Raw genomic sequence first — 288358 nt, forward strand, 5'->3', positions numbered from 1 at the left:
ACTCCCACCTCCCTCCTCCAGGAACACACTCTCTCCTCCCTCCTACTCCAGGAACACACTCCCACCTCCCTCCTCCAGGAACACACTCTCTCCTCCCTCCTACTCCAGGAACACACTCCCACCTCCCTCCTCCAAGAACACACTCTCACCTCCCTCCTCCTCCTGGAACACACTCCCACCTCCCTCCTCCAGGAACCCACTCACCTTACTCCTCCTCCAGGAACACACTCTCACCTACCTCCTCCACCAGGAACACACTTACACCTCCCTCCTCCAAGAACACACTCTCTCCTTCCTCCACCAGGTACACACTGTCACCTCCCTACTCCTACAGGAACACACTCTCACCTCCCTCCTCCAGGAACACACCCTTATATCCCTCCTCCAGGAACACACTCTCACCTCACTCCTCCAGGAACATACTCTCACCTCCCTCCTCCTCCTGCAACATATTCTCATCTCTCTCCTCCTCCAAGAACACACCCTCACCTCCCTCCTCCAGGAACTCACTCTCACCTCCCTCCTCCTCCAGAAACACACTCACCTCGGTTCGCCTCCAGGAACCCATTCTCACCTTCCTCCTCCTCCAGGAACACACTTTCACATCCCTCTTCCTCCAGGAATACATTCTCACCTCCCTCATCCTCCAAGTACACACTCTCACCCCCCTCCTCCTCCAGGAACCCACTAACCTCCCTCCTCCTCCAAGAACACAATCACCTCCCTCCTCCGCCAGCAACACACTCTCACCTCCCTCCTCCTCCAGGAACACACTCACCTCACTCCTCCTCCCGGAACACACTCACCTCACTCCTCCTCCAAGAACACACCCTCACCTCACTCCTCCATCAGGAACTCACTCACACCCCCCTCCTCCTCCAGAAACACACTCACCCCGGTTCGCCTCCAGGAACCCATTCTCACCTTCCTCCTCCTCCAAGAACACACTCTCACCTCCCTCCTCCTCCACAAATGCACTCTCACTCCATCATCCTCCAGGAACACACTCACACCACCCTCCTCCTTCAGGAACACACTCCCACCTCCCTCGTCCACCACGAATACACTCTCACCTTCCTCCACCATGGACACACTCTCACATCCCTCCTTCAGGAACACACTCTCTCCTCCCTCCTACTCCAGGAACTCACTCCCACCTCCCTCCTCCAGGAACACACTCTCTCCTCCCTTCTCCAGGAAGACACTCTCACCTCCCTCCTCCACCAGGAAGACACTCTCACCTACCTCCTCCTCCAAGAACACACTCTCTCCTCCCTCCTCCTCCAGAATCACACTCTCCCCTCCCTCTTCCACAAGGAACACGCCCTCACCTCCCTCCTCATCCAGGAACACACGCTCACCTCCCTCCCCCTCCTGAAACACCCTCTCCCCTCCCTCTTCCACCAGGAACACACTCTCACCTCTCTCCTCCACAACGAACACACTCACTCGTCCCTCCTCCACAACGAACACATTCTCACCTCACTCATCCTCCAGGAACACACTCTCACCTCCCTGCTCCACAAGGAACACACTCTCCCCTCCCTCCTTGAGGAACATACTCTCTCCTCCCACCTCCTCCAGGAACACACCCTCTCCTCCCTCCACCAGGAACACATTCTCATTCCTTTCCACCTCCAGGAACACACTCTCATCTCCCTCCTCCTCCAGGAACACAATTACAAACCCCTCCTCCTCCAGGAACACACCCTCACCTCCTTCCTCCTCGTAGAACACAATCTCAACTCCCTCCCCCTCCAGAAACACTCTCTCCCCTCCCTCTTCCACAAGGACACACTCTACCCTCCATCCTCCTCCAGGAGCACACTCTCACCTCCCTCCTCCACCAGGAGCCCACTTACAAATCCCTCATTCACCAGGAGCACAATCTCACCTCCTCCACAAGGAACACACTCACACCTCCCTCCTCCTCCAGGAACACACTCCCACCTCTCTCCTCCACAAGGAACACATTCTCACCTCACTCATCCTCCAGGAACACAATCTCATCTCCTTTCTCCTCCAGGAACACACTCGCAACTCCCTCGGCCGGGAACACACTCTCACCTCCGTCCTCCAGGAACACAATCTCAAATCCCTCCTCCACCAGGAACACACTCTCACCTCCCTCCTCCTCCAGGAACACACTCTCTCCTCCCTCCCCCTCCAGGACCACATTCTCACCTCCATCCTCCACCAGGAAGTCACTCTCTCCTCCCTCCTCCTCCAAGAACACTCTCTCACTCCCTCCTCCAACAGGAACACACTTACAAATCCCACCTCCTCCAAGAACATGCTCTCACCTCACTCCTCCTCCAGGAACACAATCTCAAATCCCTCCTCCTCCAGGAACACACTCTATCCTCCCTCCTACTCCAGGAACACACTCCCACGTACCTCCTCCTACAGGAAAACACTCTCACCTCTCTCCTCCTCCAGGAACACAATCTCAAATCCCTCCTCCACCACGAACACACGCTCTCCTCCCTCCTCCAGGAACACACTCTCACTTCTCTCCTCCACCAGGAACACACTCTCACCACCCTCCTACTCCAGGATCCCACTCTCACCTCTCTCCACCATGTACATACTCTCACCTCCCTCCTCCACCAGGAACACATTTACAAATCCCTCCTCCACAAGGAACACACTCTCTCCTCTCTCTTCCTCCTGGAACACAATCTCAACTCCCTCCTCCTCCAGAAACACACTCCATCCTTCCTCCTCCTCCAGGAACACACTCTCTCCTCCCTCTTCCACCAGGAACACACTTTTACCTCCCTCCTCCTCCAGGAACACGCTTTCACCTCCCTCCTCCACCAGGAACACGCTTTCACCTCCCTCCTCCACCAGGAACACGCTTTCACCTCCCTCCACCAAGAACACATTCTCACCTCCCTCATCCTCAAGGAACACACTCACCTCCCTCCTCCAGGAACACACTTTCACATCCCTTCACCAGGAACACACTCACCTCCTTCCTCCGAAAACACACCCTCACCTCACTCCTCCACCAGGAACACACTTTCACATCCCTCTTCCTCCAGGAATACATTCTCACCCCCCTCCTCCTCCAGGAACCCACTAACCTCCCTCCTCCTCCAAGAACACAATCACCTCCCTCCTCCTCCAGCAACACATTCTCACCTCCCTCCTCCACCAGGAACATACTCTCACTTACCTCCTCCTCCGAGAACACACTCTCTCTTTCCTCCACCAGGTACACAATCTCACCTCCCTCCTCCTACAGGAACACACTCTCACCTCCCTCCTCCTCCAGAAACACACTCGCACCTCCCTCCTCCAAGAACACACCATCACCTCACTCCTCCATCAGGAACTCACTCTCACCTTCCTCCTCCTCCAGTAACACGCTCACCTCCCTCCTCCAGTAACACACTCTCACCTCCCTCCACCAGGAACACACTCTCACCTCCCTCCTCCAAGAACACACTCTCTCCTTCCTCCACCAGGTACACAATCTCACCTCCCTACTCCTACAGGAACACACTCTCACCTCACTCCGCCTCCAGGAACACACTCTCACCTCCCTCCTCCTCCAGTAATGCACTGTCACCTCACTCCTCCTCCAGGAACACACTCACACCACCCTCCTCCTTAAGGAACACACACCCACCTCCCTTGTCCACCACGAATACACTCTCACCTTCCTCCACCATGGACACACTCTCACATCCCTCCTTCAGGAACACACTCTCTCCTCCCTCCTACTCCAGGAACACACTCCCACCTCCCTCCTCCAGGAACACACTCTCTCCTCCCTCCTCCAGGAACACACTCACCTCACTCCTCCTCCAGGAACCCACTCACCTCACTCCTCCTCCAGGAACCCACTCACCTACCTCCTCCACCAGGAACACACTTACACCTCCCTCCTCGAGGAACACACTCTCACCTCCCTCCTCCTGCAACACACTTACAAATCCCACCTCCTACAGGAGAACACTCTCTCCTCCCTCCTCCGGAAACACACCCTCACCTCCGTAATCCTCCAGGACCACGTTCTCACCTCCATCCTCCACCAGGAAGTCACTCTTTCCTCCCTCCTCCTCCAAGAACACTCTCTCACTCCTCCTCCAACAGGAACACACTTACAAATCCCTCCACCTCCAGGAACACACTCTCACCTCCCTCCCCCTCCTGAAACACCCTCTCCCCTCCATCTTCCACCAGGAACACACTCTCACCTCTTTCCTCCACCAGTAACATACTCTCTCCTCCCTCCTCCAAGAGGAACACACTCTCACCTGCCACCTCCTCAAGGAAAACACGTTCACCTCCCTCCTCCTCCAGTAACATACTCACACCTCCCTCCTCCTTGTGGAACACACTCTCACCTCCATCCCCCTCCAGGAACACACTCTCACCTCTCTCCTCCACAACGAACACACTCACTCCTCCCTCCTCCACAACGAACACATTCTCACCTCACTCATCCTCCAGGAACACACTCTCACCTCCCTCCACCAGGAACACACTCTCACCTCCCTCCTGCTCCAGGAACACACTCCCACCTCTCTCCTCCACAACGAACACATTCACTCCTCCCTCCTCCACAACGAACACATTCTCACCTCACTCATCCTCCAGGAACACACTCCCACCTCCCTCCTCCTCCTGGAACACAATCTCAAATCCCTCCCCCTCCAGGACCACATTCTCACCTCCATCCTCCACCAGGAAGTCACTCTCACCTCCCTCCTCCTCCAAGAACACTCTCTCACTCCCTCCTCCAACAGGAACACACTTACAAATCCCACCTCCTCCAAGAACATGCTCTCACCTCACTCCTCCTCCAGGAACACAATCTCAAATCCCTCCTCCTTCAGGAACACACTCTATCCTCCCTCCTACTCCAGGAACACACTCCCACGTACCTCCTCCTACAGGAAAACACTCTCACCTCTCTCCTCCTCCAGGAACACAATCTCAAATCCCTCCTCCTACAGGAACACACTCTCACCTCCCTCCTCCTCCAGGAACCCACTCTCACCTCCCTCCTCCACCAGGAACACACCCTCACCTCCCTCCACCAGGAACACACTCTCACCACCCTCCTACTCCAGGAACACACTCTCACCTCCCTCCTCCACCAGGAACACATTTACAAATCCCTCCTCCTCCAGAAACAGACTCTATCCTTCCTCCTCCTCCAGGAACACACTCTCTCCTCCCTCTTCCACCAGGAACACACTTTTACCTCCCTCTTCCTCCAGGAACACAGTCTCACCTTCCTACTCGAAGAACACACTCTCACCCCCCTCCTCCCCCAGGAATACACTCCTCTCCCTCCTCCTCCAGAAACACACACACCTCCGTTCTCCTCCAGGAACCCATTCACACCTCCCTCCTCCACCAGGAACACACTCTCACCTACCTCCTCCACCAGGAACACACTTTCACCTCCCTCCTCCAAGAACACATTCTCACCTCCCTCATCCTTCAAGGACACACTCTCACCCCCCTCCTCCTCCAGGAACCCACTCATCTCCCTCCTCCTGCTGCAACACATTCTCACCTACCTCCTCCACCAGGAACACACTTTCACCTCCCTCCACCACCAGGAACACACACTCACCTCACTCCTCCAGGAACCCACTCTCACCTCCCTACTTGAGGAACACACCCTCACCTCCCTCCTCCAGGAACACACCCTTACCTCCCTCCTCCAGGAACACACTCTCACCTCCCTCATCCTCCAGGAACACACTCCCACCTCCCTCCTCCTCCAGGAACACACTTTCACCTCCCTCCTCCAAGAACAAACCCACACCTCACTCCTCCATCAGGAACTCACTCACACCTCCCTCCTCCTCCAGTAACACACTCTCACCTCCCTCCTCCGCCACAAATGCACTCTCACTACATCATCCTCCAGGAACACACTCACACCACCCTCCTCCTTAAGGAACACACACCCACCTCCCTCGTCCACCACGAATACACTCTCACCTTCCTCCACCATGGACACACTCTCACATCCCTCCTTCAGGAACACACTCTCTCCTCCCTCCTACTCCAGGAACACACTCCCACCTCCCTCCTCCAGGAACACACTCTCGCCTCCCTCCTCCAGGAACACACTGTCACCTCCCTCCTCCTCCTGGAACACACTCTCACCTCCCTCCTCCACCAGGAACACACTTTCACCTCCCTCCTCGAGGAACACACCCTTACCTCCCTCCTCCAGGAACTCACTCTCACCTCCCTCCTCCTCCAGAAACACACTCACCTCAGTTCGCCTCCAGGAATACATTCTCACCTCCCTCATCCTCCAAGAACACAATCACCTCCCTCCTCCGCCAGCAACACATTCGCATCTCCTTCATCCAAGAACACACCCTCACCTCACTCCTCCACCAGGAACACACTCTCACCTCCCTCCTCCAAGAACACACCCTCACCTCACTCCTCCATCAGGAACTCACTCACACCTCCCTCCTCCTCCAGAAACACACTCACCCCGGTTCGCCTCCAGGAACCCATTCTCACCTTCCTCCTCCTCCAGGAACACACTGTCACCTCCCTCCTCTCCCAGGACCACACGCTTACCCTCCTCCACCAAGAACACACTCTCACCTCCCTCCTTCGCCACAAATGCACTCTCACTCCATCATCCTCCAGGAACACACTCACACCACCCTCCTCCAGGAACACACTCTCTCCTCCCTCCTCCAGGAACACACTCTCACCTCCATCCACCAGGAACACACTTTCACCTCCCTCCTCCAAGAACACACTCTCTCCTTCCTCCACCAGGTACACAATCTCACCTCCCTACTCCTACAGGAACACACTCTCACCTCCCTCCTCGAGGAACACACCCTTACCTCCCTCCTCCAGGAACACACTCTCACCTCCCTCCACCAGGAACATACTCTCATCTCCCTCCTCCACCTGGAACACACTCTCACCTCCCTCCTCCTCAAGGAACACACTCACCTCCCTCCTCCTCCAGGAACCCACTCACCTCACTCCTCCTCCAGGAACACACTCTCACCTCCCTCCTCCAAGAACACACCCTCACCTCACTCCTCCATCAGGAACTCACTCACACCTCCCTCCTCCTCCAGAAACACACTGTCACCTTCCTCCTCTCCCAGGACCACACGCTTACCCTCCACCACCAAGAACACACTCTCACCTCCCTCCTCCTCCACAAATGCACTCTCACTCCATCATCCTCCAGGTACACACTCCCACCTCCCTCGTCCACCACGAATACACTCTCACCTTCCTCCACCATGGACACACTCTCACATCCCTCCTTCAACAACACACTGTCTCCTCCCTCCTACTCCAGGAACACACTCCCACCTCCCTCCTCCAGGAACACACTCTCTCCTCCCTCCTCCAGGAACACACTCTCACCTCCATCCACCAGGAACACACTTTCACCTCCCTCCTCCAAGAACACACTCTCTCCTCCCTCCTCATCCAGGAACACACTCACAACTCCCTCCTCCTCCAGGAACACACTCTCACCTCCCTCCTTCACCAGGAACACACTCTCACCTCCCTCCGCCTCCAGGAACACTCTCTCACCTCCCTCCGCCTCCAGTAACACACTCTCACCTCCCTCCTCCACGAACACACCCTCACCTCACTCCTCCATCAGGAACTCACTCTCACCTCCCTCCTCCTCCAGAAACACACTCACCCCGGTTCGCCTCCAGGAACCCATTCTCACCTTCCTCCTCCTCCAGGAACACGCTCACCTCCCTCCTCCACCAGGACCACACTCTCACCTCCCTCCTCCCCCAAGAACACACTGTCACCTCCCGCCTCCTCCAGTAACACACTCTTACCTCCCTCCTCCAGGAACACACTCCCTCCTCCCTCCTCCTCCAGTAACACACTCTCACCTCCCTCCTCCTCCAAGAACACAATCACCTCCCTCCTCCTCCAGCAACACATTCTCACCTCCCTCCTCCTCCAGGAACTCACTCTCTCCTCCCTCCTCGGCCACAAATACACTCTCACTCCATCATCCACCAGGAACTCACTCTCACCTCCCACCATCTCCAGAAACACACTCTCCCCTCCCTCTTCCACCAGGAACACAATCTCATCTCCTTCCTCCTCCATGAACACACTCCCACCTCCCTCCTCCTCCAGGAACACACTCTCACCTCCTTCCTCCTCCAGGAACACACTCCCACCTCTCTCCTCCACGAGGAACACACTCACTCCTCCCTCCTCCACAACGAACACATTCTCACCTCACTCATCCTCCAGGAACACAATCTCATCTCCCTCCTCCCTCCAGGTACACATTCTCACCTCCATCCTCCACCAGGAAGTCACTCTCTCCTCCCTCCTCCTCCAAGAACACTCTCTCACTCTCTCCTCCAACAGGAACACACTTACAAATCCCACCTCCTCCTAGAACACACTCTCCCCTCCCTCCTCCACAACGAACACGCTCTCTCCTCCCTCCGCGTCCAGGAACACACTTTCACCTTCCTCCTTCTCCAGGAAGACACTCTCACCTCCAGGAACACACTCCCAGCTCCCTCCTCATCCAGTAACACACTCTCCCCTCCCTCATCCACAAGGTACACACTCTCAACTATCTCCTCCTCCATGAACACACTGTCATCTCCCTCCTCCTCCAGGAACACACTTACAAATCCCACCTCCTACAGGAAAACACTCTCTCCTCCAGAAACACACTCTCCCCTCCCTCTTCCACAAGGAACACATTCTTTCCTCCCTCCTCCTACAGGAAAACACTTTCACCTCCCTACTCCTCCAGGAACACACTCTCATCTCCCTCCTTCCTCCAGGTACACATTCACACCTCCATCCTCCACCAGGAAGTCACTCTCTCCTCCCTCCTCCTCCAAGAACACTCCCTCACTCCCTCCTCCAACAGGAACACACTTACAAATCCCACCTCCTCCAAGAACATGCTCTCACCTCACTCCTCCTCCAGGAACACAATCTCAAATCCCTCCTCCTACAGGAACACACTCTATTCTCCCTCCTCCACCACAAACACACGCTCTCCTCCCTCCTCCAGGAACACACTTTCACATCCCTTCACCAGGAACACACTCACCTCCTTCCTCCTCCAGGAACCCACTCACCTCCCTCCTCCACTAGGAACACGCTCACCTCCCTCCTCCAAGAACACACTCTCACCACCCTCCTACTCCAGGAACACACTCTCACCTCCCTCTTCCACCAGGAACACACTTTTACCCCCCTCCTCCTCCAGTAACACAGTCTCTCCTCCCTCCTCCAGGAACACACTCTCACCCCCCTCCTCCCCCAGGAACACACTCACCTCCCTCCTCCACAAGGAACACAATCTCACCTCCCTCCACCTCCAGAAACACACACTATCCTCCGTCATTCTCCAATAACACACTCTCATCTCCCTCCTCCACCAGTAACACACTCGCCCCTCCCTCATCCACAAGGTACGCACTCTCAACTCCCTCCTCCTCCAGGAACACACTCACCTCCCTCCTCCTCCTGGAAGACACTCTCACCTCCCTCCTACCCCAGTCACACACGCTCACCTCCCACCTCCTCAAGGAACACACTCTCCCCTCCCTCCTCCTCCAGGAACCCACTCATCTCCCTCCTCCTCTAGCAACACATTCGCACCTCCCTCCTCCACATGGAACACACTCTCACTTCACTCCTCCACCTGGAACACACCCTCACCTCCCTCCTCCAAGAACACACACTCACCCCCCTCCACCAGGAACCCACTCTCAACTCCCTCCTCCACCAGGTACACATTTACAAATCCCTCCTCCACAAGGAACACACTCTCTCCTCTCTCTTCCTCCTGGAACACAATCTCAACTCCCTCCTCCTCCAGAAACACACTCTTTCCTCCCTCCTCCACCAAGAACACACTCTCACCTCCATCCTCCACTAGGAACACACTCACGTTCCTCCTCCTCCCGTAAAACAATCTCTCCTCCCTCCACCTGGGACACACACTCACCTCCCTTCTCCTCCAGGACCACACGCTTACCCTCCTCCACCAAGAACACACTCTCACCTCTGTCCTCCTCCACAAATACACTCTCACTCCATCATCCTCCAGGAACACACTCACACCACCCTCCACCATGAACACACTGTCACCTCCCTCCACCATGAACACACTCTCACATCCCTCCTTCAGGAACACACTCTCTCCGCCCTCCTACTCCAGGAACCCACTCTCATCTCCCTCCTCGAGGAACACACTCCCACCTCCCTCCTCGAGGAACACACTCTCACCTCCCTCCTCCATAGAACATAGAACATAGAACAATACAGCACAGAACAGGCCCTTCGGCCCACGATGTTGTGCCGAACATCTATCCTAGATTAAGCACCCATCCATGTACCTATCCAATTGCCGCTTAAAGGTCGCCAATGATTCTGACTGTACCACTCCCACGGGCAGCACATTCCATGCCCCCACCACTCTCTGGGTAAAGAACCCACCCCTGACATCTCCCCTATACCTTCCACCCTTCACCTTAAATTTATGTCCCCTTGTAAAACTCTGTTGTACCCGGGGAAAAAGTTTCTGACTGTCTACTCTATCTATTCCTCTGATCATCTTATAAACCTCTATCAAGTCACCCCTCATCCTTTGCCGTTCCAACGAGAAAAGGCCGAGAACTCTCAACCTATCCTCGTATGACATATTCTCCATTCCAGGCAACATCCTGGTAAATCTTCTCTGCACCCTCTCCAAAGCTTCCACATCTTTCCTAAAGTGAGGCGACCAGAACTGCACACAGTACTCCAAATGTGGCCTAACCAAAGTCCTGTACAGCTGCAACATCACCTCACGACTCTTGAATTCAATCCCTCTGCTAATGAACGCTAATACACCATAGGCCTTCTTACAAGCTCTATCCACCTGAGTGGCAACTTTCAAAGATCTATGTACATAGACCCCAAGATCCCTCTGTTCCTCCACCTGACTAAGAACCCTACCGTTAACCCTGTATTCCGCATTCTTATTTGTTCTTCCAAAATGGACAACCTCACACTTGGCAGGGTTGAACTCCATCTGCCACTCCTCAGCCCAGCTCTGCATCATATCTAAGTCCCTTTGCAGCCGACAACAGCCCTCCTCACTGTCCACAACTCCACCAATCTTCGTATCATCTGCAAATTTACTGACCCACCCTTCGACTCCCTCATCCAAGTCATTAATAAAAATCACAAACAGCAGAGGACCCAGAACTGATCCCTGCGGAACTCCACTTGTAACTGGGCTCCAGACTGAATATTTACCATCTACCACCACTCTCTGACTTCGATCGGTTAGCCAGTTTTCTATCCAATTGGCCAAATTTCCCTCTATCCCATGCCTCCTGACTTTCCGCATAAGCCTACCATGGGGAACCTTATCAAATGCCTTACTAAAATCCATGTACACTACATCCACTGCTCTACCCTCATCCACATGCTTGGTCACCTCCTCAAAGAATTTAATAAGACTTGTAAGGCAAGACCTACCCTTCACAAATCTGTGTTGGCTGTCCCTAATCAAGCAGTGTCTTTCCAGATACTCATAAATCCTATCCCTCAGTACCCTTTCCATTACTTTGCCTACCACAGAAGTAAGACTAACTGGCCTGTAATTCCCGGGGTTATCCCTATTCCCTTTTTTGAACAGGGGCACAACATTCGCTACTCTCCAGTCCCCTGGTACCACCCCCGTTGACAGTGAAGACGAAAAGATCATTGCCAACGGTACTGCAATTTCCTCTCTTGCTTCCCACATAATCCTGGGATATATCCCGTCAGGCCCGGGGGACTTGTCAAGTTGTTCAAAATGTCCAACACATCTTCCTTCCTAACAAGTATCTCTTCTAGCTTACCAGTCCGTTTCACACTCTCCTCTTCAACAATACGGTCCCTCTCGTTCCTAAATACTGAAGAAAAGTACTCATTCAAGACCTCTCCTATCTCTTTCGACTCAATACACAATCTCCCACTACTGTCCTTGATCGGACCTACCCTCGTTCTCGTCATTCTCATGTTTCTCACATAAGCAAAAAATGCTTTGGGGTTATCCTTGATCCTATCCGCCAAGGATTTTTCATGCCCTGTCTTAGCTCTCCTAATCCCTTTCTTCAGGTCCCTCCTGGCTATCCTGTATCCCTCCACTGCCCTGTCCGAACCCTGTTTCCTCAACCTTATGTAAGCCTCCTTCTTCCTCTTTACAAGACATTCAACCTCCCTCGTCAACCAAGGCTTCCTCACACGACCATTTCTTTCCTGCCTGATAGGTACATACATATCAAGGACACGTCGTATCTGCTCCTTGAAAAAGTTCCACATTTCCACCACATCCTTCCCTGACAGCCTATGCTCCCAACTTATGCTCCTCAAATCCTGTCTTACAGCATCGTAATTTCCCTTCCCCCAATTGTAAAATCTACCCTGTTGTGCGCACCTATCTCTCTCTCCATAACCAAGGTGAAAGTCACAGAATTGTGGTCACCATCACCAAAATGTTCACCCACTAACAAGCCCATCACTTGTCCCGGTTCATTACCGAGTACCAAATCCAATATGGCCTCCCCTCTGGTTGGACAATCTACATACTGAGTTAGAAAAGCTTCCTGGACACACTGCACAAACACCTCCCCATCCAATCTACTTGATCTAAAGAGCTTCCAATCAATATTTGGGAAGTTGAAGTCGCCCATGACTACGACCCTGTGGCTTCTGCACCTTTCCAAAATCTGTTTCCCAATCTGTTTCTCCACATCTCTGCTGCTCTTGGGGGGCCTATAGTAAACACCCAACAAGGTGACTGCACCTTTCCTATTTCTGACTTCAGCCCATACTACCTCCAAAGGCAGATCCCCCTCAAACTTCCTTTCTGCAGCCGTTATACCATTTCTAATTAGCAATGCCACCCCCCTCCTTTTTTACCACCCTCCCTAATCTTACTGAAACATCTGTAACCAGGAACCTCCAACAACCCTTACCTCCCTCCACCAGGAACATACTCTCACCTCCCTCCTCCTCCAGGAACCCACTTACCTCCCTCTTCCTCCAGGAACACACTCTCACCTCCATCCACCAGGTACACATTCTCACCTCCCTCCTCCCCCAGTAACACACTCACATCCCTCCACCTCCAGTAACACACTCACCTCCCTCCTCCTCCCGTAACACACTCTCACCTCCCTCCTTCACCAGGAACACACTCTAACATCTCTCCTCCTCCAGAAACACACTCTCACCTGCTCCTCCTCCAGGAATACACGCTCACCTCCCTCCAGCAGGAACACACTCTCTCCTCGCTCCTACAGGAACACACTCTCTCCTCCCTCCTCCTTCAGAAACACACTTTCACCTCTGACCCCTCCAGGAACACACTCTCACCTCTCTCCTCCACCAGGAACTCTCTCTCACTTCTCTCCTCCTCCAGGGACACCCCCTCACCTCCCTCCTCCATGGCCTGGAACACCCTTATGTCCCCCTGCGTTGCTGCTGGGGGACAATCCTGGCATCGCCATGATGAACATCTCGAATCTGTCTGAGTGTCCCCACATGGCAAATCTGTGAAAAAGAAGGAAAAAGGTAGAAAGGAGGAATTAAAAGTGTCATTGGATGGAGCGGGTGTGTTCCAGGCAGGAGCTTTCAGACTACACTGCTCCCTCATACCCATCTCCCAGTTGCATCCCTTGGCCTCCTTGTAGTTGGGTCGTTTCCCTCCTGAGGCCTCACTGACCTGAGGCCAATCCCCATTGGGACCCACAGGTCCCCTCTGTGCCAGCTTGGGCTGTTTGTGCTGGGCTCGGGTGTCAATGGGATGGAAGAACATTTCGCAGATTTGCCTTTGAAGACCACAAAACCCGCCCTTTAACTCAAGATACCTCTGAATTCAACCAAAATACTACGGATGTGAGAAATCTGAAATAAACTAAACACAGGGAACACTGGATCCACTCCGCACGTCTGGCTGCATCTGTCCAGAGAGAAAGAAAACCCGTCAATGTTTTGATTGTAGTGTGATTATTCTGCAGCGATCAGATATTCTGAAGTGAGGGATCGAGGCAGTGCAGCAGCTGGGTTGTACACACAGATAAGCTTGTGAATCTGATCAGAGAATGTATACTACAGAGATGTTAGTGCTCGGCTAGCAGAGAGGAAACACCTTTCTTATTCTTCGGATAGCACTGTGAGATCCTCTTCAACTCAAGGGGCAGTCAGGGCTTTAGCTACAGATCTCATTCAGTAGACCCCATGCCCGGGAGAGGGGTTACACCCCCTCCATCCCAGCCTGACCCCAATGCTCTTGCACTGCAAGGTCAGCCAGGCCTCGGTGCTGGTCTCCCAGGAGGGGAGGCCAAACCTACAGCCTTCCGACAAGAGGGAATGGTAATTGTTTCAAAAAGTATACACGAGTTCTTACTTATTCTACAGGATGTAAACTTTCTACTTAGAAAGTTCACAAGCTCATCTAGCTTCTCCAATTAGCAAGTTTGACATACAGGGAGGGGCTGAACAGGCTGGGGCTGTTTTCCCTGGAGCGTCGGAGGCTGAGGGGTGACCTTATAGAGGTTTGCAAAATTGAGGGGCATGAATAGGATAAATAGACAAGGTCTTTTCCCTGGGGTCAGGGAGTCCAGAACTAGAGGGCATAGCTTTAGGGTGAAAGGGGAAAGATACAAAAGAGACCTAAGGGGCAACTTTTTCATGCAGAGGGTGGTACGGGTATGGAATGAGCTGCCAGAGGAAGTGGTGGAGGCTGGTACAATTGCAACACTTAAGAGACATGAATAGGAAGGGTTTGGAGGGATATGGGCTGGGTGCTGGCAGGTGGGACTAGATTGGGTTGGGATATATGGACGGGTTGGACCAAAGGGTCTGTTTCCGTGCTGTACATCTCTGTGACTCTGTGGTTGGTGTGTTGTATTGTATAAGAAATACACTTCCCCTTTGTTATTATTGGAAATGATCTCTTTGTGTTAGAAACAGGCTGGGTCCCTCCTGCATTTGAATAAAGCACCATTTCCTTTTACCATTGGAAGGTTACACACCCTGCTCATAGCTACCTTTGCTTTATTTCCACATGAGTGAGCTTTTTGTTGATGGGATTAATTGCATCTTTTCGCCATGATCCAGCATTAGTGAGGGCAGATACAGAATGTGACAAGACGCAAGCAATTATTATTGCAGCAAGCCCCCGTCATTGGAAAACAGCTCAAGGCATTTCAACTCAAACCCAACACAGAGCCACGTTCAGGGGGTAATAGGCCAGGCAGTGAAAACTTATCAAATGGCCTTCACGGAGGAGAGGGACAGTGTGGGAAATAAGTTTTCCAGAAGGAATTCCAGGCTTGGAGTCAAGGTGGTCTCATCGAAGGAGGAAGTCATCAAAGGAAACTGAGGGTACAGAACCATTTGGGGTGGGTGGGGGGACATCTCAGGCATTGTCTGTATTTCAGGTTCAGATGTCTCTGGGGTTTTGGCAGCTTTTCCCCCGAAGATCTCCACGTAGAGTCCAGATGATCACATCGTTCATCAGGAAGAGTGAAGAGTAAGTCATGGATGGAAACTGTTTCAACCGTTTCTACCCAAACAAATGCCAAAACTAACAATCCCAAGCATGTTTATAAATTGGGAACCCACTTTCTCTCCATCATAAGGAGAATAAAGTCCCTGAAAACTTTGATTCATTTGGTGCCTTCAAATTAAGGCTGACTTATTGTCTGCTTAAAAAGTTAGATTTATTAACAATACAATTAGATGCTGTTTTCTGGGGAGGGGAGGGAAATAGGACAATTTGGCGTCTGCTGTGGTTCTGGACTCTCAAGGGGATGGTTCTACATTGAAGTCCCATTCTGTAAACTCATGGGTCAGGTTTTCAGCATCATGGGCAGGAAATGACCCATCTCCTTTCTAAGCTCCATTACCCTTCATAATCTCATCACAGGGAGACAAAAGGGGCTGTAGGGATGGAGTTGAGATCACTGCCCTCCAGAGACAATTGGGTAGTGACCATGGGGACAGAGGTGACAGGGTGGCTCAGTGGTTAGTGCTGCTGCCTACAACACCAGGGGTGAAAATGCGTTGCTGGTCAGGCAGCAGGTCAGGCAGCATCCAAAGAGCAGGAAATTCGACGTTTCGGGCATAAGCCCTTCTTCAGGAATGCCAGGGGCTCAGGTTCGATCCCACCCTCGGGCGACTGCCTGTGTGTGGAGTTTGCACATTCTCCCCGTCTCTGCATCGATTTTCTCCCACCGTCCAAAGACACGCAGCTTAGGTGGGAAATACAGGGACAGGGTTGGTTCTGGGCGGGAGGGTTGGTTTGCCCTCAGTGGGCTGACTGGCCTGTTGCCACAACATGGGGATTCCGTAATTGGAGATAAACGATGGGGTTCATGGTGAGAAAACCAGCCTCAGTTCTTTGAGAATTTAGCCAGTTTGTTGAAAAAGCCAGGTCATCTCCCAGCCAACGAGGAGAAAGTGAAGACTGCAGATGCTGGAGAGCAGAGATGAAAATGTGTTCTGGAAAAGTGCAGCAGATCAGGCAGCATCCAAGGAACAGGAAATTCGACGTTTCGGGCATAAGCCTGATTCCTGAAGAAGGGTTTATGCCTGAAACGTCGAATTTCCTGTTCCTTGGATGCTGCCTGACCTGCTGCACTTTTCCAGCAACACATCTTCATCTCCTGGCCAACATCACCCTCTTACAACCTGTCTTATCAGTGCTGTAAACCAATGCACCTCTGTTGTTCAGTGATCACTTTCACACATAGAATTGCTTTCATTTCTTTCCTCGTGTTGAGCATCAGCTGGTTCGGAAGGAGTCCTCTGGATGAAGACTTGGCTATTGTTACTGAATAGATGGAGCCACAAGGAAACCATTTTTAATGGAAGACAACGGACTCACTGCTCCCATGTCTTGGCAAAAGTGTTGGTTTTGTTGAGTTTCATGGGGGGTTTCTCTCAGTGAGACTGAGAGAGATTCCTTGTCTTGATTCATTAACTACCTACTCTGCCCACAAGAGCCCCCTCTCATTGGGTGCGAGCATGTTCCATCCATTCCCCGTGGGTGGAGGGACTTGTCAATGCTGGGGCATTCTGGAATTCCTGGGACTGGCATCTGGATAAGCTTTGTCAATCTGGAACTGCCCCACACAATTGGAAACATTTGTGGACATGACAAGGAAGGGGGAGTTGGTGTTCACCCTTTGCAGTCAGGCATTTGGACATTCAGCTGGACAGGGTGGTGCTGAGAAGGCCCTTTCACCAGGCCTGGCAGAGAAGGCCAGACAACAGACTGTGCCAGTTGGTCCCAGGTTGTCACCAAAGTCAACTCTCTCTGCTCCTTTACAATAGCTCACACTCAACTTATTTCTGCTGTGGGTGTTGGGGAGTGGGTGCTGATGGTGCAGGGGAATGGGCGCTGAGGGTGCTGGGGAATGGGTGCAGTGGGTGTTGGGGAGTGGGAACTGAGGGGGTTGGGGAAAATGGTGCTCTGGGTGCTGGGGAGTGGGTGCTGGGGAGTGGGTGCAGAGGGTGTTGGGGAGTGGGTGCTGTAGGTGCTGGGGAATGGGTGCTGTAGGTGCTGGGGAATGGGTACTGGGGGTGTTGAGGAGTGGGTGTTGAGGCTGCTGAGGACTGGGTGCTGAGGGTGCTGGGAAGTGAGTGCTGAGGATGCTGGGGAGTGGTTGCTGACGGTGTTGGGGTTGGGTGCTGTGGGTGCTGGGGAGTGGGTACTGTGGGTGTTGGGGTGGGTACTGAGGGTGTTGGGGAGTGGGTACTTTGGGTGCTCGGGAGTGGGTACTGTGGGTGTTGGGGTGGGTACTGTGGGTGTTGGGGAGTGGGTACTGTGGGTGTTGGGGAGAGGGTATTGTGGGTGCTGCGGAGTGGGTACTGACGCTGTTGGAGAGTGGGTACTGTGGGTGTTGGGGAGTGGGCACTGTGGGTGTTGGGGAATGGGTACTGAGGGTGTTGGGGAGTCGGTACTGTGGGTGCTGGGGAGTGGGTACTGAGGGTATTGGGGAGTGGGTACTGAGTGTGTTGGGGAGCGGGTACTGAGGGTGCTGGGGAGTGGGTACTGAGGGTATTGGGGAGTCGGTACTGAGGGTGCTGGGGAGTGGGTACTGAGGGTGTGGGAGCGTGGGTACTGAGGGTGCTGGGGCGTGGGTACTGAGGGTGCTGGGGCGTGGGTACTGAGGGTGTTGGGGAGTGGGTTCTGAGGATGTTGGGGAGTGGGTTCTGTGGGTGCTGGAAACAGCTGCGACAGAAGAGTACAGCCTAACCTCATACAATCATAGGCCACTCAGCCCTTCTACCCTGCTCCCCCATTCAATATGATCATGAGTTTGATTTTAACCTCAGCTCTACATTCCTGTATATCCCTGATAAGCTTACATCTCCCTTGGTCATCAAACATCTACCTACCTCTCCCTTCAAACTATTTGAAGATTCTGTATTATATACATTTGGAGCAGGGGAGTTCTAGAGACTCACAACCCTCTGGGAGAAGTCATTCTGTTTTGTTTCTGTCTTAAATGGGTGACCCCTTATGTTTAAACTATGACTGAAAATGTGTTGCTGGAAAAGCGCAGCAGGTCAGGCAGCATCCAAGGAGCAGGAGAATCGACGTTTCGGGCATGAGCCCTTCCTCAGGAACACATTTTCAGCTCTGATCTCCAGCATCTACAGTCCTCACTTTCTCCTCTTTAAACTATGACCCCTAGTTCGAGATTCCACCACAACAGGAAACATCTTTTTGTCGCTCATTCGGTCAACAGCACCTTGGATCTGAACACTCCAGAAGATACAGGCCAGGGGCTGTCTAGTCTTTCCTGATAGGGCAAGCTGCTAATTCCAGGTACTAATTTAGTCAGGCTTCCCAGAGCTGCTTCGAACATATTACTAGCCTTCCTTAAATACAGTGACCAGTACTATCCACCGATACAGTTTCACCAGTGCAGTGTATAACCAAAGCATAACCTCCTTGCTCTACGTTCAATTCCCCTCGCAATGAACCAGAATAGCTCTCCTGATTGCTTGCTTTTCCTGGAGACCAGCCTTTTATGGTTCATGCACTTGGACACCCAGATCGCTCTGTGTCTCAGAGTTCTGCAACATCCCACCATTTAGTTAACATGCTTCTCCTTTCATCTTCCTGCCGAAATGGACAATTTCATGTTTCTCCACGTTGTATTCCATTTACCAGAACTTTGTGCACTCACAATCTATTTTTTTTTAAGTCACTTGTGGAATTTGGGCATCAGTCTCATGGCCAACAGTTGTTGCTTGTCCCTAATTGATCTTGAGAAGATGGCATGATCTGCCTTCTTGAACTGCTGTAGTCCATATCTAGGTCTCTTGTAGGCTCCTGTGTCCTCTTAACAACACGCTTTCCTATCTACCTTTTTGTCATTAGCAAATCTAGCTCCTATACTTTTGGCCCTTTCTTCTCGACCATTGAGATAAATTGTAAAGGGTGGAGGGACCAGCACTGACTCCGAAGGCACACAATTTGTGACAACCTGCCAGCCCGAGAGATGACCCATTTCCTCCCATTTGCCGTTAGCCAGCTCATCTTCTACCCCCGTTCGATATGTTACCACCTACATCATGAGCTTTTGTTTTCTGCAATGACCTCTGAGTGGCCAAATCCTTTTCCTACATTCTCCCGCACACTCACAATAGGAATCATCAGGTAGCAATCTGACTTGAGAATTGGGTCCAAATTTTTCAACAGGTGGTTTGAGATGTTGAGACCCAGTCGTGGTCAGTTGTCCACTGACTAAGAGATAAGGTATGTTTGCAGGTGAGGTGTGTGGTCATGTGTGCTCCACTCACTGCTCTCCCTCTTCGGAGGAAGGTCACCAGATCAAGGTTGGCAAGAGCTGATTGGCTAGCATCTGGACCAATTGCAGGCTTTGAAGGTGGAGTCCTGTCTTGCCAGACGTTTAGAAAATGGCAGCTTCTGGGTCATTAGGAACAGCACTGGCAGCTTACTCTTTGTGAAGGTTTAATGATAGGACGGTGAATTTTCTGTTTCTCACTTTGAGTAGTGCTGGGACGGGCGTTCTGATTGAGAGTATTGGGGGCCTGTAGGTAAGGGTAGGGGGTGCCTACCTATGGCCACACTCGTGCCCACTATCTCTGCTCCACAATGGGGGAAATGGAAGTGCCCTCCTAACCTGGCAGTCAACAAGTGTGGAGCAGGATAAAGCCCAGCAGGCCAGGCAGCATCGAGCAGCAGGAGAGATGACATGGCGATAGGTGGATGTAGGTGAGAGATGATTGTGACAGGTGGGTAGGCAGGGTGGAGCGGCTCAGTGGGAAGGAAGATGGACAGGTAGGATCAGTGCAATCAACAATGACATATCACCACTACTCACCAAAAACAAAGCTGATAATGTTAAGGCTCATTTCCTCTTTTTAATTGCACTTTGATCCAAAACCATTATGCCTTTTCTGCCTATGTTTGTTAGCCACTATATTCCTAAAAGATTGGTTATCTTCACACCATTTGTTGCACCTGTCTGTCTTACTTTCATTAGCTGGTGTACAAGGACACCCTTTGCAAATCCACATTTCCCAATGTGTCACCATTCAAATAATGCCCAGCCTTCCTATTTTTTCACAACAAAGTGAATAATTTCATATTTAGCCATGTGTTTGCCCACACACTCCACATATCTAAATCACCGCAATGATGTGGAAGGGCACAATGGCTATCCTGGGATCAGAAACAGTTGCCCTGTGTCCATTGACTAGGAGTAAGATGTGAATGGGTGATTGACAGCATGATCCACCAGCCCTTAGAAATAGGATATACTGACAAGTTCTCAGAGAAAGAGGGTAGCCCTCATCATAGAGTCAAACGATCCCTACAGTGTGGAAGCAGGCCATTCAGCCCACTGAGTCCATACCAACCCTCTGAAGAGCATCCCACCCAGACCACTCCCCCATCCTATACCTGTAACCCTGGGTTCCCCATGGCCATTCCACCTGAACCCGCACATCTTTGGACTGTGGGAGGAAACTGGAGCACCCGGAGGAAACCCACACAGATACGGGGAGGATGTGCAAACTCCACACAGTCAGTTGCCTGAGGTTGGAATTGAACCCGGGTCCCTGGTGCTGTGAGGCAGTAGTGCTAACCATTGAACCACCGTATTACCTCCCCCCCCCAACAGAATAGTTCCTTCTTCAGAATGAAGGAAAAACAAACAGTCCACCAGCTGCTTCCACCACTGAAATGTATGACAGCTCACATACTCTCCTCCCAAATCACCTCATGTATTATATATGAACTTCGAATTCTTAACAAATGTCATAAGCTGTCTGAAGATATGCTTTGAATGACCAATTGTAAATATTGGGTAACTGTGGTTATAAACTTCCAAAAGATGAGAAGCAGCAATAAAGTTCGGAGTGATCGGAGGCTGATAGATGGGTAAGGAGGAACAAAGAGGCAGGTAACAGAGAAAGATGTTTGGTTGATGCCGGAGATAATGGCTTTAATATTCCCAACATAAGTTGTGACTCATCGAGCACTTGATATGGACAAGTAGACTGATGACAAAGAGACAGTCAAGGGTTTCCATTGACATCAGCATGTCTGTGAAAGTGGATGACTGAACACTGGCCGATGTGATCAAAATAAACTGCCAAAAAGCTTAAAATGCAATAGGCATGAACTCAGCCCTGCTTCGCTTCGCAAATTTAAACAGACACAGTTTTCGTTTCCAATCTAAGGGAGAGGACACTCTGAAATAAAACCAGAAAATGCTAGAAGTCCGGAGGTGGGGGTGGTAATCAGCACCTGAAGAAGGGAAGCAGCACTGGCCATTCCAGCTGTGAGCATTCCGTCAGATCCGAAGATTGAAGAATGGAAAAATTAACAAGAGGAAACAGAGCAGGAACAAATAACAAGAAGAGGACAATTAAAAATTAGGCAAAATGATTAGCAATAATATACAGACAAAGAAAAGGCAACGTAGAACTAGTCTATTAGAGACTAACAAAAATAAAATCTTGGTCTGGAAGAAAATGTCTCATGATTAATCGTTGGAACATGAGGCAAGACATTGTGAAGAAAAACAATGGATCTTCATCCAGGACTAAGACCCTTTGAGTTACTGCAGTGACCAGTGTGAGTGAGGGCATGGGGTTCGGGATTAGGGAACATATATATCGGATTATCAGAATTGGAAAACTGAAGATTTGGGTATTCCTGGGTTGCGAAGGATTTACCACGTAAGTTATTTTCACATAAAAGTCAAAATGTCAAAATAACATGGTGGCTCAGTGGTTAGCACAGCGCCAGGGACCTGGGTTTGATTCCAGCCTTGGGTAGCTGTCTGTGTGGAGTTTGCACATACTCCCCATGTCTGCGTGGGTTTCCTCCCACATTGAAAAGATGTGCAGGTTAGGGTGCATTGGCCATGCTGAATTGCCCATAGTGTTAGATGCATTAGTCAGGGTAGGGGAATGTGTCTGGGTGGGATACTCTTTAGAGGGTCAGTGTGGACTTGTTGGGCAGAAGGGTCTGTTTCCACACTGTAGGGATTCTGTATTTAAAAAAAACTTTGGGTTGTCCACTGTTTATGAAAGCCATGAGGCTTTTAAAAGAAAAATAAGAGAATATTTAATGGCCATGACAAACAGTCTGAAGCTTTGGAAGGTGCCTAAAGTTGAGGGTTGCCTAGCAACAGCCTCTGATGGAACAGGCTCAAGGAGCTGACTGGCCTACTCCTACTCCTATGATCTGGACTTACGGTTTTCCACAGACTTGGGAGTTCTTCAGTTGTGGAGAGGTTTGCAAGGTAGCAATACTACCTCTCTCTCTCTCTCTCTTTCTCTCTCTCTCGCTTTCCTGTTCTCCCTCAGTGAGTAACAATGTAACACTTAAAGAAAACCAGCTAAAGAATTATCTCAATGTTATACCTGCTGAGAATCAGAAAAAGCTCCATGAATTGTTATCTCTGATCTCCTCATAAAACCACACTGTCAACTCAATAGTGAGGCCTCTATCTAACTGATCTCCTGCCGAACTGAGGTTTTTGTATTACTCTGCAGCTGACTGCATGGTCATCTCATTGACACGAAAGCAAAGGCCTGTTAAGGTCATCTCATTCTACCCTTTCAGTTTGGGTCCTTGATCAGCAGGGTTTCCCTATATTCCACTTATAATTGTTCTACAGTGTTATTTTATCTTACCATGTGTGTGTATGACGGTGGTGCATGAGTGTTTGGGGGAGGGGCTGTTGGAGGGTTTAGCAGATGCAAACGGAAACATAAGAAAACAGGAGCAGGAGTAGGCCTTCCCATTCTATGAGCCTGTTCCACCCTTCAATATGATCATGCCTGATAATGACCACCATAGAGTCATAGAGATGTACAGCACGGAAACAGCCCCTTCGATCCAGGCCGACCAGATCTAATCCCTGCTCCTCCAAGAACACACTCTCACCTCCCTCCTCCTCCTGGGACACAATCTCAAATCCCTCCTCCTTCAGGAACACACTCTCACCTCCGTCCTCCTCCCTAACCTAATCTAGTCCCATTTGCCAGCACTTGGCCCATATCAGGTCCACACCCCACCACCAGCCCACACCCCACTCCCGGCACCTTCCCCTGCCACCATAGGAAGTGCAAACCTTGTGCCCACACCTCCCCCCTCACCTCCGTCCAAGGGCCCCAAAGGATCCTTCCACATCCAAACAGAAACTTACCTGCACTTCCACCAATGTCATTAACTGTATCCGTTGCACCCGATGTGGTTTCGTCTACACCGAGGAGACAGGACGCCTACTCGTGGATCATTTCAGAGAACATCTCTGGGACACCCACACCAACCAGCCCCACCGCCCCAAGGCTGAACATTCAACTCCCCCTCCCACTCCACCAAGGAAATGCAGGTCTTGGGCCTCCTCCATCACCAAACCCTCACCACCCGATGACTGGAGGAAGAACGCCTCATATTCCATCTTGGGACCCTGCGGCCACAGGGGATCAATGTGGACGTCAACAGTTTCCTCAGTTCCCCTCCCCCCACCTTATCCCAATCCCAAGCCTCGAACTTGGCACCGCCCTCCTGACCTGTCCATCTTTCCTCCCACCTATTCGCTCCACCCTCCTCTCTGACCTATCACCTTCTCCCTCACCTTCATCTACCTATCGCACTCTCAGCTACTTACCCCCAGCCCCACCCTCCTTCCATTTTTCTCTCAGACTCCCGGCCCACAAGCCTGATTGCTGATGAAGGGCTTATGCTTGAAACATCGATTCTCCTGCTCCTCAGACGCTGCCTGACCAGCTGGGCTTTTCCAGCACCACACTCTTGACTTGGCCCATATCCCTCTAAACTTTTCCTATTCCTCAGTATTCTGTTCCCACTTGCTCCCCATACCCACTGATCCCTCTAGCCTTAAGAACTATATATAAGTAACGTGGATGGAAAGGGAATTAGAAACAAAGAAACTTGAACAAAAAGAGAACATCAAAGCCAGGAGAAAGAAAGAGAGAGAGGACATAGGAAACTGGAACTGGAGTTTGAGGAGAAAGCAAACGATAAAGAGAGGAAATTGTAACAAGAATATGCAAACTAGTCCAAAGATGTGCAGTCTAAGTGGATTAGCAATGGGAAATGCAGGGTAACAGAGATACAGTGGGGGACAGCTCTGGGTGGGATGCTCTTTGAAGGGTCAGTGTGGACTTGATGGGCTGAATGGCCTGCTTCCACAGTGTATGGATTCCATGATTTCTATACACATTGACTCAGAAGGCTGGAGATTAAAGAAAAGAAACCTCAGGCACAAAGGAAGTTTCTGATGAAACAAAATTTAGATTTAACCTGAAGTCCAGTAAGGAAATATTTACATTTCTACAGTAGAATGTTGGTCGTGTAAGGGCCCACGTATTTCTCCTTTATACACAGCAATGGAAGTCCATATTGTTACAACACCAGGGAGTTCTGCAGGATGGAAAGATCAAGCAGAACACATTTTGAGCTTTGCAAGACAAGACTGCTGTTTGAAAAGGGTTACTTTGAGAAAAAGTGGCACCAAAGTACTTTGACTTCAGGGAAGACCCCCCTCCGATGCCAGCCCTCTGATTGACTGAGCTGCAATTTGTTACAAAGCTGGAAGGAGAGACAAAAATATCCAATGCTTCAGGACTGAAGTGAACAACTCTCTCTCTGCCCATCTGGGGGAAAATGCATAGGTCCATGACATCAACTATCAAAGTTAAGAAAAGCTATCTTTTTTCAGGCAACAGCATTTCGTTATTACTGAAAACCAAAGGGAGGTGTGAGAGACAACTTAACCTAGCCCTGTCATCCACATTTTTGATTTCAGAATTTTGTTCACATCTACATATTTTTTCTTTTATCCCAAACTATTACTGTTTCATCTGACTGTTATAATCATGTAATAATGTCAGAATTTGGGGTTTGAAAGGGGTCGAGTTTACAGTTTATTTGTACAGTAGCAGATTGACAATCCTTCCTTTGGATTTCAGATGTAGAGAAGGTGGTTCCATGAACGTGAGAACATTGAACTGGGGGAATATAGTTACAGAATAAGAGGACAGTCATTTTAAAGAGAGATGTGAAAGAATTTATTTTCTCGGGATAAGAAATGTCTAGAATTTTCTGAACCTAAGAGTTAGAGTCACAGAGATGTACAGCACGGAAACAGACCCTTCGGTCCAACTCGTCCATGCCGACCAGATATCCCGACCCAATCTAGTTGCAGAGGCTAGACCACTGAGAGCGTAATAAAACAGGCAAAGAGACATTTTTTTGAAATATTGAGCAGTTGAGAGCTATGAGGTGTACACAGTAGAAGAGCTGAGGCATAGAACAGACCATCTATGATCCTATAGAATGACAAGGAGATGAGGGGCTAAATGGCCGACTCCTGATACTGATTCTTGTTTGTTAAAGATAAGCGTGCTACAAAAGTAGATTTATTTTATGCCTCTGATGAAACCCAATGTGAGTTGCTTTTGTCTTGGTAGCAGTCAATCAGGCAAATTGGTCAGTTTGAATTTTTGTAAAGACTTGTGGAACAGTGGGTCCTGATTATCAATGCACTTTCCCAGTTAAATCATGATAGTACATTGTGTAGGAGTATGACTAAAAATGAAAGCAGACCACCCCAGGATATGGATTAGTGGTGCTGGAAGAACACAGCAGTTCAGGCAGCATCCAAAGTGCAGCGAAATCGACGTTTCGGGCAAAAGCCCTTCATCAAGAATTTGCCCGAGACGTCGATTTCGCTGCACTTTGGATGCTGCCTGAACTGCTGTGCTCTTCCAGCACCACTGATCCAGAATCTGGTTTCCAGCATCTGCAGTCATTGTTTTCATCCCAGGATATGTCCTTACAACAATAGATATGGAACTTAATTTCCATAAGTTTTTTCTCTGAGCACAATTACAGCGAAAGTCATGGTGGAAGAAATTAACGTATTTATTTATTTGTTAGAAATAGAAATACAGTCAGACCAATGCTTCAACTACATGTCGGAATATTTTTCAAGACACAGTAAATAAATTGAGCATAAAACAGTTGTTCTAATCTGTTCCTCTTCCTTACCATCTAGAGGGGAGACAAACAGGAGCGTTCGAAATAGCACTGGATGATTTAAAACTTCAGAGGCAAAGTTGAAAAGATGGGGGTGGACAGGTATACTGAAACAAGAACAAGGGTTAGTATGAACACCTCTGCAAGGTTGCCATCTGAAAGCATGGTTCAGTGATCCACCCAAGGTCATTGACAGGATTAGTAAAGTGACTCATCTGATAGATACCCCAGATTGTAGAAAGGAGAAATAGTCATGCCACATTAAGGTATCACGATCATGGAGAGGAGGATGAAAAGGAGCAAGAATAGTGGAGGATGATGGAAATAGTATGAGTGAGGTAGAAAGAGGTTTAGGGAAATCAGAAAGTGAACCTCCTACTATCTGATTAGGATAATTAGACACCGTAATCTTGTATTTAGAGGGACAAAAGAAAGATCTAACAAGGTTACTAGCAGAGCTTGAGGAAATCTATAGAGATACAGCAGAATATACAGCCTTGACCAGACATGACGTGGATGTAGAGAAATCAGTACCAAACCCCCCCTAGAGAGTGAGATTGGGGAGGTAACGACATTTACACAACAGCATTGGTCTCCTCTTCAAGACATCTTTAAAATCAAGTTTTTGGGAGTTCCTTTTGCGCAGGGTTGGAATCCAGTTTCACTAATTGTGCATGTGTTAGTTGAGATGAAATGTATCACTGGAACTGTTTCCCAAGGCCTGTGTAGACCATGTTGCAGGAACTACAAGAGGCAACATTTAGAAACAAAATGATTTTGCTTCCGGGGACTGTGCAGGCAACTAAAACAGTCTGTTCAGGGCCATCTCTGTACACAGACTGTACATACTCTCTGTCCTGTCCTGTGGAGTCATACTTGAATATATCCAATTTTCTGAGCGAGTAGCCTATGTATGTTATATAAAGAGATGTCGCCTGATGGAACCTAGCCAAAGCAGTTGGAATATCAGGGGGACACAGTGACTCAGTGGTTAGCACTGCTGCCTCACAGCACCACAGTCCCAGGTTCGATCCCAGCCTTGGGCGACTGTGGGGAGTTTGCACATTCTCCCCGTGTCTGTGTGGGTTTCCTCCGGGTACTCCGGTTTCCTCCCACAATCCAAAGATGTGCAGGTTAGGTTGGTAGGCCATGCTAAATTGCCCATTGTGTTCAGGGATGTGTAGGTTAGATGCATTAGCAAATATAGGATAACAGGGGAGGGGAATGGGTCTGAGTGGGTTATCCTTCAATGGTCAGTGTGGACTTGTTGGGCCAAACGGCCTGTTTCCAGACTGTAGGGATTCTATGGTATTCACCTTGGTCTAAGTTCCTTAAACTGATGGGTCTTTTACATGATATATAATTACAGAAAACATAGTGATCAAAACTGATTTGTACCTAATTCTGTGGTTAGAAGATTATATTGATTGGGTTGGCAGTAGATAATTCTTTATTAAAGAATGATTCACTGAAGGGCTATGGGCAAATACCACTGACACCATGAGTGAAAGAGATATCGACTTCTGTCATATCAATGGGATTACTGTGTAACAATCTTAAATCGTGCTCCCACTACATTCCAAAGACTTATAAACCCAGTCATGACGGTGTGTACTATTGTGTGGCTTACTTAGATGATGTAATAATGTACAGTAACGACTGGGAAGAACAAGTAACTCAATTGGAAACCTCATTTAAAAGGTTACACATAACTAGCCTTGTAGTAAGTGAGCGTAATTTACCAAGGAAACATTGTCGGGTAAGGGCAAGTGTTGCCAAAAACAGTGAAATAAAGGCTTAGATAGAATTGTCCATTATTAAAACTAAACAGAAATTGTTAGATATTTAGGGATGTGCAGCTCTTAATAAAAATCTGTGCCTCACTACAGCACAATAGCCTCACATCTAAGATTCATTCCAAAATCTGGCAAAGGTATTGTAATTGAAACCGTGCTTTTGGGAAGCTGAAGATAAATGTGGAATCATAGAATCTCTAGAAGAAGCCATCTGGCCCATTGAGCCAGCACCAAACCTGCAAAGACCATCCCACCCAGACCCAACTCCCCACTCTATCCTCATCACTGGGGCTAATCCATGCAGTCTGCAGACTCCAGGACAGTTGGGCATGGTTTATCCACCCAGTCTGCACACCTCTGGACTAATCCTAAAGAGTGACCTGGTGTTGGCTGCTCCTGACTTCACCTTTGAAACTGAAACTGAATTTGAGGTGGCTGTGGTCAGATTGTAGGATAATGAATCCAGTGGGGAGGCAATGGCCTACTGGTATTATCACTGGCCTGTTAATCCAGAGACCCAGGTCATGTTATGGCGATATGGTCCGAATCCCAGCATGGCAGATGGTGGAATTTGAATTCAATAAATATCCAATGATAACTGCAAATCAGTTGTCAGGAAAGCCCATCTAGTTTACTAATACCCTTTAGTGAAGGAAACTGCTATCTTTATCTGGTCTAGCCCACGTGTGACCATTGAAGAGGGACAGTAGGGGACTTTTCTAAATGAAATACTACACAAGGGAATAGGGAGCTCCAAGGTTGATCCTCTCCCTTATGTCCTTCACGAACACTAAAAAACCACCAATTTATTCCAATCATTATGCCTTAGCCTTACATTGAAATTTAAAGATCAAAATGCTAGATTACTTAATTGGAGATTGCTACTTCCACTTTGTTTTTATTAGTTTTAACACTGGAAAAGATAATAATTACCGAGGCACTATCAAGAATACATAGAACATAATACAATGACGCTAAAATACTTTGGAGATTACCAGATGGCAAGAAATTGTATAAATCCGATCTAAAGAGTGAATGAGGATACGTGACTGTAATTGTTTGTATGTGATTGTATCTGTGCTATGTTTACAATGTAGTGAAATACATTTTGAACTGATGCTTCATCCCAAAGGTGGAGTCATTTTGAGAACATTTACAGGCACCCCTCCATATGCATGAGGGTTCCATTCCTGAGAACCCCCACAAATGATGAAATTTGCGAGTGCAGACCTCATTAAAATCAGGTTAAAAATCATGGATATGTGAGGTCACTTGCGTACATTGAGTTTTGTTGCTACCTGTACTTTGGCACAATTAGGCCAACTCAGGAGATGTGATTTTGCAGATACAGAGGGTTTACTGTAAATACACTTATGGATTATGAGAATATGGAAGATTTTGGCCATTCATGAATTGCGAAGGATTTATCATGTGACTTTTTGGGATTGAAGGAAACTGGGGGTGGTCTGCTATTTACAAAAAGCCAAGTGCCTTTGGATGAAAAATATTTTAAAGAGAAATAAGAGAAATCTCTACGAATCAGTGTCTCTGATCTCCTCATGTACTGTAAAAGCTGAACTGTTCAATCATGTGTGATATCTAGGTCAAACTGACCTTCCGCCTGAAGTGAATGCCTATCATCTTTGTATGGCCAACTGCAAAGTGATCTCATTAACAAGGAGCTGAAACAACTGTGAGACCTTTACTTTATTCCACACTTTTAATTCAGAATCTTCAACAACAGTGTCTTACCCTGTTAGTGTAGAAACACATGGGATTTAGGATATATAGTTTGGCTGTAAATCGCACATAACCAGTTTAGTCACATGCTTTAAGAATAAGGTAGTTACTAAGAAACAAGCTATTGATGAGATATACGAAAAGAATTGTAGACAGCACTTATTGTTCATGGTGGGAGAATCAAAGGGAAAAGCATTGACTATTTTGTCAATTAAACGAGACATTTAAACATCTGGGAGAGAGCAGGGAGCAGTGGGGCTGGGATTCCAGTGTACTCTTGCTCACAGAGTAGTAAGACCATAAGACTGAAAGGAATAGGGAGCAGAAATTAGGCCATTCAGCCCATCGAGTCTGCTCCGCCATCCACCCATTCTCCCACTTTCTCCCATAATCCTTGATCCCTTTGACAATCAAGAACCTATCTATCTCCGTCTTAAATATACTCAATGACCTGGCTTCCACAGCCTTCTGTGGCAGTGAATTCCACAGATTTGCCACACCCTGGCTGAAGAATTTTCTCCTGATCTCCTTATCTCACTCTAATGCTGTGCTCCCAGCTCCTAGTCTCTGCTACCAACAGAAACACCTCCCCAACATCCACTCCGTCCAGGCCACTCAGTATTCCGTAAGTTTTACTCAGACCCCCCTCGTCATTCTAAACTCTATCGCGTATAGTCCCAGAGTCCTCAGACATTCCTTATATGTTAAGCTTTTCAGTTGTGAGAGCATTCTTGGGAACCTCCTCTGAACCTGCTCCAGGGCTAATACATCCTTCCTGAGATATGGGGCCCACAACTGCACTCAATACTCCATTTATAGACTGACCAGAGCCACAGAACTACATCACTGCTTTTATATTTAAGTCCCCTCAAAACAAATGCCAATGTCGCATTTGCTTTCCTAATTACTGTCAAGTTTACCTTGACAGAATCCTGGGTTAGAACTCCCCCAGTCTCTTTGCACTTCAGATTCCTGAATTTTCTCTCCATTTAGAAAATAGTCCATGGTTCTACTCCCCTTACCACAGTGCGTGACCCCACACTGTCCTTCAACATGTCACTGAAGGACACGTGGTTTGGGGATGATGTGGTGAGGCTAGTCTGTGGGAGATGAAGGAGTGAAGATTCGGTGAATGGGGGATGAAGGAGAGACGGGACGGAGTATGGGGGACAGAAGAGTGATGGCATGATGTATGGGGGGATGAAGGAGTGGGGGAGGCGGGTGGAGTGGGGGATAGGGTTTGGGGGAGTGGGGGGTGGGGGTTTGGGGGAGTGGGGGATGGGGTTTGGGGGAGTGGGGGATGGGGTTGGGGGGAACTGGGGGATGTGTTTGGAGGACTGGGGAATGGGCTTTTGGGGATGAGGTTTGGGGGGTGGGGGATGGGGTTTGGGCGATAGGTTTTGGGGGAGTGGGGGATGGGGTTGGAGGGTGGGGAATGGGGTTTGGGGGAGTGGGGGTGGGGTTTGGGGGGTGGGGGATGGTGTTTGGAGGTGGGTGGAGTGGAGGATGGGATTTGTGGAAGATGGGGTTTGGGGAGTGGGGGATGAGGTTTGGTGGGGAGTGGGGGATTGGGTTTAGGAGTTGGTTGGAGTGTGGGAGGAGGTTGGGGTGGGTGTTTGGGGGTAGGGTTTGGGGGAGTGGGGGAATGGGGTTTGGAGTGGGTGAAGTAGGAGATGGGGTTTGGGGGGAGTGGGGGATGGTGTTTGGAGGTGGATGGAGTGGGGGATGGAGTTGGGAGGGTGGGGATTGGTTTTGGTGGAGTGGGAGATAGGATTTGGGGGAGTGTGGGAGTGGGTTTGGTAGGGATGGAGATAGGGTTTGGGGGGGTGGTGGAGTGGGTTTGGTGGGGTGGGGGATGGGGTTTGGAGGAGTGGGGGAAGGGGTTTGGGGGTGGGGGATGGTGTTTGGTGGGAATGGGGGATGGGGTTTGGGGAGTGGGGGATTGGGTTTGGGGAGTGGGAGATGGGGTTTGGTGGGAGTGGGGGATGGGGTGTGGGGAGTGGGGGTGGGGTTTGGTGGGGGAGTGTGGAATGGGGTTTGGTGGGGGAGTGGGGGATGGGGTTTGGGGAGTGTGGGATGGGGTTTGGTGGGAGTGGGGGATGGGGTTTGGGGAATGGGGGATGGGGTTTGGTGGGGGAGTGGGGGATGGGGGTTGGTGGGGGAGTGGGGGGTAGGGTTTGGTGGGGGAGTGGGTTTGTGGAGTGGGGGATGGGGTTTAGTGGGGGAGTGGGTTTGGGAGTGGGGGAATGGGGTTTGATGGGGGAATGGGGGAGTGGGTTTGGGGAGTGGGGGATGGGGTTTGGTGGGGGAGTGGGGGAGTGGGTTTGGGCAGTGGGGGATGGGGTTTGGTGGGGGAGTGGGGGATGGGGTTTGATGGGAGTGGGCGATGGGGTTTGGTGGGGGGAGTGTGGAATGGGGTTTGGTGGGAGTGGGGGATGGGGTTTGGGGAGTGGGGGGTTGGAGTTTGGTGGGGGAATGGGTGATGGGGTTTGGGGAGAGGGGGATGGGGTTTGGTGGGGGAATGGGTGATGGGGTTTGGGGAGTGGGGGATGGGGTTTGGTGGGGGGAGTGTGGAATGGGGTTTCATGGGAGTGGGGGGTGGAGTTTGGGGGATGGGGTTTGTGGAGTGGGGGTTGGAGTTTGGTGGGGGAGTGGGGGATGGGGTTTGATGGGAGTGGGGGATGGGTTTTGGTGGGAGTGGGGGATGGGGTTTGGTGGGGGAGTGGGGGATGGGGTTTGGGGAGTGGGGGTTGGAGTTTGGTGGGGGAGTGGGGGATGGGGTTTGGGGAGTGGGGGTTGGAGTTTGGTGGGGGAGTGGGGGATGGGGTTTGGGGAGTGGGGGATGGGGTTTGGTGGGAGTGGGCAATGGGGTTTGGGGAGTGGGGGATGGGGTTTGGTGGCGGAGTGGGGGATGGGGTTTGGGGAATGGGGGATGGGATTTGGTGGGAGAGTTGGGGGTGGGGTTTGGTGGTTGGGGAATGGTGTTTGAGGGTGGGGGGAGGGGAGACGTGGTTTGGGAGGGTGGGGGTTTGCTGAGTGGAGAGTGGGGTTTGGGGGAGTGGGGGATGGGGTTTTGGGGTGGGTGAAGTGCGGGATGGGGTTGGGGGATGGGGGAGTGTGTTTGGTGGGGTGGGGGATAGGGTTTGGGGGTGGGGGAGTGGGTTTGGTGAGGTGGGGGATGGGGTTTGGTGAGGTGGGGGAGTGGGTTTGTTGGAGTGGGGGATGGGGTTTGGGGTGGTGAGGGATGGAGTTTGGGGGTGGGTGTAGTGGAGGATGGGGATTGGAAGGTGGGAGGATGGGGATTGGGAGGTGGGGGTTTGGGGAGTGGGGGGTGGGGTTTAAGGGAGTGTGGCGTGGGGGTCTGGGGGTGCGGTTTATGGGAGTGGGGGCGGGGTTGGGGGGGGTGGGGGATTGGGTTTGGGGATGGGTGGTGTGGGGGAGGAGGTTGGCAGTGGGGTTTTGGGGAATGGGGATGCTGTTTGGGGGAGTGGGGAACAGCGTTTGGGGGTAGGTGGAGTGTGGGATGGGGTTGGGAGGGTGTGGGATTGGTTTTGGTGGAGTGGGAGGTGGGATTTGGGGGGTGGGGGAGTGGGTTTGGTGGGGTGAGGGATGGGGTTTGGGGGAGTGGGGGAAGGGGTTTGATGGGGGAGTGGGGGATGGGGTTTGGTGGGGGAGTGGGGGATGGGGTTTGATGGGGGTGTGGGGGATGGGGTTTGGGGAGTCGGGGGATGGGGTTTGGTGGGAGTGAGGGATGGGGTTTGGGGAGTGGGGGTTGGAATTTGATGGGGGAGTGGGGATGGGGTTTGGTGGGGGAGTGGGGGATGGGGTTTGATGGGAGTGGGGAATGGGGTTTGGTGGGGGAGTGGGGGATGGGGTTTGGTGGGGGAGTGGGGGATGGGGTTTGGTGGGGGAGTGGGTTTGGGGAGTTGGGGATGGGGTTTGGGGAGTGGGGGATGGGGTTTGGGGAGTGGGGGATGGGGTTTGGGGAGTGGGGGATGGGGTTTGGGGAGTGGGTGTTGGAGTTTGATGGGGGAGTGGGGGATGGGGTTTGGTGGGTGGGGGGATGGGGTTTGGTGGGGGAGTGGGGGATGGGGTTTGATGGGAGTGGGGGATGGGGTTTGGTGGGGGATGGGGTTTGGGGAGTGGGGGGTGGGGTTTGGGGGTGGGGGATGGGGTTTGGGGAGTGGGGGATGGGGTTTGATGGGGGGTGGGGTTTGGGAAGTGGGGGGTGGGGTTTGGGTGATGGGGTTTGGGGAGTGGGGGATGGGGTTTGATGGGGGGTGGGGTTTGGGAAGTGGGGGGTGGGGTTTGGGTGATGGGGTTTGGGGAGTGGGGGATGGGGTTTGATGGGGGGTGGGGTTTGGGGGTCAGAGGTTGTGGGTTATCTCCTGTGGGGGAGGGTACTGCACTGAGAGTCCCTGAGAATGGGGCCGGGGTTGCCCGCGGCAACAGGGGAGCCAATCAGTAACTCCCTGTGGAATATCATGAGGGCGGAGCTTGTCCTTGGGAATGGGGCGGGGTAATATTTGAGGAGGCGGGGTCAGTACGTGGGCGGGGCCTGAGTGTGATGGGTGGGGCTTCTGCCCCGGGTTACATATCCATGTTGAGTGGGCGGTACCAGTGCTCAGTGGGCGGTACCAGTGCCCGGTGGGCGGTACCTGTGCTCAGTGGGCGGTACCAGTGCTCAGTGGGCGGTACCAGTGCCCGGTGGGCGGTGTCTGTGCTCAGTGGGCGGTACCAGTGCCCGGTGGGCGGTGTCTGTGCTCAGTGGGCGGTACCAGAACTCAGTGGGCGGTACCAGTGCCCGGTGGGCGGTACCTGTGTCCAGTGGGCGGGGCCTGAGGTACCTCCTCCGTCGAGGCAAACACACCTGCGGCTGAGAGCGGAGCAGCCGCCGGAGGAAGAGCAGCTGCAGCCGGAGATCCCCGAGTCCCCCAGGAGCAGGCAGGCGGGTAGGCTGCCGGCAGCATGGAGAAGGCACACAGCAAAACGGTGGAGGAAGTTCTCGCTCACTTCGGGGTGAATGAGAACACAGGCCTCAGTCAGGAGCAAGTGAAGCTAAATCTCGAGCGGTGGGGGCACAACGGTGAGTGTGTGAGGGGCACCCCTGGGTGTCTGAGAGAGATTGGGCACCCTTGGGCGTCTGAGGAAGACTGGGCACCCCTGGGTGTCTGAGGGAGATTGGGCACTCCTGGGTATCTGAGGAAGACTGGGCACCCCTGGGTGTCTGAGGGAGATTGGGCACCCTTGGGCGTCTGAGGAAGACTGGGCACCCCTGGGTGTCTGAGGGAGACTGGGCACTCCTGGGTATCTGAGGGGTGGGAGCAGCTATGAGTGACTGAGGCGAGAGAGTGCACCCATAGGCGACACTGGGGTGGGGGTACATCGAGAGGTGGTTGAGGGATTGGGTGCACCCATGGGTGACCAGGAGGGCACTGCTGGGTCATTGAAGAAGGGGGCATCCATATCTGAATGAGGGACAGTGTGCCCATGGTTGGAGAGTGGAGGTCTGCCCCGGCCAGTGAGTATCTCCTAGTGAGGGTGCACTCTGTGGTGAGGAAGGCTCCTAGTGAGGGTGCACTCTGTGGTGAGGAAGGCTCCTAGTGAGGGTGCACTCTGTGATGAGGAAGGCTTCTAGTGAGGGTGCACTCTGTGATGAGGAAGGCTCCTAGTGAGGGTGCACTCTGTGATGAGGAAGGCTGTGTGGAGGGGGTTAGATTTTTCAGTGGGATCCCGAGGGGGACAGAAGGCAGACAAGATGTTGATAGGAGAAGCCAGTGTGCTGTGAGGGGAGGAGGTTTGAGGGAATGGGGTGAGACAGAGTGGGGACCCAGGCTGAGCCAGCAGTCCAGTGGGTCGTGTTGCTCTCACCCATTTGCCTGTCTCCAGGCACACACTCTCAGCTTGTTGGCTCACTCTATGGCAGCAACTTCATTCACAATCGGAATCCATCCTGATCGGGATCTTACAACACCGTGTGTGGAGGGCAGAGAGAGAGTTTCTGATTGTTTTGAGTGTCACTCTGCGCAGAAACATCTGCCTGGGCCAGTGGAATGTCTGTAGTTTAGACAGTGTTCATCCTCCAGTGTTAATGGATGATCTTTTTTCGATATATTTGCCTTCTTTCTGTTGACTCAAGGGCGAGTGAGAGGACTCTGGGCGTGTGAGATGCCTGTCATTTTTATCTGCAGATCCTGGCAGATCCACTCAGGGGGTGAAGGAGATTCAGTAGGTCAGGATTGGAGGTCTCGACACCCTGGACCAGGGAGAGTTAATACAGGGCGTGGTTTTAACTGGGTCTCTTAGGATCGTTTAACCAGTCAGTTACCAGCCTGAGACCAGCCCTAACCAAACCAAACATCTCAATGAATAATAACCTAGTTGAGTTGTAATGAATGCACCCAGAAACACCCTTTCCAGGATGTGACAGTTCCAGTCTTGGGCAGTGTTTAAGATCTTGATTTCTTGGACTGAAATTTACTACAGTGTCGGTTCATGTTAACCGGGAAAATAACTCGCCCACATGTTTATTGTGGGAGGGGGAAGGTGTGACGAGGGGGTGAAGTTCAGTTCCCTGGGAATTGGTGATCACTGTCCTGTCTTCCTCCCTTCCCTCTCCAGCCCCGAGGGGGGGGGGGGGGGGGGGTTTCCTTACAGCGTACGGACCGACCCTAGGGACTTAGCCTGGCCCACATGCGGACAACCGCCCTGTCGTTGCAACCTTTCGCTTCACCGTGACAATTAATGTCTACGAAATCGCAGTCACAGGCACCAGCGCCTTGTCTTTTTCTCAAACAATTTAAAACAAAATATCTTCACGGTTAAAATTTACCGTGCAGCTGACGATGCATTTGGTGCCAACTGTTTTGTCCCCCTCTCTCTCCCTCTCTCCCCCCCCCTCTCTCTCCCCCCCCCTCTCTCTCTCTCCCCTCTCTCTCTCTCCCCTCTCTAGCTGTGTGAACTGTAACGTTAAGTGCAGCCTTTTGCTGGGATCCTCTCTCTTAAAACGTGTGTAGCGTCCGGACATCCGTCCAGAGAGCAGTGACTGAGAGGCGAGGGAGGCTGTCACTTGCAGGCGAGATTGGATGTTGCTATAACACGTGAACCATGCACCTCTTCTCTCTCCCCCCCCCCCCCCCCCCAGCCCTTCCCTCCTGTCCACAGTTGACTGCACCTCTGTCAGTGTAACAGGATGTTGGGAGGGTTTCTGAAATGCTGTTGATGTCTTTCATTTGAATTCGTGTTTACTGTCCAGACTTTAACTGCGCTGAATGAGTTCCCACCGAAGTTTTTTTTTTTAAAAAAAGAGGGTTCCGTGGATCTGTTGCTCCAGATTGGCGGCCATTCGGCCCACCAGTTCAATCCTGTCCTGGCGCGTTCGCAGTGATCGAGCCAGAGAACTGTGCGGGGTGTTCACTGCTGCCTGAGCTGAACTGGCCAGGAACGACAGAGCACCAAGTCTGGAAATGCAGCCATTTGTTCCAAGAATACTGAAAAAGGGTGTGTGTGAGAGAGAGAGAGGGGGGCGGAGGGTGAGGCAGGAGAGGAACAGAGTTTAGAACAAACACACAGCCCTCCCACTGCAGCGGAGTTAACGCTAAGCGAAATTTACCCTTTAAGGAAGTGTTTACTAACACCAAGTTTACGCTGTCAAGTAGCCTGTAACCATTCTGTAAGGAAACAGGGAAGTGCCAATCCCAGAAACCTGAACCAAAATCGCTGGATCAACTCAGCATCCGTGGGGAGAGAGAACCAGTCTCTTGTCCAGTGACCCTTCTCCAGAAAACTGGAACTGCAACATCCCAGGAGATGTCCCCTTAAAGTAGCAGCAAGGAAATGTGTCACTGTGCATTTTTGAATGACAGTGGTTCATTAGAGATATTAAATCTGCCCCAGTCAATCATGTAGCCATTTTGGCTTCTATGTTCCAACATGATCAACGGTCTTTCACTGGCTGTGAAATGCAAGGTTAAATTTCAAGTCTGGTTTCTTCGATTTTGCCACTGGCTGGACCTCCATACCTTCCCCTCTCCTACCCTTGGCTGCTTCGCCAAAAGCTGCAGTTGCAGCAGCAACATTAACCCCCCCACCATCGAGACAGGGGAGCAGGGAGCTAGCAATGCTGCAGCCTAAAGCTACATGTTGATCTGTTTGTGACCAGTCAAAGAAGCGCGCAGCCAAATTCCTGCTCAGAATTTGCAGAGGTCTTCCAAATTGGAAATTTGTGGAACAATTCCTTGGCTGGGTAATAGGCTGTAGAAGTTATGAAGCAAGACTGTTGTGGAATTGGACACTGAGATCAAGGATGTGACAGCAATGTTAGAAACTGGAGTTACGATAGAGTTGAGCTATGATATATTTGAACAGTTCTGAGGGACTGAATGTCCTTCTCTTCATATCTTTGATTTGTTTTTATTTAAACTGCATAATTCTGTTTGCAGACATTAAACATAATTGTTTAATCTGATCATTCAAACACTAATTTCCTCATCTTTTTTCCTTTATTCAAATCATCAGGAAATTGTATTAAATATAAGTTACCTTGGAAATATCAGGCTCATTTGTAACATTAGATTTTTGCAATGTTTTAAGATTAGAAACCCCCGTATGTGTGCTGTGAGCATGGTTTAGAAGCTGGAGTTATCGTGTAATGACAGATTGCCTCATTTCCTGTAGATTGTGGTGAATTTATATAGAAAAAACAAACTTCTCTAAGGCGAAGATAGCATCTGGAGAGTGTCTCAGCGTTGGTATTAATCTGGGTTTTCAGACTGGGCTAATGGAGATGGACAGTGTCTGAATGAACTGGATTAATCACTTTAAAATAACCAATTTCTTGCCCTGGTTTCTACTGATTTAAATGCCAGAGCCTGAAATCAGTGAGAAAAGCTCATGGAGCTGTACACTGGGACCTGTTGAGGCATCACACGCAGCATGAGAGAAAAAAAATCTAAGAATAGAAGCAAATTGCTCATAATTCTGCTGCTTGGCAACAATTGAGAGCATAGAAAAGAGAGTTTTATCAACATTATATAATCCTACGAGGTGAGCGATCTTTCTGAAGGTATATCATTCTGACCAGTTTATCAGCTGTCACTCACATCTTCTATTGCCAGGACACTGCTGGTCCCTTCTTGTTGTATTACTCCCTTCAATCATTTGCAATTATTTAGCACCTTTTTAATGTGGTAAAATGTCTAAGGGCACTCCAGAGAAAAGCTGACAAATAAACACCAAACCAAAGAGGGGGATTTAGGACGGGGGATCAAAATCTTCTGAGGAATGTGACAAATTAGAGAGTTGGGCTCTTACCTCCAGTGTACAAGGGTCCAGATATGTAAATGCTGCCATTAATGAAAAGGCAAGGGAACTAGGGCATTTGCAACAGAGCTGAGCTAGACCTGTTCGAGATGAGGAGGGATGAGATGATAAAGAGAGAGATTTGTGAGGATTGCAAAGTAGAAACAAAAAGCTTAGCTGGTTTGGGAGTCTGTTGATCAGTAAGCTGATGAGTGAACATCATGATGCATGTTGAAATGTGTGTGGCAGAGTTTTGGATCACCTCACTGTTATGGAAGTTGTGAATGCACCCTAGAGAGTGAGATTGGGGAGGTGACGACACTTACACAACAGCATTGGTCTCCTCTTCAAGATATCTTTAAAAATCAAGTTTTTGGGAGTTCCTTTTGCGCAGGGTTGGAATCCAACTTCATTAATCATGCGTGTGGTTAGTTGAGATGAAATGTATCACTGGAACTGTTTCCCAAGGTCTGTGTAGACCATGTTGCAGGAACTACAAGAGGCAACATTTAGAAACAAAATGATTTTGCTGCTGGGGGCTGTGCAGGCAACTAAAACAGTCTGTTCAGGGCCATCTCTGTACACAGACTGTACCATACTCTCTGTCCTGTCCTGTGGAGTCACCCTTGAATATATCCAATTTTCTGAAAGCGTATGGATGGTAGGCTGCTTCAGCAATTTTCATGAAACAAATCTGAAGGTCTATCAAAATTAAGAGGGGCAGAGTTTGAAAAGAGTAAATAAACATCAGGAGGTGATTAATTGTCATTTTGAAATGCTCACACTTTTTCCAGCTGTAGATCTGCAGCAATAGTCAATATGACAGTGTGGCTCTATCTCTCTGGCTGATTCTAATGCAAAGAGTGGATCAGTGTTACTCTCTAACTCACAAGTAACAGGAATGATGTTCAGTGCGGTACATCACTCTGTCACTCACTATAAACTGGAGATTCTCACATAACCTTTGTCCCTCGAGTAACTTGCATGCTTCCTCCTCTTGCTCCCTTGGTAACTGGAAACTTACTTTTGTTTCCATGCACCAACAAAACCACTTGCTGCATTTTAAACCTTGTTCTTTTAGATTATAAATAGTGACATTCCCAGGAGTGGGAATATTTTGCTCATCTGAGGAACTGCTTCTGTTTAAAGATAGTGCTGTGGAGTGGCGCGTTGGGCTTGGTGAGGGAGAGAGAAGGATGTTGTTATGAGAGAATGTCCATCTGCACCAGATTGTGAGGGGACTTAGAGGGTGCTGGGACTGCAGGTCTTGAGAATATATCTATTGCTATTTCACAAATTGGGTAAGTGGGGAAGCCTGTGCCTGTGACTGTATAGAATTCCCACAGTGCGGAAGGCTGTTCAGTTGATTGAGTCTGCACCGACCCTCTGGAGAGCATCCCACCCAGTCGTAGATATACAGCATGGAAACAGACCCTTCAGTTCAACTCATCCCTGCTGACCAGATATCCTAAATTAATCGAGTCCCATTTGGCCCATATTTCGATTCTGATTAGATTACATTCCCTACAGTATGGAAACAGGTCCCTCGGCCCAACTAGTCCACGCTGACCCTCCGAAGAGTGACCCACCCAGACCCAATTCCCCTATCCTACCTTTCCCCCCAACTAATGCACCTAACACTACGGGCAATTTAGCACGGCCAATTCACCCTGACCTGCACATCTTTTGGATTGTGGGAAGAAACCGGAGCACCCGGAGGAAATCCACGCAGACAGTCACAAGAGGCTGGAATCGAACCCAGGCTCCTGCCACTGTGAGGCAGCAGTGCTAACCACTGAGCCACCATGCTGCCCTTGATATCCATCCAAACCCTTCTGTTGACATTGTACCAGCTTCTACCACTTCCTCTGGCATTTCATTCCATGTATGCACCACGCTCCGCATGAAAATATTGCCCCTTAGGTCCCTTTTAAATCTTTCCCCTCTCAACTTAAACTTTTGCCCTCTAGTTTTGGATTCCTCTATTCTGCAGAAAAGACCTTAGCTAATCAGCCTATCCATGCCCCTCATGATTCCATAAACCTCTATATGGTCCAGAGAAAATAGCCTCAGTCTATTCAGTGTCTCCCTATAGGTCAACCCTCCAACCCTGGCAATATTCTTGTAAATCTTTTCTGAGCCCTTTCAGTTTAACAACATCCCCCTTCTAGCAGGGAGAATGGAACTGCACACAGTATTCCAAAAGTAGCCTAACCAATATCCCGTGCAGCCATCACTTTACCTCCCAACTCCTAGACTCCATGCACTAACGGATAAAGGCAAAGGTACCAAATACTGCCTTCAGGACTGTGGGACTCTGCTTTCTAGGATCTGTGAACCTGTGCACCAAGGTCCCTTTGTTCAGTAACACTCCCCAGGACCTTATCATTTAAGTGTATAAGTCCTGCCCTGATTTGCTGTAGTACCTCACGTTTAGCTAGATTACCACACCTCAGCCCATTGGATCAAAGTTGTACTCTGAGCTAACCTCCTTCACTGTCCCCTACACTGGCAATTTTGGTGTCATCAGCATGTGTAGTTTGGCGGTAGGAAATGAACAGAGATAGCAATTAAAGATGGGAAGAGTGAAGAATTAGAGCTGATTGACACCAATGCTTCCATCTGTCCAGAGAGAGAGAGAGAGTGAGCACACATTTCTCCTTCCTTGTGTCTTCATCCTCCGTGTCTCTGTGTCCCCTTTGCCAAATATTTTCCAATCTATCCACGTGATTGAACTTTCTCATCCTGAGAGCCCCCCCTTGTTTCACCATCTCTGCCTTCACATCCGTCAATATTATACCTAGAACTTGAGGTAATGTCCCTCTTAAGAGGGATTGTTTTGAACAGAATGTAGAATGCGTGTCACTGCTGGCAAACTGAAACTTAGTAAGAGTTGAAGACAGAGGGAGCAACTAGCAGGCAAGCCTCCTGGATTGTATTCAATGCAGTGCTATAAAGGAACCATCAGAGTGCAAGGTCATGAAATTTGAGTGAACAGATGGCCCAAAGACCAACAAACATGAATTCTTTATTGCACAACATCATGCCATCACAAATGAGAAATTAAGGTTGTGTAAGGAAGGTGCCATGTTTAAATGGTATTAAACATGTGGTTTATCTCTGGTTGAGAAAATCCTTTGTCTGCCTGATCTTTCTGGCCTATGAGGTCTCCTTTCCCTATAAATACTCTTTTTGTCCAGAGCGGGTCAGTTTGACTGCTCCAGCGGCTCTACTCCGGGCTTGGTCTCACTTATTGCCATGTGTTGTTGGGTATGTTTACATAGCTGCAAATGTTAACTGGGAACAAAAGCCTTTGTCACAGGTATTGTTAAGAGACCTCAATATCAGCCTATTCAAAATGCTTGATGTGGAATATCGCAGCACTATTTTCCCACACAGGAGTTTTCAGCCAGCCATGCCTACAGCGTCTTTAACAGTTTTATATTTTTGCTGTAGCATTATGCAAAGAAGACCTTTATCCATCTGAGTTTCTTAAGAATTGGTAATCCTGCAGGGATGTTTTTATCTACTGTTCAATCTTGGCAAATTGCTGCGGCGAGTTTGCCAAATAGCGTGGCGATTATGGTGGGATCAGGATTTCTATGAACTGGGATCAAGAGAAAACATTCCTAAATCCTACTGGTAAAGCCAGTTCAAACAGCTCATTCACCACGCAAGTGTCAGCCAATCCGGGAAACTGAGTGAAAGCTGATGCACGAACTAATCACCAGCTTTGACGGACACAGCTTTGTGTGGCTGAGTGGTCACCCAATGGGTATGAAATGGAGAATGTACAGTTGTTGTTGTCTCAGCACGCTCGGGCAGGTGGGATGAGTGCAGGCAGTGAGTACAAGTCCTCAGGAAGAAATGGATGAGCCGGATCTCTCAAATCGCTCACCACTGCTAGAGATCTTTGTGGCCAGAAGTATTTTTTTAACTGAATTCTAAGTGTGACTTGCAGTTTCTTGAAATATAATCTTGGGGGGGGGGGGGTGGCTGACCAAGATTAGCGCTGCCTGTCACTGATATGAAAATGGTCAGTTGTGCAGTTACGCAGTGCCTATCTGGGATATTCTGAAGCCGTGCACAAGTCATGAAGTGTCATGGAGGTGTAGTCACTGGAGTAAGATTGGGAGACACTGCAACAGGAGATGTCCCTAACAATAAGGTGACCGTTCAGGTTATCTATTGGAGTGATATTGATTGAGGGGTAATCTTGGTCAGAACACTGGGAGAAACCTCCCTGCTCTTGTTCGTATAGCGCCCTTTGGATTGTTTCAGTGAGTGGGACAGAGCCTTGATTTAATGCTTGGTCGTGTGGTTCCTCTGTCTGTGTGATACTAAAATGGTGTAAATCAAGTAGCTCTGAATCCAAGGAGGAGCAGGAGTGGTCTACTATTGATGCACGTGTGTGGGCAGTGAGAATTTCTCTCTCTTCTGTTCGACAATCTTTGAAAGGAAGTGGAGCCTGGTCAGTCAGGACCTTACACTCCCAAGGTTCCTTCATAGAATTGTAGCAATAACAAAAGGGAGAGAGGCCATTTGGCCCATGCTTCTGCTAGCTCTGCATCTGGGTCCATATAATTTTTTTACACACCTGGTTCTTTAGGAGATCAGTGTGTTCTCCGTTATCGTTTAGCACCTGAGATGTTCATTCAATTGATATTTTCTTCCTTCTGTGTACAGAGGGGTGATGCTGCACTGACTGTGATGCCAACACGGCAGCCTGCTGATTTGTTTTTGAAGCAGGTCTTTTGAGGTGTTCCCAGGTTCACCGATGAAGTGCTGAGGTCTCTAATTGGACAAGAAGACCAAAGCAGTATACTGTCTTCTAGGTGTGGTTCCATGTTTAAACTCTATTCCCTTTGCAGTAATGACCAATATTCTACTTGCAGCTACAGCAATTAGGAAGGCAAGTTAGCTTCATGATTTATGTATGAGGGCGTTCAGATCCCTCTGTACGGTGATTAATTTAATTTTGGAGTTGGTTATTGTGCAAGTCATGACTTTACACTCTAATGGTTCCTCATAGAATTGTAGCAATAACAAAAGGCCATTTGATCCATGCTTCTGCTATTGTGAAGCTGGAGATGAAGGCTGGTGCATTGTGTCTCATTTTCCGCCCCCCCCGTGCAGAGCTAAAGGCTCATGTCTATCCAACCCCAGCAATCCTGTTCCTCGTTCTGAAGAAATCATACTGAACCTGAGATGTCAACTCTGAGAGGAAAAACAATCAGACCCGCTGAGTTTCTCCAGCAACTTCTGTTCTATCCCTCATCCGCTGTCCCTGTCTCATTGGGAGAGGAGTAAGGAAACTTATATTTCTAGATAATTTTAATTAACCTGTTCAAACATGTAGACAGACTGCCACTGTACTACAGGAGCTCTGAGAACTGAATGTGACAAGCCTGCATTTCTATGGTGAATGGTGATTTAAACCGATTTTGATAAGTCACTTCATTGTGAATGCTGCTTCCAATGCATGGTGTAATTATTTTAATGGGCCAGTTCAGATGTGTTGTGACAAGGTGGGAGCTGAATCCAGACCTTGAGTCCAGAGGTAGGGACACTACCACTGCGCCACACAGACTTGAACTGATGTACCCCAGCCTGAACACTTGAACAAAAGGCAGTCAGCAAAGAGGGACATCGTGTGTCTGCAGCAGCTTTCAGAGTTGTCCAAGGTAGTGCTGTTGGGAAGGTGGATGTCAACCAAGTGAAAGCAGCAGCTAAATACCACAAACAGGATGAACGGTTAGAATTACCCGGAACCCCACAATGCTGACTGAAGGACAGATGTTAGCTGGGGGCACTCGGCCTGTACCTCTCTATTTCTGCTGAGTGTTTTTGTCCCCATCTTCTCACCTGACCTTCACAGAGAGGGAAAAGACCAATTCCCAACATCCCATCCGCTCGATTTCAATTTACTTTTCAAAAGAATATCGATACTTTAGTAATGAAGTGTGTCCTCTGGAGTTGACCTTTAACTTTGCAAGTGTGAGGTATACGGGAGGACGAGAGAGAGAGAGAAAGAAAGAGAGAGTGAGTCACGGAGAGAGAGAGCCTGCAGTTGAACAGCTGGTTCTGTAGATTCTGGATCAGTGGTGCTGGAAGAGCACAGCAGGTCAGGCAGCATCCGAGGAGCAGGAAAATCGACGTTTCGGGCAAAAGCCCTTCATCAGGATGCTGCCTGAACTGCTGTGCTCCTCCAGCACCACTGATCCAGAATCTGGTTTCCAGCCTCTGCAGTCCTTGTCTTTACCTGGCTGGTTCTGTAGGTCAAGCCAGAGGGAGCAGATGTAATCTCTCACACTCCATAGCCTTGACCTGCTGCATCCAGGAGTGTCGTGAATTTAACAAAACCTCCCAGAAGCAGCAGATTGACAGGGACGCTGGAAGGTTTGAGGCAGAGGTTGAGAGTTGTTCAAAGAGCTGGGGAAGGGGTCTGGGATTACAAAACGTGGTGATTGATCCATTGCAATCGATAGCATCCCCTGTGTCCCAGCCCCCTGCCCATACTCTCAGCACTAGGGTATCCTTCTCTGCCGAGACAGGGTGGCGGGGGGAGGGGGGGTCTGCAGAAAGGATGTGACAGTCGAGTCTGACTGAGGGGCGGCACGGTGGCACAGTGGTTAGCACTGCTGCCTCACAGCGCCTGAGACCCAGGTTCAATTCCCGACTCAGGTGACTGTCTGTGTGGAGTTTGCACGTTCTCCCTGAGTCTGCGTGGGTTTCCTCCGGGTGCTCCAGTTTCCTCCCACAGTCCAAAGATGTGTGGGTCAGGTGAATTGGCCATGCTAAATTGCCCGTAGTGTTAGGTAAGAGGTAAATGTAGGGGAATGGGTGGGTTGCGCTTCAGCGGGTCGGTGTGGACTTGTTGGGCCGAAGGGCCTGTTTCCACACTGTAAGTAATCTAATCTAATCTAATCTAATATGAAACTGTTGCTCAATCACCAGTGAGAATCTGGCTGTCGCTACTCGGAAGGTCTACCCCAGATCCTGCAATGCAGGGTATTAAAATGACAGTGCCTCCCAATCACTGACCAAAGGGCAGGGACACAGATGTCTCCACACTCGCAAAGTTATAGGTCAACTCCAGAGGACACACTTCATTACTAAAGTATCAATGGACCCTTCTCGGTGGAAAGATCTCACTCGTTTTCACTCCAACTTATCTCAAGAGGGTTGGAATATAAAAGCAGCGATGTGCTACTGAGACTTTATAAAGCTCTGGTTAGGCCCCATTTGGAGTATTGTGTCCAGTTTTGGTCCCCCACGCCTCAGGAAGGACACACTGGCACTGGAACGTGTCCAGCAGAGATTCACATGGATGATCCCTGGAATGGTTGGTCTAACATACGAGGAACAGCTGAGGATCCTGGGATTGTATTCATTGGAGTTTAGAAGATTGAGGGGAGATCTAATAGAGACGTACAAGATAGTACATGGCTTGGAAAAGGTGGACACTAGGAAATTGTTTCCGTTAGGCGAGGAGACTAGGTCCCATGGACACAGCCTTAGAATTAGAGGGGGTCAATTCAGAACAGAAATGCGGAGACATTTCTTCAGCCAGAGAGTGGTGGGCCTGTGGAATTCATTGCCGCAGAGTGCAGTGGAGGCCGGGACGCTTCAAGGCAGAGATTGATAAATTCTTGATGTCACAAGGAATTAAGGGCTACGGAGAGAATGCGGGTAAGTGGAGTTGAAATGCCCATCAGCCATGATTGAATTGCGGAATGGACTTGATGGGCCGAATGGCCTTACTTCCACTCCTATGTCTTATGGTCACTGTCAGATTAGCATTGACTACAGAGAAGGACCAATTGTTATCTCATCTTTATGTAACACTCCCCACCCCGCCTTTGAAATGGGATCGTGGTGTTTTGATAAGTGTGCACTGTTCCAGTGTTACATGTGGGGATGGATCTGCAGTAATGGTTTGAGTGGGGACAAAAGATAGCTGGAGCGTTGGAATTAGTCACACACTTGGGGCGATTCATTCCTGTTCTATGTGTAGAGTTGCACAATTATGTGCAAATTGCTTTTAAAAATACACTCCTTCCCCAAGTGTGTAATTGTCAGTCCTGCATCAGTGCATTTGAGAAGAAACACCTGCAGGAGAAAGTGAGGACTGCAGATGCTGGTGATCAGAGCTGGAAATGTGTTGCTGGAAAAGCGCAGCAGGTCAGGCAGCATCCAAGGAACAGGAGAGTCGATGTTTCGGGCATGAGGAAGGGGTCATGCCGGAAACGTCGATTCTCCTGCTCTTTGGATGCTGCCCGACCTACCCAAGTCACACCTATACCCCATCACGCCAACATATTGTAATCAGGTCAATTCACCAAACCAGTCAAATATCCAGGTGATGAATGAATCAAAAAGTGCCAACAAAGGATGAATATGCTGCAAAGCCTTTTTAAAAAAAAAGATACTAAGCTGCCATCTTTTAAGCCAGAAGATTGCGATGTGGGGGTGGAAGTGTTTGATAACTGGAACAGAGAAGTCAATTTCCTATCCTAGCATGAGAGAGAAACTTGGGGAAGAAAAAGGTTTCTGTTGGTTAAAATGATTGAAGGTGGCAGTGTTTAGCTTTAAAAGAGACAGTTACTGAGTTATGAGCAGAGACTGCTTAAAGCGCACTCAGGGCAGGCAGGATCTGTGGAGATAGGGGAAACAGCAGTAATTTTAGATTAGACTTACAGTGTGGAAACAGGCCCTTCGGCCCAACAAGTCCACACCGACCCGCCGAAGCGCAACCCACCCATACATTTACCCCTTACCTAACACTACGGGCAATTTAGCTTGGCCAATTCACCTGACCCGCACATCTTTGTGACTGTGGGAGGAAACCGGAGCACCCGGAGGAAACCCACGCAGACACGGGGAGAACGTGCAAACTCCACACAGTCAGTCGCCTGAGTCGGGAATTGAACCCGGGTCTACAGGCGCTGTGAGGCAGCAGTGCTAACCACTGTGCCACCGTGCAGCGAGCTGAGCTTTTCATCTGCAAAGTTACTGCCCGGTCAGCTTTCATTTCAGATTTGCAGGATGGACAGTAGTTTGACTTTGTAATTGGTTAAATGACTTGCTGTAGGTAAGGAAGCCTGTCTAGCGTGCCCAGTGTGACCTATGTGACTCCAGCCCCTCATCATTGACCCCCCTCCCCCATTGTGTTAACCTGCTGTTCCTGGGAGGGGCACAGAGTTCTGACAATGAAACAAAGTCAAAGTGACCGGTGAAAATGTTTAAAAGCTGACTTTGTTTTTAATACACTGTTTTGGTTTTTCACCCAGGCCACTGTAAACAGAAGGAAAGGTTTCCTTATCCCTGGCAGTTGTGGGGCCCATGCATTAGAATTCTGTTCCTAAGCTTCTTTGTCTCATCCCATTTGTTACTGAGACTGCCAGCCTGACCGTGAGGCCAACATGCTTGGGAAGAACTTCACTATTTTGTCTCGCACAGCTTTCTTCCTTCGTGTATTCCCTTTCCCATTATTTCAGGCCCTTGTTTTGGTAAGTTGAATCAAAAATTTGACACACACTTCCAATGTCAGGTAAGACTTGAACCCAGATCTAGGGTGGCACGGTGGCACAGTGGTTAGCATTGCTGCCTCACAGCGCCACCGACCTGGGTTCAATTCCCGACTCAGTCAACTGACTGTGTGGAGTTTGCACATTCTCCCCGTGTCTGCGTGGGTTTCCTCCCACAGTCCAAAGATGTGTGGGTCAGGCGGGTTGGCCATGTTAAATTGTCCGTAGTCTTAGGTAAGGGGTAAATGTAGGGGAATGGGTGGGTTGCGCTTCGGCGGGTCGGTGTGGACTGGTTGGGCCGAAGGGCCTGTTTCCACACTGTAAGTAACCTAATCTAATCTACTGGCACAGCGTTAGAGACACTGCCATTATGAGTTGTCCTGTGTTCATCAAAACACTTTTGGCGACAGTGGGATTCAACCTTTTGCCTCCATAGAGAAGGGAGTTCAAAGTTTGGGAGAAGATTTGTAGCTCGTTGTTGTGGTTCTGTTCGCCGAGCTGGGAATTTGTGTTGCAGACGTTTCATCCCCTGTCTAGGTGACATCCTCAGTGCTTGGGAGCCTCCTGTGAAGTGCTTCTGTGATCTTTCCTCTGACATTTATAGTGGTTAGTCTCTGCCACTTCTGGTTGTCAGTTCCAGCTGTCCGCTACAGTGGTCAGTATATTGGGTCCAGGTCGATGTGCTTAAGGGAGTCTTAATCCAGTACCTTAGACTGCTCAGCCGCACTAACCAACCTGTGCAGAGATATGACATACCTCTGGAGGAATACTTAGAATCCGTACAGTGTGAAAACAGGCCATTTGGCCCAACAAGTCCACACCAACCCTCCGAAGAGTAACCCACACAGACCCATTCCCCTACTAGTCTACATTTACCCCTAAACCTACACATCCCTGAACCCTATGGGCAATTTAGCATGGCCTATTCACCTGACCTGCACACCTTTGGACTGTGGGAGGAAACCGGAGACCTGGAGGAAACCCACGCAGACACGGGGAGAATGTGCAAACAGTCACCCGAGGCTGGAGTTGAACCCAGGTCCCTGGTGCTGTGTGGCAGTGGTGCTAATCACTGAGCCACTGATTGGTGTAGGGTAATGGAGAGAGTGGGATGGTGAGAGCAGGTTGAATTGTTTCAGCACAGATTCACTGTGGCAATGATGTAAAACTCTAATGTTGAACATATTTTAATAAAACCGTGCCACATGGAACTGATTTGCAGATTGTGATTTGACCCAGTTACTCCTGACACAAAGTCCTGTAAAAATGGGATATGTGTGGCATCCATCTCGAATGAACACCTTGTAAATAAAGGTTGAACTACACAAATTTGTTTGCTGATGTTGGAATTAACATTTGACACTGCAAAGGGGCACTTCAGTGGACCCCAGCATTTGTAACCTTTAAGAATCCAGGTTGAAAAAACCCTAGACAAATACCTACATCTCAGTTGGAAAATTAAGTAAAACCCGAAAGAGCTACAGATGCTGTAAATCAGAAACAAAAACAGACCTTGTTGGAAAAGCTCAGCAGGTGTGAAGAGAAATCGGTTAACATTTTGGGTCCGGTGACCTGAAATAGTTCCCGGACCCGGAACATTATCTCCCTGATTTCTCTCCGCAGATGCTGCCAGACCTGCAGAGCTTTTCCAGCAATTTTTGGTTTTGTCAATGGGAATACTGCTTTGAGTTCCAATGTTTGGCTGTAATGTTGGTGGAGCATGATTCATTTAGTCACCCTGTGAATAATCAAGTCATATTCTGTGTTTGTGGAGCATTCGTTCTGAGCTGTCTATAGAAGCACACTAATTATGGAATTAAAAAGTACATATTATTTAAGAACTGTCTACATATACATTGGCTACCGGAATTACACTGAAATGAACAGAAATCCACTTCAGGAAATTTCTTCCTGATTTAAAATTGTAACATCACTGACATGCTGATCTTAAGTCGAGGTGCCATCTTTGTGTAGGAAACAGCAGCTCCGAGAGTTGAGATGCAAAGTAGTCAACAGACTTGGCTAAAGCAGCTTGGAACCTCTACCTTTCTCAGAGTGTTAACTCCTGCTGGGTTTCACAAGTGCCTTTTGGATCTTCCCTCCACCTCTAGGCACGTATTAACTCGGTCGGCAGGGTATTTGTCGCTCACAAAACATCCACATGAACACCTCGTCCAGCAGGAAATAACGATAGGATTTGTGTACAGGAGCAGGGATGTCTTTCTGCACTAGTGTAGAGTGTTGGCGAGATCACACCTGGTATACTGTGGGTAGTAGTGGCCCCTTGATCTGACCAAGAGTGATCTAGCTATGGAAGGCGCACTGCAAAGGTTCACCAGCCTCCTTCCTGGGATTGTGGAACAAATATATGAACAAAGACTGTCTGTTAGGGCTATATTCACTGGAGTTTAGAAGAATAAGGGATTTCTCTTAGAAACCAATAACACCCCAACAGGACTGGGCATGATGTTCTCGATAACAGCTCGGCCATTTAGGACTGAGATGAAGAGAAATATCCTCACTTAGGAAATGGTGAACCCGTGTGGAATTTTCTGCTGCAGAAAGCAGTTGAGGCCAACTAATGAATGTTTTCAAGAAGGACTTAGATATAGTTCTTGGGGTTAAAAAGAAATGGGATATGGGGGAGAAAGCAGGAACAGGGATTGGAGTTGGATGATCAGCCATGATCATATTGAATGGTGGGCCAGTCCCAATGGGCAGAATGGCCTACTGCTATCTCTGTTTCTGAAAGATGCATATCAGTCTGGGCAGTCTAGCTTCAGTGTAATGAGACAAATTGTAGTGTTCCACCTATATGATGAATGTGGCTATGGCACCCAGAAATGCTGGGAGTACGATTCAGTTTATGAATAAAGATTTTGGTCAGGGATGTCGATGAAGGATCGAGGCCCTGCAGGCTTGAGGTATAGTCTTTAGATGAGGGTCTTCACAATTGCACCTCATCTCCCCACCTCTCAGCCTCCGAAGTAAGATGACCGTGACTTGCGCGCATAACTGGGATACGTTGGAGTGCTGCATTGTTATTGTTTCAGATAAAAACCTCTGCTGAACATGTAAAGTTCCACCCTACAGTGTGCAGAATGTGGTGTGAAGAGTTGATTATATCGATGCACTGACTGCGACCGAACCTGTACATAAAGTTTCACGTGATTGATGTCAGACCATGTGGGATTGAGGCTGATGGAAAAGATCTACCAAGCTTCCCAATATAGTTCATAGGCGATAAATGTTAACAGTTTGCACCAGCATTGTGTTCTGTACTCCCAGGTCTTCTGGTACTAGAACCTCTGAAAGACATTGCTAAATATTGGCACAAGGAAGTTATTTCCACGTCTTGGCTAGTATTTATTGCTCAGCCAGCGGTTATTCAGACCCTGTTTCATTGTTAATTGTAGCAGTATTTTTTGTGTACAATGTCATTGTCTCATTTCCTGCAGTGACTGCATCTGTGTGGCTAGTTTTGTTGCTGGTTATTTTTGAGATGTTCTGAGATTCTGAAATCCACATGCAGTACTTTGTTCCTTGTCTGTACTTGACCGTTTTGTTTTTGAAAAAGAAATCTTTTGAGTACTTTCCTGTTCCAAGAAGCTCTTGATTTGTTCTTTGACGTTGGCCAGCAGACACCGGGCAGCAAGCAGTTAGAAAAGGCAAGCTGCAAACAAATTCAAACCGGGGGGGGGAAAGGACAGACGGGTGGGAACACATTCCTGAGCAAGGCTCGAGCATTCGTGTGTTCAAGTCCTGAACAGCAGCAGCAATCATAACCCTGGGGGCTGCCAGCAACAGGGAAAAAACAAGCAGCTGATGGAGCTGGAATGGGATTCCCTGGCCCAGGCTTGTACGGAATCCCTGAGCCAGTTAACCAATGCACGCCATAACTTGCTCTGGGTTTTACCTCTGACATGTTGAATTAGGTTACAAAGGGCAGTTTCTTTGTATAAGTGAGTGTCTAATTTGTTTTCTTTGTGCCTGCCTGTTTGCAGTACATAATGTAGTCCACGTGAAAGGTAGAAATTTGATCTCTTTTTTTTGGTTCTGAGCATCATGCTGACTTGTTATGGCATACACGTGACCAGCCTGTAATTGAACCATTCTGCACTTGCACTCCAATTGTGTTTATGATTAACGAATGCCTCTGGAATTCTGATTGGAGTTAGAATCCCTACAATGTGGAAACAGGCCAACAAGTCCACACTGACAGCCCTACCACCCCCCCAAAGAGTGACCCATTCCCCTACACAGACAACTCTAGACCTCCCCTGATTAATGCATCTAGCCTACATATCCTTGAGCTCTATGGGCAATTTAGCATGGCCAATTTACCCTAACCTGCACATCTTTGGATTGTAGGAGGAAACCGGAGCACCCGGAGGAAACCCACACAGACATGGGGAGAATGTAAAAACTCCACACAGACAGTTATCCAAGGTTTGGGAATTGAACCCGGGTCTCTGGTGCTGTGAGGCAGCAGTGCTAACCACTGAGCCACCGTGCTGCCCCTTTAAGGTTCCTATAATGTCTCTCTCTCTCTCTCTCTCTCTCTGTCTCTCTCTCTGTCTCTCTCTCTGTCTCTCTCTCTGTCTCTCTCTCTGTCTCTCTCTCTGTCTCTCTGTCTCTCTGTCTCTCTCTCTCTCTCTCTCTCTCTCTCTCTCTCTCTGTCTCTCCATCAGTTGTCACTTTAGAGGATTCAAGTGGCAATCCTGCTGTTGCTTTAAATCACAGATTGGAAGAGAAAACAGGTCTCAAAGTTACAATCATCAAATTGTATGCCTTTACATCGGCAAATGCACATCTAAATATGACTTAAATGTTCTGAGGGTTTCTGCCTGTATCACCCTTACAGGTTGAGTTCGAGATCCTCCCCATTCTCTGGGTGTGAGAGATTTTCCTGCCATTCCCTCTAAACCCTCTGTACCTTACCTTAAACCCATGCCCCATGTCATTGATCCTTCTATCCAGGGGAAACGTTTTTTTTCCTGTCTACCCCATGCATGTCCCTCATAATTTTATACATCTGTCCTGTCCCCTGTCAATCTCCCCCTGCTCCACAGAAAACTACCCAGTCTGTCTAATCTCTCTTCATTACTGAAACTCTCCACCCAAGCAACATTCTGGTAAATCTCCTTGGTCCCTTCTCCAGTAACATCACTCCTATAATATGGAATCTTTCGAAGGAGGGGATCGATAGATTCTTGATAATTCTACAAGTGAAAGGTTACTGGGGAAAGTATCAGATCAATCATGATTGTACTGAATGATTGAGTTGGCTTAATGGGCTGAATGGTCTCTTTCTGCTCCTAACTGTTTCTCGAAGATTTGTCCGATGTTCAGATTCGAAGTGGGTAGATATTGAGGGTGATGGGAGGGTTGGTTACACCATGAGGTATGAGATGATAATCAAATGGACTCCCAGTGTGTAATCTGAAAATGTGTTGCTGGAAAAGCGCAGCAGGTCAGGCAGCATCCAAGGAGCAGGAGAATCGACGTTTCGGGCATGAGCCCTTCTTCAGGAAAGTGTGTAAGCCAAGTACACAGGGGATCAGGTGTGTGTGTGTCTCTCTTCATATATTTAATGTCAAAAGGACTGTTAATTTTTCTAGAATCTTCTACAAGGATCTATGACACATTTAGTTTTTCAGTGCAGATGTTATTATGCATCACTGAGCACTAGTAAAGTCTCCTACCCCCTCCATGAACCCAGCGGGTAGTTAGGTTCTGGAGTGCACCGTCTGGACATGTGGTGAAGGCAGATTCAGCTTTGGCATTCACGAGGGCTTTGGTGAGTTGGATAGTATGGGGTCAGGGCAGGTTAGGTACTCGAACCTGTGCCGGCACAATGGGCTGAATGATGTCTGGCTCAATTCTTTAAACTGTTTCTGGGTGTGTGTGTGATGGAGCGGTGTTGTAAAGCACTCTCTCCAAACAGAGGAGAGCTGGTCCTGGGGAAAGTGAATTGTCCTTTGGACGTCCTGGATGACCCCTGGCTTTGGTGAGTTGACGAAGGGGCAAAGGGGTGGCAAATGATGGCAATTTATCTCCGACCCAACGGATCCCTTTAAATTGAGTACCAGAGAAATTCATTACTGAAAAGTTAACAGCAGCCCGTGAGCAGAACCTCAAACAAGAGGGAATGCAACTTAAGTATTCATTTAGCGGTGGTCAAAATATCATTTCAATGTTTGGGATCACCCACTGCCTTGTCCCTTGAACTGAATTTCTACACAAGTGAAGTGTGTGTTTGGGTTATAATCAGAGTGTTTATAGGTACACAATCGAAAGTTAGGGTTGGGCTGCATATTGAAATTTCAAAATAAGGTGATAAGATGGCGATGGTTATTCTTATAGAGTTAAAACAATTGTGATCTCTGCCTGATGGGCACTTCTCCTCTCAACCCCATCCGCACCACCACCTCGGCTCTCACTGAGGGGCGTGATAATATTCAAGTCTTGAAATAGGGTCATAGAGATGTACAGCATGGAAACAGATCCTTCGGTTCAACCTGTCCATGCCGACCAGATATCCCAACCCAATCTAGTCCCCTTTGCCAGCACCCGGCCCATATCCCTCTAAACCATCCTTTTAAATTTTGCGATTGTACCAGCCTCCACCACCTCCTCTGGCAGCTCATTCCACACACGTGCTGCTCTGAGTGTGAAAAATTTGCCCCTTAGGTCGCTTTTATACCTTTCCCCCCTCACCTTAAACCTATGCCCCTCTAGTTCTGGACTCACCCAGCCCAGAGAAAAAAAACTTTGTCTATTTACCCTATCCATGCCCCTTGTGATTTTATAAACCTCTATAAGGTCACCCCTCAGCCTCTGACACTCCAGGGAAAACAGCCTCTCCCTATAGCTCAGATCCTCCAACCCTGGCAACATCCTTGTAAATCTTTCCTGAACCCTTTCAAGTTTCTTAACCTCCTTCTGATAGGAGGGAGGCCAGAACCGCACATAATATTCCAAAAGTGGGTTACATAACAGGAAAATGCTTTGGAAGTACTGGACTATCCTCTCATAGTCTTTTATGAGCTGTCTGGTAATTGTTGTAAGAAATGTTTTGCCCCGATACTGTTCCTGACATTGGAGTTTCTCAATGGGGAGAGTCCCATGTGATATTCTAGAGAAGGGAAACATGAGCCAATGAATGGACTTCAGACAGACCAGGTCTGAGGGGTTCAGTGGTTTGCTTCTATTTGAGAGCATTAGTTAATGAGTTAATATACTTTAGGTTAACAGGTAATGAGATTCACTCCCAAAGCATGCAAAGGAAGCATGCTAACTCTGCGGGACTGACTCTACGAAGTGATGTCAAGTGACCGTTTGTCCAATTTGCAGTTCCCTTCTCCTGCCTCATGATTGGTTAATGATGGTAGCCACAGTATCCACAATCCATCGTACTTCTGAAACTCCACCTTGTCATCTGATTGGGACTTGTTCATCCTCAAATATTCATGGCACCAATATTTGTTGGCAACCTGGGATTTGAGGCCCAGACTTTGATCCTAAGAGGCAGTAGCCAAGCCCCTGACCTCTCTGCACATTGCTCGCCCTCCTTCCTCCAAGACGGGTTCCCATGTAATCCTGGTTCTGCTGCCAGGATACTTTGACAAAATTCCTGCTTTAATCTCTGCTTCTCTCCAGTTCAAATATAGCTCATCCCCCACCCAAGCTGCTAATGCCACCTCAATCATTGAGTGATACAGTAGCGAAGTGGATTTGATAATGGATTATCCACATACTGCAGCTGGGACTGAAGCTTGTATCCATTTTGTTTTTGATGACGGGATTTGGACATTGTTGAGTGGGCCAGCACTTGTTACAGATTTCTAATAGGCCTTGTTGAGATGGGTTAGAGTGAGCTCCAAGGTTAGGATTCGGCTTAAGCATTCTCCTTGAATCACTGCAGTCTTTTGGGGTGTCAGTACACCCTGAGTTCTGTTAGGGAGTTCCAGGACTTTGACCCAGTGACATTGAATAAATGGTGGTCCCATTCCTTGTCAGGGTGATGTGTAGCTCTGAGGAAAGCCTGCAGACACTGGTGCTCCCATACCCCTGTGCATCCTTCTCCTCTGGGGAGATTCTGTTTGAGACTTTGGTGGATTGCAGCAGCACGTGGTGTAGGTGGTGCACACGTGATGGTAGAGAATCTCTCCTGGTATTCTGAGGTACCCAGTCCCTCAGTGCAAAGCTCTGCCTGGACCCTGGTGCAGCCCTCTCCCTGGAACTTGTTCTGCATTCAACTCCCCCTTCTCCATTTCCAAGCTTTCTCAATCTCGACCTTGCGAGCACAGTTATTTGCTTCCTCTTCTAAAGCCTGCTTTTATACTCCCTTGACACATTAAAACTACTGTGTAACTTCAAACTAGTTAAACTTTTTCCAGGTGCTATTTGTGGAGTGCTCACTTAATGTATTTTCTGTCACATTTCTGCATTCTAAAGTGGTTTAGTGTATTTCGAATCCTGTAGCAGATCTACGATGCCACTCATGGTCAGTCCGAGCACGTGCTGTTTGGTTTGAATGGAATGCGAATCTTGACCGTGTGCTAGGGTAAAGGTGACAGGAAGCAAATGTGCAGAGCGTGCTGGGAAAAAGTCATGTTGTCGACATGTGCAGATGAGTGCAAGGCAAAGCAAGTCAGGAATGTCAGTTGGACGGTCACCATGGGAGAATAGGGGATTAATTTGTTGGCGCATTGACTCCCGCCAAGGCGTTACTGTCCACATCCCAACAGGGAGCTACATACTGTTCGTGCACTCGGGTAATTCAGAAGCTGGGTATGGCCCAGGCAGTTTCCTTTCTTTGCCGAGATTTGTTCCGAGTGTGAAGGTGCACTGCTGCTGGCAATCGCCAAACAAGCAGCACAGTGGTTAGCACTGCTGCCTCACAGCGCCAGGGACCCGGGTTCAATTCCCGCCTCAGGCGACTTTCTGTGTGGAGTTTGCACATTCTCCCCGTGTCTATGTGGGTTTCCTCCGGGTGCTCCGGTTTCCTCCCACAGTCCAAAGATGTGCAGGGTAGGTGAATTGGCCACGCTAAATTGCCCATAGTGTTAGGTGAAGGAGTAAATGTAAGGGAATAGGTCTGGATGGGTTGTGCTTCGGTTGGTGCGGACTTGTTGGGTCGAAGGGCCTGTTTCCACATTGTAAGTAATCTAATCTAATCTAATTTAAAAACTATGTTACCTGCTCAGCTGATCATGAATTGGTTGTGAGTGCACTCAGAATTGACCATATCTCAGAATCCTATCCAACAGACATCTCATTTTGGATTTCTGATTGCAATCCGGTTGAGTTAGTAATTGACTGATTATGGACAACTGATGAATGTGCTGTTTAACTCCATCAGTCAATCGCTGTGATGTACAGCATCGAATAAATATTTAAATATCTGCTTCAAACCTGCACCATAATGGAATCAAGATTGTATGCAAGGCAGGGCGGTTTTTCTTTGGTCTGGACGACAGTGTCCTGTTAGTGAGAAATATACTTGCATAATCACTGCATAGTAGCAACATGAAACAGTTGCTCAACTGTTACTCACAGTACCTCGGTCAATCTCATGGTACTCTGGAAAGAAAAGGTATCTCCAGTCTGAGCAATGGATGAGGTAAGTTATTTTATGTTTTGTCTTGGAATCATTGGCTGGGCCAGAATGTATTGCCATCCCTTGTTGCCCTTGGTGGTGAGCTTCCATCTTGAACCATTGCAGTCCATGGGCTGTAGGTTGACCTACAATGCCCTTAGGGACGGAATCCATCACACTGTGTTGTTGACCTGTGCTTTGTCATTGAAGGCCTTGGGGTGTTTGGGGATGAGTTGCTCGCCCCAGAAGTGAAGGTAAGAAGGTGGTGCTGCAGTGGTAATGTCACTGGACAAGTAATCCAGAGCCCTGAGATCAAATCCCACCACAGCAGCTAGTGGAATCTAAACTAAATGAATAAATCCACAATATAAAGCTTGTCCTGGTGATGGTGATCATGACAATCCCATCTGGTTTATTAATATCCTTTTCAGGGCAGGAAATCCTCACCTGATCAGGCCTACATTTGACTCCAGACCCAGAGCAATGTGGCTAAGTTTTAACTGTCCTCTAATATTGCTCAGGAAGCCACTCCATCCAAGAGACATTGGGATGGGTAGTTGATACTGACATCGCCTGTGCCCCCACATCCCACGCCAGAAGGAAGAAGCCCTGCTCTTGTAGCTGCAGTGTTTATATCCTGTTGGCCTGACACTTTCTTTCATTCCTTTTTTGAACGACTCCTACCGCTCTGATGTGACATTTCTTGCCAGAGGCTGCTCCCAGTCCACTTTGGCCAGGTCCTGTCTTGTCTGACCCCCTCCAATTCTGAACCTTTACTTCGGCATTTTAGTCCATTTCCATGGTTACCCTTAAGTCTGTCTCATGTTCTCAGTCCCTGCTCACCACCTCCTTTATCCTTCGGTCATTTCAAGTAAAGATTCAAGACCTCAGTCAGGTCCATCTATCAAATAGTGCCTGCCAGGAGCTTTTAAGGGGAGGGGAGGGGGAAGGGAAATGTAGGAATTCACATTCTCACTTTTTGAAATGATGGGTGCAGCTTTGAGAATTGGGACATTTTAATATGAGGAGGCAGAGGCGAGTTTCTTTCTGTATTCTTCTGAAAACCCCGACACATCTGATCGGCCAAAGTTTTGGCCTTGCTTTGGTCATTGATTTTTTCAGAAAGCAACTCGGAGTTTTCAGTGAGATTGAGGCCTTGGTGTTGAGCAGCAATCTCCAGACACAGCAATGAGTCTTCCTCAGGAACTGCTTTAACTATAACTTCCAGGAGTCGGCCTCTTAATTGTGTATCAGAAGTTACAATTATATCATACATCCTGCTAAATGAAATAACCCAAATGTTTGTATTAAATCGGCAAGAGCTATTGGAAGAGAGCAGAATCCGGAAATCATTTTGAATTTTAATGTTTCTGTTAACCTAATTTGGAGAGAGCTCATCAGGAATTTCTCTCTAGACGGCCAAACGTTTTGTGACCATGTGCTGCCTTGACTGTACCAACCAACTCCGTGACATCGCGGTGAAAACAATGACTGCAGATGCTGGAAACCAGATTCTGGATCAGTGGTGCTGGAAGAGCACAGCAGTTCAGGCAGCATCCAAAGTGCAGCAAAATCGACGTTTCGGGCAAAAGCCCTTTGTGTGGGTGGATCTATGACATTTGTCACCATTTTTTGTTTTGGAGTCATCAATAATCCAATCTGGCTACAAGCAGCCAGGCTCCTTCTACAAAGCCACAATGTTCCACTGGTAGATGGTTGATGCTGCATTACACCCTCTGGGTACTGACACCGTCAAACCCAGACACTGCTGGTTTAATGGAATTCCTCAGAATTGAGGTGTCAAGTAAAATTTAAGTCCAGTAGGGCCTTTGAAATGTCGGGGGAATGTAACCATGATGATGGGACTTTCTCAAGGGTGACAGAGATCCATAAGACCACAAGACATAGGAGTGGAAGTAAGGCCATTCGGCCCATCGAGTCCACTCCGCCATTCAATCATAGCTGATGGGCATTTCAACTCCACTTACCAGCATTCTCCCCGTAGCCCTTAATTCCTCGTGACATCAAGAATCTAACAATCTCTGCCTTGAAGACATTCAGCGTCCCGGCCTCCACTGCACTCTGCGGCAATGAATTCCAACCTGTGTCCAGCAAGAGAGACATGGAGGGATGAGGAGTCTGCTGAGGGAGAGGGTGAGGAGAGTGAGGGTGGGGTGGGGTCTGACAAGGGACGGTGGGCTGATTGCAGATAATTTAAACCGACAAGCAACTTCCTGGTTGGTACTATCTGGGAGGGCTGGAAGGGAAGAGAACCTGGTGAATTAGTTTTGTTTTAGTACCTGCAGGTTCTTGTCAGTCTGCTAGGTTTTGGGTTGTTGCACTTGGTAATGTCTGGTGTAAAACAATGAGCTTGGAGTTGCAGTTTGCACCTCCATGTTTCTGTCAGGGCCTGCCACCAAATGGCTCCCTGAGGGAATGCTCCTGTACATGTTGATGCCTCGCAATGGACCATTTGCCTGCAAATGGTTTCATATAGCAGTGGTCTCTGTCTGATCTGGTCATGTGTCCGTCTGTTTGAAATGCTTTGTTTGATTTGTCTATGAGTGAAGGAGCCATGAACAATGATGTTAACAAGACTGGCTTGTTTTTTTTAAAAAAAAGAGTATTATCGTGGTCGGAGTGACAAATCATTTGTGTTTTATCTTGAAAGTCATAACAAATGAGAGTGTTGCAAAAAGTGCAGAGTAGTCAAAGAAGAATTGGCCATTGGAAAGGGAGGGTGGAACATTCCTCCTGACTTCAGCCCTTTGCTGATGGATTTCACTACTCGTCCCTCCCCACCTTCTCCACACCACCCAGCTCCCACGTTACCATATTAGGTTGGAACTGCATCATATCTGCCTGTTTTCCACTGGCTGCCTGTGGATTCTGAGAAAAACATAATCATACTTTTTGTCCCAATTCTTTGCAAACTACGCAGCAGGGAGGGGGAGGGAAGACATGTTTGGTAGGCAGAGTGTACATCCGGGTGCAAATCTCGTCTGTTCCAGTGAAAAGTCAACTCTGCAGATTTCCAACAGGCTCTGGCCAGCATGGGGAGCAGGGGAGGTTTCCGCTGGAGTTACTACTCCAATCCCAGCTAGCCAGGAATGAGATCATGGTCAGATTTCTTCTCGGGAATTCACTGTTGTGCTGACGCCAAAAGATGCTGGGAAAATGCTCAATTGGCTGTCCCAAGCAATCCAGAGCTGTTTTAATGTAATTTTACCGACGATGTTCTTGGGTGACGGGTAATCTACTTAAAGTGTACAGAGGAATGGGATGAAGCAGATATCAATGGACTGGATTCAGTGATTGAGGATTATACATTGGAAACCTGGGAGTGAAGTAGAAGGAAGTCTGACTTAACACCGAGAGAGGTTCTCACATGCACTTAGTGAGTGAGTGAATCAGGCAGTCTGTTCTTGGTGGAATGACCAGGGGGAGAAATGGATTTTGGAAGGGTCTGGGTGCTTGGTCTAGGATAATGTTTGTATTGGAGTCTATGATAGTTTGAATCACCTGTTTCACTACTGCCATTTCTATGTTTGGAAAGGATTCCCCATCGCACCTTCAAGAAACTATGAATTAGCCACTTGTGACTTTAAAAGGTCTCCCAAGACTCGTTCCCCTGAAGAGGATGGAGTGCCCGTTGTTGAGAAAATAAATGAAAGTAGTATCTGTCATGATTTCTGGACATTAAGACAAGGAAAGAATCAATATTTCTTTAAAATACTGTTGCCCTTATGTTCCAGCTGGAGAGTGAGGGGACAAGAAGCCATGTCCGAACATTGGTTGACTATTTGCATTTGAATCTCTGAGCTGCACCACATTAAAACAAAATGTCTGACTGCACCTGTAACTGACAATTGTGGGATATCAATCTGGCAAGTTAGCAACAGTGCAAAAGAGAGCCACTGGTCCTAAAGCAGTGTCGCACGCCCTTTGTGTCTAATGGGAACAGGAGGCCGACACAGCCCACCATTCTGGCCATTTCTCCACATGTACGGTTTGGACTATGATTTGAGCACCTCCACTTCATGAGGGTGTCTCACTCTCCGTCAGCTGTTCCAGTGACTGGCCCTCCTGTGATCATATTGTCTGCTCTCCCTGATCGGGTGGGGAATGCAGAGCTGGCGGGAAAATGGGCACGATGCTTATGGTCAGGATCTCAATGATCCCATTGTTCGATTCCCGCCTGCCCTCGTTGGGAGCAAGGCTCAGTGGACATAATGGTTAAGGAATGGTGAACGTGATGCAGAGACATGGAACGGGGAAACCAAAGTGGCAATGTTACTGATGGTGTAACTGAACAGTAGGAGACGCTGGATATTACAAAGACTATGAGCCCTGACAACACTCTGACAATAGGACTGAATACTTGTGGTGTGGACCTTGCTGTCCAGCTCCCCCCTGCCCTGGCCAAGCTATTCCAGGACAGTTAGAGCACTGGCATCTACCGACAATATAGAAAAGTGCCCAGGTATGTCCTGTCCAGGAAAGCATGACAAATCCCTGTGCAATCTGACCAATTACCACCCCGTCAGCTGTCACTTGACCATTGGAAGTGTAGCTGATCAGTATTGAGTTTTTAGTGTTCGTCTGTGTGAAGACTTGTACAGAGGATTTCACGTTGTCTTGAGCACTGCACTCTGCTGCGGCTGCTGTGTACAAACCTGAAGGTTCCTGGTTCAATAGCCATTGTGCACCAGTTGGTCTGATTAGTTGCTGCATTTGGATACTTCCTGGGAGAAATGGGAAATGTTCCCACTCCTGATTTGCTTGGAAGTGATCTGTAGGTGAGAACCACCCTGTTTGAATTGTTAGTGAGGGTTGGGTCAAGATTCATTTGATTTCCTCCTCTTTCTTCCACCCCCCCCCCCCCAAAAAAAAAGTTGGATAGCCTATTCCAAGATATGGAGGGAGGCATCATCTGAAAAACAACAGTGAGACAATACTCAACACAACAGTGTTAGTGATTCAAAGCTTAGTGAGAAGGGGGGCTACTTAACAGAGAGATGGAGAGGGAATTCTAGTCATGATTGTCAATAGTGAGGTGCTGTTTGTGTCTCTACACCCCCTTTGTTGCTCGGAGTCAGCAATAAACGTTTCTTTCATAAATTGAGCAAAGGAAAATGAACACTCCAATGCTACAAACCCAGTTGATGGAAAATTAGCTGAGGTTTGCAGTTGCCAGAAGGGTTAAGTTTGTGAACACAACTGCACAAAACATGCCACCACACCAGCACCAAGGTGCGGGGTGCAGCCGGAGATGGTTCAGTGATAACAGTGTAGGGAGTTCCTGTTACCAGGCTGCTGCCCTCATGTCACACGTTTTTTTAATTTTGACCATTCCACTGCTGATTGAATGATTGTGTCTGTCTTTAATTTGAAAATAAATCTTGTTCCCCTTTGAATTAATTTGAACCATTAATATTGCTCACTAGATTTTAGTTGATAAAAGTGAAGCATGTATAGCTGAGTCTAATAACATTCGGTTGTATCAGCGTGTTCACCCAGAGGGAAGTGCTGGGAGTCAGCCATGCACTTGTCAGATGTTTGGTGTCTGGGTTCATGTTGACCATGTAAGGCCTGCTTTTGTGTTTGTGCAGCTATAACAAGCCTTGTTTATATTATTCTTACAAACCTAAAAGACATTCAGATGGGTATATGAACAGGAAGGGTTTGGAGGGATATGAACCAGGTGCTGGCAGGTGGGGCTAGATTGGGTTGGGATATCTGGATGGGTTGGACCGAAGGGTCTGTTTCCGTGCTGTACATCTCTGACTCTGATCACCACTTATGGAGCTATCGAGTGTTTTTAACATGAAAACAGGCTGTTCAACCTACCAGGGTTTGCCAGTGATTTTCCTTCAGACCGTCCCAGCTTGGGTCAGCTCACAGCTTCTTCACTTTTTTTTCTCCACTCTCCTTTTAGATGCATGTCTGCTGTCTGTCACCACCCTCTCTTGTTAAAGGTGCCTCTCCTTTAGCCTGGGATCCAGGGTTTTACCCCTTTTTTTTGTGTGTTTTAGATTGATGATCAGCTCACCTGCTGATATGGAAAGATTTTTAGTTTGTGCAGGCGAATTTGGTGGTGTTCAGGTGAACTGCGCCTGTTTCTTTTTTTTGTCAGTGGGATGTGTGTATCATGGTCTGAATCAACATAACTTGTCCATCCCAAATTACCCTGGAGAAGGGAGGGATGAGCTACCACCTTGAACCACTGCAGTTTCAGAATTTTGACCCAGCGACACTGAAGGAAAGGTGAGACCATTCCACGTCAGAATGGCAGAGACTTCCTTACACAAGGACCTCCATACCATTCTGACTCGGAAATGAATCACAAAGAATATATTGCACAAGGAAGTCTCTGTTAGTCCTGATTTACACATTGTAGATGATGGAAAGACTTTGGGAAATCAGAGGGTGAGTTATTTGCTGCAGAATTCCCAGTCTGTGTCTTGTAGCCACAATATTTATTTGGCTGATGCAGCCGAGTCTTTTCTTTTGTCATTAGCAAAGTTGGTGATGGGGGTTTTAGCTGAAGGCATTAATAGCAGTTATACACGAGCTGGACTGTATTGGTGTTGTGGGTGATGCCACACTTCCTGGAACGAGGCTGAACTGGGGACAAAGTTGTAATGTAGTCCCTGCTGAACTGTACATACTTGAAGTATTCATTTGTTTGCATTTGTCTGGTATAAGTCTTTGTCCAGTTGTGACATTTTGACAGGATTTAGTGGTTGTGATGCCATTGAATGTGATTGGGAGAAGGGTAGATTCTCCCTTGTTGATGATAGTCATTGCCTGACATTCTTGTTGTGGTACAGCTGTTAACGTAGCGCCTGTCAGTTACAGCCTGGATGCTGTGGTGGCCTTGCATGCAGCCACAGAGTGTGTGAGCAAGTCAGATGTGAATAGTGTGAAACATGGTGCATTCATCGGCGTTAATCCTATTTTAGATTAGATTAGATTACTTAGTGTGGAAACAGGCCCTTCGGCCCAACAAGTCCACACCGACCCTCCGAAGGTCAACCCACCCAGACCCATTCCCCTACATTTACCCCTTCACCTAACACTACGGGCAATTTAGCATGGCCAATTCACCTAACATGCACATTTCTTGGACTGTGGGAGGAAACCGGAGCACCCGGAGAAAACCCACACAGACACAGGGAAAATGTGCAAACTCCACACAGACAATTACCTGAGGTGGGAATTGAACCCGGGTCTCTGGTGCTGTGAGGCAGCAGTGCTAACCACTGTGCTGCCCATTCCTGACCTTATGTTGGAGGGCAGGTCATTGAAACAGCTGAAGATGGTGTGTGTAGACATCCTGTGAATGGGACAGCATGTGGGAATCACTTCAGAAACTGCATTCTTTTTTTTAATTGATTATTTTTATTGGAAATTTAACATTTTTACAAGTTTACAAAAATAAAAAAAACTCAAGTACAAACACTGATATACAATTAAATCTTAAATAAATAATAACCAAAATTTAACAAAACAAAAATACCGAGAGGAAAAAAAAACAAAACTCAACTAACTACTAATTTAACCTACAACTAACCAGAGTGTATAATAAAGTCTCTTACTTTATTCAAATAAGAGAAAGAAAAAAATACCCAACGGGTAACACAGAAATTAGATAGTGAGATACATGCTCGGAATGTGTTAACATCAAATCCCGTATTCGTGCGGGATTCCCCTCCCAAGGGGCCCCGGACCAGCCAGGTTCACCATCTCTTTAATTTCCGTTCCTAAAATTTCTGTCAGGGTACTTGCTACTTTAGTTCAGTATCTACGGATCTTATGACAGGTCCATAGGCAATGTACCAGAGTACCCACCTCTATTTTACATTTGGGACACATTGGAGATGCTCCTGCCTTAAATTTTGCCAATCGATCCGGTGCTATATGGGCCCAGTGAAGTATCTTCAGCTGGATAGCCTGGGTTCTGTTGCAGATGGTGTTTTCCCAAATGTCATTCCACGTTTCTATAGAGATTTCTAGTCCCAAATCCTGATCCCATGTTTTAGTAGATTGTCTATATCTCACGATACTTCATCATGTAGTAAATGATAAATAGTACTGACAAAAGATACTGAAGAAGGGCTCATCCCCGAAACGTCGATTCTCCTGCTCCTTGGATGCTGCCTGACCTGCTGCGCTTTTCCGGCAACCCATTTTCAGCTCTGATCTCCAGCATCTGCAGTCCTCACTTTCTCCTCCCTGATGGAAGATACCCCTATTGGCCATAACACTCGACATTCTCTATCTGATTTATAAAGTCCATCTAATAACGTAGTCTTCTGTATATAATCTCGTATTTGGAAGTATCGAAAGAGGTCTCCGTTAGGTAATCCAAATTTCTGACGCAGCTGTTCAAAAGACATCAGGACCCCATCTTTAAACAGATTCCCTAAACATGAGATACCCCTGGATCTCCAGAGTTTAAAAGTGGCATCTGTAAACCCCGGTTGAAATCCCCATGCTCCCACTATCGGAGCATAGGGGGATGTTTTATGTGAGTTGCCCTCATTTTGCCGCATTATATTCCAAGCTTTAATTGTGTTTAGTATTATAGGGTTTTTACAGTGATCTGTAATGATTTTCCTCTTGTCTGAAAATAAAAGGTAAATAAGTGGGCATTTTACTTGAGCAGCCGCGATGTCCAGCCAGATTGGGTCTTGTCTGATCCACAATCAATCAGCTGTGTAACTTAATAGGAAACTTAACTTATATTTCCTAAAGTCTGGGAAGTCCAGTCCTCCCCTTGCCTGTGGAAGCTGTAGCTGCTTCAGCTTAATGAGGGGCCGTCAATGATTCCTGATAAAGGAACCCAACCAGCCATATAATTTACGTAGGGCCAGCCTCAGCAGCATCACCGGGAGCATTCTCATAGGATATAGGAGACGGGGCAGGACATTCATTTTAATTAGTGCTAGTCTACCTATCCAGGAAATTGGAAGGTCTCCCCATCGCAGGAGGTCCTGCCTTATCCTTTCCAGTAATTGCACAAAGTTAGCCTTGTATAACTGACCAAATACTGGGGTAATAAAAATGCCTAAATATAGGGAACCCTCCAGGGACCACCGAAAGGGAAATTGGGATCCTTAAGTAGGGTATCATAGCAAGCCATTTTGAGAAATTAATTTTATAGCCTGAAAATGCACTAAATGTATTAATAACTTGGATTAAGCGAGGCACGAACATCAGGGGATTACTGAGGAATAGAAGAACATCATCTGAATAAAGGGTAATTTTATGTTTACCTGTACCAATCCTCGGGGCCGTTATATTAGAGTCTGCCCGTATAGCTTCTGCTAGTGGCTCAATTATTAGCGTAAATAACAATGGTGAGAGAGGACATCCCTGACTGCAGCCCCTACCCACACTGAAGCTATCCGAACCTAATCCATTGGCAACCACAACTACTTTGGGATCACTATACAATGTTGAGACCCATTTGGTAAACACCTTTCCAACACCAAACCTTTCCAATGTTTAAAACAAAAATATGACCATTCAACCCTGTCGAATGCCTTTTCTGCGTCTAATGAGAAAGCTTCATTGTTCTAACAATCAATTAATTTATAAAGAAGGCCAACATTAACACTCTGTAATAAAGTAGGCCCATGCGAGAAGGATTTGCTCCCAACATTGAGGTGACCATTTCCAGGATGACCATTCTTGTACCTGGTGGTAATTCCGACATGGAGGATCGGTCAAACCAAACAGCCCTTATTTACAATTCACCCACTGTGTACAAAACCTCTTTCGCAGTCCCCTGATGAGCAGCCCCTGTGGGATTGGAGGTCATTGATGGCAGATATTAGCTTTAGTTCGGATGTATTTTGAGGATGTTTTGCATTTCCTACAAAACAGATTAAGCATTCATTTGTTAAACTGTGACTTCCTGACAGATAAACAATCGTTAGCTAACCATCTTCATGCTAAAGCAGAGCCCATATAAGTCTTAATCCACCAGCTCTGAGAGACAGTCCTGTCTATCGTTTGGTCTGAACTTTTACTTGTTTATCCAGTTTCATAAATCAGTTTGAAGCATGTTTACATTGTCCTTGAATGTTTAGTGAATTAGGAAGCATTTAAATGAATGAACATTGAAACAAATCTCCATCTTCAATGACTGTTATTCTCATCTTGGTCGGATTCCTCAATCAGTCTTTTGAAGAGCTGTACTATGGAAGCAAACACACTGTTCACTGAAAAAGACCTGTCCCATTTCATACTTAAACACGTAGACTCTCTCGGGTCTGTGCAGCTTAACTTTCTCAAAATAGGTTTGCGTATGTGCAGAATCATCCAAGTAACTGAGTTGCACACGTACAAATGTATACATGAGGTTCCAGAAAGCAAGGAGGGAACATCCGTCAGTTTCCCTGAGACCTGTTTTCCCCCACATTCCTGATGCCTGGAGCATTGTGCTTGGATCTCCTCAGGAGGTAGACAAAGTGGATGGAAAACCCAAGGCTCATTCGGCAAAAATAAGTTTGTGAAACTCTTCGAGGAGAAAGTGAGGACTGCAGATGCTGGAGATCAGAGCTGAAAATGTGTTGCTGGAAAAACACAGCAGGTCAGGCAGCATCCAAGGAACAGGAAATTCGACGTTTTGGGCATAAGCCCTTCATCAGGAATGAGGAATTATAGGGTAAGGGAATGGATCTGGGTGAGTTACTCTTCGGAGGGTTGGGCCAAAGGCTCATTCCTGATGAAGGGCTTATGCCCGAAACGTCGAATTTCCTGTTCCTTGGATGCTGCCTGACCTGCTGCGCTTTTCCAGCAACACATTTTCAGTTGTGAAACTCTTCCCCCACTACCTTGGGGAACTAGTCCACTGGCTGTGTTGCCCCTGTTTGCAGTACCTTGTATTGCAGATCAATTTAATACAATCTGACCTTTTCAGTTAATCCGGGCAGTGCTCCCGCTGTTTCTCAAGCCCTTCAGACAAACTCCACAAAATAATATCCTACTCCAATGGTGCCCATCTTCTGGGCTAAGAGCTGTTTGAAACCTAACTCTGCCCAACATAGCCTGAACATATAACTCCCGAATCTGTTTCAGCTCTATGCATTAAGATAGCCCGAGTTTATACTTATGTTTGTGAATGCTTCAGTTCTTGCGTATTTATTTCTTTTTATATGTAATTTTAAAATCCTGTTGAGTCTCAGTAATGAAACCTACTTGCTGTGGGTTTTCATATCTTGTCTAACAATTCTATTACAGTACGAGGGGAAGTGCAGCACTGTTAGAGTGCCCCAAATGCGCTCTCTATAGATGTACAGATTAGATTAGGTTCTCTGCAGTATGGCAACAGGCCCTTTGGCCCAACCCTCCGAAGAGTAACCCACCCTGATCCATTCCCTTACCCTATAATTACCCCTGACTAATGCACCTTACAGTGTGCGCAATGTAGCCTGGCCAGTTCACCTAATCTGCACATCTTTGGATTCTGGGAGCAAATCCACACAGACACAGGGTGAATGTGTAAACTCCACACAGGCAGTTGCCCGAGGCTGGAATCGAACCCAGGTCCCTGGTGCTGTGAGGCCGCAGTGCTAACCACTGAGCCACCGTGCTGTACAGATCCTGTGCCACTCTATTAAAGAGCAATTGCTATTATGTTTATTAGAGTTATGAAGGGTGTCCTGGCTGATATTGATCCCCAGTCAACATGATGAAAACAGATTATTTGGTCTTTGTCATAGTACTGTTTGTAAGACCTTGCTGTGTGTAAATTTACTTCCAACATGACAGCAGTGGTTCCAATCCACAAGACTCTTCAAGGTGCTGTGAAGTTGTGAAAATTGAGATGAAAATGCCAGCTTGTTCATTTTAATTCCCTTCCTGATCAGTTGGTCTTGGGTCAGGTTACATTCTGTTTCGTGAATATAGAAACTCTGGCAATTCCATTTGCAGTTTTACAGTTCTCCAGTTAACATGGTTTCAACAGGGGGAGATGGTGGAGAACTGTGTTTAAATGACCAACTTTGTTCCACACAGTGTTAGTAGGACCAGCAGGTGCTGATTGGCTCTTAAGGTACCTTCACCACTTTTACATTTTAATATAACTAGATCATTAACTGATTTAAGTTGCAGTGAGTATGGCAGTTACCTGTCTGTTATCGGTTACAGTTGTCAAATCAATATTTGATAGATAAATGATTTGGAAGCTGCTAATAGGTCGAGAGCCTCCATTGTAAACTCTCTCTGTCCTCGGATACTAATTGTTTTTTGTTTGACTAACTTATTCTTATTCTTTTTCTCTTCCATGTTTCATCTGAACCAGAATTGCCAGCTGAAGAAGGTAAATATTAACTTTCCCATTTTGGAACGTTAAATGAACTGATTTTTTGAATTACTTTGGGTTTGCGATAGCCTGTTAATGTCCTTTTGGGGTTTTTGATTGTACTGTGAAGAAAAGATAAATATGAACAAATTATTTTAAACAAAAGGTGGACTTTCATGTGAATGTGATTGTTACCAAATAGAAGAGAGAATTGACAAGAAATATTACCAGTTTTAAGGCTGTCTATACCCAAAACAAAATCCTGAGCTAGATTCTGCACTGATCCAATGTCAGAATGTTCTCTTTTGACCAAACTTTCAATCGCCCTGTCATGTCTTTTCTATCCTCTATCTAATCCAAACCCTTCCATCACTACTTGAGTCAATGCTCCACTCCTCATACCCTCTTGGGGAGTCCAGAACTAGAGGGCATAGGTTTAGGGTGAGAGGGGAAAGAGATAAGAGACCTAAGGGGCAACTTTTTCACACAGAGGGTGGTACGTGTATGGAATGAGCTGCCAGAGGAAGTGGTGGAGGCTGGTACAATTGCAACATTTAAGAGGCATTTGGATGGGTATATGAATAGGAAGGGTTTGGAAGGATATGGGCCAGGTGCTGGCAGGTGAGACTAGATTGGGTTGGGATATCTGGTCGGCATGGACCGGTTGGACTAAAGGGTCTGTTTCTGTGCTGTACATCTCTATGACTTTATTTATTTTACTTGCTGTATCTATACTCACCACCCCATAATGCTCTTGGAGGTCCTCTGCACCTCCAGTAAATTGGCCTCTAAAGTTTTAGTCCTCCCCTTTGTCTTTCCATGATTTTTACATCACTTTGCCAAGATCCCAGGGAGGTTGAGGATCATTTAAGACAGTTTGATATCACGGCATGTGATGTTCCAGAGTAAAAACCCCAGTGCCTGTGCAATGGAGGCAGTAAACATTGAACATTACAGCACAGTACAGGCCCTTCAGCCCTCGATGTTGCACCAACCTGTGAAATCAATCTGAAGCCCATCTAACCTACACTGTTCCATTATCATGCATATGTTTATCCAATGACCATTTAAATGCCCTTTAAAGTTGGTGAGTCTACTACTGTTGCAGGCAGGGCGTTCCATGCCCTACTACTGAGTAAAGAAACTACATCTGACATCTGTCCTGTATCTATCACCCCTCAATTTAAAGCTATGTCCCCTCCTACTAGCCATCTCCATCCGCTGTCCATCCTATCTAACCCTCTGATTTATCTTATCTCCTAATTAAGTCACCTCTCAACCTTCTTCTTTCTTATGAAAGCAGCCTTACGTCCCTCAGCCTTTCCTCATAAAATCTTCCCTCCAGACCAGGCAACATCCTAGTAAATTTCCTCTGAACCCTTTCCAACGCTTCCACACCCTTCCTATAATGGGGTGACCAGAACTGTAAGTACTCCAATACTCCAAGTATGACCGCATCAGAGTTTTGTACAGCTGCAGCATGGCCTCGTGGCTCTGAAACCCAATCCCTCCACCAATAAAAGCTAACACACTGTAAACCTTCTTAACAATCCTATCAACCTGGGTGGCAACTTTCAAGGATCTATGTACCTGGACACAGATCTCTGTTCACCTACACAACCAAGAATCTTACCATTAACCCAGTACTCTGCATTCCTGTTACTCCTTCCAAAGTGAATCACCTCACCCTTTTCCATATTAAACTCCATTTGCCAACTCTCAGCCCAGTTCTGCAGCTTATCTATGTCCTCCTGTAACCTACAACATCCTTCATCACTGTTCACAACTCCACCAACCTTTAGTGTCACCTGCAAATTTACTAACTCATCCTTCTATGTCATCCAGGTCATTTATAAAAAATGACAAACAGCAGTGGACTTCAAACAGATCCTTGTGGCACGCCACTAGTAATTGAACTCCAGGATGAATACTTTCCATTAGCCACCATCCTGTCGTCTTTCAGCTAGCCAATTTCTGATCCATAACACTAAATCGCCCTCCATCCCATACCTCCATATTTTGTGCAATAGTTTACCATGGGGAACATTATCAAATGCCTTACTGAAATCCATATACACCACATCAACGGCTTTACCCTCATCCGCCTGTTTGGTCACCTTCAGAAAGAACTCAATAAGATTTACGAGGCATGACCTACCCTTCACAAAACCATGTTGACCATCCCTAATCAACTTATTCCTTTCTAGATGACAAATCCTATCTCTTATAACCTTTTCCAACACTTTACTCACAACTGAAGTAAGGCTCACTGGTCTATAATTTCCAGGGTTGTCTCTATTCCCCCTCTTGAACAAGGGAACAATATTTACTATCGTCCAGTCTTCTGGCACTATTCCTGTAGACAATGATGACATAAAGATCAAAGCCAAAGGTTTGCAATCTCCTCCCAGGCTTCCCAGAGAATACTAGGATAAATTCCATCTGGTCCAGTGAACTTAGCTATTTTTGCACTTTCCAGAGTTGCTAACACTACCTCCTTATGCACCTCAATCCCATCTAGTCTGGTAGCCTGTATCTCGGTATTCTCCTCAACCACATTGTCTTTTTCTAGTGTGAATACTGACTAAAAGTATTAACTTAGCACTCCCCCTATCTCCTCTGACTCCACACACAACTTCCCATTGCTATGCTTGATTGGCCCTAATTTTACACTCCTCATTCATTTATTCCTGACATACCTATAGAAAGCCTTAGGGTTTTCCTTGATCCTATCTGCCAACGACTCAACTTCTTTAGTAAACCATGGCTCCCATGCTCGACAACTTCTCCCTGTCCAACAGGTACATACTTATTTAGGACCCACAGTAGCTTTTCCTTGAATAAGCTCCACAATTTCATTTGGACCATCTCCTGCAGTTTCCTTTCCCATCCTGTGTGTCCTAAATCTTGCCTAATTGCATCATAATTGTCCTTCCCCCAACAATAATTCTTACCCTGCGGTATATACCTATCCCTTTTCATTGCTAAAGTGAATACAACCGAATATAACCAAATTGTGGTCACTATCACCAAAGTGCTCACCTGCCTCCAACCTAACTCCGACCTGGTTTGTTACCAAGTCCATTATGGCATCACCCCTTGTTGGCCGATCTACATGCTGTCAGGAAACCCTCCTGCACACATTGGGTGAAGTACTTCAGTGGTTAGCACTGCTGCCTCTCAGCGCCTGAGACCCTGGGTTCAATTCCCGACTCAGGCGACTGACTGTGTGGAGTTTGCACGTTCTCCCCGTGTCTGCGTGGGTTTCCTCCGGGTGCTCCGGTTTCCTCCCACAGTCTAAAGATGTGCGGGTCAGGTGAATTGGCCATGCTAAATTGCCCGTAGTGTTAGGGAAGGGGTAAATGTAGGGGTATGGGTGGATTGCGCTTCGGCGGGTCGGTGTGGACTTGTTGGGCCGAAGGGCCTGTTTCCACACTGTAAGTAATCTAATCTAATCTAAGTATTCTTCGTCAATATCTGGAAAGTAAAAGTCCTCTATAACAAATACCCTGTCACTCTCGCTCCCATCGAGAATCATTTTTGCTATCCTTTCCACTACATCTCTGGAAGTTTTCAGAGGCTTATAGAAAACTCCCAACAGGGTGACCTTTCCTTTCCTGTCTCTAACCTCAGCCCATTCCACTTCATTGACGAGTCCTCATCAAACGTCCTTTCTGCCACTGTAATACTGTCCATGACTAACAATGCCACACCGCCCCCTCTTTTACCATCTTCCTTGTTCTTACTGAAGCATCTAAATCCTGGAACCTGCAACAACCATTCCTGTCCCTGCTCTATCCATGTCTCCGAAATGGCCACAACATCGAAGTCCCAGGTACCAACCCATGCTGCAAGTTCACCCACCTTATTCCGGATGCTCCTGGTGTTGAGGTTAACACACTTCAAACCAACGTCTTGCCTGCTGCTGCCTTCTAGCAATCTTGAAATCTTATTCCTGACCTCACTACCAGCAACCTCCTGTATACTCCAACTACACCTTAGGTTCCCAAACCCCCCTGCTGCTGAATTAGTTGAAACCCACCTGAAGAGCATTAGCAAATTTTCACCCCCACAATATTGGTACCCCTCTGGTTCAGGTGAAGACGATCTAGTTTATAGAGGTCCCACAAACCATAGAACTCCAATTATCCAGGAATCCAAAACCCTCCCTCCATGCACCATCCCTGAATTTCTGCCTTAGATGCCCATCTCTCTTCCTACCCATGTCATTAGTGCCGATGTGGACCACGACTTGGGGGTGCACCCTCCCCCCCCCCCCCCCCCCAAGCATCCCAAAAACTCAATCAGAGATATCACAAATCCTGACACCTGACATCTCTATCTATATCTCTCTCTCTCTCTCTATCTCTCTCTCTCTCTATCTCTCTCTCTCTCTATCTCTCTCTCTCTATCTCTATTCTGATATTGTATTTTTGTCCACGTCTCCTTTTTGTTCTTGTGCTTGGTGACCATAATCTTACTGAGCACTCTGGGGTATACAACAGTACAGCACAGTACAGGCCGTTCAGCCCATGATGCTGTGCCGAGCACGTGCCTTAATCTAAGACCAACCTAACCTACACACCCCTCAACTTACTGCCGTTCATGTACTTGTCCAGCAGTCACTTAAATGTCTCTAATGTCTCTGACTCTGCTACAACTGCTGGCAGTGCATTCCACGCACCCACCACTCTGTGTAAAGAACCTACATCTGATATCTCCCCTATACCTTCATCCAATCATCTTAAAGTTATGACCCCTCGTGACAGCCATTTCTGCATTGGGGAAAAGTCTCTGGCTATCTACTCTATCTCTGCCTCTCATTACCCCGTACACCTCTATCAAGTCACCTCTCTTCCTCCTCCTCTCCAGTGTGACAAGCCCAAGATCACTCAACCTCTTCATAACACAAGTCCTCCAATTCAGGCAGCATCCTGGTAAATTTCTTCTGCACTCTCTCTACAACCTTCCTGTAATGAGGTGACCAGAACTGGACACAATACTCCAAGTGTGGTCTAACCAGGGTTTTATAGAGCTGCAGCAAAAGCTCCTGGCTCTTAAACTCAATCCCCCTGTTAATGAAAGCTAAAACACCATAAGCCCCCTTAACGCTATCAACTTGGGTGGCAACTTTGAAGGATCTATGTAAGTGAACCCCAAGATCCCACTGTTTCTCCACGCCGCCAAGAATCCCATCTTTAACCCTGTATTCAAATTCGACCTTCCAAAATGAATCCCTTTGCATTTATCCAGGTTGACCTCCGTCTGCCACTTCTCAGCCCAGCTCTGCATCCTGTCAATGTCTTGTTGTAGCCAGCAACAGCCCTTGACACTATCTACAGCACCACTGACCTTTGTGTCATCGGCAAACTCACTAACCCACCCTTTCCCTTCCTCATCCAAGTCATTTATAAAAACTACAAAGAGCAGAGGCCCAAGAACAGATCCCTGTGGAACACCATTGGTCACCGAACTCCAGGCAGAATACTTTCCATCCACAACCACTCACCATCATCTTTTGGCCAGCCAATTCCATATCCAGACAACCAAATTTCCCCGTGTCCCATACCTCCTAACTTTCTGAATAGGCCTACCGTGGGGAACCTTATCAAATGCCTTGCTGAAATCCATATACACCACATCCACGGCTCAACCTTCATCAACTCATCTCGTCACATTCTCAGAGAACGTAATAAGGTTTGTGAGGCATGACCTGCCCCTCACAAAGCCATTCTGACTATCTTTAATCAAACTAAGAATTTATGGTTATTTGGAAAAACTATCTCTGAATCCTTTCCAGTACCTTGCTTACCACTGACGTAAGACTGACTGGTCTGTAATTCCCATGGATTTCCCTATTCCCTTTCTTGAACAGAGGAACAACATCCACCTCCCTCCAACCAGCCGGTTCTACTCCCGTGGAGAGTGAGGATGCAAAGATCATTGCCAGAGGCGCTGCAAGCTCATTCCTTACTTTTTTTAGTAACTTTGGAAATATCTGGTCTGGCCGTGGGGACTTACCTATTTTGATGCTTCCCAGAATTTCCAGCACATCCACTTTCATAATATCGATCTATTCAGGCCTATTAACCTGGTCCACGGTGTTCTCACTATCAACCATGATATCTCGCTTGCTCTCTCTCTCTCTCGTGAATGCTGAAGCAAAACACTCCTTTTAAGTCCTCCACCACCTCTTCAGACTCCAGACACATGTTCCCTCCACTATCGCTGATTGGCCCTACTCTCCCTCTGATCATTCACTTATTCCTCATGTAAGTGCGGAACACCTTTGGGTTTTCCCTAATCCTTCCTGCCAAGCCTTTTTCGTGCCTCCTCCTAGCTCTCCTCAGTCCATTTTTTTGAGTTCTTTCCTAGCTACCCTGTAACCCTCTAAAGCTGTGCCAGAGCCTTGTTTCCTCAACCTTAAGTAAACTTCCTTCTTCCTCTTGACAAGAAGCTCCTCTTCTCTTGTCATCCAAGGCTCCTTCACCTTACCATTCCTTGCCAGTCTCAGTGGGACAAAGTTATCCAACACTCTCCAGTGCTCCTTACACAGCCTCCACATTTCTATTGTGCGTTTCCTGTAGATCAAATGTTCCCAATTTATACTCCTCAGCTCCTGCCTAACAGCAGTATAATGTCCCGCCACATTAAATACCTTCCCATACTGTCTGCTCCTATCCCTCTCCATGACCGTGGTAAAGGTGAGGCAGTTGGGGTCACTGTCACCGAAATACTGCCCCACAAAGAGATCTGACCCCTGGCCTGGCTCATTGCCGAGCACCAAACCTCTACCCAACTCCCCCAGTCGCCCGATCTACATACCGAATCTGAGATCCCTGAATCCTGGAGTCAGGAATATCTCACTGAGCAGAAAATAATTTGGAATCACTTTCCCCAAATGACTGAACTATTTGCCTGGTTCTCATTGGACTGAGTACTAGCCAGTCAAATTGTGTGGTGAAGATGAGACCCCAGTCTTCTGCAGACTGTACTGGTGACAGACAAGGAGATCATTGTGGTAGCTGAATCAAGGGAATGATATCAACAGAATAGAATTCTCTTGACAAAGTAATCTCATCTGCTTCAGCAAGTTAAAACCAGTACTGAGGTGGAACTAGGCCTGTTTGCAATTGTGGAGTTGTTACAGAATTCCATCTCTCCACATCTTTGGGAAAACATGGAATCCAAGTAAGTCTCTCTCTATAGTAGGAAGGCTGCCTCAGGAGAGTCAGATATGACTGATTGCTAGTATTCAGTCTTGGTTCTGTTTTGGGGTGGTACGCCTGAAGGTGCAATAAGCAAGCTTGGTGTTTGAAAGTAGCACAGGTGTACCTGAGTAGGCCCCACACTACACCTACATCCTGGTTAGTTTGATACGCTGTCTTTCACCATGCTGTAACTAAGCTGCGTGTCTGCTGTTCAGGAACTGGGAACCTGTAGGTGATTACGTTGTGGATGGAGCCAAATTGTGGCACGTACCAACAAGTTCTTTTGAATGTGATTGCATTGAGATCTACAGCGTAATCAGGTGCTGTGGTTCACTTTTGATTTGTATGTCTCCCTCAGGATGTGGGTGTTGTAGGCTAGGCCAGCGTTTATTGTCTGTTCCTAATTGCCTTTGCGAAGATGGTGATGAGTCGCCGTCTTATAACAAAGCGGTTTGTGTAATGACATTATTCCAGAAACACTGTTGGGAATTCCAAGAATTTAAAAAGGGAGAAATGACTCAACTCCTCCTAATTCTCTGTCAGGGCTGCCATTTGGAAAGCAGCCACTGTGAAGGGAGCTGTGTGCTTCCAGATCCTGCCACTTGTTTCCATGGCAACTTGGGATGGAGTGAGACATGCTGCAGGCCCCAGCTCAGCCTGTGTGGCTGTACCAGAGTCAGGGCCTTGTGGAGCTGCCAAGTGCTGTCAGATAGGTGGGGAGGTGGGGTGGTGGGGGCACCGCTTTACAGAGATGTCCTTTAGTGTCATAAAGACAACTCACTGAGAAAGATCCTGCACTGAATAATTTAAACGTAAAAGGGAGTAAAAACCAATTTGTCAACTTGTGCATTATACTTTCTTGCATATATTTAGCCACCAGCCTTAACCTAGAGATGAGCTTTTTAATAATGTAAGAGCCAGAACATGTCCACGAAACCCTACCGCAGTTAATTCATCTCTAACAAAGACACACAGGCGCACATGCTGACACAGGTGCGTGCACACACACCAACAGGCGCACACCGACAGACACACATAGTATGATGGAACTCCAGCACAGTCACTGCTGCTGCTGTCAGGTTGACAGGCTCGACATTTATTTTCCACAACACGCTTTTTTCTTTCAAACCAACCTATTGTTTGACAGACGCTCAGCCCTCCACACTGAAGCAGCCACCCACTCCTTTCCCAACAGATTGACTGCACAATATTTCATCCAAGTGGTACGATGCTTATGATGTGACTCGTGCCTGTAAATGATTGCTGACTATTGAACTATGGGAGGCATCATTTGTTTGTGTCATGACTTGATCTCCATCCTGCAGTCCTTCCACTGGAGGTTGGGGGGGGGGGTGGGAGGAACGGGGAGAGCACTCTCTGGCTCATTGAAGTGCTGCACTTTTATTTTTGTCAGACTAAGATAGGGTCTATAAGTTTGCTCACTGAGCTGGTAGGTTTGTTCTCCGATGTTTCATCACCATGCTAGCTAACATGATCAGTGAGCCTCTGGTGAAGCGCTGGTGTTCTGTCCCGCTTCCTATTTGTGTCTTGGTGATATCATTGCTGGTTCTTTTTTTTTAAGAGGTTGGTAAATGGGGTCCAACTCAATGTGTTAATTAGAGTTCTGGTGTGAATGCCTGGCCTTGAGGAATTCCCGTGTGTGTCTCTGTTTAGTCTGTCCTAGGATGGGTGTGGTATCTTCCTTCATCTATGTGTAAGGATACCAGTGATAGTGGGTCATGCCTTTTGGTGGCTAGTTGGTGTTTGTGTATCCTGGTGGCTACTTTCCTGCCTGCCTGTCCGATGTAGAGTCTCAAATGTTATTTACAAAATACCCTGTAAGGACTCCAACAAACAGTACAACAACAGATAGGCAGGAAACTAGCCAAAAGGATACACAAACACCAACTCGCCACCAAAAGACATGACGCACTATCACTGGTATCTTTACACATAGATGAAGGGCACCACTTCGACTGGGACAACACATCCACCCTAGGACTGGCTAAACAGAGACACATGAGAATTCCTAGGAAGCATGGTATTCCAACTGGAACTCTATCAGCAAACACATCGATTTGGACCCCGTTTACCAACCTCTGAGATAAAGAACCAGAAATTATATCACCCACCACAACAGCCCAAGACACACCAGTGGAAAGTGAGACAGAACACCAGCGCTTCACCAGAGGCTCACTGATGATGTTACCTAACATGATGGTGAAACATCTGAAAACAAACCTACCAGCTTCGCGAGCAAACTTACAACCTGAGCTACAGATCTTCTCAAAAATTGCAATTAGGTGTCTATACATTTTCCAGACATCTTCCAGATAATGTGTTCCTCCTGTGTCCCTGAGCAGGGCGTTGATGCCAACATCTACATTTGGACCCTTGAATGATGCACCCTGCTTTTTTTTTAAACCTGCCTGTTGGTTCTCCTCCTTTTGAGACAAACTGCAGTTTTACTTATTAAATGTGCCTAGTCTTTCAGTCTGTCCACCACTAATGAGTTTTGGTTTCTGTATATTTTCCAGGGAAGTCGCTGTGGCAGCTTGTGCTGGAGCAGTTTGAGGAGCTGCTGGTGCGAATTCTCCTGCTGGCTGCCTGCGTCTCGTTTGTAAGTAACCCCCGGCCCTGTCTTTAGTGGGCTCTGCGGCCGAACCTTGTGACCCGTGCTCCCCGCGGTCTCTGGGATCCCCAGGCATCTGCTCTTGCTTGCCTGCAGCTTGTTTTACAAGTGCCCACTTTACTGAGGCTGACTGGGAACACCGGCTCTGAGGGGTGGGGGGAGAGGCTGAACCGTTCTGTCCAACCCTATTCCTTCCTGTGGTCACCTCTGTTCCGCCTTTGCCAGCAGGATTCACCTGGATCAAGGGTGCATTGCTTGAAAGAGCAGATTCAATTGGAATCTTAAATCGAGTATTGGATAAACATTCGAACGGGTAAAAAAATTCACAAGGCTGTTAGGACACAGCGGGGAATTGAGATTAACTAAATGTCTCGTTCAAAGTGCCCAGCACAGCTACAATGGTCAGAAGACTCCCTGTCAGTGCTATACATTTCAATGAACCTTTCTAGCTGGCTTCTCACTGAGCAGCATTCAGCTTAGAATCTTAGATTCCCTGTAGTGTGGAAACAGGCCCTTCAGCCCAACAAGTCCACACCGACCCTGCAAAGAGTATCCCACACAAACCCACTCCTCCACATTTAACCGTGACTAGTACATCAAACCTACACATCCCTCTGCACTATGGGCAGTTTAGCAATGCCGGTTCACCTAACCTGCACATCTCCGGATAAACTTTCTAACCCCAATCTTGGTCAAGTTGTTAAAAGTGGCCCTCCCCAGATTATTACTGTTGCTAGTGAAAAATTGGATTTGATTTCATGTGAAGCTTGTTTGTTCTGCATCAGGATTGAATGTTTTCCGTGCAGGAATTCCTGACTTTGCCTGTCGCACTTACAGTTGCATCTCTCTCAACTATTGCCCAAGGATTTTCTGTTTATTCATGAGATGTCGGTGTGCCTGGCTGGTCAGCACTTACTCCCCATTCCTCATTACCACTTGTAGGGGGTGGTGAGCTGCCACCTTGAGCTACTGCAATCCATTTAGCGTGGGAACACCCACTGTGCTGTTTGAGAGGGAGCTCCAGGATTTTGACTCAGCATCACTGAAGGAGTGCTGATATATTTCCAAGTCAGGATTGGAGGGGAACTTGATGCCCTTGACCCTGTCCTTCAGGGTAGAAGAGAGTAGTGAGTTCAGAAGATCCAGTGAAGGGGCTTTGGCAAGATCCTGTAGTCAATCTTGTAGATGGCACATGTTGATGCCACTGTACATCAGTAGTGAAGGGGGTGAAAGTTGAAGGTGGATATGGTGCCAATCAAGTGAGCTACTTTGCCCTGGTTGATGTCAAACCTCTTGAGTGTTGTTGGAACTGCGACCATTTAGGGAAGTGGGGAGTATTCCGTCACACTCCTGACTTGTACCTTATGGATAGTGGACAGGCTCTGGGGTGTTGAGAGGTGACTGACTTGCTGCAATATTCCTAGCTTCTGGTATTCGAGCTATTCTTCTTCCTGTTCTCAACTGAGTGGAAGTCCTGATCTTTTACCTGCATTTCAGATATCCCCGAGAATTCCCTATTACCCTGACTGAGTGACCATTCTCTCCAGTCAAAGTTGGCTCAAACAGACCTAGTTGGTGTTTGCTCTTCACATGAACAACCAGTAACCATCACATTTACCCACCCAGCTCCAAAAGCCCGAATGGAGAAATCTGTAATGTTTGGTCTTAATGTTAGTGGAGGAAGTGAGGTCTGCAGATGCTGGAGATCAGAGCTGAAAATGTGTTGCTGGAAAAGCACAATAGGTCAGGCAGCATCCAAGGAGCAGGAGATTCGACATTTCGGGCATAAGCCCTTCTTCAGGAATGAAGAAGGGCTTATGCCCGAAACATTGAATCCCCTGTCCCTTGGATGCTGCCTGACCTGCTGCGTTTTTCCAGCAACACATTTTCAGCTCTTAATGTTAATGATCAGTAGTTCCTGGGGGATAGAGATGGATGTATTGAGGATCCATCAATGTAATAGCTGTCTCGCTGCAGTGGCCAACCAGGCAGGTAGGCTCGTGGTATTATCACTGGACTGTTAATCCAGAGACCCAGTTAATGTTCTGAGGACCCAGGTTCAAATCCTGCCAATTCAGACAATGAAATTTGGATTCAAGAAAAATTTGGAATTAAGACTTTAATGTATGACCATGAGTCCATTGTTGATTGTCAGAAGAATCCATTTAGTCCTTTTAGAGAAGGAACCAGCCATCCTCACCTGGTCTGAATGACGTGTGACTCCAGGCCCACAGCAATGTTACTGACACTCCATTGCCTCTGGGTAATGCTGGCCTCAGCTGCAACACCCACATCCCATGGATTGTTCAGTAAAAGACCATAAGAAATAGAGGACCATGTGGTTCAGCCCCTCGAGTCTGCTTCACTATTCAGTAAGATCATGGCTAACCTGACTTTCCTCACGCCCACTTCCCTGCCCTTCCCCCATAACCACTGATTCCCCGACTGATCAGGAATCTATCTCAGCCTTAAATATACACAAGGCTCCATGGCAAGGAATTCCAGCGACCTACAACACTCAGAAGAAATTCCTCCTTAGCTTGGTCATAAATTGGCATCCTTTTCATTCTGAGACAATCCCTCCTCCCCCTCGCTCCCCCCCCCCCCCCCCCCCCCCCCCCCCCCGGTCCAACACCGTCTCGCGAGAGGAAGCGTCCTCTCAACACTTACCCTGTCAAGCCACTTCAGAATCTGATATGTTTCAATGAGATCATCTCTCATTCTTTTGAACTCCAGTCAGTAGAGTCCCAAACTGTTTAAACTTTGATCATATCAGGGATCATCCCAGTGGACCTTCTGAACTGCCTCCAGTGGCATGATATCTTTCCTTAAACTGCTTGCAGTATGGTCTTACTGGGACATTGTACAATTGCAGCAGAATTCCCTACTCTTCTACTGTCCAACCCCCTGGAAAGAAGGCCCAACATTCCTGATTACCTGCTCCTCCTGTATGTTAGCTTTCCGGAAACGCTGACTCTCCCTCAGGGACAGGGCTGACCTGTGCTTTTCCAGCACCACACTCTCGATTCTGGTTTTTGTGTACAAGGACCCCCCCCCCCCCCCCCAAGCCCCTTTACGTTGCAGCTTTCTGTTCTTCCGAAACTACCAAGGTGTATGTTGTCAGAGGCGGTGTGTTTTTGAGATGGCACATAAGGAAGGGGATAATACAACCTAACAGGGGGAAGCCCCAACACTGCTCAGGCCTCAGTCAGATAAAAATCATCCTTCTGCATTACTGGAGATTTTCTTTCAGGTGTCATGCTCTTTTACACATGAGTGCAATGATTGTTTGGTATTTATGTGGGAGTAAGCTGTGGATAAATCAAATACCTTCGCAGTAATGCTGATGGCATTTCAAAGTCTTCGTCATACAGATGTAAAGTACAGACCCTTTGGTCCAACTCGTCCGTGCTGACCAGATATCCTAAATTAATCGAGTCCCATATCCCTCCAAACCCTTCCTATTCATATACCCATCCAGATGCCTTTTAAATGTTGCAATTGTACCAGCCTCCACCACTTCCTCTGGCAGCTCATTCCATACACGTACCACCCTCTGCATGAAAAAGTTGCCCCTTGGGTCTCTTTTATATCTTTTCCCCTCTCACCCCAAACCTATGCCCTCTAGTTCTGGACTCCCCATAACCCAGGGAAAAGATATTTACCCTATCCATGCCCCTCATGATTTTATGAATGTCTATAAGGTCACCCCCTTAAGGATTTGATCAGGTGATAATGGTTACATGCAGAGGGTGGTGCGTGTAATGGAATGAGGCGCAAGTGGTAGTGGTGGAGGGAGGTAAAGTTACAATATTTTAAAAGGCATCTGGACGGTCATTTGAACAGCAATGGTTGAGGGGGATATGGGCCAAGTGCTAGGTCAGATTGGGATTGCTGGTCGCCTTCGGCAAGTTGGTTTGGAGTGTCCGTTTCTGTGCAGAATGGCTCTATAAATCTCCTGCTTTTGGTTTCCAGCCCATGTAAGACCTGTGAGAAATGAAAGGATTTATCACTGCTCACTGATTTGACATAAGTTGGCTAAATTCTTGATTGGTCTCTTGCGATGGAAGGGTTAATAGAGCAGTTCAACTTCAAGCTAAACAAAAAGGACATGATCCTGGAAAGGGCTCCTCTGGGGTTATGAGAAATACTTAGAGATTCATGGGAAAGAATGAACCCTTGTATGACACACTGCCAATTGGAAGAGAATTGGATTGTTGGGGTTTTTGTGCTCGGTCCCTCCACCCTCATTTGCCTTTGATGTTTTGAATGACAGGACGATGGTCATAAGCTGCATTTCATGTCACTTGTGGAAGTGTATTTTATTATCTGGGTATAGGAGCTATGTCAAGGATGCTCCAAGGTTTTGAATGTGTGAATCTGACTTTGAAAGTCTGAACAATGGGCAGGGCAGAACAGAGCGTGTCAGACAGATGGTCTCCGCTCACTCCAAAAAAGCAAATAAACATTGAGTTTAACTATATCCAAACAAACCCAAATATCTCTCACATATACAAGACTATATTTACAGGCATCCAGTTCTTGAGCTCTGAGCTGAACTGCACAAATTACTGAGGGTTATTTGCTGGTTGGACAATGCTGACTCCTTTGCAGTCAGGATTTCTTGAATTTTATTTACTCTTTTGAAAGCCCATCCCGAATTGTCTTTCAGGAGATGAGCTACCTCTCGAACTGATGCAGCCTTTTGAGTGAGGATCACTCTCAGTACTGTTAGGAGGGCAGTCCCACGTTTTCACCCAGTGATATTGTTGCCAATCAGGATGTTGTGTGACTCCCAAGAGGAACTTGCAACTTGCGGTGTCCTTGTGTTCTTGCTGATCTTGACCTTCAAGATGATCGAGGTCATGGGCTTAGAAGGTGCTGTCACAGGAGCCTTCAAGGATTGTTGCAGTGCACCTGGAGATGGTACACACTGCTTTCACAGTCAGTCAGTGCTGATGGGTGTGGATGTTGAAGGTAGTAGATGGGGTATCTATCAGGTGGGCTGCTTTCTCCTGGATGGTGTCAGGCTGTCTGTGTGGAGTTGGAGCTGCAACCATCCAGGCAAGTAGGCTGTGTACCATGACCCTGCCTTGTAGATGGTGGACAGGCTTTGGGGAATTAGCAGAGAGTTATGTATCAGAGAATTTGCAACCTCTGACCTCAACTTGTAACTATTGTATTTTTATGGCTATTCCACTTCCGATTCTGGTCAATCAGACCCCCAGGACGATGATTGTGGGGGAATTCATTGGTAATAATACTGAATGTCATGAGGTCCTAGTTTGATTCCCCCTGTTTGATATGTTTTGAATTTGTTAGTTTTAGTGGGGTTGCAGGCAAGCCTTTCAGTTGTGCCATCCAACATCCCATTTCCCATCAAATTGAAATCAAACTCAAAACCTCTGCACCAATTCTTTCCTTGATGCCTCCAGTTCAGATGCTGGTTAATTTAAGAAATGAGTTGCTTGCCTGCGCTGCGGAATAAGAGCTCATGTTGTGCAAGGTGTTATCGCTTGTCAAGCAGCTCCGCTTGTTTGCAAATCCATTCCTTGACCTTGTTCCACTGTATAAACCTGTACCTTCCACACACCAGCCCCACATCTGAGATCTCTGCACTCTTTCTCCCCCCCCCCCCCCCCCCCCCCCCCCCCCCCCCATTCTCACCTCTCGCCTGGCTCTGATTTCTATTGTTTGGCATCTTTACCATTTCCTCCCTAAATCGCTTAAAGCCTATAATACGGCTATCTTTTTGTTTGGTCATCACTTGTAATGACCGACTTCCACCCCACTCCAAAGCCAACCGACCAAGTTTGAAGTTTGTATGTTCCGTACAGCATCTATTGAATAGCATTGATGATGCTGCGATACACAGTATCAGCATTCTGGAAATGTGGGAGTGACCAGCCTTTCTGACGTTATTACACATGCAGTTTATCCCCTGCAGAAATCAGCAGGACAGGGTGTAGGAGATGTGCAGGGAGGGGGTATCACTGTATCCAGGTGGGTTCCAGCAGTCTGCTTAAGCTGGGACTGTTGGTACTTTTCAGGTTCTTTCCCACAGAAATTACCAGAGGAGTTAGAACCAAGTTTGAGACATTGCTCAAGTGGGATTAAGTAGCATCCTATTGCTAACATATCATTCCATTTACATTCTGAATGTTATTCAACTGTCTGGATTCATGAATTGCCTGTTGTGACCATTTATACATGATTGAACAGGGTCTGGTGCTGAGATTGATTGAGGAGACACACTGGATACGTGTTTGATGCCACTGAGTTTTAATGAGAAAGGCAAACCTGGTGGTGTTCAGTGATGTGCTGATTATTACTGGTTAATCCCAGCCATTGCCTTCTGTCTTGATGACCAACTGTAAAAAAAACAAGCCTGAAATACAGTTTTCCCCCGTTCCAATGGACACCAATTTGCAGCCCCTTTATTGTAATGTCATTACCGATTTATTCTTGCTCCAAATCGGTTTCTCTGTGCTTGGATTCAAAAATCTCGTTGTTGAGAGTTAATTTTGCGATGAAGGCTCCAGAAAATGTTCAATTTTTCAATTGCATTGTAAGCAACAGAAGAAGAATGATCTTGAGCCCAGTTCCAGAGACTCATTGTTCAGCAGAATAGCTATTCCTTGTTCACTCCACTTCAGTGATGACTTCAGTGTCAGTCTGGCTCACTTTGAGAGCTGTTTTGTTCCATGTGTGTAACGTGCCCAGAGATGGACAAACGAGAAGGAGACAAAAGAACTGAGTTCATGGAGTTGAATTGCGTTACTCCCTCCTCAAACTCTCTTTTACTTTAGTTCCCTCCCCCATTCCCTGCCCTCTCCTTTATTGGTTAGGTACCTAACCCCCCTGCTGGGTAGTGCCTGATAATTGTTCCTTTAATTTGTAACGTGGGTGGGGAAGAAAATGTACCGTAGTTTACCGTAGTAGAGTTGGGCTGGCTGTGAGAAATCAAGGATCCTGGGCAACTAACCTAACCCTGAACCTCAGCAGTGGAAGTGGCAAGGATAGTACAGATAAACACAAATGTGAACCTGTGTAATGGTTAGTGCCATATCAAACAGTGCATTTATCAAGTTAGCTGTTGGGGAACTTACAACTATGGTGATGACACTGACCAACAGTCTATGAACGTAGAGCCTTCCTGTTCAAATATATTTGATTTTTGAATGCTAATTAGATTACTTAGTGTGGAAACAGGCCCTTCGGCCCAACAAGTCCACACTGACCCGCCGAAGCGCAACCCACCCAGACCCATTCCCCTACATTTTACCCCTTACCTAACACTAGGTGGAAATTTATCGTGGCCAATTCACCTGACCCGCACATCTTTGGACTGTGGGAGGAAACCGGAGGAAACCCACACAGACACGGGGAGAATGTGCAAACTCCACACAGTCAGTCGCCTGAAGCGGGAATTGAACTCGGGTCTCTGGCGCTGTGAGGCAGCAGTGCTAACCACTGTGCCACCGTGCTGCCCACAATGTTATCCGAATGAACTATTGAGAGGAATCTTTTTCTTTCTTCAATACCCGTTAACTTACTCACCTCACTCTGCGTTGTCTAAGTTAAAGTATGAAGATGACATTTGTTATTGTCAAACGAGCCTGCCAAAACCAAACTTGAAAGCACTCAAGGTTGGCTGATGATTCACTGTCACCTCAGCTAGCCTTCTGTATTCCGATCCAAAATTGTCTCATCTACTCCCACTTCATCTTGGCTCATCCAGTCTCACCTTGGCTTACTCACCTCTTTCACCTTAACTCATTCTCCTCCTCTTATCTGCACCACCGTATTTCATCTCAGTGCAACAATAAGCAACCAACGAGAGCTGCAGGTCAACATTACAAAGCTTTTACGCAGCGTTATGCAGAAATAGAAAAGCTACACTACAACAGGTCAGTCGCTTCAACTGGACAATGCTGGCGTTAAAACCCAACACAAGCCTTCCCCACTCTAATTATCTTTCCTCACCCATAAAGCCCCTCATTTTCTGTTGCATTCATGCCCATCCTTTTGGAAACATATACGCTCTCTGCATCCATTACTCTACTCTAGCTGACACCATGTTCCACATCCTGGCCTCTCCTTTTGGAATGAAGCTTCCTTTACTTGGTCAGCTATTATTATGATCTTTGTTCCGGACTCACTGCCAGTAAGGCAACAGCTTCTCCATGTTTCGCTCCCACCCTGAAACTCTTACCTTTTCATGTCAGATGGCTGTCAGTTGTATTGGAAGCAATTGGAGAGGATTTTTAGGGATAGATTTAGAAAAACATGACCTAATTAGGGACAGTTAGCTTTGTACAAGGCAAGTCATGTCTCACTAACTTGTTTAATATTTTTTGAGAAGGTGATCGATGAGTCCAGAGCAATGGATGTTGTACACACTGATTTTAGTAAGGCTTTCAACAAGGTCCTTCATGGTAGGCTCATCCAGGCGATTTAAGATGCAGGAGATCCATGGTGACTTGGTCACGTAGATTCTGAATTGGTTTGCCCATTGAAGATGGAGGGTAGCGGTGGAAGGGTGTTTTTCAGGCTGGAGGCCCATGACTAGTGATGTTCCCCAGGGATCCGTACTCTGATCTCTGCTGTTTGTGGTATATCTAAATGACTTGGACGAAAAAATAGATGGGTAGATTAGCAAATTTGCAAATGATGCAAAGATTGATGGAGTTGTGGGTAGCGTACAAAGTTGTTAAAGGATACAGTGGAATATAGATCAGTTTCAGATATCTGCAGAGAAATGGTAAGTGGACTTTAATCTGGGTAAGCTGAGTTGCTGCACTTTGGGAGATTGAATGTTAAGGCAAAGTGCACATTTAATGGCAGGACTCTGAACAGCATTGATATACAGAGAGATCTTGGGGTTCAGTCTGTAACTCCCTGAAAGTAGCCACATAAGTGGGTGGTAAAGAAGATGTATGGATGCTTGCCTTTATTGGTCAGGGAATTGAATACAAGAGTCAGGATGTCATATTGCAGCTTAGAGACTTTGGTTAGGCCACACTAAGGGTATTGCGTTCAGTTCTGGTCACCACATTACAGGAAGGATGTGGAGTCTTTGGAGACAGTGCAGAAGAGGTTTGCTGGGATGCTACCTGGATTAGAGGGTATAAGGAGAGGTTTATAACAAAAACTTGGGTTGTTTTCTCTGGAGCATTGCAGGCTGAAGGGAGACTTGATAGATGTCTATAAAATTGAGGTGCATCGGGTTGGTGGTCAGAGTTGAAATACCTAACACTAAGGGCATTCATTTAAGGTGAGAGGAGAAAAACTGAAAGGAGATGGAGTTCTAGTTTTTTACACTGAGAATGGTAGGAGTGTGGAACACATTGTCAGGGATGCTGGTGGAGGCAGATATGGTAGGGGCACTTAGATAAGCACATGTATATGGAGAAAGTGGAGGAATATGGACCAAGGGCAGGCAGAAGGGATTAGTTTAATTTGGCATCTTAATCTTCTGGAAGGCCTTACCATGAGGGTCTTTGATGAACGCCATACTAAAGTCCAGGAAGATAACCTCCGTTGCTGTACCCAGTATTGTGGGTGGAGAGCTCATTCCTGTGCTGTTCTCTGTTCTTTGTATGTTATTCCCCCCACCCCAGCCGTTGATCTCGTTCAGAGTGTTGCTAGTGGTTAATGCACTGCCTCTCCAATAAGTGTACAGCAGCCAGGCAGGAAGGGTGAAAGATTAACCCTCATGCTGCTGTTGTCCTTGAACAGGTTCTGCTCTGTTTGACCCGTTAAGTGTTTCCAGCACTTTATTTCCATTCTCAGTACCGCCTCTAATCTTTTTATTCAGCAGGGTTGGATGTGGTCGTGGTTTGCGAATTGGGTCCTGAGGAGAATGAGGGGTGGGATGTGAGTGAGTGAGTGAAAGGTGGATGTTATTGTGGGAGGTCAAATAATTGGATCCAAGAGAAGTCAAATCAGAATATTTTCCAAATGGCGTGACCAGGAAGATGGACCATCAAGCCAATTTTGTGTCCTGCAATAAGCGTCAATAAACCCAGTACAAGATGATGAATGGCATACTAACTATTACCCCAAATAGCTAGAGTACAAAACAAGACTGTTGCTTTGGTTGTATTGAGTCTCAGCCTGACCCCATCCAGAGAGCACTATTCAGGTTTGATTACCCCTGCTCGAAGGACCGTCAGTCATGGTGCTATGGGTTTTCCCTGGAGTGATACTGGATCTTAAAATGTTAAATTGTAAACGCAGATTGTGTAGATTTTGAGTTAAAATGGAAGGACGGTTTCTGCTTCCCCACAGCGCAGATTGAGTCATTTGTAATTTGATTTTTGAGGCTGTGTTTGAGGAGGAGTTAACATTGCATTTACTCTCCAGCTCTGATAGTCTGAACATGCTCAATTGAGCTTAAAGGAACTCATTTCCTGGAGTGTGTGTGTCGGGGGGGTGTGGGTCTGTGATGAGGTTGGCCAGTGCATGATGGGCAGAGTAAATCCATAAGTTATCACTGTCTAATTTAGTTGGTAACAGTCTCTCTCCCCTCTGAATCAGATAGTTGTGGGTCCAGTTCCCACTTGAGAAACACAAAAATGTAAAATCCAGGCAAACTCTCCCGTGCCGCGCTGAGTGATTGCTGGCTGAGCTACTGCCTTTCAAATGAGATTTTCACCCAACAGCCTGGCTGTTCCTTCAAGTGGACATAAAAGGCCCTATAACACTAGTTATACATTTTCTAATCAACTTGTTCTGAGCTGTTATTAAGGTGGCTCAGTGGTTAGCGTCGCTGCCTCTCAGCATGAGAGAACTGTGTTCAATTCCAGCCTCTGGTGACCGTCTGTGAGGAGTTTGCGCGCACACTCCCCGCATCTGCGTGGGTTTCCTCCAGGTGCTCTGATTTCCTCCCACAGTCCAAAGATGTGCAGGTTAGGTGACGGGCTTATGCCCGAAACGTCGAATTTCCTGTTCCTTGGATGCTGCCTGACCTGCACTTTTCCAGCAACACATTTTCAGGTGAATTGACCATGCTAAATTGCCCATCGTGTTAGGAGCATTAGTCAGGGATAAATGTAGGAGAATGGGTCAAGGTGGGTTACTCTTCAGAGGGTTGGTGTGGATTTGTTGGGCCATATGGCCTGTTTCCACACTGTAGGGCAATTAATCTAGAATTACACACCTCTGGAGCAGGTGGGACTTGAACCTGGGCCCCTCAGTCCAGAGGTAGGAACTGTACCACTGCACCACCATCTATGGCACTATTTGAGGACCAGCAGGAGAGTCCTTGCCTGGTTAATATTGATACTTGACCTTGTGCTTGGTCATGGGCCCCTTGAGCTGTGGGAGATTGGTCATGGGCCCCTTGAGCTGTGGGAGATTGCTGTGTTTCCTACAGTGACCACGTTTTAAAAATCCTTCCCTTGTTGTGAAAGGGAATGGAATAAGAGTGAGTCAGTTGTGAGACCACATCTGCAATATCTTTGGACTCTTGCTTTGAGCAAGAATATAATTGTTTTGGAATCAGTTCAGTAAAGGTTTACTTGATGCACCCAAAGATGAAACGCTTAATGCCTAGTTTGGGTCTATGCCTGTCGAAGGTCAGAGCAATGAGGGATGACCTTTTGATAGTTTAGATCCTGGGTGTGGGGGGGGGGGGGGGGGAGGTTGAAAAGGTTGGATACCAGGAAGGTGTTTCCCTTTGTGCAGGAGGTTCAAATTAGGGGACATTCATTAAAAATGAGGGGTGTCCCTTTTCAGACAGAGGGGTCCTTTTTTTTTCTGAGACCATCTTGAGTGAGGAAGTCTCTTCCTGGGGAAAGCTTGTGGAGGCTGTACTTTGAAATCCAATCATGGTTGAGTTAGAGTTTTGATGGCTAAGGCAGCGGAGGAAGACAAGGGAAGGGGAGTTGAGCTCCCAACCAGATCAGCCATGACCTCCTGAAGGCAGAGCAGGGTCAAAGGGCTCAGTGGCCGACTGCGGTTCCAATGGAGCATCCTGAGGTCGTGAAAGATGCTATCTAAATGAAAGCTATTTGAACCAAATGCCTCACCAGCATGATAGAGTCCAGGAAATCTCACTGGTCTAACAGCATTGCTGATCGAGATATCACTGAGAGGAATTGTGGCTAAGCACACATTTAACAGGCTGGCCAGTCCCCTTCCTGGCTTAGCAGATTGTTGCTCTATGCTAATGATGCCACACCAGTATCCCACACTGAGGAACACCAGCAGCAGATAGAGACACAGACTTGTTCATATCTTAGTTCAGTCAAGCTCCACGATCAGCTTCAGCAAGTCAAGTCTCATTGTCCAAGACCCTGCCATACCACCACTAATCGGTAATGATAATGTTGGTTTTCGCGTCACATATTTAAACTCCTCAAACACCAGCAAGCTGTCCCTCGCTGCTGGAATTAACATGTATCTCCCAACCTGTAGCTGGAATGTCTAGGCTGAGCAAGAAAGTGTGGAGGGACAGAAATCTGACTCAGTTCTCACTTGAGAGTCGACAAAGCCTGTGTCCTCAGCACATACCTGCACAATGGTGAGACAAATGTTAAGCCAGAGAAAAAGCTGCACCGTTTCTGGCTTCCCTGTCTGTCTCCATAACATCTATTATGGTTACCATAGTCCCAGCAGACCATAGGACTGCTCTTTCATTAGAGAGGTATGATTGGTGATGAGTTTAACCTGAAAGTCATCGCACCTCAGGTGAGATAGAGAGCAGGGCCCTCTGCTGTGGGAAATCTATTTCAGCATCAGTTGGCAGTACAAGGTCACTCCTTCCAATCCTGAAGGATGCTAATTCCTTCAGCGTACACTCACTGTAGAATTAGCAATGTCCAGATGGATTACATCCACTGGATGGATGATGGCTGAATACCTGAAATGATGAAAGGGTCACAATCTCCACATGGAGAGCACCCTCAAGCAAGATGTAAAGATGGTGGATGCTGACAAGTGGAAGATGAGCTCTGACAATCGTGGTTGCGGCAGGCTGACTGTTTGGAAGGCTGTTGGAAGAGCTGAGAGTTCCTGAAAAGCTCAGACAGAAGAGAGTACAGAGAAAACAGGGTACAGGTCAGCAAATTGTGTACCTTCCCTGCGCACTGCCGTCCTCTCCGCCCAGTACAGCAGACACTGAGGGTCCTGAGCCTCATTGGCCAAAGCTAAACCCAGGAGATAGTGAGGACTGCAGATGCTGGAGATCCGAGCTGAAAATGTGTTGCTGGAAAAGCGCAGCAGGTCAGGCAGCATCCAAGGAACAGGAGAATCAATGCTTCGGGCATGAGCCCTTCTTCAGGAAGCTGAAGAAGGGCTCATGCCCGAAATGTCGATTCTCCTGCACTTTGCTGCCTGACCTCCTGCGCTTTTCCAGCAAAGCTAAACCGAGTCTAGATTAGAGTGGTGCTGGAAAAGCACAGCAGTTCAGGCAGCATCTGAGGAGTACTGCTCCTCTGATGCTGCCTGACCTGCTGTGCATTTCCAGCACCACTCTAATCTGAGACTCTGGTTTCCAGCATCTGCAGCCATTGCTTTTACCGAAGCTAAACAGAGTTGGCCAGTAAACCAAACTGATAGGAGGTGGACACTTAAATGACCTGATGAAAGTAGAATGCAAAGTGCTACACTGCTGGTCTCAACAAACCAAAGTGACCAAGTTGAACTACTTTGCACTGAGGGCTTTTCCCTGAAACGTCGATTTTCCTGCTTCTCGGATGCTGCCTGAACTGCTGTGCTCTTCCAGCACCACTGATCCAGAATTTGGTTTCCAGCCTCTGCAGTCATTGTTTTTACCTATACTGAGCTCTGAGGGCCTACTGTGTGAGGCCTTATGCACAGTGTGCGCAATAGTTATCTTACACCATCACTGATTTGTAATTACTTGGACCAGCTACTCCTCTCTGGAGGGAAAGCAGCTGGTGATCTGTCGTTTATGTCTGCTCTGGCCACACCCAGGTCTTTCAGAGTCCAAGCTGTTTCTGAATGCATCAAGTTTACCAGTTCTTAAGTTATTGGCTGGAACCTTCAATCCTACTTTCCTTATTGAAGCAATAGCTAATAATCTCCTCAGGGTGTTCTGTGTGTATAAATGGACAATGGTTTCCTGTCCAAACCCCTCTCAAAACAATAGGTAGTGTGTAATGGCAGACTGATGACAAAATCTGGTGTGTGGGATAGGGGGCTAGGACATGGGAGAGTTCAGACCCTAAAATTATTGAACTTGATATGGAGTCCAGAGGGTCCCCAAGTAGCATATGAGGTGGTGTCCTTCCAGTTTATGCTGATCTTGCTGGGACGTTGCAGCAAGGCTGAGACCGAGACACTGGCCAGGAAACAGGGAGGTGTGTTAAAGTGGGGGGTAACTGGAAGTTTGGGACTTTTATGCAGACAGAACGTAGGTGTTCCGTAAAGTGGTCACTTGTAGTCTGGCAGCCCTCTGAACTCTATATAGAGTTTAATAATTTTAGGGCCGGAACTCTCCCAAGTCCCAGTCTCTTACTGCACATACAAGGCCTTATTATCACATAAGTGAAAGTGGGTACTGCAGGTGCTGGAGATTGGAGTCTAGACTAGAGTGTTGCTGGAAAAGCACAGCAGGTCAGGTAGCATCCGAGGAGCAGAAACATCGAAGGGCTTTAGCCCAAAACGTCGACTTTTCCTGCTCCTTGGATGCTGCCTGACCTGCTGTGCTTTTCCAGCAGCACTCTAATCTAGACTCTTATTATCACAGTATGCCATTACACACTATCAATTGTTAGTTATTAACACCTATTCACCCTCCTAACCAGATTATTGTCCACTCCTTTGTCTGTCCAAGTGCTCTTCTCTCTCTTTGGGCTCTATGCCCACCTATCATTTACCCTTTACCCTTTACCCCCTTCCCACCCCCAACCCGTCTTCTGCATATAAACTGACATTTTCCTCGCTAACATCAAATCTGAGGAAGGGTCACTGGGCCTGAAACATTAACTCTGATCTCTCCTCCCAGATTCTGCCAGACCTGCTGAACTTTTCCAGCAATTCTTTTTTGTTAGAACATTTGCTCTCTGGGAGATTAACAACCATGGGCATGGACACATAACAAAGACTTTACTCCTTAATAACGTTAAGATCATAGCCTGGTCTCCCTACAATCATCATTTAGCAGAGTTTAGTACTAATGTAAAATAAATGGTGTTACTGTGAAGACCAAGCTGGGAGACAGTGATTGACTCTGACTCTCTTGTCTGTCTTTAAAGAACTCAAATTTAGTTCAGCAGCAAATCACACCATGAAAGATGGGCTAGACCTTCTCACCTACAAAAGATATGATTGTATGATTAAGCATCACTTAGTTGCCCTGGAGCCACTGATGAGGAAAACTGTTCCTCTGCAGAAAAGACAATTAGCTAATGTTGTTCATGTCCTTTTTGTTGGATCTGGACTTTAGTCATTTTAAAAATCCATTCGTGAGATGTGGGTGTCATTGGCTAAACCATCATTTATTGCCACTCCCGAATTGTCCAGAGGAAAGTTAAAAGTCACCCACAATGCTGTGGGTTTGGAGTCACGCGTAGGCCAGACCAGGTCAGGATGGCAGTTGGGAGACAGTGAGGACTGCAGATGCTGGAGATCAGATTCGAAAAGTGTGGTGCTGGAAAAGCACAGCCGGTCAGGCAGCACCAGAGGAGCAGGAGCATCGATGTTTCGGGCAGAGGCCCTTAAGGTTGGCAGTTTTCTTTCCTCAAAGACGTTAGTGAGCCAGACAAGTATTAACAGCACTCAGTGGTCTTTGCTGAAACTATGGTCATCATTAGACTCTTAGTTCCAGGTTTTTTTCATTGAATTCTAATTCCACTATCTACTGTCTGGTCATGATTAGAACCTGGGTCCCCAGAACTTTCCCTGGATCTCTGGTTAAGTTGCCCAGTGGTAGTACCTCTAGGCCATTGCCTGTGACATGACCCAATGATAATCTATTTTAATTTAGTCTTTCAGAGATGGGAGATGGATGCCTCATCAGTGACTGGGTAAGGGCTAAGCAATAGCCTGATTTTAAGTTCAGTTTTAGCACCCAGCCTGTTCTGCTGGGGCAGGGGAAGCTGACATATTGCCATGCTCGTATTTTTCCCCCTGTCATGGGACTGATCCCTCTTCAGACTGCAGTCTGTCCTCTCGGCCTCTCCTAAACCCCTGCTCCCCCACAGCACAGGCTGCTGTAAATCCTGGGCATCTGCCGCTTCCTCCAGGCAGCTTGCGGAGCACCTGAACTCGTGTCTGGGATGGGTCAGGGAGGGATTTCAGGAGGCCTCGCTTCAGTCAGGCCCTGGTGTTGATGAACTCTGCCTGGTGATAAAAATTGGTCCCTGGGTTCCGTGTGAAGCTTGTGTGCGGCTTGTTGTAGAATCCTTTCCTAGCAGGTCTGATTACTATTTACCCGATTCCCTTCCGCCAGTTCTGCACTGGTTCCAGGAGCCTGTAGGAAGGAGGCGATGAGTTGTGGAGAGACACTGGAGGCTCCACATTGGATCTGTTACTTGTTTAGCACATGGCCTGACAGTGCCTGAAATAAAATGTTTGGATTGTGACAGGATCCCTTTGGGATAGGGATTTGTTAAACAAATTAGTGAGCAAATTGATGAAAAATGAGGTGGGTTCTGAAGTGTTTTCGATGGGAATTGGATAGATTCATTTGTTTAAGTTTTGTATTTGTTTCCTTGTTAACTTGGGGACTAGTGATGTGTGAAGTGAGGGAATTGGAAAATGTTTGACTAACTTTAGTAGTGTCACCACATGCAGCCTGTCACAATGAAACCCACAGGGGAGAGTCAGAGCTGGACAATTTATCTTTCAGTAAATACTGAAGAAGCCTGCGATCTTTGTGACAATGTGGATGGCTTGTCAGCTGACTGACTTCGCCTGTACGCAAATTTGAGCTTCTAAATGGAGCAACATGCAAATTCAAACCCCACGGTGATGTGGAGAGTGAGGCACGTTGCACAAGGTCTCTCTCTCTAGACCACACCATGTGAGCTCGAGTTAACCATCTGTTGGCCGTACTGGAATGGTTAACCGTATTACTGAAGAACGCTCTGCCATTCCAGAGATGGCCCAATTGCTGAGTATTCTTTATTCTCAAGAGCAGATAGAGATGGGCAACAAATGATGGCCTTAACAACAACAATGCATTCCAGGAAAGAGTAATGAAAGAAGCTAGGGTTACGTTTTGTTGGCCATTGGCCGCATGTTTCCCCACCCACTCCACTGGGTAGGAGTCTTGTCTCCAGGAGCATGCATGTGTCACTTATGATCTAACCCAACAGCCTGAACCTCCCAAGTCTTTGATGTTCAAACACGTCAGGAAGTTGGTCCTCTGAATGTGTAGACCCTGTAGTACGGTGTATCCTATCATTCCATCTGGATCTCTGTCTGTCTCCCTGCCCTGTGTAGGGGCTGTGGCAACACTCGTGCTTTGGTGGAACCTTGCAGCAAGGACACGTGTGTCAGATGTAGTTCCTTGGGGAATTGCTTGGGCATCCTCTTACTGCCCTCTGACTGGAAGTCTCATTGGTGTAACTGATGGAAGTGGACCTAGGTTCCTTAGTTTCTCTGAGGACGTCCTTCCTGCTGCACATTCTGTCTGCCAACCTATCACATTTCCAACACTGCATGGATCTCCAGGGAAAGAGGAGCATGCGTGTGCAAGTGAGGCCCCAGCTGAGATCTTCAGATCTGGCCTCCCTCTCTCTGCTGTAGGAAAGCCAGAAAGGGGTTGAATTGCAACCTGACAACATTGTCTGCAATTTCCTGCCACCTTCTTTCTCCTCCCCCCCCCGCCCCCTTCTCATCCCAGCCACCATCACCCACTGCCAATGTAGGGGATATTCAACCAATATATTAACGCCTGGCCCCCTCCTGTTGCCCATTCTGACTCCCAGAATCACCCCATCCCTCCACACAGTATTGGAATGTCTAGAAGGGAGCTTACTCCCACCCAAACCAAGGAAGGAAGAGGGAACTTGGCCAACTGTGTGACTGCCACCCGGGTGACAGATTGGGAATATTATCGAGACACGTTAATGTTAGTCGGAAATTGACAGTTCCTTCACAAGCTCTTTGTTTATTATTTATTAATTAATTTATTAAAATGTGTGTTTTATTATTTAGGCACATGGTGAAGCCAATCTGAGCACCATATGACTGACCATTTAGTCTCTCTCTGCTGAAGTTCCTTGAGGAAGGGGTGTTGGGGCTGTCACACCAGGAGATCTCTCGGCTCTTCCTGAGGTGGCACTGTAGGATCTTCTACATCTGCCTTAGGACGGCACAAGGATTAATGTCACATCTGACACGTATATGTATCTGTCCAAAGGCAGGGCTTTCGGTGACTGTACCGTGAGTGTTCGGGTCAGGGTTTGTCTCCTCTCCAAATTACTCTCCACTCGCTCCATAACAGGGAGGTTTGTTTTTCTTTTTGGCTTCTTTGTACCTCGCAGACTGAAACGTTCTGTCAGTGGTACTTTTTCAAAGCCATGTTTACAGCTGGTGACGCGTGAATGAAATGAAACTCATTATAAAGAGAGAGCCTGAAGTGAAACACTGTTTAACACTCAGTGTGCTCACTGAGAGCAGTGTACAACCAGCAGTGTAATTTATCATCAACCCTGTGTCATTTTAATTGAGTTGAGTGTCCTTTTGAGCTCTCAGCTATTGTCCTCTTGAAAATGATAGGGAGCCTCATCCCATTACTTTTCCTGCCCCCTCTCTCCTAAGCCAGCAATATGACCTTGGTACAAAACAATGTGTGCTGATGCAGTTATTGTGTGTTATCTCAGTGACAACATGGTTCAGTGTTGTACATAGATCGTGATGTAGTTTATTCTCTATTCTAATCAACAAGAAAATATCTGAGCTCTGTGCTGGTTAATCATCACAAAAGTACACTGGCTGCAAGAGCAAGTCAGAGGCTAGGAATCCTGATGTAAGTAACTCACCTCCTCGCTGGTGAAACCAGAGCTTAACGTTCACTGAGGGAGGGTTTGGTTTTGTGATGAAGACCAGCTTCACCTGGAATCTCCACCTGGTCAGAGAGGGTCCTCAGGTTTAATCTGCACGTGTACTGGTTACGTGGCTAAGTTTTCCAAACCACATCCATTATCTATAAGGCACAAGTCAGGAGAGTGTGATGGAATACTCCCCACTTGCCTGGATGAGTACAGCTCCGATAGCACTCCAGAAGTTTGACACCATCTGGGACAAAGCAGTTCACTTGATTGGCGCCATGTCCATCATCTTCAATGTTGATTCCCTTCCCCACTGATGTACAACAGCAGCGTGCACCTCCTGCAGGATACATTGCTGTGACGTACCAAGTCTTCTCTGACAGAGTATTCCAAATACATGACCTCCATCATCCAGAAGGACAAGAGCAGCAGATAAATGGGAACAAGTTCCTGTTCAAGTCACTCCCCATCCTGACGTGGAAGTATATCTCTGTTCCTTCAGTGTTGCTGGGTCAGAATCACCAACTGTGGTGTTGTGTGACCTGTAATCCGTGAATTGACAAAGGGTAGCCCCTCCCCACCACCTTGAGTGTGATTGGGGAAGGGACAGTCAGTGCTGGCTTAAGTGATGCCCGCATTCCATGATGGAATAGCAGGGGGTGGGGAGGGGGAATGGGAGCAAGGGATGCTGGACAAGGGGAAAGGGAGCATGGTGTGCAGGGGGAATCAGGGTGCTGTGGGGCGTGGGAGCAGGGGGTAGGGAGTGGGAGAGGGACAGGGAAAGGGAGCATGGTGTGCAGGGAGAATTGGAGTGCTGTTGGTGGGGGGGGGGGGAAGAGGGACAGGGAGGTGATGGGGGGGGGGTGGAACTGCTGTATGGAGCAGGAATAGAGGGGTGAACAGTGTTGCGGGATGATTGGAGAGCTCTGGAGTGGGGATTCAGTGGGGAGTTGTGGGGGTGGGGGGAACAGTAGGCTTTTGTGAGAAATGGGGCTGGGGCTGCTGGTGAAACCAGAGCTTAACGTACACGGAGGGAGGGTTTGGTTTTGTGATGAAGACTAGCTTCACCTGGAATCTCCACCTGGTCAGAGAGGGTCTAATCTGCACTTGTACTGGTTACATGGCGAAGTTGTTGAGGTTGAAATCCCAGTGCTCATCAGTCTTCTGGCTTGTATTTCAGGTCCTGGCATGGTTTGAAGAAGCCGAAACCATCACTGCCTTTGTGGAACCCTTTGTGATTCTTCTGATCCTGATAGTGAATGCTCTGGTCGGTGTGTGGCAGGTAAGAACTTAACAGCACTACGTTAATCTCCTCCTCGTCTCGGATGTTCCCACATCCAGTTTTAAACCTGACCCTCTCGGAGCAGTCGGCCTGGTGAACTTCCTGAGAGGAATCCAACACAGGCGAGCTATTGTCAGGACAATGATGGAGGGCAGGAGTCCTCCTGTATCCCAGCCTGACCCTGGCCGGGGGTAACTATCTCTGCAACCTCCACTCAGCATTGGTCTGGACTGAGACCAGAGACTACTCTTGGCTCCAGTGGCTCACTCATACCCCTCCCCCTCAATTCACCTCAACCAAAACCACCCAGTGGTTAGCGGTGCTGCCTCAAACTCGTGGGCAACTGTCTGTGTGGAGTTTGCACCATCTCCCCATGACCGTGTGGGTTTCCTCCCACAGTCCCAACCGCAGGCTAGGTGGATTGGCCATGGGAAATGGAGAATTACAGGAATAGCGTAGGGAGTGAGTCTGGGTGGGAAGCTCCGCGGAGGGTCAGTGTGGATTCGATGGGCCGAATAGCCTGCTTCCACACTGTAGCAATTCTACAATTCTGAAACAAAAATGTCACCAGGAACTCACCAGGTCTAGCAGCGTCTGTGGTGAGAGAAATAGAGTTCACGTTTTGAGTTCAGTAACCCTGTGTTAGATCACACTTGGCGTGGTTCTGGTCTCCATGTTCCAAAAGATTTGCATGCATCGCCAAAGATGTGAATTAAAAAAAAGATAATACCAGAGTTGAGGTGTTCTAACTAACAGCAAAAACTGACAGGCTAGAGGTCTCTCTAGGGGAATAAAAACACTAGGCAAACTGAGCCCTTACAAATTATTGAATAGATTCACTGGGCTGGATGTAGAGTAAATGTTTCTAATGAGACAGTTCAATACTCAATATAATTAGTCTCTCTGATAAATCCTTTAATGAATTCAAGTGAAACTTTTTTTTTAATCCCAGAGTAGTCTGAATGTGGAACTCCCTGCCATTGGAGTAATTGAATAAAATAGCTTTTAAGAGAAAGCAGGATAATACACGAATGAGAGAGGAAGTGAAGACAATGTGGGCAGAAGTGGAACATGAATGATCAGTGTAGATCAATCAGGCTAAATGGCCTGGTCTGATTGTGCTGTAAATTCCTTGTGAAAACAAGGAAATTAAAAGGACAGTTTTGGGGATATGGTGTGACTGGGAGGTAAGCGTTCTGGGTAATAGGATCTTTAGTAGGATATTGGAAAAGGAAGAGTAATGATGTAATCACATCAGAACATAAAACATAGCAACAAGGATAGTCCATTCAGCCCCTCAAACCTGCCCTGCCATTCTAGAAGATCAAGCCTCAAATTCTTAAGGTCAAATGGATAAAGACCTAATCTGTTTAACAGTTCTTTGATAAATCAACCCCTTTATCACAGAAATCAACCGAATGAATTATTTTGTACTGTCTCCAATGCCTGGATGACCTTCCTTAAATACAGCGACCAAAACTCTGCACAATATTCTCGGCATGGCCTCATCAATATCCTTTACAGTTTGAACAATGCCTCCTTATTTTTAAACTGGAACCACTCTAACAATAAAGGCCAGAGTTCCATTCGTCTTCTCGGTTCCTTGTTGCTAACTGTTGTGATGTCATGCACATGTGGGCGGCACGGTGGCACAGTGGTTAGCACTGCTGCCTCACAGCGCCAGAGACCTGGGTTCCATTCCCGACTCAGGTGATTGTCTGTGTGGGGTTTGCACATTCTCCCCATGTCTGTGTGGGTTTGCTCCGGGTGCTCCAGTTTCCTCCCACAGTCCAAAGATGTGCGGGTCAGGTGATTTGGCCTTGCTAAATTGCCCATAGTGTTAAGTAAAGATTAGATTAGATTAGATTAGAAAGGACAAATCTAGGGGTATGGGTGGATTGCACTTCGGTGGATCGGTGTGGACTTGTTGGGCCGAAGGGCCTGTTTCCACACTGTAAGTAATCTAATCTAATACACCGATTCCTTTGGGCTGCACTTTTTTTTTGGTGTCTCATTTCATTTTGATAATAGTGTGGAGACAGAATCAAAGGGTAAAGTGCATGATCTCTCACCTGCTTTCCTAGATTAAACCCCATCGGCCTTGTTTCGTCCATCCACCTATATTCCCTTGCAGATTTCTCGTGTCCTCATCACAACCTGCATTCCAATCTATTTTTATATCATCAGCAAAATTGGATTGGTTACACTCTACAAGAGTTCATCAAACAGGTTTAAATCCAAGTGAACTGGTTTGGAGAATTGATGTTTCGGGCGTAATCCCTTCATCCCTTGAGGGTTGGAATATAAAAGCAGAGATGTACTACTGAGACTTTATAAAGCTCTGGTTAGGACCCATTTGGAGTACTGTGTCCAGTTTTGGTCCCCACACCTCAGGAAGGACATACTGGCACTGGAACGTGTCCAGTGCAGACTCACATGGATGATCCCTGGAATGGTAGGTCTAACATATGAGGAACAGCTGAGGATCGTGGGATTGTATTCATTGGAGTTTAGAAGATTAAGGGGAGACTTAATAGAGACATACAAGATAATACATGGCTTGGAAAGGGTGGACGCCAGGAAATTGTTTCCGTTAGGCGAGGAGACTAGGACCCGTGGACACAGCCTTAGAATTAGAGGGGGTCAATTCAGAACAGAAATGTGGAGACATTTCTTCAGCCAGAGAATGGTGGGCCTGTGGAATTCATTGCCGCAGAGTGCAGTGGAGGCCGGGACGCTGAATGTCTTCAAGGCGGAGATTGATAGATTCTTGTTGTCTCGAGGAATTAAGGGCTACGGGGAGAACGCTGGTAAGTGGAGTTGAAATGCCCATCAGCCATGATTGAATGGTGGAGTGGACTCGATGGGCCGAATGGCCTTACTTCCACTCCTATGTCTTATGGTCTTATCAGGAATGGGGCTTGTGGGCTGAGAGATAAATGGGGTGGGGCTGGGAATGTGATAGGCAGATGAAGGTGGGGGCGAAGGTGATAGGTCAGAGGGGAGGGTGGAACAGACAGGGGGTGCACACTAACCAACCCCCACTGCCCTAAGGCTGAACTCTTCCACTCCCCCTCCCCCTCCCCCTCCCCCTCCCCCAAGGACATGCAGGTCCTGGGCTACCTCCACCACCTTCCACCTGAGGACCCTGCAACTACATGCGATCAATGTGGATTTCACTAGGTTCCTCATTTCCCTTCCACCCAACCGCATTCCCCCCCCCCCCCCCCCCCACCCGCCACCCCCCACACCTTATCCCAGTCCCAAGCCTCCAACTCGGCCATTGACTGTCCATTGACTTTCCCATCTATCTCCTCCACCCTCCCCTCTGACCTATTGCTCCCACCTTCATCTGTCACATTCCCAGCTGTCTTTCCCCAGCTCCCCCCCCCTTCCATTTATCTCTCAGCCCCCGGGCCCACAAGCCTCATCCCTGATGAAGGGCTATTGCCCGAAACGTTGATTCTCCTGTTTCTTGGATGCTGCCTGACCTGCTGTGCTTTTCCAGCACCACACTCTCGACTCTGGTCTCCAACATCTGCAGTCCTCACTTTCTCCTAGGAAGTGTGCAGACCACCTGATAGTAGTGATGTAGAGGGGATGGGGTTTGTGGAACTGGGATATTTAGATTGTGGTTTTAAAGACATGTCTCTTATTTTGCGAAAATTAAAATTACATCAGCCTGTAAGATGAATTAATTTCACGGTCAGCATTTAAAGTTGAGTTCCTAGATTATTATGGAATTTGAATTTCACCATCTGCTACAGTGTGATCAGTTCCCTAGAACATTACTTGGATATCTGGATTAATTATCTACAGATCATATCACCAGGCCATCACCAACCACCTCCTGAATTGTATGGTGTTCCAACTTGAGTGTGTTGATCAGTCAATCCTTATTTGAGAAATGAACCCGTGCCTGTACCCGACCACCTCGGAGACCACCCGCACAACAACAGAGCGAGTGCTCTTTAGGATGTCCGCCCCAAGCCGACATGCCCCACTCTTAACCTGGCTCCGAAGTGGTTTAGCTACTCGTTCAGGTTTGTGAGAGCTGCCTATATTCTGAGGGAGTAATGCAAGATGGGGTTTACTTAAATGACTCCATTTTAAAAGAAACTGAGTTTGGTAACAAATACCATGCTGTTAAGTTGGATATTGTGGGAACTGGATGCTGTCTTGGTCAGTGATGTCTTGTTTGCAAGGCATGTATTTTCACATGGGAATTGAACCATTGACCTTACATGGTCTGTGGTATACCACTGGCTGATAAATGCTTACAATAGATTATACCCCTGGGCACAACACTGCTAAGTATAGTTCACGTCATGTTTGACTCTCAGGTAGTTTCATTGTTTGTATCCAATTTACAGGAAAGGAACGCGGAGAATGCTATCGAAGCACTGAAGGAGTATGAACCAGAGATGGGTAAGGTTCACCGAATGGACAGGAAGGCTGTGCAGAGAATCAAAGCCCGGGATATTGTACCTGGAGACATTGTGGAAATTGCAGGTGAGTGACCCCCTCGGTGGTCAACCTGGTGACTGGTGTCTTTATGCTAATGATCTGTCTTGAACATCAGTTGCCTCTTGCAATCATCGCACCCTGTGACAGGATCGTCGCACCCTGTGACAGGATCGTCGCACCCTGTGACAGGATCGTCGCACCCTGTGACAGGATGAAACTAATGTGTGCATATTTAATGCAATTCCATTGTGGCTTGGAAGTTTTTAAAAGGATATTATTTCAGAATGCAATTTCTGTCGTATTTCACGCAAATATATCAAACTGCCCACGTGGACTTAGAATCAGAGAAGCAGTACAGTGCAGAAAGAGGCAAAGGCCCTGATCTCTCCCAGTGACTCTGCATTTACCATGACTAGTCCACCTGATCTTTGGACTCTGGAACAAAGCCAGAGAACATGGAGAACATGCAAACTCCCCATCGACAGTTGCCTGAAGTGGGATTTGAATCCAGATCCCCTGGTGCTGTGAGGCAGCAGTGCTAACCACTGAGCCACGGTGCTGCCCTTGGTCAAAATACCATGAAAGGTGCTCCTTTCAAGACTGCTTCCTCCTTGTCCTGTGATGTGCTGTCGGGCAACTCCTGCTGTTGGCCCAAGGCTGAGAGTGGAGGTGTGTGGAGGCTGGGATGTCAAGATGGGCTGGGGCATTGAGATTGGGTTTAGAGGGGCAAACGTGGCAGTTAATGTCATTCTATATCCTGCGGACCCCCACACTTGTCATCAACCAGGCTGCCCATTCACTGCCCAAAGCAGCTGGCAACTTTACGCACAGTCAGATAACCTGCTGGAAGGTTTGGTTTTGGGATAATGCATGTAATCACCAGGATACCGATCGTTTGCTCCTCTTCCCGATGTGTGGGAACTATTAAATCCATCTGGAGAGAGCACTGCCTAGTGCCTAAGTGAGGAGAAGGCGAGTGCAGCTCTCTCTGGATTGTCAGTCTAGATGTAGTCCTGAAAATGTGTTGCTGGAAAAGCGCAGCAGGTCAGGCAGCATCCAAGGAACAGGAAATTCGATGTTTCGAGCATAAGCCCTTCATCAGGATTGCTGCCTGACCTGCTGCACTTTTCCAGCAACACGTTTTCAGCTCTGATCTTCAGCATCTGCAGACCTCACTAGATGTAGTCCTGCCCTGTCTCTGCAGTGCCACTTGACTCACAGGTGAGAGTGCTATTACTGAGCTACAACTGGTTCAGTTAGGCAGGACTCTCCCCTCTGCCTCCTCCCTCATGGCACTTAGCTGTGTAACCCGCCCACCACCCCCGCCCCCAGCACAGGTTAGATGCTCTCCTTGGGGATCATCCACAGCAGAGGATGTATCACCTTGGAGCTTCTTTGAGATTGATATTATTTTGGATGCTAACCATTAGAAACACCAACAGGAGAAGGCATTCAACTCTGTCACCTGTTCCAGCTTTGATTCCTTTTAGTTTTAAGAACTATATCTAACTCAGTTAAAAATCACACAACATCAGGTTATAGTCCAACAGGTTTAATTGGAAGCACACTAGCTTTCGGAGTGCTATCACCCGATGAAGGAGCATCGCTCCGAAAGCTAGTGTGCTTCCAATTAAACCTGTTGGACTATAACCTGGTGTTGTGTGATTTTTAACTTTGTACACCCCAGTCCAACACCGGCATTTCCAAATTATATCTAACTCCTTGAAAACATTCAATGTATTGGCCTCAACCACTTTCTCTAGTCGAGAATTCCACAGGCTTGCTACTCTCTGGGTGAAGGGATTTCTTTTCATTTCAGTCCTAAATGACCTACCCAAATGATTGTGACCCCTGGTTCTGGACTCCCTGGTCATCAGGAACATCCTTCTTGCGTTCACCTTGTCTAGTCCTGTTAGAATTTTCTAGGTTTCTATGAGATTTGTCCCCATTTTCCTAAGCTTCAGTATAGTCCATTCTCCTACCTAAACCAAGGTTCCATTAAAACTACCAACTCGCGTCTGTACTGCTAACCTGACTTCAGAGTTCTTTATGTTTACTCTGGAAATTCAAAACTGGGATTCTGTGCCCAAATATTGGGAGCTATTCAAAGGGTTGGGATTTTACTCATGTAACTGTATTAGTGAGTTTTGAGAAGATTTGTAGCTCAGGTTGAGGTTTTGGATGTGGGTTTGCTCGCTGAGCTGGAAGATTCATTTCCAGACGTTTCGTTACCTTACTAGGTAACATCTTCAGTGGGCCTCAGGCGAAGCAATGCTGAAAATTCCTGCTTTCTATTTGGGTGTCTTTGGGTTGGTGATGTCACTTCCTGTGGTGAAGTCACTTCTGGTTCCTTTTCTCAGGGGGTGTAGATGTACCATCGGCTCAGTGAGCAAACCTACGTCCAGTGCAACTGTATGTTTGGGAGTGATACGAGTCGAACCGATGCAGCATTGCATTGATTTGCCACTGGTGCTGTGACTGATATTGTAATTGGCATAGTTCAGGGGTGTGTTTTTATTGGAATGAAGCCTCTACCAGCTGGTAGAGTTGGGGTTATTGAGGGGAACTTTGTCCCATTCTGACGTGCCTGGGGCAACTTGAACTTGAACCCAGACTTCTGACCCAGAGGTAGGGACGATACCACATGACCCCATGTAGTGGTATAGTCTATGTGTAACTAGTGTAAGTTAAGCCTGTGATTGATGTGTATAGTTAGGGCTTTCTCCTGTTTTGTTGTTTTCTTGTTCATGGTAATTGTATTATAATGTGGGAAAATTGACTGAATGTTAGATGTAATCAATCCCATAATTATATTGCCACAGATCACTAATTATAGAGGATGCTAAACTGTTGATTCACAGAATAGGTATTAAAGTTAATTGGAAATTTCACTAAAGGCTTATAAAATAACATCATGGTTTTGAAGTATGACATTGTCTTTGCAGTTTCAAAGTTGTGATTACAGGAATGTTTTCCCTCTTTGTATTTATCATCCCAACAAGTCAACACTGCTCTGAGCCGTGTGGCATTTGCGAAATGGTCCTGTCAGCTGGGGTGGGGTGGGGTGGGGGGGGGGGGGGGCGGGGGGGGGGTGGGGGGGGGGGGGGAGGGAAGGTTGGAGCAATGATGGCTCTGTAGATGGTCAAGGGCTTTAAAAATGCCAAGGTTTTGTTTTCATTTCTTCAGAGGATAAATCTTTGAATTAATTTGGGTGTGTGAAGGTGTTGGAGCATTGGCCATGCTGCTTTGTCCCACATGGTCTGATCTGTATGAAATCCTGTTTGTTCAGACTGACTGGAGGTGACCATTGTTTGATCTTTGCTCCACCATTGTGCATCCACCCTAATTTCAATCCTGTCCTCAATTTTTTGTGTTTTACAACCAAGGATTGACACTGGCCACCCTCATCTCCCCTCTTTCTCATTCCTCGGAGCAGCAGGAGCTTTCATTGTTAGGATCCCTTCAGTGTGGAAACAGGCCATTCAGCCCATCGAGTCCACATTAACCCTTGGGCTTGGAGGTTGGCAGCCTGCCCCACCATCACCCAATCTATCCCTGTGTTTCCCATGGCTAACCCACCTCACCTGCATATCCCTGGGCACCATGGGAAAGTTAGCGTGCCCAACTCCCCTAACCTGCACACCTTTGGTCTGGGGGAGGGAACTCTCTGTCTCTCTGTCTCTCTGTCTCTCTGTCTCTCTGTGTCTCTGTGTCTCTGTGTCTCTGTGTCTCTGTGTCTCTGTCTCGCGCTCTCTCTCGCTCTCTGGGGAAAATGTGCAATCTCTACACAGACTGTCTCCCGAGGCTGGAATAGAACCCAGGCCCATGGCACTGTGTTCAGATGCAGTGCTAACCTTTCAGCCATTGTGCTGCCTCTGTAGGGAATTTCCCTCCCTCCTGTTACCCAGAGACACTGACCGAAGGTATGTGTCACGTTCAGTCCTGACATTGGCATTGACTCGCTGCTGAGTATAAGATCTCTTCATTACTATGAGGTTCCACTGCACCAACCCATACCCACTGGAGTGCAGCAAACATGAAAAGCCAGCCTGATCATAAAGTCGCTGTTGAATGAGATGGCGTCTCAGTCCCTTGGGCAGCATGGAAAGACCTGTTCATCTTTTAATCCTTTTATATTTCCACTATACTGCTGGAGACAAAATATCTTCTGTGTGCAATCCACTATTTTTAGATCTGAGTTGCTAGATCTCTGAGGTCTGGAAAGAGGGGGAGTGATGTGCTGAAATGCCAGCCTTGAAGGGTTTCATTAGAAATACATTAAAAAGTTAGTGGATTCTTTTTTATAAAAAGAAAACCAAACTCCATGGAGTAAACAACTTAGTAACTTGGCAGGAGAGGAGACAGGAAGGAGAGCGGGGATATTTACTGAAACCACCCCTCTTTATAAAGGATTTTTGTTTCACTGTTATGGCACCCTCTGTGATCATTGTGCTTCTGAGACCATTCCAAGTGTTCATTCCCACACTCTGTCCTGTTTGTAGCTGTATAGATTTTGCTTTGTTTTGTAATGAGCCCAGAACAGTGACTGTGAAGCGAAAGGGGTTTTTTTTGGTGTGACGGTGATTCTGACAGGGAGTTGCCCTGGAAAGGAGAGGTGTCTCTCAAATGCATTCTTTTGACCAATGGCCTAAGTGGGTGAAAGGTCATCACCAAACCTTCCTGCGGCTTTCAGTGGGACAGGCTGCCAACCTCCAAGCCCATGTTTGACTCTATTTTGATGCTGCTGTAAGGAATAAGGGTAGAGTTGCCATAGTCCTCTCAGATGATAGGGCAGCTCTCTCTCATGACAGAGAGATGACTGGTGGTGGTTTAACCTGAGGGTCAGGCGAGGGGAGAAGGTGAGGAGGACAGTCCTCCATGGTAACCTCAGGCCGTACGGGAATTGGTGTCACGCTGCATCGCAAATCCAGCCAACAGCACTAACTGGCCCCCAGATAGTAAGGAATACTGCAGAATAGAGTAAACTGTGCCCATCAGCCATTGCTGTACCCACAGGTCCTGATCTAGGGCCCCTGCCTCACTGCATCAAAACTCCATCCTTGATTCTCCTTGTCCTGTCTGTCATAGAGCCAGATAGCAGCGTGGAAACAGTGCCTTTAATCCCACTCCTCTTCAATCTTCAGCGTCAAGGTCATTCTTGCTATTGTTGGTTGTCCTTGGCTATTGGAAGGGAGGGCTCTCAAACACAGGAAGGGGCTCTGGCCCATTCTGCCTCTGCAGTCCCACACCCACCTCTCCCCATAACAGTACAAATTCTCTCCCTCTGTCTCATTAATTACCCAATCTCCTTTTGCCTACACCACAGCACCCTGTCAAACAGCACCTCCCAGATCCTAACTACTCACTGCTGCGTTTTTAAAAAAAAGTGTTTTTTTTTCACAGGAATGTGACAATGTGCCAATGAACCTTGACGAGCCTTCTGTTTATTGACTATAGAGCAGCCATATGCTGAGAACATCAAACCCAAAAAACGGCTAGCATTTAGTTCGATTGAGCCTCCTTCAATCCCCAGACATCTCGTAGCACTTTGGAGCCAGTGTGGTACTTCTAAATGTAGTCAGTGTTGTCTTGTAGGAAACCCAGCAAGCTCCCACAAAATAGCCATGCGATGATAATCCAGATCATCTGTTTTCATGATATTTTGGGATAAATATTTTCCAGGACACCAGGGTGACTATCCTGCCCATCTTCAAAGCAGTGTGCCAGAATCATTTCCAGCCTTCGAGGGGGCAGGCAGGGCCTTGGGTTAACATCTCACCTGTTCAAGAGAGCACCTCCAACAATCTAGCACACCAAGGTTTGTAGCTGAGGTTGAGGTTTAGGGTGTGGGTTTGCTCGCTGAGCTGTAGGTTTGATATCCAGACGTTTCATTACCTGGCTAGGTACCATCATCAGTGGTGACCTCCAAGTGAAGCGAAGCTGTTGTCTCCTGCTTTCTATTTATATCTTTCTCCTGGATGGGGTTCCTGGAGTTTGTGGTGATGTCATTTCCTGTTTGTTTTCAGAGGGGTTTGTAGATGGTATCTAGATCTGTGTGCTTGTTTATGCCTGTTGTGGTTCTGTTCGCCGAGCTGGGAATTTGTGTTGCAGACGTTTCGTCCCCTGTCTAGGTGACATCCTCAGTGCTTGGGAGCCTCCTGTGAAGCGCTTCTGTGATCTTTCCTCCGGCATTTGTAGTGGTTTGTCTCTGTCGCTTCCGGTTGTCAGTTCCAGCTGTCCGCTGCAGTGGCTGGTATATTGGGTCCAGGTCGATGTGCTTATTGAATCTGTGGATGAGTGCCATGCCTCTAGGAATTCCCTGGCTGTTCTGTTTGTGTTGTCCCAGTCGAACTCATGTTGCTTGTCATCTGCGTGTGTGGCTACTAAGGATAGCTGGTCGTGTCGTTTCGTGGCTAGTTGGTGTTCATGGATGCAGGTCGTTAGCTGTCTTCCTGTTTGTCCTATGTAGTGTTTTGTGCAGTCCTTGCATGGGATTTTGTACACTACAATTCTCTGGCATGTCTTTGCTTAGCCTGTCCCAGGATAGATGTGTTGTCCCAGTAGAAATGGTGGTTTTTTTCATCCGTGTGTAGGGCTGAGAGGGAGAGAGGGTCGTGTCTTTTTGTGGCTAGCTGGTGTTCGTGTATCCTGGTGGCTAATTTTCTTCCTGTTTGTCCTACATAGTGTATAGTACACCCTTGGCACTGCATGGGAGTATTGTCTTGCGTTTTGTGCACTGAGTGTGACTTGAACCATTAACGTTCTGAGTTGGAGTGAGGTGCTGTCCATTGAAGCATGGCTTGTGGTGTGCTCCCACTGTTAACCCTCCAACAAAACAATCAAGTCTACGGCTTGAAGGTACCATCCCTGTAGCAATGCTGTTTTAAAGCTACAAAAAGTCAGCACAATGTATTTACATTAAATATCCCTCTCAAAGTCTTGTGGATGGAATGCATTTTGTTTTTGTGCTTTTCACAGAAGAGTTTGTGATGTCAGTGTAGCAAAATTCCCGAGGGAATGGAAGCTGCTCAGAAAACAGAAGTTTATGTTTGACAGTCGATGGGAAAAATTTCTCTTGCATTTTGAACACCACCTTCAGGATGCCTCCAGTGCTTATGTAATCGTGAGTGACTGCACAGCACAGATACAGCAGAATCGGGGAATAGCAGTCTGCTGGGATGACAGTCAGCTCTTGGGACGGAGGTAGCTGTTACTCAAATGAGGCTCTTCAAAGCAAAACCCGATAGGGAATCCTTCCGAACGCAGTTCAATGAAGTGACAGTGTGTTCCCCCTGGGGTGTCCCATCAGAATTAGAAGCTTCCAAGTCAGACAGCCCACCGGTTTTGTGCTGGGCCTACATGCCTCAACCACCCCCATTCTGCCCAGTTACATCGTGTCATGGGAACCGGGGCATTGCTGGTAGGTTTCTGTCAGAGTCCAGAGAGATGTACAGCACCGAAACAGACCCTTCGGTTCAACCCAGCCATGTCGCTGGCACCTCTTTCAGATTGTTGATCGAAGATACAAAAACTCTCCAAGAGCAACAGTGTGTGCTGTTAACAAACATTACATTTTTGAAAAAAGACCAAGTTTGCACTGATGTAGCATCTCCCAGGAGGTTACCAGGCATTTCAGGGCCAACAGTATACTTTCTTAAAGTGCAGTTGCGATTAAAGTGTTAGAAAATGATGGCAGCCCGTGTATGCACAGCAATGTCCCACAATCCAAGGTGAGAAAAATGTCCAGGCAACTTGTTTCCTTGATATAGACTGAAGGCTGGCAGAATATAGAACACAGGGAGAACTAGCTATTTGGATACAGAAACTGGCTCAAAGGTAGAAGACAGAGGGTGGTGGTGAAGGGTTGTTTCTCAGACTGGAGGCCTGTGACCAGTGGAGTGCCACAAGGATTGGTGCTGGGTCCTCTACTTTTTGTCATTTACATAAATGATTTGGATGTGAGCATAAGAGGTACAATTAGTAAGTTTGCAGATGACACCAAAATTGGAGGTGTAGTGGACAGCAAAGAGGGTTACCTCAGGATTACAACAGGCTTTGGACCAGATGGGCCAATGGGCTGAGGAGTGGCAGATGGTGTTTAATTCAGATAAATGTGAGGTGCTGCATTTTGGAAAGGCAAATCAGGGCAGGACTTATACACTTAATGGTAAGGTCCTGGGGAGTGTTGCTGAACAAAGAGACCTTAGAGTGCAGGCTCATAGCTCCTTGAAAGTGGAGTCACAAGTAGATAGGATAGTGAAGAAGGCGTTTGGTATGCTTTCCTTTATTGGTCAGAGTATTGAGTACAGGAGTTGGGAGGTCATGTTACGGCTGTACAGGACATTGGTTAGGCCACTTTTGGAATATTGTGTGCAATTCTGGTCTCCTTCCTATTGGAAGGATGTTGTGAAACTTGTAAATCTTTTCTGAACCCTTTCAAGGATGTCTGGGTTGGAGGATTTGAGCTGAAGGTAGAGGCTGAATAGGCTGGGTCCATTTTCCCTGGAGCGTCGGAGGCTGAGGGGTGACCTTTTAAAGACCTTAAAATCATGAGGGCCATGGATAGGGTAAGTAGACAAAGTCTTTTCCCTGGGGTGAGGGAGTCCAGAACTAGAGGGCATAGGTTTAGGGTGAAGGGCGGGGAAGTTTTAAAAGGGACCTAAGGGGCAACTTTTTCTCACAGAGGGTGGTACGTGTATGGAATGAGCTGCCGGAGGAAGTGGTGGAGGCTGGTACAATTGCAACATTTAATAGGCATTTGGATGGGTATATGAATAGGAAGGGTTTGGAGGAATATGGGCCGGGTGCTGGCAGGTGGGACTGGATTAATTTAGGATATCTGTTTGGCACGAATGAGTTGGCCTGCAGGATCTGTGTCCATGCTGTACAGCTCGATGACTCTGAGAATGCCCCTGTGGTTCTTTGGGGGAGTAGCACAAATGGATTGGTTAGAGTTTGGCTTATCTTCTCATCCAAAAGAGAGCTACCAATGGAGCACTCCCTCAGTCTGGCACTGGGAGCACGGTTTTGTGTCGATTGTGAAATTAAATATCAAGTGGCGCTTGGAGCCTGCATCTTTCTGACTGAAGCAAGATGGAGACCTGGTTGACAGCACCAGCCACTGTTGCCTGAACTACCCAGATATTTCCGGGTTCTAGATTCACTCCAGTTTTAGTGAACAGTGTGCTGATGCCACAGATCAGAAACCAACAGGACTTGGCAGTTTGGATAACACCATAGCTGGGGTATTTGTAAATAAAATTGGCATTTAAAAATGGAGCTAGCAATGAAAGTAGGCTGTGTTTTTTTATCTTCGAGATGTGGGGAGGTGCTGGTGTTGGACTGGGGTGGACAAAGTTTAAAAATTAACTAGGCAAAAGTGAGGACTGTAGATGCTGGAAACCAGAGTCTAGATTAGAGTGGTGCTGGAAAAGCACAGCAGGTCAGGCAGCATCCCAGGAGCAGGAGAATTGACGTTTCGGGCAAAAGCCCTTCCTCAGGAATAGAGGCAGGAAGCCTCCAGGGTGGAGAGATAAATGGAAGGGGTGTGGGGCTGGGGAGAAGGTAGCAATGAGTACAATAGGTGAATGGGGGTGGGGATGGAGATGATAGATAGGTGGGAAGGAAGATAGGCAGGTAGGACAGGTCATGCGGGTTCTGCTGAGCTGGAAGTTTGGAGTTGGGGTGAGGTCGGGGGTGATGGGGGGTGGGGGGTGGGGGGTGATGGAGAGGAAGTAAGGAAACTAGTGAAGTCCACGTTGATGCCCTGGGGTTGAAATGTTCCGAGGCATAAAAATCCCACAACACCAGGTTATAGTCCAACAGGTTTATTAGGAAGCACTAGCTTATAGAGCGCTGCTCCTTCAGCTAATGGAGTAGGATCGTGGGACACAACTGAAGCAACCGATCGTGGTGTCAAACACGAATGCAATACCTTTTGCTATAAATTCTGTGTGCTATGGTTCTCTCCACCAGCTACCTGACGAAGGAGCAGCACTCCGAAAGCTTGTATTTCAAAATAAACCTGTTAGACAATGACCTGGTGTTGTGTGATTGTTAGTTTTGACTCTAAGGAACAGCATCGGCAGGTTACTGCAATAAGCAATTGTGTTTCCGTAACAACAGGGAAAATGCTAAACAGTGTGGAGGCTTGGAGCAGGCTCTGTAAATGTCACACCCAAGCAATTATATTAATTCCCTGAACGAGTTTAGGAAGGAAAATTAGCCAGACTTTGCTGCTCCTGATTGTTATCCAGTGACCCCGTTGTGGTTTTAATCACTTTGTGCACCTGTGGGCTCATTTTTAATGATTTTAATGTTGGACCTTTTAAAACTCCATCCACTTTACTGGTTCCTCCAGGCTTCTCGATTTCCATTGTTAATCTGTCATTCTCATTCACTTTGCACCTTGACCTTTTTCTGGCCATTGGTGTATTTTTGTCCTCCGTGTTTGATTGTGGCTGAGTGTATCTGATTATCAGGCCGTTTATAACAATGTGAGATTCTCCTGCAAACAAATCTGATTCCACCCAGCGGCTTCTGTGCACACCTTAGTGTGGTTTACCTCAGGGCAGGACACCAGGGGACGCCCAGTGCTGAAACACAAGCTGCTTGGTAAATTCCACTCCGCTGAATCACCAAGAATGAGTGAAATTTCCGGGAGTGTTCTCTTCAGGTAGAATGACTGCTATTTAATCTATAATCCCATGCCGTGCATGACTGGCTCTCTTACAATTTTGTACATTTGTGAGGTGGCTCAGTGAGGATCACTCTCACCCCTGAATCACAGGTTTGTGGATTCAGTCTTCCCCTGGGCTATAAGAGGGGAGCTATGTCTAAACTGTCACTGCAGTGTGACACAAACAGAGCCTAACACTGTCAGAGGAGCCTGCCTTTCTCAGGGGGGCTACAATTGAGGCCCCACCCCAATCCTATCTGGTGCATGTCGAAAAAAGTCAGTGTCGAGAAAAAGGGAATCTTTCCTGCTACCCTAATTATTATCTCACACACACACACACACACACACACACACACACACACACACACACACACACACACACACACACACACACACACACACACACACACACACACCCCTCCACCAAATCAACATCACTGACACTGATTATCCAGTCATTGCTGTTTGTGGCAGCTTGCTGTGCACACGTTAGTTCTATGTTTCCTTCATTACCTCAGGAACTATATTTCAGAAGCACTTTGCTACCTTTCTGGGATGATGCTGTACACCTTTAGCTGTGTTGACCCAGGTTTGCCAGCCTTGGGCTGCCCCATGTTAATGTGTACCATGTGTTGCTGCTACCCAAGCGTGTTTACAGCAGTCAATAGCTCCGCTCTCTGGTTGCCCTCGGAGCTGCTACACTGTACGTTGAAGGCCAGAAACCAGTTGGTGGTGTTAGGGACCCAACATTCCTGTCTGTGCTGTTGACATGGAACTATTGCAGAGTTGGACATATTCCAGCAGTCTGGTTAGGTCTTGGCTTTCCCCCCCCCCCCAGTGACCGCAGGAATAGTTGTAGGCCAGCAGCTGATCCGGAATGTGACTGTGAAACCACAGTGACAGTGCGGTTGTTTGTCCCTCTGAAGAGTAAATAGGTCAGCATTGATGTAGTATTAAAGCCAAGGGCAGCGTGGGGGTGGGGTAGCATTCCTGCTCGAACCTGCTGATCGACTCCCTCTCGCTTGGTGTCCCCGCCCACCGCAGCCACCCAATGTTCAGATCTGGGCAAACCCCAGCTTGAGACTTGCTTGGAAACTGCACTGATTTGTATGCCGTTCCCAAGGCAGCGCTGCAGTCAGTTCCCCTGTGGCTGTATACATTGCACAGACGTTCCACACATGTTTCCTACTGCCCTGCCAGTATCCTGGGCTGGACCACCACCAGCTTGTCGTGGGCTGCACCATGAAAACTGACTTACGGCCAGGCAGCAGGAGGACTGGACTCCGAGCCTGCCCTGGGATTTACTCTGCACTGTTCCACAAAAAAAACAAATGGCATTCTCTCACAGCCACCATTTGTTTCCCATGTGGAAATTCCATCCCAGTGTGATTACAGAACAAGGGAATAGGATGTTGGCATCAGTCAGGTTGTGGTTATTAGTGAGTGACGGAGTGGTCTGCTGACCAGCTTTAACAGAACAATGTCTGATTTAGAATTTGACAAACAAGTTTGAAGCATTTAAGCTACTGTGATAGACAGCAGATGACTTGCATAAGGGATCCTTGTGGTGTTAGAACAAGTTTCCATTGAGGTAAACAAGGGAAAATAAATATTCATGCATTTGGCACAGGGATTGGGCATTATGGGTGGTATGGAGCTAAGCAAGTTGGCGAACAGTAACTCTGCCTCAGGAGGCAATGATTTGATTGAGCCAAGACAGTTGGAATGCAAGTCTTGGCTTTTGCTGCAGCTTTTTTTGCCCCCTCTCTCTCTTCCCCCCCCCCCCCCCCCCAAACACACACACACACACAGACACAGTTGCTGTGAGGTATGTAGAGGTAACATGCCAGAGGTGGGGAGCTTGTAGTTAAGACTCAACTACTTACATCAGGTTATGTTGTAGGTGATTTATAAGAGGAACTGTGTTAATGTGGAGGGTCTGGAAGCCACTTGATTAATCTGCTTCTATGAATTGGCTGTGTAGTCTTGGCATATTTCCGCTTTGCATTTACATAGCGCCTTTGAAGTACTAAGACAGCAGGGCTTGTTGTTGGAAACCAGTTAGTTTGGCTGAAGGACAATTCTCGAAGACTGGCCTCGAATCCTCTGTGGATATATCAGGCTTTCTGGTGAGTGTGCAGAATAGTTACTGGTCTGTTATAATTCAGGAAGGCAGATAAAGCACAGGCTGAAAGGAACAATCTGGGAATATAACATTGGTGGAGAAAGGATGTTTGATTTGATCCCTTTTTTAACCTCTGAGGATACCTCATTGCTGCTTGTCTATATGGACTAAGCATTTGTGGTCTTTGAGGGATAATAATCCCTCCCATTTATAGAAAATAAACTCTTGCCTCACATTCCTGGAAGCTAATTTCTTGAAATAAACAATGGACTTCTTTCAAACATTCCAGAGACTAAAATTCACACTTTTCTGATTGGGAGTTCCACACTGAAGAACAAAACAATCTTCTTCCACACTGTTTCAGGTCAGCAATAATCAGCTGTTGAGTTTCCATCCCATCCCAGGGCTGGATGGACTGAAAAGCTGCATTTTCACACCCTGACCAAACCGGTTAATCACCTGTGAACTGTTCCAAAAGAGCAGCTAGTAACAGTGGCACTATCTCTTAGTCAGGGAGAAAGGGAGGTCTGCAGATGCTGGAGATCAGAGCTGAAAATGTGTTGCTGGAAAAGCGCAGCAGGTCGGGCAGCATCCAAGGAGCAAGAGAATCGATGGTTCGGGCATAAACCCTTCTTCAGGAATCCCGAAACGTCAATTCTCCTGCTCTTTGGATGCTGCCTGACCTGCTGCGCTTTTCCAGCAACACATTTTCAGCTATCCCTGAGTCAGCCATGTCTATTGCGCAGGGCTGCACGTCAGCCTGTAGGCTCCAATGTGCCCTGGCTTCCTCAGGCACTACTTTGGATTGGCTGGGCACTAAGGGAAGATTAACACCGCCAGGTCAGGTGTGTTTTTTGTACAACGTCTCTGTTCCCATGTCCTCTGCAATGCTTGCTAATCCTTGGAATTTGAAATAGATTTGATAGCATTCTTTGGAAGTGGACTTGCGCTAAAATGTTTTGCTCCCCACGTGTGTATTGTGGCAAAGGGCAGAGATGTGGTTAATGGGTTGCTTATGCCAATGCCAGAGTTTGAACTATAAGTGAAATGGCCACCTTTTGTGTTTTGGTTTCTATGTTTCTGTATGTCTAACTCCCTTTTCCCCTGATTCCACAATAAGACCTATTTGAGGAAGCAGGGATGAATCCTTGAGTTTGTGGTTGCTATCAGATGCAGCTACTTTGACTCAATCTCTCCAGTGCCATTTACCCTGGGTGATCTTTGAAAAACTGGTTTTGTTTGAAGGGAGTGCTCCTAGATATTGACCTTTAATCTATTCTTCAGGTTAAAGCATTTTTCCCTTGTATTTTCCAGCTAGAAATCCGTGTGTGTTTTCCTTATTTTAATATAAAACTGACAAACCAGGAATAGATGCTTGAACTAATAGTTGTAAGGCCCTCTCCTGTGTGCTAAATTACTGGCCCACATTGCCATCTTATTGGTCAACTGGATCATTTGGCCGTGACTAAAATGTTGACTTGTGAAGTAATGAGATTGTAACATGAATTGGCCATGCTAAATTGCCCGTAGTGTTAGATAAGGGGTAAATGTAGGGGTAGAGGTATGGGGGGGTTGCGCTTCAGCGGGTTGGTGTGGACTTGTTGGGCCGAAGGGCCTGTTTCCACACTGTAAGTAATATAAATCTAAGTAAACCCTACAGAAGTCTAATGTTTGCTTCCTGGTCAGGAAGGCCCTTTAGTTCCAACAAATCGCTACCCTTATTTGAAACCAGTCTACATTGCCTAAGAACTGTTGCAATGCGAGACCCCATTTGAGACTGAAAGCAGACTACATTGGTCAAGAAACACTCCAATCCTTCTGTCCCTTGCACTAATCTATTGCCTTCCAAACCATTGGCTGAAGCTCCTTGTTGACCGAGTCCCAGTCTAAATTGAGGCTGATGGGGACCACAATGTATTCTGGTCAGGAACCACAGCCTGCCTGGTGCAGTGACAAGGCTAGGTGCCAGAACAGAATAACCGGAGAGTTTATCAGGGCCAGATTACAAGAAACTAGAGTTGTGAACGCAGCCTAATCCATCTCATAAGCCAACCTTCCATCCAATGGCTCTGCTTCAGGTATGTTCTAGCCCACTAGAAGATACAAAAGTTTGAAAACACATACCAGCAGATTGAAGAACAGCTTCTTCCCTGCTATTACCAGACTTATGAACAGACCTCTCCTGTATGAGCATTGGTCTCTGGAGCTGTAACACTATATTTCTGCATTCAGTTACCCTAATGTACCTGTGTATGGGATGATTTGCCTGGACAGTAGGCGAGATCATACTTCTCAGCCGCCTGAATAAAACATTAATAATGCTGTCTTGAGGTAATTCATTGATATCTCCAAGTTTATTTCCTGGCATCTGCTGTGACTGATTGAGGTGCTGAAAGTATAAAAATAGGACACAGGCCCATGACCGATGGTTTAATGTTCGCAAAAGGAGATTCCATTTGTGAATTTTTTGTTGTTAATGTGATGTCTCAGTTTTCTCCGTGTGGACTAGAAACTAAACATTGACTGTGGGAGCCCTTGGTGAACAGGGGAAATATGTGACATTAAGGGGAGATAAATCTTCAATAATGTGCATTTAATTGGTCTCCATTTTGTTTTCTCTCCCTTTTCTTGTTCTCAGTTGGAGATAAAGTTCCTGCTGACATCCGGATTATCAGCATCAAGTCTACGACCCTCCGAGTTGATCAGTCTATCCTCACAGGTGAGACTTTCACAGGATGTACAGCTCGGCCCAGAATCCATTCAGTTCATCAGATGTGAACAGTTCCACCCTTTATGAACAAACTGGCTAACTTGTCAAGCTCCAGCATTGGGATCGGGGCACTGGTTTGGATCAGTTTCTTTATATTGACCTCATGATGTTTTGGTGCATAATGTTATTGGTGTCCTTGGATATTTCAACATTCAGTACCTCTATTTTCTACGCTAGCGGTACCCTGCTTTGTATTTGGTGTCAAGTGAATTATATTATGTCAAAGATCAGCAAGTGAAAAGGAATGCTTCTCAATACAAGTAGTGTTCCTGCTTATTCCAACATGCTCTGAGCTTAATTTTACAACCTTTTGACACTGGCATGAAACTCCAACTGCCTTTGTTGTGTCCCCAAGTCCCCTACTGCACATTATTTCTTGTCTGTCATGACTGTTCAAGGTGGTGGAAGTATAAAATAAAAGTCACAAGCTCATGCCTAATTGTTAAAAGTTCACAGCATGTGGCTGATGAAGGGTGGTGTCTCCTCTCAGGGGCCCTTGTGTCTTTTGGAGTTCTGCTTTGAGTACAAGAATAGCCTGAGAGCTGTGAAATGTTTGTAGGGAGAGCCTGCTGGGGGAAGGGTTTGTCCCTCACTTCACAGTAGCAGCTACACCCAGTACCCAAGGCAATTACCATTTTCATCATCCACACAAGTTTGCAAGAAACAGATCATTCATGCCCAATCCAAATCCCAATCCAGATTTGGTGTAGATCCTGCAATGTGATTACTATTTCCCCCACATCATGCTACTGTTACTGATCATCTCAGATTCGATCATCTTTGCTTTGAGAAAGCCTGTCCTACTTTACTTGTATTGAAGTACCCCAAACTTCTCAATTTTTGCAGTTTTCACAAAGTCCTCCCACTGAGACAGTTGTAGATTCAGCTATGTGCACACAACAAAATGTGCACTTATCCAGCACCTGCCATGACCCCAAGATGTCCCAGAGTGCTTTGCAGCATAGACAGTTCTGTAATGTAGGAAGTGCCGCAGCCAATCAGAGTGCAGCAGATTCTCAAACCACAGACGTGTCTGTTTTAGGTCATGGGATGTACACAGCACGAGCAAAGTCAGCATTTATTATCCATTGCCTTTGAACGGAGTGCCTGACTGTGCTATTTCAGAGGACAATTAAGAGTCTCCCACATTGTGGACCTGGAGTCACATGTAGGTCAGACCAAATAAAGATGGAAGATTTCCTTCCCTAAAGGACTATAGTGAGCCAGATTGTTTTTTATAGCAATTGATAGATGGTAATCCCCACTCCCAAGATTAGCTTATATTCTGGGGATCTGTTAATTGAATTTAAATTCCATCAGCTGCTTTGGTGGAGTTTGAACCCACATTGACAGACCATTGACCCCTAGATACCAACCCAGTGAATGAAGCAAACTAACATATACATGAGCTCCTTGTTATCTGCCAATCTATTTACTTGCGGAGTCATCCCCAGCTCCATTTTTTTGAATTTTCCCAATGTCTCAATGGGGGAAGTATCTGGGAGTGGTATTGTGTGTTTTGTTCTCCATAGAGGTCTATGCGTCCTGTCCCTTGCAGGTAATAAATGAGGACTGAGCGGACCATCTTCCATTCCATTTTGACCTGTTGAGCTTGTTGTCCATGGAGTTCAATGAAACAGCTTCTTCCTGCCAGAATGCTGGCTGTTAACTGGAGCTGGCAATCATGAATTCCTGGCAAGACTTGGTGACTAAGCCTGTCGTGTTACATCCTCCTGCTCAAGGAATGTGTAGCAGAATGTGAGGGTGGAATTCCACTATTTAATATCAGCCTTGCAACTCTGGTAATTAGTGAGCAGCTCCAAATCTTAAACGTTCCAGGGCATTTAATTAAATTGACATTTCTCTGAGTCCATATTTCTGCCTGGGGTACTTTTGATTTACTACGCAGTGTTGTTGTGTCATAAAGAAGCCTTTATTTGTGGAGATCTGGAGGAAAATGTTAGGCCGGTGCTGATGTTGTTGCAGCACCTGTGTTACTGCCCATTTACTGAGACACCCTGCTCGATCACGTCATTTTGATGAATCGAGTTTAGTAACTGACATCTGATACATGAGCTGAAAATGTGTTGCTGGTTAAAGCACAGCAGGTTAGGCAGCATCCAAGGAACAGGAAATTCGACGTTTCGGGCCAGAGCCCTTCATCAGGATACATGAGTCAAGATTGGCAGAGCAAGGGAAATCACTTCCCAGGTATGAAAGGCCGGTCTGACCAGAGCAATCAACCTGTCCAGATTAGGTTCCACATTCAAAAGATAGGAGTTCCATTTCTGTGTCTGTTGTGCACTCCCCTCTCCTCCACTCTGGAAACCCTTGTGTTTTTTTTGGACAGTGGGAAACCAGAGATAGCAGCAAGATATTCCATTTGGAAAGGGGCTGCAAGAGATGTCACTTAGATAAATGAGCTCACCGTTTAGCATGGTAACAACATCAGTGTGAACCCTGGGAGCTGCTAGCTTTCGAAGTGACAGGCGGAAAATAAATGATGGCAGGTCTAATGGGTCAGAATAATTCACTGAGCGGGGAGTTGCATTATCCCTGCTTCAACTAAACAAAGTGCTTCTTTGCTCATTCTTTGCTGCATTTCTCAAACTGCCGTGGTGAAAGAAACATGTCAGAAGTCTGGCTGAGTGTTTTTGGAACCGGTTGCAAAAGGAAAGGAAGGTTGTGTAGTTTCGGAGCTCTTTTCTCAGCTCTCCTCAACTTGGAGGCCTCCAGAATCCAACGGCTGCTTCCTGAGCATTTTTTTTTGATATTTGTTCATGGGATGTGGGTGACACTGGCCAGCATTTATTACCCATCCCCCAGAGGGCAGATAAATATCAACCAAATGGCCACTATTTGACTCCTAATTCTAAACCAATTATTGAATTGCAATTCCACCATCTGCATGATTCAAACTCTGATCCCCAGAATGTTGCCAGGGTCTCTAATAGGAGGAGAAAGTGAGGTCTGCAGATGCTGGAGATCTGAGCCGAAAATGTGTTGCTGGAAAAGCGCAGCAGGTCAGGCAGCATCCAAGGAACAGGAGATTCGATGTCTCGGGCATAAGCAGTGGTTGTGAAGCCTTTCCTGAAGAAGGGCTTATGCCCGAACCGTCGAATCTCCTGTTCCTTGGATGCTGCCTGACCTGCTGCGCTTTTCCAGCAACACATTTTCGTCTCTAGATTAATAGTCCAGTGATAATACCACAAGACCATCGCCTCTCCCCTAATACGTGTCACCTTCAGGTTAAGGGAACTGATCTATTTGAGGAGGAAAATTGGTCAGCACTAATTCTTCAGTCAAAGCCAGGCTGTGAATGATTGATTGTCTAATTAAACTGGCAAGTCTCCTTCAACAGTCCGAACGCATGACTGCTATCATCTAGAAGGACATGGGCAGACGCTCCAGGGGAACACAGCCCCCTGACCATCCTTCTCTGAGGTACACACCATCCAGGTGTTAGCTATGTTGCCGTTCCTTCAGCATCACTGGATTAAAACCCTGAACGTCCCTCCCTCTCAGGACTGTGGCTGCACCTTAAACCAAAACAGACTGCAGCGAATCAAAAGGAAGGTTCACTACCACCTTCTCCAGGGATGGTCAACATACACTGGCCAAGGATAGAAGACCCATCAAGCAACTAGATCAAAGGCACTTCCCTACAGCCACATCTCACCATCTACTCAGGATGCAACTGAGCTATTACTTCTGTAGTGTAACAGCATTTGGGAGTGCACAGACAAAATCAGTCTGTGTACACAACATGAATAAATAACCATGTTGTTAGTTTTTGGTGCTGTTGGAAGTTTATTGGAATTAGTCATGTCCATTTAATCCCTATTTTAATGTCTTATCTGAAAGACAGTTGTAATGATTTAGCACACACTCAGTACCATATTTGTGTCAGACTTGGTCACACACTCAAGTGGCATGTGATATAATGAGCTCTGACATCATGGAGAGCTGGCTATAAAATTAAGCCAAACGGATGCAATGCAAGCAGGAAATTTCCTTCCCATAATCCTGAGACTGAACGTTGGCGATTCTTATTGTTCTTTTTCCCTCCCCCAAGTCAGCCTGTTCTGCAGTGTTATTGCTCCCTCTGGAGCAGGTCAGCCTGGAAACCCAGGCCGCCTGGCTCACATGACCACTGCACCACAAGAGCCCCCTACACTCTAGGTTTTGCCTTGTTCACTGGCCACAACATGTGTTGCCGTAAACCACTGATTCATAACTCCTTACCTTCACAGAATAATTGCACATTACTTTACTTTTCAAAATACTGTTCAGAACACAATAAATAAAAACTGGAGGTAGAGGTAGAACGGGGAAAAGTTTTCATCTTCAACAGAATTATTGTACAGGCTGAGAGGTTTCTAGGTGCCTCCAGTTTTGAACAGCCATGTGATAGAGGAGTGTGTACAGTGCATGGAATAAAAGGCAGTACTCCTACTGGAAGTGAGGTACATAATGGGACAAAGGAATTCTCCATGTTGGGGTAAAGCTCATTCAGTTTACACTATTACCTGTTCAGTCAGTAAAACCCTTGATGAAACATGAAAAACCAAATTGGAGAGATTGGTACTTAAGGTTTGGTTAAGTGGAATAAGGAAAGGGAAAAATTCATTGGCTGAACTCGATTGGATAAATGGTCTAGCTCCAAACCACCCTTTGGTTTGATCTCTGTCTATGTCTGCCTTGTGTGCTGGTCGTTGAGTTGTTCTGTAGGTTTGTGTAGCTTCACACCAACCTTTAGCAGGACTCTGGCCTTCAGTTCACATTCTTCCTCCAAAATAACACCTGGATATGAGGGGGTAGGGTGACTGGGCCGGTGTGCAGGGTGTCACACACTGAGTCTACCTGATCTCAATGCTGATATTCATGGGACCAGTATTTCATCTCCCAGAATGAATAACCTGTCTTGGAAGGCAAAGCAAAATCATAAAATGTAGTTAGGTGAGTCAATGAAAAGAAACGCAAATATGGGGTTGGTTACTCTAGGAAGCTCCCTACTGTCAATTGTTTGATTGGTGCCACGTTGTGAAATATTTTTGAGAAAGATTGCTTTGTGAAGTGGGAGGAGTGAGTTATTACTTCAAAGAATGCTAACAATATTTAGTGCAAAGGTTCTAAGAAGTGAGAAGCTCTTTTATTTGGCAACTGCGAAGCCAAAGGTTAGTTAGGCAAAACTGGTTCCCCAACATTTCCAATTGGAAATTGTTGATCCACGCCTGCTTTTGCATTTACTCTGAGTCATTGTTACCATATCCCGATGGGCTGTTCTGGAATTAACATAAAGAAATTGCTTATTAATTTCTCATTCTGGAATTTGTCTGTTAGAGTGTGAATTCACCTATGCATTCTTCTGTTTAACACAGTGTCCATTCAGAAATATTAAAGTAATAAAAGCCTTGGCCTCCCTGCGCTGCTGTGGCTAGCTGCTGTTGTTAGTCATACTCCCGTCTCCGTTGGTGATGGCATTAGTGCTTGTCCTGGGGTTTATTCACAGAGTCTGCACTTGTTCCCTGGACGCCCCTTCGAGATGGATGCCGTTCTCTTTGTCTCTCTACTGTCTATGTTCCATGCTTCCTCACGTTAATTCTCTGATCTCTATGTCTAGGGGAATCTGTCTCTGTTATCAAGCACAGTGACCCTGTACCAGACCCTCGAGCTGTGAACCAGGACAAGAAGAACATGCTGTTTTCGGTAGGTAGACTGTGATGAATCCAGTTTTTGAGATTAGATTACTTAAGTCCACACCGACCTGCCAAAGCGCAACCCACCCATACCCCTAAATTTACCCCTTACCTAACACTACAGGCAATTTAGCATGGCCAATTCACCTGACCCACACATCTTTGGACTGTGGGAGGAAACCGGAGCATCCGGAGGAAACCCACGCAGACACGGGGAGAACGTGCAAACTCCACACAGTCAGTCGCCTGAGTCGGGAATTGAACCCGGGTCTCTGGCGCTGTGAGGCAGCAGTGCTAACCACTGTGCCACCGTGCCGCCCACATTGTTCATGGATCAACGGGGAGAGCTCCCTTGTGCATTTTACGCTGCCCTTGTTGTCCAAGGTGGAGATTGTGCACTAGGCTCCGTTAATATTTGAGGTTTATCAATGAGGCTGCTAATTGTGTGCACAGCCTGATGTATGGTGCATTGACAGTACTGCCAGAACGTCTGTATTCAGTGTGAAGGAATATGAAGGAGTCTGGCATTATCTGAACGCAGGTGCGGTCTATTCTGTCCAGTGGCCAAATGCATTTCTGTATATTTATTCTGTACCTATTGTGGAGTATGGCCAGGCCAGAACTAGTTGCACATCCCTAATTGCCTTTGAACTGAGTGGCTCACTTTAGTGTGTAAGTCAAAATCACTGCATGTCATTCCAACTGGGTCAACATGGCAAGTTTCCGTCTCTGAATGACATTACTGACTCAGACGTTTGGAATAGACATTGTCATCACTGACACGACTTTATAATTACAGATTGATTAGTTAAGTTCAAGATCCCCCAGCTGCCACAGTGAGAATTTAACCCATGTCTCCACAGCATTAGGTTTATCATGCCATGACAGTGCTATCACATTGCCATCTCCTTCGAAGAAATAACCAGGAAGTGGTGTCTAATGTTGCAGCTTCCATTAATATCGAAGTGTGGGTAAGGCATGGTCTTTGCTGGCAAGGCCAACATTTGCTGCCCACCCATAATGTCCTTGACACTAAGTGGCCCATGTGAGGGTCACTGGCTAGGCAGCATTTATTATTCACTTCTGATTATTGTCCATGAAAGGTCAATCACATTACTGTGGAGCTGTAGGCCAGAGGGAGTGGTGGAGGCTGGGACAATTGCAACATTTCAAAGGCATTTGGATGGGTATATGAACAGGAAGGGTTTGGAGGGATATGGGCCGGGTGCTGGCAGGTGGGACTGGATTGGGTTGGGATATCTGGTCTGTTTCCATGCTGTATGGTTTTATGACTCTATTTCCTTTCCCATTAGTAATCCAAATGAGTTTTTCCAGCAGTGACTAGCCCATTCCAGCCATGAGACCAGACCATTGCAGATTTTTAATGCAGTCACATTTCTCCATCTACCACAAGGGGGTTTGAATCAATGTCCTCAGGCCTTTTGGAGGTGCAACAGATAGTTAAGAAGGAAATGAAATATTGTCCTTCAATGCTAGAGGGATGGAATTGAAAAACCGAGGTTATGCTGCAGCTGTACAGGGTCCTGGTGAGGCCACACCTGGAGTACAGTGTACAGGTTTGGTCTCCTTCCTTGAGAAAGGATGTACTGGCACTGGAGGGGGTGCAGAGGTTGATTCCAGAGTTGAAAGGGTTGGCTTATGAGGAGAGATTGAATAGGTTGGATCTATACTCATTGTAATTTAGAACAATGAGGGAGGAGATCTTGTAGAATCATATAAAGTGATGAAGGGGATCGATAAGATAGAAGCAGGGAGGTTCTGGGGGTGGGCGGAGAACTAGAACTAGGGCAAATAGCTCAAAATAAGAGGGAACAGGTTCAGGATGGAGTTGAGGAAGAACGTCTTTACCTGAAGGGTTGTGAATCTGTGGGATTCCCTACCCAGGGAAGCAGTTAAGGCTTCCTCATTGAATGGTTTTAAGGCAATGACAGAGTTTTGGACAGTAAAGGGACTAAAGATTACGGTGAGAGGGCGGGTAGGTGGAGCTGAGTCTACAAAAAGATCAGCCATGGTCCTATTGAACGGTGGAGCGGGCTCAATGGGCAGGACGGCCTACTCCTACGTTCTTATGTTAGCTGGGGTTCTGGATTTACTCATCCAGTTACGTGGATGGCCACTGCCTTCCCATATATAACAGAAACTCGGGCGGCCAATATCATGGCTGCACATTACTGTGTGTAGAGCAGTTTGCAGCCATCTGTCAATCTATCTGCTTCACAATACGTCACATCCCTCACTCGTGGGCTGTCTCTGCCCCTTGCACCCCTAATTGCCCAGATAGCAGTTAAGAGTTGACCACGTTGTGTAGGTCTGAAGTCCCATTTGGGCCAGACCAGTTCAGGATAGCCGTTTCCTTCCCTATAGGTGAAACAGGTAGGTTTTAATGTCAATCAACATTGCTTGCCGTTAGATGAGCTTTTAATTCCAGATGATATTTTTTTCAAATTTTGCCATCTGCCATGGTGAGATTCAACTCCTGTCTCGAGAACATTAGCCTGAGGTTCTGATCTACAAATTGAGTGACACTGCCACTGTATCAGTTCCCCCCCCACCAGAGCACGAATGAAAATTCATGGTTTAAAAAAAAGAACCAAAAATTATTTTCCAGTTTCAAAGGAAGTGTTATCAAAAGTACAGAAAAAAAACCCCTGAAATAGAGATGGCAGAGGTGGGAGCGTGCTGGTAATCATAGAGTCATTGCACCAAAAACCAGGAGAATTGGGTCATGGGTGTACTGAGGCATTTTGTTCAGCAAATAATAGATGTAGAATTTTTTTTTTGTCTGTTTAGGTTTTGATTGATTACTGTCTCATAACCAAGAAACAGCAAAAAGTATTATTTTGCATGCTAGCCAGACAATCCTACCTAATGTAAGTAGATTAGAGTAATAGAACAGAATGCGGAATATAGCTACAGAGAAGGTGCAGAGAAAGCTTAGAGTTATTGCCTTCTCATACTCCTGCAATGTAGAGCTGTCTCATGTTATAATCCTAGCTTGAAAGGTTTAATAGGTAGGTGCCTTATAATGGTAGAAGTTAGAATTTAGAATTTATAATGTCCAAGATGGCAAGCTGAAGAAGGGCTTATGCCCAAAACGTCGATTCTCCTGCTCCTTGGATGCTGCCTGACCTGCTGCGCTTTTCCAGCACCATCTTTTTCAGCTCTGATCTCCAGCATCTGCAGTCCTCTCCAAGCTTTTACTTTATAATATTCTTGACATCTGCAGAGAAATGGAAGGTTAAAGAATTACTAAAGCGCAGACTGTGGCATTGAAGCTCAGTTAATCTGAGAGAGAGATGTCAGATTGCCAGTTATCTGATAGATTGCAAGCTATCTTGGTTATTGTGATGCGCATGAAAGGTTTTTTCAATTTGTGGTTCAAATAGGATAAATGGAAGGGGAAAGCCTTTGGTGAGAGTGACCTCTGTCATTCAACACAAGCGAGTTATTTTTCTGGGCAAATTGAAATTGCTTTTCTGAAAGGAATGCATTGAGCCTTTTAGTAATTGGGATATACTGGAAATGACTATTGGTTTAAAAGAGAAGAACTGTCTTAAGGGATTAGTGTTGTACGAAACATGTTTCATGTTTTACTGGAGTTGGCTCCTGTTGGAGTGAAATGAAGCTGTTTGGAGGATGCAGCTGGTTTCCCTCGAGTCCAACATGTACTATGGTGATCTTGAGGGAGGAGATGGTGTCTACCATAATGGGGCTCATCGGGAAATTTGAAACTTTCCTTTAAACGTTTCATGTTGCGGCTGTACAACATATTGGTTCGGCCACTTTTGGAATACTGCGTTCAATTCTGCTCTCCCTTTGAGAAGAAATGTTGTTACCCTTGACAGGGTGCAGAAAAGATTTACAAGGCTTTTACAGGGGCTGGAGAGTTTAAGCTATAGAGAGGCTGAATAGGCTGGGGCTATTTCCCTTGGCGTGTCAGAGGCTGTGGGGTGATCTTATAGAGGTTCAGAAAATCATGAAGGGCATGGATAGGATAAATAGCTGAGGTCTTTTCCCCAGGGTAGGAGAGTCCAAAACTAGAGTTCTTAGGTTTTAAGGTGAGGGGAAGGATTTAAAAGGGATCTAAGAGGTAACTTTAACTGTGTGTGTGTGTGTGTGTGTGTGTGGAATGAGCTGCAAGAGGTGATGATGGAGGCTGGTACAATTGCAACAATTAAAATACATTTGGATGGGTACCTGAAATGGAAGGGTTTAGAGGGAGATGGGCCAAGTGCTGGCAAATGGGACTGGATTAATTGAGGATATCTGGTTGACATGGACAGAATGGTCTGTTTCCGTGCTGTACAAATCTGACTCAAAAGGGATCTAACACCAAATCTTTATGAAATATCCCATTGTTTATTGAAAGTTTACATAATACATTGAATGAGGAGTGCTATCCTGACTCAGTTTCCCCTGTGTGTTTTTTTAAAAACAGTAGCCAATTACCCAAATCTTCACGCTCACTTCATTTTGACTTTCCTTTTCAGGGCACCAACATTGCATCTGGGAAGGCGACTGGTATTGTTGTGGCTACAGGAGTCCACACGGAGATTGGCAAGATTCGGAACCAGATGGCATCCACCGTGAATGAGAAGACCCCTCTCCAGCAGAAACTGGATGAGTTTGGGCAGCAGCTGTCAAAGGTGATCTCCCTCATCTGTGTCGCCGTCTGGGTGATCAACATCGGGCACTTCAATGACCCGGTCCATGGCGGCTCCTGGGTCCGTGGTGCCATCTACTACTTCAAAATAGCGGTGGCACTGGCTGTGGCTGCCATTCCTGAGGGCCTACCTGCTGTGATCACCACCTGCCTAGCCCTGGGCACTCGGCGCATGGCGAAGAAGAATGCCATTGTGAGGAGCCTTCCCTCGGTGGAGACATTGGGCTGTACGTCAATAATCTGCTCCGACAAGACTGGAACACTCACCACCAATCAGATGTCTGTCTGTAAGGTAAGCCAATGACAGATTGTGTCCAGCAGGCTGAGAGCTTATTGGATATTCACTCATGATCAGGAGGCAGGAATTAGACCGTTACCTTGTCAGCACTGGTTCAACAATTATAGACAAATATCTGGGGGAGTTGAGGGAAACAAAATCAATCCCTCTATCTGTAGTGATCACATTCTACCATTCACTACAGCTTTCTGGAGTTTGATTTCAGCTGTCCACCACAGCTCAGTTGGCAACACACTCATCCCTCAGTCCGCACATTGTCTGTTCAAGCACCGCGCTAGAGACTTGAGCACATTATTCTAGATTACCACCTCTGTGTACTCTCACAGGCGGTATCTTGCAGGTAACATTTTAAACCAATGCCAACCCACGCTGTCAGTAGCTGTAAAAAGGTCCCCATGGTGATCTCTGGATCCCAAGCAGGGTAAGGGAGTCCTCTGTTTATCCAGAAACCACATATTTGACTCTGGTGAGATCTTTCTGTGCAGGAAGCTGCCTCCTGTGATATGACAGTGAGTACATTGTAAAAGTACTTCATCAACTGTGAATCGATTTGGGATATCCTGAGATTGTGAAGGACTCTGTCTAGTTGTGATCTTTCACTGGGTCACTCTCAATGCCTGCCACACTGCTGTGTCCTCGAGCAATTGACTGCAGTGGTTGATATTTGACCTGTTTGGGCTGTGTCATGAAGGCACCTTTCCCAGAGTAGGACATGAGCTCCGTTTCTGGGTCCGAGGCAGGAACAGCGCCCAATGCCCTGCAAGATCTCTACAAAGACATTCAAACAAATTTGTATCTGTTAGTGTAATGTAAGGTATATCACACAGGACATTAGCAAAGCTGAGAATAGGGACGTTAGTGAGGTAAATTAACTTGGCCAGGATCAACTTTAGTTTTAATACTTTGTGTGTTATTGGAAGATGTAAGTAAGGTGTTCCAAGTCTGGGTTATGAGATCATATGAGCCTTAAACTGAAATTATGGAAATGCCAAAAAAAAAGGGATATTTATGGCAGTTTGCTGGGTATAAATTGTTGGCCAAGATTTGTAGTTGGAACCGAAGAGAAACACCAGGGAGAATTTCAGTTTGTTGCAGATCAGTGCATGTTCTCATCGATTGGACCTTCTCATGTCTTGTGCTGGAGCACATTAAAAGTTTCAAAGCTGTAAAAAAAAAACCATTGGTGTCAGTCAGTAAACTATTTCAGCAAAGGTTAACTCAGAGGGAGCAGCATTCATCTCAGCAATTCAGTAGCTGTTACCAAAGAAATATGTTATTTCCCTGAAGCTCCTTGTTCAGTCACAATCATAGCAAAGAGCTCTGATAGAATAAATAATAATCATAGCTGGTCCGTTGCTGGGTTCGTAATCCAGGCGTTGAGATGAAGAATAGAGGAAATGGTGTTCCACAAAGATTGGCATTTTGGCAGCCTGGACCTACCTATCAGATATGGATCATACTGGGGCAAGCAGACATCAATAAACAGAGTATTAGTGTGCAAATGGATTTTGCCAGCAGGAATAAGAAAGCTGGAAATGTTTTTTCAAAAAAAAGTGATGCTGGTAATATTGAGTCCGTCTGGCAGTATCTGTGGAGAGTAACACAACCTATTTCAGGTTGATAATGACCCTCCTTGTTCAAAGAGAAGTAAAAACTCAATATGTGAATGCTGTTTCTCTCTCCCAAGATGCTGCTAGTGTTGTGTGGTTAGACCTCACTGGGGACATTGTGTAAGGTTTTGATCTCCATAATACAATCTGAACATAGAGATAAGAGAGGGAGATGTAGACGAATATCCAAGAACTCCAAGGTTATAAGAACTGAGAGATTATCTTTTCAAAACATTTTGAACAGTTTTTTAGATTAGATTAGATTATTTACAGTGTGGAAACAGGCCCTTCGGCCCAACAAGTCCACACCGACCCGCCGAAGCGCAACCCACCCATACCCCTACATTTACCCCTTACCTAACACTAGGTGCAATTTAGCATGGCCAATTCACCTGACCCACACATCTTTGGACTGTGGGAGGAAACCGGAGCACCCGGGGGAAACCCACGCAGACAAGGGGAGAATGTGCAAACTCCACACAGTCAGTTGCCTGAGGCGGGAATTGAACCCGGATCTCTGGTGCTGTGAGACAGCAGTGCTAACCACTGTGCCACCGTGCCGCCCACAGTGTTGAAGAGTCTAGAAAATCAAATGTTGAGGGATGGCCTAACAGAGGTCTTTAAAACATTGAGTTTAGCTTGAGAGAAGTGAGGCACATTGCCCCATTTGAGGCTGGGGTTGGATGTTTGGAGATTCCCTGGCATTGCTATCCAGGAGTGCCTGTCCATGCTGTTTTCATGGTGGGCTGCTGAGGATGGGCTAGGTTGCATACTCCTCCGATGATAAAGTAGGCAGGTTGGAAGGCTTTCCTCCTTCGTTTGGGTGTTAAACAAGTTCCGGACCTGAGTGTTTGGCATCCTAGCCCACTTCCTCTCAATGACCCCTCCACCCCCAACACGCACCCACCCAATCCACTCAAATTCTTCATTAATACCATCCACCAACAATCTCCCATATCTCTCACCCAACATCCGTTCTGGCTTTGAGCCCTGTAGTAAGGTTGGAAAGTCTTTAACATGTTTATGAAGCTATCAAAGTAAGCAAACCGCCAATCAAATTTCTCTTTTTAAAACATCCTCTTCAAAGCTTATGAAACTATCAATGGGAAACAGAACCATTCAAGCTCCCCTTGAAATATCTTTAATATTTATTATGCTGTTAAGTGATATAAAACTGTCAAAATAAACAAAGCACCATCTCGCTCTCTCACGTCTCCCCCAAAAGCATGATACTCTGAGGTTAAAAATAACACAACACCAGGTCATAGTCCAATCAGTTTGTGGAGGCACTAGCTTTCAGAGCGCTGCTCTTTCAACAGCTGGTTGATGAAGGAACAGCACTTCATAGGCCCCTGCTTCCAAATTAACCTGTTGGACTATGAACTGGTGTGTGATTTTTTAACATTGTCCACCCGAGTCCAACACTGGCTTCTCCACGTCATAATACAGCGTGTACTCTGGAGTTATCTCATTGGTGTGAGGGAATAAAATAAATCCCTCTGAACAAAACTGCTAAAATAAACCTACCCCACTTTATCAGGGATCCCTGCTGACCTGAATCACTCGGTAAGGATTCTAGCTTAGCCAATTGTCTACAAAGCCTGTAGAGCATGTTAAAGTCTTTGAAGTAATGGAATAAATGGGCTGGTTAGCCAGTCAATGAAAAGATCAAAACACAGTGTGCAACTGACCAAGTAAAATCTGAACTTCCATTCTGATTAATGCAGAAGAGTGCTTTAACAATTGAGTAATTTAACCTATCGCAGCTGAAGATTTCTGCACTTTCACAATGCTGCTCATTTTAATGGATACTTTTTCCTTTTGTGACTGAAGCCCTGACATTATGCAGCATTACCTAATGATCCATTTAGGGAAACTTTAAAAGTGCTGTTAACGAACAGACTGCAGAACAGGCTTCCTCCTCACAAGGACTCCAGGAGCTGGCCGAACTGCAAGAGGGCTGATTTCACCACCCTCCTGATGGTGTGGTGACACCAAGTGCTTCCCATCTTTTTATAATCCCCCATTCAATCTACGTATTCCCCACATTGGCATCGCAAAATCCCAAATGTTTCCATTTATGGGAGTGCTCAAAATTCAGGATCATCATAGTTACTTATAAATCCAATTACAATTGATGAGGAACCTCTTTACTCTGATAGAGATTAGAATGTGGAGTTTGCTACCAGATGAGAAAGTAAAGACTCAGGTACTGTATAACAGGCCTTTGGGAGTAACTTCCTGAGTGTACGAGGGAAGTAGGGACAGAAGAACATTGCCAGTGGGGTAGAGGACATTGAATATAGAGTATAAACTCGAGTTAGTCTCTCGTGCCTGTGCTGGACGTTCTACGATCCATCAAATTCTAATTTTAGCAGTTTGAAAATTTGAATTCAGTTGGCAAATCTGAATATTAAACAACACCGTTAGTAAAAATGATCTTCTGTCTGTTAGTCATTCAAGACCCACTGGTATCCTGCAGGGAAGGGAACTTGCTCTGCTGTCTGGATTTAAGCTCTGTATATTTGATATCCCAGGCAATAGCTGATTTGGTTCAGAAATCTGATGTTGTGTGCAGCAGGAGGGCCATTCAGCCTCTAGCTTGTTCCATTATTCAACGATGACATGCTTGATCTATGACCTCATTCTGCCTTTGAGATTTATTTACTAATTATCTTGATAGATTTTTTTAAAAAAATCAATTAATTCTTTATTCAGTCCCAGAACGTGGGCATCCCTGACTGGGCCAGCATTTGTTGCTTGCCCTTAGTTGCCTTTGAGAGGATGGTGGTGATCTGCTGCCTTGATCTAATGTTGATCGCTGTTTGCAGAGAAGAATTCTAAACTTCTGCTACTTTGTGTCAAAGTGTTTTGTAACTCCCCTCCTGAAAGGCCTGGCTTTAATCTGTCAGATGTCCCAGGTTTTTAGATGGCCAAATCAACACAATACCCCTCTATTTACCTATAAGTTTCTCTTCAGATCTTGAAGACTTTGATCACGTTTGCCCTTTGACCCTCTAAATTTCAGAGAAGACAATAAGTTTCAGTCATGTCTCCAAGTAGTTTGACACTTGAGTTCATTTCGGTAAGTCTACACTGCTCAAGTTCCTACAAGGTCAATATCTCCTTCCTAAGGTGAGCTCAGTCCTCTGGTTGTGGTATAGTTAATGTGTATCATCAAGTCCCATATATTCCACTTGCTGAAATAAAAGCCAAATGTTTGATTTTTTTTCAGGCCCTCCTTGTGACTTTTGTAATTATCTGTACATTTGGAATCCTGCATGGTCCCAGTCTCCCCTTTCGCCATTTTGATCATACTTTGTTTCATCCCTTCTCCGGCCAAAATGGATGACCCCACCAGCCCGTTTTCCTATTCATTTAATCTATCTTTATTCGTTTTGTAACTTTATGCTTCCTTTCACAATCCTTAAAATCCAACCAACCTTTGTACTATTGATAGACGTGGGGTTCTCAGTCTGTTACTCCTTCTTTCAAACCAGGTCAAAGGGCAAATGTGATCAAAGTCTTCAAGATCTGAACAGAAACTTATAGGTAAATAGAGGGGTATTGTGTTGATTTGGCCATCTAAAGACCTGGGACATCCGACAGATTAAAGCCAGGCCTTTCAGGAGGGGAGTTACAAAACACTTTGACACAAAGTCGAATTTGCCTTCAATTTGATAATCTTGAATGTTAGCAAATGGTCTGTCATTACGCACTTTACTAAATGCCTTAGAAATGTAAATAAATAAATTTCCCTATCCATTTCTATAGTCACCTTTTCCAAAATAAAAGCTTTATCAGGTGTGATCTATCCCTTAAACTTCCTTGTTGTCCCTCCCTGATGAGTACATTTTGAAATGTTCCATTCCCCTGCCTCAGTTATAGACTCTGGAGCTTCTCTGCCAGTAGATAGGTATTTGTCTCTAACTTCCTGTAGACCGTACTGCAGAGGGTGGGTAATCTGTGGTGCTCATTACCACCGAAGGCTGTGGAAGCCAGGTCACTGAGTGTATTTAAGACAGGGATAGGTTCTTAATTAGGATCAAAGCTTCTGGGAAAGACAGGTGAATGGGGTTGAGAAATTTATCAGCCCTAATCGGAATGGCGAGCAGATTCGATGGGCTGAATGGTCTGATTCTGCTCCAGTGTCTTAAGGATACAATTAGGCCTTGAATAAAGAACCAGCTGTGAAATGATCAGCTATGCAAGGTGCAGTATAAATACAAGTCTTTCATTGTTTTCTGTATCGTTAGATAGGGCAGGAGGCTCAGGTTCAAGCCCCACCTATTACAGAGTCATCATAATATATCTGTTCAGGTTAATTACAAGTATCTACAGTGTTAATGCAGTGCTGCGGAGATTGGAGTTTGTGTGTTCTGTTCCCATAGCTGTTTGTTTACCTGACCTTTTTTTATATCCCAAAGATAACTGAGGCATGAAGCTGTTTAATGCTTACCTCATGTTTCAGAGTAATTGCTGGCTGTGAGTGTTTGTAGTTTACCTCGAATGTGCTTTGGAATGTCTGCGGTTTGGCTAAGTCAGCTTGAAGCTCTGTTTAAGAATGAGGGGACCTTCTTTCTTAGCTATTTACATTGTAGTGGTCAGCTCAAAATCTCTCTCAATTTTTTTTCCCCCAAGAATTTGTACTTCAGAATCTGTACCTAGGTACCTTGTACCCCAGTGCCTCAGTTTTCACTACTTGTGCGAGTCTGTGTGAAAATAAAGCTAATTATTTAATATCTTATTGAAACTCCACTGCCATAATCATTTAAGAGCTTGGCCTGAAGGTTCTAATACCTTTAAACATCGCTCACCTTCCTGAAAGCCTCCCACCTTCCCCAGCTGGTGCTCGGCAACGATTGTCAAGTGAGAGGTGTGAGTAACCAGAACAAAACCCACAGGGTCTCTGAAAGATCAAGAAAAGGCAGCTGTCTGGCTCAGATCTGAAAGTGCAAGTGTGCAGCCCTTTCTGATGCATTGTTGTTGAAACACATGTGACCCACATCCAACCAGGCCATTGGCAGCGTTCACTACTCAAACAAAAAACCGCACCTGGTGACGAAGCTGACCGAGGAGGTTAAGATGAGGCGATGTGATCAGCATGATTTTAGATTAAACCGAATGTTGGGGGGTGATTGATAGACACAGGCAACAAAATTGCAAACACCAACTCGAACAACGGTGAAGAATAAATTGTGTAGCTAGTACAGCGTCACGGTTTGAAGAGTGTTATGTTAGTCTCTGGGGTTGCAGTCGCTCCTAGACCTGGACTTTAAAAGCTGCAGAACCTGGATTTTAAAAAAAAAAGCTGTGTGCAGCCATTGGGTGTTCCCTGACCCAGGTCACTAACTCAATAATGGGTGATCTTCCCATCACTCAATCATTGCAAATACAAATGACAAACCACAAACACTCTGCTGTTTAATATTTAAAATGCACCAAAAATAGTCAGAGTTCATTGAACTGTGTGTCAGCATTTAATAAATGATACAATGAATTCATCAATCATGAAGTGGGCACTTGAGTATAAGATACCATTCTGGATTAGAGTGGTGCTGGAAGAGCACAGCAGTTCAGGCAGCATCCGAGGAGCAGGAAAATCGACGTTTCATCAAAAGCCCTTCATCAGGAATACCTATAAGATACCATTACCGTCTGTGGCAACTGATGGAGTAAGTGTCATGAGCAACGCTGGCATTTGCTGCCCATATTTAATTACTCCAATCGGATAGGGCTGTTGGGCTGCCTTTAATTGGTCCAATGCAAGCCATGGTTTTCTCTGAGCTGAGCGGTATGAAGGTGGATCAAAGTGGCACTGTCAATAGACCAGATTGGGTAAGAATAGCAGCTCCCTTCCCTCAAGGGCACCCACCAACCTTTTATAGATTTTATGATACTTGGATTGAAATTCTCAAAATGCCATGATTTGTATATATCCCTGGAATTTAGCCAGTGAGATAAACCATAAACTGTTTCTATTGGTTCAAAATTGACCTGTGACAGTGCAAAGCCCAAATCCAGCTAATTAACAAACAAAGATTGCAGGAGAAACTCAGCAGATCAGGCAGCATCTGTGGAGAGCGAAAGAGTCAACATTCTGCGTTTGGTATGGACTGGAAGGTGTTGGAAAATAGATGCATTTTTAAATACTTGACACAAAGAGGCCCAGCACAGAAGAAAGTGGGGTTATTAATTAATACTGGAGAAAGGAAAAGATGTGAAAAGGGTCTCCGTTTAGGTGGGAAAGGGAAAGAACTCGTCCTTTCCACCATTGCTAAGTAAACAAATACGGCGTGATGGAGAACAGACACAATGCAATCAGTTTCTGAAGTTATTGAATTCAATACTGAGACCTAGAGGCTGTGAGATGCCTAAGCAGAAAATGTGGTGTTTTTGAGCTTCTGTTGAGCTTTGTTTGAACGCCATAGCAGAAATATTAGCACGAGAGCAAGGGGGTTTGTTGAAATGGCAAGCAACTGGGAGGTCAATGTCATTCCTAGGTAATACTGGAAATTAACTCAGTTTCTCTCTCCACAGATGCTGCCAGACCTGCTGAGTTTCTCCAGCATTCTGTGTGTGTTTCAGATTTCCAACATCTGCAGTATTTTGCTTTTAATTTACAACTAATTAACACACGATGGAAAGTGAAGACAGGAAAACCCCTGGTCAAATGTGAGCACAGGAAATCTGTCAGAGGGGGAGGGGTAGAGTCGCTGCAGCAGATTTCAAAATTAGGACGACAAAGTCCCGATGCAGACAGGAAGTGAGTGCAACCAGAAGATTTTCACTTTAGATGCATTGACTGGGAAATCGTGAGATGAATTGGGGGATTTACCTCATGATGTGTAGCTTGCAGTGCTATTTATTTCAGTACTTCTAGCCGATTGGTTCTTCTCATGATTTTTGATGCCAATTTGATGCAATGTTTATCTCCTCAAAGGGGCTTGCAGGGGAATGTACGGGGATTTATAAAGTCAATCTTGCTTTAGTGATAGTGCCTGCCAAGGGTAGGGTCATCTATAGTAAATACTTTGAAGACATTGATTCTTGGATCAATGCTGTTTTGGCTGTAGTGCAGAAATTGTTCATTCTATTGGTTTAGTACTGCTTATTGCTCCTGTTGCTTCCTTCTGATTGGTTCTTTTAGCTCTCAAAGCTGGAAGAAAGGAAATGTACTTCCTGCTCCCCTCCTGCTTACTAATTCAGCTTGATTATTTGTATTGCAAATTTTCACAATTAACCTACATTTAACAAATGAAAGTTTACTTTCATTCCTGTGGTAATAAGGCAAGGAATATATAGCTGGAGCTTGACTTTAGCGGAGAGATTTGACTCGTAGTTGTTTTGTGATTTCAGTTCCATCACACTGCATTCCATCATTTCCCCTGTTCTATTTCAGTGAGTTGGTTGTTGCAGGGCACAGATTTCAAACCACAGCCAGACCCCTTTACTAATAATGAGGACGGCAGAGTTTCCTTATCACATTTGTTGCTCATTTCAGAAATCCCAGTAATGGGGTTATCATGGGGAGGGAATGGCAAAGCAGACTAGTAATCTCGGAAACCAGGCTAATACTGTGGGGGTACACCACAGCACCTGATCAAGCTGGTTGTGTGCATGGTGTCTGTGACAGCTACCATAAAGTGTCATTTCAAAAACCCCATCTGGTTCACCAATGGCATTTGAGGAAGGAAGTTCTTGCCCAATTTGGGCGACTTGTGACTCTAGACCTCTGCTTGACCTGTAATCACCCTCTGTTATGGAGTTGAAAATCACTGGAAAGAAAGATGTTCATCTTTAGTACAAAGTTACAAAGGGGCTTTGTTTATTATCCCATTTGAACATACCTTTAGTACTGCACTGAGGGGTGTCTACCTGGATATGTACTTCCATGTCTGCAAAGTGTGTTCCAGGACTGTTTAAGTGGCTATTTAAGGGCTTCAAATGACCTCTAGTTGAGAAGATTGTCAATGGATGGAGAGCAAAGGCACTTGAGTTGAGTCAAGATCTAGATCAGCCATTATCAGTGGATCCCCATTTGTCCTTGGTCATGTCCATTCTGTGAGACCTCCTAAAGCTGCCAAGCATGTTGAAGACCTGATGATGACTCTCTGGGTCCAGTATTCAGGTCTCCCTCACTGTGCCACTGGACAAAAAATAAAGTTGGCCTTTTCTGCACTTTTCAGCCAGAGCAAACCTAAAACCCAGAACTTGGATGCTGGAAATCTGAGCCAAATTGCTGGAGAAACTGAGTAGGCCTGGCAGCATCTGTGGAGAGAAAGCACAGTTAACATTTTGGGTCCAGTGACTCTCCTTCTGAACCTGAAACGTCGACTCTGCTTTCATTCCACAGATGCTGCCAAACATTAAACATATTGTCTTCAAATGCACTCATTGCAGGGCACGGTTTTATATCCAGGAGTTTGCGTCTGTAGCAATTTCCACTCTGGGTGGGGCGGGGAAGGTGAGATGAGCTTTTCCAGTTGCCCTGAAGCGGTGACAGCAAGAACAACATGGGCAGGGACCAGCATAGGGCTTACTGCTTGTCCCATTGGTTTGAGCATCCGCAGGGAATCGGGATGTGTAGTTGAGATGACCTGGAGGTCCATTTGGCCTCTGCAACATATTGTCGTTGCCATGAGATTGTCCCGACTGCAGTTAACACAGTGCAACATTATAATTGTGCCCAAATATCCATTGATTGTCAGACCACATTCGGAATATTACGTTCAATTAGATTAGATTAGATTCCTTACAGTGTGGCCCAACCAGTCCAGACCGAGCCTCCGGAGAGTCACGCACCCAGACCCATTTCCCCCTGACTAATGCAGCTAACACTACGGGCAATTTAGCATGGCCAATCTACCTAACCACATCTTTGGAATGTGGGAGGAAACCGGAGCACCCGGAGAAAACCCATGCAGACACGGGGAGAATGTGCAAACTCCACACAGTCAGTCCCTCGAGGTGGGAATCAAACCCGGGTCCCTGGCGCTGTGAGGCAGCAGTGCTAGCCACTGTGCCACCGTGCCACCCCCTTTTTTTTTTAAAACAAAATGCAGGCCTGGGCACCGTATTTGAGGAAGGATGTTAATGCTTTGGAAAGAGCATAAAGGAGATTTATTAGAATGATATGGATTGAGAGATTTTAGATAGAAGGAAACATTGAGAGAGATTGGGCTCATTCCTCTTGGAGCAAAGCAGTTGAGAAGACTAAGAGGTGACTTAATCAAAGTGTTCAAAACCAAGTACGATTTTTTTTACAGTATAAAGGTGGATATTCTGTTTCCTCTAGGTAATATATTAGTAACTAATAGCCACAATTTCAACACTATCAGCAAGAGAGCTAGGAGTGAGATGAGAATCTTCTTTCCTCAGAGCTGTTAGGATTTGGAAGGCACTGTCTCGGAGAGAGCTGGAGGTGATACCATCGGAGGTATCAAAGGGGAACTGCAATTATATTTGAAATTAGAACTTGGACAGTTAAGGAGATTGGGTCTTCAAAAGGATTCTATCTTCTATACCTTTCTAGATGAGATTTTCTCTTTTAGTTCTGCTGGTTACACTGTTGGAACCAAGAAATTGAATTTGCCAAAACTACTTTCAGAGGCTGGTGTTGACCCTGACTAACTGTATCAGATCTTCTCAATGCACTTTTACAATGTCCCCAGCAATTAATTCCCAAAACAAATGCCAGGCTGCCTGTTCCCCTGTTCTAGCTTTCCCCCATCTTCCTTTTGAACAGTCAGGCTACATCAGTTTCCTGTGGGGAAAGTGAGGATTGCAGATGCTGGAGGTCAGAGTCAAAAAGTGTGCCACCGAGGAGCAGGAGAGTCAACATTTCGAGCATATGCCCTTCACTGGGAATGTCTTAATTCCTGATGAAGACCTTATGCTCAACATTGACTCTCCTCCTCAGATGCTGCCTGACCAGCTGTGCTTTTCCAGTGCCACACTCTACCTCCACGTCCTTCCAAACCACGGGGCTTATTGTAGAACCTGTGGACTTCCAGAAGAAAACCAAAGCATGGAACACCCACAGGTTTCTCTTTCAAAATGTGCGGGTGTAAGGCAGGCATTTGTAGGTTTTAGTGGCGGTTATTTAATGACCAATGTTAATTACTTGAAGATCCTCACCCTGTTATTTCCAGATCTGTGTAGATCTTTGGTCAACTACGTAATTCTTATGAGGATGGACTCGAGTACTTTTTCTGTATTCTTTCACAGGATGTAGACATTATTAGTGCTGTCAGCTTTTGAGAGTGTGGTGCTGGAAAAGCACAGCCGGTCAGGCAGCGTCCGAGGAGCAGGAGAATTGACGTTTTGAGCATATGCCCTTCCTGATGAAGAGCTTATGCCCAAAGTGTTGACTCTCCTGCTCCTCGGATGCTGCCTGACCTGCTGTGCTTTTCCAGCGCCTCATTCTAGACTCTGATCCCCAGTATCTGCAGGCCTCACTTTCTCCTACACCAAAGCACTTACATGGGCTTCTAGATTACCAGTCCAGTGAATTTACCCTTACGCCACCATCTCCCACAGAGAGATCATTCACTATCATGTTGTCATGTGGGCTATTTTTGGATAATACATGTTTAATTGAATCCTGTCGTGTGATGACCCTGCCCCTAAGAGTTCACTCTGAACAGTGTGACACTGATGAACACCCTAGTGTTAAGTGTAAGGAGAGAACCCTGCATTAAGTGTTTACAGCTGATTTTATTTTAAAGTGACTCATTTTAAAACGGAGATTTACTCCAGACACCAAAGTAACTGCAGAGTTTTCAATTTTCCTCCTGGGTGATTGCTGCTCAGGATGAAATATTTGCCCACTTTGGTGTTTGGAAGGGGGCAAGGCGTTCCCAGTTTTAGTTACAATCGGGATTTGACATCAAATTGTATGAAACTGACCATTCGGCCCACTTGGAGATGTTGGTGTTCCATGCTTCATCCATGAGGCTTCTGCCCACCCTCTCAACAAGGTTTCTCTACCTTTCTCTAGCACCTCTCCAGTTCCACCTTAACTAGGTCTATGCTATTCACCTCAGCCATCCCTTCGTGGTAGAGAGGTGAATTTCTAACTATCCTCCAGGTATAGGGGTTGGTCTTGAATTCTTTCCCGAGTTTCTTTCTGCCTACAGGGAGTAGTGTGCAGCAGAAACCCCACTGGCAAAATGGTATTGGAACTTTGGAAATCTTTCCCCCAAAAATGTTGAAGCTGGTGGGTCAATTGAAAACTTCCAAATTGTGATGGACTTTTATTGGGCAAGAGTAAATGATCTTGGAACTGACCCCACTGGATGGGCTCATTATCCTGATCTAGCTGAACAGGTTCATGGGGCTGATTGGCCTCTTCCTGTTCAGCGTGGAACAATAATTGCCATTGTTGTAGACTGGTTGAGATGGATGGTTGTGAATTCTGGACAGTTTTCTGCGATGTATTCACGACTGGTTGCAATGTCTCAGAGCAGAAGGGCGAATTCTAGCTGGGAGAGGTGAAATGTCCGAATAAGTAGCAATGTAGTGAGATTGTGCTAATTCTGGACTTCTGTCTGGCTGAGACTGAGACCACCTTCATATAATGGCGATCACAGACAGTGGTGTGTTCTGGCCAGAGTGATTGAACTAAACTAGTTGAAATAGTCTAAGTGATTTGAAGATGAGTTTACCAGCTGTTTTTCCAAATGAACAGTCAGAAACTTTTTCCCTGGGTACAACAGAGTGTTACAAGGGGACATAAATTTAAGGTGAAGGGTGGAAGATATAGGGGAGATGTCAGAGGTGGGTTCTTTACCCAGAGAGTGGTGGGGGCATAGAATGCGCTGCCCGTGGGAGTGGTAGAGTCAGAATCATTGGCGACCTTTAAGTGGCAATTGGATAGGTACATGGATGGGTGCCTAATCTAGGATAGATGTTTGGCACAACATCGTGGACCGAAGGGCCTGTTCTGTGCTGTATTGTTCTATGTTCTATGTAACCTGGTCCAGCATCCCTCCTGATTAACATGGTTTCAGCTCAGAAACAATTCCTAGGTATCACCACAGGAACCGGTTGAGTGAACCACGAGGTAAGTTCCGTCAATGTTTATGTGTATTCTCTTTAATTGGATACATTTCCAGTATTGCCATTGCTGATAATATCCCTGAAGAAACCAGCTGAAGGTTGGACATTTGGTCTGTTTATTGTATCACTTTGTTTTGAGAATCCCAGTTAGTCAGGATAGCATCTGTGGAGAGAGAAACTGAATTAACATTTTGACTCTGGTGTGCCTCCTCAGATTTTCAGCATCTGCAGTGTTTTGCTTTCATCTCACTATCTCTGTGTGTGTGGTTCAGTGTCCCCTCTTCCCTCACTTCAGTTCCCATTCAGAGTAAGTTTGCTTCGATGTTAATAATCTGACAGTCAAAAAGCATCTGACCCATTATAACACAATACATTAACACTTTCCCTGTGGTTCATTATCAAATCCAACAGGACTGTCATAATATCAGTTGTTTCTTGGTTTTTGTAGTTAGTGATGCAGTGGGAAAGAATTTGAAGTCCCTAAATTTCAGATATTTTCTATCCATTTTCCTTAATCCATCAGAGCCACTGACTGAACCAGAGCTAGCAGTTATTTTCTTTTATTGTTTCTGGGAGTAATGCAGTTTTGCACCCCAGTCCATCATACATACAGGAAGGCTGACCCTAGTTGTTTATTTTCTACATGCTGGCCGTGCACTGAATTGAAGTATTTCCCCTTTCCTGAGAATGGAACGTGGATGTAACTGTAGAAACAAATCCAATTCGAGGGAATTTGCTGCGTGTCCCTTTCTTTCGCTTTAATAGCTCCCCTGTGAAGTGTGTGTCCAGGGATGTGCAGACTGGGTGGGTTAGCCATGAGAGGTGTAGTGTTACAGGGATAGGGTGGAGAGGTGGGGGCTGGGTGAGATGGTGTGGACTCCATGGACTGAATTGCCTGCTTCCACACTGTAGGGATTCTGTGGTGAGAGGGCACCAAGTGTGTTGTTGCTGGACTGGAGGATTCCGGTTTGTAAATAGCACAGATCCCTGACTGGCCCCAGATGGGTTTAAAAAAGAAGAACTTCAATCCATTCTAACAGCCTCTCCCAGAACCTAAAAGGAAATGGAGGATCAGGTCCAGTATTAACCTTATGTCAGCGCCCACCTCACTGGGGCTGTGTGGTAAACGTACTGATCAGAGCCTCTGAGATAATATTCAGGTGTGGCCACCTTGCCTGGTTTCTGCCTTTACCGTTTAAAATTTCAGGCATCTTTGCTGTTTTCACTTGTTTTGATTTACTTTGCCTAGTTCTTGACCTGAACCTGCAAACCCTGTCCCCTGCCCTGCATACGTACTCTCTCGTTTGCATCACTCCTTTTGGTGGTTGCTGGTCAGTTTCCTTGTGGCTCAGCTATTCCATGGTCAGTCCTGTGCCAGTACCTGCCAGTTGGCATCTGGCTGAGTGTACGTCCCCTCCGGTGTAAGCAGGTGAGTACGCTGGTGGCTGGTGGCATTGACGTAGTGCTGAGTAACTCCCAGTGAGGATAACTAAGAGTCCTCCGATCCAGAGGACGTATGAAGCACTAAAAGCTTTATTCCTGCCCACGAGTGGTTTGCAAAGTGAAACATGGCTTGGTGCCAAGCATCCATTTTCCCATTAGAAATGTGAAGCAGTTTACTGAGTGGGCAGAGGTACCATGATGATACACATTGAGGAAAAGTATCCCTGCTCCCTTTCGCCTGGTACTGATGGCTGACTCACCACACGTCAGTGTCCAGCTGTCAAAATTTTACACCGTAAACCCCCTCAGTGCTGTGGCCCTGAGAGATGCTGGTGACATGGCAGCCAAATTGAATGGATTGAAGAATCTCGATGATGCACTTCAAACTCAGAATCTCTAAGTAACCGGATTATCTCCCTTTCTCTCTCAGCTCCCAGCCTGTCGTGGGGATCACAGAGATCAGGTGTAGTGCTGTACTGAGTCTGTGAATTAGACCTTAAACCTATGCAGCAGGGAACATCAGTTTTGGGGATTTTTATAATGATTATTGGGTTCCCTTATACCTGGGGTTTGACTAGCCCTGGCAGCACCATGCCCGTGTCTGTATAAGAGTAAGTGCCCATCGGGAAAGTGGTGCACTGACCAATGTTGGTTTTTTTTCACTCCCAGCTCTGGCCCCATTCCTTCTCAATAATAATAAAACCATTCTATTTCCACAGTCAGGCGGAAAGCCAAGACGATCAGTATGGAGAAACACCAAAGCTACAAAGGGTCAAAGGGAGGGTCTTCCCTTGTTGCCAGGCTACAATATAGCAGGACGGGCAGAAGCCTCATGCAGGTGTGGAGTTCCAGCGAGTGCCATGTATGGTCCCTATCAGTATCTGGTCACTCACTCCAGAACTTTCAGAGGGATCTTGCAGTGTGTCAATTTGAATGCTGCATTTCCCACAATATAATACATTTTGAAAGTACTCCATTGGCTGTTGAATGTTCTGCTGAGCAGTTATGAAAGGCAGCACTGCTTTTTGCAACTCGAGTCAATGACAAAAGGTGACTGTTAAGCAACTCTCCCACATCAATTTGTTTTGCACAATGGAATCGGGTGTTGTGCACTTGGGACTGGAATCCATTGTAAATGAGCTTTCCAGGCTGTGTTTGCACATCCTGTGTAAACATTGTTTTTAGTAAATAGTTGGAAGGGAAATGTGAGCTCATGTCTGTAGTACTCCAAGCCTATGCTGCGAATGACTCTCGGAGCACTCAGAGTGTGACCCAGCTTCGCTCTGCCTCTGGTTTCAGTGTGTGCATGTGAGGCCTTTGCACTCCAGTCAGGAGTTCCTCGTGGAGCATCTCACTGCCTTTTGGAGCAGTTCTCCTGGAGTCGGTAGGACCTGGTCATATGGTCACAGCTCAGCTCAATGCGGGGATGTGCAACAGTATCAGCCCTACCCCTCCCACCCCCTCTTAAAACCAGCTGCTGCTTCGAATGTGACATTAAACTGAGGCCCTCTCAGCATATGCAATCTCACGGTATTCTCTGAGGGAGAGTGACTTGGTTCCTGCTCCGTATTTATCCCTTGGTTAAGGTGAGTGAACCAAATGATCACCTCGCTCTTTGTGGGAGCTTGCTGTGAACAGTTTAGCAGCTGTGATTCCTACAAATGGTTGCTTTGTTGGCGGCCAACCCCTGAGAGATGTCATGAGGTAGTAAGACCTGCTGTAAAAATGAATATCTTTCATTTAGTATTTTTATCAGTAACTGTTCCTGGAGCAGATACCCAAAGGTGCTTTGTCACATACTCCTCTGGTGCATTGGAGACAGGCCACCCTTTGGGCAGTAGGGCCAGGGTCTGGATGGGATTTGTTTTGAGTTCTCCAGTAGCTGCACTAAAAAGCAGCCTTGGACCATCACTCCCTCTCGGTGAATTGTTAAAAACCTACCAACCATAATTAACGTTTAAAGTGCTAATCACTCCATGAGTGTTGCCAGCTCCTGGTTTATTCCTGCGTGGTCCATCTCCAATAATTCTGTAAGTCGTGTATGAAAAAGTGTTCAAAAGAAATAAACAGAAAACAATTGTTTAAATTGTCCTATGATTGTTCCCTTGTTTGCTTGGTTTTTTTTCTAAATTATTTAATCTATTTTTCTAACCAATCTGTTCAGAGATGTACTTCAGGAAGTGGGGGGGTGGGCTTGAGCCCAGACCCCTCTGGTCCATGGCAGGGACTCTACCCCTGTGCCACAAGAGGCCCCCACATCATCTGCAAACTTTGAAATTCGTTCCCCCACACCAAGATCCAAATTATTTAATATAAATCAGGAAAAGCAAGGGTTCTAAAACTGTTATGGACCAGACCAAACTCCCTTCAAATATATCAAGGAGACAGCAAAGAACTTAACCTTTTCATATTTAAAGGCAACTGTAAGGTTCCAGATGTTGGTTACACCACTTGGCTCTAAGCAAAATACACTTTATTCTCACCCTACCCTTAAAATACAAGCAATACAAAGAAGAATTAATAATTAATTCTATTGGAAAACTTAACAGGACAATAGTTTATTTAACTATGAAACTGTTCCAGTGTGGTAGCCTCCCAGAAAGATGGCAAAGGGAAATTCAGTAAAATAGATTGTCTCACATGCCATGTTTCTCTAGTCCAGCAGGAAAGAATACCAAGAGAAGTTTCTGACACACAGACACACCCCCACACAGATTGTTTTCCACAGCCAGTTTCAAATCCCCAACAACTACTGAAAGCTAATGTTAAACCCTGGTTCAGTGGGAACCTGACTCCACCCATTCATGCTGCTTCTATTGTTCCAACATTTAAAAAGAGCCCTCTGTTCCTCACAAACTGTTTATTTTATTGGCTTGGAGCAGATCCCCTGGCACCTCTGTGTCAACCTCCCTTCATTTTAAAAAAAAACAAGACAAAATATGCCTCTTAAAGCCATAGTGTCATCACATTACTGACTCCAGGGAACTCTTGTACAAACCTTCTGCCTGAAAAAGATCCATTGACCATTACACTGTTTCCTCTCATTCAGCCAGTTTTGTATCCACACTGTAACTGTCCCATTTATACTATAACCTATAACTTTCTGTCATACAGCAATGTATCAAACAGCACCTGGAAAGCCAGGTACACCCACATCAACAGTATTACTGACATTGATCCTTTCTGTTACCTCTTCAAAAGCTCCAGTAAGTTCATTAACCGCAATTTCCCATTTATAAATCTGATCTGACTGTTCCTAATCTCCCATCTTTTTCCATGTGTTTACTAATTCTATCCCAAATAATCATTTCTCAGCATTTCCCCACTGTTGAAGTTGAACTGACTGGACCGTAAATGCTGGATTAGCCTTACAACCTTGCTAGAACAAAGCTATAATGTTTGTAATTCTCCTGTCTTCTGGCACCTCCCCTGAGTCCAGGGTGACCTCTGCCCCCTCCCATTCAATCCTCATTTCCACAATATCTATTTGGTCCCAGTGCCTCATCAACTTTAAGTGTCAACAAGTCTATCCAAGAATTTGTCCTCATTAATTTTGAATCCTTTCATATCCAGCCTCAACAACATCCTCCTGATTTGTATAGACAGATGCAAAGTATTCATTTAACACTTCAGCCATACCCCCTGCTGCCATCGCCATTTTTTTCTCGCGCTCTCGCGCTCTCACGCTCTCTCGCCTGTCGAAGACTTTGGACACCCCTTTATATTGGCTCGCTAGTCTTTCCTCATTAGTTCTCTTTGCTTTTTTACCCTTTCAGTATTCCTTTTGGTTGTCGATTGTACCTCCTGCCTTACATCTATCAAACATGTTTTTTTCCTTTCTGATCTTAATTTTTCCCTCCTTCGTCATTCAGGGAACTCTGGATTTGTTTGCCCTACTTTTTCCAGCTGAGGGAATGTACCTCTGACTGTTGCATGTCATTGTCCACCACCACCATTCTGAACCTTACCATATAATGATCGCTGTCCCCTAAATGCTCCCCCAATGGCATTTGGTCTACTTGTCCACCTCATTTCAAAGGACCAGTCCAACAAAGCATTGTTTTTTTTTTGGACTGGATTGGCACTGCTGTAGGAAATATTCCCTAAGACAAACCAGGAACACTTGCCTCTCGCACTCCTAGCATCCCAGTCTATATTTGGGGCATCGAAGCCCACCATTCTAACCCTATTGGAGGAACAGTTGCATCAAAAAGCACATGTGTTTTCTTGAGGTCAAGAGCAGCAGATCCATGGGAATACCATCATCTGTACACTCTCCCCAAGCTACACACCATCCTGACTTGGAAATAGATCACTATTTCTTCAGTGGCTATAGGGATTACAGAAGGCAACTTCTCAAGGGTCGTTAGGGATGGGCAGTGAATGCTGGCCCAGCCTGCGTTACCCTGAACAAATATAAAGAAAATCTTTTCTGTTGGAGCTATATAATTACCCTCTGCCTTGATTTAATGTTCTGCTGATGGTTGACACCAGCTCGTTGGAGTGATCAATAGCATTTACAGTGACAGCTCACACTTATTGATTATGCATCTACCCTGTTACTCATTCTTGTAATTATGTTAATAATCACATCATTTCAGGTTAGTAATTTAAACTACTGTTTCCATGACTACAGAAGCTGCTCCACCTCCAGACTGATTTAAAAGTGATTTGCAAAGTCACCGTCACTGCACTTATTTACTCGAGCAGTTTGCAGAGAGTGGCGTGGGGGTGGCTGAGCCGTGAAGGTGGGCCGCACTTGGCTGAAAGTTTCGGGGCTGAATAAAGCAGTGGCCGTAAAGTTGGAAACACGTCTGGCCCCCCTTGGTGCTAGTGTCTCGGTTCAGGTTTACACCAGTAACCATGGTAACTGATAGATCTTGTTGCCAGGAAAGGGTTCAAAGCCTGTTGACTTTCACCCCAGTGCTGCTGAATTCACCGAGTGGAATGCATTCGGAAACCAAGGGATAAAATTGTCCCTCAACTAGGTTGTTACTTTGGTTTTTAAAAGTGTTGTTCCTGCCTAAAGAGTGACCATTCTGTAAACCCCACTATTTCCCTGTGGAGAGGTTTGCTCACTCTGTGACGTGCCCCCTTGTTTTGAGTGTAACTGAGCAGGTGAGGAAATGATCTCCTGGCTCTTTCTATTTTAAGGGTTGTGTCCCTGCGGTGGTCTGTACTGGGAGGTTTGGATTCAGTAGAAAGAATTAGTTTGCATTTATTGAGTGCCTTTCACAGCTTCCGAGCATTTCAAAAGTTATTACAGTCGACAAGTGATTAAAAATGCATGCCATTCTTAATGAAGGGGTAAATGCTGCAACTAGTCCAGAGATAGTCATCTGTGAAAGAGAAAGTGTCTGGAAGCTCAGGAAAATTCTCCCCTTCCTGGAATGGTGCCCTGGGTCTTTAATGTCCAACTTGCTAGCAGAGAGAGGGGAAGGAGTGTACTCCTTCAGTATAGTACTGGACTTTCTTCCTTCTTTTATAGAGTGCAATCTAGCCAAGGCTGTGACTACCTCGGGAGAACTGTAAAGGATCGCAAAAATATCCTGCAAATTTGCCATTTTAGTTGTTTTTTTGAAAATTAGGAATTCTTTGGAATAGTCAAATGAGGGGTGATATGAAAGTGTTAACAGGTTTGGTAGAGAAGGTTGATGAGAATGGCGCTGGTGAATAGGGAACTGCAGCTTTGTGGATGGGTCAGAGAAGGGGAGCTGTTTTTCTTGGCGATGGAAGGGTTGTGAGAGTCCTTTATCCGGTGGCCTGCTGCCACACCAAGTTTGGGTTTGATCCAGACTGTTTGAAGAGAAAGCAAAGGCCCGATCTGTCTTCAAAATTAGATTTCAAAGTAACATGATTTATTATACATTAAAATTAAATACTACTCTACATGGTAATTGTAGATATTACCAGATGCTGACCTCTATTGGGTACTGACTAATGTTCCCTACAGGCTGTGTGCACAGTCACTCCAATACACACAGATGGGTGTCACCCCACCAGTTGTGACATTAATTTCCGATTCTGGAAGTTGCTGCTACACAGGCCTTGGAGGGCTCCCCTGCTAGAAACAAAATGCGAGGCATCTATCTTCCTGTGTTTCATGAGCTCGCTGTTTCTCCCAGAGAGTAAGTTCTAACATGTCGTGTTGCAGTCTAACTCCGCCTGCTCTGTGGTATTTATACTCTGTGATGTGCACTACTGTGACATCATCGTAAAATCGCTTCAGGATGATGCCCACGTTCCATGAAAGAGTAAAATTCCTATCAGGTTCTTTGTTTCATTAAAGTCATTCTTTTAAACGTCAATATACATTTAAGCTGCTCAACCCTTTTTCATAAGACAACCTGTTCACTCTGGACATTGACCGTGTCTTTTTCTGAGCTGCTTACAGCCCTCCTCCAATAAGGAGGCAAGAACTAAACACAGTCCTTTCGCTGTGGTCACACCAATCACCTGCACCGTTCCAACTTGCTTAATTATTTGGTGTACTTCCAGGTTATCAGCTTGTGTTTCACCTACTAGGACACCCAGACCCCTCTTCACTCGTCTCTCCATTTCAGTAATCCTCTGCTTTTCTTTCTATTTTTCATGCTGAAGTGGACAAGTTACTTTTCCACACATCCTATCCACTCACTCAACAATATTGCTTTGAGACTGTGGGTGCCTCCCTGGCAGCACCTCCACTGCCGAGCCCAGTCTCCACCTTGCCCTCAGTCAATTGTAGTCTGGGTCCTTTGCCTGGTGCATTACCAGCAGCAGACACCTGCCCCTCTGGCATTGGTGGGGAATGCAGATTTGCTGGCCTTGGATTAGCCAATCATCATTGGGGTCCTAAATTCCAAGAAGGTCAGCACTGGCTAGCTATATGCCTGAAGGGTCAGATTTATCTTAAATATTATTTTGTATGCCAGTGAGATTCTGAATTAGAGCACGTTGTTTTGGATCAGGTATGTCAGTTTTGAGCAGTGTCCAGTATTATTGCTCTAATAGTACGTCAATATTTAGCAGGGCAACTAATTTAACGTACAAATGATGACACAATATACAAGGTCCACATTACTTTGGCTTCTGTGCTATCTTGAAATGATTTTTGTAGTGAGCTACTGTTCCTCAGTAATTTGCATTCTGAAACTTATTGCTCGAGTGCTTGTTGTATGATGTGAATCCAGTCGTGTTATTGTGCAATGACCTTTGACCTGTGCCTCTGATACCCAACAGTGCACTATCGGAGCGCACATCTTCAAATAGCTGTAATCTGCACTTGAGTCCATCACAGTTACTGATGTACAGGATTTGAAAGCGTTATTTATGTTGTCCCTTCCTCACTTAACAGTCGTTTTTTTTTGGAAGGAGAGCTTAACTCTCAGCTGAATGTCAGTAAAAGTTAATTGACTCTGAAAATGAAATATTGATCGGATGCCTCTTTTGTAGTGCACTGAGCAGAGAATAAGGCAGGCGGTCAGGAGTAATGATGAATGGAGTGGGATAAATGGCTCCTTCAATTTTCCTTTGTCCACTTCCTTCAGAGTCAGCAGTCTCCTAGACTAAATGAAGCCAACTTTTCCCAGTTAACAATGGAAGGACTCTTGGGGCCTGTGGGTAACTAATTTGGATAATCAATTTTGTGTAATCCCAGTTGACAGCAATCAACAAAGGAACTCAGTCGTTCTCTGTGCAAGGGCCAAGGTGAGGTAGTGAATTCTGAAGTCATCACCAAGATAAAGGTGCAGCGCTGCTGGAAAAGCACAGCAGGTCAGGCAGCATCTGAGGAGCAGGAAAATCAACGTTCCAGGCAAAAGGCCTTCATCAGGAATTCCTGACGAAGGGCTTTCGCCTGAGGCGTCGATTTTTCCTGCTCCTCCAATGCTGCCTGACCTGCTGTGCTTTTCCTGCACTATTCTAAACTTGACTCTGATCTCCAGCATCTGCAGTCCTCACTTTCACCTACCAAGATAAAGTGTGCCCACTTCCATTCAGATAATAGCTCACACCACCATCCCTTGATAGGGAAGGGGGTGTAGCCCAAAACAGTGATGCACAGGAGTGGGGTTACCATGCATAATGTTACAGTGGATGGCACCACTCATTACCACCTAGTCTTTACCACAATGACAGGCGCTTGGCAATACCATTTCCTGCAGGTTTCCCTCCAATTCACACACTGACTATGCTATCCTGCATAAAGGGCATCTCTGAACCAGAAGTTACACAGTTGTCATTAGGTTAGCTTTTTATTGAATTCAAATTCCACCATCCGCCATGATGTGATTGAAACCGTGTTCTGGATTGCGAGTTTAGTGACATGACCATTACAAAGACGCTGATCCCATTTATTCCTGTTGAACCTCATGTGCCAAATGCTTACTCATGCGGCCCACATTCTAGCCATAAATCAGGTGTAGATTTATCCCCCGCACTATCGTTATCAGTCCGAGATAAATGTTTGGGACGCCCAGTATCTGTGAAAATGGAGAGAATGGGAAACTGTTGAGGTTGGGATCTGAGAATGCCATCTGAATTCCGAATATTTCACTGGCATTTGCCTGTTATTGATTATATGGGGTTAAGCTGATTTGTTTTGTGGATTAAAATGATATGTCCTCATTTACGCTGCAGTAATTACTGAAGCTCAGTTGTTTTAGTTTTACAGTGGTGATATATTGGGTGCTAATAATTCATTACAGAAATCCATTTGCTGTGTTACTTTAAAATGAGTTTCAGTCGATAGCCAATTAATCAAGTGTGAATAAATAATACTCACTTGAAACAGCCTGATGGATCACTCAGCAAAGCATGATGCTGGTAATTCTGAATATTAAACTCTTCATAAACTCAGTGCTCCCCTTATCATGTAATCAAAATTTGAAACCGAGTTTTTGCTCTTCCTGTTCTTTGCGTAAGGGGAGGTTTTCTCGAATATTTGGGTAGAAATCTCTCCCCTCCTACTTTCTAGCTGCTCCCCTAAGCCTCTGGGCACTACCTTACCCATTCGTCCACTAGTGACCAATGGGGGGCAATGGCCGAGTGATATTATTGCTAGACTGTTGATCTAGAACTCCAGGTAATGCTCTGCAGACCTGGATTCAAATCCTGCAATGACAGATGGTGAAATTTGGCATTCAAGAAAGATCTGGAATTAGTCTAGTGTTGAAAAAATCCATTTGGTTCACTAAACAAGAAGATGGAGTACTGGGCTAATGGTCGGATACTTGGTAGGGTGGATGAGCAGAGGGATCTTGGTGTCCATCTACACAGATCCCTGAAAGTTGCCACCCAGGTAAATATTGCTGTGAAGAAGGCATATGGTGTACTGGCTTTTATTGGTAGAGGAATTGAGTTCCGGAGTCCTGAGGTCATGTTGCAGTTGTATAAGACTCTGGTGCGCAACATCGAGGGCCGAAGGGCCTGTACTGCGCTGTATTTTTCTATGTTCTATGTAAACTTCCCTTTAGGGGCAAAAACTGCCATTCTTACCTGGCCTGGCCTGTGTGTGACTCTAGTCTCTCAGCAATGTGTCAAGATTAGAATTCCTGATGCAGAGCTTTTGCCCGAAACGTTGATTTTCCTGCTTGTTGGATGCCGCCTGACCTGCTGTGCTTTTCCAGCACCACTCTGATCTTGACTCTGATCTTCAGCATCTGCAGTACCCACTTCCACCCAGCTGATCTCAGCAATGTGGTTGACTCTTAACTGTTCTCTGGGCAATTGGGGTGGACAATAATACTGACCCAGCCGACAATGCCCTCATGCTGCGAATGAATTAAAAAAAAAAGTTGATCTGCATTTTGATAGCAGGAGCGCAGCCCTTTGTGAACCCATCCTGTCCTTCCCCATCCCATCAGCCACCCAGTCGTACTAATGACTATTGTATGCAGTATGGTTATCTTGAGCTTTTGTGAAGTCTTCTGACTTTGCATCACCCCTTGATCCCTCATGTCACATCCTTGTTCACAGGTTTGGAATGGGACTCACTTCTGGAAGATACCTGGCCATATTGAATAACATAGAATGGGCTGGTGGGAATTGTCAGTAACAGGTACTTGGTGCCCCCAGCACTGAGAGAATGTGATGTAATCCTGACACAACTGATTTCTTTCCAAGACACAGTCTTCCTTCTCAAGGTCAATCCCATTGGAACATGCTGCAAAAGGAAGTAGTCACGGCCTTATCACGCCCAACCTTTGTGGTCTAGTGATGCTTACATTCACAACTATGTAGGAGTACAGTGCTGCCTCGTGATATGAACCAGACCCCACACACATTCTCTCATAATCCGTCCAGTCAGATGCCAAGCTCCAGCAGCCATTTTCCAGCTTGCTGGAAAACATTTGACTGAAACTGTCTGAGGGGTTGGAGCCTCTGGCATTGGATATGCAGCATGGAAACGGGCCATTCAGCCCATCTGGCCCATCCTTCTGTTCATGCTTTTGCTATTCATTCCCGGCATCTGAGGTCAGTGGGAAAGACCGCTTTTGTTACCTCTCTCTGACTAAAACTGTCCAACTGAGCAATTTCCAACTCTCCCTTAATTCACCCCATCAACCTCTAAACGTATCACTATTCTCTCCAGCTTCCCCTTAACCACATTCATATTATTCCTCCGGGTGATGGTATATTTAACATTCTAAACCACCTTTGAAGAATAGTTTTGTTCGGTTTGGCATATGATTATCACAGGCTGTGTCTGTTTCTGTCCCAATTAGGTATTTGCTCGATGTTTCTCCAGAATCCTTTTACTTGTTTGATTACTGCCTACCCTTAAGGAAGCAGTATTTCTATGTACACCCTGACAAATATCTTTGTAATTGTCAGGAATTCTATCTGGACTTTCCTGATGATTGTAACTTTTCTGTTTTGGTGTCATTTTTAAACCTGCTCCACTTGATTTGTGCTTTGACAGGATTTGCGCTTTGAGTGGTTTGAATTAAATTGAATTTATTGTCACATGTACCAAGGCAGAGTGAAAAGCTTCATCTTGCGAGCAATCCAGGCAGATCATAGTTAAGTAGCATAGATAGTAAATAATAGGTAAACAGCGGCAAAAACCAAAACACAGGGACAGGCGAACGCCAAGAGTCTGAGAGTCCATTCAGGATTCTAACAACATAGAACAGTACAGCACAGAACAGGCCCTTCAGCCCACCATGTTGTGCCGACCCCTGATCCTCATGTATGTACCCTCACATTTCTGTGACCATATGCATGTCCAGTAGTCTCTTAAATGTCCCCAATGACCTTGCTTCCACAACTGCTGCTGGCAACGCATTCCATGTTCTCTCAACTCTGTGTAAAGAACCTGCCTCTGACATCCCCTCTATACTTTCCTCCAACCAGCTTAAAACTATGACCCCTCATGTTGGTTATTTCTGCCCTGGGAAATAGTCTCTGGCTATTGACTCTATCTATGCCTCTCATTAGGGTGGAAACTGTTGTGAAACCGACTGGTGCATGTATTCAGGCTTCTGTACCTTCTCCCCGATGGTAGGGGTTGTAGAAAAACATTGCCAGGGTGGGATGAAGCTTTGAGAATGCTGGCGGCCTTTCCTTGACAGTGGGCCTGGTAGATGGATTCTGTAGCTAGGAGGTTGGGCCTTTGTGAGTAACATCCTGCTGGGTTTGTGCTATTCCATCACCTAAAGATTCCAGACATGGCAGAGTGCAGGTGTCATCACCACAGCTTTCAGTAACTGAGCAGTACGTGTTTCTTTGAGTACTTAAAGCCAAAATTCTACCAACTTAACATGCCTGTTAGCTAGCTTCACCCTCTGTTGTTGGTTAAACTGAGGCAAATGAATTGGCTGTACAATTAATTATTATCATGTAGCAATAATTAACATATTAATGGAAAGTGGGCGGCACGGTGGCACAGTGGTTAGCACTGCTGCCTCACAGCACCAGAGACCCGGGTTCAATTCCCGACTCAGGCGACCGACTGTGTGGAGTTTGCACGTTCTCCCCGTGTCTGCGTGGGTTTCCTCCGGGTGCTCCGGTTTCCTCCCACAGTCCAAAGATGTGCGGGTCAGGTGAATTGGCCATGCTAAATTGCCTGTAGTGTTAGGTAAAGGAGTAAATGTAGGGGTATGGATGAGTTGCGCTTTGGCGGGTCGGTGTGGACTTGTTGGGCCGAAGGGCCCGTTTCCACACTGTATGTAATCTAAAAAAAACTGTTGCACATGCAAGGCCTATGGATTAATTCAGTAAAGGAGCTGATCAACTTTGTTTTTTTGAAAGTTACTTTGCATGTGGGCAGTGTCTGCAAATATAGGGTGTTATGGATGAAATAAAGGCACTGAGTGGGAATGGTATATACAGGCACTCTTCAATAAAAGCAAAATACTCCAGATGCTGGAAATCTGAAACCAACACACAGGATGCTGGAGAAACTCGGCAAGAGCGTCGGAGACTGAGGAGTGAACCTTATAAAGGTTTACAAAATTATGAGGGGCATGGATAGGATAAATAGACAAAGTCTTTTCCCTGGGGTGGGGGAGTCCAGAACTAGAGGGCATAGGTTTAGGGTGAGAGAGGAAAGTTGTAAAAGAGACCTAAGGGGCAGCTTTTTCATGCAGAGGGTGGTGCATGTGTGGATTGAGCTGCCAGAAGATGTGGTGGAGGCTGGTACAATTACAACATTTAATTGTGTATATGAATAGGAAGGGTTTAGAGGGATATGGGCCGGGTGCTGCCAGGTGGGACTAGATTGGGTTGGGATATCTGGTCGGCATGGACGGGTTGGACCAAAGAGTCTTTTTCCATGCTGTACATCTCTACTGATTGAGGATGATCAGCCATGATCATAATGAATGGTGGTGCAGGCTCGAAGGGCAGAATGGCCTACTGCACCTATTGTCTATTTTCTATGACTCTACATCTGGCAGATCTATGGAGAGAGAGGATAACAGTTAACATTCCGAGTCTGCTATCACTCTTTACAGGATTGAAACAGGGTTCTGAAAAGGGATCACTAGACTTGAAACATTAACTCTGTTTCTCTCTTCACAGATGCTGCTAGATCTGCTGAGTTTCTCCAGCATTGTTTGTTTCAGATACTGACAGGCTGGTTCCACCTGAGTTTATACCATCCTTGCACTGAAGTCTCTCCTCTTGTTTCTGTCAAATTCTAATCTTTTTGCTCTCTCTTTCCTTCTCTCTTTCCTTCTCTCTTTCCTTCTCTCGCTCGCGCTCTCTCTATCGTGTCTCTCTCTATCTCTATCGTGTCTCTGATTCATTCCTTTTCTGTCTTGTTTTTTCTCCGCTTTCCCTGCTCCCCTCTTTAATTCTTTTTGTTTGTCTCTATATTGTGTCTTTGGAGAGGTGAATGTGAAAATTTCCATCTCTGTAGTTCTCTGCAGAAGAATATCCATTGTTTCCAGTTGACAGCTTTCCAATTTGATTTTCTTTATCCCAACACTGCTTTAAATTTAAACTCCAACCTGTTCCATTCCTTAGCACCGAAATTTCGTCTGGAACCTCAAACTTCATCCTTCAACCAGCAGCTCAGAGAGAGTCCTAACCCAGGACTGATAGTTAGACTGTGAAATACTTGTCTGTCTTCCTGTTGTTCTATAGCTGCTGTGGGTGAGACCAAACTTCATCACAGAATTGTTACAGCACAGAAGGCACATTTGGCCCATTGTGTCTCCAACTGAGTATCCCGCTTAGTACCATGGATGGCATGGTGGCTCAGTGCCTCACAGCGCCAGGGACCCAGGTTCAATTCCACTCTCTGGGAGAAAGTGAGGACTGCAGATGCTGGAGATCAGAGCTGAAAATGTGTTGCTGGAAAAGCGCAGCAGGTCAGGCAGCATCCAAGGAGCAGGAGAATCGACGTTTCGGGCATGAGCCCTTCTTCAGGAAAGATTCCTGAAGAAGGGCTCATGCCTGAAACGTCGATTCTCCTGCTCCTTGGATGCTGCCTGACCTGCTGCGCTTTTCCAGCAATACATTTTCAGCTCAGTTCCACCCCCTGGTGACTGTCTGTGTGGAGTTTGCACATTGTCTGGGTTGGTTACTCTTCGGAGGATCAGAATGGACTTGTTGGGCCAAATAACCTGCTTCCACATTGTAGGAATTCTAAAACATCGTTCCTTTTCAAACGACTGTCTAATTCTCTTTCAAATGCCTTTGAATGAACTAGTGTCTTGTCAGTGGGCCTCTTATGGTTATACCTCACTTGAGAACAGGAGTATCTCCCACTATAATGATGCCACAGGGACTTGGTCAGAGGAAAGCAGGCGCTTTTGGGAGACTATGAGGAGCACAGGCCTCCAGTCGGTCTGTGATACAATAACTCATATTCATGTAACTTGCCCATTGTTGCAGTAATGCAGTACCCTTCAGTGTTACTCAACAAAACCCTTCTCGTTAGACCAGAAAGGCTTGAAGGCCCATAGACTACAATCTCAGAATATTGCCCTCTAGATCTTTACCACGCTCTTATTTTTCTCTCATAATCTTTGCTCCTTTTGCCAGTTATTCTAAATCTCTGCCTTCTCGTTCTCTGCTCTTTCCCAAGTGGGAGTACCACCTCCCTATCGAATCTGTACAAATGCCCAAATATCACACTTGAAATTTGTTTCAGCTTCCAAAACTGAGTTGCACAACTTTAATTTCCAGTGAACAAAACCACGTACAAAACAGCGTGGTCACACCCAATGTCTACACGGCTCTCTGACCCCTTCAGCCTGTCCCTTCAGCCTGTCCCTTCAGCCTGTCCCTTCAGCCTGTCCCTTCAGCTGGAACCAAATAGAACATACACCATGACAGCACAGTCCACGCCCTTGGGCCCTCGATGGTTCCACAGGTTGGTGCAACAATGTGAAGACCATCTATCCTGCATTATTCCACTTTCATATGTTTATCCAGTGCCCATTTAAATGGCCTTAAAGTTGGAGAGTCCCTCACGGTTGCAGGCAGGGCGTTCCATGCCCCTACTACTGTTAGTAAAGAAACTACCTCTGACATCTGTCCTGTATCTGCCACCCCTCAATTTAAAGCTATGTCTCCTCATGCTACAAATATCAGCACAGAAAATCTACAATGTCGAAAATTCGATTTAATTCCATCAAAATTACATCAATGACACAAACACTGTCATTCTGTGTTTGGACAGAATGTTCTGGAGCAGAGTGGTGTTGGTGTAGTGATAGTTCCAGCCTTATCTGTCTGCATCTGAGCGAATTGTCATTGAATATAGCTGCATGAAGCACCACGGTCCCATGGCTTGGGTTCCCTTCACAGTTAGCTCTCCAGTTTGAGGTAAACTACGTGGTGTGGTTCCGCTAGCAGTAGGTCAAGCAAAATCAATTTGGGGGGCAGAAGTTAGTCTTTTGAATGTTTGTGCGTTTCCAGGCTGTATGTATCAGCTAATGCAGGAATCTGCATTAGAGATCATCGGCTTGAGATCAACGTCAGTCCTTGCTGGGAAAGCACAGCGGGTCGGGCAGCATCCGAGGAGTAGGAGAATCGATGTTTCGGGCATAAGCCCTTCATCGGGAATTAGACTTATTTCTTTCAGGAACTTTCTTTCGGGAACTTCTTTAAGTTCCATGTGCAAATCTAAAAGTATAGGAATTTCTGCCTGATGGTGATATTAATGAGGTACTACTACATTCATTTATCTACGTTATGAGCCAATCAGGAAGTGAGCTAGCTATATATACACTGGCTTGCAAGAACTGGTCAGGAGCTAGGAATTCTGTGGTGAGCAACTCTTCCTGATTTCCCAAAGCCTGTCCATGATCCAGAAGGCAGAAGTCAGGAATGTGATGGAATAATCCCTGCTTGCCTGGGTGGGGGCAGCTCCAGCAACATTCAAGAAGTTTGACACCATCCAGGACAAAGCAGCCCACTTAATAGGTACCACCTCCCCTACCTTCAACACTGACTCCATCAATGAGGCAGAGTAGCAGCGTGGACCATCTACAATATGCGCGACAAGAATTCACCAAGGTTCCTTAAACCTTCCAAACCCATCTGAAAGGATAGGAGCAGCTGATGCATGGGAAAACCAGTTCCCCGACAAGCCTGACCTGGAAATCCATCGCCATTCCCTCAGTGTCCCTGATTGCCGAAATCCTGGAACTTACTTCCGAAAAGCAGTCCAGGTGGCCATACACCATATGGACTGCAGTGGTTCGCGAAGGCAGCTCACCACTACCTTCCCAAGGTCCGTAACAGTGCTGCCGAAGGCTCCCACCTGGTCATCGACATGAGATTTATATATGTATATATATAAACAGCGCAGAGTGGGCCCTTCAGCCCTCTATTTCCTTCCCATATTTAGCCTGATCTGTACCTTTAAGGAGTTGGAGTCAATATTGCTCTCCCAGATTCTCCCTCCCGACTGTATACACAAAGATGCTGTCTCCTTTGAGTCTGTCCTGTCAGTGGGACAGGACATATCCAGGAATGGTGATGGCGGTGCCTGGGGCATAAGGTACAATTCCATGAGTATGACAATGTCCGGCTGTTGCTTGGCTGCTCTGTGAGACATCTCTGCTCGTTTTGGCATTAGTCCCCAAATGTTGGTAAGGCTTTGCAGGGTTGATGACAGGGTTATGTAGCTGTTGGTTTTTTTTCCACTGCTTAGGTCGATGCCAGGCAGTGTGTCTCGACACCTTGAAATTGCAAGAAGATCAGAGAAACTTTCCCTTCCTTGTTTTTGTCATTGTCATTTAGCAGTGGTTTTGAAGCTGGAATCACCTGAGCAAGTTTTGCCATTGATAAGCAGGCACCCAACTCCTTACAGAGGGGTGTCCTGCCTCTACTAGGCATACAGTGCTCTTCTTTGTCGGCGAATCAGATGGACTTTGTTAAAAGGATCTGAAGTGCGGTTGAAACAAGAGACTCTAGAGGGTTTTGAAAACCAGCGTGTAATATCGCTCCAAAGTTGACAAAGTCGTTTGAAAAGATTTGAAATAGGAACTCCATGAGTTGATTATGGACAGACACCATCATAAAGAACAGCTTTAAATGATTTGGAGATGCCGGTGTTGGGCTGGGGTGGACAAAGTTAAAAATCACACAACACCAGGTTATAGTCCAACAGGTTTAATTGGAAGCACTAGCTTTCGGAGTGACGCTCCTTCATCAGGTGATAGCACTCCGAAAGCTAGTGTGCTTCCAATTAAACCTGTTGGACTATAACCTGATGTTGTGTGTTTTTTAGCTTTAAATGATGCAGTGGTGATGAAGGTTACCATCAGAGGGTGGTGGTTCTCTGACAGCAATACAGCCATTAGTGGTGGTAATCCAGTAATATTGGAACAGGTCAGCTTGGGTGACATTGTAAATAGTTACTTCAATAGCATTCTTGTAGCTAGTCGTCCTTAACTGGGCCCTTGTGACTGACCTGACCTGGGTGGGTAGAGTTTAGATCTCACAGGGAATTCGGGTATCTGGGGACTAAGCTGTAAAAATCCTAACCAAAGCTCGGCCACGCTGTTGCTGAAGGGCGGGGCGGACTCGACTCTGAGTGATCTCCTTCTCATGCTTCTTCCTCTTGTTCTGTGCATCTCTGGATGTTCAGCTGCAGGTTTCCTACATTACAGCAGTTGAGTGGATGAAGGTCTTTTCTTGTTTTAACCTGAGAACATTTGCCTAGCCCCCAATGTTATCCATGTCAACAATTAATCTGTGAAATCTATTTTGCGAAAGGAACTGCGTTCCCACACCGAAATCTCTACAAAGTGCAGATCCCAGCAAGCAGGAAATCGGATTGAGCCGTTCCATATACTGTTCACAAACCATTTCTTTATCCCTGATCGTTTTAAGCTGAGGAATGAGATTCTTGCTCTCATATCAGAAAACATTGTCCTTATGCTTTGTATGCTGGTACATGGCGTTCGGTACAACAGTAGAGAGAGAATAGAAAGCCTACAATTGCCAGAACAAGTGAGCTAAATTCATGATTGCTCATCAGAGTGCAGACTGTTGCATTTAGCCATGAGATATAAATCGCCCACAAAAACAAACCCTACTGCCTTTACAACAACAAATTCTTGAGGGAAAGGCAGAATTTTCAACATTTCTGAAGTCCTGCCCAAAACACCCACACCCAGAACCTTTAAGTACTACTTATCAGCAGCAGTGTGCCAACACTTGGCTTTCAGTAGAACACTGAAGGGACTGGTGGCAATTCTGAGCAGTGGTATTGTTCCTGGGTTTGGCCATCTGGGCAGCATTTTGGGTGGCACCAGGGACCTGGGTTCGATTCTAGCCTCGGGTGATTGGCTGTGTGGAGTTTGCATATTCTCCCTGTGTCTGTGTGGATTTCCTCTGGGTGCTCTGGTTTCCTCCCATAGTCCAAAGGTGTGCAGGTTAGGTGGATTGAACGTGGTAAAATGCCCGTAGTGTCCGGGGATGTGTAGGCCAGGATGTGCAGGATAGGTGGATTAACCATGGACAATGCAAGGTTACAGCAATAGGTTGGATGAGATACTCTTTGGAGGACTGGTGTGGACTGGATGGGCTGAATGGCCTCTTCCTAAACTGTAGAGATCTGATAATTCTCTGAAATGTGAGTTTTGACATGCAGTTGAGGCACTGAGTGAGGACAATTGCGTGAGATGTTCTTTGGAGGGTTGGTATGGATTCGATGGGCCTAATGGGATGCTCCCACACTGTAGGGATTCTAGAATTACAAACATCCACAGTGGGGCAGGTTTGTGAGTCAGGCAGGGACAGCAGAGTTGAATATGGGATAATTAGCAAATGGTTTTGTATTAATTTTTCATTGTGAATCAGAAATAATGTACAAAGTTTCTGCAGGAGAGCCTTGCTGATGGGCTGGATGGCCTTTCTGTCTTCTATACCACCTTGTGCACTTCACATTCTGGAGTCTGGACGGTGACAGAACAAGGTGGGCATGGGGGTGGGGAGGGGGGTTTGCTGCAGGAAGAATATATGACGCAGGATATGTATCAAAATTTTAAATAATGTCAATGAGGATCGCTTAAGAATGGTGTTCTCTGGGAAACGGGAGGAACTTGCAATTTTTAACTTGAATTTAATCTCCCTCCCATGCAGATGTTCATCGTTGATTCAGTGGTGGGAGATAACTGCAAACTCCATGAGTTCAACATCACTGGGTCCACCTACGCCCCAGAGGGCCAAGTGTGAGTACTTTTTTTTTAAACAGAAATTTACATCTGCCGCGCTTTTAATGAGAACCACTAGGAACTCTGTCTGGAAGAGTGCACTGTAGCCACCTAGTGGCAAATGCATCAGCTCATCTGAACACTCCATGCTATTGTCATTGGATGGGCATTGGATTAGATTAGATTAGATTCCCTACAGTATGGAAACAGGCCCTTCAGCCCAACAAGTCCACACCGACCCGCCGAAGAGTAACCCATCCAGACTCATTTTCCTCTGATGAATGCACCTAACACTATGGTCAGTTCACCTGACCTGCACATCTTTGGACTGTGGGAGGAAACCGGAGCACCCGGAGGAAACCCACGCAGACACAGGGAGAACGTGCAAACTCCACACAGTCCGTCACCCCGAGGCTGGAATCAAACCTGGGTCCCTGATGCTGTGAAGCAGCAGTGCTAAACAGTGTTTCGGAGAAATAATCTTTCACAGAACGTTGAGTGCAGGGCATTGGGTGGGATGTGGGAGGAGGAATTGGGTGGGATGTGACCTATGGGTAAGTGGTGGGAGGTGGTGAAATTGATTGATTTGGTTCTGTCTGCAGACTGTGGCTGGAGAGCAGTTTAAGGAAGGATTTAATTGAAGACAAGGCCTTAATGCTGTCCCTAACCTGCTGCATGCACCAGTCTGGTAATCTTCTGTAATGTGGGGCAGGGTCACTTTCCCCCAGCTCCCAACACCAGGCAAACCCCCTGTTCCACCTGTTTTGATCATTTGCCCAACACTCAAAGGGTGGCCCTTGTTTGGAGTGTAACAGTCCCCAATACTGAGGGAGCCAGAGCCAGTGCATGGTAAAGGAGCAGGCACGAGTAATGGACAAGCTGCAGGAGTAGTTGGGATTCCAGTGGAAATGTTCAAACTTGGAAGAACAGAGTTCACTGTCATCTCATCGACTGTTCCTAAAGGTCTGGAACAAAGAAGAAATCCCTGCAGATCTCCAGAGTGTTGTCATTACCACTGTGTCTGCTTTCTTGAAGACAATGTGGTCTGTGGCAGCTACTGAGGGTAGGCAGCTGGGGCCTAGTGACTAGGAGTGGATGGGGAAGTGACTTGAAAAGGGTTCCCTCCAATGCGCCTGGAGATCTGTTAAGGAGGTTCCCCCTCAATGCCCTCTCAGTGAGAGCCATTGAGTTAACAACGTGCTGTGGGCCTCTCCCTGGACTGGTTCAATCCCAACTCGTCCAGGGGCTCGCAGACCCCTCCCTTGTAGCTGGTAGAACTCTGGCTGGGGAAGGTTTGTGCTTCGTTCCAGCCATTTCTGTTCATGAACCTGGCACTGGGGCATGGGGAAATTCAGACTGGGGTGATGTGGCTCTCAGGCAGGTAGCAGATGCAGCGTAGGATCCTGCTTACTAGTTTGCTTCAGGATGAAGAGGGATCTGTTCCCGGTGCGTGTCAGGAATTAGAGTGGTGCCATTGAGAGTTGCCATGCAAAGCGAGAGGTGGCTGTGAGGGCGTGTTAAAGTCAGAAAGAAAACTCATCTAAAAATATGGCCCGTGTCCGATTTCAGCGCAATCACTCCGGCAGCTCCAACGTTAAAAGAAAATATACTTTAGAACAATTTATATCTTCTCTTGTTTCCCCTTCAACTTCATTAACTCAAACAGAGAAGTAATTTAAAGACTTTTGTGGTTTGTTTTCCCCCAGACTAGGTGTGCTCACGATGGATCTGACTGTTGCTAAACTCTGTATTCAAATTACATGTTTCTCACTCTGCAATGATGAGACGGGTTATCCTTCAGGTCAATCTTCTGATCACCTGGGGTCAGGGTCCACTCAGCGTCTTCAGTCTCACTTACAAATGTTGCAGTCTTAGTTTGATTGAACAGAGAAACCTCAGAAGCTAAAATCTTACAACCACCTTTATGTAACGCTGCAGAGTCTGAATCCTCAGGAGGTGTTCAGATGCTGTCTAACAGGAATGTTTAATACAGCTGTCATCAACTAGGCTCATTTGATGCTGAGATTTGTTTACTCATTGTTTGATTTATGGAATCTCTGGGGGGGATATAAATTTGAGTCTGAGAGATGTCCAGCACAGAAACAGACCCTTCGGTCCGACCCATCCATACCGACCAGACATCCCAACCCAATCTAGTCCACCCTGCCAGCACCCAGTCCATATCCCTCCAAACCTATTCATATACCCATCCAGATGCCTTTTAAATGCTGTAATTATACCAGCCTCCACCACTTCCTCTGGCAGCTCATTCCATACACGTACCACCCTCTGTGTGAAAATGTTGCCCCTTAGGTCTCTTTTATATCTTTCCCCTCTCACCCTAAACCTATGCCCTCTAGTTCTGGAGTCCTCCACCCCAGAGAAAAGACCTTGTCCATTTATCCCTCCATGCCCCTCATGATTTTATGAACCTCTATAAGGTCTCCCCTCAGCCTCCGATGCTCCAGAGAAAACAGCCCCAGCCTGTTCAACCTCTCCCTATAGCTCAAATCTCCAACCTTGGCAACATCCTTGTAAATCTTTTCTGACCCCTTTCAAGTTTCACAACATCCTTCCAATAGGAAGGAGACCAGAATTGCACATAATATTCCAAAAGTGGCCTAACCAATGTCCTGTACAGCCACAACATGACCTCCCAACTCCTGTACTCAATACACTGACCAATAAAGGAAAGCATACCAAACGCCGCCTTCACTATCCTATCTACCTGCGACTCCACTTTCAAGGAGCTATGAACCTGCACTCCAAGGTCTCTTTGTTCAGCAACACTCCCTTGGACCTTACCATTAAGTGTATAAGTCCTGCTAAGATTTGCTTTCCCAAAATGCAGCACCTCACATTTACCTGAATTAAACTTCATCTGCCTGTATTCCATTCTACTACAAAAAACTCAATCAAGTTTGAGAGACGTGATTTCACACACACAAAGCCATGTTGACTATCCCAAATCAGTCCTTCCCTCCAACAACTTGCCCACCACTAAGGTCAGGCTCACCGGTCTATAGTTCCCAAGCTTGTCTTTACCAACCTTCTTAAAAAGTGGCACCACTTTTGCCAACCTCCAGTCTTCTGGCACCTCACCTGTGACTATCGATGACACAAATATCTCAGCAAGAGGCCCAGCAATCACTTCCCTAACTTCCCACAGAGTTCTCGGGTACACCTGATCAGGTCCTGGGGATTTATCCACCTTTATGCGTTTTAAGACATCCAGCACTCCCTCCTCTGTAACATGGACATTTTGCAAAATGTCACCATCTATTTCCCTGCCTTCTACACCTTCCATATCCTTTTCCACAGTAAATACTGATGCAAACTGCTCGTTTAGTATCTCCCCATTTTCTGTGGCTCCACACAAAGGCTGCCTTGCTGATCTTTGAGGGGGCCTGAGTTACCCTTTTGTCCTTAATGTATTTGTAAAAACCATTTGGATTCTCATTAACTCTATTTGCCAAAGCTATCTCATGTCCCCTTTTTGCCCTCCTGATTTCCCTCTTAAGTACACTCCTACTGCCTTTATACTCTTCTAAGGATTCACTTGATCTATCCTGTCTATACCTGACATATGCTTCCTTCTTTTTCTTAACCCAACCCTCAATTTCTTTAGTTATCCAGCATTCCCTATACCCACCAGCCTTCCCTTTCACCCTGACAGGAATATACTTTCTCTGGATTCTCGTTATCTCATTTCTGAAGGCTTCCCATTTTCCAGCCGTCCCTTTACCTGCTTCTCTACCTCTTGCCCTTTCACATCCTTAATTCTTCTTTCCTCCTTTCAGTCCTGACCCGTCTGCTTTTTCATTCTCATTTGTGCTTTCTCTCGTACGTGTTATTTCTTTCTCTCTCATTTCAGATTTCACTCTCATTCTATATCCCTCCTTCTCTTCCCATGTTGTTCCTTGCCCTGTTCTGCCCCCTGTCCCATTACTGTTCTCTCCTTTACTATTTCTCTTCTTCAATCACTTTCCTTCTCCTCACCTCCATTTTCTCTCCCTCTCTCTCTCTCTCATTCTAAATTATTTCATCCTTTTCTTTCCTTATAACCAGATTTTAAAAAAAAAAGCACACCTGATTAACTTTCCAACCCACTTCTCCTCTTGGTGTTGCTGTTGTGACATCTCATGACTCACCAACATTACTTCTGATGCTGGTTATATAAGATGCTTGCATCATTTGACCGTACAGGTGGAAAAACAATAAGTAAAGTGCCACAGATACTGGAAATCTGCAGTTACAAAGTAAATTGTTGGCAGCACTCAGCAGATGAGGTAGCATCTCTGGAGAGAGCAGGGGAGCTAACGTTTGATGTATGCACCGTTCAGTCCTGGGCAGAATCTACTCTCTCTTTGAAATACAACCTTTTCTATCTTTTCAACGACCTGCTGTGAGCTGCCACCCTTTTTCAGTCGCTGCTTGAAACAAAGTGGTATGTTGTGATAATACATGCTCCAGCCCAGTTAGGTTAATGTGTGTGTAGTGCCTTATCATAAACTCTCTCTCGCACCAATGTTAATATATCAGCACTTGTTTTAAGCCTCACTATCTAATAAAGAGCCTGTATTAGCTCTGCTGTCTGTAACATTGACTGTCTGTCTGTAATATCTTCTTCAGTGCTGGGAAACCATCAGAATCACTAGGGCTCAGCAAATGGACAGAGTTTGATGCTTAGCTGAGCTTTATTGGCTTGTTTTCTGGTGTTGCTCTATACCTATGCAAGAATGAACATTCCTGCCCACAACTATACAGAAATCATGTTCCCTCTCCAGCCTTTCACACAAACTAACACATTGTGGGGAGTTACGACAGTCCCCCCAGTAGAGGTGTGTTGAATTTGTACAATCATGTATTGAGAGATCAATTTTCATACCAAAAACAATAATGTTCCCATTTTCAAACAGTGGTTTGTAGAAAATGTTCATACAAAATGTACAGAAATTGTATGAAACCCAAGAGGGATTAGCTTCCTCCCTATAATTGATGCCAGCCCAGCTGAAATCGGTACTGTGAACACAGCCTTGCAATGAAGTGCTGACATTGCAACCACAAACTGGACAGGATTGATATAGCAATTGTCAATAAGGGTGGTGCGGGAAAAGCACAGCAGGTCAGGCAGCATCTGAGGAGCAGGGGAGTTGATGTTTTGGGCCACACGTTTTGACTCTGATCTCCAGCATCTGCAATCCTCACTTTCTCCTTGGTGTAGCAATAGACCAGACAATTCACAGGAAAGCCCAGAAGCTATCACTGTTGCAGAAGTGTATGTTCCCAAGGAGGAGCTTCACATTGTAATTTCTATCTGGCATTGGATGCAAAGACCTAGAGATACCAGTCTCAAAGACCTACAGCATTGGTTGATCTGATTGTAGCAGGTCATGTCAATGGTACTGTGTGCAGCCATCATTACAATGCGAGTGTTCGCGTTCACAATGTTGCGTGTAGAACTCAGCTTACACCAACGCTTCCAGAAGATGAGCAGCTCTTGGCTTACAATCCAACCTGGTCAGACTGTCTGCTTCAATGAGGATTTTGATGGCCCCAACTACAAGAGATTCCAGACACTCGTTATAAATAAAGTTGCTGCAGTGACTAGTGTTGACTATTCAGTTCTTCAGCCATCGCCATTGGAGTAAAATAGTGGCTCCTCCTCCTTTGCAAGGATGGCCAACGGGGACCTTCAAGTGTTCGCTCCACCATGCAATGTTCTTTCACTCATTTTTGAGTCAACTGTGCCAGGTATTTTTCAGCAGTGTGAAAGAAAGTTATCCAGATATTAGTGCAAAATTACAGGCAGGGCGCCCAGATGCAGCAGGGCATGACTTCTCTCAGGTTGTGAATTTCCAAGGTATTGAACAGATGACCAAGCATAACTCCAAGTCAAAGGGACGTGAGATATGTTTGGTCTCAATAAGAGAGTTGCACAAAGATGAGCCTTGTGACAGGGTTTGAAAGCCTCTATAAGCAGGAACTATCAGGGGATGGTTGGTCACAATGTCACTGAGATCTCACTTTGTTGGAAAGGACTAGAAAGGTCCTGATGGAAAGGATGTGAGGGATGCCATGGACACTATTCAAAACTCTGTTAATCCTTTTTGACCTTTCCTTGGAGACAAATCAGTTGTATCACTTCACATCAGACCGAGTTGCACCAGCGTGTCATAGAGTCATAGAGATGTGCAATACAGAAACCGACCTTTCGGTCTCAATGCGTCCATGCCAACCAGATATCCTAACCCAATCTAGTCCCATTTGTCACCCCTTGGCTCACATTCCTCTAAACCCTTCCTATTCATAGACCCATCCAGATGCCTTTTAAATGTTGTAATTGTATCAGCCTCCACCATTTCCTCTGTCAGCTCATACCACCCTCTGTGTGAAAAAGTTGCCCCTTTAGGTCTCTTTTATATCTTTTCTCCCTCACTCTAAACCTATGCCCTCTAGTTCTGGACTCCCCCACCCCAGGGAAAAGACCTTGTCTATTTACCCTATCCATGTCCCTCATGTAGTCAAGGGCCTTAGAGGCCAAGAGAAAGGGAGAAGAAAGTATTTATGACTCTTGACAGCTTGTTCTTAGTCACTTCTGACAAGAAGCTGAAGACATCAGGAAACTCTATGGTCAAAAAGTAGATGTCAGAGAGGTGGTTGTACAGCAGATTAACCAGACTGAGAGATTTTGGGGCATTGACAGAAGTGATTACCAATGAGGTGCTGGTTCATAGGTTGGGAATGTTACTCCTGCCTGTAATCATGATGGATTCCTCATCAATACAATCAAGCCAAGCTCTTGGAGTTTTGTTTTGAGTGGTGAGTATATCGATCTCCTTCCAGTGATGTCCTACTATGAAGGTCACATGACTATGGCATTCAGTATGGAATCTCCGTTAACATTTGGACAGGAACGATCCACTTTGTTCTGGACAGGTACAAGACTAACAGGCTCAAGAGCGGTGAAAGAAGATGGAGACCCAGTTTGACAAATATAAAGGTCAAATGTCCTTTCTTGAAAATCCCCAGAAGAGTGAACGTGATTTCCATCTTGCAGCGTCAACATCAATCAGCTCCATCCCTCCAGGAAAGATGAGGCTAGCCTGCAAAGAGATCAGTGATGATCATGGTTGTGTAGGAAGAGAGGGTCCTGCAGTTCATCAGAATGACCGTACAGCAGATCTGGAGGTGGTGCCAATCCCAAATCAGGGTCACAGCTTCAGTGTGATTGCAGCTGGTTCCAACAATCATATGGTCATAAACAGCTCGGATACTGCAGTCTTTGTAATGCATCAGTAGTCAGCAAGGATAATGATCTACTTTCAAAGGGGAAGGGGAAAGAGCGTGCACGCATTGTATCTTGGATTATTTTGGTCATGATGTTCTCCCATTGGGTTTCACTGATTTCAGGATGTGACTTTGTAAGTGCCCTGCCTGGGATATGAAAGTGAAATTGGCCAGCAAAGAGACAAAGAAACATGGGAGTTGTTGGCACCATCGCTTTCTGTTTGTCACTCTGTCTGAAGAACGAGAGACCAGTGGGTGGATGGGTATCGGTGCTTGGATGTGAACCAGATGTTCATGCTTGGGTGTTGTATAGAGAAGTGCTGGCCACCAAACAATGGTTCATTGTCAAGGTCAAGTTGTCATCGTCTTACCAGGCAAAAGTGAAGCAGAAACCAGAGTTTAGATTAGAGTGGTGCTGGAAAAGCACAGCAGTTCAGGCAGCATCTGAAGAGCAGGAAGATCGACGTTTCGGGCAAAAGTCCTTTGTCAGGAATGGTCTTACCAGACCATAGGGCTGCTCTCCCTTCAGAGAAAATGGCTGGTGGTGATTTTAACCTGAGGGCCACCACACCTCAGGTGAGGGAGGAGTCTGAAAAAGAGAATCCTTCATGGTTCCCTCACCTAGTGTGGGGATTGACCCCATGCTATTGGTATCACACTGCTTCACAAACCAACTGTCCAGCCAACTGAGCTAAACTGACCCCGAAGGTCTCATTGTTCATGCTGATGCAGCTTGCCAATGACCAGTTCATGATCCACAAACAATGATCCCAGGACACACCAGAAATCACGTCTCCAAAGGACTATGGGAGTAAAAAATGATGTACTTGTATTCGGCTGAATGACGTTTCCCCCAAAGCCAGCAAGTGTATTTGGAGCTTGTACGTTGTTTGTGTAAAAAGACACAATGTGCACAAGAATGGTGCGATTGTTCTTGCCCCATGTGACTTTCAGCGCTCCAATGGTTATGGTTCCCGGATATTCAAATACTCGCCCAAATAACTCAATGATTGATAATGAATGAGAAAGTAGTAGTGTGGGGAAAGATATCACCCTACTACCTTGGTCCCCAAATCTCTACTCCCTCCCATTTATGACTTGAGGACTATATACAGCTAAATGGGTGACTCTGGGCATCCTCAATAATAAGGAAATGCATGTCTCTGAAATTTACGGAATCTTGCATTGGATAAATGGTTGCTTTGGTAATTTCTTCCCTAGCAACAAATATGAAAAGCAATTGAGATTAATGTATAATGTACCATGAGTTTCTCGCTCTCGCTCTCCTGTGTTCGCGCTCTCACTCCAGCTTCTTGTGTGAAAGTTCTGACTGTCCCACATCACAACTTTGTGCAAAGGCTTTTTCCCAATTGAGACTTTTTACTGCACCCGCACTGGTCTCACGCTTTGTTACACTCCTTTCCCGACCACCTTCCCATTGGCTCTCGAGAACTCACGTTTCTGCCTTTCTGTCTCTCCTGCCCCCCCCCTCCATCTGTGACCTTCTTCTGCCCCTTGCCCGAAACCGCTTGTGTCTCTACCCTTTGCTGTTTCTGCTGGGGGTTCGCAGTGCTGAAAGATTAACTCTGCTTCTCGGCTTGGCAGGTTTCGCCCGACCATCTCCGAGCAGTGGGATTGGTGCTTTTTTGTTCTTCCCTGCAAACCCATCTGTGCTTGGTGTTTGATCTTTTTCCTGCTCCAACTGGAATTGTTGCTTTGACAAATCATACAGCCAGACCTCTTTTGCCTCCCTCTGATGTTCCCCTGAAAATCTTGGAACCAGGAAGGCTGCTTCTTTTCCTCCTTTAAGCCACGCTCCATGCTGCTGTTATTTCCAGTGTTTTACATTAGATTAGATTAGATTACTTAGTGTGGAAACAGGCCCTTCGGCCCAACAAGTCCACACCGACCCACCAAAGCACAACCCACCCAGACCCATTCCCCTACATTTACCCCTAACACTACGGACAATTTAGCATGGAAACCCACGCAGACACGAGGAGAATGTGCAAACTCCACACAGTCAGTCGCCTGAGGCAGGAATTGAACCCGGGTCTCTGACGCTGTGAGGCAGCAGTGCTAACCACTGAGCCACCGTGACACCCTAAAAATGAATCCAAATTTAAGCAATTTATTGTGTGAAACAGTTTGAGGTGATGCTGACTTGAATGAAAACATTTTTGTTCTTTGCAGATTAATGGGAGACAAACCTGTCCAGCCCAGTAACTACAGTGGGCTGGTGGAGCTGGCTACTATCTGTGCACTGTGTAATGATTCTTCCTTGGACTTCAATGAGGTCAGTCATCTATACCTGTTTTCGTGACAACCTTTTGATTCATTTCTGAAAAAGAAACATTTGCTAAGGGCTTTATCTGCATTATTCACAAAAGCACTAAACTATCCTAGAGCTGACTCAGTGCTCATAAGTTTCACTGTTTTGATTACCCCTCTAAAAGTCTGTTTTGTTGTATTTGAAGCCCGTTGTTAGGTGGGTAGAGTGGAGTGTTTGTGGCCCTGAGTTTGGTAACTGTTAATGCATATGTGTGTGCGCATCAGTGAATGAGTCTTGGGATTGTGTGGGGTACAGTGTGTGTCATTGCGAGGGTGTGAAGGTGTGTACATGAGTATTGTGTCGGCAATTATTGGGCTGTAAAAGGAGGGTAAGAATGTGTGTTTAGTTAGCAGACTGTGTGTGTGACTGTGACAGGTCAAATGAGATACGTGTTTCACTGGTGGGGGCTGTGTGTTTGTGGTTGTATGAATCAAAAAAAAATGCTCACGTTTTTTCTTTACAGTGTAGTGTCAAATGGCATCCATCACTCCAAATGGACCATGACATGAACCTTAAATCCTGAGAACTCTATTATAGCTGTGACAAGTATTCCCCTCACCCTGCAGTGAATCCTTTGTTGAGAATTTGAGGACCTGTTGGCAGGCTATTAACCCACTATTGAACAGAGTTTCTGACTTCTGCTTTTTGCTCTTTGCTGTCTTTCCCTTGATTTTTGTCAGTGTTGTATCCAGGCTGTTCTGCCTATCTAGCTGCTCTGACACACGTGGACGTTCACAGCCCTGTCACCGTACCTACTCTCCCTGACAGCTCCGCACCACTCCTCCATATCTCTTAGATTTACTCAATATTATTTCGCTCCTCTTTTTCCCATAAATATTATTCATTGTATTCTTTATGTTGGTTACACTAACAAACAATGCAAAATATTCAGTTGAATTTGCAATGTACCTCATTTATAGTTTCATAGTAATAGAAGCTGGAGTAGACCATTGGGCCCATTGAGCTGATCTATCCATTACCCCAGCTTCTCCTACCTGCATTATCCCCATAACCCTTAATTCCTGTACCATGCAAAAACTCATCCAACTGTGTCTTGAATATATTTCATGAAGCTGCTTCTACTGCCTCCCTGGGCAGAGAATCCCATAGATTCATTACCATCTGGGAAAGCGGTTCCTCCTCATCTCTTCTAAATCTGCTCTCCATAATATTGAGGCCAGATCCCTTAGTCCTAGTCTCACTCACCAGACAAACAACTTGCCTGTCTCTCCCTTATCTGTCCCTTTTCACAATTTTACATCTTTCTATACGATACCCTCTCATTCTTCTAAATTCTAGTGAGGACAGTCCCAGGCGGCTCAACCTCTGCTCATAGGGTAACCCCCTCATCTCTGAAATCAACCTGGTGACCCTCCTCTGCACTGCCCCCTACGTCAGTATATCCTTCCTCAAGTAAGGAGACCTGAACTGTGCACAATACTCCAGGTGCGGCCTCACCAACACCTTGTATAATTGCAGCAGAACCTCCCTGCTCTTAACTTCAATCCCTCTAACAAAGAAAGCAAATATTATGTTTGTCTTCCTGATCACACTGTTGCACCTGTGACTTAGCGATTCATGTATGAGCACTCCTAAGCCCCTCTGCACCATAGCCTGCTGCAATCGTTCACCACTTAAATAATACTCTGACTTAATTTTTACTTCCAAAGTGGATAGCCTCACATTTCCCAACATTGTACTCCATCTGCCAGACCTTTGGCCACTCACTAAATCTCTCTGCAGACCCTCCACATCCTCTGCACAGTTTGCATTTCCACTCAATTTAATGTCATCAGCAAACTTGGATATGTTACACTCGGTTTGTGGGCCCAGCACTGACCCCTGCAGTACCCTGTTCACCACTGATCTCCAACCAGAGAAACACCCATTTATCTCAACTCTCTGCTTTCTATTGGTTAACCAGTCCTCTATCCATGCTAGTACATTCCCAGCAACTCCATGCATTCTTGTCTTATGGATGAGACTTTTATGCAGCACCTTATCTAATGTCTTCTGAAAATCCAACATACAACATCCGCCTGCTCCCCTCCATCCACCGTGCTTGTTATATCCTCAAAGGCCTCCAGTGAATTTGTCAAACCTGCCCTTCCTGAATCCATACTGCACCTGCCTCATGGGACCCTTTGCATCCTGATTTCTCACTCTTTCTTCTTTAATGATAGCCTCCAGTGACCCACATTCAGACACTAGGACCATATTCTGTAAACTAAGGCAATGTGCTGATACCTAGTGCCAGTTTTGAATTGTCGGAGAGTGTGTGGAGCCATTGGTCTGTCCATGGCAACACCTCAGCAGGAGCTGTCTTGACAACCAACCGGTGTCTCTTTTTAACAGCGCTCTGCCGTGTCATAAAAGTCTCCTCCAGGTCGTTCCTTCCTGTCCAAAATATCATTTTGTGATTGTCACCCTTTAGAGCTTTTCTTCCATTAGAAAGTTCCCAGTAATTAGTGAGGCCACTTTTGAAATACCGTGTACAATTCAGGTTACCCTGCTATAGGAAGGATGTTAAACGTGGAAGGCTGCAGGAAAGACTTACAAGGATGTTGCCAGGATTGGAGGGTTTGAGCTATAGGAAGAGGGTTTCTTTCCCTGAAGCATCAGAGACTCGGGGGTTACTGTATGACTCCATGACACTCAATAAATGGAAGTTGTCAGATTTTAAAATATTAATTGCCTCCACTGGCAATAACACCACAGCAGTGTATCCTGGCCTGCACTGCAATGAAACATCTATTCTTCTCCAATTCCCACTTTATAAAAACTTGAGGGGCCTGGTTGGGGTGAATAGTCAAGGCCTTTCTCCCAGGGTAGGGAAGTCCAAACTAGAGGGCATAACTTTCAGATCAGAGGGGAAAAATTTAAAAGGGGCTTGAGTAACCTTTTCACACAGAAGGTGATGTGTAGGTGGAACACGCTGCCAGAGGCAGTGATAGATGCAGGTACAATTACAACATTTCAAAAACACTTTGGATTGGTGTGCGAATAGGAAAGGTTTAGAGGGGTATGGACCAAATGCAGGCAAACGGGGCTAGTTAAGTTTTGGGATACCTGGTAGGCATGGGCCAACTAGACCGCAGTGTCTGTTTCCGTGCTGTTTTACTGTATGACTCCATGACACTCAATATATGGAAGTTGTCAGATTTTAAAGTATTAATTGTCTCCACTGGCAATAACACCACAGCAGTGTATCCTGGCCTGCACTGCAATGAAACATCTATTCTTCTCCCAAACTGTGGTCATTGTTTTTGTTAAAACAAATGAAATCAAAGCACCAGTTAAAAATTTAATTAAGTATGACTTTAAAATTGAGCGTGTTCTAACCTCTGTGCTATCTGATATGGGACATTTACCTGTGTAGTATCTTTGTGAAATAGATTAGATTCCCTACAGTGTGAACAGGCCCTTCGGCCCAACTAGTCCACACTGACCCTCCGAAGAGTAACCCACCCAGACCTATTCCCCCTAACTAATGCACCTAACTCTACGGGCAATTTAGCGTGGCCAATTCACCTGACCCGCACATCTTTGGACTGTGGGAGGAAACCGGAGCACCCGGAGGAAACCGGAGCACCCTGAGGAAACCCACGCAGACACGAGGAGAATGTGCAAACTCCCTTGCGCTGTGAGGCAGCAGTGCTAACCACTGAGCCAGCGTTCCGCCCCACGAGATCATGAGATTGGAATGACTACCAACCTGTTATGTTTAGTTCTACAATTTGATCGAAAGCATGTGAAGATTTGGCATTTCTCGGCTTTTTGTTCTGACAAATAGTTTGGTTTTCAAAGTCTAGACTTATTCTCGGGGTGACAAATAGGCTTTTAGAGTTTTGGGATGTTAGAAGGGCCAAATGGAGTGTGGAGCTGGCAATATGTACGATGTCATCAGCATACAAAGTGTCACCGGACCAGAATTGTCACCGACCCAACACGCCGACTGGAATTGGCTCCGGACCGGAATTGTCACCGAACCAACACGGCGACTAGAATTGGCTCCGGACCGGAATTGTCACCGAACCAACACGCCGACTGGAATTGGCTCCGGACCGGAATTGTCACCGAACCAACACGCCGACGAATTGGCTCCCCACTGGAATTGTCACCGAACCAACACGCCGACTGGAATTGGCTCCGGACTGGAATTGTCGCCAGCTCCGTGAGCTTGTGCTTGGGACTTTGGACCTTGCGTAGTGGTTGGTGTCACTATGGTATGTCCAAGAGGACTACAGCACGTGTAGGGAGGGGTGACTTTGCACACAGAAAGAGAGGAAATGGGCGATCACCAGGCTGGTCAGTCAGAAGTCCCCTGCCTCTAATGTGCCATGGAGTAGCTGCAGAACATCCTTCCAGAGGGTGGGATCAGCCAGAGGTTGTGGTCTGCAATGGGACCAGCAATGTAGGTAGGAAGCGGGAACATAGAACAACAGAATCATTTGAATGTGGCTGGAGAACTGCTGGAGGATGGAGAGCATCACATTTCTGAAGAATTGGGTCTATTGTGGGGCAGGTGGGACCTATACAAGTTGGAGGACCAAGAAACTGAGCAAAGTTAGGTACATGAAAAGGACACTTCTGGCTAAAATAAATGTGGGCCCATCACAGGCAGGGTAAGATGAATACATAAGAGGGAATAGAAATGGTAGAGATGCTGAATGATTACTTTGTGACTGAGAAAGGTCTCGAAAATCTCCCAGTGGAGATCCAAGTGGCTAGGACAGACCAGGAAAAGAAGGTGGAAATTGGTGTTAGTAAGAAGATTATACTGGAACAATTTAATGGCCTTGAAAGTGGATAAATCTCTAGGACCTGATGGTTTTAATCCGAGAGTATTGGGATTGGCGACGTGGATAATCAGTGATAGATTCTGGAATGTTTACTGTAGGTTGGAAGGTAGCAATGGCACCCCATTATTTAGAAAGGGAATGAGAGAGAAATAGGGAACATCAGACCTGTTAGCTTTACATCAGTGTCCTCACACCAAGAGGAGGAGGAAAGCTCTCCGTTCCTGATTAAACAACATCACTGGTAAGGCAGACTTACAAAGAAGGATGAGGGACATCAAGGACCAGTGTGGACTGAGACAGCTAAGGATCTGTAACTCCTGGCTGATGAACACAACAATGTGAGGTTTTTTTCACTGACACCTAGGAAAAAGAAGGACCCAACACCCTTGGTCTCAAACTGATGAGGAGTAAAGATGATACTCTTTTGAGAGAGAGAAAGAAAACATCAGCCTCTGATGGGGCGAACACTTCAAAGAACTGCTAACTCACAAAACAATCATTGATGAAGGTGAGTTTGAGGAATTCCCCAACTCCCATCCATAACGATCTTGGACTCCCACCTTGAGTGGCAGAAGTTGGAAATCTCCATTAAACACGAGTAATGGACAAGCTGCAGGAGTAGTTGGGATTCCATGGAAATTTTCAGACTTGGAAGATGAGAGTTCGCTGTCATCTCCATCGACTGTTCCTGAAAGTCTGGAACAAAGAAGAAATCCCTGCAGATCTCCAGAGTGTTGCCATTACCACTGTGTCTGCTTTCTTGAAGACAATGTGGACTGTGGCAGCTACTGAGGAATCCGCCTACTGTCCATCATTGGGCAGATTATCCCCCAAATCCCTACGAGGCACCTCCTTTCAGTCTGAGGAAATCCTTCTTGAAAACCAGTGTGGCTTCCAACCAAACTGTAGAACTGTGGACCGAGAGTTGCTGAGCAATGAAAATCAAGACATAAGCCAACATTAATACTTATCACTCTACATGACTTCATCGACCTGAAAAAGGCGTTTTGACGCAGTGAGGTGCTATGGAAGCTCCTGTTGAAGGGTTGCTGCCCAGAGAAATCCATTACCCTCCTCTGTCTCCTCCATAACAAGATGCTGGTAACAGCCCTCACTGATTGTAATATGGCAGCATCCTTTGGGGCTAAGATTGGGGCCAAGTAGGGATGTTTCACCCCACTCCCCTTTTCTTTTTCTCCACATTCCTCACCACCATTCTTCCTGTCAAGATGAAGCTTCCCAGTGATGCGGACGTTGTCTACAGAATGGATGGAAAACATTTCAAATGGGTTAAAATCCATGAAGTAAACAACACCCGACCTTCCTTGTGGAACTTCTGTGTGTGGACAGCCATGTCATCCCTGCTCCCTCCGAAAAAAAAATCTTCTAGCCTCGTTTTAATACCTTGGCAGAGCCATACCAAAGAACATCAGGAAGACACGAATCCTTTATCAACCCTACCCCATGTCAAGATCCAGTCCATCCCACCATTAAGATCAATGGAGAGATCCACCCAGACGTGGAACATTCTCCCTCCCCTTTTGGGGGACCATCTCTCCTTTAAGGCTGAAATTGATGTCAAGATTCAACATCACGTCCAATCAGTGAGCACCTTCAAATGTCTAAGGATGAGAGTCTTTGTCAGTAACGTCCATGTAGACACTAAGACCCTTGTGTATAAAGGCAGACATCCTGTGGACGACTCTGTATAGCTCTGAAAATTGCACTATCTATTGACAGCACCTCACGACTCTGGAGAATTCCAACAATGCTTTTGTGATGGATTCTGTGCATCGGTTAGGAGTCAGGTGTACTAATGTCAAAGACCCTGAAGGAGCCAACAGCCCCAGCATCGAGGCAATGAGCATCTGAAACTACCTCTGCTGGGCCGGTCATACCTGTGTTCCCGCTGCCAAAGCAAATCATCTTCACCCAGCTCCAGGAAGACTTTGGGATGAGCAGAGGACAAATGAAGCAGTTTTTAAAGACTCCCTGAAGTCTTCCCTCAAGAAATGCAACATTGATCTCAATATGTGGGAGACCCATGGTCAAAAGAAATTGACTTGCAGGTACCTCCTTTGTGAAGGGATGCAATTTTTTGAGAACTTGGCAAGAAGGAATCTGGAAAAGGAACCAGAGAAAGGAATGCGAACACCCTCAAAGCCAAGGACAGATTGCACCTCCAGGAAATGCCTGTTGTATGTATAGTTGGCAATTGGGCTTATTAGGAGGAGAAAGTGAGGTCTGCAGATGCTGGAGATCAGAGCTGAAAATGTGCAAACTCCACACACAGGCAGTCACCCAAGGGTGGAATCCAACCTGAGCCCCTGGCATTCCTGAAGAAGGGCTTATGCCTGAAACATTGAATCTCCTGTTCCTTGGATGCTGCCTGGCCTACTGCGCTTTTCCAGCAACACATTTTCAGCAATTGGGCTTATTAGCCACACAAGGACCTCCAGAATCCATGACCAATGACAAGAGATTTCCTCGGTTGGGAGCGGGGTCAATCATACTCCTTAGTGAGTGATGGGCAATGCCATCAATAATGGGGAAAACGCTAGAATCTATTATAAAGGATGGGACAAGTTACTGAACACTAATTGCAGAAGCTATTCGGAAGGCTAATGGAATGTTAGTCGTGCAAGAGACTTTGAGTTCAGGGCTGGTGAAGTCTGGCTCCAATTGTAAAGAGGCTTGGTTAGACTGTGCCTGGAGTGCAGTATACAGGTTTACTCTCCTTATCTCCGGAAAGATAATATTGTCGCAGAGGGAATGCAGCAAAGGGTCACCAACCGTATTCCCCGGATGGCAGCACTGTCTTGTGAAGAAAACTTGAACAAACTGGGCCTGAATTCTCTGGAGTTTTGAACGCAGATTGAAACAAATTACAAATTTGTTCCCAATTACAAATAGTTCTGAGATGAGGATTTTTTGTTTTTACACAGGGTTGTGAACCTTTTTAGATTCTTTGCAAAGAGGACTGTGGAAACGCCACCTTTTTCGAGCATAATTGAGGTAGAGATCGATGGATTTCTGATGAACAGTAGTATCCAAGGTTTTAAGGATAGGGAACTAAACGACAATGAAGTGTTTGATCGGTCACAATCGTATTGAATGATGGGCTGAATGGCCTGATATTATTCCTGTGTTTGTATCTGCTTAGAGACGTACTGTTAATCCTGTCTTTTTTTAAATCCTCCCAGGCAAAAGGGGTTTATGAGAAGGTTGGTGAAGCTACAGAAACTGCTCTCACCTGTTTAGTTGAAAAGATGAACGTTTTCAACACTGATCTCCACGGTCTCACCAAAGTGGAAAGAGCCACTTATTGTAACACTGTGAGTATTCATTACAGTAAACTCTGTGATTTTGTTTTGCAGTTTTGTAATGTAGACCAACAATTCGGTTGCCTTTTATATTTTCAGTTATGAGGTGCTGGGAGGTATAGCTAATGGATTCAGAATTTTTCTCAGTCTTCCATGTGATATGTGTCATTGGCAAGTCCAGTTTTTGCCCTACATACCCTTATACCGTATGACTTCCTTGACCATTTCAGAGAACAGCCAACTGTATTGCTGTTGGTCTGGAGTCTTATATAAACCAGACTAGGTAAGAATAGAGGATTTCCTTCTCTCTCGGATATTAATGATTTTTATGACGATCAGTAATGATTTCATGGTCAACATCCCAGAGACTAGCTTTGAATTCCATGTTTCTGAAATGAGTTTGAATTCGATCAGCTACACTGGTGGGATTTGAACAATAGTCCAGCCTCTGGATTACTACTCCAGTAATATAACTGCCGTTCCACTGTCTCTCCATCAGGAGGGTGGCTAATTATAAAAGTGCAAGCCATCAGTGGACCAATGGAGTGGATTTTCATAGCCACCAGCTCATTTGTAGCTTCAGCAGACAGAGCTGAAAAAACCCCAGGTTAAGAGCAGACTCCTGCGGGAGCCCCTTTCCACCCCCTCCTGACTTGGCCCACTTCCATTGTGCCATTTCTTTCCATAGGGAGGCCCAAAGGGCTTCACAGCCAGCAAAATACTTGGCAAATGTTTCCACTCCTCTATCTTTCTGGGCAAATAAATCCGTGTATGCATGGCAAGATCTAATAAATACCAGTGAGGGAGACAACCCAAAAAATCTTGTTTTGGTAATGCTGGGTTTTGAAAAAAATATTTTTATTGAAAACAATTTTCTTTACAAAATTATAAAATTACAGAAAAATGAAAACATAACAACATCAAAAACACCAACAATAAATTAATTACTAGACTACTGTACAACTACACTCAACAATAAATAATGCCACTCAGCATAACACGACCTCAGCTCTCAACCTTCAAGACTATCGATCATTAAGCCCGCATTTGCTTGAGATTTTTCCCCTCAGGTCATTAGTCTTCTTAAACCAAACCACCAAGGCTAGACCAAAGCCCTAATTAAAATGGTGGACGGATCTACTTCCAAATAATCAAAAAGGGCTGTTGCGTCTTATAAAAATTGTCCGTGTTCTGGTGCACCATGTTTGTAAGAAAGTCCAAAGGAATGGGTTCTATAATTAACTCACGCCACCCCGACAGACCTGGGGCTTCTCAGATACTCGGCACGTACGAATATTCTTCCTCACACAAGTTAGGACGCTAAAAAGCTTTTTCCTGTGTACATCTAAGGGAGATAAATTCAACGAAACCAGCTCCACCTTGACTTTGGTCCCCAAGACCCCCTTTATTACTGCTGCCACAGCGCTCCAGTGCGTAGGGAACCTGTCACTGCACCACAAATAACAAGTGAGGCTATCTGGATTTATTTTACATTTGGGGCGCATTGAAGACACACCCTGCTTAAATTTCACAAGACAATCTGGGGCCAGATGACCCGAATGAGGAGTCTTTAAATGCGTAGTGTGAGTCCTTTACATATTGAAATTTTCCTCGCAGTCTCAAAAAATGTCTTCCCAAGTTTCCGGAGAGATCTCCACCCCTGACTCTCTCTCCCAGACCTCCGGTAATTGCTCGATGTCACCCGAGGAACGCCCATCATCTCCCCCCAATAAATGATAGAGAGTACTCACTGAACATAGAACATAGAACAATACAGCACAGAACAGGCCCTTCGGCCCACGATGTTGTGCCGAACATTTGTCCTAGCTTAAACACCTATCCATGTACCTATCCAATTGCCGCTTAAAGGTCGCCAATGATTCTGACTCTGCCACTCCCACAGGCAGCGCATTCCATGCCCCCACCACTCTCTGGGTAAAGAACCTACCCCTGACACCCCCCTATACCTTCCACCCTTCTCCTTAAATCTATGTCCCCTTGTAACACTCTGTTGTACCTGGGGAAAATGTCTCTGACTGTCTACTCTATCTATTCCCCTGATCATCTTATAAACCTCTATCAAGTCACCCCTCATCCTTCGCCGTTCCAATGAGAAAAGGCCTAGCACTCTCAACCTATCCTTGTACGACCTATTCCCCATTCCAGGCAACATCCTGGTAAATCTCCTCTGCACCCTCTCCAAAGCTTCCACATCTTTCCTAAAGTGAAAGAGTGCTCTTAGCCTGAAGCCCTCTCTTTTCTGTATTAGATCTATAATCCTCAGTCAGAAGCGTAGTCTCTTTTCAATCAAATCTCTGATCTGAAAAAAAACCGATTGAGGTCCCTGCACGATACTCCATACGTACAAGTTATTTGATCAAAATACATTAACATTTCCTCTTCAAACAGGTCACCCAAACAAGAGACTCCCCGACCCTCCCAGGACTTAAACCCAGGATCCAGTGTCCCTGGTAGACCAACTATGGGAGTATGGAAAGATGTTTTAGACATATTACCTTCCATCTGTCTCATTGGCCTCCATGTTTTGACAGTGTTAGTAACTGTTGGATTGCGGCAATGTTCCACAGCTATATCCTCATTTTGTCCAGAAATAACAGGTTAATAAGAGCACACTTTGCCCGGGAGGTCTCAATGTCCAACCATATCGACGCTGAGTCCTCACAGGCCCAATCGCGCTCAAAAGATGGAAGGGAGATCAACTGATATTGTCTGACATCAGCAGATCCACTCTCCCCAACCCCTGGGGCATTTGCAATTTCATAAGCTTGATAAGGGGCCGCTTATAATGCCAAATAAAAGAACTAATCCAACCATTTCAGTTCCGAAATGTTTGTCCAGAAAAAAGCAAGGGAAATATCCACAGTGGGTATAACAAGTGAGGAAGAACATTCATTTTAATAAGAGCAACTCAACCTAGCCGTGATATTAGAGGGGCCCTCCTATCTTTGAAGGTCTTGTTTAATCTTGTCAAACAAATGAACAAAATTAGTCTTAAGTAACTGATCAAAGCTCTGGGTAACAGGCCCAAATAAAGGGAGCCTCCCTGTGCCCACTAAAGGGGAACCCACCTTCAATGTCCAGTATTCCCCTCATACCCCCATTCCCCCTCATATAGGCCTAAGTCCGATTTTGAAAAATTGATCTTGTAACCGGAGAAAAATCCAAATTAATTAATACAACAGGGCACAGAAACTGTCAGGTTCGAAAGAGAAATGAGACTATCATCTGCATGTCATGTGATTGTCTGCACCTTTGACCCCACCTTTGGGCAGCTATATTCGGGTCCCCATGAATGGCCTCTGCAAGCGACTCCATCACCGGGTGGGAGGGGACGGCCTTGCCCACTGCCCCTACCAACGTTAAAATGCTCAGACCGTATACCATGAGTGAGAATCGCTGCCAGAGGATCATTGTAAAGGACCCTTACCCATCTCATAAACACTGCTCCCAGACCAAACCGCTCCAGGATATAAAAAAAGACACGGCCATTTCACCCGGTCAAATGCCTTCTCCACGTCCAACGAAACCACTAACCCTTGAACTGGCTGTTGGCACAGTTCAATCATGTTAAGCAGCCTCCTAACATTATTAGAGGATCTGTGACCCTTTATAAAGCCCGTCTGATCCCCCTTAACAATAGAGGGTAACACCCTTTCAACCTCAATACCAGAGTCTTCAATAACATTTCAAAATCGGAGTTTAAAAGCGAGATGGGTCGGTAAGAAGCGCATTCCTCTGGGGCCTTCCCTTGAGGGTAAGAGAAATTAGTTCCCCTCCAGGATGGCAGGAGACAATCCCGACGATATGAATAATTATACATGTCTGACAGTATGTTTACAAATTCTTTATAAAACTCACTGGGCGAGCCATCTGGGTCGGTCACCTGCCCACTTTGCAGTTGCCTCACTGCCACCTCTGTGGCTTGTGCTGTTAATGGAGCACTAACAGAGACACCTGTCCAGCAAACACCCCAGGAAGGTCCAAATTCCTAAAAAAAAACCTTCATCCTATCCCATCTGTCTTCACTGCATTCAGACTGGTCAAGTTCAGAGTAAAACCTCCAAAATGGCACATTCACCTTTTTAGCATTGTAATTAAGATTCCGTTCTCTAATAGAAGCAGTAGACTGGGACACCACCTTCTTCCTGACCAAATATGCCAGGTAATTATCCGGCCTGTCCCCACGCTCCAACAGCTTCTGCTTTGCAAGGGAAAGTTGTTTCCTTGCTGTATGCGTGAGCATGGAGCTTGAGATGAATCACAGGGCTGTGATCCGCTGCAGCTTAGTCACTGACCGTCTCCTGTGATGTGCCGTCTCTGCTGCCTTCAAGCGTGCCTCAAGTAGGCGCTGCTGCTCTCCCTCCAGTCACTTCTGACTGGCCTCGTATGAGCTAGTTATCCCTCTAACATAGGCCTTAGCAGTCTCCCAATGAATGGATGGATTACTAGCTCTACCTGAGTTGGTGGTCAAAAAAGCTTCAAATTCCCTGGAGAAGTATCCTACTGTCCCCTAGGATGAAGGGATCCATTCGCCAGTACCGTAAGCCCATTGCATCACCCTTAATCTTAACCATTAAATATACCGCTGCATGATCAGAGATGGCAATATTCCCAATCGAACAGATACCACCAAATCTAAAAAAAAGCCGTGAGAGTTAGGAAATAATCCTTGTGTGGCATTTAGGAGCATTGCAAAAGAATGTAAAATCTCTGCCTGTAGGGTGTAAACATCTCCAAAAGTCTACCAACCCCAGTTCCCCACATCGATCACCCAACTGCTTAGATTGTGAAGAAAGCTTTGGGAAGCCTTTGGGCATTGTATCCAACATAGGATTCATAAGGTGGTGAAACCCCACCCCCCCCCCCCCCCCCCCACCTAATAACATGCTGCAACACCAAGGCCATCAGCTTAGTGCATTCGTCAGAAAGCTGAGAGGGTGGGCCGGAGGACAGTAGACATTCAAAATACCATATTCCTCACCATGTATGATCGCCTTAACAATAACAAACTGACCAACACCCAACTGAAAAACCCCAATCAAACCCACCCTGCTGTAACTTCGTGTTCCTTGTCAGTTAAGATGAGTCTCCAATAACAGAGCAACATCCACCTCGCCTTTCTAAGGTTCAACAACGCCTTTTCTCTTTGACCTGGTGAATGAATCCCTCTGATGTTCCAGGTGCACCATTTAAGAATACTGCTAATCATGATCCTTTACAATCACCTTTGACCTGCCGAGAGGAAGAGTTTGTCTTACAACACACTGAGAATGTGTTGCTGGAAAAGCGCAGCAGGTCAGGCAGCATCCAAGGAACAGGAGAATCGACATTTCGGGCATGAGCCCTTCTTCAGGAAAGGCCTTCCTGAAGAAGGGCTTATGCCCAAAACGTCGAATCTCCTGCTCCTTGGATGCTGCCTGACCTGCTGCGCTTTTCCAGCAACACATTCTCAGCTCTGATCTCCAGCATCTGCAGTCCTCACTTTGTCCTCGAAGATTACAACACACAGCCTACTCAAAAGGAGACTCCGAGTCTACTTATAAAAAAAACAAAGCTAACTACAAAACACAAAAAACACTTAATGAGGGACTCTACCCCCTGTCCACAGAGGGAGCTTACAATTCCCATACACCCCTCCATTCCCCGCCCCCCCCCCCGCCCCCCCCCCCCCCCACTTCCAGCTCAAGCTGCACCCCAAACCCAAGCAATGGAAGAAACCAACGAAAGGACATTGTAAACACAAAGGTATAATTAAAACAGCGAGCACACTGCCCACCCCCCACAAAATATCAATGCCCCTCCAGCACGGACAGGAAAACCCCACCATGAACAGCTTCTTTGGGAAGACAGTGAAAACACAAGAAATAAAAGCAAGACAAAAAAACCCCAGACACTATTGTCCATGTCCATAAATACATCTACAATATTTTAATGTGTCCAAGAACGTTTTGGCTTGCTCCAAGGAATCAAACAACCGCACAGTCTCCTCGTTAGTAACATGAAGCACTGCGGGGTGTTTCATCGAATATTGAATACCAAGGTCCTTTAACCTTCTCTTCACCTCATCAAATGTTTTCCCCTTATGGATCACTGCCACAGAAAAGTCTGGGAAAACATTATCTTAGTTCCCTGATAGGTCAGGGCCTGCGAGTATCTCCCGAACTTTCTCGAAGTTTCCATGACTCTCTGCTTGTCCCTGTAACATTGTAATCTTATCAGAACCAGGTTGATGTGCTGACCCTGACTAGATCTGCGCGCCGCAATCCGGTGAGCTTGGTCACCCTTCACCTGGTCTCTGCCTTGGCATCCCAGCCAAGAAATTATGGCAGCCAGTCTTCAAAACAAACTTGCTGGCTGCCCATCTTCTTCTCCCTCCGTCCGTACAACGACCCGGTTATTTTTCCTCCTACCTCGATTTTCCAGGTCTTTGACTTGCTCAGTCAAGGCCCGAACCTGATTCTCAAAGGCCAGGATCTGCCCTGCCGAGGACTCAACCTCTGACCCCGACACCGCGGTCCACCGCACAACCTCTCCAACTCGCTTCACAAGCCCTTCCAACTCCTCCTCATGCTTTGCAGCATGGCTGAGATGGGCTCCAGCTGGTTACGAGTCTCTTCCCTCAACTCCTGGATCAGCTGTCTGTTCCCTCTGCGTTCCTCCATTGACCTTTCAGGACTAAGCTCTACATCAGGATGAAGGGCTTATGCCCAAAATATCGATTCTCCTGCTCCTCAGATGCTGCCTAACCTGCTGCGCTTTTCCAGCACCACATTCTTGACCCTGATCTCCAGCATCTGCAGTCCCTCACTTTCTCCTGGTTGATTATTTCCTGTCACGGGCCAACAGGCAGGAAACAGAGAGTTGGGATAAGGGATTCTTTTCAGGTTGGCAAATTATCGGGATCCCATGAATGAAATAAATAAGCCCTATTCTTTTCAGTATTCACTGTGGAAATATCCAAAGGCAAGCCTATGAAATGCCAATGAAACCAACCATGTCCTGCAAGAAGCTTTGACAATCTATTATGAAGAAACTGCTCAGCTTACAATGGTCTTTTAAAAAAAGTGTCAATCAATGACAGCCATTTGTGTTATCAATGACAATATGCTATTTTACACCTCACTTTTTTATAAGTGTATAGACAACAGGGGAACAAGTAGCAGGCTCTGAAGGGGGGGAAGGAGAGCGAGGGGGGGACTGCCAAGGGAGGAGGAGGACTGAGCTGAGGGAGGCTGCAGATGGGGAACGAGGATGGAGTCTGTGAAATGGGAGACGGGGGGGTGGACTGCGAAGGGAAGGGGGTCTGCAAAGTGGGAGAGCTCGAGGCAAAAAAGGCAGAAGAGAGAATGGCGTCTGTGAAGAGTGAAGAGAATCTTTAGAGGGGAAAATGTGATTTTATATCTTCCAGCAGAGAAATACTCAGCTAACTGGGAACCGGGAAATCACAAAGGTCACTGAAGTACTTAATTCCTTGAAAATGAAAACTGAGTATCTTGCTTAAAGCTGCAGACATTCAGTAGTAACGATAAGTTGGAGAAAAATCTACTGGCCCCCAATATAATGAGCTCTGTCAACTGGATATTCAGTTTTATTTTGTAAGGGTTTGTCTTTATGTGTTAGCGCATCTCAATGCAAATCACTCGAGGTGAAATGGCTATTTAGAATATAGACTTTTGTGTATAGAAGTGTGCAACAGTTATTTTAAAAATACTTTTGCTAACATATGCCTGTTGTCCTGTGGTAACTGAAAGACTGTGTGTTTCTAGGAAGTTAATGCTTTCCTTGTGTGTGTGTGTTTAATGAATTGATAATTGGGGTTATTGATGAATTCTTCAAATTCTGCTTCTGAGTCTAAGTCCCCGCTATGACAAATCAAACATTGTTACTGCGTGACCAGATCTCCTCATTATTAGCTGGTAAGAATGAAAATGTAGAACTCAAGAAAATCTCAAATGAAGTCCTCAAAAATATTAGTTTCACCTCTAATTGAATATTTAGTTGACTCTTGTTGCTTCCAGTTGCCTGCTAATTATACAATGTTCCTTGGTTGAATCCACCTGTGGTTAAACCTTGACATCCGTGTTCTTTTCTGTAGACCATCAAACAACTCATGAGGAAGGAAGTGACCCTTGAATTCTCCCGCGATCGCAAATCCATGTCTGTCTATTGCTCTCCGACCAAGACCATGGGGGATTCAGGAAGCAAAATGTTTGTGAAGGTAAGAAGCCACAGAACATGATAGAGAAATCATCTGACCTCGTGGTTTAGTTTGAGCATTTGTTGTTGAAGATGTGAGGACGACAGCACATCAGGTCAAATCACAGGAAGGATAGAAACATTATAACGGTTCAAAGGTACTGTGGAGGCAGCAGTGATGGAGCCACACTCTCAACGACAGCATTTGTACCCATTAGGAAGAACCCATTCTGTGCAATCTCCAATCTATTCCTGACCAATGGACTGGTGTTTGCACCTTTCAGCTGCTTGGTGTTCTATTATTCTTTCTTACCTTACAATTATAACACAAGAATGAATTTGAGGCTCCGAGTACTTTTTCAGTTGTTTTACGCATGAGCTGCAGACTGGATATGGTCACTATGTTTCAGTAAGGCAGATATTGGGTGTTTTATTTAAAACTGTGACCTTATGAATTGTTGCTGCAATTGGAGAGGAGGTGGTGCCAGCGTGTAGACGATGATTGAGAAGCACGGGGCTAATGATCTGGGAACATTCTGTCTCGGCAGCTGGTGTAGTTTGAATTTAGTCAATAATCCTGGGAGTTAAAGCTACTCTCAGTCCTGATCCTGTCCACTATTCAGCATCTGTTTGTAATGCCCAGCAACTTCATTAATGTCCTTTAGGGAAGGGAATCTGCTATCCTTACCCAGTCTGGCCTAAATGTGGCTCCAGACCCACTGCAATGTGGTTCAGTCTGAAAAGCTTGCTTTAGCCACTCAGGTCAAGGGTGAAATATTGGCAATGTCTGCCTTAAAAACTGAAAAAGGATCAGGATCAGGAGTTGGAATCTGGGAAACCTGCAGTTTTCACCATTCGTTTTGAAGCCAGGAGAATCCAGCTGGGAACACAGTATAACCAGTATTTACACAGAATGCGGGCATGTTCCCCTGACAGTGCGTGGGCACATTCACATGTGCAGCAGGTTTTATTAAGCAGTAACACAGTATTGAAATTTTAGGAAGTGGTGCCCCCGGTATTATTTGTCTGCTCTGTCCGTGGTCTCTCCCACAGCAGCCCTTATGATGAGGCACACCTTGGCAGATGCTCCAATAGATTGTGTATGTTGGTGTGCAGCCTGGGGTTGCTGTCAGATGTTTGTGGGTCTGTACTGGGATCTCCTCACAGCCACATACTGGCAGGAGCTCAGACCAGGAGCAGCATCTCATTCTTACAACCGGGATTGCACGTTAGTCGAGGTTTTAAGGCCTCACTTTGGCAAAGACTAAATCTGCCTTCCACTGACTCACTTCAGCTCTAAGGGTGGGGAATAAATGCTGACCCAGCCAGCAACACCCACATCCACAAGTAATTATGGGAGCTGGTGTTTCTGAACGGAAAGATGTTTGCTGTCTTTCTGCAGTTTGTCTGTTTAAAGGCCTTTTGTCCCACTTGCAAAAAACAGTCTAAATTCAAGAGCTGTTTGGTGTGTCCTGTGAATGTCGGTGTGACTCCAGCTGAGGGAGGCTTGGATCGGATGTGAGCCCATGGCTGCAGGAACGTGCAAAGAAACTGGAGGTCCTGCCCTGAGCTGACAGTGAAGGATTCAATACTCAGGCATAACATAGCACCTGTAGCTTTCCTGCCTGATAACTAGCTGGCAAAGGGCAGAATCACCTCGCATTGACCACTTTCCAGGGAGAGTAGATCAAACCTTATCTTCCTTCACCTCCATGGTTCGCAACGTCCTTTATAAGCAATAATGCCATGTGTCAACACAGGGAGATTCCACAAACAGTGTGGCGGCAAATGGGTTACTTGAGTGCTGGCAATTCAGATTGAGGGATGAGCATTGGCTGGGGACCTGAGGGAGATTCCCTGCTGATCTTTGAAGGAGTACCACAGAATGATTTACAGCTAACTGAACAGGTGGAAGGAAGCTCCTCGGAAAGACACCCTGATACCTCTAAAGAATACGGCTCTCTCTCTCTCTCTAGTCTGCAGTGAGACCTTGACAATTTGAATTTATAGGGCAGCTGTAATATAATGTCTCCGGGCACTGTAATGGAGTGACACCTAACAATAAGCCATATGGAAACCCAACACCTTGGTCAGAGAGATATACACCTGCTTAAGAAATATTAGGAAGAAGCAGTGTTGGAAGGCCTGAGTGCTTTAGGGGGAGAATCCCAGAGGTTGGGACTTGGATAATTGAAGCCAAGACCACCCAAAAAGGATTAATTAAAATCAATAATGCTTAAAGAGTCCAGAATTAGCAAAGTGCAGAGGGAGAACATTACAGCGCAGTATAGGCCCTTCGGTCCTCCATGTTGTGCCGTGCCAACCTGTGGAACCAATCTGATGCCTATCTATCCTACACGATTCCATTTTCATCCATATGTTTATCATCTGGACATGGGAGCAGTGATGTGAGGTTGCAGGAGAAGTGTGAAGTGTAAAAGCCTGGAGCTGTTTGAAAACTTTGGCATCTGGTTAACACTTTAATTTTAATGTAAATTGACGATCCCTACAATCCTGCCAAGATTTCGATATTACTCTAACCGTGACCTTGAGTGTCCCTAATTTTAATCATTCCATCATCGATGGCCATGCTGTCAGTTGTCTGAGGTCTAACTAAGCTCCTCCCTAAACCTCTCCACCTCTCTGTAAAACTTGCCTCTGACTGAGCCCTGACTTCCTGGCTCCTTATGTCACTCAGCGTTACTGTTTTGTATCATTCCTTCAGGCATTTTATAACATTAAGGGCACTATGTGAATCAATGTTGTTGTTATGAAATGAGTGAACAGGATTTGGTGTGATTTAGGACACCCAGCAACAAAGGTTTGATTAATCAAGTGTAAAACGTGTGACCACTATCTTGCAGGAAACATTCTGGAATCCATAGAATTCTGGAGGGTGACCAAAAACACATCTACTAGCTCAATTATCACATCATTGGAGCAGAGGTCATCATTGTTTTCATTCGAGATTTCCAGCATCTGTAATGCTTTGCTTTTAAACTGAATGCTGCAGAAACTCATCAGGTCTAGGAGCATCTGTGGAGACAACACTGGAATGCCTAGTATTGAAGCAGGCCATTCAGCCCATTGAGTCCACACTGACCCTCCAATAAGCATCTGACCCAGACTCTCCCCTCTACCCTGTTCCTCTAACCCTGCATTTCCCATGGTTAGTCCACCTAACCTGCATGACCTTGGACACTATGAGGCAATTTAGCATGGCCAGTCCACCTAACCTGCACATCTTTAGATAGAAACAATTAATGTTTTGAGTCCAGTATTTTTTTTTTCTGTTTTTATTTTAGTTTGTTAGCTATTTCCTTACCTCTTCGCCCTTCCCCTCCCTCCCATTATGGCTTCTTCTGTCTGTGCCTGTAATAGACTCATGTTTAGTATTGCTAACACTTTTTTTTACATATTATATAGAAGTTTTCACAATGTGTTCTTACATTTCTTGCTGCGTAACTTTCATATTTTATTTTCCTTCTTTACAAGTTGTTTTGGTGCTCTTTTTGCTAATTTCTAAAATGCTGTCTCTTTCTTTTACTGCAACGTGACTGTCCCTCTGCCAATTATTTCCCTTAGTCCCTGAGAATCTGTCACTGTCAAACTTTGAATCTACTGCCCATCTGAGCATCCGTAGCTCTAGCTAAAGAATTCTGAAGATATTTTCTTTGAAGTTCAGGAATAATGGTCAGGTTTTAAGTTCTCTTTTACATTCGAAGTACAGTAGCCAGCATGTTCTGCTTGCAGAGCCGTTGAAACCTGTAGTTTGTTGCTGTACCAGGAAGAGGGGAGGACAGTGGCTCAGTGGTTAGCACAGCTGCCTCACAGGGCAAGGGACCCCAGTGTGATTCCAGCCTCGGGCCACTATCTTGTGCGAAGTTTGCACATTCTCCCCGGGTCTGCGTGGATTTCCTCTGGTTTCAGTTCACAGTCCAAACATGTGCAGGTTAGGTGGACTGGCCATGCTAAATTGCCTATAGTGTCCAAGGTCATGCAGGTTAGGTGGACTAACCATGGGAAATGCAGGGTTAGAGGAACAGGGTAGGGGGGAGAGTCTGGGTCAGATGCTCATTGGAGGGTCAGTATGCACTCAATGGGCTGAATGGCCTGCTTCAATACTAGGAATTCCAGTGTTCCCTCCACGGATGCTCCTAGACCTGATGAGTTAGGGCAACAGGCTGGGTCTGGGTGGGGGGCGGAAGCAGACCTGATGGGCCAAATGGCCTCTCTCCACAGTGTAGGGATCCAATGATTCTGTGATTTTTTTTGCACTTGCCTGTAAATAAATCTTTTACTTGAGGGTAAGCCGAACGCTACTTATCTCACGCAAACTCTTGTTTTCGTTTCAGGGAGCTCCAGAGGGGATCATTGAACGTTGCAACTACATTCGTTGTGGTACATTGAAGGTGGCCCTGAACCCTCGTTTGAAGGAAAAGATCATGAGTGTAATCAAGGAATGGGGGACAGGACGGGACACCCTCCGCTGCCTCGCACTGGCAACCCGAGACCACCCACCCCGGAAGGAGGACATGGACTTGGAGGACCCTACAAAATTTGTCAAGTACGAGGTGAGAGGTACTTAAATCTATCACAAACACTGGCCGTGGAGGAAGGGGGACGGGCTGTGAGGGATTGAGATTCGAGCTACCGTATTCTGTACTTATGCTGGATTATCACCGAGAGCATCACGAGAGCCCACTGCACTCACTTTTCCAACGGTGTTCAAGTAGCTGAGCTTCAGTACCGTGCTGAGGATAGCGGGCAGGATGATGGGCTCGAGTCTCTGGGGTGGCACTTGAAGTGGCAACTGTCTGACTCTGAGGTGGGAATGCTGCTACTGAACTAACTTTGACACCCTGGAGACGAAGGGGCAGGAGTGCTGCTGGGAACTAGGCGAAGATGTGGTGGTAAAGCTTCTCGATTTGCACTCACCTGGCTGGAATCACAAGAATGCCAAATCGAGATGGGAACAAGAATTTATCTTGTCGGAGGAAGAGGTCATAATCGAGCAGTTTGAATTGTTGTGACCTTTGGGTATTCTTGCAACTGCTCTGATGAGTGCCAGACTAAAAGCATTGTTCGATTATCTCTTTTCCCAGTAATACCCATGTTCTAAACTGCCAACTGACTGAGATGGGAGTTAAATGATTCCTGAGACAAAATAAGATTTCCATTGCAGATTACTTTTAAATGAATCTCTTCTGCACAAGGAGAGGATATCCTATGTTTGCTTCAGTTAAGTGTTCTAACCTGGTGGGTATCCATGCTGAGAGTCAGAATTTACTGATTTCCATTTGGCTGGAAAACTCTCCTGTTAAGTATATAATAACAGAGTCACCACAATATCCAACCCAAAACATTAGACCACTTCCCATTCACTCATCCCACTGTGTGCAACTCCTGATCCAAGTGGAACATTTAAATGTAAAGTACTTTTCCATGCATAAAATGTTCCATAATTTATCTGATTCCTAATACTTGTCTCACTAAATTTAGCCCATTGATTTACAGATGCAGGAAACAAAATTATGTTGGCAATAATTCGCCTGGAGTGAGGCAAATCCAGGGCCAAACTCCAGCCGATCTTAACAGAAAGAAGGGCGCTGTGATTCTGAGGGCATTGACTCATAGAATCCCTACAATGTGGGAGCAGGCCATTCGGCCCATTAAGTCCACACTGCCCCCTCCAAAGAGCATCTCACCGCCACTACCCTGTGCCTGTAAACCTGCATTTTCCATGGCTAATCCATCTAACCAGCGCATCCTAGGCACTAAGGGTCAATTTAGCATGGCCAATCGACCTAAATTTTGGACTGAGAAGAAACCAGAGCACCCGGAGGAAACCCACGCAGACACCGGGACAATGTGCAAATTCTACACAGAGAGTCACCCAAGGCTGGAACTGAACCTGGGACCCAGACGTGATCGATGATGCCCTCCACCGCATCTCCTCCACTTCCTGCTCCTCCGCCCTTGAGCCCCGCCCCTCCAACTGCCACCAGGACAGAACCCCACTGCTTCTCACCTACCACCCCACCAACCTCCGTATACAACGTATCATCCGCCGTCATTTCCGACACCTCCAAACGGACCCCACCACCAGGGATGTATTTCCCTCCCCTCCCCTATCAGCGTTCTGAAAAGACCACGCCCTCCGTGACTCCCTCGTCAGGTCCACACCCCCCACCAACCCAACCTCCACTCCCGGCACCTTCCCCTGCAACAGCAAGAAATGCAAAACTTGTGCCCACATCTCCTCCCTTACTTCCCTCCAAGGCCCCAAAGGATCCTTCCATATCCGCCACAAATTCACCTGCACCTCCACACACATCATCTATTGCATCCGCTGCACCCGATGTGGCCTCCTCTATATTGGGGAGACGGGCCGCCTACTTGCGGAATGTTTCAGAGAACACCTCTGGGACACCTGGTCCAACCAACCCAACCACCCCGTGGCTCAACACTTCAACTCCCCCTCCCACTCCACCGAGGACATGCAGGTCCTTGGACTCCTCCATCGCCAGACCATAACAACACGACGGTTGGAGGAAGAACGCCTCATCTTCCGCCTGGGAACCCTCCAACCACAAGGGATGAACTCAGATTTCTCCAGTTTCCTCATTTCCCCTCCCCCCACCTTGTCTCAGTCAAATCCCTTGAACTCAGCACCGCCTTCCTAACCTGCAATCTTCTTCCTGACCTCTCCGCCCCCACCCTACTCCGGCCTATCACCCTCACCTTGACCTCCTTCCACCTATCACATCTCCATCGCCCCTCCCCCAAGTCCCTCCTCCCTACCTTTTATCTTAGCCTGCTGGACACACTTTCCTCATTCCTGATGAAGGGCTTATTGCAGAAACGTCAATTCTCCTGCTCCTTGGATGCTGCCTGACCTGCTGCGCTTTTCCAACTGAACCTGGGACCCTGGCACTGTGAGGTAGCAGTGCTAACCACTGAGCCACTATGCTGCACGTCATTCTATTACTGTGGCGAGTCTCTATCCAACCAAGAACTGAGCACACGTTGGGGTTCAGTGGGTGCCACTGTCAGCTCCCAGTCAGAAATATTTTAGAGGTTTGTGAGAGATCTGAGCGCCACGGGTGGGCTAACGTTTCCGTGCACAGCTGGGAGTTGGCTGCACTGGTGCGGGTGCCATCTTTCAGATGTGATGTGAAAGCAGGCCTCCACCTGCTTTCTCCGGCTCACTCACAGATAAAGGGCAGGCGAGATCCTTCAGAGTTATCCGGTATTTAACACTCAGCTTAAAAAAAATCCTTCATCTGGTCACTTATCTCATTGCTGATGTCCTCCCCCCACCTTGTCTCAGTCAAATCCCTCGAACTCAGCTCCGCCTTCCTAACCTGCAATCTTCTTCCTGACCTCTCCGCCCCCACCCCACTCCGGCCTATCACCCTCACCTTGACCTCCTTCCACCTATCGCATTCCCATCACCCCTCCCCCAAGTCCCTCCTCCCTACCTTTTATCTTAGCCTGCTTGGCACACTTTCCTCATTCCTGATGAAGGGCATATGCCCGAAACGTCGACTCTCCTGTTCCTCGGATGCTGCCTGACCTGCTGCGCTTTTCCAGCAACACATTTTCAGCTCATTGCTGATGTTGGCAGCTTCCTGAGTGCAATTGGCTGCTACACTACAACAGTGTCCACACTTATAGCTGGCTGTAAAGCAGTTTGCGGTGTCCTGTTTTGTAAGGTATCAGTGCATGGTCGTCTTATTTCTCAGTCTGACAAAATGATGGCAGCAACTTGATGCCGTTTTCCGGTCTGTCTGGCTGGCAGGTGTTACCGTGGTGAGGTTCTGATAATGCTGCCAGGTGTTATTTTCTTGCTCTGCGTTGCACTCGCTGAGCAGCCTTCCTGCAGAGTGACGGACGTTACAAGGAGCAGAAACATCACCAGGGGGGTTTGTCTCTACCCTCCGCCCCCCCCCCCCCCCCCCCCCCCCCCCCCCCAGTGAATGCTCAGCTTCATGGTGTCCTGTCTGGTGTGTGTCCACCCCCACCGTCCACCTAATTAGTTGCCAGCGAAACTTAGGAAGTTGGCAAAAAGCTTTCCTCATTCCTGAAGAACGGCTTGGGCCCGAAACGTCGACACTCCTGTTCCTTGGATGCTGCCTGACCTGCTGCGCTTTTCCAGCAACACATTTTCATCTGGCAAAAAGGCACAAGTTTTTTCTGTACAAGGAAACAGTTCCTGGGAAATGGGCTTACGGAGCAGGTTAATGCCGGATTCATTGCTTCCACAATGTACACAGACTGCCCAGTGTGTGAACACATGGGGCTGTGGGCTAATGTTCTCTGGTTAACATCCAGGTACAGTCATTAATCAGAATAATGTGAGAATATTTGCAGTAAATCTTAAACAACTAATCATCGTCTGCTCAAGTTGAACTTCAACTCATGCCCATGGCACTCAGATTCTCTGATTTCTCAGTGAAATTCAAACCCTGCCAATCCCGTTGTGGTCTGTCGAAATCCCATCAATTGGAATTCTCCTGATTTTTTTTTGCTTCTGTTAAAGGAGGATGTTGTGTTGGCTGTGACCTCACTGTGTGGCAATGCCCCACGATGATCCCATTTTCTTTCCCTTGATCTCTGCTGACCCACACCAGCCAGGTTTCAGTCTTGCTTCCAAATCAGGCCATCCTGCATTAAAAAGAAACGCCTAGCTGGCCTAATGGTTGCTCTGGAGCCAGTGGTAGTTCCCATCATCCAACTGGGAGGAAGTGAGGACTGCGGGTGTTGGAGATCAGAGTCGAGAGTGTGGTGCTGGAAAAGCAGGTCAGGCAGCATCCAAAGAGCAGGAGAATTGACATTTTTGGCATAAGCCCCTGATCAGGATCCTTATGAAGGGCTTATGCCCCAAAACATTGATTCTCCTACTCCTCTGATGCTGCCTGACCTGCTGTGCTTTTCCAGCACCAGTCTTGACCCACCTTCCAGCAGTCGGGTTGAAGGATAGGTGTTTCTGGTCTGTCAGCTCAATGTGCTGACGAGGTGTAAGGTAGGGAAGCCGGACATTGACAAACATGGAAACATAAGAATTCAGAGTAGGCTGCTTGGCCTCCTAACCCCAATCTGCTATTCAGTAACCTACCGCCAGAAACGTTCACCATTTGCTCATCAACAATCCACATATCCCACTTTAAAATGATTCATAGGCTCTGTTTCTGCCACCCTTTTGAGGATGCGAGTTGTGAGATAAGATTCTCCTCACCTCAGTCTTCAATGGATGACCCATAATTTTTCAGCAGTGACCCTTATTTCAAGACACTCCTTCTTTCCATAGCCACCTGTCAAGCCCCCTCAGGGTCTTATTGGTTTTAATCATGTTGGCATGGTGCCTCACTGGCTCAGCAGTTAGCACTGGGTTCAATTCCAGCCTCGGGTGACTGTTTGTTTGAAGCTAGCACGTTCTCCCCGTGTCAATGTGGGCTTCCTCTGGGTGCTCCCGGTTTCCTTCCACAGTGCAGGGTTAGTTGGATTGGCCATGCTCGATTGCCTGTAGTCTCCAGGACTGTGCAGGCTAGACAGGTATGCCATGGGAAATACAGGGGAGGGGAGTGGGTCTAAGGTCAATGCAGACACAATGGGCTGAATGGCCTGCTTCCACACTATTCTATGACAAGTCACCTCTTACTCTTTGAGACTCCAGTGAATACAACTCTGGCCTGTGCAACCTTCCCTCAAGGTAACCCATCCATTATAGATCTTAGGCCCTGAACTCCTTCCAACTCGTTTACATCCTGAATAAGGAGATGCCCGATACTGTCCATACTATCCAGCAAGCTGGATATAACACCAGCGCTTCACTGGAGGCTCACTGGTGATGCATGGTGACGAAACATCTGAAGACAAGCCTTCCAGCTCCGCAAACAAACTTGCATCCCGAACCTCAACCTGAGCTACAAATCTTCTCAAATCTCGCTAGCGTACTACATCTCCAGATCTGGGTCTTGCCAATACCTTATATAACTGAAGTATCATGCCCCTACCTTAGTACTGATCTCCCCTTGCAATACACAGTAATGTTGTTAGCTTTCCTGGTTACTTGCTGCACCTGTTTACTAATCCATGCAATTCATGCACGAGGACCCCTAGGTCCCTCTGAATATTGGAACACTGCAATCCCCCATCTTTTAGCTAATATGCTTCTTTCTCATTCTCTGCAGTGTTTTCAGATTCAAATCCTCTGGACACAACATCCGTAATGAATGAAATATCTTGCACAGTGTGAGTGTGTCCTGGAGCTGTTAACAACCCGATAATTACATCTGAACTCCTGTCTCTCTTCCTGGCAGGCACTCTGTACCCAGCAAGGTCCCATATGGACGGATGCTGCTGTACGAATAACTATTGATCAGGACATCCGGGAAAACATTTCTCTTTCACTTCAAAGGGGGCATTTTACATCCACCTGAGAGAGCACAACAGACCTCGGTTTAACAGCTTATCGAAAATAAAAGCTTCTCTGACACCTCCAAATTGCACTGGAGAGCCAGTTAGATTTTGTGCTCAAGTTTTCAGTAATGTGGATAAATTGTTATTCATGACCTATGAGAAATATGTCAACCGTGAAAGTTTGAATTAACGCCTGTTTCTATTGTGTTGTGCTGCTTTCTGATCTCCCCACTGTTGAGACACTAATTTCTCTCCTCTGTCCTTTCAGACTGACCTTACGTTTGTTGGCTGTGTCGGGATGCTGGACCCACCGAGAAAGGAAGTTGTCAATTCCATAAAGATGTGTGAGAAGGCAGGCATCCGTGTCATCATGATCACCGGTGACAACAAAGGCACTGCCGTCGCCATTTGCCGGCGGATTGGAATCTTCCAGGAGGACGAAGACGTGACTGAGAAGGCCTACACTGGCCGGGAGTTTGACGATCTGACCCCAGAGGAGCAGCGAGAGGCCTGCCGCTCCACCTGCTGCTTTGCTCGTGTTGAACCTGCACACAAGTCCAAAATCATCGAGTACCTTCAGTCCTTCGACGAGATCACAGCTATGGTGAGCCTGGAGTTTCATTACCACTTCCCCCAACAACTGGTCTCCCTCCTCAACCCTCTTTAGTAAAGCTATTGGTCACTACTCCTAAAGCAACCTTATGTGCCTCGATGTCCGATTATGTTCCTAATTTGCTTCAAGACTATCGACCAAGTAAAAGGCACCATAGAAGTAGCAAGTTATGATTGTTCTATTCCTGAAGCTAAGACTCAACAACTTATTAAACAAAAGGTGTCAATTAGTGGAGAGGGTAGATACTTTGAGCCAATATGTTTGCTATGCCATTGATTGAGAATACATTTGCCCCCTCACCTTGTCACGGAGCACTGAGGAGCCCCAAAAATATCTTCTGACCCCAATTTCTGATTCAAAGGTTTTTGCCAAAGGTTATCACTTCTATTTTCCCTCTGTAAAGTCTATCACCATTTCAGATGGAAATCCAGTGGATACACATGGCTTTCTGATATTACTGCTGTTTGAAGGAGACCTCGAGAGAGAGAGAGTGGGCCATGTTGTGAGATTAGAGTTCCTGCAACTATTAGTACGGCTTGTTTTCTGTCATGTGTAATATGGTCAGTTCAGGTTATTTAAGCCCCTCATATTCCAAATCAATAATTTACAAAGTGTCCTTAATGCAGTAAATGTGTTGCGTCCCTCTGTAGGAACTATCAAACATTAGATAGACACCAAGTGAAAGAGGGAGGTGAGATGTGAAGAGAGGATCCAAACATTTGATCAAGCTTTTGGATCAAAACCCTTCTCTGAAAAGGAATGCTTGGGCTAAGCACCCGCCCCAGGAAAGGTGTGGTAGGACTCGGGGCTTAGGGAAGTGTAGGCTGTGGCCCAAGAGACTCAAATGTTGAGCGCAAAGGGATGTTATAAGCTGCAAACACAAATCTTCAACTTGCTGTCTAGGAAAGAGTCAGCATGGATATACAGAGGGGAAATCACACTGACAAATTTGCTGGAAATGTTTGAGGATGTAACCAGTCGAGTTAAGGGACAGTCAGTGGATGTGGTTTAATTTGGATTTTCAGAAGGCTTTCAATGAGGCTGAATATCCGAGATTAGCATTTAAAATTAAAGCACATGAGCTCGGGGTAGTTACTTTATTTACAGAAGTGGTTGGCAAACAGGAAACTAGCCGGGTACTGAAAGGATCAGTGCCAGGCCCCCAGCTATTCCCAATATATTTACTTGTTTGTGGGACCTGGGCGTCCTTGGCTGGATCGGCATTTATTGCCCATCCCTAGTTGCCCCTTGGGAAGGTGGTGGTGAGCTGCTGCCTTGTGCTGTAGGTAGACCCATAAACTGTTAGGAAAGAGTTCCCTCGGAGTTTAACTGGGCTATGGTGAAGAAACGGTAATATATTTCCAAGTCAGGATGGTGAGTGGTTTTGAGGAGAACTTACAGGAGGTGGTGTTCACATTTATCCACTGCCTTTGCCCTTGAAGTTGTGAGTTTGGAAGGTGCTGGCTCTCTGCACTGCGAGTTGTAGATAGTACACAGTGCTGCTACTGAGCGTCGGTGGTGAAGTGACTGAATGGCACTGCATCCAGAAGTGAAACAGGCTGCTTTGTCCTGGATGGTGTCAAACTTGTGTATTGTAGGAGCTGCACCCATCCAGGCAAGTGGGGAGTATTCCATCACACTCCTGACTTGTGCCGTGTAGAAGGTGGATATGACTTGGGGAGTCAGGAGGTGAGCTGTTCGTCACAGTATTCCTAGCTCTGACCTGCTTTTGTAGCCATTATTTATGTGGAGAGTCCTCTTCAGTTTCTGGGCAATGGTAACCCCAGGATGATAGCTAGGGATTTAATAGTGGTAAAGCCATTGACTGTTCAGGGCCAGTGGTTAGATTATCTCTTGCAGGAAATGGTCATTTCCTGGCATTTCTGTGGCGTGAATGCTACTTAATTATTTTAATGAATTAGATGAGGAAACGAAATGTAATACCTCAAAGTTTGCAGACAACACAAAACAGTCAGGGAGGGTGAGCTGTAAGGAGGGTGTGGAAATGCTTCAGTGTGATTTGGACAAGTTGGTGAGTGAGTGGGTAAATGCATGGCCGATACAGTGTAATGGGGATAACTGAGGTTTTAAACCTTGGGAGCCAAAGCAGGAAGGCAGGTTATTATCTGAATGTGATAGATTGAGGAAAAAGGAGGTGTAAGAGACCTGGGTGTCCTGGTACACAGGTCGCTGAAGGTGACCATGCAGGTGCAGCAGGCAGTGAAGAAGGCAAATGGCATGTTAGCCTTCATAGTGCAGGAGCAGAGATGTTTAGTTGCAGGGCCTTGGTGAGACCATACCCTGGAGCATTGTGTGCGGTTTTGCCTCCCTATCTGAAGAAGGATGTCTTATCTGTGGAGGGAGTGCAGTGAAGGTTTACCACACTGATTCCTGGGACGGCACGTTTGATATGTGAACAGACTGGATTAGTTATCACTATTATCAATGGAGTTAGAACAGTCGGGGGGTGGTTTCACATAGAAACCTATAACGTTCTAACAGGACAGACTAAATGCAGGAAGGATATTTGATGTTAGAGCAAACTGACTTTCAGTCAATGAAGCATGGCCATTGTTGATAATTAAAACATACCAGCCAGGAATTATCCCATGTACAGCGGTGAGCTGAATTAACAGATGATCTGTTTTGATTATAATGTGAAGGTGCAAGTTGGCCAGGATATAGATACAGCTTGCCAACCTTTCTCAATATCATCTTGAGATTGTTGATGTTCACTTGAACAGGCCGGCTGGGTTGGCCCAGTTCCTCCAACTGCCCCCATATCAGCCTGGCTTACCAAGTCGAATCCTTTAGAGGCAAGAATGCCTCTAGATAACTGAGCTGACTTTTAATTTGTGGAATGTTGACCACTTTTATTCACTTTTCTGAGAAGGTGAGATGATAACAAGTAGTTGTCTTCTGGGAGTCATAGAGACAGTGAGAGAGAAATGTAGATTATGTTCTCACGACTTGTCTCTCACTAGACTGGCGATGGTGTTAATGATGCTCCTGCTCTAAAGAAGGCAGAAATTGGGATTGCGATGGGCTCAGGCACTGCCGTAGCTAAGACAGCTGCCGAAATGGTGCTGTCCGATGACAATTTTTCCACCATAGTCTCCGCAGTTGAGGAAGGCCGAGCCATTTACAACAACATGAAGCAGTTTATCCGCTACCTCATCTCCTCCAACGTGGGTGAAGTTGTCTGGTAAGAAGCTTTTTACATCACGTCAGCTCTCGACGGGCACCTATCTGCGACTCTCCAGCTGCTACTAATGCACCATCGCGCCTTGGCATGCTTATAGTCCTCCCTCCTGCAGGCGGTGCTGGGGGAGCCCCTTCTCTGGAATTAAGGCAATGTAAAGGGAAATGTTTGTAAAGGTCCTGCCAGTTAGAGAGGGGTAGCAGACGATAGCAATTTAGCAGTGAGATGGCCCAGATTCCAATGATAAATCCTCTAGACACATTCTTCAGACCAAAGTGAATGTCCATGCGTTAGGCCCCTTGAATATGTTAATGAGTGAGTGCAAGTTGTCTTTTTTTTTCCCCCCAATTTGAGCTTCCAGGGGGGAGGTTGATGTTTAAATATCTGTTCACTCAGTGCCAAATCTGGAAAGTGAAACAATGTATTTGTACAATATAAGAGCTAGGGGCTAACATAATAGCAAGGATAAGGAATTGATTAGCTCCTGGGAAGGAGACCGTGGGGATAAATGGATCGTTTTGCGTTGGCATGCTGTAACTAATGAAGTGCACTGCAACCATTGCAGGGGCTTCAATCACTTACAATTTATGTCAATGTGCAGGTTGGCCACGCTAAATTGCCCATATTGTTCTGGGATGTGTAGGCTAGGGACACTAGTCAGGTGTAATGTAGAGTAATGGGGAGGGGAATGGGTCTGGATGGGATACTTGTCAGAGGGTTGGTGTGGACTTGTTTCCACACTTATAGGGATTCTATGAACTGACTTGGATAAAGCATGAACTTGTTGACAAAAGAAGTAGAGATATCACAGGAAGGGGTACATCAGAGGGACATGGAAGTTCGTTGAGCATATTCAAATCAGAGACTGATAAATCTCCAGATATTAACGATGCCAAATGAATGGGGTTAGTGCGGGGAAATGGCATTGAGGTGGAAGATCAGCCATGATCCTGTTAAATGGCTGGGGAAGTTGAAAGGATTCCTGTTCCCCGTGTTGCTATCGGGGGATGGGGGAGGGGGAGTCGGTTAGATGAGTGGGTAAATATCTGGCAGATGGAGTTTCATGTGGGACCCTGAGCTTGTCCATTTTGGCAGCAGGAGTATAAAGGCAGGAAACCCTTGAAATGGAAAGAGATTGCTGAGGTGTGAGCTGTCCAAAGACATCAATCACATCGAGTTAATCTGCAGGTACAGCAAGCGATGAGGAAGGCAAGTGGAATTTGTTGTACATTACAAAGCAAATGGAATAGGGCGGCACGGTGGCACAGTGGTTAGCACTGCTGCCTCACAGCGCCAGGGACCTGGGTTCAATTCCCACCTCAGACTGTGTGGAGTTTGCACGTTCTCCCCGTGTCTGCGTGGGTTTCCTCCGGGTGCTCCGGTTTCCTCCCACAGTCCAAGGATGTGCGGATCAGGTGAATTGGCCATGCTAAATTGCCCGTAGTCTTAGGTAAGAGGTAAATGTAGGGGTATGGGTGGGTTGCGCTTCGGCGGGTCGGTGTGGACTTGTTGGGCCGAAGGGCCTGTTTCCACACTGTAAGTAATCTAATCTAATCTAATCGAATATAAAAAGTAAGGAAGAGTTTTACTGTAACAATATCGGGCCTTGGTAGGGCTACACCTGGAAGACAATACCTAGTTTTGGTCTCCGTGTTTGAAAAAGCTTGTAATTGCTTTAGGAATAGTTCAGAGAAGATTCACACCATTCAGTGTTGACGACGGAGCTTATTTATGGAAGAAATGTTGACTAGACTGGGCCTGTACCTGTCAGAGTTTAGACAATCCAGAGGCAATCTAATTGAAATATGTAAAATCAGAAGGAGACTGGTTCGGGTGAATATTTCCTCTTGTAAGGGAGCCCCAGACAGGGGGATGCAGTTTAACAATAAGAGGCCTTAAGGAGGAGGTGAGAATAATTGCTGTTAGAAGAATTCTCTTTTGTCATAAACAGAGGCGGGATTATTTAATGCTTTCAGTCATGTTGATACTTGGTAGATAAAGCAGACAATGGTCAAGGCAACTAGGAAAGTGGAGTTGAGACCACAGCCAGTTCAGCTATGATCTTGTTGAGTGATGGAGCAGGGTTAAAGAGCTGAAAGGCCGGCTGCTTTTTCAGAGCCCAATGTTCCTACCCCAGAAATGGACATCTTTCAATCCAGTAAGCATTCTCCAAAAACATTCAGCACATTCAGTATTGGTTATACGGGGAAATATTGCCCCAGTTCCTGTCCCCTGACCTGTATCTCTCTCATCCATTATGCATGTTCTGCAAACAAAGATTGATTTCAATCCCAGTAAAGAGGCTCCACAAGGAACCTAGGCCAATGTGAATAGTCCGGTAAAGCAGCTTGATGGTCAGGCTGAGAGCTTGTTATTGGTGTTTACCCAGGGTCATCTGCCACCCACTTGTATGTAATTTTAACAAGTAGGTGCTGATCCAAGATGTGCCGCCCAGAATCTGCCCTTCACACCACGTGTTGGCATGTCTGGTCAGGCTGCTATGGAAATGCAGAGCTGAGGGGAAGAGTTGAGTTAGACCACTTGAGGGAACCACAGCCCAAGGTGCTGTTTGTGCTGTCTATGGTAACGGGCTGTTTGGGAAGGGTCTGGACACGTCTCTGTGAAACAGCTTGTACACCTACTACAAACATATTTGATTTAAATTAATGTGTTCTCTTGAATTTAACATCTAATTGACATCTGTTTCCTTTGCATTTAGCATTTTCCTGACTGCTATCCTGGGCTTGCCTGAAGCTTTGATCCCTGTCCAGCTACTCTGGGTTAACCTGGTAACTGATGGTCTACCAGCCACAGCACTGGGCTTCAATCCTCCTGACCTGGAGATCATGAACAAACCACCGCGTAATCCCAAAGAGTCCCTCATCAGTGGCTGGTTATTCTTCCGCTACATTGCCATTGGAGGTGAGGATGTTCCACTGAAACAGCACCCAGTGTTCTTGTCTCTGAGATGGAATTCATAACAGTGCCCCAGGCTTTTTCAGTCCTGACTGTAATCTCCTGTGATATCCCTTGATCAGGTTCTGTATCAAAGTTTCCATAGTTACCAGGACTCAAACTAATTTCTTCGAACATCAGGAAGATATTCAGTCATCAAACCTGTTCACTTTTCACTTCTTTTAAGAAAACCGTTCTGAGGCAGGGCCACTGACCTGATACATCGACTGTTTCTCTCCACAGATACTACCAGACCTGCTGAGGTTTTTCCAAGAATTTCTGTTCATGTTTCTGATTTCTAGCATCCTTAGTCCTTTTGGGTTTTTAACTTCTAACTTCTCATCAGGAAGTTGTTGTCTGCCCAGTAATCCTTCTGGGGGAGGGATAAAAGCTCAGTTGTGCAGGAGAGGATAGTCGGAGAGTGACTATTTGAGCTGATCTTGGACAACTGTTTATAAGATGGATCTCCTGCAGGCCTCTCTCCTCCAGAGAAGCCTCCGTGTTTGGGCTGGTTGCTGGAATGGATTTCTAACTCTCTAGGTTGGGGAAGAGGGTTCGAAACTGGCTAACCAAACGAGGTTGGGGGGTGGGGGGAGGGGAGAGGGGAGAGCACTGTGTCTCTCGCCCAAGAGACTGTGTGGGTTTCCTCCGGGTGCTCCGGTTTCCTCCCACAGTCCAAAGTGTGTGGGTCAGGTGAATTGGCCATGCTAAATTGCCCGTAGTGTTAGATGAAGGGGTAAATGTAGGGGACTGGGTCTGGGTGGGTTACGCTTCGGCGGGTCAGTGTGGACTTGTTGGGCTGAAGGGCCTGTTTCCACACTAAGTAATCTAATCTAATCTAAAAGAGGGATCTCACTCTATGTAACAACTCATCCCACATCCCGCCTCACTGCTCTTACAGTTGGCCAAGCCTCTTGCTTTTATTGGGCTGCATACTTACTCAGCATCCCGAGAAAAATCTTCACACAATTCCCATCTTGTCCATAATTTGCATGTGACACAATGCTGTCACTGACAGATTCCCATGTTCTGTTCTGGCTGAGGGTTTGGTGTGACAATGAGATAATGAGGATAAAACAGCTCTTTTCAAACCTCCAGGTCCATGAATGATGTATTTTGGTTAGAATCAGGAGAGGTTGTTATAAAAATAAAAGGTGCCATTTAGAAAGGGGTGCAGAAATAAAAACGGAGTGTGCTGGAGAAACTCAGCAGGTCTGGCAGCAGCTGTGAAGAGAGAAACAGTTAACATTCTGAGTCCAATATGAGAAACTGTGGTACCTGGAGTTGAAGGTGCACAGGGCGGCACGGTGGCATAGTGGTTAGCACTGCTGCCTCACAGCGCCAGGGACCTGGGTTCAATTCCCGCCTCAGGCGACTGACTGTGTGGAGTTTGCACATTCTCCCCGTGTCTGCGTGGGTTTCCTCCGGGTGCTCCGGTTTCCTCCCACAGTCCAAAAATGTGCTGGTTAGGTGAATTGGCCATGCTAAATTGCCCGTAGTGTAAAGTAAGGGGTATGTGTAGGGGTATGGGTGGGTTGCGCTTCAGCAGGTCGGTGTGGACTTGTTGGGCCGAATGGCCTGTTTCCACACTGTAAGTAATCTAATATCTTTGAAGTTGGCAAAAGTGTTTGTAAAAGGCATTGGAATCCTGGACTTTATTTTTTAAAAAATAGCAGAGAACAAAAGCAGGGAGGGTATTTCAAATCTAAATAAATCCTGGCTGGTCTTAAGTTCGAATATGGCATTGAAACCTGGACAGCACATGTCAGAAAGAATGTCAAAACCTTGGAAAAGATACTGAAGGAAAGTTACTGGAACAGTAAGAGGTGGAAGAGGCCTCGATTAGATAGGAAACTAAAGCTGCAACTTTTCTACTGAGAGTGGAAATGCAGAGGGAGATTTAATAAAAGGATTCAAATTTCAGGGGGTCTGATAAAGTGAATAAGATGAATCTGTATCAATGGGAGGGTTAAGAAGCAGAAATTTCAAAATAATTACCAAAGGAAGCAGGAGGGGGAAATGGGAATAATTTTTAACATGAATTATGATGATCTGGAAGTAATTGCCAGACAGTAGAAGCAGCAAATTCAGTTGTAGCTGTTAGAAGAAAATTGTTGATATTCATAAAAAAAAGTGAGGAATGAGCAGGGGAGGGGTCTTAATTGAGCAGGTTTGTCAAAAAGCCAGCGCAGGAACAAAATGCTGACCAGTGTTCAATGACGTGAGTTTGAAATTTCAACAGAAGGAACTAGTGAATGGGAAATGGGGTCAGCAACAGCAGCCCCACAGTAAAGAGAGAAAACACTGACGCAGCTCAGCTTTAACAAAGGGTCAGTAAGACTCAACGTCAGCTCTTTTCTCTCCTTAAAGATGCTGCCAGACCTGCTGAGATTTTCCAGCATTTTCTCTTTTGGTTTCAGCAGCCCCACAGTGTTGGGTTCAGCGATTCAGGGTCAGACACTCCTGGTTGACAGGAACAGAACGAACAAAACACCTCACCGACATTTGCTCGATCCGACTTGTGCTTCGTCTGCTTAACCTCCCACCCCCTCTCTCGCTGGTCTCTTTCAGTTTATGTCGGCTTGGCAACAGTTGGAGCAGCCACCTGGTGGTTCATGTACGATGAAGATGGTCCACAGGTCACCTTCAATCAACTGGTAACACAACTTCAATAAAACCCTTTTGCGAAAGGAGGGAAGGAGTGGGAGGGTGTTACAAATCCAGTAATAGATCATTTGGAGGGGAATACCTTATGACAGTAGCAGTTCTATTAAGGTTGAAGTGTTAATCATTAGGATGTTACTGGTTTATGTTGGGAAGTCTGACTGATTTTCATCATATTCGCCGTGTTGAGCCAGCAACCGAGTCTAAACTAGAAAAGAACAAACTATTAGAAGTGTGTTTGATACTAATCCTGGTCAGGGCTCTGGTTATTTGTGAAAAAAAGTTAGTGTTTTTTTAAAGAAAAGTACGTTATTGTGTAGTGTACTCCATATTGTGACAACATGCTGTGAAAATGCAACTATTTTTCCATTAAGAGTCTGAGCTAATTATCACGCGACCTGAGCACTGATAAGATTCAGCAGTTCTTATTCTCTGCCTCACAAGTAACCATACACTCAGCGAATGCTTTGTAATTTGGAAGGACTGATGTATATCTCAAACCCAGTCATTTACCATTCTATATGCCTTAATACCTTTCCTTAAACCCCTCAGTCTAAACATTAACAATATTTCAGGTCCATGATGGTTTATTCCTCACTATCAGTTTATCTGTATTCAGTTAGAGTCAGTGGTGCATAGGTTGTTGGAGGGAATCCTGAGGGACAGGAATTGCATGCCTTGGGAAAGGCAAGAATTGATTAGGAATAGTTAACATAGTTTGTCTCACAAACTTGATTTAGTTTTTTGAAGAAGTGACAAAGGAGACTGAAAAGCAGAACAATAGACATTGTCTCTATGGACTGCAGCAAGGTGGTTGATGAGGTTCTGCATGGTGGACTGATTAGCAAGGCTAGATCGCAATCGATCCAGGGAGGGCTAGCCAATCGGAAACACAATTGGCTTTATGTCAGGAGACAGAGAATGGTGGGAGAGGATTGTTATTCTGACTGGAGGCCTGTGACCAGTGGTGTGCTGCAAGGATAAATGATGGATCCACTCTTGTTCATTATTTATATAAACAATTTGGATGTGAATATAGGAGGTATAGTTAGTAAGTTTACAGATGACACCAAAATTGGTGGTGCAGTGGACAGTAAAGAAGGGTTATCTCAATGGGACCTTGATCAGATGGGCCAGTGGGCTGAGGAGTGGCAGATTGAGTTCAATTCAGATAAATGTGAAGTGTTGCATTTTGGTAAGACAAACTAGGACAGGAAATTTACAGTTAATGTAGTGCCCTGGGGAGTGTTGCCACACTGAGAGTGAGGAATGCAGATATATTGTTCCTCAAAGGTGGAGTGGCAGGTGGACTGGGTGGTGAAGGCGGCATTTGACACTTGTCTTTATTGATCAGTGTTTTGAGTATCGGATTTGGGATATCATGTTGTGGCTCTATAGGACATTGGTGAGGTCACTTTTGGATTACTGCTTTCAATGTTGGTGTCTCTGCTATAGGAAAGGTGTTGTTAACCTTGAAAGGGTTCAGAAAAGATTTCCAAGGATGTTGTTGAGTTTGGAGGGTTTTAGCTACAGGGAGAGGCTGAATAGACTGGGGCTTTTTTCCCTGGAGCATCAGAGGCTGAGGGGTGACTTTATGGAGATTTATAAAAGCATGAGGGACATGGATAGGGTAAATAGATGAGGTTGTCTCCCCAGAGTAGGGGAGTCTAAAACTAGAGGGCATAGGTTTAAGGGGCAAGGGTTAAGAGACCTGAGGGGCAACTTGTTCATGTGGAGAGTGGTGCATGTATGGAGCGAACTGCCAGAGGAAATGGTGGAGGCTGGTACAATTAAAAGGCATCTAGATGGGTACATGAATAGAGAAGGTTTAGAGGGATGTTGGCCAAGTGCTGGCAAATGCAACTAGGTCAGATTGGCATGGTCAGGTTGGACCAAAGGGTCTGTTTCTGTGCTGTATCACTGTATGATTCTAACTGGCTGAATCTTCATTTCAACTTCAATCATCCACATCTCTTGATGACCTTATTGGACAGAAATCTATCGCTTCCACTTCAAAGCTTTCAACTGATTCCTGTCTTCCATCTGGGTATCTTCTGGTTCGATAAAGTCACCTGTTACTTTTCTAAAGTCCAACGGGTACAAACCCATCTTGTCCAACCTTTTCCATTTAAGGCAACCTGCCACATTTCCCATTAGTCAGGTAAACTTGGTCTGAAACAGGAATTGCTGGAGAAATTCAGCAGGTCTGGCAGCATCTGTGGAGAGCAAACAGAGTTGACCTTTTGAGTCCAGTTCTGCAGGACAGTCATCAGACTCGAAACACTAACTCTGTCCTGGATGCTCCTCGTCTTGCTGAGTTTCTCCAGCAGTTTCAGATTTTGACATGGCAACCCCTTATTTGTAAGAGTAAGGAAGTCTGACTGCAACTATATGTTTTACTGCAAAGAGATAAAGCAGAAAGGGAGCTGCAGATACCAGAAGTAGTACTTGGGGGATAAAGAACCACTCAGCTGGCAAAAGGGGCAAATAGCAACTGTGGTCTGATTGTTAGAATACCCGCCTCAGAGTCAGAAGTTGTCAGTTCAAGTGCCACTCCAGAGAGCTGAGGGCAGAGGCTGGGGCAGTGCTCTGAGTGAGTTGTTGCACTGTCCTGGGGGTCATCTTGCAGCTAAGGCATTAAACCCCCTGCTACTCAGGTGGATGCTGGACACTATTGAAAGGAAATTATACCGTGTCCCGCCAATGTTTATCCCTCGACCAACACCAACAGAGAAGCTGATTTGGTCACACTGCAGCATGTGGGAGTTTGCTCCGTGATTACAGTGACTACGATGTAAATGTGCTTCAAAAGCACTAGATAAACGTAAGACTTTCCCTACCTTTGGGTCTGCGACTTCCTGTACTGTGTTTTTGGTCCCTTTCTCTGCCTCCTCCATCCACAATGTGGTCCTTTGCATCCACCTGAAGGAGCAGATGGGCCTTTGATTTAATCCAAAGGCAGTAACTGTAACCACGCTGCAGTCCGAATATTTACTGTACTCCCTGTCACCACCTTACCCTGAGGTAAGGGTGCTACCCACCAAACCAAATATTAAAATAATGTGAGCTGTAATCATCGGGGCTACTGAGAGCTGATGAAGATGTGTGTGGTTTTAATCCACATCAGATTTATCGCTCATAGTTGAACTCTCTTTTTTTCTCTCTCTGTTCTCTCCCAGCGGCACTTCATGCAATGCACACCAGACCACCCACTCTACCAAGACTTGGAATGTAAAATCTTTGAGTCTCGCTACCCCACAACCATGGCATTGTCTGTCCTGGTGACCATTGAAATGTGCAACGCATTAAACAGGTGAGTGCAACACCTCCCCACCCCACCCTGCAAGGCACCTTGATGAACTACAGCCCGGCTTCATCCTCCGCACCAGCTCCTTCACTTTAACAGTGTTGGAGTTTGTACCGTAAGGTGCCAGGCTGCAGGACAAACTCGGGTTACAGGAAGAACTTTTACCTGCGTGCCCCTCCCTTTGCAATATTCTGTTAGCTCCGTTATTGGTGAAGATGGGAATCCAGAAAGGCAGACTGATCTGGTATACAACATCCTCCGTTATCCAGCAGGACTCCATTCTTGTCATATCTTTCTCCGTCCCATTCTGGTTCTAATTTATATTTTGCTCTGACATATTTGAATTGAATCATTAGTGAGTCGTTTTACAGAATCCTTATTTAACGATGCAGAGTGTATTATTCAGTTCCTTTTCCAACACAGTCTCACAACTTACTTTTTGTATCAGGCAACAGTAGCAGCTGAAACGATCTGGAATTAAGTATCTAATGATGACCATGGATCCATTGCTAATTGTCAGGAAAAAAACCCATCTGGGTCACTGCTGTCCTTTAGGGACGGAAACTGCTATCCTTACCTGGTCTGGCCTACATGTGACTCCAGACCCACAGTAATGTGGTTGACTCTTAATTGCCCTCTGGGATGGGCAATAAATGCAGTACTAGCCAGCATGTCCTCATCCTGTGAATTAATTTTAAAAAGTCATTGTGCAATAGCTTATAAATATGTTGAAACGATATTCATTTTGTGGGCTGGCTTTCCATCAGCTTGGTCTGTCATGAGGATAGAGTGTATTCCCAATTCCTCCGCCTCCACCGTATCTGCTCCCAGGAGGACCAGTTCCGCCATAGAACACACCAGATGGCCTCCTCCTTTAGAGACCGCAATTTCCCTTCCCACGTGGTTAAAGATGCCCTCCAATGCATCTCGTCCACATCCCGCACCTCCACCCTCAGACCACACCCCTCCAACCGTAACAAGGACAGAACCCCCCTGGTGCTCACCTTCCACCCTACAAACCTTCGCATAAACCAAATCATCCGCCGACATTTCCGCCACCTCCAAATGGACCCCACCACCAGGGATATATTTCCCTCCCCACCCCTTTCCGCCTTCCGCAAAGACCGTTCCCTCCGTGACTACCTGGTCAAGTCCACGCCCCCCTACGACCCACCCTCCCATCTTGGCACCTTCCCCTGCCACTGCAGGAACTGTAAAACCTGTGCCCATACCTCCTCCCTCACCTCCATCCAAGGCCCTAAAGGAGACTTTCACATCCATCGAAGTTTTACCTGCACATCCACTAATATCATTTATTGTATCCGTTGCTCCCGATGCGGTCTCCTCTACATTGGTGAGACTGGGCGCCTCCTAGCAGAGCGCTTTAGGGAACATCTCCGGGACACCCGCACCAATCAACCACACCGCCCCGTGGCCCAACATTTCAACTCCCCCTCCCACTCTGCCGAGGACATGGAGGTCCTGGGCCTCCTTCACCGCCGCTCCCTCACCACCAGACGCCTGGAGGAAGAACGCCTTATCTTCCGCCTCGGAACACTTCAACCCCAGGGCATCAATGTGGACTTCAACAGTTTCCTCATTTTCCCAACCCCCACGTCACCCTAGTTTCAAACTTCCAGCTCAGCACTGTCCCCATGACTTGTCCGGATTTGTCCTACCTGCCTACCTCCTTTTCCACCTATCCATTCCACCCTCTCCTCCCTGACCTATCACCTTCATCCCCTACTCTATGCTACTTTCTCCCCACCCCCACCCTCCTCTAGCTTATCTCTCCAGCCTCCAGGCTCACTGCCTTTATTCCTGATGAAGGGCTTTTGCTCGAAACGTCGATTTTGCTGCTCGTTGGATGCTGCCTGAACTGCTGTGCTCTTCCAGCACCACTAATCCAACTCCATCTCTACCTGAACTGATCTGCTGCTAACATCCTTGTCCGTCTTTGTTACCCATGGGTTTGGCTATCCCAATGTGCTTCTCTAGCGTTTATCTACTGAACTGTGGCCATGTTTGAACTTGCACCGAATTCTCTTCACTCATCGCCTGTGCACTCACTGACCTACATTGGCACCTACTGCAACAAGACCTCACTTTTAGAATTGTCATCCTGGTTTAAAAGCCGTCCAGGTCTCACTCCTCCCTATCTCTGTCATCTCCTCCAGCCCCTAAACCCTTTCCAATACCCGTGCACCTCTAAACCCGGATCCTTGTCCATCTCCGATTATAATCACTCGACTGTTGGTACAGTTACTGAGGCCCCATGCTGCGGAGTGCCCCCCCCTTGACCTCCTGAGGTCACTTTTCTCCTTTAAGACATTTCCTGATCTGGTGTTCCCTCATGTGGCTTGGTTTGGTTGTGCCCCTATGATGTACCTTGTGGTTTTACTGTGTTAAAGGTGTAGTGTAAGTGCAAATTGATGTTCTTCACCTTCATCGATAATTGCTGTATATAGTCTGCCAGAGGCCCTGAATTCACCAAGCACCTCTTTCCTATTGATGGTCAAACAGCAGATCCAATTCTTGGTATTTGAATTGATCGATTAATTACAGACGATCATTAAAGAGTAATATAATGCATTATGAAGTGGATCTGTAGGCAGACAGGCTGCCTTGTTAAAAACATAATTGGAAAGCAATTGTCTATTTGAATGATTCGTATGTTTTAGGTTGAGAGTTGAAGTGTTCCATGTGACATAACTGGGGATTGGAAGATGTTTGAGAGGGCAGTAAGTAAGCATGAAGCTTTTGGAAGTTAAAGGATGGCCAGGGTTTAGACCATAAGACATAGGAGTGGAAGTAAGGCCATTCGGCCCATCGCATCCACTCCGACTCTCTCCGTTTAAGAAGTGAGTTAACAGTAAGAAAACAATGGTTAACTCATTTCTGAGTTCCTAGCTGGAGATGAGACATATGCAGTCATTTTCCTCTGGGCTTTAAATTATTTTTGTGATTGTCCATACCTGCGAAAAATTGTAAAGGAACTGATCAGAGAAATTTGTAAAGTAGGGCAGATTTTGGAATTCTACATATTGGATTTAAATCTTTATCCGATACATGTGATCATGCCGTGTGTGTGTGTCTCTCTCTCTCTCTGTCTGTCTGTCTACAGTTTCACAGAATACTGTCAGTTCATTCCTGAAGCTGAAATAGCTTAGAAACAGGCAGAGAGAGAGAGAGAGAGAGAGAGAGAGAGAGAGAGACAAAGCTGCTGGGAGCTATAGACCACTAAGCGAGAAGGCAGAGAGAGCCAGTGCTTCAGCTGGTGTGTGCACACATGAGATACCTAAAGAGAATTGGAGGGTAACCTGGCCAAATAGTAGTGAAAGGATCCTGAGAGGTCTCAACTCATAATAACAGGAGAACTGGAGAGAATCAAAGTGAATTCCTGAGAGCTGAAGCACACCTTGGTTGGTCTGAGTAGACAGGAAGGAACCTTCACGATCCTCACCAGTGTACAGGCACATTGGGAGGAAAGTTTTTTAAAAAAGCATAATGAGTGTGTTTTGACAAAACCTAGTGATAAGTTGTTTTGTTTAATTCCTGTAAGTAAAAATATTTTGATTAACACCTTGAGGTATAATTCCTTCAGTTAGTCATGGGCAGTAGCAAAGGTGTGTCAAGTTGGTGGATTGGATATTAAATGGCCACGCAAAGTTCATCATTGTTTCTGTCACAACAGCTTGTATTCATAATAGAACCTTTAACATAAACAAAATCCCAAAGGTATTTTGGCTGCATATTGGTTATGTGATGAACATAACAGCCTGGAAGTTAGCACTAAGTGTTAGGACAGCACAGGGTTTGATTGAATTGACAGGATTGCTGGACTTGACCATAGCCAGTTTGCCGTGAAACCCGTCCATTTTACTCTCTTTGGTGTTTGAAGCTGCTTCCTTTGATTTGTTGTTTCTTTCTGCAGCCTGTCAGAAAACCAGTCCCTGCTGAGAATGCCTCCATGGGTAAACATCTGGCTTTTGGGAACCATCTGCATCTCCATGTCACTGCATTTCCTGATTCTGTATGTGGAGCCATTGCCTGTGAGTATGGATTGGGATATGGTTAGGCATTGGGATTGGGTGTAAAGACTTAACAGAGGGTAGGGAGCCGGCCAGAATGTTCCAGTTGACTGTGGTCTACAACCCAGTGCCATGTTATCTTTCTCTGTGCCTGCCATATTGGTGCCAGTCTCTATATTTTAACTGGAAGACCCACCTGGGGTTGAAATGGCGTCTCTGTGGGTCAGGGTGTGTCTCCCCCAGAATGGTGATTCTCCAGTAAGAGAGATTCCACATCCATGGTCAGGTTTCACATCCCCCAGGGATCGGCATATGAAAAAACAAAGAACCAATTAGATGTTGGGTGGACCAGGGTTAGAAGTCGGGCATTTTTGCTTCAGGTTGTAATAGACCTGATTCAGAACCATTTTAAAGCTGTATATTCAATCTTAGGGGAGGTGATGGCCTGGTGGCATTATCTGCTAATCCACAGACCGAGGGACCCAGCTTTGAATTCCACTACAGGAGATGGTGGGTTTCAGATTAAATAACGATCTGGAATTAGGAGTCTGGCAATGGCTATGAGTCCACTGTCGATTGTTGGAAAATCCCATCTGGTTCACTGACGTCCTTTAGGGCAGGAAACCGCCATCCTTTCCTGGTCTGGCCTACAGACGTACATGGAATAGTAGAGGTTAGATGGGCTTCAGATTGGTATGACTGGTCGGCGCAACATCGAGGGCCGAAGGGCCTGTACTGCGCTGTAATGTTCTATGTACATGTGACTCCAGACTCTCAGCAATGTGGGTGATTCTTAACTGCCCTCTGGGCAATAAATGCCAGCCTAGCCAGTGACGCTGTGATATCCCATGAATGAATTTTACAAATTATGTAAATCCCTGTGTCTTTGGTTAGGATGGAAACTGTCCCTGTAATCTTGTCATGTTGTATACACTCTTCTGCCAGTGAAGGGACTACACCATCTTCACTAGCGAAAGGGTGTAACAACATTACGAAACATTTATACAAACCGTTACCCTTAGGAATTGGGCATGAGAATTTATAATGGGAACAGGTGACAGAAAATCTATGCAGCCATTAGACCTTTTAATATATTCTGGGTCAACATTGTCCAATAGAAATAATTGAACATTACCAATGTTGCTATAGTGACACGTTTAACCACATGTCCTGATGTCTGTAGAAAACCTCTTGCAGACATTGCAGGTAAATGTACCTTTACACATGGATGTTTACTAAACAAACATCTCCATTCAGTAGGAGAAAGTGAGGACTGCAGATGCTGGAGATCTGAGCTGAAAATGTGTTGCTGGAAAAGCGCAGCAGGTCAGGCAGCATCCAAGGAGCAGGAGAATCGACGTTTTGGGGATGAGCCCTTCTTCAGGAATTCCTGAAGAAGGGCTCATCCCAAAAACGTTGATTCTCCTGCTCCTTGGATGCTGCCTGACCTGCTGCGCTTTTCCAGCATCTCCATTCAGTAACCAAGGAAGCAAAATATTCCAAACTATTCACACGTGCACACACTTCCATTGCAACATATTACTGACAAGCGCTCAAAGGTTTACCGCCACCTGTATGCAAGGTGTCAATCAATACTGAGATCACATGACTAATGACTCTGCTTATCAGCAGTTTTAATTACATTTTTGATGAGTTGAGATATCTGGATTCACAATGAGTTACATTGGGCTATTTTCTCACTAATTTATAGGATCACTAACCAGGCAAACATTTGCTTCTCCCGAGCTGTCCTTAGATGCTTGGCTTATTGGCCACTTCACCAAGCAGTGGATAAATGTACAAAGCTCAAGTCTAGGAGTTGTCACGAGCGTTTGCTGGTTGTGTTTGTGACATTGTCCTCTTTCTCTCCCAACAGCTGATTTTCCAGGTGACGGCTCTGAACTGGCCTCAGTGGGTCGTGGTCCTGAAGATTTCGCTGCCTGTCATCTTGCTGGACGAATCGCTCAAATACATATCCCGTAACTACATTGAGGGTAAAGACCCTGTTGTAGTTTGTCAGACCAATAGTGGGCTTCCAGCATGCTTTGGGGACATTTCGTGGCTGTTCGTCCTAGTCTCTGCTCCTCTCATTTGCTGGCTTTACTGTCTGCTCTAACCTCAAGGACTGCTGCAGTGCTGACCAGAAGGAACTGGTTTCTTGATGCCAGCTTGCTTTTTTCTCTCGTGGGACTTGGTTATATTCTGTGTCTGTCCTAAGAGGATGCCTTGGGCCCTATTGAATGCGCTTATGTCTGTGGGACTGTACGGCCAGGAGGAGAGGGCATTCATGGTGATTTCCAGACCCCAAATTAGCTGCAGGGCTTATTGGAATGCTACTTTGTTATTGTGTCCATTCGTTCATAGAGATACTGAATAGTTCATTGCAATTAGTCAATGCAATCCTTTTCCTTCCCAAAGCTGACTCAACAAGCCCAAAAATTAGTCTATTGGAGAGCAATTACTCTGGTGATGCTTTGGGAACTGAAACAGAATGCCAGTAGGCCTCTGAGGTTTGGAATAAGATGTTAAATTGGTTGCCTTGTCACTAGCTATTCTATTAATCTAACCCAGCAAACCTGCAATTCCTGACTCTGGCGTGGAGCTCGGTTCCTGAGGGAACAGTGTCCGTCTGACGAATTCCTCACTGGCGTCATGGCAAACTCCACTGCCAGTGCAAATTAAGGGGTTTTTGTTTTTTGGGGTTCAATATCATTCGCAATCTTTTGTTTTTAGTTGGGAGGGGGGAAAAAATTGCAAAAGAACAATCAATGGAACTAGCAATAAAAATGCAACTAAATTCGCAATCATGATAGCCATGTGGTGAGCAACTCTTTGAAGAACATTAATCAATACAAGGCCACTGGTGAACAGTTCAATCATATGGATAAAATCTGATAGCTGAAGCCTTTATTTTTGTGATGACTAAATTCTCTTTCTGTTTGAACCGCTGTGTGCATATTGTGTGACACCTCGGTGTGATGACCTGTTTGGTCTGGGCTGAAGCTCCAGCCATCTCTCCAGAGATATTGTCTGAGTGAAGCTGAGTCTGCTCCCCAATGGAAGGGGGAGGGGGGGAGGAAGCCCAAGAATAAACAATAGCAGCTGTCTGTTCTCTGTCTGACTGCACTGTACACGCCTGTCAAAGGCAAACACCAGTAACTTGATCCCCCTAGACACGGCTTGCAAATTCTGCAGCACCTTGGCAATGTTTATCTAGCAGGGAGGGGGGGTGCCCTACTTCATCCCCCTCCCCTGAGTTCAATCCCAACCCTTCCAGCACTAACCCAGCTGTCCTGGCTTGCTCCTTTTGCCTGGCAGCAGCACACGGGTGAATGGATGACCAGGAGCTGCCCGTTGTCAGCTACAGAGTGGGTCTGCCTTGCCAGGACTGCTCTCTCTGTGTGATCAAGGAATTCTTCTGAAGGGATCAGCGGTCAACCCTGACGTTTTGATATTTCCAGCAACTCTGCTTTCTGGTGTATATAGTTTTTGCCCTATTAACTGTCAGGTGAAATCCAGCCTTTTGCTCCAGGCCACAGGCAGAATTTAAAGCCCTTACCCCCACCACTGCCCCCCCCCGGGGTTGGTGAAACCTAGAGGAGGCAATGCCAAGTGACAGGGGGGAAATCAAAGGCCCTAGGAGGAGCTGTCCTGTGCACTGACCCAGAGGTCCATATATTCAACCCAACCCTGATTAAAGGCACCGCTCTCAGTCAGTAAATTATGAGGGCAGCTGATCTGACAGATCTTCTCTCCATGAAGAATACTCTGCCAGCACTGTGTGAGCCCTGTTAACGGTTTGTGTAGTTCTGAATTCTAAGCTCCAACGTTAGCCGTTTGTATGTTTGCTGCAGCTTCCTGTTTGATCACAATCTTCTGGTCAGTGCCGTCAAGGGCAGGCACTCCCTAGCAGCCCCTCTGCAATCTGGTTGTAGTGAGAGCCCAGACGCCTGTTTCTCCACTCTTCACCCATCTGCTCAACCCAGCATCTGATCCATGGACAGCCACAACCCCTCACGCAACGTAACTGTCTGAAGCCAGCCACCCTGGGATGGACCAGAGAATTTTGCCACCCATATGTGTAACAAGGCCAATCTGTTGTCAATGTCCAGATTAGATCATTAGTTGTACCTCGCCGTGGCCAAAGATCTGGAAAACCGCTTTAAATAACCAGTTAACAGGCACCACAGTGTGTCCATTGAGATCCTCAAATAGCCAGAGAGCAATCAGTGTCTCTTCAAATGGTATTCATGACATTGCCAAGCTGAGGAGGATTGGAGTTGACTGTCCTGAAAGAGCTCCGTCGTTGAGGTGGGTGGGGAGAGAGTGTATCTTGAGAAACCTCAGTACTGGCCTAAGTCATAAAAGAATAAAAATATCCAAATGACATTTGCCCAGTGCTCATAACTCAGCCCATGGAGGCTTGAAACTGCAGGATGAGAATGATGGCACCAAAGTCAAGTAATAGGTGTCTAGTGTGGGGATCAGTGAGAGAATGAAATGCTAAAGTACCTTGGGGGTGAATGAATGATGGTCTTGAGGAAGGATGGGTGTGTTTAAAGTGAAGCCATGGTTACTTTTATGTGGAAATTGTGGTCAGATTTAGAATTTTCTATGGTGCCCGTGGCATGATACACAACGGCCTCTGTGCTGGAGATGTACTCATTTTAATTTTCTGACTGATTAACAAATAATTATCTAACCCTGAAGTGAATGAGTAGTGAATTGTGAAACTGTACTAACTAATAGGGCAGCTGTTGTTTAATTTAAAATCTGACTTAAAAATTGTGAAAATGGAAACAAAAATCCAGTTGATGGATTGAAGATGTTGGAGCTGTATGAATAGTGAGAGAGGTTTTTTTAAAAATATTTAACTTCGTGTGTGAGCATGTTCTCTGGTCTTGCGACAAAGAGGTTGTTTTCTGTTCCCTCGGACATCGCCTGACCTTTATAGATAGAAGGTGTCATTATAGATCGGTGTTTTCAATACAGGTACTTGCTGCACTTTGCTGTTTTCTCTGGTGTTCCAGAACCAATGCCTCAGATGTTTCCAAAAACCTATACTTGAACCCTAACTACACAGTCCAAGAAGTAAGGGTTGAAGCGAAACTTTGTTTATGTTATTAATTGTCTCCCTGAATGTTTTGAAAACACAAATCTGCATATTTTTAAACCCAGTGGTACACCGCAACGCCTTTGGACCGAACTTTTTATCAAATCCTTAGCAAGGGAGAGGATGTGTGAAGGACAAGATTAAATGGAGGCTGTTCCCATCTAGCATTTAGGATTTAGTCTATCATTGGGGATTCTGCCTTGGAAGTTTGATTATGTACGAATGTAGATTATCGGTAAAGACTTGGGGCTAATAGTGTTGTGAGTAAATGTGCTAGTGTGATATAATTGCAGCGTGTGTGTAGGCTTTGTCCAAATGGTAAGACAGGGTGAAAGCCATCTATGTAGGACAGAGGGACAAAGCAAAGATTAGCATTTATTTGTCAAGTTAAAAACGCCAGGAGGTAATGTCCCTTGGAGAGCCCCAGGAACATTTCCACGTTAGTTTCCAGAGATCATAGTTACTAGACTTGCAGTTTGTCCTTAACATCCTGGCAAATTAACACGCAGCAGCTTAACATTGTAACTAGAAACAGAGTAAAGCAGGGAGATGTGCCAGGGCCCAGCATATGAGGGAGCTGCCTCATTGTGGGATATGGCTGCAGTTAGACAGGATGTGGAATGTGTATATCGTCCTCCAGGCAGCAGTAAGGCAGCCCAGTCCCAACTGGATATCCAGGTGAGTCCAACCAGCCCTCAGTCCTACTTTGGATGAATCCTTGTACTGAATGTCCCTTGCCAAACTGAGTCCCAGCAAAGTTTGTGCAGATTTGCTATTGTTTGTGGAATTTGAGGCTGAAAGCATCCCCAGTGATGACTTTGTTTCCAATCCCCCGTGCTCCCTGATTATGTCGCTTTTCAGTGGCAGATTAGCCCCTGTCAGGAGAGGTCAACACCATGTGAGCTTTGCTCTGACTTGAGAAGAATCCAGTGATCCACATTCTGATTTCTCCTGTAGTGCTACACCAGTGTGACTGCTGAGGACCAGGCCTTAGGGCAAACCACTGTTTCATTTTCTCAAATTTATTCATTCACTGGATGTGGGCATCGATGACGAAGTCAGTATTTATTGCACATTCAGTATTGCCCTTGACTATTGGGAAGAGAGAGGTCCAGGGATGGGGATGAATTTAGCTCCGTGCTGTGTGGGGAAGAAAGGACAGCCTTCCTCCTCTCCATCTGCTCAGCCACACTCCTAAATAAATCAGCAATAGAGGCCCTTACAGGTTTCTGGAAATGTTTGTGGGCTGGATCCTTCTATTGTACTTAACTAGGAGAAATACTCTGAATAACTTGGAGAGAATGTAAACCATTCTGTGCCACTGTTTTAACACCGTGAACCTGTTTAATTTCTCCTCTATGAATGTCTAACTAGATTTAAGATGAGATTATGCTTGGAAGCACATCACTTGATACAAATACAGTATTTTCTGTTTTGTTTTTAAGTCCAGATAGATTTGCTGTCTGCTAAAAATAGAGGATGTCACCCTCTCTCTCTATCTGCCATGATTTCTCCCCTCCGCCCTTTTTATCTTTTCATCTCTATTCCCCTTCCTCCGACTTTTTTCTGTCAGCCTCCTTTCCCAGTTCCCCATTTCTGTTTACCCCCCACCCAACCTTCCCTCACCCTCCAAATCTCCTCTGTATCATGTGTGGGTTCTGGGCTCCGCTGCTGATGTGTATGTGAAACATGACGGAGTGTTGCCAATGATGTCTTCTCATAGCAGTGCTATTTTTCTAACAAAACTTAAATTAAACAAAAAAGTTTTTTTTTAAAAAAAAGAAAGATATTTATTGAAACTTCTGCTGTAACCTTTGTTATCACTTTGCATGTGTGCTTACCTAACAATAAAAGTATTTCCCCCTCAAATGTACTCAAGCTTGATTTAAAATTCTGTATAATATTAACTTCAGCTTCCATTGTTGAGATTCAAAGCTGCAATATCTCTCTCTAGCTGCCCCCCCCGCCTCCCAATAATTGGATGCGAAAGATATATCGGCTACAATGGAGACTTTAATTTCTGACTAATGTTCCCCAAAGATAAGAGCAGGCAGAAACTATTCATTTCATTAAATTGATTTATTGTTGATGTCCTTTGCTAGTTCAGGGGCTCACCATGTTGGGTGTGGTCTCTGGGGACACTTTTTGCTCAAATAGCCACCCATGATCAGCACCAGACAGTAAAGGCAAACTCCCAAGCTGACCCGGACCTTACCTCCGTACGATGTGTCTCTCCCACTTTCTCTAACTGAGATCCACTCACTGCCAGGTGGACAAATATCAAAACATTAAGGGCGGCACGGTGGCACAGTGATTAGCACTGATGCCTCACAGCGCCAGAGACCTGGGTTCAATTCCCACCTCAGGCGACTGACTGTGTGGAGTTTGCACATTCTCCCCGTGTCTGCGTGGGTTTCCTCCGGGTGCTCCGGTTTCCTCCCACAGTCCAAAGATGTGCAGGTTAGGTGAATTGGCCATGCTAAATTGCCCGTAGTGTTAGGTGAAGGGGTAAGTGTAGGGGTATGGGTGGGTTGCGCTTCAGCGGGTCGGTGTGGACTTGTTGGGCCGAAGGGCCTGTTTCCACACTGTAGGTAATCTAATCTAATCTAAAAACCAGAACCCGCCTATTCATGATCACCCACTAAAATTACAATTCTTTTAACACCATTGAACTGAGAATGACATCACAAAATTGACCACAAAAATTGGAACTTAGCTAATGGTTGAACCCAATTTTTAAAAAATCCAAAATTGTCCTGGCAATATTAACAAGCACAAATCTTTTGTTTAAACATTTCAACAATATATTACAATGTTCTTTGACCCTGCATTTCACTGGCTGCCATTTCAATGATCAACACTGTAACATTAATTTTAGAATGTGAGGGATTAATTTGTAGCCTGGCAGATCATATTGCTGGAGTCCAGGCCCTTGTTCCTGAGCACTCTCGATGAGGCAGCCCTTCTGTTTCACAATGAATTGGTGAAGAGAGATATTGTAAGCTTTGTAAATCTGGGTTGCTTCCTTCCTTTCACTACTTGGGGTTCTGTAACACTTTCTTTGATCAATGGTTTCATTAAATCTGGCTCTTTGTGTATCTTACACACCATAGTGTTGTGATTTAAAAAGCACAGTAGTTTACTGCTTGCAGGTATGTACGCTGTAAGTTATTGGTGACAACAGAATCATTCATTCAAGATGAAGACCACTGTGTCCATTGAACATTATTCGACAATCCTGTTCAAACATCCCCAATTCCAGATCCTCATAGTTCTGCAAACCTTTCCTTTCCAGGTTTATATTCAGTTCACTTTTGAAACTTTCCATTAAATCTGCTTCATTTCAGACTGTACCAACTGGCCACCCATAACGAATATCTTGCCTCCCTTTTAGTTCTTTGAACCGAGAAATTTCATTTCTTTGCCGGTTGGGATGATTGGGACACAGGGCACCATTTGCTCCAAGGAGTTGTCCCCTTACTCTCCTGCAGAGTTCATTCCTGCTTAGGCAGTGAGAGTTTAATGGTTAGTTAAACTTGAGATGCATATTAGAGCATACCTTCATCTGATGTTTATGGACACCTTGTAGCAGTAATCAGGCAGGTTGTTTTATTTGATCTCTATAACCCAGGTAGCTATGAGTCTTTGCACATTGTCCAGACAAAACTGATGTCCATGAATAGCAGTGCTGTGTGTAATTGAGTGTCTGAAATGGAGGTGTGCACACATTCTAAACATCAATGTTTTTCCCTAAAACCCAGATACACAGCCTGTAGCTTATTGTAACCACTCTGTAAAAATACCAGCCTGTTTAACTTTGACCGTGCAGCGCTCTGTAAGTACTGCACAAAAGCATCACGCTGCCTTTGAAGAGTCAAGTGTTACCACTGAGACATGCCTGACAGGTGCTACATTAAAACGTTTATTTAAATACTGTGGCATTTTCGAAACCACATCCAGACGTCATAATGTGCATTATGAATACAATGTTCATTGTGATAAACAGCTGCGTCCGAAGAAAAGTGGACTCAAATTCCTCTGAAGAAACCTCCTTAATTTGATCAGATTTTAGCAGATAGATGCATCAGAAACCGCATCCTGTCATAAAGAATGCTGGTCTCTGAAACTTCTCTCTGAGCCAGGAATTCAAGACAAGCAGATGATTTTAGTTCTCAAATCAAAAAGTCTGTGGAGTTCTGTCTTTTATCGCCGTGTTTAGCATGAGGATTGACTGTCTGACAGAAGGCAGAGAGTTGGGATAAAAGGTTCTTTTTCGGAATGGCAGCCGGCGACAAGCGGTGTCCCGCAGGGTTCAGTGTTGGGGCCGCAGCTGTTCACGTTATATGTTAATGATCTGGATGAAGGGACTTGGGGACATTCTAGCGAAGTTTGCCGATGATACGAAGTTAGGTGGACAGGCAGGTAGTACTGAGGAAGTGGGGAGGCTGCAGAAGGATCTAGACAGTTTGGGAGAGTGGTCCAGGAAATGGCTGATGGAATTCATTGAGAGCAAATGCATGGTCTTGCGCTTTGGAAGAAAGAATACAAGTATGGACTACTTTCTAAACGGTGAGAAAATTTGTAAAGCCAAAGTACAAAGGGATCTGGGAGTGCTAGCCGAGAATTCTCTAAAGGTAAATATGCAGGTTGAGTCCATGATTAAGAAAGCGAATGCAATGTTGTCACTTATCTCAAGAGGGTTGGAATATAAAAGCACCATTGTGCTACTGAGACTTTATAAAGTTCTGGTTAGGCCCCGTTTGGAGTACTGTGTCCAGTTTTGGTCCCCACGCCTCAGGAAGGACATACTGGCACTGGAACGTGTCCAGCGGAGATTCACATGGATGATCCCTGGAATGGTTGGTCTAACATACGAGGAACGGCTGAGGATCCTGGGATTGTACTCATTGGAGTTTAGAAGATTTAAGGGGAGACTTAATAGAAACTTACAAGATAATACATGGCTTGGAAAGGGTGGACACTAGGAAATTGTTTCCATTAGGCGGGAGACATGGACCCATGGACACAGCCTTAGAATTAGAGGGGGTCAATTCAGAACAGAAATGCGGAGACATTTCTTCAGCCAGAGAGTGGTGGGCCTGTGGAATTCATTGCCGCAGAGTGCAGTGGAGGCCGGGACGCTAAATGTCTTCAAGGCAGAGATTGATAAATTCTTGATGTCACAAGGAATTAAGGGCTACGGGGAGAATGCCGGTAAGTGGAGTTGAAATGCCATCAGCCATGATTGAATGGCGGAGCGGATTCGATGGGCCGAATGGCCTTACTTCCACTCCTATGTCTTATGGTCTTATGCTCAGGGCGTTCTGATGGAGATGTCAAGGAAGTGACAGATTCAAGAGATAGGGGAAATGCAGTGCATGTGGTGTGCGTGGACTTTCAGACACCTTCTCTCAGGCTATCACACAGGAGACTACTGGATTGAATTAGGGTCAGGAGAGCAGATTAGATTTCAAACCAGCTGGGAGGGAGCAGGATTTTAAAGGCAATATCTTAGATTGGGAAGAATATTGGTACCCCTCTGGATCCCCTACTGGGACCACATCTGATAATTGAGTACGTCAATTAGGTCAAGGGGAAGTTGTGTCCACATTTGAGAAGAGAACCCTGCAGAACAATGCAGCTGAAAGGGTAGATTGAAATTATGGCAGAATGAATAGAGTGCTTTTTATAATGCCATGTTAGTAAACACGAAGCCACTAAATTGTGTGAAAAAAATGGAACTTTGAATTAGAAGAGCTTGATGATTTGGAAGAGGAGAATAATTTGAGAATTCAGCTTTATAAGATGTTAGAATCAGTAATTCAAATAGCAAGCATGATTTAAAGAAAGATAACAGGGGATTGTTGTGCAAGATTAAAGTGCACGGGATTGGGGGAAGTGTATTGAGATGTATAGAAAACTGGTTGTCAGAGAGGAAACAGTGTAGGAATTAATGGGTCCTTTTCAAACTGCCAGGCAGTAACTAGTGGGGGTGACACGGGGATCAGTGCTGGTACCCCAGCTATTCACAATATATATCAGTGATTTGGATGAGGGAACAAAATGTAACATGTCAAAGTTTGCAGATGATACCGAGTTGGATGGGAGGGTGAGCTGTGATGAGGATGGAGGGATCCTTCAGCATGATCTGGACAGGTTGGGTGAGTGGGCAACTCAATAGAAGATGCAGTTTAATTTGGATAAATGTGAGGTATTCACTTTGGAAGCAAAAACAAGAAGGCAGATTACTAGCTGGATGGCTGTACATTGGGAGTGGGGAGTGTGCAGTGGGACCTGGGTATCCTTGTGCACCAGGCACTGAAGGTAAGTATGCAGGTGCAGCAGGCAATAACAAAGGCAAATGGGATGTTGGCCTTCACTGTGAGGGGCTTCGAGTACGGGAGCAGGGATGTGTTGATGCAGTTATACAGGGCCTTGGTGAGGCCACACCTAGAATATTGTGTACAGTTTTGGTCTCTTCTGAGGAAGGATGCTCTTGCTCTCGAGGGAGAGTGTAGGGAAGGTTTCCCAGGCTGATCCTAGGGATGGCAGGACTGAGGTATGAGGAGAGATTGACTGGGTTAATTGTTTTCACTGGAGTTCAGACGAGTGAGGGGGAGAATCTCGTAGAGACGTATAAAATTCTAACAGGACCGGACGGGGTAGATGCAGGGAGAATGTTCCAGATGGTGGGTGTGTCCAGAACCAGGGGGTGATAGTCTGAGGATTCGGGGTGGACCATTTAGGATGGAGATGAGGAGACATTTCTTCATCCAAAGAGTGGTGAGTCTGTGGGATTCATTACCACAGGAAGGAGTTGATGTCAAAATATTGAAGGCATTCAAGGGGTGGCTGGATATAATACTTGGGGCAAATGGGATCAATGGTTATGGGGAGAAAGTAGGATGAAGCTGTTGGACAATAAGCCATCATTGTGCTGAATGGTGGGGCAGGAGGTGGCCATTCAGCCCTCCTCAGGTTACTGAGTTTTAAGGAAGCAAGTGTAGGATATAACAGTGGTGACGAATGTTTGTAAAACACGGCTCATCTCACATTTGAAGTACCACATGCAAATTTGGACTCCATATTAAAGCTAAGCAGGTTTACCAGAAAATGTAATAATGAAACTTTCAAAAATTGAAGCTTTTTTTCTCCCCTATTACCGCAGTGATGACCTGGGATAGGTCAATGGAGACATTTGGGAGACAGACTGAAACAAACAATTTCCAGTGACAGCATAGTTTAAAATAGAGTGAAGAGACTGAAAATTAAATGAGACACCCAGGACACTGGAGGGATGATGGCTGACTTAAGAGTACAACTCTAAATTAGTCACTTCATTGTTTTATCTTTGGGCAGTGGTGACAATTCTATTTGAAGTCTCCCCAAATGGTAATTAGAATACATTAAGTTGTATTTTTACAGGGACAATTCCTTATTAATTAGTATTTATCATATTTATTCCCAGTGTATAGGCATCACTAGCAAAGCCAACATTTATTGCCCATCCCTATTGTCCTGGGGAATGTGACAGTGAGCTACTTCCTGAACCACCTCATTCCTTGGGGTGTAGGGACTCCCTCTGCGTTGTTAGGACAGGAGCTCCCAAGACTTTGCTGTCGTGAAAGTGAAGGGTCAGTTATATAATTCCAAGGCAGGAGGAACCTTGCAGATCACGGTGTTCCCATGTATCCTGGAGGGTGTTGAGTACTCTTTGGAGGGTCAGTGTGGACTCGATGGGCTGAATGACCTGCTTCCATGCTGTTGGGATTCTATGATATGCCCTTGTCCTTCTAGATGATAGAGGTCACAGGTTTGGAAAATGCCATCTGGGTGTGTTAGTGAGTTACTGTAGTGCATCTTGTAGATTATGCCCCTGTATAATGGTGCTGGAGGGAATTAATGTCCGGTAAGAGCTGGGTTACTGATCAAACAGTTTGCTTTACCCAGAAAGGAACTCAACTTTGATTGGAGCCATCCAGGATTGTAAAATCCTATGTTAGTGTAGCTTTTTAAAAAAAAATATTAGTTTATGCTCAAACAATGGGAGAGTACTACCTTAGCAAAGACCACAAAGACAGGGATAGGTTGGAGGAGGTGAATAAAGATAATGTTGAGAATGTGAAAAGCCGAAGTGTGTTCACAAGGGGCTCATAGGTGCTTCTACTTATCATCATGACATCCTTTGAGGGGGGGGGAAGTTGAATCTAAAATTGCATTTTTGAAAAAGGTTCTCACTTTGTAATATTGGCAAATAAAAAAAAGGTAGTTTTTGTTTTGTCTGTTGTGGCACGTGAGAAAGGATCAGCTCATAGATGGAATCCTCAGTGTACATCACACTGTGTAAACAGAAGCCAGTACATTTAGCTGCCACAGTCCCCTCATGTCCTGACAGCTTTGAGCAAACCTTCATGTCAGATTTTAATAAAATCTCAAGTTTAGCTGAATCAAAATTTTTGACTCCCTGGTATTGTACGGAATTTTAAACATTGGAAGGCTTTTCAAAATGCAAGCAACTGGACATTTTTTCACCCATACCTTAACCTGAGAATTATTTCAAATAATTATGTTGCCAAGTGATTAAACCCTCTCAATTCCCCAGTTCTGTTAAAGCCCCTGTTGGCAGTGTGCCTCATCACTCCTGGTTTCAGCTAGTGCTCACAATTTGACTGAAAGTGATATTTCTGCAGAGTTTACGTAGGCGGGAACTGTTGGTTTGTGAGCTGCTCGGCACTAAAGGGGGTTGCTAATGGTTACTACAGTGCACTTCCTCCAGTTGTAGAATTGTGGCTGAATAGTGGATCTTGTCAGTTTGTAACCACATTTCCACACATCGTATCATCGACCTTAAAACCTTCCTCTGTTATGGAATGGGTTAGGGCCTGGTCATAAAAGGAGAACCCTATTATAACGCAACATTCTGACATCATTGGCCAGTCCCACAGGAGCCCATCTGCCCCTGTGTTTCTATATCCCCCAACACCACCTTTTGCTTTTTCCACCATGTTCAATTCACTTCTTAAAAAAAAAATAAGTGGAAGATAAATTTGGGACAGATATCATGGAGTTATTCACACAACGTGACTAAAACAGATTGAATAGAATAGTGAGGGACAAAGGTACATTCTTGTAAGCACCAATCAAATGCTACATGGTGTCAGGGGAGGTAGGGTGGTGAGATATCAGATTTTCCAAATTATTGAATGAAACTGAGCCAATTGGCCTTCCTAGTCTGTCAAGTTTGCAATTTTATGGCTGTATTTTAATTCACAATATCCCTCTTGTCTTTTTTTAAAATCAAATTGCGGCCTGTTCTACATTTTTTAAGAATGCAGATACAGCGTCTCTCCATTTGCTCTCAAAATAGGCTGCCTCTGAAATCTCATTAGCAATTCTTTAATTCTGGTGAACAGTTGTTTTTGCTATCTCACAGTACTTTCTCAAGATGTGCTTTGCAGTCGCATCATTTCCTGTTGATTTCCTCCCCTGCCTTTTATCAGTGTACGGTTAACTGTCCATCTGCAGACAGCACTTGGCATTCGATAGGCCCCTGTGTGTGCCTGGTCATCTGCCACTCCTGACCCATTCTGGATCTCCTGATAGCAACCCCTAACACCGGCCTCCCTGAATCAAATGTCCGTATTTTTCAACCAGAAAACCTACTCACTCACAACAACGCTGCCCTTGCAAACAAAAGCCTGTAGGCTCCTCCTCAGCTTTTGGTAAATATACTCACATTTACATCATGTGACAGAAAACCTGAAGCTTAAAAACCAATAGGTTTGTACATGAATGAACAGGCACAAAGACAAAAAAACTTTCCAACACCATTTCCTGCCGATCTACATAAGTGCACACACAGCTGTATTGTGCCCAATGGGTTTGTACACTCCTAGTAATTGCCAAACTGCCACTCAGCCCACTGTCTTTGTGTTAGCACTTTGGGAGAGCCAATCAATTAATACCACAGTCCCTGTTGTTCCCAGTAGCCCTGTATTTTTCTTTTGGTTTCAAGTGTTTATCCAGTTCCTTTTTGAAGGATATTATTAAATTTTCTTCCAAGCTATTTTTGATCATTACACCAATAACGTAGACGGGAGATCAGGTTCACTTGTGAATGTCAATACATGTTTAAAATGCGATGATTCTAATACTAGCTTTGCCTTTTGCTGTTAATTGCTTTCTCCCTGCTGCCATATCTCTCTGGGAGTGTATTTGGACTGTGCTCAGGTAAGAGGGCTCTGACTGTGTTCTTTAAAGCTGTGACTGTAAAATCACCGTGCTGCTTGTGGAAAGATTGTTTTTATATGAGTTTGTCTGGGGAAAAAAAACACCTTTGAACTTCTTCATTTTGCACTCGTCAGAATTAAGTAGTAGTAACCGAACTTTTAAACTTTGAAACTTAGACCCCATGGCATCTCAAATATCAACCATGGTCTAAACAATTCACATCCCCTTCTCATTCAGCATACAATGGTGTGTCTGCTCACAGTTTAGGTTTTTTTTGCATTGCAGTCCTGACAAAATGCTTTAACCTGGTAGCAAAAACAAATTGCTGGAGAAACTCAGCAGGTCTGACCGCCTCTGTGGAGAGAGAAGCTGAGTTAATGATTAGAGTCTAGAGACCCTCCTTCAGCACACTCAGTTCTTTGACATATTTCAGCATTAACTAAATAGAAACACAAAGTTAAAGCTTTTAAGCAATGATTTTGTATAATGGTAACTCTCTGTGGCTTCAGGGATAAGAGGAATGTTTCATTTTGGTGCTGTGATGTCAATATAGAGTCATACAGCACAGAAACAGACCCTTCGGCCCAACTCCACCATGCCAACCAGGCCTCCTAACCTAAACTAGTCCCATTTACCTCCATTTGGCCCATACCCTAAATCTTTCCTCTTCGCATACCTGTCCAAATGTGTTTTAAATGTTGTAACAGGATTAAAGTACCTTTTGTCAATCCAGCCTGTCCCATACAACCATGATTATCTTTACATTTCACACAGCCTCAACCTCATCCTCTCCCAGGAGATGCAAAACAAGGGATAAAAATCCAGGCCAACTTGGGAAAAGACTCTTAGAAACTCTTCTCTGACCGATCTGATAAATGAAAGTTGGTCCAGGGCATGTCCTTGCCCCTGGGCATTTCTGTGCAGTCCTGCCCTTTTGTACAAGATGTCCGCCACTCCAGCTAGAAATTGGTTTGGTTCTCATTGGAAGGAATTCTGGGAATTCCCAGTCTTCCAGCGCCAGCAATTGCTGTCACATTGGCACCTCCTTTCTGTGACACCGATCTCTGCAATTCAGACTAGAACTTCTGAAACTGGCATCTTCAGAAGGGCAGAGGCTATCCCAGGTCATTTTTCATAACGCAGGGTCTCTGGGCAATGCTAGGCCCGTCCCAGTATTTGCAGAGGGTTGGTCAGAAGTTTTGTGGTCACTGGTGGTGGGGAGCCAGACTGAGTGGGAAATCAGGTGTGGCTAATAGTTACAAGGATGGGGTGTGGGTCTGGGGGAGTTATCAAAGAATTTGAGGTGGTTTTAATCTAATATCACCCAGATAACCATCCTGTTAAGTATGTCTGTTCTCTTCTAACTCTCTCATTCCATCTCCAAGTCAGAGACATTCCCACCTAGGCTTCCAGGGAGCTTTGGAAATGGCTCAGCAGAAATTCAAACTTCCAAGTAATTTCCACAGAGTCAATCTGGTGGAATGTCCAACGTGTATCCAAAAGGGAATTTGGGAGAAACCTCTTTGCCCAGAAGCTGGCTAGATTATAGAATTTGCATCGGTGCCTTTAAACATCTCAGGGTCAAAAGAATGGAAGGATATGTTGAGAGGGTAGGAGGATTTGGGTGGAGCATGAACACCCTCTTAGACCAGATGGACCAAATGGCCTGTTCTGCCTTAGAAGTCAGTGTCAACTAACAGAAACTTCAAAATGAGAAGGTTACACTGTTAGATCTATATCTTTTTGAGCACTAAACCTGTCAGCAGATTCCCATTTATTGAAGAATATCTTGAAATACTTTCTTGTTTCGAATGCCTTATTAACCTTTGGAACCTGCTTGTTAATGCTTTTAAAAATTATCATAAAAGTTTTATTGCTGCAACATTCATTTTTTTTTCTCCCTCAACTGAGATGGAATGGCACTCCTTGATGTTTCTATGGTAACTGGGGCATTAGCAGGATATATTGCTGCAGGTTAACAGGCTGTGTGCTTGACATTCACGAGTCATCGCTGAGCACTGTAGACATAGCACAGGTGCTTTTTGTGAGATTTTCTCTTTCAAAGTAACTCAATTTAAATTGCTAAGCAATGCTTAGATTTTTTATAAGATGATTATTTTTTTGTCAGGCTTGATCCTCGTCACTCTGGGACCTGGGATTAAGCAGTTTTGGGGAGATGATGTGATATAAGCCTGATGGTTGCAAAGATGTTCATGAAATGGTGGCTGAGTCTCAGTTGAGCTGCCTGTAGGAATAAGGTCACAGTAAAAGAATCACGCACAAATTTGTAATCTCTGTCTAAGAAGCCAGAAAATTGAAGTTTTTGTTTTCCTACTTATACTTGCTAAGGCAGCAGTTATTGCTTATACTCAATTGCTCAAGAAATGGAGGGATAAGAGGTTATTATATTGAGGCTGGGAGGGAGCATTGTCTTACACCTGACCTCAAAACATTGGAACAAAAGTGCCAGAAATAGAAAGTCTTTTTTCCCCAATGTGTCACTCAACCTGACGAGCACCGAGTTGACAAGAAAAAGACTTCAAAGAGTTTGGGAACAGTCCGGCTTATGTAGCCTTAGAATCTGCCAGTTTTAATCGGGAGATGTTTTTGGAGATTGTAGCTCTGAAAGAGAGTGGCTGTAGAGTGATGCACTACTCCGATTCAGGGAGTATCTATGTCCAGCTTGTCCATAGAGCAATGCAGTCCTTGTAAAAAAAAAAGGTAGAGTTTGGAAAAGTGAGATAATTTCTAGTCAGGTTTTCCCTAGCCATTAGCCTAACTACAGATGGGGAGCACAACGGGATTAGAAACTCTTTGTAAATTGGGTTTAAGGCCTTAAGACTAATAAAAGGGGAATAAAAGGTGACACAAAATATTGAAGATTTTCGGATCATCTTAACCCATTATTGCAATGTGAAATGTTAAAGAAAGGGCCCAAAGAAGTGAAGGTAAAGGATGTCTGTGGTTCGTGCATAGAATCTAGTGAAGAAAAAAGAAATGGCAAAAGCTTCCTACATGCACTTATCTTTATAATATTGTGCTTTTACATTAAACCTAACGTGTCATTCCCTGAGAATTGCAACTGAGGGACAATCACAGAAATATTACTGAGGGATAATTGAGAGAGATCTATTACTGGGTGACTCATTGAGTGGAATATGACTGAGGGACATTATTGATCAGGAGAGGAATATTACCGCATCATAATCCAAAGAGCAGGAATATTTCAGTGTGATAATCATGCAGTTAGAAAATAATACAAGTATGCCCCCATTAGCTAATTTGCTAAGACGTTTAAAAACATTTCAAATCACTTTTGTCTAAACACTGAGAAACAAGACTGGTCCAATCTTGGCCTCAAAAGTATTAACAAGGTAAAATTACATCATCGTCTCTCAACTCACTAAAATTACATAAGCTAAGGATATATTTAAATAAAGTTCAATTGGTGTAGGAGGTCGTCCTGCTCCAGATCCACTACTTGAATAATGTGCTGAGTAAGATTAATGACCAGTCTTTCTAATCTCTCGTTCTCTCCTACAGATGAAGAAGAGAATAAGTACCGGAAGCGAAGACAACTGAAGTTCTAGGAGAATGCCTGGGGTTCTCACTCCTGGAGTGTCATGTGCATTGACTGCCACATGATCCGACCCACATGGAGTGTGCGGGTGAACAACTTGCCATCTCCAGTTTTGTAGCTGTCTCAGTGTATACGTGTGCAATAACTGGACTCCTGGTTTTTAATGGATGTGTGAGTGTCTGTGACAGTAAAACAGTCAACTGGAATGAAGGCTAAAAACAGAACAAGGGGATTCTTGAGCATTCTGCAGAATGGTGTGGTAATTAGCTGAATATTTCCTGCTAACAGTGTCTTTGCCTGTGTTTGTGATGTGCTATGGGACATCGCTGCCCCCTATGTAACTCCCACAAATTCAGGGAAAGACACAAAGGTCATTTGTTAATTGCTTTCTTTTGGCTTCTCTCCCTTGGAAACCGGGCTCACCTCCTTCTCTGCTGTAGTAAGGAAGTCATGTTTACATCGTTCCTCATTGCAGTTTGCACTCTGTTGTATCGAGGCAAGAGCAAACTGCAACAGTTTGGGGCATCCATGTGTTCCGGTCTCTCAGACAGCTGAGTTGAGGGCTAAAAACAGAAAAGTTAGCTTCCAATTTGCCTGCAGACCTGTTGCGCAGCATGAGGGAGGAGTTCCATACGCCCACTCTTGTGCTTTCTGCTTGTTTACTGTTAAGCCATAAGCCTGTGCAAATCTGAAACATAAAGACAGTGGCAGTGAGTTTTTGAAAATGCCATAAAGTGATGGCATTTGATTAAAATGTAAAATTGGGATTTTGCTGCAAACCCCCACCTCCACCCCCACCTCCCACCTCCACCCCCACCCCCACCCCCACCTTCACCCCCACCTCCCCACCTCCCCACCTCCCCACTCCCACCTCCCTACCCCCACCCCACCTCCCCATTAGGATTTGGTCCCAATATAGGGAAAAGCCAGCAAGTTAACCAAAAACAGGTTACTGTGATATTTGACTGTCCCTTTCTAATTTGTAGCACATTCCCAAATGTACCCATCCAGGGTGAGAAACCAGTGATATTTGGAATGGCCCTCTGCTTTGAGTGTACAACTCTCACTTTCTCTCCTGACACTGGCTCCATTGCTCACCCTGTCTTTAGATCCAACACCTCTAGCATGGAGACATTCTAACGCTCATTCTGCAGAATTCTTACCCGCTAAGTTGGATGTGAGGTCTAGATTTTGTTTTTTGCACCCTATTTTGAATCAAAGATCACCCATAGTCACTTATCCATCCGCAGACAGATATATGCTTCCCCATCAGTCCTGTCTCTCACATCCACACGCACACACCCTTCCAATTTTACCAGGTGAATAATCCCAGTGGTTTGGTTACTAATAGAATTGCTGCCCCAGGAGAAACCTCTTCTTTCTTTTTAAATGTGTAGAAACACTCCATCTTACATCTTCAGAGCAGCAGCATTACCACCTCTCACACTGCAGAATGTATGACTGTACTAAGTAACAAGAGAGTAAAATTGCACAAATTGTTTTCACTGTAATGGCCACATCCTGGATTTAAAAAGATTTTCTTTCCCATATTTTCCTCCGGCATTTTACAGATGATAATTGGGTTGACCAAGTGTGGATCTTGGAGACTGCTTTCTTTTAACACAATTCTTCCTCCGGTGTGGTCTATTAGCTGTTTTGAATGTGGGATGGGTGTGTGGGTAATTCAGGGAGACTGAGTTTGTGTAGCAGTAAATCTTTGTCAGTCAAAGCACAGTATAATAGGTACATGATCAGGTTTCTTATTTTCACACTGCGTTCAGGAATTTCAAACAGCATTGGAGGAGCTGGTTGCTAATTTGATTCTCTCCGCAGTTTGCCTATTCCTGGTGCCACTAGCATCAGCGTACAATTCAACATGCTCTATTTAACCCAGTCAAATGGAGGTAGCTTTATTAGAAGGTGTTATTCAAGCAGGCTATCAGCTAGAAATGCTGCCAGGACCTTGCCCCTTGTTGCTACGCAGAGCAACGTTGTTAGCTCATTCCATGAGTATTTCTTCCTGCACCAGTCTCCAGGGTCGAAGTGACAAAGGGGATTCTTCAACCCCGACAGCCTAACATTCGGCCTGCTTTAACCACTCTGCACCTCGATCCACAGAGTGGGAAGCAGAGAGAGAAACCATTGTGCAGATTCTCGACACCAGGGAATCATTTTCTCACTCTGTTTCCTGTTTAAAATCGTTGGGCAGAATGGTTTTGGAGTTGGGCTGGCTGGTGGGTTAGCTGTTGTAAGGCACGGGGAAGGGGAGCAGTAAGACATGTGGCCACAGTGGCACTTTACCAGCAGCAGGAGCCTGACATCATGCTCACACAGTTCAGGTACATCGGTGGCCACTTTAAGGGCTACCCCCCCCACCCCCTGCCTATTTTTCTCATGTCAGGAGAACCTGGCGCTGCCAGCAGATTGCTGACCTGCCAAAGGCTTGCTCCATACCCACCATACCCACATTGGTAGCCAAGTGCCAATGGTGCACCACCCTCTGATTGGACATCAACCCCCTTTGGGGTTCTGCTCCTGGCAAAGGTCTGATAATTGGACTCACCAAATGGATTTGTCCCTCAGTTTGAGACACTGAAACAGGCTGAGAGGTGAGTATTATCTAGCCTGAGTTGGTCAACTGTGTAAGATGCGTGTGAAAATCTTCCTCACCTTTTAGATATTGGTTCCCTGAGCCAATCAAGCTGTGTAGAATACATGGAGGAAGTGAGATCTGCAGATTCTGGAGATCGAAGAGTGTGGTGCTGGAAAAACGCAGCAGGTCAGGCAGCTTCCGAGGAACAGGAGAATCGACGTTTTGGGCAAAAGCCCTTCCTGAAGACGGGCTTATGCCCAAAACGTCAATTCTCCTGCTCCTCGGATGCTGCCTGACCTGCTGTGCTTTTCCAGCACCCACACACTTTGACTGTGTAGAATACATACCCATTTTTCTCTTTGGTGAAAATATTTCTGATTCGATGCACTTGTACACTATATAGACACAATATAAACAATAGCCAAAAGTCAACACCAAGCTAATTACAACTGGACACTATTATACCCCATCCCTGCCTCTGTGTCATAACATTTTTTTACATTTTTAGTTTTAATATTTTGTTCCTGACAAACATGTTTTGTATTTGTTTTGAAGTTGAGTTTCATTAATATTGCATCGCCTTCCTTGAACGTTGATGGGGCTGCTCAGCTGATTATGAATAACCTTCTGCTGGGGTTAGGGGCCGAACAGTCCATTTCACCTCCTCTGAAGTGAGTTGTAGCACTTTCAAAATGAGCAAGGGTCCGTGACCCCGGTCCCTGGTAAAAGCAACAGGTGCGAGCCTTCAATACAGGAGAACATCAAACCAGGTTTCAATCTATGGATCAGTACTGCTGGAACCCAGAAATGATTAAACAAAGGCTGTTAAGGGATATGAGCCAAATGCAGGTATTTGGAGTTAGGTGACTAATCAGCCATGATCTCACTGGATGAGGGAACAGGCGTGAGGGGCAGAATGGCCTACTCCTGTTCCTATTCTATTTTGTTTGTTCTTCTTACACCAGGAGGTGGTGGAGTCTGGTACAATCTAAAAAGTGCCTAGATGAGTCTATGGAATAGGAAGGGTTTAGAGGGATATGACCCAAATGCTGGCAAACGGGACTAGATTTGTTTAGGATATCTGGTCAGCATGGATGAGTTGGACTAAAGGGTCTGTTTCTGTGTGTGTTTATGACTGTAGTTGTGAAAAATCATTCTGGCACAATGCATCCTAAACACCGTTCCCTTTGAGTAGCTTGTTATCAAAGCCGCCTTCCCCTTGTATCTCTGCAGGACTCGCCAGCCTTAATCTCTCCAGCCTCTAATTCTGGCCGTAAGCACTTCCTTTCTCTCATGGTCTGACAACAGTTGTACAGATCCCACGCTCTGGAATTCCCTGCTGAATCCTCCCTGTTAAAAAGCAGCCTCAAACCTGTGTGTTGCCCCATGTTTCTGAGGGTGGCCTACCCTAAACTCTAACTAGGAGTTCAGCTCTGCAACAGTACAATGTTGTGTGATAATGTGGCTCGCTACATTAAAGGTGATCTATAGATGCAAGTTGCTGCCATTATGACTGTGATTGTGAGCATTAGGATGAAGGAAGCCTTCTGTTAGACATGAGTTCCTGTCGAAGGAACTGCGTAGCTTACGGTACAATACCACATTGGCCTTGTTCAGGTTATATACCTCACTATGCTGGGATCTTGTTTGCCATTTAGCTACAGGAGAAGCAGGAACCATTTACCAGGTTGGACTAAGCCAATAGAGATTATATAAGTGAATATGGAGCCCACAGAATGTATCTGTCAAGCTTTCAAGTGGAGATATTTCTGGTGGCCCTTATATGCTGTGTTGTATGGAATGGCTCCAATAGGTCATTTTCAAAAGGAAATGGGATGAGATATAAAGAGAGGGATTTGCAGTATCAGCTCTGAACTAAAAATACTCAACTAAGTCTGGCCACTCTATACTCATTATGCTATTTTTTCTTTTTTCATGTCCCCCCAGTTGGCACAGAACAGTACAGTCTTTTCTCCAATGTGACTGTGTTAGATTAGACAATCTTTTTGCTGTGATGAAGGCCCAGTGCAGATCACTGTGAATTCCCTCTGTGTTCACACTGGACTGAAACCTCCATTTCTGGATAGGTGTGAAGGGCCAGGTCCTTATCCACAGGGAACTAGGGCCCGTTAGATGAAGTTATGTAAGTTACCACCCACTGGGTTATGAATGGAGATTGTGATGATTGTGTTCCTGGGCACTGGAATGGGATCTGACATCACACGCCCTGGTCTCCATGGCCTGAACTGATTCTGAACAGTAGCTTCTGTTGCTAGTGACTATTAGAGTCAAATCCACTCATGAGGTTTTTAGATGTTTGCCTGCGTAGTAGAATATAACATTAGGCCGTATAACACAAACAAATGCTCGCCTTTGATAATCCTGTTTACTAAAAAGTCATTTCTGTCAAATTTAATGGACATATAAACTTTCATTTGTGTTTGACAACTCCCTGAAGTGGTCTGGAGACAGGGAGAAAGTGAGGACTGAAGATCAGCGTTGAAGAGTGTGGTGCTGAAAAAGGACAGCCGGTCAGGCAGAATCCGAGGAGCAGGAATATTTCTGATGAAGAGCTTGTGCTCAAAACGTTGACTCCCCTGCTCCTTGGATGCTGCCTGACAGGCTGTCCTTTCCCAACACCACTCTTTTTGACTCAGTGTTTGTCAGGACTGCTTACAATTCTGGTTGCCCTGCGTAGGAGGGCTGGTGTTAGACTGGAAAGTGTGCCAAGAAAAGATGTCACCAGGAGTGGAGGGTTTGAGTTATAAGGATAGGCCGGGACTTTTTTCCGTGGAGCATATAGGAGGCTTGAGGGGGTTTATAAAATCACTAAGAGCAAAGATTTCCCCAGGGCAGGGATGTCCAAGTTTAAAAGGGATCTGAGGGGCAACTTTTTCACACAGTATGTGGTGTGTATATGGAATGAGCTGCCAGAAGAAATGCTAGAGGCAGGTACAGTGACAACACCGAAATGGCTTTTGTCCAGGAGCATGAATAGGAAAGGTTTAGAGGGATGCGGGCCTAATGCAGGCAAATGGGAGTAGTTCAGTTTAGGAAACCGGGTTGGCATGGACGTGTGGGGCCGAAGGGCCTACTTCCATACTATGTGACTCTATAATTGTACCAGAGGATATTCTGCTGGTGGTGTGGAATAATTTTTATTCCCCGTGCAGATGTAGCAATCTGAAAAATGGACCGAATTATGCCGGTACTTCAGGGCAGAGAGAACCTGGCTGTGAGTGGTATCCCCAGTGTCACTGGGCATGCCCAGCTCCATACCTTGGCAGCGTTTCCTTCACCTGCTGGCCAGAAGAGGCTGCATTTATGTTGCCACAGAGGTGAGGGTTGCCATGGCAGGCGGCTGTCAGTGCCAGCTGGCCTGCTACCCTGCTCCTGGTTTCGGAGGGTGATGGATATCCAGCTGCCATTGGAGAGTTGGCATTAAGGGAAGTGGAAGTGCAGAGAGAACTCCATGGGCTGAGTGCAGTCTAACACCTGAAGCTTGTAACTAGCTCCTGATGGCAGGGCATTGTGTATACCCTTCCAAGGTGGGTAACCTGGTCGTTGGGCACATGGTCTATCATGTTGAATGCTTGATCCTTCAGAGGATGACTCCATGTTGAAGCACCCTCACAATTACCTACTTGTTCCTGCGTTGACCTCACTCCACATGGTCTTACCATAACTCTACAGTTGCAGACCTCTTATTAATGAATGAAATAAGTGTGCCAGTCCTCCTTAATTGGACATTAAGCTTGAGGGCTGCACCCAGGGCTGAACTAATCTAACTGTCACGAAGTCAGGAATCAGGGACTCCATTTAGTCCCGATGAAACCAGGAGAATATCCAGCTTATTATAAGGCTGCTCCAGTTAATCAAGGGAAAAAAATTCAACTTTAAGATAAGTGACTCTTTTTATCATTTCTGCTACAGGGTATTCTGTGCTTAAACTACTGTAAATAGCTTGAGGAGTGTGGGGACAATAATGAGTTATATTTATTTTACTGTTCCACTTTGCTCGCTGAATTTTGAAGTGAAATTTTCTACACCTAACTAAGGCAATAAAGCAACAATCCAGGACTTTCCCAATGCTGTGTGTCTGTGTTTTTTTTTAAAAAGCAGGATTCCTTTGTCTTTTCCAACGTATCTCCAGAAAAGAAGTCAATGTAGAAACTGAGGGGAAGGCCAAGCTGAAACTGTGACCTCCCTGACCTGTTTACCATCCTTAACCAACTGGCCCTGTGAAATGTCACTCAGGCCTTTTAGGAGAAAAAAACTCACCCAGAGTTTCTTGAAACAGTAACTGACAGGGCCCTTTAGCATCATGTGGTTGCACCGCGTTTCCTAGTAAAACACGAGAATGTACCCAAAACCAATGGACATTGATGTAAATATTGGGCCCTGAGGGAACAACGTGGGGCAGACACGAGATAAATGAGCAATGAAATGGTGACCAGTATTCCCACCCAAATTTCTCCATCTACTGCACTAAAGGTCAACATAACATTGCACTTCCGTTATTATTTTGGAAAGTTCTGGGTCCTAGCTGTTCGTCTTTGTAGAAACATTCAATCATGCCCATGTGGACTCAACACAGATCGGAGACCGTGGTGATCTTGTCGGTTTCTCTCTGGCATTGATTGCACTGGTCCATGTGCCTGGCTGTAAATCCAAGCGTCTGGCTACAGCTCACCCAATGACTCAGGCAATTCTCACCTCCAACCATCTCCTGTCCTCTCATGGGTTTGAGAGATGAACTCTGTTGACTTGTTGATTTCCAATGTTCTATTTTAATTTGATTCATGTCAGAGACCCACCAGTGTTTAGAACTGAAATCACAGGAGGCTTATAACATCACTGTTTACCAGAGCTTGAGGTATCAGGAAATGTCTTCAAACATTATCACTCCAAGCAGTTGAGCTTTGATGACCCAAGGCCATAATCATTGAGGGTCAGTGATGCACCATAACAGCCAATCTGCTGCTTCCTGTGAGAATCCTACCTCTGCAATAGAAGCTACAATGTACAATCCTTTGATAATCCTAATAAGTGGACATCACAACTCTAGATATTCATTGGGATATTGGCATATCCAATGAATGATAGTGTTCGTCCTTCCTGGTTATCTGAAAGCATCCACCTGCGTTCCCCCCCAAAAGCATTTGTGCATACACCCCTCTCTCCGACTGTCACTCACGGGTTGTATAAATATGCACAGTGGCTCACTGTTTAGTACTGCTGCCCCTCAGCATCAGGGACCCGGGTTCGATTCCAGCCTCAGCCGACTGTCTGTGTGGAGTTTACACATTCTCCCTGTATCTGCGTGGGTTTCCTCCCACAGTCCAAAGATGTACAGGTCAGGTTGATTGGCCATGCTGGATTGCCCATAGTGTCCAAGGATGTGTAGGTTAGGTGCATTAATCAGGGGAAACGTAGGGTAGGGGAATGGCTCTGGGTTGCTCTTCGAAGGGTCAGTGTGGACTTGTTGGGCCCAATGGCCTGTTTTTCACACTGTAGGGATTCTATGAAATTCTACCCCCACAAAGTGTATTAATCCGTCAGTCTTCCACCTAGGACAGCAAGAAAGCCATAAACAAAAACATAAAGTCCTGGAAAAACTCAGCAGGACTGGCAGCATTTAGAGTCATAGAGATGTACAGCATGGAAACAGACCCTTCGGTCCAAGCAGTCCATGCCGACCAGATATCCCAACCCAATCTAGTCCCACCTGCCAGCACTCGGCCCATATTCCTCCAAACCCTTCCCATTCATATACCCATCCAGATGCCTCTTAAATGTTGCAATTGTACCAGCCTCCACCACATCCTCTGGCAGCTCATTCCATACACGTACCACCCTCTGTGTGAATAAGTTGCCCCTTAGGTCTCTTTCATATCTTTCCCCTCTCACCCTAAACCTATGCCCTCTAGTTCTAGACTCCCCGACCCCAGGGAAAAGACTTTGTCTATTTACCCTATCATGCCCCTCATAATTTTGTAAACCTCTATAAGGTCTCCCCTCAGCCTCTGACGCTCCAGGGAAAACAGTCCCAGCCTGTTCAGCCTCTCCCTGTAGCTCAGATCCTCCAACCCTGGCAACATCCTTGTAAATCTTTTCTGAACTCTTTCAAGTTTCATAACACCTTTCTGATAGGAAGGAGACCAAAATTGCACACAATATTCCAACAGTGTCCAGTACAGCTGCAACATGACCTCCCAACTCCTGTACTCAATACTCTGACCAATAAAGGAAAGCATACCAAACACTGCCTTCCCTATCCTATCTACCTGCAACTTCACTTTCAAGGAGCTATGAACCTGCACTCCAAAGTCTCTCTGTTCAGCAACAATCCCTAGGACCTTACCATTAAGTGTATAAGTCCTGCTAAGATTTGCTTTCCCAAAATTCAGCACCTCGCATTTATCTGAATTAAACTCCATCTGCAACTTCTCAGCCCATTGGCCCATCTGGTCCAGACCCTGTTGTAATCTGAGGTGTAGAGAAAGCAGAGTTAACGTTTCAGATCCAATGACCCTTCTTCAGAGCTGACGGTAGCTCGGAAATGTTTGGTATACATGCCGAAGGTGGGGTGTGGGGAGGAGTCAATAATAGTTGGAGATGAAGCCAGGGAGAGCTGAAGAACAGTTGGGCAGACAACGGAATGGGTTAATGCCAGCCTGGGAGAATCAATAGTTGACAAGGGGTTGTGTGTGGTAGCCGCCCATATGATGATGACAGGATCTGGTGTGATAGGGGTTGGGAGAAGCTGGTCAGGCACTAAAACTATTGACCTCGATATTGAGCCCTCAAGGCTCCAGGGTCCCCAAAACTTTGTAGAACGCTTTTGTCCTGTGCCAGAAGATGACCCCTGAGCCTTCCAGTTGCCTGCTATTTCACTCCACCACTGTGGTCCCTGGCCAGTATCTCTTTCTCTCTCGGGATTGCGGCAGTGTTCTGATGGAGCTCCGTGCCAACCGGAAAAACAGCACGTCATTTTCTGCTTTGGGAACTCTCGTCCTTCTGGCCTCAACATTGACTTTGATCATTTCAAGGCCTGAACATCTTCTCCCATGTCCTCACCCCAATCGTCACACACCAACCCTTGTCATCACATAAACTGCTACCACACACACTGGGTTCATTGTCAGCAACTAGCAGTCCCCAGCAGTGGCTACTGATGCCCTCAGGCTGACCTTTACTCATTCCTTTACGTGCCCAACCGTGTTTCTCTCTCTAGGCTTTATCTCCACCTATCATTTACTCCTTTCCCCCCTCCCCCAACCCATCTTCAGTAGATATACCAACCTTTTCCTAGCTACCATTAGTTCTGAAGAAGGCTGCTGTGTGAGAGGATGGGGCTGCAGTGTGGGAGGTGGGTGGGGTTGTTGATCAGGGGAATGGGGTGTTGGGTGGCTGATTTGGGGGTGTTGGGTAGGGGTTCTGGCTATCAGTGTGCTCTGGACAGACTGTGCTGCGTCATAGACTAGAGTCCCTAAAGTGTGGAAACAGGCCCTTCACCCCAACAATTCCACACTGACCCTCCGAAAAGTAACCCATTCCCCTACCTTATATTTACTTGTGACTAACGCATGTAACACTAGGGGCAATTTAGCATGGCCAATTCACCTAACCTACAGAGTTTTGGACTGTGGGAGGAAACCGGAGCACCCGGAGGGAGCCCACGCAGACACGGGGAGAATGTGCAAACTCCGCGCAGTCAGTCCCCTGAGGCGGGAATTGAACCCGTGTCCTTGGCGCTGTGAGACAGCAGCGCTAACCACTGTGCTGTGGGCTATGTACACTGGAGCAGACAGTGAGACAAATGTGTTAGATGTTGAGGAACTAGAGGGGGTGGGGGCAGTCCCCTGACAAGGAATGTGGGGAGGAAGACACTTTCCTTGTGCTTGACAGAGCCCAGCAGCATCGGGATGCTACAGGCCAGCCAGGCATCCCCTTCCAGCTGATGGACATCGCCTCTCTGATGTAATCGCCCCATTTTGGGTAGGGCGAAATATAAGGTAGGGGAATGGGTTACTTTTCGGAGGGTCAGTGTGGAATTGTTGGGGTGAAGGGCCTGTTTCCACACTTTAGGGACTCTAGTCTATGACGCAGCACAGTCTGTCCAGAGCACACTGATGGCCAGAACCCCTACCCAACACCCCCAAGTCAGCCACCCAACACCCCATTCCCCTGATCAACAACCCCACCCAGCTCCCCCACCTCAGCCCCATCCTCTTACACAACACCCTTTTTGGGTAGAAGTTAGATGTTAGAGTTAGAGGCTTTGATGTTGCTGCCTTGTAGAGCCTGGAATCGAACCTGGCTCCCTGGCGTTGTGAGGCAGCAGCGCTAACCACTGAGTCACCGTGCTCTTCCTGCGTCTGGAACGTCCAGTCCCATCAGAATGTTATGTTTCTATGAGATTGCCCCTTGTGCTTCTAAGCTCCAGTGAGCCCAAGCCCAGTTGATCCAATCCTTCCTCATCTGTCAGCCCTGTTACCCCAGGGATCAGTCTGCTGAACCCTCAGTGAACCCTCTCTGTAGTAAGAAGGCCAGTCCTCAGGTTAAGTTCCAGGTGTGTTTTTGCAACAAATAATGAGTCACCAAGTTTAGATTTGCATTCCATGAATTAATAAATTAATTAAATTTAAATTCCATCTGTTGCAAAAGGTATTTGAAACCGTACTGATCAGCCTTGGTCTCTGGATTACGAATCAAGGTGTATTTCCACTGTACCGTATTCAATCGCACACCTCAAAACAGCACACTTTGCAGTTCCAGACACTCCCCCCATTTCAGGGGCTAGCCATATCACTACAACAACTGCTGTGTCTGGGAGACACTCTCCCATCAGTGTCCCCTCATCCCGATACCTCTCTGCTACCTCCACCAATGTTGTCCTTCCCACCTATCCACCCAAATCTTCACTCTCTCCTTGTCAGAGAACATCTGCTTCCGGGAGAGAAAGTGACCCAGGATGTGGCCCTGGCAGAGACTGGCATCTTGGCTGTCCCTGGCAATGTGTGCCCACCTTGGAGACTGGCACTGGAGCCAGCTGATGTCAGCAATACTCAGGAGAGCCCTAGCCTGTTGAGGCATGTTGAAGAGGCTGGTTGTCTGCTGGGAAACTCTGGCCTGGCCTTGGTCCAGCTGGATTGCTGCATCGATCCTTTGAATCACAGAATCTGTACAGTTCTGGATGACCCATTGAGTCTGCACTGACTGTCTGAAGAACATGGCACCCAGACACGCCCCAGCATTTCCCATGGCTAATCCAGCACAGCCCGGCCATCCCTGGACATGATGGGGAATTTTGCCGATCCCCCTAACGTGCACATCTTTGGACTGTGGAAGTAAACTGGAATACCTGAGGAAGCTTGCACAGACACAGGGAGGAGGAGCAAACGCCACAGAGACAGGAGTCCAAGGGAGCACTGTGAACCCTGGGAAAATGAGGCAGCAGTGTCAACCAATGAGACGCAAAGGCAGTGTCCTCATGTCTCTGTGAAGTAGCAAGATACTGTAGGGCATGTGCACCCTGCTGCTGGTGTTACATTCTCTCCTGTTCCCCAGTACCTGCTGCTGGTGTTACTGTCTCTCCTGTTCCTCAGTACCTGCTGCCGCTGTTACTGTCTCTCTTGTTCCCCAGTACCTGCTGCTGGTGTTACTGTCTCACCAGTTCCTTAGTACCTGCTGCTGGTGTTACTGTCTCTGTTGTTCCCCAGTACGTGCTGCTGGTGTTACTGTCTCTCCTTTTCCTCAGACCCCGCTGCTGCTGGTGTTCCTGTGTCTCCTGTTCTTCAGTAACTGCTCTTGCTGGTGTTACTGTCTTTTCAGTTCCTCAGTACCTGCAGTTGCTCCAGTTATTGTCTCTGCTGTTCCTCGTACCTGCTGCTGGTGTGACTGTCTTTCCTGTTCTTCAGTACCTGCTACTGGTGTTGCTGTCTTTCCTGTTGCTCAGAACCTGCTGCTGGTGTTACTGTGTCTTCTGTTCCCCTGTTTCTTCTGCTGCTGGTGTTACTGTCTCTCCTGTTCCTCAATTCTTGCTGATGCTGCTGATGTTACTGTGTCTGCTGTTCCTCAGTACCTGCTGCTGGTGTTACTGTCTCTCTTGTTCCCCAGTACCTGCTGCTGGTGTTACTGTCCCTCCTGTTCCTCAGTACTTGCTGCTGCTGGTGTTACTGTCCCTCCTGTTCCCCAGTACCTGCTGCTGGTGTTACTGTCTCACCAGGTCCCCAGTACCTGCTGCTGGTGTTGCAGTCTCTCCTATTCCTGAATACCTATTGCTGCTGGTGTCAGCGTCTCTCCTGTTCCTCAGTACCTGCTGCTGCTGGTGTTACTGGCTCTCCTGTTACTCAGTACCTGCTTCTGCTGGTGTTACTGTCTCTCCTGTTCCTCAGTACCTGCTGCTGGTGTTACTATCTCTCCTGTTCCTCAGTACCTGCTTCTGCTGGTGTTACTGTCTCTCCTGTTCCTCAGTACCTGCTGCTGGTGTTACTATCTCTCCTGTTCCTCAGTACCTGCTTCTGCTGGTGTTACTGTCTCTCCTGTTCCTCAGTACCTGCTGCTGGTGTTACTATCTCTCCTGTTCCTCAGTACCTGCTTCTGCTGGTGTTACTATCTCTCCTGTTCCTCAGTACCTGCTTCTGCTGGTGTTACTATCTCTCCTGTTCCTCAGTACCTGCTGCTGCTGGTGTTACTATCTCTCCTGTTCCTCAGTACCTGCTGCTGCTGGTGTTACTATCTCTCCTGTTCCTCAGTACCTGCTGCTGCTGGTGTTACTATCTCTCCTGTTCCTCAGGACCTGCTGCTGCTGTTGTTACTGTCTCTCCTGTTCCTCAGGACCTGCTGCTGCTGTTGTTACTGTCTCTCCTGTTCCTCAGGACCTGCTGCTGGTGTTGTTACTGTCTCTCCTGTTCCTCAGTTCCGAATGCTGCTGGTGTTACTGTGTCTCCTGCTCCTCAGTTCCGAATGCTGCTGGTGTTCCTGTCTCTGCTGTTCCTCAGTACCTGCTGCTGGTGTTACCGCCTCTCCTGTTCCTCTGTCCTTGCTGCTGCTGGTGTCACTGACTCTCCTGTTCCTCAGTAAGTGCTGCTGGTGTTACTGTCTCACCTGTTCCTGAGTACCTGCTGCTGATGTTACTATGTCTCCTGTTCCTCAGTACCTGCTGCTGCTGGTGTTCCTGTCTCTCCAGTTCCTCAGTACCTGCTGCTGCTGGAGTTATTGGCTCTCCTGTTCCTCAGTGCGTGCTGCTGGTGTTGTTACTGTCTCTCCTGATCATCATGTACCCGATGCTGCTGGTGTTACTGCGTCTCATGTTCCTCAGTACCTGCTGCTGGTGTTACTGTCTCTCTTGTTCCTCAGTACCCGATGCTGCTGGTGCTACTGTCTCTCATGTTCCTCAGTACCTGCTGCTGGTGTTACTGTCTCTCGTGTTCCTCTGTACCTGTTGCTGCTGGTGTTACTGTCTCAACTCTTCCTCAGTACCTGCTGCTGGTGTTACTGTCTCTCCTGTTCCTCAGTACCTGCTGCTGGTGTTACTGTCTCTCCTGTTCCTCTGTCCTTGCTGCTGGTGTTACTGTCTCTTGCTCAGGACCTGCTGCTGCTGGTGTTACTGTCTCTCCTGTTCCTGAGTACCTGCTGCTGGTGTTACTGTCTCTCCTGTTCCTCGGTGCCTGCTGCTGCTGGTCTAACTGACTCTCCTGTTCCTCATAAGTGCTGCTGGTGTTACTGTCTCACCTGTTCCTGAGTACCTGCTGCTGATGTTACTATGTCTCCTGTTCCTCAGTACCTGCTGCTGCTGGTGTTACTGACTCTCCTGTTCTTCAGTACCTGCTGCTGCTGGTGTTCCTGTCTCTCCAGTTCCTCAGTACCTGCTGCTGCTGGAGTTATTGGCTCTCCTGTTCCTCAGTGCGTGCTGCTGGTGTTGTTACTGTCTCTCCTGATCATCATGTACCCGATGCTGCTGGTGTTACTGCGTCTCATGTTCCTCAGTACCTGCTGCTGGTGTTACTGTCTCTCTTGTTCCTCAGTACCCGATGCTGCTGGTGCTACTGTCTCTCATGTTCCTCAGTACCTGCTGCTGGTGTTACTGTCTCTCATGTTCCTCAGTACCCGATGCTGCTGGTGCTACTGTCTCTCATGTTCCTCAGTACCTGCTGCTGGTGTTACTGTCTCTCGTGTTCCTCTGTACCTGTTGCTGCTGGTGTTACTGTCTCTCGTGTTCCTCTGTACCCGATGCTGCTGGTGCTACTGTCTCTCATGTTCCTCAGTACCTGCTGCTGGTGTTACTGTCTCCCGTGTTCCTCTGTACCTGTTGCTGCTGGTGTTACTGTCTCAACTCTTCCTCAGTACCTGCTGCTGGTGTTACTGTCTCTCCTGTTCCTCTGTCCTTGCTGCTGGTGTTACTGTCTCTTGCTCAGGACCTGCTGCTGCTGGTGTTACTGTCTCTCCTGTTCGTCAGTGCGTGCTGCTGGTGTTGTTACTGTCTCTCCTGATCATCAAGTACCTGCTGCTGCTGCTGCTGGTGTTACTGTCTCTCCTGTTGCTCACAACCTGCTCCTGCAGGTGTTACTGTGTCTCCTGTTGCTCACAACCTGCTCCTGCAGGTGTTACTGTGTCTCCAGTTCCTCAATACCTGCTGCTGCTGGAGTTACTGTCCCTCTTGTTCATCAGTACCCAATGCTGCTGGTGTTACTGACTCTCCTGTTCCTCAGTAATTTCTGCTGGTGTTACTGTCTCACCTGTCCTCAATACCTGCTGCTGCTGGTGTTACTGTCTCTCCAGTTCCTCAGTACCTGCTGCTGCTGGTGTTACTGTCTCTCCAGTTCCTCAGTACCTGCTGCTGCTGGTGTTACTGTCTCTCCTGTTGCTCAGTACCTGCTGCTGCTGGTGTTACTGTCTCTGCTGTTCCTCAGTACCTGCTGCTGCTGGTGTTACTGTCTCTCCAGTTCCTCAGTACCTGCTGCTGCTGGTGTTACTGTCTCTCCTGTTGCTCAGTACCTGCTGCTGCTGGTGTTACTGTCTCTCCAGTTCCTCAGTACCTGCTGCTGCTGGTGTTACTGTCTCTCCAGTTCCTCAGTACCTGCTGCTGCTGGTGTAATACTCTCTCCTGTTCCTCAGGACCTGCTGTTGCTTGTGTTACTGTCTCTCCTGTTCCTCAGTAAGTGCTGCTGGTGTTACTGTCTCCTGTTTCTCAGTAAGTGCTGCTGGTGTTACTGTCTCCTGTTTCTCAGTGCTTGCTGCTGGTGATGTTACTGTCTCACCTTTTCCTCAGTACCGACTGACGCTGGTGTTACTGTGTCTCCTGTTCCTCAGTACCTGCTGCTGCTGGTTTTTCTGTCTCTCCTGTTCCTCAGAACCTTCTGCTGCTGGTGTTACTGTCTCTCCTGTTCCTCAGTACCTGCTGCTGGTGTTACTGTCTCTGCTGTTCCTCAGTACCGGCTGCTGCTGGTTTTTCTGTCTCTCCTGTTCCTCAGTAAGTGCTACAGGTGTTACTGTCTCCTGTTTCTCTGTGCTTGCTGCTGGTGATGTAACACTCTCTCCTGTCCCTCAGTACCTGCTGCTGCTGGTGTTACTGTCTCTACTGTTCCTCAGTACCTGCTGCTGCTGGTGTTACTCTCTCTACTGTTCCTCAGTACCTGCTGCTGCTGGTGTAACACACTCTCCTGTTCCTCAGTACCTGCTGCTGGTGTTGTTAATGTCTTTGCTGTTCCTCAGTACCGGCTGCTGCTGGTGTTACTGTCTCTCCTGTTCCTCAGTGCGTGCTGCTGGTGTTGTTACTGTCTCTCAAGATCATCAAGTACCTGCTGCTGCTGGTGTTACTGTCTCTCCTGTTCCTCAGTAAGTGCTGCTGGTGTTACTGTCTCCTGTTTCTCAGTGCTTGCTGCTGGTGATGTTACTGTCTCATCTTATCCTCAGTACCGACTGACGCTGGTGTTACTGTGTCTCCTGTTCCTCAGTACCGACTGATGCTGGTGTTACTGTCTCTCATGTTCCTCAGTACCTGCTGCTGGTGTTACTGTCTCTCCTGTTCCTCAGTACCTGCTGCTGCTGGTGTTACTGTCTCTCCTGTACCTCAGTACCTGCTGCTGGTGTTACTGTCTCTGATGTTCCTCAGTACCTGCTGCTGCTGGTGTTACTGTCTGTCCTGTTCCTTCTCATGCTTTACTCTCTCCCACTGAGTAGTCTTAGTGGCTTTGACCTATCATCAATCAGGAACTCAGAGTACTTCTGTCTTCTGTGGGTGATATCTTCCCCGTTGAATTACGAGTTGTATCCAGGGTCTTTTTTTCCCCACATGAAGCACTTTGTATTTCTCTGCAGTGAATTGCAACACAAAGATATTCCAATCCCGCTGTAGCTTCTCCTGTCTAGATTTGCATTCTATCACATTGATTGACCCAGCAGTGCACTGATCTTCATGTTTCTAATTCCCAGGGCATTACACTTCAATTCTGCACACAGTTCCCTGCCCTGAGAGAGACCAGCTAGCTCTAACTGACTAGTTTGACAGCTGAAGCCTCGAAAAAGGGGTGCACTTTATCTTGCTGCTGTGATGACCCTTACAAGTCGGTTTTGAGAATGTCGAACCCGTCTTTAAGGATGTCTGCCAACAAATGTTCGAGGTGAAGTGAACACAACACAGTGGGCAGGTCCGTGGGCTGCTCCTGGGAGTGGGAAGCAAAGTGAATGGAGGAATTGACTCCTGCAAGAGGCTAAACACCAGGTTCCTTATAGCAGGAAGAAAGGTCGCAGTTCTGTTTTTCGATCTTTAAAGGTATGTTTGTGCTTCCTGAAGACTGGCGATTGGAATCTCTAACGTGTGGATAACAGCATGTCTCCATGGAATCGCTAACGTGTGGATGACAGCCATTTGGCTAACCCTTTGAAGTGTATCCCATCCAATCCCTGTAATCCTGCGTCACCCACGGCTAATCTACCCAGTTTGCACATCACCACGGGGCAATTTAGCATGGCCAATCCAGCTAACCAATCATAAGACCATAAGAAATAAGAGTGGAAGCAAGGCCATTCGGCCCATCAAGTCCACTCGACCATTCCATCATGGCTGATGGGCATTTCAACACCACTTACCCACAACCTCCCCGTATCCCTTAATTCCTTGCAAGATCCACCCTTCAAAGGGCATCCCATGCCCACCACCCTATGCCCACTACCCCATGCCCACTACCCTATGCCTGTAATTCTGCACTTCCCATGGCTAATCCACCGAGCCTGTACATTCCTGGATTTTATGAGTAATTTAGCATGGCCAATTCCCCTAACCTGCACACCTTTGGACAGTGGGAGGAAACCGGAGCACCCGGAGAAAACCCACGCAGACACGGGGAGAATGTACAAACTCTGGACAGTCCGAGACTGCAATCGAATTTGGGTGCCTGGCACTGTGAGGCAGCAGTGCTAACCACTGAGCCACTGTGCTCGGTGAAGGTGTCCAGTCTAAAACTTGGTATCACTGCCTGTGGGTCTCAATAGGAACATTCTAATATGTCAATGAATATCTCCCTCCTCTCTCAGATAAGTTTGTTAAATTTACTGGACAGTCCAGACAAATGGCTCAAAGGCTTTTCAGATTTAATTCCAGGTCCACTCTTTCTAAGTAGACAGTAAACACGATTAGAGTGATGCTGGAAACACACAGCAGGTCAGGCAGCGTCCGAGGAGCAGGAAAATCAACGTTTCAGGCAAAAGCTTTCGCCTGAGACGTCAATTCTCCTGCTCCTCAGATGCTGCCTGACCTGCTGTGCTTTTCCAGCACCGCTCTAATCTTGACTCTGATCTCCTACATCTGCAGTACCTACCTCTGCCTGTTAAACACGTTAGACAGCCCTTAGTGGAGTGCTGTAATAAAATGTGAAAATCAAACAGTCAATGGAAACGTACAAAACTGCAACAGAAAGTATTCCAAATTAAACTAAACTATCACCACTGGAGGTAATGGTGCACCCCAATCCTTACATAGACCCCTGACTCCAGGACCAAGCGTGCTAAGAGGGCTAGACTCTTGAGTTTGACAATACCCTCTTTGGCCTACTGCCTGTTCCCTGTGATGGCCACCTTGGCCTGGCCCAGAAACAGGACCTTCCATCTGCTTGTACATCCTCCGCCCAGGGAGTGCTCAGGTTAGCCTCTGCTCCCTTAAGAATAGGCTGGCCAAACATTGGCAGCAGTTTGCAAATGAAGATATACACGACTGGGATATTGGTGAGAACAGCAACCGATAATACCGTGATTCTGCCCGTGGTAGGACAGCACAGCACTCGGTGGTGAAGCTGAACCTTAAACAATGTACTATGGGAGCAGAGAGTCTCACTGGGCCTGAGGAACTGTTGCCCCACTGGGATAAGAATGATATTATATAATGGAGTCTCACTGATAGTAACAGTGATACAAATCCAGTGGGATCCCACCCCTTTAAGAAAAGGAATAATTGAATCTGTTTTCATATTACCAGTTGCAAATAAGCCTTTTTGTAATGTTATGGACCCTCAATCCCTTTTGGGATTTTCTCCCCTCTCCTTAAAGCTGCATCTTCTAGTTTTGACTTCCTGAGCCTGAGGGAAGGACCCTGCCTGTTTGCCCTATCCATGCCCCTCATGATTTTATAAACCTCAATAAGGTCACCCCTCAGCCTCCGACGGTCCAGGGAAAACAGTCCCAGCCTGTCCAGCCTCTCCTTATAACTTAAAGCTCCTGGGCTCGGTAAGATTCTTCTAAATCGTTTTTGCACACTTGAGGACGCTATCAATAAGATTGATTAGGGCAGAGTGGTAGATGCTGTCTACACAGGGTTTTAGCAGGCAGCGTCCAAGGAGCAGGAGAATCGACATTTCAGGCATGAGCCCTTCTTCAGGAATGAGGAGGGTGTGCCAAGCAGGCTAAGATAAAAGGTAGGGAGGAGGGACTTGGGGGAGGGGCTTTGGGAATGCAATAGGTGGAAGGAGGTCAAGGTGAGGATGATAGGCTGGATAGCAGGGTGATGTGCCTTTCCAGCAACACATTTCCAGCTCTGATCTCCAGCATCTGCAGTCCTCACTTTCCCCTACATGGGGTTTTAGTAAAGCCTTTGACAACATCGCACATGGTAGACTAATTAATGATGTTAGATCACGTGGACTGCAGGGAGAGCTTGCCATTGGATACAAAGTTGGCTGGATGGTGGGAGAGAAATAGTGGTGGTGGAGGGTTGCATGTTGGCCTGGAGGCCTGTATCCAACAGTGTTCCGCAAGAGACAGGGCTAGGTTCACTGTTGTTTGCGATTTATAGAAACAAATTGGATGAGAATTTAGGAGGCATGGTTAGTAAGTTTGTGAATCACTCCAAAATTGGTGATATAGTGGGCAGTGAAGGAGATTATTCAAGACGACAAAGGGAACTTGATCAATTGGACCTATACGCTGAGGAATGGCAGATGGAGTTTAATTTGGATAAATGTGCAGTATTGCATTTTGATAAAACAAACTAGGGTAGGAATTATAGGTTACTGGTTGGGCCCTGGGTAGTGTTGTTGAAAAGACAGACCAAGCGGTTCACTTATAAAATTCTTTGAAAGTTGTGCCACAGATAGAGAGGGTATTTAAAAAGACCATAAGACCATAAGACATAGGAGTGTAAGTACGTCCATTCAGCCCATCGAGTCCACTCCGCCATTCAATCATGGCTGATGGGCATTTCAACTCCACTTACCCACATTCTCCCCGTAGCCCTTAATTCCTTGTGACATCAAGAATCTATCAATCTCTGCCTTGAAGACATTCAGCGTCCCGGCCTCCACTGCACCCTGCGGCAATGAATTCCACAGGCCCACCACCCTCTGGCTGAAGAAATGTCTCTGCATTTCTGTTCTGAATTGACCCCCTCTAATTCTAAGGCTGTGTCCACGGGTCCTAGTCTTCTCGCCTAACGGAAACAATTTACTAGCATCCACCCTTTCCAAGCCATGTATTATCTTGTAAATTTCTATTAAGTCTCCCCTTAATCTTCTAAACTCGCATGCATTGCTTAGACCATTGAGTGTAGGCCTTGGGGTGTCATGTTGAGGTTGTATAGAGTTAGAAATCACACAATTCCAGTTATAGTTGTGCAGGTTCATTTAGAAACTAGTGCTGTAACTTTAACTATAACCTGGTTTTTCATTTTGCTCACCCCAGTCCAACACCAGCGCCTCCATATTGACATTGTACAGGGCATTGGTAAGGCCACTTTTGGCATACAGTGTCTAGTTCTGGTCACCCTGCTTTAGGAAGGATATCATTAAATTGGACAGGGTTCATTGAAATTAACGTGGATCCAGTCATTCTTCTTTTGGGGTTGCCAAATGTTCCTTCCCTGAGGGAACACGTGAAGAGACTGTATAACATTCTTACCCATTGTACGAGGGAGAGCATTCTAGTGAATTGGATGTCAGAAAACCCTCCAGGTCTTATGGGGTGGAATGGGCCGGAGATGGGGCATCTCCCCCAACATTACCTCACAAATATGGTGCACCACAAAACAGGACCGTTTTACAAGATGTGGCGGCCCTCTCTAAATCATATTGATGCTGACTCATCAGCAATATTATTTTGGGCAGTGGTATAGCCGTGGGAATCACTATGGGTGACTGTGGGGCCCTGGGAGGAGGAGACAGAGGGTAAAAGAATACAGGTACTATAGCTGGTGCTCCCAGGGATGGGAGCCTCAGTGGAGGTGTGATGGAATAAAGTAGTGAGATATAATTTAATTTAAGATATTTGAATTTAGTTTAAGCTAGTATTTATTTAATATGTTTGTAGTTTAGGTTAAGTTAAGTAGATATGTCTGCTTTGGTAGAATGGTTGGTCATTCATTAACAATAGTTGTACTGCCTTTTTTTTCCTGTTTTGATGGTGCTATTCTCTTTTTGTATATAAATGTTTTGTAAAAGATTTTAAAAGGTTTTCAATAAAAATATTTTCAAACCATTGGAGAGGATTCAGAAAAGATTTACCAGAACGTTGCTGGTCTGAAGGGTTTAAGTTATAAGGAGAAGGTGGGACTTCTTTCCCTGGAGCATTGGAGGCAGAGGTTTATGAAGTTTTATAGAATCATGAGGAGAATAGATAGGATAAATAGCAAAGGCCTTTTCCCTGAGGTGGGGGAGTTCAAAACTAGGGGCCTTGTTTTTAAGGTGAGAGGAGAATGATTTAAAAGGGATCCGAGGGGCCACCTTTTTAAACCAGAGAGTGGTTCGTGTGTGAAATGAACTGACAGAGCAAGTGGTAAGGGTGGGAACAATTATAAAATTTCAAAGACATTTGGACAGGTATGTGAATAGGAAAGGTTTAGAGAGATCTGGGCCAAATGCAGACAAGAGGAACTAGTTTAGTTTGGGAAACTTGGTCAGCATGGATGGCTCGATGGCTCTATGCCGTCCCTCCTAAAACAGGGTGACCAGTATTGCATGCAGTACTCCAAATGTGGCCTCGCCAACGCCCTGTGCAGCATAAACATGACGTTCCAACTCCTGTACTCAATGCTTTGACCGATGAAGGCAAGCATGCTAAATGCCTTCTTCACCAGCCTGTCTACCTGAACTGCTGTCGTCCATCTGGTTCAGGCAGACCCATAGTGCCATTACAGTGGGAGTCCATGAATTTGTCCCAGTCAGACTAAAGGAGCGAGTATAGTTCCGAGTCAGGACGGTGAGTGGCTTAGAGGGGAATTTACAGGCTGTGGTGTTCCCATGTAGATGCTGCCCTAATCCTTGTAGATCACGGTTTTGGAAGGTGCTGTGTAAAGTGCTTTGGCAATCTGGCTTCAGTTATGAGGAACAGTTGCTGATAATATGATTGGCATTTCATAAAGCAGTTGGTGATCATTTTCTGAATTTTGTTGAAAAAGTAGCCGATTTTGTTGATGACATAGCTATGATGGACAGGAGCTTGGATTCTGGTAACAACGTTTTCATGTTTTCCAACATCCAGTCGCAGAGATTTAGTTTGAACTACACATCACAGCCCAACGCAGGGCAATGTTAGTGGCCACTGGAGACTAGTTTAACTTGTATATTTACACAGGCCATTAAATTTCCATTTACTGTCAACTGGATCAGTAGCCACAGATCTCAGATAATTCACAAAGGAAATGGGATTAAAAGGAAGAATTTCTTCACATAGCATGGTAAGAAAAAAAATTGGAATTAATTTGTAAGGGAGTGAAAGGAGAATCATCTAAAAATGCATTAAAATGAACAGTTAACATGCATTTGAAAAGATGTTTGCCCATGCTCACTTAATGATATGAAGAGGTAACAGAAAGGGTAGACAAGTGTAATGAAGCAGATGTAATTCAAGCAGTTTGTCAGAAGACTCGAACAATATGGCACAAAATAGATTAATGAGAAAGGTCAGGGCATATGAGTCATGTGCCCATGTTGGAATGGGTAGCTGGCTGGCTTCCAGACTCACTGCAGTTCCCAGTTTAAATTATTGATCGAGACTTTCCAACTAAAACCAATTTTCAAATTTGCAGATGGTAGCAAATATATGGGGATGGGGAGGGCTTTGCAGCTGGTCAGCCCTAAGGAGAACTGCAACAAAATGCAAGATGACAATAATCTCTGACAGCCTGTGACCTGGAAGCAGTAACTGTAAGGAAAATGTTAAATTGCTTTGGAATATTTAGGGAAACTGTAATATCCAGAGGAGATGTTAAAAATATTTGAGAAGGATTTTAAAGAGTTTGTATTACTTAATAGGATCAGCTGTAATTTTTAGGTGATAATAAGTACTGGTCATTGACCTGGAAGCAGTACCAATGTGAAGGGAGTTAAGATTCAGAGGATTTGAGGTACACAGAAGTAAATACCGACAGAAAAAGAAAACAGAAGATTTGGTATCTGACTATGGAGAATTGGCCATGTATTTGAAGGAGTAATTTTAGTTTGTACCATAATTTGCCTGTTAGTTTTCATTTCTTCTGTGTTAATTCTGATTCACATAAAAATAAAAGTTACAAGATAGAATCATACAGCGTAGAAACAGATCCTTCAGTCCAACTCATCCTGACGAGGTGTTCTAAATGGAATTAGGTCCACATGCCTGTGTTTGGCCCTAGATTCCTGAAGAAGGGCTCATGCCCGAAACGTCGATTCTCCTGCTCCTTGGATGCTGCCTGACCTGCTGCACTTTTCCAGCAACACATTTTCAGCCCTAAACCTAATAAGGCTACTTTTAAAACTTACCCCTCTCATCTTAAACCTATGCCCTCTAGTTTTGGATTCCCCAACCCTGGGCTTGGCTATTCATCTTGTTTATGCTCATCATAATTTTATAAACATGTATAAGGTCACTCCTCCACCTCATATGCTCCAGGGAAAAAAGCCCCAGCCTACCAAACCTCTCCTTTTAACTCCAACCCACTAGTCCCAGCAACATCCTTGTAACTTTTTTCGGTACCCTTCCTAGTTTTGCAGCATCCTTCCTATGGCAGGGGGATCAGAATGATAGAGGAGAAAGTGAGGACTGCAGATGCTGGAGATCAGAGCTGAAAATGTGTTGCTGGAAAAGCGCAGCAGGTCAGGCAGCATCCAAGGAGCAGGAGAATCGACGTTTCGGGCATGAGCCCTTCTTCAGAATTATATACAGTATTCTAAAAAAATGGCCTCACCAATGTCTGGTACAGCTGCATTTATATTTTAGCTTGGCTGTTATTTGATCATTTTTATTTTGGATTGCAATCTCCATGGAGATCATGACAATACAATTTCAGTGTTATATAATTGGCAAATTAATTTCAGCATGGATATTGTGAGGGAGTATGTTTTGGTAAGATCAAGAGGTGAGATATTAAATGTGGTTGAGGAGTAAAGCTTTCTGAATGTAGACACATCTATGAAAGTAGTGATGCAAGTTAACGAGGACAGAATGAAAAACAACTGAAGTGTGAAAATGTATATTCAGAGGCATTGAATTGAAAAATAGAAATAATATTCTAAACACTCTGAAATGATATTCCTGGTCCACCCATATCAACATAACGGTCAAGAAAACATGTTTCTACTTTCCCAGGAGGCTAAAGAAATTCAACTTGTCCACAAGGACGCTTACCAACTTGTACAGACGCACCAGAGAAAGTAACTGCTCTTCCCAAGACTGCGAGAAACTACAGAGAGCCGTGAACACAGCCCAGTGTATCACACAAACCAGACGCCCATCCATTGGCTCCATCTCTACTTCCCACTGCGTCGAGAAAGCAACCTACATCATCAAAGACCCTCTCACCCCGGTTATAATCTCTTCCATCAGGCAGAAAACACAAAAGTTTGAATATGGGTAAGATTGGGTCAAGGACAGCTATTGCCTGCTTTAATTCAAGTTTGAATTCTGACCTCCCTCTCTGTACCTTCCCTGCGGCTGTAACACTGCTCTCTGCTCTCTGTTCTGCCACCCCGATGCACTTGGTATGGCACGATCTGCTGGCATATCACGCAAAAGAAAACCTTTTACTGCATCTCGTAACATGTGGCAACAATAAATCAATCAATCAATATGTGTTGAAGCTTGTTTACAGCTGTTTTAATAACAGTTTTGGTCACCATTTTATAAAAAAGGATATAGAAGCACTGGGGAGGATGTAAAGAAATTTTATAAGGATAATACAAGTGTAAAATTATATCTCTCAGGACAAAATGAACAGGTTGCACCTCGATTCTCTTGATAAAGCTCTGACATGTCCCAATAGAAGTCTTTGCAATTATGAAATGTTTTGATAGAATAGACCCAGACAGCCAGACGTTTTCTGTTTTAGAAGGAATTGTGAGTCAGTCCATTTCCCAATGCCCTGAACCAGGCCAGCCCACTGTACTTTAGCCCTTGGGTGAGGTGGGCTGCAGAGGACTGAAGTTGAAATTGGGCAAAAGTAGGCAGGAGGCAGGCAGCTACCGCGGAAGGCAGGTTCGAAGGCCCAACTCCCATCACTGAGACATGACTCCTGCTGTGTAGATATGTGCAAGGTCCTTTAACTGACACCATCCCCCTCACTGCTCCTGCCTCCAAACCTGCCTCACCATCCCATTCCTCTATGGCCTTTGTATTTGCCATGTTAGATCATAGAGAATAGGGGAATGAGTAGGCCATTCGGCCTGATCATCCAAATCTATTCCCTGTTCCTGCTTTCTCACTATACATTTTGATCTCTCTAGTCTAAGAATTATATCAACTCTTTTTTTAAAGACATTCAATCTTTTGACCTTAATCACTTTCTGTGACACAGATTTCCACGGGCATGCTTACCCTCCACTCCATGGATCCCAATGATACCCCATATTGACTTCATTTACCCCAATGCCTGTCTCCACACTGCCCTTTCTCCTCAATAACCCCATATCCTCATTTTGTTTTCATCTCAAAACACCCCTCACCTGCTTATCTTCTTGTGGCACTCACCCTGTCCAATATTCCCTCACCTACAAGATCAACCTACCAATGGAAATCAGGCCCATAGTGTTTCCGTTTGTGGGGATAGCAATACTGGAGAGCCTCAACATACAATAGTCACCAGAAATGCAATAAGGAAATCTAAAGAAGCTTCTTCATCAAAGGCGCCGTGTGAACGTGGAACTTGCTGCCCGGTACGTGGTTGCGGTGAATGGTATAGGTATGTATATAAGAGAGTAAAGGACAGAGGAGTATGGTGGTAGAGTTAGATAAGGAAGGGAGGCAAAAGGCTCAAGTGGTGCATAAATGCTGTTATAGATTCATATAGTCATATAGAAGGAAACAAACCCTTCAGCCCAACTCAAAACTTATCCATGCTGATCAGGTTTCCTCACCTGGACTACTCACATTTGCCTGCATTTGGTCCATTTCCCTCTGTACTTGTCCAAATACTTTGTAAATATTATAAATACTCACCTCTACCACTTCCTCTGACAGCTCGTTCCATCTACACACCATCCTCTGTTTGAAAACGTTGCCCCTCAGGCCCCTTTTAAATCTTTTCCTTCCCACATTAAAGCTATGTTCTCTAGTTTTGTACAACCCTACCCTGGGAAAAAGACCTTGGCTGTTCACCCTATCCCTGTCCCTCGTGATTTTAGAAATCTCTATAAGGTTCTATATATCTCTTCAACCGTTGACTCTGCAGGGAACAAAGTCCCAGCCTAGTCAGCCTCTTGTTATAACTCAAACTTTCCGGTCTCGGAAACATCCTTGTAAATCTTTTTTGCACCATTTCAGATTAATAGCATCCCCCCGATAGCAGAATAATTGCATACTGTACTCCAAATGTGGCCGTACCAATGTCCTGGACAGCTATATTATGATGTCCCAACTCCTATAGGCAATGCTCTGACTGATGAAGGCCAGTATGACAAACACCTTCTTCACTACCCTGCCTACCTGTGATACCACTTTCAAGGAACTATGTACCTGCCCCCCTAGGTCTCTCTGTTCAACACCATTCTGCAGGGCCCTACCATTACTTGTACAAATCTGCCCTGGTTTGTCTCGCCAAAATGCGACACCGCGCATTTATCTGCGTTAAACTCCATCTGCTATCCTTCTGTCTACTGGCCCAGTTGATTAAGATCTCTTTGCATCCTTAGAGAATGTTTTTCATTGTCCACTATACCACCAATTATGGTGTCATCTGCAAACTTGGTAACATATTCTCATCCAAATGGTCTGTATAAATGATGAGCACCCGTGGATCCAGCTGGTCACAGGTCTCCAGTCTCAACAATAACCTGCTAGCTCTTAAAGTCAAGCACAATTGGCTAGCTCTCTCTCGATTCCATGTGATCTAACACTAGTTATCAGTTTACCATGAGGAACCTTGTTGAAAGCCTTGTTAATGTCCATATGGACAAAGTCTACTGCTCTGCCCTCAGCTATCTTCTTGAACATCTCTGTAAAACACTCAATCAAGTTTGTGAGACATGATTTCCCATGCACAAAGCCATGCTGACTCTCCCTAATCAATCCCTTGCCCTTTCAGATGCATTGCCCCTCAGAATCCCCAACTCCACTACTGATGTTCACGTTAGCCATGCTGACTGACTTGTTAACTGCTCGTTTGTGATCTGCTATTCTATGTAATTCGAGGAATTGCTGCATTCGAAAGGGTGAAAGTAAATTCAATTTTTTAAAGAAATCTTCCAAAGGGAATTGAGTGAACACTTGAATGGGATAGTATTGAATGGGATGGTATTGAATGGGAGAGTATTGAATGGGAGAGTATTGAATGGGAGAGTATTGAATGGGATAGTGTTGAATGGGAGAGTATTGAATGGGATGGTATCGAATGGGAGAGTATTGAATGGGATAGTATTGAATGGGAGAGTATTGAATGGGATAGTATTCAATGGGATAGTATTGAATGGGAGAGTATTGAATGGGATAGTATTGAATGGGATAGTATTGAATGGGAGAGTATTGAATGGGAGAGTATTGAATGGGAGAGTATTGAATGGGATGGTATCGAATGGGAGAGTATTGAATGGGATAGTATTGAATGGGAGAGTATTGAATGGGATAGTGTTGAATGGGAGAGTATTGAATGGGAGAGTATTGAATGGGATAGTATTGAATGGGAGAGTATTGAATGGGATGGTATTGAATGGGATGGTATTGAATGGGATGGTATTGAATGGGATAGTATTGCAGGGCTCTGAGGACCGACCTGGAAAGTGAAGCTGATTGGATAGCTACTCTACAGAGCTGACCCAGTCACAATGAGCCTATGACCTCCTTCAGGACAGACCCAGCTGTTTTGTTTTGATATTTCTGGAGATGTCAGAGGGTTTTGAAGCTTGTAGGGGTTGGAGTGAGGGGAGAGTCTGTGATCGGGAATGGGAGGGAGAGGTTCCATGACAGTGGAGATGTTGAGGTGTTTGTTACACAGAGATGACGGAGTTAGAGGGAGGTTATTGGCGACGAGTGTGATGTCACAGGCGTTATATCCGACTGTAATCCCACTCCTCTTAGATCTTGAGCAATGCTCTGAAATAATTTACCGAATAGTTCCAACCCTTTTTACTTGCTGTTAATATGACTTGAAATGGAATGTTACTTTTATAAACGGGTCTCCGCAGCCACTGTCCCAGATTTGAGTTGTTGTTCAAGCACCTTCAGAGTCGATTGGACACTCTGCCCTTTGACCTGTTTCCATTACAACAGTCGTGATTGGGACCAGGTTGACCTTAATAACTACATGGTCTTTGGCTGGATTGGTAACCTGGACCAATCAGGAAAGCCCTGGCTGACCAATGTAACCAGGAAATTAGAAGCTCCTCAGTTGAGGACTGACTCTGAGCTGCCTGGCCATGGTCAGTGTATTGTACATGAGTAAGTAAAGGGTGACTTGTGGTGGGACCCAGCCTCTGTGCAGTTACTTCAGGCATTGACAGGGAACTTGAGACATATTCCAACAACATTTCAAACCCCTGAAATTTCCTGTTCCTTTTGGTGAAACAAAGAGATGTTGGGATTTCTCTCACTTCCTGATGACTTACTACAGAGACAGGAATCCTCTTCCAGGTCCCATTAACTCTCTCAGCTCTCGCAGCATGCCTCTGAGAAGTGTAATGATAGAGTCACTGTGAAAAATATAACCAGGAGATTAGAATCTCCTCAGTTGAGGACTGACTCTGAGCTGCCTGGCCATGGTCAGTGTATTGTACATGAGTAAGTAAAGGGTGACTTGGTGATGGGACCCAGCCTTAATGGGTGGCACGGTGGCACAGTGGTTAGCACTGCTGCCTCACAGCGCCAGAGACCCGGGTTCAATTCCCACCTCAGGCGACTGTGTGGAGTTTGCACATTCTCCCCGTGTCTGCGTGGGTTTCCTCCGGGTGCTCCGGTTTCCTCCCACAGTCACAAAGATGTGCAGGTCAGGTGAATTGGTAAAGGTAAAGGGGTAAACATAGGGGTCTGGGTGGGTTGCGCTTTGGCGGGTCGGTGTGGACTTGTTGAGCCGAAGGGCCAGTTTCCACACTGTATGTAATCTAATCTAATCTAAGTGCAGTTATTTCCAAGGCAGTTTGGGTTCCTCTTTCAGATTTCGGTAATGTTAGCTTCTCAAATCCAAACACCCCCACGCTGGGGTGGGTGGGGGTGGAGTTGGTTACAGCCAGACAGCTCTCAGCCTTGTTCAGCCAAATGTGTAAAAATGTCCCGTGACCCAACATCTGCTCATCACTCAATTATTATCTGGCAGCTGAGAAACTATTCCAGTGAAATGAACAATCGATCCGTGTCTCGCCATTGGATTGAGAATTTGAGTTCATTTATTAAGCAGCAAAACAGAGGAATATCAAGAATCAACTCAGTCTGTGTCACTTCTCGTTGCTGAGAGCTGTCTGTAGTCCTGTCACCAATAGTGCAAGCCATTGCTCTCACAAGGTCTACACTGTCTGGACTGTGTCATGATCATACTTCAGATTCCTGGCACTGGAAACTCACCACAATGTCCAGTACCAGAATAAAGATTGCACCCCACTTAAGCCCTCCAATTGCATGTCCCAGAGTTCCTGGATGGCCATGACACACAGATTCTGGGCCAGATTTTCATTATGCATCCAGCAATTGAGAGTCAGGATTCTTTCTGATATCAGAGTGCACTGCTGGCATTGGACAACTGAACGACCTGGAGTCAGCGACTGGAGCAGATCCACATCAAGGTGTCCAGGTTAAAAGACGGATCCCTTTTCACCGAAAGATTGGCTAGGTCCTTCAGATCAATGCCCCTTCACCTTCACCCTCTTTCCACATCCTACACCTCCTTTTACCCCTAGCCCTTTCACCCACTCTTCATACATCTCATCCCTTCATCCCCTAATACCCAAACTTCTCACCTCCAATCCCCTCATCCAGTATCTGTGGTATAATCAAAAATCACAAGCCCTTCATCTGGAAGTCATTGAATGATCATAACTTTGTCCAAGCATGCAGGCATCACTCGGGCTGTTATAAAGAAACTATTTTCCTCTACAAAAGCTTACACATCTGTCAGAGCTTTCAAACAGGTGAACAGAACATAGGATCATGAAAGCAGGCCATTGAGTCCATACTGACCCTCCAAAGAGACTCACACCTCATCCTTGTAACCCGACAATTCCCACGGCCAACCCACCAAGCCTGCACATCCCTGGACACAATGGATAATTTAGCATGGCCAATCCACCTCATCTGTACATCTTTACAGCGTGGGAAGAAACCAGAGCACTCAGAGGAAACCCCCACAGACACAGGGAGAGTGTGTAAACTCCACACAGACCGTCACCTGAGGCTCACACTGAGGCAACAATCCTATCCACTGAGCTACTGTGCTAATCTTCCATTGATGAAGACTCATCTACTGAGGTAGTATGGGCTAAGGTTAGAAACAGGAAAGGAGAGGTCACCCTTTTGGGAGTTTCCTAAAGGTCTCTGAATAGTTCCACAGATGGAAAGGAAAGAATTGCAAAGGTGATTCTGGATAGGAAGGAAAGTAACGGGGTAGTTGTTATGGGGGACTTTAAATTTCCAAATATTGACTGGAAATACTATAGTTCCATTATTTTAGATGGGTCAGTTTTTGCCCAATTTGTGCAGGATGTAGATCAGCCAATAAGAGGTGAGGCCATGTTGGATTTGGTATTGGGTAATAATCCAGGTCAGGTGTTAGGTTTGGAGGGAAGTGAGTACTTTAGTGACAGTGACCACAATTTTTAGACGAGATTCCCTACAGTGTGTGGAAACAGGCCCTCTGGCCCACCCAGTCCACACCGACCCTCCGAAGAGTAACCCACCCACACCCATTTCCCTCTGACTAATGCACCAAAAAATACAGGCAATTTAGCACGGCCAATCCACCAAAGATTGCACATCTTTGGACTGTGGGAGGAAACCAGAGCACCCAGAGGAAACCCACACAGAGAATGTGCAAACTCCACACAGGCAGTCAGTCGAGGCTGGAACTGAACCTGGGACCCTGGTGCTGTGAGGCAGCAGTGTTAACCACTGAGCCACCGTGCCTCCCAATTCAGTTATGTTTACTTTAGCGATGGAAGGGGATAGGTATATATTGCAGGGCGAGGGGTATTGCTGAGGGAAAGGCAATTATGATGCCATTAGGACAGATTTAGGATGCATAGATTGAGGAAGGAAACTGTGGGGGATGGGCGCAATTGAAATATGGAGTTTATTCAAGGAACAGCTACTGCAGGTCCTCAATAAGTATGTGCCTGTTAGGCAGGGAGGAAGTGGTCGAGTGAGGGAGCAGTGGTTTACTAAAGAAGTTGAATCCCTTGTCAAGAGGAATTAGAATAGCTACAGTGTGGAAACAGGCCATTTGGCCCACCAAGTCCACACTGACCCTCTGAAGAGTATCCCACCCAGACTCATTAGCCTACACCTAATATTCTACATTTCCCCTAACTAATGCACCTAGTCTATACATCCCAGAACACTAATGGAACTTATGGCCAATTGGATTGTGGGAGAAAACCAGAGCACCTGGAGGAACCCACGCAGATACAGGGAGAATCTACAATCTCCACACAGATACTCTGCCCAAGGTGGGAATTGAACCCGGGTCCCTGCTGCTGTGAGGCACCGTGCCGCCCTGGAAGGACGAAGGAGATTTGTATAAGGATGAGATGTGAAGGCTCAGTTATGGTGCTTGAGAGTTACAAGTTAGCCAGGAAGGACCTAAAGACAGAGCTAAGAAGAGCGAGGAGGGGACATGAGACGTCTTTGGCAATTATGGTCAAGGGAAACCCTAAAGGTTTCTATAGGTATGTCAGGAATAAAAGAATGGCTAAAGCAAGATTCGGGTCAGTCAAGGAAAGTAATAGAAGTAGCGCAGGGACTCCGAGGATTTATGACAGGCACGAAATGAATATTTTTCCTCAGTATTCACACTGGAAAAAGGCAATGTAGTCGAGGAGAATACTAGGGTACATGGGATTGAGGTTCACAGGGAGGAGGTGTTAGCAATTCTGGAAAGTGTGAAAATAGATAAGTCCCCTGAGCCAGATGGAATTTAACCTCGGATTGTCTGGGAAGCCAGGGAGGAGATTGCAGAGTCTTTGGCTTTGGTCTTTATGTTATCATTGTCTATAGGAATAGTGCCAGAAGACTGGAGGGTAGCAAATGTTGTTCCTTGTTTAAGAAGGGGAGTCAGGACAACCCTGGTAATTATAGACCAGTGAGCCTTACTTTGCTTGTGGGTAAAGTGTTGGAAAAGGTTATAAGCGTTAGGATTTATAATCATCTAGAAAGGAATAAGTTGATTAGGGACAGTCAACATTGTTTTGTGAAGGATAGGCCCTGCCTCACAAACCTTATTGTGTTCTTTGAGAAGGTGACCAAACAGGTGGATGAGGGTAAAGCAGTTGATGTGGTGTATATGGATTTCAGTAAGGGGTTTGATAAGGTTCCCCACGGTAGGCTAATGTAGAAAATATGAAGGCACGGGATTTAAGATGATTTCATGGTTTAGATCAGAAATTGGCTAGCTGAAAGAAGGCAGAGGGTGGTGGTTGATGGGAAATGTTCAGTGTACTGCAAGGATCTGTTTTGGGGCCACTGCTGTTTGTCATTTTTATAAATGACCTGGATGCAAGTGTAGAAGGATGGGTTAGTAAATTTGTGGATGACACTAAGGTTGTTGGAGTTGTGGATAGTGCCAAAGGATGTTGCAGGTTACAGAGGGATATAGATAAGCTGCAGGGCTGGGCTGACACTTGGAAAATTGAGTTTCATGTAGAAAAGTGTGAGTTGATTCACTTTGGAAGGAGTAACAGGAATGCAGAGTCCTGGGCTAATGGTAAGATTCTTGGTAGTGTAGATAAGCAGAGAGATTTCAGTATCCATCCACATAGATCCCTGAAAGTGGCCACCTAGGTTGACAGGGTTAAGGAGGTGTATGGTGCTTTAACTTTTATTGGGAGAGGGATTGAGTTTGGAAGCCATGAGGTCATATTGCAGCTGTACAAATCTCTGGTTCGGCTGCACTTGGAATATTATGTGCAGTTCTGGTCACCGTATTATAGGAAGGATGTGGAAACATTGGACAGAGGAGGTTACTTGGTATGGAGGGAAGGTCTTATGAGGAAAGGCTGAGGGACTTGAGGTTGTTTTCGTTAGAGAGAAGAAGGTTGAGAGGTGACTTAATAGAGACATATAAGATAATCAGAGAGTGAGGTATAGTGGACAGTGAGAGCATTTTTCCTTGGATGGTGATGGTTAGCACAAGGGGACATAGCTTTAAATTGAGGGGTGATAGATATAGGACAGATGTCAGAGGTAGTTTCTTTACTCAGAGAGTAGTAGGGGGTGGAATGCCCTGCCTGCAACAATAGTAGACTCACCAGCTTTAAAGGCATTCAAATTGTCATTGGACAAACATTTGGATGAAAATGGAATAGTGTAGGTTTGATGGGCTTCAGATTGGTTTCACAGGTCGGTGCAACATCGAGGGCTGAAGGGCCTGGACTGTGCTGTAATGTTCGATGTTCTATTGATAGCTTGGCCCTTCTGCACAGATGAATGAAAGCAGTAGGGAGACTTTAAACAATCAGTTCTGAGTCTCACATTGGACCAGCCTTTCAGTATACTCCAATGCAGAATAACACTTTATCCAGTGAATAATTTATTCAAATGCATCTGAAGACGCTCCCATATCGACATTGCTGTTCGTTCAATGGCAGCTTACCATTTGCTAGAGCAATTGGACTGCAACATTTCTAAATAATATTTTTCAGAGCGAGCACTGTCATTGGTCACTCCAGTGAGCACAGATCAAACTGACACCACAGGAGTTCATTATGATCTGGGAAAACGGTTTGCTCACCTCTTCCAAACTTCTATCTCTGGTTGACCACTCCCTCCACTTTGCTGATGAGATTCAGAAAGGTTTTCAAACACAGTGACCTCCATGAAAGTTGTGAAATTCCGGTTCCAGAATGGTGCTAGCACCTTGGGAACTATATCACATGGAATTCCATTCCACTGAGAGTATCCAGAGATGGAGCTGGAGGGGAAGGAAGCTTTCTGCCGTTGCTCGTCAGGGACCATCTCCTTTTACAGCTCCTCAATCCACACAGTTTGGAAAAGAGACCAGATAATTTAGCTCGTTCACTCTCGTCCTCTCACATCAAGATATTATCTCAGATAAAGGTGGCGCATTTCCGACATAGTTTACCAGTGCACAGAAATTGATGGCACCCATTCCAGTGCAAACACAAGTTGTTCTGAGACATGGACTGAATGAAATGGTGGAGAGAGCAGAGGAGATCATGGGTACAGGTTATAACAGGCATTTCGTCAACATGGATTCGCTGTAACATGATTGACAAATTTGTGATGCAGTTTCTACATTGCGACGTTTTGAAGTAGATGTTGGATGTGATGTGTCAACACTTTAGGTACTGTTTCTAAAATGCAATTTTGTATAATGCAGGGCTGCACAAGAAAGCGTTATGGGAGAACTGACTGTACTGGTGTGTGGAATTCCACTGATATAGAGGAGTTCTCCTTTAAATGGCGTTCTGTTCTGTTAAGTGTCCATTGTGGATCAGATAAAGCCGAGTATTGCTTGGGGAGAAATGATATTTTCTCGAGTGAGTTAGTTAAGTGGTCAGTGTAATTCTCTATCTCATCTCACTGATTTGGGATTAACATTAAACAAAGGGGGAGGTCAGAGGGACTTGGCCAGCTTTGTCTTTATTTTGAAACAAAACAGGATTCAATTAATGCTTTTTAATAGGCCCCTTGCTTCAGAAGTAATGAGAAAGCCCTTTCTGAGAAGTTTGGCAGAGACTCCTTCCCAACACACGAATGGAATCTGGCCAAGGATCACAAATGCACTTTTTTTTATAAAAAAGGAATCAAAGGGCCAGACAACAAGTGGAAAATATGACTGAAAAGGACTGGAAGTGGAAAGTTGGATGAGCATCACATGGACTTTTTTTTATACGTTTGTAGCGTTTTCCCTCAGATCCGGATTTCATTGCTTTCCAGACATTGTGCTGTCCTACTGGGGTGGATGGGACAGCCTCCCACACACAGTTACTTTAACACAGCAAGTTTAATCAGATCTCTCCACTGACCTTATCTGGTGACCGTCCTGATCAGAGACTGAGGTTAACTCAAACTCGCTTTCCAGTCTAGTTGGCTGAGCAGTCCCAGACAAACCTGCAAATCACTGCTGAAGCTTAAAGGCACCCTATCCTGGAACTTGTATCAGATCAGTGCGAGGAAAGCTGGTGGTTTTCATTTCTCTGTCATTGTTGTGGTTGTTTGCAACCACAGATGAACCCCATCCCCCCATCACCCCACACCACCCACACCCCCACCCTACCCCACACCCCTCCACCCCACACACCCCCACAGCCCCCACACCCTCACCTCACCCCACACCACCCACACCCCCACCCTACCCCACACACCCCCACCCCCCTCACCCCACCCCACCCACACCCCCACCCCACACCCCCCACACACCTCCACCCCACCCCCCCACATACCCCCCACCCCACACCCCACACCCCCCACACAGCCCCACAGCCCCCACCCCACCCCACCCCACACCCCCCACTCCCACACATCCCCACCCACCCCACACACCCCAACTCACACCCCCACCCCACACCCCCACCCCACACCTCCCACACCCCCACACCACACCTCCACACACCCCCCACCCCACACCTCCCACACTCCCACCCCCACCCCCACCCCATACCTCCCACACCTCCACCCCACCACACCCCCCCCACCCCACACCCCACCCCCCCCCCACCCCCACCCACTCCCACCCACACACCCCCCCACACCCCCACACACCCCCCCACCCACACCCACCCCACACACCCCCACACCCCCACCCCACCCCCCCCCCCACACACCCACCCCACACCCCCCCTCCCCACACTCCCCCACCCCACACCCCACACCTCCCACACCCCCACCCCACACACCCCCACCCCCCACACCCCATACCTCCCAACCTTACCTGGTCTGGCCTATACATGACTCCAAACCCACAGCAATAGGGTTGATTCTTAACGGCTTTCTGGGTAATTAGGGATGGACAATAAATGCTGGGATATCTAGCATCTTGCTCTCATGCAAGGAGGCGCCAAATATGGTCGACTCCTTGATTAGATTTCTATAGTATGGAAACAGGCCCTTCAGCCCAACAAGTCCGTACCAACCCTCTGAAGAGTAACCCATCCAGACCCATTCCCCACATTTACCCCTGACTAATGCACCTAACACTATGGGCAATTTAGCCTGGCCAATTCACCTAACCTGCACATCTTTGGACTGTGGGAGGAAACCGGAGCACCCGGAGGAAACCCACGCAGACACGGGGAGAATGCAGTCAGTCGCCTGAGGCGGGAATTGAACCCAGGTCCCTGGCGCTGTGAGGCAGCAGTGCTAACCACTGAGCCACCGCGCTGCCCCACTGCATGGAGATCTAAGTTTCTTATTTCCTACAATCGTTCTACACTCTTTAAACGTAATAGCATACTTATAAAAATTACTAATAATAATGTTTTGTTTAAACTCACAGGTGTGAAGCTCCTCCGATACTCACAATCTCTGAACATTCGCCTGTCCCTGGATTTGGGTTTGGGCTGCTGTTACCTGTTATTTATTTATCTCTGTGATCTGCCTGTATTGCTCACAAGACAAAGCTTTTCACATGTGACAACAAATTCAATTAAATTTAGTAATACTGTGACAGCTCCTGATTAAAGTTTTAAAACATCCTTTCGGCGTTACTGGTTCAAAATCATGGATTAACCTCCCTCAGGGCATTGTGGGTTTACCAGTGTCAGGTATACACACACACACACACACACACACACACACCACACCCACACAGACACACAAACACATACACAGACACAAACACCAACAGATACACACACACACACACACAAACACACCACACACCCACACCCACAAACACAAACACACCACACACCCACAGACACACACCACACACCCACAAACACACACCACACACACAGACACACACCCATAGACACACGCCACACACACAGACACACACACACACAAACCACACACAGACATACACACCAACAGACACACACACGCACCACACACACAGACACACACACCACACACAGACACAAACACACACACATACACAGACACAAACACACACACACACACACTCAAACACACACAGACAGACACAAACACAAACACACACACACACAGACACACACACACACCCTGGAGAGAAAAGGAAAAAGTTAACACTGACTTGAACTCTGTTTGACTGTAACTCTTCACTATCCTATCAATGAGAGCTGCAGTAAGGCTCAGTGGTAATATCTTGTCCCTGAACCCTACTTCACAGACTTCAGTATAAAATCTCAATGCTGTACATGCTGTGCTGTGGGGTTTCGTTCTAATGAAGCATTACCTTGTTAATATCCTGAAGACCTTGATTAACTCACCCTTAACCTTCTAAACTCTGGAAAATACGTGCCTAATTTTTCTAATCTCTCCTCCTAACTTAATCCCTGAAGTCCAGGTCTCATTCTTGTAAACCTAACCTGTACTCCTTCCATAGATCCTTCAGAAGGAGTGCTGCCCAGATCCGCTCACAGGTCTCCAAGTGGGGACTAACCAGGGCTTTGTTGAACTGCAGCATAACTTCAGCATCCTTCTACTCCAGCCCTTTTAGATAGAAAGGACAGTATTCTACTAAAAACCGAAAGGAAAATGATTGGAAGCGAGGAAGGGTCACCGAACCGGAAATGTTAACTTTGATTTCTCTGCATGGATGCTGAGATTTTCCAGCAACTTTGGTTTTTGCCAGCATTCTATTCACCGTCTTGATTATTCCCTGCTCCTGTTCAGGGCAGTTTAAAGAGCTATGCACCTGAACCTGCTAACAATCCTGGGACAACCACTGTATTTAACTTGGTGCTTTCTAAACGAGAATACCCTGGTCTATCGTTTCTCGCCCAAAATGACGAATCTCTCGCTTGTTGATAGTAAAATTTATCCATCACAGTTTTGTCCATTCACCTGATCGATCAATACCCTGTTCTAATTTTATGATGTCATCAACACTGCTGACAATGCCGCCCAATTTTGTGTTGTCAGTAAATTTGGATAAGTGACGTTTAAAGCCAATACTCAAGTTGTTAATGAATATTGCGAATAATTGAGGTCCAAACACAGATTCCTGTGGGACTTCTCTAGACATGTCATGCAAATTGAATACTCGCCCAATATTCATCCACTTAACCAATGTCCGATCCATTTGGTAATTTTCCCTCAATTTGGTGTGCTTCCACCTCAGCTAACAGTCTCGAGTGTGGGATTTCTGGAAGTCCATACAAACTGCATCCATTGACTTATTTCTGTCCACAAACGTTGTCGCTTTTTCAAAAAAAAACTCTGAGGTTTGTCAGACATGACCTACCTGTCATGAATTCATGTTGACGCTCCTTGATGAACTTTCCAGGGTGATTCTATCTTTGATTATAGCCTCCAACAATTCATCTATGAATCTAGAAGCTCAGCTAATGTTCTTGGCACCTGGGTTCCATGCCTGCTGGGAATTCCGGCAGGAATGGAATTCATTGAAAAAAACCCGAGAAATCAGAGTCGACTGATGATAAAAAACCGATGACCTTTGTTGGAAATCTCACCTGGCTCACTCATGTTCTTCAGGGAAGAAAATCTATCATCGTCATTTGGGCTGGCCTACATGTGACTCCAGACCCACAAAGATGTGGTTGACTCTTAACTATCCACTAAATGGCTGTGCAAGCCAATCAGTCAGAACAAATCACTGCAAATTCTCGACAAGAAAATGTAACCAAATGGAGCACTTAGCATGGACCTAGGCACCAGAAACAATGACTACAGAAACACCTCGGTCTACCCAGCAAGACTTCCTCACTAACATCTGGGAACTAGTGCCACTGTAAGTTATGTCCCACTGTTTGATACACCCCACATCACACAGTGAGACACGCACTGTTTGATACACCCCACATCACACAGTGAGACACGCACTGTCTGATACACCCCACATCGCACAGTGAGACACACACTGTCTGATACACCCCACATCGCACAGTGAGACACACACTGTCTGATACACCCCACATCACACAGTGAGACACGCACTGTCTGATACACCCCACATCACACAGTGAGACACGCACTGTCTGATACACTCCACATCGCACAGTGAGACACACACTGTCTGATACACTCCACATCGCACAGTGAGACACACACTGTCCGATATCCCACATCACACAGCGAGACACACACTGTCAGATATACCCCACATCACACAGTTCGACACACACTGTCCGATATATACTCCACATCACACAGTGAGACACACACTGTCTGATATACCCCACATCACACAGTGAGACACACACTGTCTGATATACCCCACATCACACAGTGAGACACACACTGTCTGATACACTCCACATCGCACAGTGAGACACACACTGTCCGATATCCCACATCACACAGCGAGACACACACTGTCAGATATACCCCACATCACACAGTTCGACACACACTGTCCGATATATACTCCACATCACACAGTGAGACACACACTGTCTGATATACTCCACATCACACAGTGAGATACGCACTGTCTGATACACCCCACATCGCACAGTGAGACACGCACTGTCTGATATACTCCACATCACACAGTGAGACACACACTGTCAGCATGGACCGGTGGGACTGAAGGGTCTGTTTCTGTGCTGTACATCTCTATGACTCTATGACCTAATACAAACTCCAGCATTAACTTTTTTAAAATAATTTCCTTATAAAAGTTTTCCATCTGTCATTTTTTTACCCAATTATGGAACCCAACTATACCCATCATTTTGCAGAATCTGCTGTCATTTCTTCTTGCTCCCTAATCTATCTTGGTGAGAGTTGAGCACCCAGATATTCAGCCTCTCCACCCAAGCCATTGGAATACATGACAATAGCTGAGGCTCCAGCACTGATCCCTGTGGGGCTTCACTGGTTATACCTCACCATCCTGAAAATTATCCTTGGTCTACTTACCATTAATGAAAAATTCTCTATCCATGCTAATGTGTTCCTCTCCACCATCAGCTCTTATCATATGGAACTTTCTAAAAATCCAAGGAGACCACATCTATCGGCCCTCTCTATCCACATTGGGAATGCTATTGCAAAATGTGACGAAAATGTTGACATCCAATGTTCCCTGGTTACGTATTGACATCTCAAAATATTTTCACAAAATCAAGACCTGTGAAGTAAGATTAATGACCCAGATATTTTGAACTGGGTCAGAAACCATATTTCCAGCACAAATTGGCTCAAAAATGACTCACTTACCTAACAATGTCTTCCGCACTTGAACTTCCTGGACAGGGACCTCTTGTTACAAAACTGTCCAAGAGACTCCAGTAGCAAAAAAAAAGTCTTTGTATGTACCACACTCCCATTTTCAGCCGTCAATATGCTGTGTCCTCTGCTAAAACTGTTTGTCAGCACAGTCAGTCATTTCTGTGGCTCCTGAGAAAGAGGAAGTAACTGAGGGGACTGTGAGGCCTGGTGGATGAGGTCAGTACTGTGCCGTGTGGATGGATTACCAGGTGGATGAGTTTGGTGGATTGGGCACTAGGGGGTTGTGGTACAAGCTGGGTGAGGCTGTTGTCATGCCTAATGCCAAGTGGGCAAGGTGTCAGGTAAGTGAATGAATGTATGGGTAGGTTAGGACTGGGATGTGGAAGAGGTCAGCAAGGGTGGGGTTGGGGTGGGATCTGAGGAGCAGTGGTGTTCAATTTCATAGTTTTGCAGGAGTTAGAACAGACGTTTTAATCCTCTAACTTTTCCTGAGTGACTGTTAAGCTGAAGTGACTTCAAATTGTCTGTTGGAGTCTGAGATTCCTTATGGACTTAATGCTCAACTCCCATCTACTCTGTCGGAACAACCCCCTGCCCATTGGAATATCTGGGCCTGAAGAAGGGACCCTGGAACCAAAACATTAACTCTGCTTTCCCTCCACAGATGCTGCCAGAACTGATGAGTTTTTACAGCAAATTCTGTTTTTGAAATATGTGAGCTGAAGTCATCAGGGAATTCCAGGATGAATCACACAGGTGAGCTAGAGTATACCTCTGAGGCAACCTGAGAGATAGAGGCCAGGCTGAACTCTGCTTCTCTGATTTTAATCTATAATTCCCATAAAGTAAAAACTTTAATTAAGATATGAAAAAAACTGCTGCAAGTTCTGGGGGAGTAAGAAGGAGGTAATCTCATTCATGAATGATTGCTGGTAAAATTCCTCAATAATCAAACTGCTCTACTACTAAGAAAACAGCCTGATTTATAATCTTGAATTAAACTGAACAATTTAATCTTGTTCTGTTAAATATGCCAACACAGTAACTTTACTGCGCTGGTCAAGGATAAATAGTCCACTTGATGTGATGAAAGTATTCAGCTTATCTCTGGGCTGGTACTCAGATAAAAATGGTGCACCTCACAAAATCTCATTTCAAGTCATGCAACAAAGGCAGTGAGACATTGCCCTGCATTAAACTAGTTTGAGCATTCCTGACATCAACCAAGAATACCTTATTTTGATCAGCTGCATTCATTTATAGCAGCTGAAATTAGTTTGCTAATTGTTTAATCTGCAGAAAGCTCATCAGTGTCTTACCCTGGAGACGGAGAGCATTGACATTCACCTACTTTAGAAAGTGGGCCCATCTCATGATAGTTTCATTGATGAGATTAACCATTGACTTTCATGGACATGACAAAATTGTTATGGAGCTGATATTGCTTAAAAAATGTGTTGCTGGAAAAGCGCAACAGGTCAAGCAGCATCCAAGGGGCAGGAGAATCGACGTTTCGGGTATAAGCCCTTCTTCAGTTTCCTGAAACGTCGATTCTCCTGCTCCTTGGATGCTGCTTGACCTGCTGCGCTTTTCCAGCAACACATTTTTCAGCTCTGATCTCCAGCATCTGCAGACCTCACTTTCTCCATGGAGCTGATATTCCCTCTGAAAAGCAAAGTTCCCTGTTTACCACTTTCTGACATTTTTGTCTTGGGGAATTTGGTCAACACAGACAAGTCAATATTTCTAGCTCGTTTTGAATTGCCCTGAGTGTCAATCACACAATGTGTGTGGCTCAGGAGTCAGGGACCGTGGTGACATCTTTCCTTCCATTCTGATGTGCTTATGGTTATCTATATGTTAGCCCATGTAACATATACCACAAAGCTTCAGTTTCTTAATGAGACAGATATCTGTAAATTTATCTAGCCTCTGAGTTTATTAATAATTAGCTGTGTACACTATAGGGCACCTCAGGCTTATATCTCCAATGTGGTGTTATGCTTGCTTAGATTACTATTGTCTTAAACTGGTTGCTAACTGACTGGCACAAAGGATGAATGAATTGGAGGTGCCGGTGGACAGAGTTAGAAATCACACAACACCAGGTTATAGTCCAACAGGTTTGTTTGGAAGCACTAGCTTTCGGAGCGCTGCTCCTTCATCAGGTGGTTGTGGAGAATAAGATTGTAAGACACAGAATTTATAGCAAAAGTTTACAGTGTGATGTAACTGAAATTATACATTGAAAAAGACCCTGTTTGTTGGTTAAGTCTCTCATCTTTTAGAATGTTGGTTTCAGTTCTGTCATATGTAAATCGCAGAACTTTCTTTAAAAGTTACATTCTCAAGTGTCTCTCAGGGAGCGAACCCCTTCAATCCCTTGTCTGGGCCGACATGACACCAATTGTTAAAGTGCACTTGAGAATGTAACTTTTTAAAAAAGTTTTGCAATTTACATTTGACCAAACTGATACCAACATGGACATTCTAAAAGATGAGAGACTTACCAAACAATCCGGGTCTTTTTCAATATATAATTTCAGTTACGTCACACTGGAAACTTTTGCTATAAATTCTGTGTCTTACAATCTTATTCTCCACAACCACCTGATGAAGGAGCAGCGCTCCGAAAGCTAGTGATTCCAAATAAACCTGTTGGACATAAACCTGGTGTTGTGTGATTTTTAACGCAATGGATGAAGAGTAGGATGGAGTGCTCTTATACAGGTGTACTAGAGTTTCACATGCCATGATGTGCCTTAAAGGTACACTGTCTGTATGAGATCTGTGAGTTAATACAACCCATTTCAGCTGGATTTTTGCAGAGAAGGTTTTCCTCATGTCTAGAAGAAACTTAGGGTTCTGTCTGTTACAAGATTCTATTTTGAAATGAGGTGGAAATATCTCATACGGTTCAAGAGGGGCTCGGGTATAAAGATCCCAGTGAGGTGTTGAGTGAGCAGAAACATGGTGATACAAGGTGGCATGTACGGCTGGAGCTGAGACCATAAAATCAAAACTAACAATGGGATTTTGGGAAATTCAGTTTGGTAAGTCTGGTCAGAGGGATTTGGAGAAGATTTGGCCACAGACCTGCAGTGTATTAGTCAACTGGCATGTAGACATACCCTTGCACTTATGAACTAATCTCACAGCTTTGGGTGAACTGCCTTGTAGATATCTTGAGAGACAGTGGAAGGCTGAGTGAGTAAACGCTCAACAAAAGAATATAAAATCCAGGCCCAAAGGCAGACTGATATCTAAGTGTTTCATTTTTTTTCTGGCAAATCTTGCAAGCAAAACGGTGCCTAACGCAGTATTTTGCATGACATTAGACTCAGTTCGAGGGACGGGTAGAGCACCCAGACGTTTGGGCAGTCCATGGTCCTCATTAATTTTGCTGATACTTGTGATCTAGAGAGGACACTCCAGTTTTGCTGTAGAGAGATAACACACCTTGGGAGTCAGAGGTTATGTGTGGCACGGTGGCTCAGTGGTTAGCACTGCTGCCTCACAACTCCAGAGTCCTGGGTTCGATCCCAGCCTCGGGTGACTGTGTGTGTGGGGTTTCCCACATTCTCTGTGTAGGTTTCCTCCGGTTTCCTCCCACAGTCCAAAGATGTGCAGGTCAGGTGAATTGGCAATGCTAAATTGCCCATAGAGTTAGGTATAGGGGAATGGGTCTGGGCGGGTTACTCTTCAGAGGGTCAGTGTGGACTTGTTGGGCTGAAGGGCCTGTTTCCACGCTGTAAGGAATCTAATCTAGTTGGGTATTCCAAGTTATCTCTGATAGGGAAGGGAACTACTGATTACCCCCTAACTAGTGAGTCGTTTCCCCTATATATTTCAACTGCCTCATTGAATGCTTGGAGCTGAATGTGCCTGCTCAACTAATGGCAGATATATCCTCAGCTTCTCCTGACAGGGACCGGGTCCCTAAATCAGACATCCTGGAACAAGCACCATACACTCATTGCTAAGTCAAAAATGTCTGCAATGACTTGGCTGGGGTCAGTGGATAGATGACAGCCATATAACCAGAGATGGGTATATGAACAGGAAGGGTTTGGAGGGATATGGGCCGGGTGCTGACAGGTGGGACTAGATTGGGTTGGGATATCTGGACGGGTTGGACCGAAGGGTCTGTTTCCGTGCTGTACATCTCTATGACCTAGCCACTGGGTCATAGCTGCAAGGACACTTGCAATTGAGATACGAACATAGCAGACAGCAATACTGACCACTGGGAGACAGTCATTGATGGTCATGTCTTCTGGACATTGATTGTTGGGAAGAAGTGGACAGAAATATAAAACAAGAAGGGGGGCACAGAGAAAACAGCCAATCATGCGTTTTCTCAGGCCACGATCTTGCTCTGCAGTGTAAAGTGTAGCAGAGGCTGGCCTTTTGTGGGGAAGGGGAGGAGAGGAAGCTGAGTCACACAAGGCAATACCCAATACAGAATTAACGACAATGGCAAATCCAGCAGGAAGAGATGGAAGGCATATTATGGAACAGTCGCTATGATAAAAACTGCTGATATGCATTTACAAATAATTTATTATTACATCCAAATTAAATGTAAAGTCATTTTCATGTCTAGCCTGTGGTTTCAAAATCTACCCACTTTTCATTGAGCACAATACATATCCAATTATAATGCATTCTAACTTGGTGAGTTAATCACTAGTGTCAATCATCATTGCTCAAGGAAATCAGTTAATTGAAGGGAATTGTGTCCTACTTCAAGTTCAACTATGACTTAAAATAACTTCTTGTGTTCATGTCAGGGCTGTTTAACTGGGTAAGATAGTGTTACAGAACCAATCCCGAGAATTGGTCTTCCAATCTCATCAAAGCAGTTTGAGAATTTACATTCAGTTCAGAAAATCTGGAAATAACAACTATAAAAATCCCAATAAAGCTGTCCAATTGCTGCATAAAACCAATCCTTCCAGAGAAAGAAACTTGCTGTTCTTACCTTGTCTGGATCACACTAACTGACTGTCTCCCATGTGGCTTAAGTTGTGTTAAACATCAGCACTTCTGTAAGATCAACCATTACCTTTGTATGGTATAACCAGTCAGTAAATTACAAACAATGTCCAATACAGAAACAAACTATTTCACACAAAGGGTTGGTAATAATGTCCATTCCACATGTATAACTTTAAATTGAGGGGTGGTAGATATAGGACAGATGTCAGAGGTAGTTTCTTTACTGAGAGAGTAGTAGGGGTGTGGAACGTACTGCCTGCAATCGGAGTAGACTCACCAACTTTAAGGCCATTTAAATGGTCACTGGATAAACATATGGATGGTAACGGAATAGTGTAGGTTAGGAGGGCTTCAGTTTGGTTCCATAGGGTCGGCACAGCATTGAGGGTCAACGGGCGTGTACTGAGCTGTAATGTTCTATGTTTTATGTTAAGTGGGGATGGTGGGATAGTGGTAATGTCTCTGGGTTAGTAATGCAGAAGCCCAGACTAACGCTTGTGCGTGCATGTGTGAACAGGTGTGTGTGAACAGGTGTGTGTGTGTGTGTGAACAGGTGTGTGTGTGTGTGTGTGTGTGTGTGTGTGTGTGTGTGTGTGTGTGTGTGTGTGTGTGTGTGTGTGTGTGTGGCGTAGGGAGGAGATTGGGAATGAGTTCAAGTCCGTCACAATTGCAACAAGGTTAAATTTAACTAATACGTCAGTAATATAAAGTACTCTCAATAATGGTGATTGTTGCTTTAAAACATGTCTGTTTTGCTGCTAGTAGTAAATCTGCTGTCCTTGTCTGGTCTGATCTACATCTCATTGTAAATCCAGTGCAATGATAATAATCCTTAGCTGCCCTCTTATATACCACTTAGCAAAGGGGCAACCCATGCAATTCAAGGGCACTCAGAGATGGGCACCTGCTATCCCATGACCAGTCGCTGACCAGCACCAATCGCTGACCTGCTATCCCATGACCAATCGCTGACCAGCACCAATCGCTGACCTGCTATCCCATTACCAATCGCTGACCTGCTATCCCATTACCAATCGCTGACCTGCCATCTCATGACCAATCGCTGACCAGCACCAATCGCTGACCTGCTATCCCATGAAAGAATGAAGAAACTTCACAAAACAAGGGACAAGGGGAGGCCACTTGACTCTCTGAGACTGCTCCCCCATTCAATAAGGTCAGAGCTAATCTCAACTCCAGCAAACCTCCCCCAGAACACATCCTTCCCTGCTGCTATCAGATCTTTGAATGGACCTCTTTAATATTAATGGAGATCGCTCTCTGCACCTTCTTGGCAGCTGTAATGCTGTATCCTGAACTCGGGTCTGTTCCCCGATCCACTCATGTGGTATGGTGTGTGTATGTGTCCATCATGTTGAGATTCTGATCATGTGATATGATAATGATGTAATCAGCCATTTGGGAGGGGAACCACAGGGTCTATCTTAATGCCTCATGGACTGAGCATCATGTTCATTAAGGATCTGATGTTTTCAATGCTTCGTCCTTTCTGAACCATGCTGAAAGCAGCAAATGCTGGAGATCACAACGGGTCAGGCGGCATCCGTGGAGAGAGAGTAAGCTCATGTTTCAAGTCAAGATGACTCTTCATCAGAGCTGAAGTGAAGTGTGATGGGGGGACAGCATGTATGTTATAGTTCGGGGGCAGGGTGATGGTGGGAGTTTTGGTTTAGGATGCCGGTGGAGAAAATATATTGTTAGTTCAGATTAAGTGATTGGAATGTGAGAATGGCAGAACAATGGTGTGTCTCCTGCCAGACTGGAAAGGACAATAAGTGGTATGGGAGATGGGGAGGACATGATAACAAGCTAAAAGAAAGGGAAGAAATGTTCACAATTTGAAGGTGTTGAATTCAATGTTAAGTCCAGAAGGCTGTAAACTGCCTCGTGTGGAGATGAGATGTTGTTCCTCCAGTTTGTGCTGGGACTCACTGGAACACTTCAGCATGCTGAGGGTGGACATGTAGATATGCAAGGAGGACGCTATGTTATAATGACCGGCTACGGGAAGGATAGCTCATGTTTGCACCTGGATCAGAGGTGTTCTTTAAAGCGGTCATTCAGTCTGTATTTGGTTTATCCATGATAGAGTAGGCCCATTTGGTGCAGCAAATACAATAGGCATGAGGGGAAGGGATAGGTTTCGCACCTACACAGTGCCATGGGAAGTGGGGAAGGCTGGTGTTGGAAGTTGTGGATTCGGCGACGGTGTCCTGGAAGGAACGATCCCTGTGAAATGCAGATGAGGGAGTGAGGGGATGATGTGTTTGGTGGTGGCATTCTGCTGGAGTTGTCTGAAATGGTGGTGAATGATCCTTTGAATGTGGAGGCTGGTGGGATGAGAAGTGAGGATGAGGGGAACCTGTTCACACTGTTGTCAGTGATGGGAAGGGGCATGAGTGGAAGCACATGTGATCGGTTGAATGTGATTGAGAATCCCAGTGAGTGGGAAACCATGGTCATGGAAGAAGCAAGCCATGTCAGCAGTGCAGCTTTGGAAGGTGGCATTATCTGAACAGATGTGACGTGGGCAGAGGAACTCGGAATATGGAATGGAGAAAGGGGGCATGATGATCTGTAGTGAAGATAGTTATGGGGGTTACCCCAATATTTTGCCATTCACACATTCCAATCACGTAATTCCACACCTTGTACACAGTGACATATCCAATGTGAGGATGTGGTAACTGTAAATGAACATCCCTGGATGTCGGGTTGGGCTAAAGCCTGTAAAAGCCTCAGAGGGATCTCGTCTCCAAAGGCCCAAAGCCTTTCAAGGTAATGAGGGGTGATATTCCCTGGCAAATGATTCTCACACTCCCATTCACAGCCTGTGTTCAGCCTTTAGAGACCTCTTCTCCCCCACCAACCTCACACCACACCAGAATATCAAGGTCCAGTCCAAATGCAGCGGATATTGTGATTGGTGACTTTTCCTACTCATCCCTCCCCTGGTGTAGTTGCTCTTTGAACTTGTCGGAAGTGTCAGGAATTTCGGGATCCCCTGGCTGGTGCCTTTATGGTGATAGTGAAGGTTGAACTTAGATGGAAAATATGGACTCACTGAGAAAGTGAGAGTGAGAGAATGTGTCTGACAGCAAGAGAATGACTCTCGGTCCTGGAGTTAGCATTTGGCCCTCTTCAGGTGCTAACTGCAAAAACCAATATTGAATTTGGATGTTCCGAGCAGCAAGCCAAGTGAGGGACCCACCCTCCAATCCAGCCTTATGTTCTCCCATTTTGTAAAGTGACAGGTACGGAGGGGGATTTGACTTTGAATTGCGGAGATTAGCTTTTGGTCAGTGTTGGAAATTCCTGAATAGGGCTGAGAAAGTAGGTCAGCTGTCTGGCAGAGACTGAAACTGGGTGGAGTTTCTGATTACTCAGGGTCTGACTAGGAAATAATGAGCTTTCTTGGACTTTCTTTCCCCGAAGGGAACCGTTCTCATTCATCAGGACTACCTCCTGAACATAGCGTCCTCTCCAAGTAGGAAATACAGATTTAGCATTTAACCAACTCCTACAATTGATTAAAAGGCATAAACTGTCTTAGCTTCATTAACGCTTTCCTCACTCAAATCCAACTTGATCCACTTTGTGACTAGAACATGCTTCAAGGATAAAGTTCCGAGCAGTTAGTTCCCTAGTGACTTCCTGGATGTCATTGCTGTCAGGAAGGAAGGGAGGGAAATGGAAATAGTGTCACTTTGGACTTCCCTACAAGTCAAAACACCTTTTCTGAAATAAAATGAACTCTTCAGAGTTTTAGAGATCTCTATGGGATCACTTGCCCTCTGTCTTTTTTTACCAGTGAAAAGAGACACTCTTGTTCAGGAACTAAACACACCATGACCAGGAACAAGGACTTGGAGGTGTTGGACTGGGGTGGACAAAGTTAAAAATCACACAACACCAGGTTATAGTCCAACAGGTTTATTTGGAAGCACTAGGTTTCGGAGCGACGCTCCTTTCATCAGGTGGTTGTGGGGGTTAAGATCATGCTCACAGAATTTATAGCCAACGGAGTCCAGAGTCATGGTGATGTGATACAGGAAACAATGGGATACCTGTTTTTCATATCTGGGATTTACCGATCAAGGTTCAGAAACCAGCATATCCCATGGCAAAAAAATAACAGTTTTAATCGAAGATTGTTTCCTGTATGACTGGGGTTGTGTGATTTTGAAACAAGAATAAGAAAGGGCTGTCCAGAGAATCACACCAGAATGCAGCAGGGACTGAGCTGAATCAGCTGTCACCTCACATCGAGGCTGGGCTGCAGTGGCACACTCTCACTCCACATGTACACACCCTTGCATACAGCCACCAGCTGTCCACATGTTTTGAGGCCTATTT

The 288358-nt window shown here is 46.1% G+C and overlaps 1 protein-coding gene across 1 annotated transcript; it reads left to right on the forward strand.

Moving 5' to 3' along the window:
• Positions 1–34948: 34948 nt before the first annotated feature.
• Positions 34949–240782, forward strand: atp2a3 (ATPase sarcoplasmic/endoplasmic reticulum Ca2+ transporting 3). Its single transcript, XM_060847938.1, has 21 exons — positions 34949–35206; positions 70871–70888; positions 80619–80701; positions 100865–100966; positions 105340–105478; positions 120875–120955; positions 126630–126715; positions 131217–131681; positions 165836–165924; positions 175390–175492; positions 183534–183665; positions 191770–191892; positions 196226–196444; positions 202564–202899; positions 205893–206113; positions 208830–209032; positions 211637–211722; positions 214909–215042; positions 218971–219088; positions 220944–221061; positions 237954–240782. The coding sequence occupies exons 1-21, from the start codon at positions 35089–35091 to the stop codon at positions 237998–238000; spliced, it is 3021 nt and encodes a 1006-aa protein (XP_060703921.1). The 5' UTR covers positions 34949–35088; the 3' UTR covers positions 238001–240782.
• The last annotated feature ends 47576 nt before the right edge of the window (positions 240783–288358 follow it).

The sequence above is a fragment of the Hemiscyllium ocellatum genome, chromosome 31 (assembly GCF_020745735.1).
Source record: "Hemiscyllium ocellatum isolate sHemOce1 chromosome 31, sHemOce1.pat.X.cur, whole genome shotgun sequence".
In the NCBI taxonomy this organism is placed as follows: domain Eukaryota; kingdom Metazoa; phylum Chordata; class Chondrichthyes; order Orectolobiformes; family Hemiscylliidae; genus Hemiscyllium; species Hemiscyllium ocellatum.

Bases quoted from the DNA above. Each gene is read 5' to 3' on its own strand.
- atp2a3 (XM_060847938.1), top strand. From the start codon at position 35,089: ATGGAGAAGGCACACAGCAAAACGGTGGAGGAAGTTCTCGCTCACTTC. The intron at 202,900-205,892 runs GTGAGCCTGGAG...GTCTCTCACTAG, and splicing joins TCGACGAGATCACAGCTATG to ACTGGCGATGGTGTTAATGA. The intron at 206,114-208,829 runs GTAAGAAGCTTT...CTTTGCATTTAG, and splicing joins AACGTGGGTGAAGTTGTCTG to CATTTTCCTGACTGCTATCC.